This window comes from Apodemus sylvaticus, chromosome 14 (genome assembly GCF_947179515.1).
Source record: "Apodemus sylvaticus chromosome 14, mApoSyl1.1, whole genome shotgun sequence".
In the NCBI taxonomy this organism is placed as follows: domain Eukaryota; kingdom Metazoa; phylum Chordata; class Mammalia; order Rodentia; family Muridae; genus Apodemus; species Apodemus sylvaticus.
The window spans coordinates 64,172,920-64,461,277 of NC_067485.1; positions in this window are offsets into that span (position 1 = coordinate 64,172,920).

The window sequence follows — 288,358 nt, forward strand, 5'->3', positions numbered from 1 at the left end:
TTTCCATACAATATATTTTTGATTATGATTTCCCAGTCCCTCAACTCCTCTCAGATCCTCCCTACCCACGATAGTATTGCACTGAAGTTCACCCAAATCAGGGAGGAAAATTATTGCTCATCTACAGAGTCCCTTCTTGTCCCTTGAAGTGCTCTGCAGTGGTACATTTGTCATCCCCAAAGAGAGATAGCCTAGGAAGCCAGCCTTTAATCAGGTGAATCTTAGCGAAGACCATCAGAGCAGGAGTTTTGACAGTGTCCAGACACTCAGAGCATATTCAGAAGGCAGGGTCTCGTTTTCTTGAAGATTCTGTCACTCACTGCAAGTTGAGATAACACAAAATCTTCAGGATACTGACAGGTAGTTAGGACATGTTTTCCTTTGTCACATTTAGCTTAGAGGGGATGTCATGGTGTGGAAGTAGGACCCAGTCAAGTATCATGGGCACACAGGCAAACCCAAATTGTCAGCGAGAGTCAATAGGATTCAGTACTGATGGATGGAGTTCCCCCTTTTAAGTTTTAGCTGATGTGCACTGAAATTTGGTAATTTTCCATTGGCCTTGAACATGGAAGATATTTTCTTCTTGTGTGATATTATTTTTGCCTTTGTAAGTTAGTGGACAGTCAGCTTAGCCTAAGAATGGCTGGGTTCCTGGTTCTGTTGATGACATCATCTTAAAACACCCTATCCTTCTGGTCCGTTTGAGACCTATGATAAAGCTGAGGATGTTAGGTACTTGAGCTGCTGAAAGGGATGAGAGAGAGGGAAGAGAAATACCAGTTCAAATGGACAGCAGGTGAGTTTCTCCTTATATCAGCATAATTACATATAGAGTTCAGTAGAATCTGACCCAAAGGTGGAGGAAGCAGTAGGGACAGATGCAATATGACAACAGAGATACCAAAGCACTTCATCAATTGTAGTCACTAGCCTGAGACTTCAACATGCTCAAAATGTTGATTCAGTGATTTTTTATCAAAAAAGATCATCATGTTTTTGTGAAGTAATCTAGGCAGTTGTTATCATAACTCTCACATGGAGACTGTGATCTATTACAAAGCTATTGTTAAGCTAATGATGCATCACCCAGGCCTGTGACCCCCAAATGACTGTATTTTAAGTCCAGTCAGAGCAAAAGAAGCTCAGAAATTTATTTAGATTTTTTTCCTTTTTTTTTTTTTTTTTTTTTTTGTTGTTGTTGTTGTTGTTGTTGAAGATCAACTATGAAGGCATTGTGGCTCCGCTTTGACAGGAATGCCTACCTGACATCTGAGGTGATTTCAGGGCATTTCACCAAGTGAAGTTTTTCCTCTTTTTTTTTTTTTTTTTTTTTTTGCCTTCTCCCAAGAAGGTTCCAATAGAGCAGACAAAGCTCTCATCTACTAGAAGATCAAAGCTGTGTGGTTTTTTCAGTTTTTTTTTTTGAGACAGGGTCTCTCTGTGTAGCACCCTAGAGAAATGACAATTTCTGGTGGGAGAAAGAGAAAGCACTAGTCACAGAGGGAATCTGTCTCCCAGAAAGAGATACACAACTTCTCAGACAACATTACAGAGTCAGGCTAATGCTCGTATAAAGATGAGTCAATGGTGTGGGAAACTACCCTTTGTTTAGGACTGTTTAGATGTTCATATTCTGGGCTCTCTAAATTTTAATTGCAGTTCAGTTCCCCAAAGCTAGGATGCTTCTGGATATCTTTCCTTTTATCCACATTTCCTTGACCACACTGAAGAAACCTCTCTTTCTTTGGCTCACTAATGATTTGTCTTTTTTACTTGGCTTATTAAAGATGGGCCAAGTTCAGTAACAATGCACAGGTACACAGGGTCATATCAATTAGAGAACTAAGACCTGAGTTCAGGTCCTAATGATTTCTACTCATAAGGGCTTCTTTTTGTCTTACTCTACTCAGAGAGCCCTGCTTTACTCTTGTGTCTCTTCTCTCCTAACACCAACCCATAGGGGGGAATTAAATCAAATGTTCTCCTATTAGCTGCTCTAAGTTGTTATAGCTAAGGTAGGCTTTACACAGAACTGGCTGTCCACCCATGCCTACCGTAGACATTGCTCTTCTCTGTACTGCCTACTCAACTCTGTATAAGTTGAATATCATTTATCCATTTAGGCCCCAGTGTTTCAAAATTTTTTTTTACAGTATTTTTTTTATTCGATATAATTTATTTACATTTCAAATGATTTCCCTTTTCTAGCCCCCCACTCCCCGAAAGTCACGTAAGCCCCCTTCTCTTCCCCTGTCCTCCCACCCACCCCTTCCCACTTCCCCGTTCTGGTTTTGCCGAATACTGTTTCACTGAGTCTTTCCAGAACCAGGGCCACTCCTCCTTTCTTCTTGTACCTCATTTGATGTGTGGATTATGTTTTGGGTATTCCAGTTTTCTAGGTTAATATCCACTTATTAGTGAGTGCATACCATGATTCACCTTTTGAGTCTGGGTTACCTCACTTAGTATGATATTCTCTAGCTCCATCCATTTGCCTAAGAATTTCATGAATTCATTGTTTCTAATGGCTGAATAGTACTCCATTGTGTAGATATACCACATTTTTTTGCATCCACTCTTATGTTGAGGGATAAAGATGTTGGAGTATATGCATATATGTAATAAAATATTAGACCTGGATGCAAGTCTAAAAAGTTTTTCACATTTACCTTATACATATAATATGAAATAGCTCAATAATAATGTTTTCAATAAGCTTGTGTTTTAAATGTGACCTGTCACAAGGTCAAATACCTGTGAAATCTCTCTGTGGCATCTTGTTGATACTTAAAAAGTTTTGAGTTTGGGAACATTTTGGATTAAGGATCCTCCACTTATCCATGCTAGATCAATGCAATAAAGAAATAAAACCTTCCTTTGCATCAGTGTTGGTGAGAGACTATCCTCATTGTCTAAGCTTTAATGAGATAGCGTTGATAGGGTATTATCTTCCATGCTCAATGACTGCTTTTCTGTGAATTGATGGATGATGACTTTTTATGGAGGAGGGATGTTGTATCAGTTTGCTTCTCATTGCTGTGATAAACACTACTAACAAAAGCAACGTAGGGAGGAAAATGTCCATTTGGCTTTCACTGTCATGTTAACGCCCATCCATAGGGGACCCCCAAGGCCAGACCTCAGGCAGGAATCTGGAGGCGCGAACTGATGCAGAGAACGCAGAGGAACACTGATTACTGGCTAACTGTCCATGGTTTGCTCAATTACTTTTAAATCCTAAAGATGGCACCACCCACAGTGGGTATCAGACACTATAATGTTTATCTTGATCACCAACTGGGCTGGATGTTGAGACAGTTAGGAGATAGTGAAGCTTACTTCTTACTTACTTGTGAGGCTGTTTGGAGGATGATTGGTGTGTGGTGCAGCAATGATGGGAAAAAACCTGCCCTGAATGTGGGCAGCACTGTCCATCTGATTGAGATATGGTATGGAAGATGGAAGAATTGGGTGGGCACAGGCAAGCTTCATTTTTTCATGATCAAGTGTGTCTATTGTTGTGGTCATTGTCTATGACCTCCACACTGGAGCTTCTTCAGAATTTCAGAGTGGACACATACTTGCAACTGTTCAGGGTTCTAGGCATTTAGCCTTGGCCTGGGATTACATCTCTTCCTCTCTCTTGTTTTGAGGCTTTCCAGTTACATGAGCTAATTATCTATGGAATTTTCTGGCTGTTCATCATATGTATGGCTATTGTGGGCCTATCTAGCCTCCAACTGTGTATCCCATATAATAAATTCTTGTTTGTAATTACACATATCCTGTTGGTTCTATTTCAAGACTCCAGAATAATATACCACAAGTGGTCCTCCGTGAAGGTTACTCATGTTATGAAAGAAAACTTGCTTCCATTTCATCCTTTATGGAATCATTAAATGGCCAGTAGGGAAGGGTTATTAAAGAGACACACATTCATTAAGAACAGATTAAGTATTAATTTTTGGCTAAGTATAATGAGATGGTACAAAAGTATGTTAAGGCTGCTGAACATTTGGGTAAGAGGAGGATCTGAACAGAGTAGATTACATCGTAGAGTATAATTTATGTTAACATGTTTAGTTTACACTGATAGGGAGATCTGGTAGATTTTTATATATTGTACTTTGTAAATTACCATTTATGCACCATTAACTTCTAAAGGGGTAGATTAATGGTACATGTCGACCTTTAAAAATGCATAGCTAATCGGATCACTGATAGTTAAACATGAATAGATTTAATTATCTGAACACAAGAGGGCAGCTGTGTTCTATCCTGAGCATTGTTTGGTACAGCATATTAGGAGCAAATTGAATGTGTGCATAATTAGAATGATGAATTCTGATTACAAAGAAATTTCTTATTATATGCATGCAATAAAATTATTTAATTAGAACCCAGTTAATTCTGCTTTATATCCCTGAAATCCTCACTGACAATGGTTGACAGGCAATAAAGAAATGAATATCCTACTGATTAGCCTTACAATAGTGCCTGTGTTTACACAGAACCTTGTATTAATGGCTTGGAAGTCATCTGACTTACCTGGAAGTGGACTTGGGGCTTGAAAGGAGGTATTACTAAAGTACAGAATAGCCTAGTACCCTTGGGACAGCATAAATGTTATAATGAAATGAATATTCTGTGCAGAACTCAGCAATCTTGTTGGATTAGATAAAATTTGTTTAGCTGTTGTGCCATATCATGTACTGTAGAAGGTTTTTGAGTTTTTGATACTATAGATGACAATCATTTGATACCAACAACTGGCACAAATCTTGCATTGTATCTGAGGTCTCTTGTGTGGTTCCTATGAACTACTCCTATCCAATGATCATGCAGGTTCAAGGTGCTAAGGTAAGGAAACCTGAACAACATGCTCCTAACATGCCCAGAGCTGAATATGCCTAGTGTAAGTGGGTGCACAGTATGGTAGGGATCTGGGGAAGAAGAGTTTTTCTTCAACACAGGCCAGGAATGGAGCTGCGATAGATCACCATGCTTTAGCAAGAATGTTACTAGCTTGGGCAAGATATATAAGTTTTGCAGCAATGGGGAGCTATTAACCGTTCAGAGCCTCTCCCAAAGTATATGTAGTTAGCTATTTACTTAATTTCCATGAGTATTTATTACTTCAGTGTGCTACATTTCAGTTTATGATGGGTGCAAACATACATACAAAGTTTCCTGTAAAGTCCTAATTCACAAGGAGGAGTGATGTAGAATAAGTTGTGGTCTAAGTATGTACTAGATCATAGGACCCATTATGTTCCTAGGAAGAAGCTCTTTTGGCCATGGGAGCAGTAGTTTGGCATGCTGATTTGATAAATTCATACTGACACCAGGAGACCTGGGAGTAGGCTCTGTAGGCCAGTCAGATTTGTGGCAGACAGTGCAGGAGACTTCACAGTATGCCAGGACAGTGGAACCAATGCTGGAAGCAAGAGAGTGGCCTCAGAACTCAAGAGCTGATTGTGGGACCATTCACCCAGAAACAATGGGACAAAAGAGTGTCCTTAGGCCTGGGGTCAGTTGCAATGCAAGTGCCAGGGGAAAATCAGAAGTTCATGTTTAAATAGCACATGTTTAGGATTTTCTAGCTGGGAATACAGAATGGTGGGTCATTCCAAGCAGCACGGCATATGGGCTCATGTGATGAGGGAGAACAGACAGGTGCCCAAGTGCTGACACAGGGGAACCAGGAAAAGCATCCAGACAATAGAAAATGCCACCATGTATCTGGATGTCATTGTGACCACATTCTAAGAGGTAGTTTGTTTTTTTTTTGTGCCAGATTATAGCAATCTTGTGAGTAATGGCAAGGACTTTAACAGCTTCTGGGTCCCTCAGTCTGAGAATTCTGACAAAATAATATGAACTATCTGACAGAGAATAGTTGCCGAAGATTAATGGAAAAGGAGCGCCAGCTTTAACTCACGTCATGAGGTCACGTCTTCAGGTACAGCCAAGTTTCATCCCTGGGTGTTGATGGAATGTAGATATGTAATCAGGGAGTTACCACTGGGGATCTTTGAAAAATCATGTTCTACAAGAGGACGTGAGGCTGCTGACAGGGAAAAGTCACGAGCTCCTAGGAGAACACTCCAGCAACTGTGGACAAACACATTTGGTCAGTTTTGTCCAGTCTGAAGGAATCCTGAGCAGATGTCTCATGAGCACATCGAAAGGAATGTGTTGACTGCTGGAAGTTGTGGAGTCACTTGGGGCAAAAGTGTTCCAAAGCAACCTCATCTTTTGTGAAAGGATGTTACCAATCCCGTGGAGCACATGTGGAATACACAGCTCATATGTTATGAAAATATGAGGCAGAGCATGGCATGTCGCAATGTCACCATGGAAAAGGGAATTAAATATGCACAGCAATGAAGGAATTCTTGCATGGCTGGGAACCATTTGAAAACTGTACTTAGACTAGAAGAAAGATAGTCAGTTGACAGTGACATTTGGGAAGGGCCCAAATGCCTCTTATAGATACTATAGTGTCTAGGAAGACAAGGAGATACATAAAAATGAAATTAGGGCTGATCAGCAGAGAGGCAATGAGTGATTTCCACAAAGTTCGAAGATGAAGAAATCAGGGTCATTTTTATTTATGTGCGTGTGTGTGTGTGTGTGTGTGTGTGTGTGTGTGTCTGTGTGTGTATGTGTCTATGTGTGTATGTACGTGTCTGCATGTCTGTGTGTGTATGTGGAGGGGCCAGAGAATAACTTTCCTGAATGGATTCTTTTCACTATTTGGAATCCAGGGGTTGAACTTGGGCCATTGGGGTTGATGACTACCTTTACCTACTAGTACCTTTACCTACTAGCTTGAGCTCTCACCTCCCACCAACACAAAGTCCAGAAAAGGATTGTTGATTTGAATATTAACTTTATTTTAAAATATTTTAATTAATCTTTAGTGTTAGAGTACTTATAGGTTTGTATTAATTTAATTTGGTTTCCCACACTCTTGTAGAACTATAATAAAATATACCAACCAGGGTCCTGAGTGTGTCAACCAGATATGATTGTCACACAGGTATGTCACAACCACAAAGATGCTTCACATTACCCCTTTCTTTCTGCCTGTCCTCCCCACTTCTTCCTTAAACCTTCATAATATCTCCTTGTTCCCTAATTAATTTTTAAATCACAGAATGGTATATAAATAAAAATATTCACTCAAAAGCCCCTCTAACTGATTATTTCCATTCAGTGTGATTTCCTGGAGATTCATCAAGTCATCATGTGTGTCAACACATCTCTCCTTTTCATGATTGAGTACTATTCCACAATATGGATTTATCAAATTGTAAAGCACCCATTGAAAGGTATTTCAGAAGTTTCTGGGTTTTAGCTATTATAAATAAAGTCTCTTGAGAAGCTAAATGCCTAAAAATATAATTGCTAAAGTATGTGGTAGATATAAATTTAATTCTTCCTCTCTTCCCACTCCCTCCCTCTCATTTCCCCTCTCCCCCAAGGGGAGGTTGTCCACGGATATGGGCCTGCCTTGGCATATCAATTTGCAGTAGGACTAGGCACATCTCCTGTTGAGGCTAGACAAGGCAGCCCAGTTAGGTGAAAGGGATCCAAAGGCAGGCAGTGTAGTCAGAGAAGACCAAGATGCACAGCTGTTACATATGTGAAGAGGGACTAAGTCAGTCCCATGCGTGCTTTCTGGTTGGTGGCTCAGCATCTGTGGGCCTCTATGGAACTAGGTTAGTTGATTTGTAGGTTTTCTTGTGTTGTCCTTGACCTCTTTGGGTCCTTCATTCCTACTCCGTATTTCACAGGAATTCCCAAGCTTCTCCTAATGTTTGCTGTGGGTCTCTGCATCTGTTTCCATCAGTTGCTGGGTAAAGCATCTCTGATGTCAGCTATGTTAAGCTCATGTTTGCAAGGATAGCAAAATATCATTAATTGTGTCAGCAGTAGGGTCTATCTCATGGCACGGGTCTCAAGTTGGCCATTGGTTCAAACTGGTTGGCCATTCCTTCAAATTCTGCTCCATCTTTACCCCTAAATATCTTGTAGGCAGAAAAAAATTGTGGGTTGAAGATTTTGTGGCAGGGGTGAGGAGGAATGGGATGGGTGTTTGCCAAGGGGAAACTGGAGAGGAGGATAACATTTGAAATGTAAATAAATACAATTACTCAAAAAAAAAGAAAAAGAAAACAAATGTAGATCAGTGTACAAGAATTAGCCTGAATGAAAAAGGCGTGGGCTTGATAAATAATAGGGGAAAAAAGGCAAAACTAGGCAGTATTTGAGAAGATTCTATACCACGATCAAGGAGGATTTGTTTAGAGAGGGTTTAAGTCTGGGTCAACGGGTAGGAACCAATGTAATCCACAGTGTTTACAAGATAAAAGAGGAAAATCATATAAATAGAGGCAAAAGAAAGATCTGATATAATTTAATACTTGCTTAGAATTTAAAACATTAAAAACATTAAATTAAATGTATATATGTGTGTGTAATTTGAAAAAGGCCATCTATGAAATATAAAAAGTCAATATTACATTGACTAAGGAAAAAACTTAATGTCTTCATTATTAGATAAAGACATTTCATTCTTATTTACCATATAGATAGCTCTTTTAGCCAATGAAAGAACACAAGAAAATGAGATAAAATATCAATGGAATGAAACTAATGTTTGTAAACTGAATTCTACTTGCAAAAAGTCATGTACATAGAAAACATGGAGAACCTACATAGAACTTATTGAAAATCTCATCAAGTTCTCAGTTTATAAAACAAATTTTACAAAAATTAAATTTCTATGTTTAAGCATTGAGCACACCACACCTAGGGACTGGCAAGCTCAGTGAAGATGTTATTCTTCCCAAAACTAATAAATGTTTTACATAGTTCCTAGAAAGAGACCAGCAAGATGTTTTTATAAACATAGTTGAGACTATTATAAATATATGCAGAGAGAAAAAGGAGAGGAACTAGAATAGCTAAAAAAATAATAATAAACTAGAAAAAAATCAAGTGGTGAACTGCACACCATATCCTCCATTTCCCATCCCATAACTGCTTTACCTTGTTTCCCAGAGGCCAAGCAGGCACCAGGAACCCCAAAGACAACTTTAGCACCCAAAAGCCCAAAGGCAATACAGGCCAAAAATAGCCTAGTGGAGACATTATTTTGGACCTGACTTCTCTCTAGTCATCAGAACTCCATCCAGGAACACAGGCTTCTCCTTGCATCTCAGGATTTTTATTCTTACTCTTAATTTGATGTCTTCATTTAGTTGCCTCTTAGCATCCCTCAGCTCTGTTCGAACTGTTCCTTCTTAGAGATCCCCTTTTGCCTCTTCTCCCTAAACACCTGCTCCATCACTACTATGCCCTCTTATTGTGTAATCTGTTTTTCTGCACTCCACAAAATCTCTTTTCTCATCTCCATTATCTTTCTTCTATCCCCATTTAACCAGTCTACCACCCATCTGTCACTCCTTTCTTTTCTTCTTCCTTGGTTTCATGATTCCTATAAAGTCAGATATATTAGCTAGGTTATTGCTTTACTTCTAGTGTTTAGAACATGATCAGTATTTTGAATGAATTACTACCTTCATGCATTTTGGTTACAATTAACAGTTATAAATTGTATTTTTTCTTATTACTTGAGAAATACTAGAGTTAATCTCTATACTTTTACTCCATATTTACTCCTGTGAGTATTTTGTTCCCCTTCTTAGAAAAACTAAAGCACCCACACTTTGGTCTTCCTTCTTCTTGAGCTTCATGTGGTCTCCAAATTGTTTCTTCAGTATTCCAAGCTTCTTGACTAATATTCACTTGTCAGTGAGTGCATACCATGTGTGCTCTTTTGTGATTGGGTTACCTCACTCAGGATATTTTCTAGTTCTATTAATTTGCCCAAGAATTTCATGAATTCATTGTTTTTAATAGCTGAGTAGTACTCCATTGTGTAAATGTACCACATTTTCTGTATCCATTACTCTGAAGGACATCAGAGTTTTTTCCAGGTTCTGGCCATTATGAATATGGCTGCTATGATCATAGTGGAGCATGTGTCTTTATTACATGTTGGAGTATCTTTGGGTATTGTTGTTGTTGTTGGAGTTTAAGACAAACCTTAGTCCATGGTGATCTGACAGGTTACATGGGATTATTTCAATCTTCTTGTATCTGTTGAGGCCTGATTTGTGACCAATCATATGGTCAGTTTTGGAGAAGGTACCACGAGGTGCTGAGAAGGTATATTCTTTTGCTTTAGGATGAAATGATCTATAAATAACTGTTAGATCTATTTGTTTCATACCTTCTGTTAGTTTCACTATGTCTTTGTTTAGTTTCTGTTTCCATGATTTGTCCATTACTGAGAGTCGGCTGTTGAATTCTCCCACTATTATTGTATGGGGTGTGATGTATGCTTTGAGCTTTAGTAAAGTTTATTTTATGAATGTGGGTGTCCTTGCATTTGGAGCATAGATGTTCAGAATTCAGAGATCATCTTGCTAGATTTTTTCTTTGACCAGTATGAAGTGACCTTCCTTATCTTTTTGATAACTTTAGGTTGAAAGTTGATTTTATTCAATATTAGAATGGCTACTGCAGCTTGTTTCTTGGGACCATTTGCTTGGAAAATTGTTTTCCAACCTTTTACTCTGAGGTACATTTTGTCTTTGTCACTCAGGTGCATTTCCTGTGTGCATCAAAATGCTGGGGCCTGTTTATGTATCCAGTCTTTTAGTCTATGTCTTTTTATTGGGGAATTGAGTCCATTGATGTTAAGAGATATTAAGGAAAAGTGATTGTTACTTTCTGTTATTTTTGTTGTTAGAGGTCGAATTATGTTTGTGTGGCTATCTTCTTTTGGGTTTGTTGAAAGATTAACTTCTTGCTTTTTCTAGGGTGTAGTTTCTCTCCTTGTATTGGTGTTTTCGATCTAATATCTTTGTAGGGCTGGATTTATAGAAAGATATTGTGTAAATTTGATTTTGTCATAGAATAACTTGTTTTCTCCTTCTATGGTAATTGAGAATTTTGCTGGGAATAACAGCCTGGACTGGCATCTGTGTTCTCTTAGAGTCTGTATGACATCTTCCCAGGAGTGTCTAGCTTTCATCATCTCTGGTGAGAAGTCTAGTATAATTCTAATAGGTCTACCTTTATATGTTACTTGACCTTTTTCTCTACTGCTTTTAATATTTTTTGTTTTGTGCATTTGGTGTTTTGACTAATATGGGACAGGAGGAATTTCTTTTCTGGCCCAATCTATTTGGAGTTCTGTAGGCTTCCTGTATGTTTATGGACATCTCTTTCTTTAGGTTAGGAAAGTTTTGTTCTATGATTTTGTTGAAGATAGTCACTTGCTCTTTAAGCTGTGAATCTACACTCTCTTCTATACTATTATCCCATTATCTTCTCATTGTGTCCTGGATTTTCTGGATGTTTTGGGTTAGGAGCCTTTTGCCTTTTGCATTTTCTTTGACTTATGTATCAATGTTTTCTATGGTATCTTCTTACACCTGAGATTCTGGCTTCTATCTCTTGTATTCTGTTGGTGATTTCTTGCATCTATGACTCTTGATCTCTTTCCTAGGTTTCCTATCCCCAGGGTTGTCTCCCTTTGTGATTTCTTTATTGTTTCTATTTCCATTTTTTTTTAAATCTTGGATGGTTTTGTTCATTTCTTTTGCCTGTTTGATTCTGTTTCCTTGTAATTCTTTAAGAGATTTTTGTGTTTCCTCTTTAAGGTGCTTCTACCTGTTTACCTGTGTTTTCTTGTATTTCTTTAAGGGAATTATATATGTCCTTCTTAAAATCCTATATCATCATCATGACAAGTGATTTTTAGATCCGAAACTTTCTTTTCTGGTGTGATGGTGTGTTCAGGACTCACTATGGTGGGAGAATTGGGTTCTGATGATGCCAAGTAACCTTGGTTTCTGTTGCTTATGTTTTTATGCTTGACTCCCACCATCTGGTTATCTCTACTGCTACCTGTTCTTGCTGCATCTGACTGGAGCCTGTTCTTCCTGTGATCCTGGTTGTGTCAGAACTCCTCAGAGTCCAGCTGTCTCTGTGGTCCTGTGATTCCAGGATCTTGTGATCCTGAGATTCTGGGTATGTCAGAGCTCCAGGGCATCAAGCTGCCTCTGGGGCCCTGAGATCCTGGTGTGACCAAGCTCCTCTGGTCCTGTGATCCTGTGATCCTGGGATCCTAGGCATGTTAGAGTGTCTAGGAGTGGAGCTTCCTCTGGGTCTTATGGGGCTGGCTGCAGAGTTTGCACCCAAGATAAACCAGCACCAACTAGAAGGTACCTGTGCCACTAGTTGGGTGGGGTTCCTGTGTCCCTGAATACCACTGGTTCCAGTTACACCTGGTGATGTCAAGACAGATGTTATGTCCTCCTCATTTCCGATCCTATGATCCTGGGTGTGTTAGAACACCTGGAAGTGTCGCTAACTCTAGGTGTTACTAGACTGGCTGCAGAGTTTACTCCCAAGGTAAACCAGCCCAGACTGGAAGGTTCAATTGTCTTTTTTATGGGTTAATTTGATCAATTACCAATTGTAATAAATTGCTAATTCTTTGTGAAGGATGACATGAATCTTAAGAATTTTGTAACCAAGAAGATTTAATTGTCTAATTTTAGCTGAAGATACGGATAGAGACATTTTTATGTCTAAGCCAGTTACGGGGCTCTTCCCATGTCGTAGAATCAGCAAATCATATTACCTGTCCTGTTTGATCTCGAAATTTTCTTTTCTGTCTTTATCCAAGATTGTTAGGGGATCTTCCCCTTTCATATCTGATCCATATCACTTTGGAAGGTATCAAAAGCCTTTTCTTCTTTCCTATTAATAGGAATATAGAGCTTCTCTCCTAAAATAGTATGTTCTTGGTCCAGTAACCCAAAATCATCAAAGATATAGATTGATGCAAATTATCAGCATCTTTTCTCTTTAGGCCTATTCTATTTTGACTTCTCTCACAGAGGATTTTTAATACCATAATCATCAAACTTAAAACCACACATATTTTAAGAATTAAAACAATTCAAAGCAATTAAAGCAATTTAAACAATTATTATTATCCATTGATATAGTGCTCCTTTACTATCCTCTGCTTTATTCTTACATAATTAATTTTTAATATTGATATCAAGGCCAAAATTTCTACTATAAGTCTGAGACAAGGTTACTCTCCCTAACCCTTGCCCTTATATACATGAAATTAAAAGCCTCAATTTATTTATTCTTCTATATTAATATCCTTTCTTATTTAACTTCAATTAAATTTCCTTCTACTTACTGTATAAGCTTATTTCCTGGCTATTAATTTTTCATACCAGGCTAAGCAACCCCAGAATTCCTGTGGAAACCAAACCATGTTCATGAACTCAATTGCCTGCCCTGGCATAAACTTTTTCAAATTTCCTTTAAAGCATTTTTCTCCTTTCTATTCTTAAAAACAATTAAATTAATTTTCATTCATTCTCCCTTCTGTCCTTAAAAGCATGCAATTTCCTTTATTCCTATTGGTGTCTCTACTTCCTAGCAGCTTGTCTCTTTACACGGCAGAGGCTCCTAGCACGTCTGAGCTCAACCTCTCCAAGGCAGCTTAGAAGACTTTCTTTTTGTCCTAGTTCCAAACTCATATCTTTTGGGTGAAACCTGAAGCTCTTCTAAGAAAAACAATTCTCCCTCCCTCCTATCTTTAGTCACAGTGGGTGTTTTCCATTTGAGAATCTCCAATTAATTTTGAATAGTGAGATCAAGCCTACATGTTGGACACCATCTGTACCTGTTGGCGATTAATTCTGCTCAAATTGCCCTGGCAGTGGTGGTTTAAGTTCCTTGCTTCCCACCCCAATGTTCTGGAGTCCTGAATGAAAGGCTCATTGTACAGGCTTATATTTAATATGCCTTAAACAGCTCAATGGATGGGCCACTCCCAAACTTCCAAGTGGCTAACACCTCCCCTCAGATGCTCCTATGTTATTACTTACTAAAATCTACATTCCATCTTTGCTACCTTATACCCAATGTCGGTGTGTGTGGGGAGATGGCTGGGCCTCTCTTGCCTGGCACTTTCATGATTGGTATGCCTCTCTTCTGCAGCTCTCAAGCCTGGACCTTCTTCCTTGCCTTCCAAGGCAATTCTAAATCCTCCTTCCTCTCTCTGTTCCTTTGCCCAGCAAATCCTAAAGTCCTGCCGGTCTCTCTGCCCAACCATTGGCCACCAGCTGCTTTATTTACCAAAGAGAAGCAACTGGGGGCAGGGACCCTCAGCTTCTTACATATGGGTTCTTGTGCAATTTTGGGAATCCAATTGACATAATACAAGTATTAAATCAAATAAGCATACTTAAACTACAAGCATACTTAAAATAAAGAGTACAAAATAATTTATGTAAAATGTGAGGATATGAAGCTAGAGGGATGGATCAGCAGTTTAGAGTTCTTGCTGCTCTTCCAGAGGACCTGAGTTTTGTTTTGAGTACTCAAGTTGGTAACACAGAACAACCTGTAACTTCATTTCCAGGGGATCATATGCTCTTTTCTGGACTCTGCGGGCCACTGTACTTATGTCCATGCAAAAATGAGATCTATGCATATACATATTCTATAATATATTTGAAAATATGCAGATATATACTTTCTCCTTATTATGAGGTCACAAAGAGAAAATAAATTGCTTTTAACACAAACTAGATTTCAACATAAGTAGTAAATATAGCATACCTGAATGGCCTCAAGTAAGTTATGTAAAAGTTTTAAGAATGAGTTTCCTTATTCCTTCAATGAGTTCAATATTACCAGCTCCATGGAGCTATTGTATGGTAGATACCATCAATGCCCTCAAAATGTTTTCTCTCTTTTAGGACAAAATAATTTCTGCTTGCATCAATGACCATCAACAGAAGAGGGCATCTCTTACACAGTTACAGTTAGTTTAGCTGTGGGACATTAGTGATCCATAGGACTTAAAACCAATGTGACAATTTCTGAGAAGCTCCTGTGGGAGATAGCTGTCTTGCTTATCATTGCCCCCTATCTTTTCCCTTGTCATCTTCAATGTTACCACTTAGAAGGAAATGCTTTAAAGCTTTCCATAGATTATTAGTGCAATGCCACCTGCCAAGCATGGCAGAATAAGGAGCTCTAAAAAAATCCTTTTTCAAGAGAATGTTTGCCTGCTGTGAGCATTCTAGTCTCCTTTCAACTACTACATGAAGATTAGAAGCTGTTACACATGTGAATTGCCCAGTACATCACTAAATGTTTTTCTTCCATGCCTCTTCCATTAAAAATATAAAAGCCTCTTCTAATTCTGCCCTCCAGTAATGGAGAAACGAATTGGATTCTTACATTTTTGTTTTTCTTAGAACAGGATGTGGCAAAATGGAATTTATCCAGGCAGATATGAGCAAGCCTAGAAGCCATTTTATTCAATACAAGTTGTGTTGTATTTCCTGCTTGTAAAATAAGCATGTCCTTGACTCAGGGAATGCCAGGCAGATAAGGTCTTGTGATTCTACCTCGTCTTGTGGGTTTGGATCTGGATTGTTAACTGCAGTGATGGGGCCTGATGAGTTGCCCAAATGAACTTGAGGAGTTGCAGGGGCAGGGGGAGTCATGGTGGCTGGGCATTGGTCTTGTACACCCACAGCCTTGGCAGCTGAAAGGTGCCAGAAAGACCATTAGCGAGGCACTCTCTAGTTCCTGGAACAGCAACAATGATCCAACCAGTGTGGGTGTCAGTGGCTATTACTGTGTTTTCCCAGGATAGTGGTAAATCATCACATTGTCTTTGAATCTCCAGAGAAAGATCAGAAAGTGATGGATGCAGAAAAACAGACACCAGCTGCTCCTCTAAGCTCTGAAAACACAACTAAGGCTTAGATGTTTTAGAAAGACAGGAAGTATAGGGCCATTTTGGGAACTCTAAACCTAGAAGAGAGAACAAGAATGCAGCAATACTGACTCCAAGTCAACTTGTCTTCTTTCCTGCATTCAGATGAGCCAAAGCTGTTGGATTTCCCTTTAGACTCTGGCTGGCCTCCAGAAGTGAGCCAGTGTCCTTCTTTTCTTTTCTTTTCTTTTCTTTTCTTTTCTTTTCTTTTCTTTTCTTTTCTTTTCTTTTCTTTTCTTTTCTATTCTTTTTCTTTTTATCTTTATCTTTATCTTTATCTTTATCTTTTTCTTTTTCTTTTCCTTTTCCTTTTCCTTTTCCTTTTTCTTTTTCTTTTCTCTTTTCTTTTCTTTTCTCTTCTCTTCTCTTCTTTTCTATTTTTTTAGATTTTTTAAATCTACATTTCAAATGTTATCCCCTTTCTGGTCTCTCCTCCAAAAACACCCTATCCCATCCCTCACCCCCTCCCCCTGCTCGCCAACTCACCCACTCCCACTTCCCTCTCCTGGCATTCCCCTATACTGGGGCATCAAGCTTCCTTAGGGCTAAGGGCCTCACCTCCTTTGGATGTCCAATAAGGCCATCTTCTTCTACATATGCAGCTGGAGCCATGGGTCCCTCCATGTGTACTCCTTGGTTGGCAGTTTAGTCCATGGGAGTTCTGGGAGTACTGGTTGGGTCATAATGTTGCTCCTCCTATGGGACTGACAGCTTCTTCAACTCCTTGGGTTCTTTCTCTAGTTCCTCCATTGGTGACCCTGTGCTCAGTCCAATGGTTGGCTGGGAGCACCCACCTCTGTATTTGTTGGGTACTGGCAGAGGCTCTCAGGAGACAGCTATATCAGGCTCCTGTCAGCAAGTGCTTGTTGGCATCCACATTAGTGTCTGGGCTTGGTGACAGAATATGGGATGGATCCCCAGGTGGGGCAGTCTCTGGATGTGAGCCAGTGTCCTTAACAAAGGTCAAGATACTTAAAACTCAACAGAAGAGTTCATGAGGGAAGGAAACAAGTAAGCCTCACTCCTTGGTATATATGTATATTCACAAAAAAAAATAGAGCCAATTCGATAGGACACTGTAATGGATAACACTGTCAATTTGGTAGTATTTAGAATCACTCATGAGATATGCTAACAAGGGATTTAATTGGTTATGCTTATTAAAGTTGAAATAATAATAATAAACCATCATAACTATGGGTGTCTAGGTGGCACATTCTAGCAGAGCCCTAGATATCTGGAGGTTGAAGGGAAAGCTTCTGCTTTCTGTTTGATTACTTGCTTTTGCCACTTGATAATGAGTGACTGTTGCTACTGGTCCCGTCCTGTACTCACATCAGGACCCAGCATCATCTAGCCTTCTAACATGGACTGAAGACCAATAGGTCTCCACAAACCATCTAGGCCTTCAGTACTAGATTAGAACTTCTTAGATATTCAGCACTTTGGATTGAGCAGTTACCTGACTCTCAGCCTCTGAGTGAAGACAACCATTGCTAGATTACCCAGATAACATCATGAAAGTCAATCTATAAAGTCCCATATATATCTATCTCCACCTATATCTCCATCATCAACATCATCATCTCTCTCTCTGTCTCTCTCTCTCTCTCTCCATCTCTCTATATAGAGATATATATGTACATCTCTATATATATTTTCTCCCTGTTCTTTTAGGGAATCCTCGGTGATATAAGCACCAATCTAAACAAGCCTATTGGTGGTGGTAGTAATGCCTCAGTACTTCTTCTGTTGGAATAGTTTACTTGTCATCAAAAGAAAATAATTTTCAAGTATATGGCTTCTATATTTAATCTCACTCAAGTGGCAGATGCTCCTAGGGACACCTATAGTGACATCATCACACTGAGAAGCATTTAATGCCTGCCTAATGTAGATACAGCATCAGTCTGCACTGTGAGCCTACGGAAGATCATTCCCTTCTATGCCACCCACCACTACCACTATGTCTGTCACTATCTCTGTGAAACAGCCATGCTAAATGACCTATAAGTATCAGAAAGAAATGTTTGTTATTTTTTAACCTTTGGACTCTTTCTTCTTAGAAAGCCACCCCCTCCCTGTTGTAGCATCCTATTCACATCTGCTATATAGGCTCCTCCATGTTCTTGGATGCTTGTTAATGAGGCCATGGCAGCTTTCAGTTATTAGCTTTTTCATGTTATCTTGATAATAGTCTGGCATCCAAAATAAACTTAAGCATGATTCTTGATTTGTTGAGTTCAACTTCCGGCCTGTTAGCAGGTTTGTAAATCTAAATTAATCCTTCTTTACAAAGACTTTTGTCATACGAGGGGCATTGTATTAATTTAGCAAAGGTCCTTGAAGGTAGTTAGCATCCTGAGTAGTCTCTGAGTATCGCTTGCAGACAGGCATGCCTGTCTAGAGAAAGTATCCAGGAATGTGGCTATAGACCCTTGAAGCCTAATTTTAACTGTCCTAAACTTGACTTAGGCAACTTTGGCTGACTTTAAGCAAGCCACATAACCATAGTAAGTCAGTGACACTGGACTCTTTGGATATAATATCATGAGAAGAAATAAGGACATAGGTAAGTATATTGTAGGCATTGAAGGGCTTATCATCCGGGCTGGAGAGATGGCTCAGCTGTTAAAGGCTAAGCTCACAACCAAAAATATAAGAAGGACTTATCGTCTGATCCTGTATTCATTAGCTAAATACTTCTGGTACTTCTTGCCTCTGTGTGTACCTTATGGGGTGAGGAGAGGTTTCTATGATGAAGGGAAGGGACAGAGCAAGGAAGCTCAGCCTAGCCTCTTCCTTTTGGGTCACTCTTCCTGGGCAGACATGGGTTCTGGCATGCTTTTCTGCATCATTCTCTCTTTTCAATTCCAAAGCCTGCCTTTCCAAGTCAGTGAAAGCCACTGGAGCCAGTAGTTTAGAGTGACTGATTAAAGGACAAAAATAAAACAAAACAAAAGAAATAAACAACCCCCCCCAAAAAAACGTTTTATTCAGCTATTGTTTTATAACAACACTGTCTAGTCACCATTACCAACGACCCAACAACAAGTCAGTATTTGATCTCATTCTGTTTACATCCCACTTATTTCTCAAAAGAATGAAAAGAGAGGAATATTACATATGGGTGTCTTAAAACTCCGACAAAAGGAGGTGAAGTGGAAACTTCTAGTTTCTTTGGAAAGTTAGTTATGTCAAATGTTGTTTTGCTGAGGCACACAGGTGAAAGGGTGTCTTGCTAAAGCAAACACATGAAAGAAGCAGACACAGGTGAAAGGATGTTTGGATATAGCAAGCATTTGAAAGATCCTCTGATAAAAGAGAATAAATATGGCCTCACAGACAGTGGAAGACAAGCACTGAGCTTTGGTTTGGTTTGCTCTGCCTTTGTCTTCGCTAAAGACATGCATGTATTGGTTCGCTTTAGATGGTGCTGTAGAGCTCAACTTCTGGTAATGCTGCCATTGAGAGAAACTCTTTTGCCAAAGAACTGCACATGAGGTTCCTGCGGTAGCTTGCTGCTTCTTGGGCCTCATCTCAGGCCAGTTGGCAAGCTTGGTGGTTTCTTCAGGACTGAACTACAGCTGCCTGGTGTCTGCCTGCTGAGAAGACTGGTCTGTAGCTCCTAAGCCATGTTTGGTGTTTGCTATGGGACTGAACTGCTGCCAAAGAAGATTGAGCTTGCCTCCAAAGAACTATTGCTAAATGGGCCACTTCCCCACATCCTAATAACTTTTCTCTTCCACTCTCTCTGCTGGGTGGTGGACCAGAGGAGAGGTTGAACCCTTATTAAAAGTAGGTTGCAAAAATGCATGCCTACAAGGAGGCATCATGGTCGTGAAGTGTGTTGTGTTGTAAGTTACATCAGGTTGGAAATACTGAGGCTCTATGTCCAGTCTAAACTCTATTACTAAATAATCTTTCCATCTTGACTAATTCCTGGACTGTCATATTCTTCACTTTTCAAGTACAGGTGTTAGGAGTCTGGAGAGATGACTCGATTGTTAAGAGCACTGACTGTTCTTCCAGAGGAACCAGGTTCAATTTCCAGTACCTTCATGGTATATCACAACTACCTCTAACTCCTGTTCCAGGGGATCTGACAAGCTCAAACATGCATGCACTGAAAAGACCAAAATGTACATAAAATAAAAATAAAAAATATAAAAATGAAGATATTGGGCAGGTCAAGCTTTCTTTTTTTCCTGATATAAAAGGTTATGAAGCCATCCTTGAAACTCACCCAAAGAGGTTCCAGACAAACAGGGAGCCTTTTGAGTCTTAGAAACTGACCGAAGGTCTTGGTCAACTACTCATTCTAATGTGAGAGATTCAAGTTTTACTATTTAGGAACCAAAATATATATTCTTTGCTCCTCTTGAGTTTAGAGAAACTTCTTTTTGCTTTCTACATGAGATATGGAAATGATGATTGAAAGTCCAGTAACCACAATGAATTATGAACTATATAAGCAATAGAAGATATATGGGAAGGTTAGTTGGCAGAGAGATAGACATGATAGATCTGTCATCAAGTCCTAATTAGTCCACCTCCAAATTTCCTATATGTGAAAAAGAAATCAAAAGAAGTCACTGTTATTTATCCTCTTGGTTGCCAGCAGCTAAGTACATTTCTAAAAAAAAACAACTAATTTAGATTTCATTGTAAATAGTAAAAATAATCTAAACCTGTAAAAAAGACATTGTACATAGAGAAGAGAAAGGATTAGTCTATGTCATGTGAAGTGAATGATAATGAAATTCTCATGTACTTTGGGCACTATAGTAATTGTGGAAATTGGAGAGTCTCAGCGTGTATTGATCCCAGACATAAGTCACAAATTTCAACCAATTCAGTTTCCCTCCCCAAATATGCTTAATGGTTAACAACTGTGGATCTGGCCAAAATCTGTTAGCCAAAAGTTCTTTTAACCCAACAAAATGCACTAGTACTTGCCAAATATGAAATAACACTTAGTCACTTTCAATGAGAACTCTAAAACAGAGCCTGCCATCCTTCCTGTGTTTTATTCTATTGAAAAGTGGTGGCAGTAACCTGCATTCAGCCAAATCAAACAAGTGACATTCACCTTTAAACAAACAAACAAACAAACAAACAAACAAACAAACAAGGCATGTTACAAAGTTCTGAGATATAATGAATATATTATTTTCCCTCTGGAGTCTGTAAACCTTTCTTCCACATTACTTTTTTTTTATTCGATATATTTTTTTATTTACATTTCAAATGATTTCCCCTTTTCTAGCCCCCCACTCCCCAAAAGTCCCGTAAGCCCCCTTCTCTCCCCCTGTCCTCCCACCCACCCCTTCCCACTTCCCCATTCTGGTTTTGCCGAATACTGCTTCACTGAGTCTTTCCAGAACAAGGGGCCACTCCTCCTTTCTTCTTGTACCTCATTTGATGTATGGATTATGTTTTGGGTATTCCAGGTTTCTAGGTTAATATCCACTTATTAGTGAGTGCATACCATGATTCACCTTTTGAGTCTGGGTTACCTCACTTAGTATAATGTTCTCTAGCTCCATCCATTTGCCTAAGAATTTCATGAATTCATTGCTTCTAATGGCTGAATAGTACTCCATTGTGTAGATATACCACATTTTTTGCATCCACTCTTCTGTTGAGTGATACCTGGGTTCTTTCCAGCATCTGGCAATTATACATAGGGCTGCTATGAACATAGTAGAGCATGTATCCTTATTACATGGTGGGGAATCCCTGGGTATATGCCCAGGAGTGGTATAGCAGGATCTTCTGGAAGTGAGGTGCCCAGTTTTCGGAGGAACCGCCAGACTGATTTCCAGAGTGGTTGTACCAATTTGCAACCCCACCAGCAGTGGAGGAGTGTTCTTCTTTCTCCACACCCTCTCCAACACTTGCTGTCTCCTGAATTTTTAATCTTAGCCATTCTGCCTGGTATAAGGTGAAATCTCAGGGTTGTTTTGATTTGCATTTCCCTAATGACTAATGAAGTTGAGCATTTTTTAAGATGCTTCTCCGCCATCCGAAGTTCTTCAGGTGAGAATTCTTTGTTTAACTTTGTACCCCATTTTTTAATGGGTTGTTTGGTTTTCTGGAGTCTAACTTCTTGAGTTCTTTATATATATTGGATATTAGCCCTCTATCTGATGTAGATTGGTGAAGATCTTTTCCCAATTTGTTGGTTGCCAATTTGTCCTCTTGATGGTGTTCTTTGCCTTACAGAAACTTTGTAATTTTATGAGGTCCCATTTGTCAGTTCTTGATCTTAGAGCATACGCTATTGGTGTTCTGTTCAGAAACTTTCTCCCTGTACCGATGTCCTCAAGGGTCTTCCTCATTTTATTTTCTATTAGCTTCAGAGTGTCTGGCTTTATGTGGAGGTCCTTGATCCATTTGGATTTGAGCTTAGTACAAGGAGACAAGGATGGATCAATTCACATTCTTCTGCATGCTGACCTCCAGTTGAACCAGCACCATTTGTTGAAAAGGCTATCTTTTTTCCATTGGATGTTTCCACATTACTTTTGATGGTAACTGTAGCACTGTGGAGCAATTTTTGTACCACAAAGTGGGACTTTTAGAATTGAACTTTGGTTTTTCTAAGTATTTCCACAATTCTGAGTAAGACAGTCTCTCTGACCCTTCTAAACTGTAGAAATGAGATATTAGCAATGATTTCCCAAGGTCATTGTAAATATGAGGCCATCTAAAATAGTATGATATTGGGCACAACTTATACTTAGTGGTGAATAGCTGTTATTTAGTAAACATTCTAGTGACTCTAAGTTTTAGGCCACCAGACAGGCTATCCGGAATCTTAGTCACTGTTCTATTGCTGTGAAGAGAAGAGACACCATAAGAATGACAACTCTTATAAAATAAAGCATTTAATTGGGGGATTGCATACGGTTCCAGAGATTTAGTCCATGTATGGTGCTGAGCATTAGCTGAGATCTATATTATGGTCCATAGGCCAAGAAAGACACTGGGCTTGACATGGGCTTTTGAAACTTCAAACTCCACCCCAGTGATGTACTTCCTCCAAAAAGGCCATAGCTCCTAATCCTTCTAATCCTTTAAAATAGTGCCACTTGCTGGTGATCAAGCATTTAAACATGTGAGCCAATGTGAGCCATTTTTATCAAGCCATGACATTCTACTCCCTGTTCCCCATAGGCTTGTAACCATATCAAAATGGAAAAAAAAAACATTCAGCTCAATTTCAAAAGTCCCCATAGTCTATCACAGTCTCAACACTGTCTAAAAGCTTAACGTTCAAAGTCTCTTCTGAGACTCATGGCAATCTGTTAACTGTAATCCTTTGTAAAATCAAAATAAAAAAGCACACCACACACTCCAACATACAATGGTACAGAATATACATTACCATTCCAACATGTATAAAAAGGAGCATAGTGAGGAAATACTGGACCAACCCAAGACCCAAACCCAGCAGGACAAACTCCAAATTCTACATCTCTAAGTCTGATGTCAAACCACTCTTTAGATCTCCTCCTCCTTTCAGCTTTGTTGACTGCAACCCGCTTCTCTCTCTTGGGATGGCTCCCTCTCCAGTCAACAGCTTTCTTTGGCAGATATCCCACAACTCTGGCATCTCCAACAATTTAGAGTTTCCAACACAATCCCGGCTTCACCTTCACAGTTTCATGCAATGGCCTTTTCGGGCTTCCAGGCAAGGACACCCCTGACACAAGCCTGGCCTCAGCAGCATTCCTTAGCTATGGTAGAAGATACCACAATCCCACTCTAATGCCAGAACCAGGTAGCCTAAGTTGCCAAGTTCTGCTGTTTGATGGAGCTGTAACGTAGTCATCTTCTTCATTAAATTTACATCAGCTTTCTGATGTTGAGAGCATTTTTCACTATTTAAAAGTTCTTTAATTCCTTTTTACAAGTTGGAAGCTTAGCTGAGTGGGATCTTGACCTGAAGTCATCACTCCTTTTATTCCAATTAGCCTCAGGATTTTCTTTAAACATTTTGTCTCCTTGAGCAGAAGTCTAGGCTGGCTCTAACAGCATCTTTCCTGGTGCTTCTTTTCTCTTCAAACTGTACATTTTGTATTTTTCTTTGTTTAGCTTTCTCCTTTTCATTATTGATCTGCATAAGAATCATTACTAATAACCATATAGCACTGTCAATACAAGCTTGTTTTGAAATCTCTGTCCATGTTGTTATTCCAAAACTCTTCAATTTTGCCTTAGGCAGATTTTTAGGCAGCCACCCTCTGCCAAAATATCATAAGAATGGTTTCTAGGCTACTTACAAATATGTTTCCCCCTTGGAACCTCTTAAGCTGGGCCATTATAATTTACTTTGTTCCCAGTACTACTGCCTTCCATGCTCCTTTTGGTCCATCCAACCCAGCTTAAAGTGTTCTACTACTTTTCTTGTCCAAAGTCTTCCATACTCCTCCAAACAAAAACATGGTAATGCTTCTCATAGCAGTATCTTGCTTCCTGGTACTAAATTCTATCCTAGTCACTGTATTACTGCTGTGAAAAGACACCATGAATAAGAAAACTCTTATAAAAGATACCATTTAATTAGGGGCTCGCTTACAGTTCCAGAGGTTCAGTCCATTATTCTTATTGTGGGTAGCATGGTGAGAACTGATAGTGTTGAAGTAGTAGCTAAGAGCTACACCCTGATCCACAGGCCAAGAGACAGACATTAGGTTTGGCATGGGCTTTTGAAACCTCAAAGCCTACTGCTAGCAGCATACTCCTTCAATAAGGCCATACCTCCTCATCCTTATAATCCTTTCAAAGAGTGCCACTCCCTGGTGACTAAAGCTTAACATATATGAGCCTATGGAGACCATTCTCATTTAAATCACTACATCTGGCATCTTGAATTTTATTCTGGATCATTGGAAGCATTGGTTAAGTATGTGAAGATGCAGTTAGACTTCACAGAGAAGCCAATATTCGAACAAACTAAGCTCTCATGTTGCTGATGAGTGAAGAGGTACCTGAGGGCATGGGAATGATATGACTACTCAAGCTGTGGCAAGATCTTTCCAAAAGATTATGCATGCATGTGGCCAACACTGTGGAGAATGGGACTGGAATTAAATAGAAACTTTGACAAGTTTAAAACTGAGCAAGAATGTAATTCATTTGGGCAGTAGAAATTGCAGCCTACACAGCCTGAGTGGGGGTTATAAATATCAGACAAGAAAATGACTTGATAGCCCTGCATCAGTAGAGTCTTCATTTCTTCAGTGGCCCAAGCTACAATGGGAAGTTGTCAGAACAGACACTTTGCTTTTCCGCATAAGTCACAGCCCTGCTTCTAGTTCCTGTAGGGGTAAATAATTAATAAAGAGTTCTGCCCCTCCAGGCCTCTGCACCACTCCTTCCAAGTATCCAGTAAAGCATGACTCTAAAACTTGAATAGTTAACCAAATATATTTATATATATAAAAGTCTCAGTGACATAATGTCAATTTACAATGATAAAATCTTAATATTTTTAACCTCTCTAAAACACCAGAAATACAGCTGAAGCCATCTGGATACCCACATTTCTCTCTCTCTCTCTCTCTCTCTCTCTCTCTCTCTCTCCTCATGCGGTCCACTTAGCCTCTCTCTCTCTCTCTCTCTCTCTCTCTCTCTCTCTCTCTCTCTCTCTCTCTCTCTCTCCTCCCCTCACTTCTCTAAGATCCTCTTCCTCTCTCTCCTCCAATCCCTGGCCTCTCACTGCCTCACTGTGAATGGATAGGAAATATCTTGCAACAGTTCCTGCACACACATTTCTGTGAAGTGAATGCAGACAGTGAGCTGATGATAAAAGTACTACCTTTATAGGTTCGGCCATTGGATTCTTATATATCAGCAAAAGTCTTACAGGTAGTTTTGCCATCTTTTTATGGGTGGATAAATTAAGGTACAGACAGTTTGATGGCAAGACACTTGGAATGGAGATTAAAATCTAGTGGGAAATTGGGTCTGTTATAGCATTATGATGCAGTATTGGAAGTATTGTGCTTTGTACGAGCTCACACTCAATAAAGGGCTATTTATTGGTATCACTGGCAAGAAACATTGGCCTTGGAGTTGTACAGCTAAAAATAAGTGTATTCATCTGACCCAGTCATGCCCTTTGAGTCAAAGTGGGAGAAGCCAGCCCACTGCTTTTCATCTTTTCTGAGGACAAAACTAGAGGAAATAGGTTGCAGGCAGGCACATGTGGAAACGGTACATTCATTTTGAAATGATATTCTATTCATAAAAATATACCCTTGGGAAGCAAAGTTTGCAAAATCAATCAATAGAATAATTAGATTAATGACAGCGATAGCACATTTAAATCAAAGCTAACATGATATGTACTAGGAAAACAGCATGTTTTCATCATGTTCAACTTGGGAGAGGAAATGTCTTCAAGGCAGGCATTCGCATGTGTCCTCAACTCACCCCAGCCCTCCTACCCAGATTCTAATAACATGTTCCTTGTCCTTCACATGAATTGCTTGTCTACTTGCAGAAAGGGCTGTTTCTCTTGGGAACTTATCGATATGGATCCAGCTATCCGTCTTAAGGTGATAGAATACTGGCAAGGCCTTTGAACATTTTGCTATGACTAGTGAGGCTTATGATCCAGGCTGATACTTAGCTGGAAGCACCAGGTGCTGAGCTCAGGGCTCTGTGCTCACAGTGCAATCATGGTGTTTGTTTGCACAGCCTTTGTTGCTTCTCACAGGCATTCTGTTGCTCTCTGCAGAGCTGCAGATTGCTTTCTCTTCTACTCACCTTGCTAGTTTGCCAAAACTTCCTCCCCTTTAAGCCCGGGTGTCCTTGATACCTGTGTTTCACAGATTGCCATATCCCTCAGTGCTGGGTCAGATTCTGATGTAGCGGATGAGCTTGGGTTGGGCCTAAGTCTCTGCATTCTAACATGCTCAGATGATGCTGATGCCATGGGTCTATGACATGAGCCTCATAGTTACTATTACTGAGGATCTACTTGGAAAGAATCCCACTCCTCATCCTTCGCCCTTCGCCATTTGCCCTTCGCCCTGCTGGCTAGTTTAGAAGACATGAAGCCCTCCACCTCCTTTAAAACAACTATAGATCAGCAGTAAGTTAGAACAATAAAAACCCTTTCTTCTGAGGCTTTTGTTTTTCAAGGAAGGAAATGGATATAGCTGCCTCCTTTGGACACTTTCAAATTCTTCCTGCCTCCTCTCATTTAGGGATGAGTGCAGGGGAAAGAGTTATACTCCAAATTTCTTTGATTGTTCTCATGTGAAAATCAGCTTTCTCCTCAGGAAAAAAGGGTTGATGAGACTTGAAAATGCCTAGCAAAAAACTTGTTTGGTCCACCTCACTTCTTCAATGAAATCCCCAGAATTCAAACTGATAGTACATGTCTGAACGGTTTTCAAAGCACAGAAAGCACAGGCAGCTCCCATTTCTACACGGGCTTCATCACAACAATTTTCTTGTTCTACATGTCAAGAGCTGAGTGAGAAGCTTCTAAGAACCTTTTCCAAAAATGCATTTTCCCCTTGAAATATTCATTTAAGCTGCTCAGTTCCCCACTGCGGGGTTCATGATAAATTATTCAGATAATTGCTTTAATTCTCTGCTTCATTTTGCTAATGTAGATCTGCCCTTGGCCTGTAGATTTATTGTGGACTCCATATTTTTGGGAATGAGGATTACTAAAGAGCTGATTGTTTTATCGAGGCTTGCTGCTGAGGGATGGGAAATAGCTGTTTGTCCTCATGTCCCATGGTTTGAGTCTTTTTTGTGCGTCTGATTACTGGATGAAATAGAGATAGCACAGCTGGGCAAAAGAGGTAAAGGGAAGAAGCTGCTATATACTCACTGATAAGAGTTATTGGATGGAGTTTGAAATACATAATTAAATATTACCTCTAATTAGGTTGTAACCTAATTTAATTCAAACAGCAATGATGTTTGAACTCACCTCTCTCCCAACTCAATAAAGCCAAAACATAATGCCTTTTTTTTTCCAGTATGACTTAGTGCTTTAGAAATGTCAAGAAGGTTTGGGGAGGTGGCTGTGTTAGTAAAGTGTTTGCTGTGACAGCATGAGGATCTGAGTTGAATCCCTAGCACCCATATAAAAAGCTGCATATGATAGTATGTCTCCAGAATCCCAGCAAGCGGATGGGATGGGGGCGGGTGGTATATTGCTAGCCGGTTATCCTAATCTAATTGGCAAGCCCCAGGTACCAATGATAGACCCTGTATCAAAAAACTAGGTGGAAGGCTCCTGAGGAATGACTTCAAGGCTCTGTACACACATGTATAAGTGTGCACATGAGCCTATCTATACATAGGCATTATCTACATACATATGAGCACATGTACCTGTAAGCACAATAAATACTCACTAATGTATTTGAACATCATTGCCCAAGATGTGCTGACAAAAAGACTGACTTGCCTTTATTGTTTATTTCCTTGTGTAATCTGATGTGACTGTAGCTGGGGGGCAACGTGAGTGGCGGCTAGAAAGAGAAGTTCCTGGAACCAGTGAAAGAAGTAAGCCTGCATGTGGTTCACGATAAGGCACTGTGATAAAAGGTGCCCACACCTAAGAATCCCAGTGGCACCACACATTCCTGAGCGTGAGCATTGAGAAACACAACTGAACTTCAAGAGCATCAGAATGCAAAACATACAGTAGAGCTGTAGGCTGCATTCTAGGGAGAAAGCCATGCACTTCAGAAATTGTTCAGGGACTGTGCCTGGGGCTGGACTTCAAGGTTTCTAGTCTGCCTTGAATTCATTGCAAAACAGTCCTTCAAAACAGGAAATGGTAGGAAGTCAGCTCATCTTGCCTTCTTCCTAACTTTTCAAAAATACTTGTTTCTCAAACATGTCTCCAGGGGAGCAGTGTGCATGTTGCAGGTGGGGGCTTCAAAACTCTCAGCTATAAAACTCTTAAAAATGTCATGGTGACTTTATCTGAGACTCCTAGCAGTGGGGATATGGATCCTGAAGTGGTCACTTCCTATAGCCAGGTAGGACCCCTAATGGAGGAATAAAGACAACAACCCACCCACAAAACCATCAACCAAAATGTGTCCTGCCTACAAGATATGCAGGGACAAAGACAGAGCAGAGACTGAGGAAATGACCAACCAACAACTGACCCAATTTGAAACAAATTTCATGGACAAGAACTAATCCATAACACTATTAATGACACTGTTGTGGTTGTGGACAGGAGCCTAGCATAACTGTCCTTTAAGAGTCTCCCCCCAATATAGCCCAGTGAAAAAAGATGCAGAGACTTACACCCAAACATTAGATGGAGTTTGAGAAGTATTATGGAAGAGTTAGAAGAAGTATTGAGGGACCCAAGGAAGACAGGGACACTATAGGACGACCAACATAGGCAACTAATCTAGACTCTTGGGGGATCCCAGAGATTAAACTATAAACCAAGGAGCAACCACAAGATGTACCTAGGCCCCCTGCACATATGTCTTGGTCTTTATAAGATACCCCAACAACTGGAGCAGGGGTTGTCCTCAAGCCTGTTGCCTGACTGATTATGGATCCCATAGCCCTAATGGACAGCCTTGTCTGGTCTCAGCAGGAGAGGATACACCCAGTCTAGCAGTTACTTGAGTGGCTGTAGGGAAGGTGGCACTCTGAGGGGTCTTCTCCTTCTTAAAATGGAAGGGAAAGGTGGAATGGAGGGGGAGAACTTGTGTGAGGGGGTTCTCGGAAGAGAGGAGGAGCTGATATTGGGGTGTAAAGTGAAGAAAAAAATCTACAGGATTTTAAGAAATTCTATTTATTTAAAACTAATAACCTGAATAGAGAGATGGCTCAGTGGTTAAGAACGATGACTGCTCTTCCAAAGGTCCTGAGTTCAAATCCCACAACCACTGGTGGCTCACAACCATCTGTAACGAGATCCAACTCTGGAGTGTCTGAAGACAGCTACAGTGTACTCACATATAATAATAAATAAATCTTTAAAAAAAAAAACTAATAACCTTTCTAGATTGTCACACTGCTGTTTGGAAGGCTTCTGAGTTGTTGCTCTATTGCTGAGCCTAACACGGCCTGAAGTTTTTCTTTTACCTCCAATGACTTCCACCCTTTGGTATTGCAACACTCTATGGTGAAACTAAAGTTTTCCAGCCTCTTTCTGTTGAATTAAAAGGGCAGAGTAGACATTTGGCTTAGAAAATGGTTCTTAATACTGTAAATATCCTCTAGATGCCTGGACTGGAGTCTTTTAAACTACAGCTTAATTTTAGTGACACTCCATACAGTGTGGGTTGCCAGCATTTTTCCTCATTAAGGTTGTTGATGAGCTGCTGAGGAGAATTTGCTTCTCTGAGATTCTCTCTGCCTGCTTTGCCACTGCAGCTAGTACTCGGGAGTCTGGGAGTGATGTTGGATTCTGTGTATGAGTCTGCCTGTTGGGATCCTTGTCTACATTTGAGCATTTGCTTTCCTTCCTTTGATGGCCTCATCTAGAAGAATGGACCTCATTTAATGGACCCCTGCCTCTCTCTGCTCTCCTAACAGTCCTCACAGCAAAATTTATCATTTCTTTGATCACATCTTAGTGGTTCCATGTCCTTTTCCTGGGAAGCTCTTGCCCTTTGCATTGACCAAGAGAAATCCAAGATGAAGAAAAATTTCATAAAGTTCTTTGAACCAAGCAAATAGTTCCAGAAAGCCACAGCCAAATCCACTCTGAGTTCTGTACCCGTCTCCCCAGGTGCAGGTCATATGTAAGTGGAAAACAACACAGACACTCTGATTAGCCATGGCCAACCTTTGCTTACAAAAATGGTGTTTAAGGATATTTTTCCTTCTATTGAGAACTTCCTGTCTTTCTTTTGAGGCTAAAGTCTACAAATACTTAAGGTCTTCATTTACATGCTGCCTTTGCCTAGAGGGGTTCTATCTCATGTTCCCATGAGATAAACATGCAAAGAAACTAGTCTCCTTTACAACCACAGCAAATAGCAGAGCTTAGCTTAGCCTAGGTGCTTATCAACTTCATGTCTGCTTCATCTACCATGGTTTCTTCCTTCCCAAGGGAGTGTATAGTCTTGGGTTTTTATCGTACATAGAACTTGGCATGAGAAGATGATCTATTTTTTGCTCCTTTAAATCTTTTCCTTCTATTGTCTTATATGTCAGTGGCTGTGCTAGCTTTCATTTGCATCATATTTAGCAGTCATATGCTTTCCTCTGCTTATTCTTGTAGGTAGTAACTTCAGCTTTTAAAAATATCTAGAATGTTAGTATTCATAAAATTCTCTCTTTGACTTGCAAATTATGAAGACAATAACCAATTTGCTTGAAAGTGTGGCTACCTGAGCCCTTTGTGATCCGACATTGTTTTATGAATATTCATTTTCCTTATGAATATTAATCTTATAATGTGTTGCATAACTGATAACTCAGGCATATTGTTTGACTGGCACCCCCCAATAGTCTGGTGTTTCCCAAACCAGTCTTTTAAGCAATAGTTATATCAAACAAAAGTAGATGGAAGCCGGGTAGTGGTGGCACATGCCTTTAATCCCAGCACTTGGGAGACAGAGGCAGGCAGATTTCTGAGTTCTCGGCCATCCTGATCTACAGAGTGAGTTCCAGGACAGAGATACACAGAGAAACTCTGTCTTGAAAACTCCCCCCCCCCCAAAAAAAAGGATGAAAATTCATGTCTGATCTAATATTTCTGGCTAGTATCTGACTATAACTACATATCTGACTATAATGAGATGAGAGTATAACTTCCTCTATAGATCTCAAAGATCTATTTAGCCATGAGAAATATTTAACAAAGATTTTAATTATTTGTCTCATGATGAAATAGCTGGTGAATGACAAAGTGGGCAGAACACATTCTGTGACTTGTCACCGCAGCTCTTTATACAGCTCTGGCCATCCAAGCCCTAGGTTCTGGCTGCCAATTTTAAGTTTGGCATGGTAAAACTGTATTATGAAAATATTTCATGCTAAGAGATTTAAAATTTTTCTGGATCTCACAGCCAGAGTTAGTAGTACACCATGAAGTTACTTAAGACTGCTATCCTCTTACATACTCAGCCTGGTTGATTAACCTACCCTTTGAAGACCAGTGTAACAACCAACCTGACTTTTCTTGATTTTTTCATGTAATCATCATTCACAAAGTAACCTAAGACATAGCTGTAATCTTAAGTTATGTGCTCTTTCAACCCCCTGACCCATAGTAATGGATTTGGGAATGTGTGATATGCTAACAAATGATGGAAGCAGTAAATAAGTTGAAAGTACCCTTATAAAACAAATATCCACCATGAGGTTGTATATTGCATGGATATAGTCTGTTAAGTCTATTTGTAATGATGTTTACAAGACCATTTGCTATCTGGGTCAACTGGAGTCAGTGACTTAATTCTTTGCAAACTCTGTTAAAGAAAAATATGAAATATCCCTCATTCCTTCTCCATATGATGCTTTCTGTGCTGTTTAATAACTCCAGAGAAAATTTCACTTGTTAGACCCACATATATGCACACACAGATGGACATAGACACAGACACAGGGACTGGGACAGATTCACAAGACAGCATTCAGCAGGCACAGATTCAGAATCATAAAGCCCACAGAGCATAACAAAAGATGGGGTGACAGAAGGAAAAGTAGAGAACTCAAATCCAGGCTCACTCTTGGTCAAAGTACGCCAGCAAGGAAACACCCTGCAATTCCTTTATCTTAAAGCAACATCAATGCATTACTGGTGACTGAATTTATTACTTGTATATTCAAATCAATGCATTGTTTGGAGGCTGAAGTTGCCTTTCCAGACTGTGGCCATCTTGAGTAGAGAGGATAGAAACTGAGCACGTCTATGGAGAAAGACCCTGAATAGTAAATTAGGTTTCTTGGCTAAGACTCCATTTCTTAAGAGAATTATTTTGAGTTATCTTCAGCTATGTTTTCAAATAATCTCAACATCTTCCCATCTTGGATGGTGTTACAGTGAGATCTGATAATCCATTTCTACTCCCTGTAACCCATTCTGGACACTTCATGCTTAGCAGACAGAGGCTATGCTTTAAGCAGAATTTCTTGCAGCATGGTCTATTTTATAATCATCTTGTTCAATTCCTGGGTTCAGGCCTTCACAGGACTTTAGAACACCATTAATTCCAATAAAATTGATTATTTAGGACGTTAAAATTAAAAAAATAAAAGATCAGTTGCTTCTCATCATAATAAAATATGGATCTAGGGATATATAGGCACCACAAATAAACATAGGGTTACATTAAATTTATGGAAAAATGTAGCTCAGCAAGTGTGTTGTTGCCATATAATAAGAAGTTTAGTTACATGACTTTGGTGTAGGTTCAGTCAAATGGAAATTCAGCATCTTCATTGAAGAGAAGAGATGTACAGAGCACAGTAAGAGCAGTTGTATCTTTGAGATTAGGATGTTCTGTGTTGAAAATAAAGGCTTGTAGTGAAATGAAATAGGTTGACTTGATAGAACCTGGGGTAGAAAATAATGATCAGATATAGGACAGATATTTTCATTGTACATAAGGAGATGAAAAGTTTGCTTTAACTTATTATTTATTACATACCTGCTATATCCTGGATTCTGAGATAATGCGGCAAATTGAGCAGTGATTTTTCATCTAATAATTTATTTCTTGAAGAGGTTAGGCCACGTGCACTTAAAGATAGGTAGTGGGCAATGTTATGGGGAAGCATGTGGCTATGGAAGTTTGCTGGGATCAGTTGCATCCTATTATCTCTTCTTGGAGGATGGGTGGCCTTTGTGAAGAAGTTATAGTCTAGAGACTTGGTGAAGTTTGTTTTATGGGAGTGTGAAGGAGATTCCCCAAGTGGGGAAATTTGTGATCCAGAAAAGTGTAAACATGAGAAAAATTAACAAAACCTTGAAAGTCATTTTCAGTGGCACAAAAGCTTAAAAATCTTAGAAATAAATTTAACAGAAGGCAGCCAAAGTCTTGTTCTTGCAAAGAATAAATTACTTTTGCTCAAGGATTGGTGCTTCTTAATTCTGTTAAGCCAACAATTCTGTGGAAATTAATCTTAGATGTAATACAAGTACAATCAGCATATAACATTGCGGGGGGGCAGAAACCAAGAAGTTGATCAAAAAATTTGAATGAAAACACAAAAAAATCAAAGCCAGTCAAAATAGCCTCGTCAAACGGTAAATTTTCAGTTGATGGTAATGGCATTGCAATGACTTAACATTAATGGCAGAATAGGAAAAAGTCTAATATAGAGTCCTATATTTTAGAGAGTTGATTGATATTGACAGAAGTGTCAGTATACTCCAATGAGGAAAGGTACTGGGCAGCTGGGCATACCATGAGATGTTTGAATGGTATGATGAGAGAATGTCTGAGGAAGTGGTTAACAATGGAAATGATGCTACACAGGTCACACAATTGTCTGAAATTGATAATCTAATAATGTGGACAGCTTTCCACTGCTCATGTGCTTCCTTTACCGTACTTTGCTGAATTCATCTTTTTCTTATATATAGTGTTCTTTGAAGTGATGTGCCTGGGTGATATTTTTTTCTTATGTTAGTACCTAGTTCATGACAGAAAAATATTGAAATTTAATAACAGGCATTCTTCACAAAAAACTAGTTTGATTGAATAAAAATAAAACAAAACAAGCAAAACCAAACTACCCACAGTTGGAATTTTGTCTCTTTAGTGTTTTCTGTACCTGAGATTTTAATTTCTGTATGAACTTCAATTTGCAACCAAATGAAATTCTTCAACAGCATGATTTTATTTTGATAAATAATGAATTATATTTGGATACATGTAGAGTTAGGCATGGAATCAAGAACTGACTGACATTTTGGGGTCAAAGAACATTGGAATTTGAATATTGCCAAGTTTTATGTTTTCTGGGAAGCAAACTGCATATGAAAATTTCAGGTTCTGAATCACTTTGAACATGGTTTAAAAATGTTATTTTGGAAGAGGTACTAGACAGAAATCCATGTAAATATGACAGAATATGGGAAAAAAGAAATATCACAGCAACAAAACTGTTTGTGATGGGATAGAAAGAGGAGTTTTAAAACTCAACGATCTGTTTTCATGTCTTGCATCTTCTAGGTTTTGATGTGCTGAGGAATACTGAAAGGGATTGTCCTGTGACACAGAACAATAGATGTTCCCAATGCTTTGGAACTAAGAACTCTGTCAGTACCAGTATCATAGGAAAGATAGTAACTGTGGACACGTTATGAAGATTTCCTTGGCTAAGCAAATACTTAACAGTGAAGTGAGCACTGCCTTGATAGGTCAACCCACCTGGCCAGGAAATGGAGCCACAGCTACTCCAGGGGGGTTGTCCCTGTGCTTAGGATTGCGCTGCTGATATTGAATGTAGCTGTCCAACTTTGAGTTCTTTTTCTACTTGGTGTTACCACGGTTTTTAAGGTAAAAGTCCAGATAGCCTAAGCTTGGCCATCTGTCCTGTGCCAACTAGAGATGAATGATGTTTAAAAGCAGGTTAAGATTTATTCGGTGACCCACAAGTCTACCTTTGGGTCCTACCATGACTTTTCGGCTGAAATAAGTGAAGCAGAGAAGGTTTTGTATCTGTCTTCACTTGAGGTGACAAACCTGGTTCCTCCTTCATGATCACTTCCCCTGGTTTTGCTTCCACCATTTAGGATAATGATGATCATCTGGGGTGGGATAGGTCAGTCTTGCCAGGCTCTGCTATTCATGAAATCGAAGGGGTTTCAAGAAGAAAGGTTAAGGATAATGACTTTTGGCTATACCTTCAGCTAAAGTAAAGGAGGTAGGCAGACAGACAAGATGGACAAAGAATGAAGGCAGAAGTATCAGGCTTCTACCCTACATTTGTTATCCTATAGGCCCGAGTGAAGACTCAATTCATTTTTACAAAAGCAGTTTCTAAATGCCCATTTTGCTATTAATCAAGTAGTTTTAATGATGGTGGTCACTACTCCATCATTAAATGTTAAAGGGGTCTCTCTCTTAACTTTTAGGGGAGAATAATTTGTAATCTATCTATCTATCTATCTATCTATCTATCCATCCATCTATCTATATAATGTATGTAAATATTTTACATGAGAATACTGCATTGCTCAGAGAAGTCCTGGTTTCTTTATTGGCAAGCCTTAAGTATAGGTGTCTAAGAGGTTAGTACAAGGAAGAAGAGGAAGAAAGATGGTCCAGGGGAGCAAGCAAAAAGAGGGAAGGAGGGAAGTGCTGGTGACAATTGATTCTAGTTAAATTCTATGAGACAATAAACCCTTTAAAATTTGACATTGTTTAAAGGTTGATTGAAAATGGTACAATCTCAGAAGTCTGATTGTTTGCTTTAAGTCCCCCCCCCATTGTTATTTTTAGTTTCTGGGGAAAGCGTATATTTATCTTTAAAAATGCATGATTGCACAAATTCCTTTCAGCTCTGGTAATTTGGTTGGAAGCCTTTCTTCATGTATGAATGTAGATGGTGGGAACATTGGCTTTCTGATGAATTGCTCTCTTTTCTAGTCTGCAAAGGGCTTAAAATACATCATTGTTCTTTCTCCAAGCACAAATGGGTTATCATTTCCTCTACATTGTTTCTCAGAAAAGGGAAAACTTTCTATAAGCTCTGCAGATAAGGATAACTACTTCAACAAACAAAAGCTCCATGGTCTTGCTCTTGGTCTTTGTTGTATATAAGACGCTGTCCTACTCTTACTTTGTCTGTGGGGAATTTATAAAAGAATTGTGTCTGATTACTTTCTACCTGTCCATTCAGATTCCTTCTGTCTTTTTCCTGTGCTAGGATGCTGGATTGTTCAAAGGAATCAATTGGTTCTTCTGACCTCTGGCTTCTGGTTGGGAGTAGACAATGGAATGTAGCCGAAGGCTTTCGGAAGGAGATAATACAGCATACTGCTGAATTTATGCATGTTGTTAAGTACAGTCATCAATAGTGACTGCATCTAAGACCTGCTAACACATTTTTCTACCTGTATTATCCATGGACACTTTATCTCCATCCCTTCAGGTCTAGGAATGGTAATATACTCCTGGGTACCAATGTACCAATGTGCCCTTTATGGCTCCCTACATCTGCCTATTTGTCATATATATAATGTTATATATAAAACTAGGACCTTGAAGTTTCAGTATTTTTCTCTTCATGAGACACCTTACCACATTCATCACTATTCTCCTGTGACCACTGTGAACAGTTAGTGGGAACCTCCTTTAACTGTCTTCTATGTCTCTTTTCTTCAGTTATGGTGATTTCATTGTGATCAATTGCACAGAGATGGTTTGTTTCAGTCAGTACATCCCGGACAATTTGCTCTTATGTCTCAAGGACATCCCAACTGCCTTATTATTTAGTAAATAAATATGTTTATGAGAACATTCCCACCATTTTTACATGTACATTTATTGAAAAGCACACCTGAAAAATAAGGAATGCTCAAAGTTGAAGTGCAAATAGTCATAATTATATGCCTTCTGTGTTTCCCTTTGACAATTAGGATTTCATTGATTTTTTTTTCTTGGTATTCCTAGGGACTGAACCTAGGGCTTCTCACAGGTACTCATCTACTGAACTATATCTATTCCCAGTGATGATCATTTTAATGGGAATCTGTATATCATCTCAACAAAATTATATAATCAATCAACCATGTCAGTAGTATAGAACATAAGACCACACAATTGAGCTTGTTGAACTATTGTTAAGTGTGATACCATATTGAGATAAATGTTTCTTTCAATATCTTGTTAGTGTCATTTTGTATCCTGTGTCTTAGAGTATAAAAAATGAACTCTGTGGCCTTGGCAGAGGCCCAGGTTCACTTCTTGTTTATAACTCGCATTCCCTAAGAACATTTTCTTTGTCCCAAATTTAAACATTTGAAACAAGTACTTTTTACTTTCAGAATGAGTTTAGCGTTTTCACTGATATCATTAGCCTGGTAAATATTTATCTCTCAAACTGAATCATAAAAACTGAAAACACAGCCCTAAATAATGAAGAACCATAGAAACTAGAAGTGATAGTGGCCATTTGTTACAGTAGTAAATAGAGCAAAATTGAGGCCTGAAAGCTTCCGAAATCCCAGAAGGTACTTTGCAGTCAGTCCTCTATGGGAGAAAGGGAATCAATGATATTACTTTTCAAGGTCTGACTCTGAACTCTAGGAACTGTAATACAAACCTGTTAGGCATAGGTACCCACTAGTGTAATAGTAGAACTACTGGTGTGGGGCTATCCAATCACTCTCTGGTTGAATTTGAGGTCCATCTACTCCACAGAAGGAAATCCATGCCTTATACTTAAAATCTCTTCAAAAACTCATATGGAGTGTTCATTGGCTTTATAGAGCACTGGAATACTCTTGTTTAGCGAAACTGACAGCCTTAATTGGAGAAATTGCTTTTCCACTGATTGTTAATAGAGAAACTCATGGCTGCATTGGTGCTGAGAAAAAATGATAGATGAACCCTCAATTAGACACTTTAATCATCCTCTATATCCTTGTTTTATTTCTGTTTCTGTAGTAAAGCACAAAACCAGTTTGATCACAGTCCATCATTGAGGGAAGTCAGGATAGGGACACAGACAGGGATCATGGAGAGACACTACTTACTGGTCTCTTCCTAGGCTCACACTCAACTCTCTTTCTTGTACATCCAGGCCCACCTGCTCAGGGGTGGCACTGTCCGTAGTTCCCATAGCCCCTATGCAGCAATGAGCAATCAAGAAAATGTTCCACAGACACAGGTCAGTCTGATAAAAAAAATAAACTTTTTAATTGTGGTTCCTTCTTCTCGGGTGTGTCAGATTAACAATAAAACTAACCAGGAAACTGTCTAAGGCTTAGGGAACATCATGGAATAGGGAATAGAAAGCCTGTGAGAACTTGAAAATAAGGAGAAAGCTTGCAGAATACCATCTATTGGGCAAGAGACATCCCTTTTAGTCTTGAACACACAGCAGCAAATGAATGCTTCCACTGGTTTACATAAACTTCAGGCTGACAACAAGAGTAGATGGAGGAGGAACTCAGGGATTGTCATTGATTGCTATTGCCTCACTGCTTAACCATTTCTCCTGATGGATTCAGGGAGAAGAGAGCTCTCACTTTCAATTATGTACCTACTAGTGACCCCTCTAGGATCCAGTGGATACTTTCAAAGCACAACCTGGCCCTAATTAAACTAAATTGGTCTCAGATCTAATTCTAAGGCTATGAATCTGGGAAAGAGACTAGTGGAGAAACATTACTGTTAATAGAAATTTGGGGATGAGATAAAGGAGGGTGTGCTGAGAGAGTAATCAGAATTTTATAGATGCATAAATTTGTCAAAGACTAAATTTAATAAAAATGAGAAGAAACCCTATTCCTCTATTTTCATTACTTCTGCAGTGCAGCTTTCTACTTGCAAGATATATTAAATATAATTTAATAGATATGAAAAATGTCCTTGTATTCTGAAAAGTCTAATGTCTGTTTAGGTTTTGATCAGGAGTTAAAGTTTTATCATTTGCGGCCTGGGGGATAGCTCAGTCTGCACAATGCTTGCGTTGAAGACTTGATGACCTGAATTTGAGTCCCAACACTGTAGATAGAATCTCTTGTACTGTATGGAAACATCATCATCACATGTCAATAAATGCTGTTGACCTATTAGTTTAGGCAGGAAATAGGGAAATGGAATTTCCCATACAGAGAGGATTTCTGGGAATAGAGGAAGGTGTGGAGGAGATGCATGACACTGAGAAGGTAATCAGTTACCTGGCACACTTAGAATAGAATAAACTGGATTATGAGATATAAGGTATTTGGGGAATAGAGCCAACACTATTGGCATAAGAATTTTTTTGTTTGTTTTTTTTTGAGACAGGGTTTCTCTGTATAGCCCTGGCTGTCCTGGAACTCACTCTGTAGACCAGGCTGGCCTCGAACTCAGAAATCCCCTTGCCTCTGCCTCCTAGAGTGCTGGGATTACAGGTGTGTGCCACCACCATCCGGCTTTGGCGTAATAATTTATTTATACATAGATTTCTTGGCGTCATTATTTCTGGGAACAAAGTGGACAGGTGAAAAACATGAGATTATGGATGCATTAACTGCAGATGGCACCCAATTGGGGGAGGGGGCAGGAATAGAAGTTATGCTTAGAATATTAGATTCGGCCATTAGCCAAAGTTCTGGACAAAGGATCCCCACCAGGAAGCTAGGCATGATCCCTTTAAGAACTGCCAGATCAGTGGTGGGTAGAGCACTTGAGTCTGTGGGCATCTGCAGGTAGCAAGCAGAAACACAGGGCAGCCTGCAACTACAACAACCAGGACAGACTTGCACCCCAATGGCTGCTGACAGAGACAGGCCCAATATTATTAGGACAGCAGAGACTGCCCACCAAGTAACGGGGCATATGCTATTTCCCTGGCTAAGGACTTGCAGCTGAGAAGCTGTGGCTGGCATTAAACAGTTTCCTAACAAGCTGGCAAGAACAACTAACTCAGGTCATAGGTTCCAGAGCTGCACAGAAGTTTCTCTCAAATCACTGGTGGTTCTTGCCACTCAACAAGGTTGGGCATCTAGTGAGGTGCGGGCCAGAAATGCTGGCTACTTCTGTCTCTTCCCTGTGAGTAGAAGAGTTTGGGTGGAGCTACTCACAACATGGTAAGAGTAGCCAAACAGACTTGGAGAAGACAAAAAGAAATCAAAACCCCCAAACTTCTGAACTGGTTTGGTATTAAAAATGAAAATAATAAAAGAAGAAAGAGACCAAATATAAAACACCGTGCATAGATATAAATATTTAAAATTGGCAAGTTCGTTCTTAAGGAGAGAGGTAGAGATTTAAAAGGAAAAACATGTTCTATGCTAAAAATGGAAAGAAACACAATGACACAACACATCTGGATCCCACATGGTTTTGTTGCACTTGTCAGCATACAAATGGTTGCTTTTATCAGTAATAATTGCAATCAAGAAGGAAAACAAAACAGGTAACTTGTATTGCTGACCCTTTTACATTGGAACAGTTCTGGAACTGGCTAAGTCATGAAAATATCTCGGGACAGAACTTTAGCTAAGCATAGCCAATAAATCTTGTTGGCTATAGAATCCTCAAAATGTATCAATCCATTCTTTCATATGGCATTATATAAAAATTATATTACAGTTTGGTTATATAATCTGAACTAACTTATAAAGAAAGACAGATGTCTTACCTACTTTAACAGAGCCAGAGAATCATCTTTCACTGACTTGTGCACATTGCACATTCCATACATATGTTAGTGCAGAAATGTATACTACCTGTGAGACTTTTTGTTTGCACACACCAGCAAAGTCAATGCAGCCTTCACAGGATTCACTTTGAGGATGCTGAGATGCTGAGATGCTGAGATGCTGAGATATATTTGTTCTAGGATCCTGCTTGTGCTAACTTCAAGCTGCCTTGATATTGGTCTCATCAAAACCTGCTTTCAGAACAGTTTCAAAGAAAGCTGCTAATTAGTCTACCACCACAGGCTATTCTAGCCAGGACGTCAGTTAAGCACTGAACTTTCTCAACATGCAGTGACTAGACAGCAAATGCTATAGCTAGCTTTCTGAAGACTGACCAATATCTCAGCTTTTTTGAGACTCCTTTCCAAAGCAAAATGATGCTCAAGACAGGAGGAAGCAGTTTTAGAGAACTAAGCTTCATTTCCAAGAGGTGGAGTGGATGGGTTTTGGTCATTCAAAGGATGATGGATGTTTGTAGTCATTTCAGGGGGGCTGATTTCAAGATGTTATGGTCTTGGACAGGGAGGAAACAAAACAAGGGAGGTTAGATTCAGGGATATATTTTTCTCTTTCCTTTTCTTTTCTTTATTCTTTTTTTTCTCTTCTAAATACTGTTATGGGGAAAAGGAGGAGAAGAGATGAAAGGAAAAGGAAGGTATGGGAATAATAAAGGAATAATAGTAATAAAGGGTAGATTATTGAATCTACTCTTAAACTAGACAAATATCTTACATTGGTATAGATCTTTATATACTGATATAAAATTAAGGTTATATTTGATTACATTGGTATAGATTTGTGTACACTGACACAAAATCAAGGTTATATTTGGTTACAACATACCACGTATCAACTCCTTTTAAAGTATTGTACCCATGTAATTCTTAAAAATACAATGTTAAGAGTCAGTTACGAGAGTCTCTTCGCCATCTTGGATCTCGGGTGCCAGAGAAATCAGACAGACTGAGGTACACAACCATAACCCAAGGCCAACATCGCAGGGGTCTAAGCCTGATGGGCGTTGGCCTGCACCCAGGCCCAGGGCTGTTAGGGGGGCCATCAGTGTGCAAACCCGGCCAGGAGGTTGTTTGCCCGGCCAGGCGCATGCTCTGCCATTTTGACTACAGGACACCAGAGAGTTCTAGCAGGCAAAGTCAGCTAAGAGTTATAGCCTGAGGTTAACATAGTGGGGGTCTAAGACAGACAGGCCTGGGACTGACCCCAGGCCCTGGGCTGCTCCGTGGGCCATCTGTGTGCCAACCCGGCCAGGAAGTTGTTAGCCCAGCAGACTCTCCCGGCACTTTCAGGGAGCATGCGTGCAGGCCACCATCCTGGCCACCTGACAGAACCAATTGACAGTCATAGCCCGAGGGGAACTTTGCTCAGGCCTTAGCCTGCCAGGCTTTGCCTAGACTTAGGACCTCAGCAGCTAGGCTAGCCTTGTGTGCACAAACCTGGTTGGGAGATCGGCTGCCCAGCAGAGTGACCAGCACTCGGAAAAGGTCCCGCAGCAGCATAGATCATCAGCACTCACTGAAGGGGAAAACGGGCACCCCCTGGTTCACACAGACAACCTGGAGCAAGGCACGCTAGGGCTGCAAGGGCACCCAAGAGGAGGGCAGCACATCAGCCATCTGTAACAGGGGAAACCCAGCCATCCAGTGTTGCAGAAATAGCCATATAGCCAGCCTCACAGGAGGCACAAATACCAGCCAGAGACAAGACCAACTAACATCAGAAATAACAAGATGGCAAAGGGCAAACGCAGGAACACTACTAACAGAAACCTAGGCAATATAGCATCGTCTGAATCAAACTCTCCAACATCAGTAAGTCCTGATTATGAGAACACACCAGAAAAACAAGATTTGGATTTAAAATCACTGTTCATGATGCTGCTAGAAGAACACAAAAAGGACATAAATGAATCTCTTAAAGAAATACAGGGTAACATGAATAAGCTAGAAACCCGAATAATGGAAACACAAAAATCAATTAAAGAAATGCAGGAGAATAAGGCTCAAGAGATAGAAGCCAATAAAGAAGAAACACACACACACACACACACACAAAAAAAACTTAAAGAAATGCAGGAGAAAGTGAGTCAAACAGCAGAAGTCATGAAAGAGGAAACACAAAAATATCTTAAAGAATTACAGGAAAACACAAACAAGCAAGTGAAGGAGCTAAACAAAACCATCCAGGATCTAAAATCAGAAGTAGAAACAACTAAGAAAAAACAAAGGGAGACAAATTTGGAGATAGAAAACCTTGAGAAGAAATCAGGGGCCATAGATGCAAATATCAACATCAGAATACAAGAGATGGAAAAAAGAATTTCAGATGCTGAAGATACCATAGAAACCATTGACTCAACAGTCAAAGAAAATGCAAAATGCAAAAAGCTTGTATCCCAGAACATCCAGGAAATCCAGGACACAATGAGAAGACCAAACCTCAGGATTATAAGTATAGATGAGAGTGAAGATTTACAGCTGAAAGGGCCAGGAAATATCTTCAACAAAATTATGGAAGAAAACTTTCCCAACATAAAGAGAGAAATGCCCATGAATATACAAGAAGCCTACAGAACTCCAAACAGACTGGACCTGAACAGAAATAGCTCTCGTCACATAATAATCAAAACCCCAAATGTACTAAACAAATAAACAATATTAAAGATAGCAAGAGAAAAAGGCCACTTCCTTCCATATAAAGGAAGACCTATCAAAATCACACCAGACTTCTCACCAGAGACCATGAAACCTAGAAGATCCTGGGCAGATCTCATGCAGACTCTAAGAGAACACAAATGTCAGCCAAGACTACTATACCCAGCAAAACTCTTAATCACAATAGATGGAGTAACCAAGATATTCCATGACAAAACCAAATTTACACAATATCTTTCCACAAACCCAGCTCTACAAAGAATAATAGGAGGAAAACTCCAATACAAGGAGAGAAACGACACCCTGGAAAAAGCAAGATAATTACCTTCTTTCATCAAACCCAAAAGAAGATAACCACTCAAATATAAAAATAACACTGAAAATGACAGGAAGTAATAATTACTATTCATTAATATCTCTTAATGTCAAAGGACTCAATTCCCCAATAAAAAGACATAGACTAACAGACTGGATAAGGAAACAGGACCCTAAATTTTGCTGCATACAGGAAACACACCTCAATATCAAAGACAAAAACTTCCTTAGAGTAGTAAAAGGCTGGAAGACAATTTTACAAGCCAATGGTCTCAGGAAACGAGCCGGAGTAGCCATTCTAATATCAGATAAAATTGACTTTCAACCTAAAGTCATCAAAAGAGATACAGAAGGACCCTTCTTGCTGGTGATAGGAAAAATGCACCAAGAAGAACTTTCAATTCTGAACATCTATGTGCCAAATGCAAGGGCACCCTCATTCGTAAAAGAAACTTTACTAAAGCTCAAAGCACACATTTCACCTAACACAATAATTGTGGGTGACTTCAACACTCCACTCTTCTCAATGGACCGATCAGGAAAACAGAAACTAAACAGGGACACAATAAAACTAATTGAAACTTCGGACCATTTGGACTTGACTGATATTTATAGAACATTTCACCCTAAAACAAAAGAACATACCTTTTTCTCAGCACCTCATGGTACCTTCTCCAAAACTGACCATATAATTGGTCCAAGACAGACCTCAACAAATATAAAAAGATCAAACTAATCCCATGTCTCCTATCTGATCACTATGGAGTAAGAGTGGTCTTCAATGGCAACAAAAACAACAGAAAGCCCACACACACATGGAGGCTGAACAATAATCTACTCAATGACACCTTGGCTAAAGAAGAAATAAGAAAGAAATCAGAGACTTTATAGAATTTAATGAAAATGAAAGCATATCATACCCAAATCTTTGGGACACACTGAAAGCAGTGCTAAGAGGAAAACTCATAGCCCTGAATGTCTCCAAGAAGAAAATTGAGAGTGCATACACTAGCAGCTTAATGACACACCTGAAAGCCCTGGAACAAAAAGAAGCCAATTCACCCAGGAGGAGTAGAAGACAGGAAATCATCAAACTCAGGGTTGAAATCAGTCAAGTGGAAACAAAGAGAACCATAGAAAGAATCAACGAATCCAGAAGCTGTTTTTTTTTTTTTTTGTTTTTTGTTTTTTGTTTTTTTTTTTCTTTTGAGAAAATCAACAAGATAGATAGATCCTTAGCCAGACTGACCAAAGGGCAGGGAGAAAGTATCCAAATTAATAAAATTAGAAATGAGAAGGGGGAAATAACAACAGAAATTGAGGAAATCCAAAAAATCATCAGATCCTACTACAAAAGCCTATACTCAACACAACTGGAGAATCTGGAGGAAATGGACAATTTCCTAGACAGATACCAAATACCAAAATTAAATCAGGACCAAATAGATCATCTAAACAGTCCCATAACCCCTAAAGAAATAGAAGGGGTCATAGAAAGCCTTCCAACCAAAAAAAGCACAGGACCAGATGGCTTCAGTGCAGAATTCTATCAGACCTTCAATGACCACCTAATACCAATACTCTTCAAACTATTCCACAAAAGAGAAACAGAAGGAACACTACCCAATTCCTTCTATGAAGCCACAATTATCCTGATACCAAAACCACACAGAGATCCAACAAAGAAAGAGAACTTCAGACCAATTTCCCTTATGAACATCGATGCAAAAATACTCAATAAAATTCTTGCCAACCGAATCCAAGAACACATCAAAACGATCATCCACCATGATCAAGTAGGCTTTATCCCGGGAATACAGGGTTGGTCCAATATACGGAAATCCAACCATGCAATCCACTACATAAACAAACTCAAAGAAAAAAACCACATGGTCATTTCATTGGATGCTGAAAAAGCATTTGACAAAATTCAGCATCCTTTCACGCTTAAAGTCTTGGAAAGAACAGGAATTAAAGGCCCATACCTAAACATAGTAAAAGCAATATACAGCAAACTGGTAGCCAGCATCAAACTAAATGGAGAGAAACTTGAAGCAATCCCACTAAAATCAGGGACTAGACAGGGCTGCCATTTTCTCCTTATCTTTTTCAATATTGTACTTGAGGTACTAGCTCGGGCAATTAGATAACATAAGGAGGTCAAAGGGATATATAAATTGGAAAGGAAGAAGTCAAACTATCATTATTTTCAGATGATATGATAGTCTACCTAAGTGACCCAAAAACTCCACTAGAGAGCTCCTACAGCTGATAAACAACTTCAGCAAAGTGGCAGGTTATAAAATCAACTCAAGCAAATCATTTGCCTTCCTATACTCAAAGGATAAGCAGGCTGAGAAAGAAGTTAGGGAAATGACACCCTTCACAATAGCCACAAACAATATAAAGTATCTTGGTGTGACTCTAACCAAACAAGTGAAAGATCTATATGACAAGAACTTCAGGTCTCTGAAGAAGGAAATCGTAGAAGACCTCAGAAAATGTTAAGTTATAATCCTTTTTAAAGCTGCTATTACAAACTAAGATAATTAGTAGATGAAAGTTAATAGTTAATCAAGTTCATCATCATGTTAGATACTAGTCCAATTTATTACAGAAATATGTTTCCAAGTTTGAACAGATAGTAAATAGTTAGAAACAAGCATCATTTGCTTATTCAGATATACTATAGATAAATGCCTTCAAAAAGCTTCAGAGATCCACAGAATTTGGCATTTAAAGATGTTTTATCATTAAAAGGCTTTTATGACAGTGGCATTGTCCTACTCTTGGTAGCATCCCCAATTTACTTCAAGGAAGATGATGACCATAAAAGAACCTCCATATAGCGTTTGCTTTGCTAAGCTAGCCACTTGACAAAATACTGCCCTTGCTTCAACTACAGTCTGTATATTCTTCAAACAGTTCTAACACTGAATGCAGGGATGGTAACTACTGAACTTTGCCAAGACAGGATAAGAAGTCCTTTATATTTTCTGTTTCACAAAAATGTTTATCATATTCTGTGCAAGAAGGCTGAAGATGGATACTCTAACTATATAGAGGAACTTGGGGGTACTGTCCAGAAAGCCAGATATCTATGTAATTTCTTTAGTTTTGGAAACTGTTTGCTCTGCACTTCCTACACACTCAGGTAATATTTATCCCTTCTCAAGCCTTTTTTGGAGTTGAAGAGCACATAGATAGAGTCTCACAATTAAGTTTAAGTTGTTTAGGATTTACAAAAATGTTTTTAAGTCTAAGAAGGTGTTTTAGGTTTGTAATGCAAAGTATGATAGAAATTTATTTAGGTACAAAACTCTGAACTCACCAAGACAGGATAGATAATAGAATACTTTCTCCAAGTTTACCAAATACATATAGATTGGACATTGTGAATGTAAATCTTACCTGATAGTTCTCATTATTGTCATTATTGTATAGAATTTATTATTATAAGATAAAGGGTCCTTAAATGAGGGGGAATATAGAGAGATTCTCTTGTACTGTATGGAAGCATTACCTGTGAATAAATTGTTGTTGGCCTATTAGCTTAGGGAGAACATGGAGAGGTGGAAGTTCTGGTACAGAGAAAATTTCTGGGAATATAGTCAGTGTGAAGGAGATTTGTTCCAATTACTGAGAAGGAGACAGATTCATAAAACCGAGAAAGAGGTGACCAGTGGTGCTGGCTGGTTTTGTATCAACTTGGCACAAGCTGGAGTTATCACAGAGAAAGGAGAATTAGGTGAGGAAATGCCTCCATGAGATCCAGCTGTGTGGCATTTTCTCAACTAGTGATCAAGCGGGGAGAGTCTTTTGTGGGTGGTACCATCTCTGGACTGGGAGTCTTGTGTTCTATAAGAAAGTAAGCTGAGCATGCCAGGAGAAGCAAGCAAGTAAGTAACATCCCTCGATGGCCTCTGCATCAGCTCCTGATTCCTGATTTTGAGTTCCAGTCCTGACTCCTTTGGTGATGAACAGCAATGTGGAAGATATAAGCTGAAAAAACCCTTTCCTCCCCAACTGGTTTCTTGATGATAGTGTTTGTGCAGGAATAGAAACCCTGAGTAAGACACCAGCCATGTGGCATGTTCAGAATAAAACAAATTGTCTCTCTGCCATGTTTGCTCCCTGACGCCAGACAGATCTAACAGTCAGCACCAGGTATGCAGACATAGTCCGAGTCTAACATCACTTGGGTCACAGCCTGTCAGGCTTTTGCCTGCACCCAGGACCTGGGCAGCTCTGCAGGCCATCTGTGTGCCAACCCTGCTGGGGTTGTTTGCCCTGCAGACTGACCGGCACTTGGAGGGGCCCTCTGCCATTTGGCTCCCTAACTCCAGACAGACATAACATTCAGTGCCAGGTATGCAGACATAGCCCAAGTCTAACATCACTTGGGTCTCAGCCTATCAATCTTTTGCCTGCACCCAGGGCCCAGGCAGCTCTGCAGCCATCTATGTGCCAACCCTGTCAGGGGTTATTTGCCCTGCAGAGTGATCAGCACTTGGAAAAGGTCCCCACAGCATCTGCCATCTTCAATCCCTGATGGAGCAGACAGGCAGCACCAGGTTTACAGAGACAACCCGAGCATATCATTGCTTGGGGCACCAAAGCTCCAACAGCACCCAAGAGGAGGGTAACACATCAACAATCTGTGCCAGGGGAAACCCAGTCATCCAGCTGTGCAGAAATAGCCTTACAGGTTCACAAGAGGTTCAAGCACTAGCCAGTGACAACAAGACCAACTAACGCCAGAGATAACCAGATCGCAAAAGGCAAATGTAGGAACATTACTAACAGAAATCAAGGCAATATGGCAGCATCTGAACCCAATTCTCCAACAACAGCAAGTCCTGGATACCCCAAAACACCAGAAAAACAAGATTTGGATTTAAAATCATTGGTCATGATGCTGTTAGAGAAACACAGAAGGACATAAATAAATCTCTCAAAGAAGTACAGGAGAAAATGGATCAAAAGGTAGAAACCCTTACAAGGGAAACACAAAAATCATTTCAAGAAATTGAGGAGAATATGGGTCAAAAGGTAGAAGCCAATAAAGAGGAAATGCAAAAATCACTTAAAGAACTATAGGAGAACTTGGGTCAACAGGCAGAAGTCATGAAAGAGGAAACACAAAAAAATTGAAAGAATTACAGGAAGACACACACAAACAAGTGAAGGAACTGAGCAAAACCATCCAGGATCTAAAAACAGAAGTAGAAACAACGAAGAAATCACAAAGGGTGACAACTTTGGAGATAGAAAACCTTGGGAGGAAATCACGGCCAATAGATGCAAATATCAACAACAGAATACAAGAGATAGAAGAAAGAATCTCAGATGCCAAATATACCATAGAAATCATTGACTCAACAGTCAAAGAAAATGCAAAATGCAAAAAGCTTGTAACCCAAAACATCCAGGATACAATGAGAAGACACAACCTAAGGATTATAGGTATAGATGAGAGTGAAGAATAACAACTTAAAGGACACTTCTTGCTGGTCAAAGGGAAAATCCACCAAGAACAACTCTCAATTCTGAACATCTATGCTCCAAATGCAAGGGCACCCTCATTCATAAAAGAAACTTTACTAAAGCTCAAAGCACACATTGCAATTAACACAATAATTGTGGTTGACTTCAACACTCCACTCTCTTCAATGGACCAACCAGAAAAACAGAAACTAGACAGGGACACAGTGAAACTAATTGAAGATTTGGACCAATTGTATTTTATATATATATATATATATATATATATATATATATATATATATATATATATATATATATATATATATATATATATATATATAAATATATAACATTTAATCCTAAAGCAAAAGAATATACCTTTTTTCTCAGCAACTCATGGTACCTTCTCCAAAACTGACCATATAATTGGTCACAAGACAGACCTCAACAGATATAAGAAGATTGAATTAGTCCCATGCCTTCTATCAGATAACTATGGAGTATGAGTGGTCTTCAATAGCAACAAAAACAACAGAAAGCCCACATACACATGGAGGCTGAACAATACTCTACTCAATGATACCTTGACCAAAGAAAAAATAAAGAAATCAAAGACATTTTTTAATTTAATGAAAATGAAGGCACAACATACCCAAATCTTTGGGACACAATGAAAGCAGTGTTAAGTGGAAAACTCATAGCCCTAAGTGCCTCCAAAAAGAAACTGGAGAGAACATACACTAGTAGCTTAATGGCACACCTGAAAGCCCTGGAACAAAAAGAAGCCAATTCACCCAGGAGGAGTAGAAGACAGGAAAACATCAAACTGAAATCAGTCAAGTGGAAACAAAGAGAACCATACAAAGAATCAACAAAACCAGGAGCTGGTTCTTTGAAAAAATCAACAAGATAGATAAACCCTTAGCTACACTAACCAAAGGGTACAGAGACAGTATCCAATTTAACAAAACTAGAAAGAAAAGGGAGATATAACAACAGAAACTGAGTAAATTTAAAAAAAATCATCAGATGCTAATACAAAAGCCTATACTCAACACTACTGGAGAATCTGGAAGAAATGGACAATTTCTTAGACAGATACCAAATACCAAAATTAAAATAGGATCAAACAGATCATCTAAAGAGTCCCATAACCCCTAAAGAAATAGAAGGGGTCATAGAAAGGCTTCCAACCAAAAAAAAGCACAGGACCAGATGGTTTTAGTGCAGAATTCTATCAGACCTTCAAAGAAGACCTAACACCAATACTCTTTAAATTATTCCACAAAATAGAAACAGAAGAAACACTACCCAGCTCATTCTATGAAGCCACCATTACACTGATACCCAAACCACACAAGACCCAACAAAGAGAATTTCAGACCAATTTCCCTTATTGCAACATCGATGCAAAAATACTCAATAAAATTCTTGCCAACCAAATCCAAGAACACATCAAAACCATCATTCACCATGATCAAGTAGGCTTCATCACAGGGATGCAGGGATGGTTCAATATAAGGAAATTCATCAATGCAATCCACTACATAAACAAACTCAAAGAAAAAAAACCACATGATCATTTCATTAGATGCTGAAAAAGCTTTTGACAAAATTCAGCATCCTTTCATGCTAAAAGTCTTGGAAAGAACAGGAATTCAAGGCCCATACCTAAATATAGTAAAAGCAATTTACAGCAAGTTAGTAGCCAACATCAAACTAAATGGAGAGAAACTTGAAACAATCCCACTAAAATCAGGGACTAACAAGGCTGCCCCCTCTCTCCATATCTTTTCAACAGAGTACTTGAGGAACTAGCTAGCGCAATTAGACAACATAAGGAGGTCAAAGGGATACAAATTGGAAAGGAAGAAGTCAAACTGTCATTAGTTGCAGATGATATGATAGTACACTTAAGTGACCCGAAAAACTCCACCAGAGAACTTCTATAGCAGATAAACAACTTCAGCAACGTGGTTGGTTTTATAATCAACTCAAGCAAATCAGTCGCCTTCATATACACAAAAGATAAGCAGGCTGAGAAAGAAATTAGGGAAATGACACCCTTCACAATAGCCACAAACAATATAAAGTTTCTTGGTGTGACTCTAACCAAACAAGTGAAATATCTGTATGACAATAACTTCAGGTCACTGAAGAAAGAAATTTAAGAAGACCTCAGAAAACGGAAAAATCTTCCATGCTATTGGATTGGCAGGATTAATATAGTTAAAATGGCTATCTTGCCAAAAGCAATATACAGATTCAACACAATCCCCATCAAAATCCCAAGTCAGTTCTTCATAGCTTTAGAAAGTGCAATTCTCAAATTCATCTGTATTAACAAAAACCCAGGATAGCTAAAATTATTCTCAACAGTAAAAGAACTCCTGGGGGAATCAGTATCCCGGACCTCAATCAGTACTACAGAGCACTAGTGTTTAAAACTGCATGGTATTGGTACAGTAACAGGCAGGTGGATCAATGGAATAGGATTGAAGACCCAGAAATGAACCCACACACCTATGGTCACTTGATCTTCAACAAAGGTGCTGAAAATATCCAGTGGAAAAATGATAGCCTTTTCAACAAATGGTGCTGGTTCTATTTGAGGTCATTATGCAGAAGAATGGATCCATTCTTATCTCCTTGTACTAATCTCAATTCCAAGTGGATCAAGGACATCCACATAAAACCAGACACACTGAAATTAATAGAGAAGAAACTGGGGAAGACCCTTGAGGACATAGGCATAAGAGGAGAGTTCCTGAACAGAACACCAACCAATAGCTTATATGCTAAGATCAAGAATTGACAAATGGGACCTCATAAAGTTACAAAGTTTCTGTAATCAAAGGACACTGTCAAAAGGACAAAACGGCAACCAAGAAATTGGGAAAAGATCTTCACCAACCCTATATTTGACACAGGTCTAATAGCCAATATAAATATATTGGAACTCAAGAAGTTAGACCCCAGAAAACCAAATAACCCTACTAAAAATGGGGTATAGAGCTAAACAAAGAATTTTCTCCTGAAGAACTTCAGATAGCTGAGAAGCACCTTAAGAAATATTCAACATCATTAGTCATTAGGGAAATTCAAATAGAAACAACCCTGAGATTTCACCTCATACCAGTCAGAATGGATAAGATTAAAAAAGCAATTCTCAAAATCATCTGGAATGACAAGAATCCCAGGATAGCTAAAACTATTCTCAAGAACAAAAGAAATTCTGGGGGAATCAGTATCCCTGACTTCAAGCAATACTACAGAGCAATAGTGTTAAAAACTGCATGGTATTGGCACAGTGACAGACAAGTGGACCAATGGAATAGAATTGAAGATCCAGAAATGAATCCACACACCTATGGTCACTTGATCTTCGACAAAGGAGCCAAAAATATACAGTGGAAAAAAGATAGCCTTTTCAACAAATGGTGCTGGATCAATTGGAGGTCAGCATGCAGAAGAATGCGAATTGATCCATTCTTATCTCCCTGTACTAAACTTCACTCCAAGTGGATCAAGGACCTCCATGTAAAACCAGACACACTGAAACTAATAGAAAAGAAACTAGGGAAGACCCTAGAGGACATGGGCATGGGGGAAAAGTTCCTGAACAGATCACCAATAGCTTATGCTTTAAGATCAAGAATTGACAAATGGGACCTCATAAAATTACAAATTTTCTGTAAGGCAAAGGACACTGTTAAAAGGACATAACGGCAACCATCAAATTGGGAAAGGATATTCACCAACCCCACATCTGATAGAAGGCTAATATCCAATATATACAAAGAACTCAAGAAGTTAGACCCCAGGGAACCAAATATCCCTATTAAGAAATGGGGTACAGATCTTAACAAAGAATTTTCACCTGAAGAAATTCAGATGGCCGAGAGGCACCTTAAGAAGTGCTCAACATCATTAGTCATTAGGGAAATGCAAATCAAAACAACCCTGAGATTTCACCTTACACCAGTCAGAATGGCTAAGGTCAAAAACTCAGGAGACAGCAGGTGTTGCCGAGGATGTGGAGAAAGAGGAACACTCCTCCACTGCTGGCGGGGCTGTAAGATGGTACAACCACTTTGGAAATCAGTCTGGAGGTTCCTCAGAAAACTGGACATGACACTTTCAGAGGACCCTGCTGTACCTCTCCTGGGCATATACCCAAAGGATTCCCCGGCATGCAATAAAGACACATGCTCCATTATGCTCATAGCAGCCTTATTTATAATAACCAGAAGCTGGAAAGAACCCAGATGCCCCTCAAAGGATGAATGGAAACAGAAAATGTGGTATATTTACACAATGGAATACTACTCAGCAATTAGAAACAATGAATTCACAAAATTTTTAGGCAAATGGTTTGATCTGGAAAATATCATCCTAAGTGAGGTAACCCAATCACAAAAGAATACACATGGAATGCAATCTCTGATAAGTGGATATTAATTAGCCCAGAAGCCCTGAATACCCAAGGCACAAATTGCATAACAAATGACTCCCATGAAGATGTATGGAGAGGGTCCTTATCCTAGAATGGATTGATATAGCATGGGAAGGGAATATAAGGACAGAGAAAATGGAGGGAGGTGATTGGAGAAGGGATGGAGAGAAGAAGGTTTTTGGGACATCTGGGGAGGGGGGATCCGGGAAAGGGGAAATCATTTGGAATGTAAACAAAGAATATAGAAAATAAAATTATTAAAAAAAAAACTCAGGAGACTGCAGGTGTTGGAGGAACACTCCTCCACTGATGGTGGGATTGCAAGCTAGTACAACCACTCTGGAAATCAGTCTGGTGGTTCCTCAGAAAACTGGGCACGACACTTCCAGAGGACCCTGCTATACCACTCCTGGGCATATAACCAGAGGATTTGCTGGTATGCAATAAGGACATATGCTTCACTATGTTCATAGTAGCCTTACTTATAATAACCAGAAGCTAGAAATAACCCAGATGTCCCTCAGTGGAGAAATGGATACAGAAAATGTGGTATAGTTACACAATAGAACACTACTCAGCAATTAAAAACAATGAAATTCTTAGGCAAATGTTTGGAACTGGAAAATATCATTCTAAGTGAGGTAACTCATTCACAAAAGAACACACATGGAATGCAATCACTGATAAGTAGATATTAGCCCAGAAGCTCAGAATACCCAAAACACAACCCACATATCAAATCATTCCCAAGAAGAAGGAAGGAGAGGGCCCAGGTCCTGGAAAGGCTTGATGCAGTACTGTAGGGGATTGCCAGGACAGAGGAATGGGAGGGAGTTGATTGGGGAACTGGCAGAGGGAAGAGGATTTATGGGACTTATGAGGAGGGGGGAACCAGGAAGGGAAAATCATGTGGAATGTAAACAAAGAACATAGAAAATTAAAAAAAAATGCAAGTATGGTTGTAAAAATGTAAAAAACAAATAAAAAAGAATAAAATAAATTGGACTATTGAGATATGATCTAGGTGAGGAATCGAACGAAAGCTAATGGTCTAAGAATTTATTCATATATAAGAAGTATCAGAGATGATATTTCTGGGAACAAAGTGAACGTGTGGAAAAACATGAGGTTACAGATGACATTAACTGCAAAATAACCATATAAAAAATAGCATAGTGGTATGTTGGGGATAGTCTTGTGCACTGGGTGTTAAGATACTGGTTTCTATGCTCATACGTTTGGTTGCAGTCCTGGTGTTGGTGCAGTCAAGCACCTCAATGTTATGCAAAAATTGTTTTCGAACACCTTCAGTTAATAAAGACTTGATCCAGCCAATAGCTAGACAGGAAAAGAAAATAGGGCAGGATTTCTGATCCCTGTCTGGGAGTCTCAAGGAGATAAAAGAGAGAAGAAGAGAAGAAGGTTTTGAGAGATCATGAGGAGGAACCAGGAGTCGACATCATGAGGACACATATTCCGGGCAAGACCCAGACTGAAGGTAAAGGACCACAGGGCTGGGAAATAGGCAGCCACAGAGGGTTAGACTAGATCAGAGCTTGCCCAGCTTGGCGCTTGCAGCGTAAGAAAAATACCAGGTCTTTGTGTCATTAGTTCTTTGTGTCATTTCTTTGGGAGCTGAGTGTGAATAGAAATACCTTGTTCTTACATGGGAGCAAAAGGAATGTAGAGAGCTCCTCCCCCCTCAAGAAATATTATCACATATGCTCATAATCCTAGTACTGGGGAGGCCAAGACAGGAAGATATCTAGGGATGCTGGCCAAGTAGTGTGTGTAGCTTAGTTAGTGAGCTCCAGGGCAATGGGAGACCCTATCTCAAAAGAAGATGGACAGTGTTCCAGAGGATGACACATGACTTTTCTCTGACCATCATAGAAACACATACACACTCACATGTACATGTATATTTATGTATATGTGAACAGTATGCTTGAACATATATGTATATACATATTAGAATCTTATAATGGTTTTTAAAAATAAAAGTAAATTTAAAATTTTGTTATTTTAAGCAATCAGTCCCATAAGGTAAAGCACAGTTATTTAAAAAAAATTGGGCACAATTACAGGTCTCAGAATTACTCATTTATAACCAAAATAAGGAAGCAGAGATTCTCTCATAGATGAAAGAACTAATTTCTGACAACGAAGGAATAGAATCATTCTTAACACTTTTATCTGTTATTTTTCCAACATATTACTAGGTTTTCTGGTTAGGAGAGAAATAACATTGGAAATCCATTCAGATTTTGTTGGGAACCAGAGAGCTTGGCTCAACTCCCCCAGATGAGCTGTTTGCACAGGTTTCTTGAGAGCAAAACATCCTGTGGCTTAGTTTGATTCCTGCTTTCCTGCCCGGTGTGGTATGGACTTCCCAGGTGCCTGACCTATGACTATAATTGTTTTTTCCTGTTCCCTTCCCTGGCCTCTAGTGTATATATATTGCTGGTCTCTCAGTAAAGCTTTGGCATTCTCCTTGCAGAATGACCCATGTCTGAGTTTTTTGTTAATCCCCCAGGCCTACACCCGATACTTGGTACCGTGGCAGCGCGGGCGCTGTCAAGATTTTTTGTGTGTGTTAGACTTTGTCTTGTTGATGAGGCCCTTCAGAGAAACCTTTACATGAGAAATATTTCGTTGTAGCTAGTGGCTTCAGAGGTGTAGTCCATGAGGTGGCATTGCATCGCTCTTGAGAAAAAAGCAAAGCACCCTAGAAGAGAATGAAAAGCAGAGCAGAGCTGCTCACTGTGTGGCATCCAGGAAGCAGTGACCGAAAGCCACAGCTAAGGTATACTCTCTAAAGGTGTGTCCTCCACCATTCACTTTCTCCCGTTAAGCAAGACAATCAAGCCTATTGAGCTGTAGAATTCATCCATGGGATAAGTAAATCATTTATCAGGTCATAGTCCTCAGGATCAAATGTCCCCTGGAAACACCCTCATGAACACAGCCAAAGTATGCTTTACTAATCTGGGCATTTTCAGTGCATGTAACTTGATAATTAAGTTAACCATTTGTTGTTCAGAGCAGAGATAATTTCAAGAACTGTGATGCTCTTTTTCGTTAATTTCGTTCATTTTCTGGGAAAATTAACACAGAACCACTACATCTTAGGACATGCCCAGGATGGGGTGAATGGGTTTGTCCAATACCCAAGAAGCAATCAGTTCCATTAGTTTAAGGAAACAGTGCGGAGATCTTGAAAAGCCATGAACCCAAAGGTTGGTTTGGATGAATGTGCCTCTGTCTGCTAAAGGGCTATATTGTTTGGGTTTTATGGTTTGCTTCCAGGTAGATGATTGCGCCTTGGGGATGGCCCAGTGCCTGTACCACTTCATTTGTTTTGTGAGACTTTCTTTTTAATTTCCCATTTCTGTAAAAATATTGACAAGTATGGAGAAATAAAGAGCCAAGGAAAAGGAGCCAGCTTGCAGCTCTCTCCCTAGTAGGTGTTCCATAAAGTCATCTCAAGTAGAGCTGAAGAATCATGACTTCATGTTCAGAAAAGTCAGCAGGAAAACTCAAGCAACAGCTATGAACTTCCCACTAAGCTGAGCCTGTATGGGAGAAAGTGTTATTATTTTGAAATTGGCGTAAGATATTAAAAATGAAGTATGTCAAAGAAATACAATTATATTTTTATAAAATGTTATTCCTCACAGAAATCAAGGATGTTGATTCTTTTTATTACTTGCTTCCTCCATTTTCAATTTCATGGTTGTCACTAAAATATCAGTAATAATAAAAATGTTCTTATGATCTAATGGGCACGCTATTCACTAATGCATTTATTTCGGAGATTGTTAAAATAATGTGGTTTTCAATTCTTATTACATTTTACTTATTTTTAGCGTGTTTATGGGTGGGTGCGCACACGTGAGCATTTTCAAGTGTGCACATGTAGATAGATGTGTGCCGTGGCCTGTGTGTGGAGGTCTGTGGGCAGATTTCCAGAGTAGATTCCCTCCTTTTACCAAGTAAGCCCTTGGGATTGATCTCAGGGTATCAGACAAGTGCTTTTGTCAACTGAACAATCCTGCAAACCCTAAAGTTATAATTTACATACAGTTTAGTTTCTGTGATTATTTTTCCATGTTATCAAGATATTGGACTTGGCATATTATCACTGATGGAATCTGTGGACACTGCCTCTTCATAATTATGCTATAAAGCATACTGTTTGGAGTTATCTTCCCACTAAAAATACCTTAACAAGAACTTGGCAAATTATGACAGAATGGTAAGAATGGAAATCAACAACAATAATAAAAAAGAATGTCTGGCCTCAAGTTCCCATTAATACTTGCATATAAAAATTCCTCAAAAACTTATATATATATATATATATATATATATATATATATTGTACATTCTGTAGGTTTGGAATTTGGAAGGGGCCCATGGGGACATCCCCATATTCTTCATTGTCTATAATGTCACTTGGAGGAATCTGAGACTGAGGAATTTGAATTACACAAAAATTCATTTGAAGACTGGTATTTGGCACAGCCAGGGACTGGTAGCCAGAAGATGTAGATCTGGTTCTGTATGTTGCTATTTGCGTACTCTCCCAACGTGGCTCAGGTTCCATGTCAGGGCACTATGAGCTATGCAGACAAAAAAGTGGAGTAGCCTACAGTTAAAAGATAAACATAGATTCACTTACAAATATATCTTGTTAATGTAATTCAGCTGATGGTCAATATGTTAGAAATATGGACAAAAGGACAATAGGAACACACAAGAGGGATATTGATCTTAACATGAAATTCATAATGGATGGGCCAGGGCATTTGGCTGAAAGGAAAAACAGCTTTTCTTGAGGATACTGGTTATTTTTCCTGGGGATTCCAAGGGCTGGAACAGCAGGTGAAGGCACTTTCTAAAGAATGAGACAAGCACTTCAAGACTCTGAAGAAGGAAATGGAAGAAGACTTCAAAAAATGGGAAAACCTCCCATGCTCATGGATCGGTAGAATCAATATAGTTAAAATGGCCATTTTGCCTAAAGCACTATACAGATTCAATGCAATACCCATCAAAATCCCAACTCAATTCTTCACAGAGTTAGAAAGAGCAATTATCAAATTCATCTGGAACAACAAAAAACCCAGGATAGCTAAAACTATTCTCAGCAACAAAAGAAAATCTGGGGGAATCAGTATCCCTGACTTCAAGCAATACTACAGAGCAATAGTGTTAAAAACTGCATGGTATTGGTACAGTGACAGACAGGAGGATCAATGGAACAGGATTGAAGATCCAGAAATGAACCCACACACCTATGGCCACTTGATCCTCGACAAAGAGGCTGAAAACATCCAATGGAAAAAAGATAGCCTTTTCAACAAATGGTGCTGGTTCAACTGGAGGTCAGCATGCAGAAGAATGCGAATTGATCCATCCTTGTCTCCTTGTACTAAGCTCAAATCCAAATGGATCAAGGACCTCCACATAAAGCCAGACACTCTGAAGCTAATAGAAAAGAAACTGGGGAAGACCCTTGAGGACATCGGTACAGGGAGAAAGTTTCTGAACAGAACACCAATAGCGTATGCTCTAAGAGCAAGAATTGACAAATGGGACCTCATAAGGTTACAGAGTTTCTGTAAGGCAAAGGACACCATCAAGAGGACAGATCGGCAACCAACAAATTGGGAAAAGATCTTCACCAATCCTACATCAGATAGAGGGCTAATATCCAATATATATAAAGAACTCAAGAAGTTAGACTCCAGAAAACCGAACAACCCTATTAAAAAATGGGGTACAGAGTTAAACAAAGAATTCTCACCTGAAGAACTTCGGATGGCGGAGAAGCATCTTAAAAAATGCTCAACTTCATTAGTCATTAGGGAAATGCAAATCAAAACAACCCTAAGATTTCATCTTACACCAGTCAGAATGGCTAAGATTAAAAATTCAGGAGACAGCAGGTGTTGGAGAGGGTGCGGAGAAAGAGGAACACTCCTCCACTGCTGGTGGGGTTGCAAATTGGTACAACCACTCTGGAAATCAGTCTGGTGGTTCCTCCGAAAACTGGGCACCTTACTTCCAGAAGATCCGGCTATACCACTCCTGGGCATATACCCAGAGGATTCCCCACCATGTAATAAGGATACATGCTCTACTATGTTCATAGCAGCCCTATTTATAATTGCCAGATGCTGGAAAGAACCCAGGTGTCCCTCAACAGAAGAGTGGATGCAAAAAATGTGGTATATCTACACAATGGAGTACTATTCAGCCATTAGAAACAATTAATTCATGAAATTCTTAGGCAAATGGATGGAGCTAGAGAACATCATACTAAGTGAGGTAACCCAGACTCAAAAGGTGAATCATGGTATGCACTCACTAATAAGTGGTTATTAACCTAGAAAGCTGGAATACCCAAAACATAATCCACACATCAAATGAGATACAAGAAGAAAGCAGGAGTGGTCCCTGTTTCTGGAAAGACTCAGTGAAACAGTATTTGGCAAAACCAGAACGGGGAAGTGGGAAGGGGTGGGAGGGAGGACAGGGGAAGAGAAGGGGGCTTACGGGACTTTCGGGGAGTGGGGGGGGGGCTAGAAAAGGGGAAATCATTTGAAATGTAAATAAATTATATCGAATAAAAAAAAACAATAAAAAAAAAAAGAATGAGACTCAAGAATAAGTCTTCCAAGTCAGCTACCACTGAGGTCAGCTACCAGGTCTTTCCCTCTGCTGTAACCAGCCTAGCTGCTGGGGACCTTGTCTATTGTGACCTTTGCTTGGCTGTTCCTCCAACTTCAGAAGTGGTTACCTTCATGTCATCTACAAGTTATAGAAAAGCAAAGGGGCTATGCAGAGTTCGTGGATTCTCCCAATGCACTCAGATACAAATGATCTACTGTTCAGAGACTGTAGTCACTCCACCTGGGTTTATTTCAGGGGCATGCTTCTTAACCATGGACTTTATGTTGTAATTGTTCATGTGTACTTCAAAAAAATTTGACAAAAAACCTTCAAGCAATTTTAATTTACAGTCTAGACTCTGAATCAAAGTGTATTTAATTATGTGTCAACTTATTTAGTTAAAGATCACCCAGATATTGAATCAAATATTTTTTTTCTCTATGTGGTGGGCATTTAACATTAGATTAACAGAAATCCATGGGCAAAGCTGATTGCCCTTCCTAAATATATGGGTCTCATACAATCGGAATATGGCCTGAATTAAAGTCTAATCTTTTTAAAAATGGGTTTTAAATTGAAATAGAATTACATCTAAAAGCTTACATCCCCCTGTCTTCCTTCCTTCCAGTCTCTCCTAACTGCTGGCTACCCTTCCTCATACTCTCCCAAGGTCTCACCACTCAAGTTTATAGATATTTTTCTTTATTATTGTTACACACACACAGACACACACAGAGACACACACACACACAGACACATAGACACACACAGACACACGCAGACACACACAGACACACACACACAGACACATACACACAGACAGACACACAGACACACACACAGAGAGACATACACAGACATACAGACACACCCAGACACACACACATTTGTTTAAAATACAACCTGCTGAGCCCTCTTTCATTTTCTGTGTGTATATACTTTCGAGGATGACAACTCTGGATTAGACAACCAATAAGAGTGCTCCTTCTTAGCAGAGGCTAATTCTCCTCCCTGCAGTCATTAGTTGTTTGTAAGTTTTTTTTCTCTTCTTTTTTGTCCAGGTAGGACCCTAAGTAACTCTCCTGAGTCCATGTTAACATGTGGTCATAATATAATTGTTCCAGTCTTATTTATGCAGCCATTTCTAGGAGAGATTGTTTCACAGCAGAAATCCTGATATTCTGACTTTTATAATCTTTTTGTCTCTTTTTCAGTGTTCTCTGAACCATAGATGCAGGAGGTGTGCTATTCCCACAATCTGTTAATCGCTGTGCTGGTTTGGTATTTTTGTGATAGGTTTTGTTGACTGTAAAGAGAGGCTTCTTTGATGAGCGTAGTGGTTACAATCTTCTCTGGGTAGAAGAATGAGATTTAGAATGTAGTAGGGAGTTACCTTGGTCTAGCAAAGTAGCATTCTTTTCTGATGTTCATGACCTCACTAACCCAGGGAAACTGGCTGTTTTTCCAGTTCCAAGGCATGGGTTCCCTTCTATTGAGTGGGTCTTCAGTCCAATTAGACAGCTGCTGGTTGCTACCAACATGTGAGTACCATTTATTGCTCCCTCAAAAGGATAACCTTGAAGGTAAGATAAAACCTTTCTGCCTGGTTGTACAATCTAGCTTCCATTGGAACTGAACCCTGGTTTTAGACTTCCATTACACCATCAACTACCACTTGTTTGCTAACTATAGATCTTGGAAATTCTTGGCTTCACTTGTTTGCTGACTATAGATCTTAGAAATTCTTGGCTTCACTTGTTTGCTGACTATAGATTTTGGAAATTCTTGGCTTCGGTAACCTTTACTTTAAAATACTTTAAAAGAAATACCCCTTTCTCTCTCTCTCTCTCTCTCTCTCTCTCTCTCTCTCTCTCTCTCTCTCTCTCTCTCTTTCTGTCTTGCTTGCTTGCTTGCTTGCTGTAGCTATTTTCTTTTAGAGTTCCTTCACTAATACAAAAGCATTTGAAATATAGCTTCTTTTACTATGAGGCAATAGTCAATTCAGATTTTCTGCTGTTTTAATAATAGGTTTCCAGGTCATTGCCTTTGTCCTGAATATGGAGGATGCTATAAAAGGATGTAAAGTAGTGAGGATGGCGAACACTAAAGAGTATCATCCCCATCAGTTCCGTGATGGATGCCAGCAGATGCCCTGATATCAAACAACTGGAACTGAACAGTCGTGTTAGTAAACAGACACCTCCCATTTTCCTGCCCGTGGCATTAGGGTGTAAGATGAGTGCATTGGAAAATGTTGAAAGGTTGATAATTAGTCCTTCAAAAGCAGCCCGTTCTATAGAAGGCCTGTGCTATCTGCAGAGATGGATGGACATTTGCTGAAAGATCTTCGAAGATCTTCAGGATTTGAAAAATGAAGGTATCTGAGGCAGGAATGAACAGAAAACCAAGCTGAGCATAAATGATATGAAATCAAATCTCTTTCTGGGAATTTAATGCTTCACAATCTACAAAGGCATCTAGACAGCAAAAATACAGAACCAGCCCATGATGGTTATTAATTGACAAGAGCCATGCTGTGGTTGCGGCAATTAGATCTTCTCATTCTTTTCTGATGGCAGAAGGCTATTGACCACTGTACAGCATGTAGTTTTGATATTCAAGCAGGGAGTAATTGTGTAGTGTTTATCAGAGACAATGTTCATAAACCATTTGTCATTTTAAGATGAGAGGGCTTGCATTATTTACAGTGAGATGTAAATGACTTCTTTTTTGTTATCTTCCCCCAGGTGGCTGAGCAGGTGCAACATTAGGAAGGCTTGGCTCCCTTTGCCTCTGTACTAAACACACCCCCTCACACCTGAACTTGGGAGCTTTCTCTATGATAATTCCTGCTTATTTGTGCAGACGTGAGAGGTGTGTGGAGAGGGCATCGCTGGAGACTGTTCATTTCATGTTTTGGTTGCCATGCTTCCTAAAAACAAACAAACAAAAATATCGACCAATTTAGCTCTTAGCATAGTCTGAAGAAGAATCCCCAACAATCGATGAAACTATTTTACAAAATGAAAAAAAAATGTCCTGGGTTATTTATCATAGTCAAGTTCGTGCCTATAGCCAGGCAGGATCTTTTATAATGCAAGATTCCTTTTTCCTTTTACATTTTTTGTCCTTAACGTCTTTCTAATAAGTATATTGTATTATTTTAGATTAGGTGCTCAGTGTAAGTGAATTTGTTTTATAACACATTTTTTTAATATTTTTGTTTTCTATATTCTTTGTTTACATTCCAAATGAATTCCCCTTTCCCGGATCCCCCCTTCCCATATGTCCCATAAATCTTCTTCTCTCCATCCATTCTCCAATGACCTCCCTCCTTTTTTTCTCTGTCTTTATATTCCCCTCCAATGCTAGATCAATCCTTTCCAGGATCAGGACCTTCTCCATACTTCTTCATGGAAGTCCTTTGTTATGCGATTTGTGCCTTTGGTATTCAGGGCTTCTGGGCTAATTAATATCCATTTATCAGAGATTGCATTCCATGTGTATTCTTTTGTGACTGGGTTACCTCACTTAGGATGATATTTTCCAGATCAAACCATTTGCCTAAAAGTTTTGTGAATTCATTGTTTCTAATTGCTGAGTAGTATTCCATTGTGTAAATATACCACATTTTCTGTATTCATTCCTCCTTTGAGGGGCACCTGGGTTCTTTCCAACTTCTGGCTATTATAAATAAGGTTGCTATGAACATAATGGAGCATGTGTCTTTATTGCATGCCGGGGAATCCTTTGGGTATATGCCCAGGAGAAGTATAGCAGGGTCCTCTGGAAATGTCATGTCCAGTTTTCTGAGGAACCACCAGACTGATTTCCAAAGTGGTTGTACCATCTAACAACCCCACCAGCAGTGGAGGAGTGTTCCTCTTTCTCCACATCCTCGGCAACACCTGCTGTCTCCTGAGGTTTTGACCTTAGCCATTCTGACTGGTGTAAGGTAAAATCTCAGGGTTGATTTGATTTGCATTTCCCCAATGACTAATGATGTTGAGCACTTCTTAAGGTGTCTCTTGGCCATCCGAATTTCTTCAGGTGAAAATTCTTGTTTAGATCTGTACCCCATTTTTAATAGGGTTATTTGGTTCCCTGGGGTCTAATTTCTTGAGTTCTTTGTATATATTGGATATTAGCCCTCTATCAGATGTAGGGTTGGTGAATATCCTTTCCCAATTTGATGATTGCTGTTTTGTCCTTTTAACAGTGTCCTTTGCCTTACAGAAACTTCGTAATTTTATGAGGTCCGATTTGTCAATTCTTGATCTTAGAGCATAAGCTATTGGTGATCTGTTCAGGAACTTTTCCCCCGTGCCCATGTCCTCTAGGGTCTTCCCCAGTTTCTTCTCTATTAGTTTCAGTGTGTCTGGTTTTACATGGAGGTCCTTGATCCACTTGGAGTGAAGTTTAGTACATGGAGATAAGAATGGATAAATTTGCATTCTTCTGCATGCTGACCTCCAATTGAACCAGCACCATTTGTTGAAAAGGCTATCTTTTTTCCACTGGATGTTTCTGGCTCCTTTGTCGAAGATCAAGTGACCATAGGAGTGTGGGTTCATTTCTGGATCTTCAATTCTATTCCATTGGTCCACTTGTCTGTCACTGTACCAATACCATGCAGTTTTAAACACTATTGCTCTGTAGTATTGCTTGAAGTCAGGGATACTGATTCCCCCAGAATTTCTTTTGTTGTTGAGAATAGTTTTAGCGATCCTGGGTTTCTGGTTATTCCAGATGAATTTGAGAATTGCTTTTTCTAACTCTGTGAAGAACTAAGTTGGGATTTTGATGGGGATTGCATTGAATCTGTAGATTGCTTTTGGCAAGATGGCCATTTTAACTATATTAATCCTGCCGATCCACGAGCATGGCAGATTTTTCCATTTTCTGAGGTCTTCTACGATTTCCTTCTTCAGAGACCTGAAGTTCTTGTCATATAGATCTTTCACTTGTTTGGTTAGAGTCACACCAAAATACTTTATATTGTTTGTGGCTATTGTGAAGGGTGTCATTTTCCTAACTTCTTTCTCAGCCTGCTTATCCTTTGAGTATAGGAAGGCAACTGATTTGCTTGAGTTGATTTTATAACCAGCCACTTTGCTGAAGTTGTTTATCAGCTGTAGGAGTTCTCTGGTGGAAGTTTTCGGGTCCCTTAAGTAGACTATCATGTCATCTGCAAAGAGTGATAATTTGACTTTTTCCTTTCCAATTTGTATCCCCTTGACCTCCTTACGTTTTCTAATTGCTCTAGCTAGAACTTCAAGTACTATATTGAAAAGATATGGAGAGAGAGGACAGCCTTGTCTAGTCCCTGATTTTAGTGGGATTGCTTCAATTTTCTCTCCATTTAGTTTGATGTTGGCTACCGGTTTGCTGTATATTGCTTTAACGATGTTTAGGTATGGGCCTTGAATTCCTGTTCTTTCCAAGACTTTAAGCATGAAAGGATGCTGAATTTTATCAAATGCTTTTTCTGCATCTAATGAGATGATCATATGGTTTTTTTCTTTGAGTTTGTTTATGTAGTGGATAGCATTGATGGATTTTCTTATATTGAACCATCCCTGCATCCCTGGGATGAAGCCTACTTGATCATGGTGGATGATTGTTTTGATGTGTTCTTGGATTCGGTTGGCAAGAAATTTTTTTTTATTCAATATAATCTTTATTTACATTTCAAATACTAAAACCTTTCCCGGTTTCTCCCCTCCCAGAAAACCCTAAACCCCTCTTCCCACCCCCCTACCTCCAAGTATATGCTCCTCCACCAACTCACTCCCACCCATCCCCCAATTTACCTTTGTTTGGGCCTCTATTGAGCCTTCACAGGACCAAGGACCTCTTCTCCCACTGATTCCCAAGAAGGCATTCCTCTGCCACATTTTTGGCTGGAACCATGTATACCCACCCCTTGGTTAATGGTTTAGTCCCTGAGAGTCCTGGATCATCTGTGTGACTGACCTCATTGTTCTTCCCATGGGGCTGTAAACCCCTTCAGCTCCTCCAGTCTGCCCTCCAACTCCCCCACTGTGGACCCCACGCCCAGTCCAATGGTTGGCTGCTTGCATCTGCCTCTGTATGTGTAAGGCTCTGGCAGTGCCCCTCCGGAGACAACCATAGCAGGCTCTTTTCAGTATGCACTTCTTGTGGTCTATAATAGTGTTGGGGTTTGGTAACTGTTTATAGGATGAATCCCCAGGTAGGGCAGTCTCTGGGTGGCCTTTCCTTCAGTCTCTGCTCCACACTTTGTCTCCATTATTGCTCCTGTGAGTATTTTGTTCCCTTTCTCAGAGGAACCAAAGAACCCCCACTTCAGTCCTTCTTCTTGAGCTTCCTGTGGTCTGTGAATTGTAGCTTGTTTGTTTTGAGCTTTTGGGCTAACATCAGTGAGTTCATGCCATGGAATGGGGTACAGAGCTAAACAGATTCTCAACTGAGGACACTCAATGACTCTGAAGCACCTAAAGAAATGTTCAGCTTCCTTATTTATCAGGGAAATGCACTTCAAAATAACACTGAGATTCCATCTCACACCCGAATGACTAAGATGAAAAACTCAGAAGACAGCAGATGCTGGAAAGAATCTGGGGAAAGAGGAATGCTTCTCCATTATTGGTGGGATTGCAAGCTGGTAAAAACCACTCTGGAAATCATTTTGGTGGCTCCTCAGAAAATTAGACATAGTACTACCTGAGGACCCAGCTATACCATTCCTGGTCATATACGCAGAAGATGCTCCTACATGTAAAAAGGACACATGCTCCACTATGTTCATAGTAGCCTTATTTATAATAGGTTGGCAAGAATTTTATTAAGTATTTTTGCATCAATATTCATAAGAGAAATTGGCCTGAAGTTCTCTTTCTTTGTTTGATCTTTGTGTGGTTTTGGTATCAGCGTAATTGTGGCTTCATAGAACGAGTTGGGTAGAGTTCCTTCTGTTTCTATTTTGTAGAATAGTTTGAAGAGTATTGGTGATAGGACTTCTATGAAGGTCTGATAGAATTCTGCACTGAATCCATCTGGTCCCATGCTTTTTTTGGTTGGGAGACTTTCTTTGACCCTTTTTATTTCTTCCAGTGTTATGGGACTGTTTAGATGATCTATTTGATCCTGATTTAGTTTTGGTGTCTGATATCTGTCTAGGAAACTGTCCATTTCCTCCAGATTCTCCAGTTGTGTTGAGTATAGGCTTTTGTAGTAGGATCTAATGATTTTTGAATGTTCTCAGTTTCTGTTGTTATATCTCCCTTTTCATTTCTAAGTTTGTTAATCTGGATACTGTCTCTGTACTCTTTGTTTAGTCTGGCTAAGGGTTTATCTATCTTGTTGATTTTCTCAAAGAACCAGCTCCTGATTTTGCTGATTCTTTGTATGGTTCTCTTTGTTTCTACTTGATTGATTTCGGCCCTGAGTTTGATGATTTCTTGCCATCTACTCCTCCTGGGTGAAATAGCTTCTTTTTGTTCCAGGGCTTTCAGGTGTGTCATTAAGCTGGTAGTGTATGCTCTCTCCATTTTCTCTTTGGAGGCACTCAGGGCTATGAGTTTTCCTTTTAGCCCTGCTTTCATTGTCTCCAATAGATTTGGGTATGTTGTATCTTCATTTTCATTAAGTTCTAAAAAGTCTTTAATTTCTTTCTTTATTTTGTCCTTGACCAAGGTATCATTGAATAGAATATTGTTTTGTTTCCACATGTATGTGGGTTTTCTGTTGTTGCTATTGAAGACCACTTTTACTCCATAGTGATCTGATAAGAGGCATGGGATTAGTTCGATCTTCTTATATTTGTTGAGGTCTCTCTTGTGACCAATTATATGGTTGATTTTGGAGAAGGTACCATGAGGTGCTGAGAAAAAGGTATATTCTTTTGCTTTAGGATAGAATGTTCTATATATATCTGTTAAATCTAATTCGTCCAAATCTTCAATTAGTTTCATTGAGTCCCTGTTCAGTTTCTGTTTTCCTAATTGATCCATTGAGGAAAGTGCAGTGTTGAAGTCAACCACAATTATTGTGTTAGGTGCAATGTGTGCTTTGAGCTTTAATAAAGTTTCTTTTATGAATGAGGGTGCCCTTGCATTTGGAGCATAGATGTTCAGGATTGAGAATTCTTCTTGTTGTATTTTTCCTTTGACCAGCAAGAAGTGTCCCTCAGAGTCTCTTTTGATGACTTTGGGTTGAAAGTCAATTTTATCTGATATTAGAATGGCTACTGCAACTTGTTTCCTGAGTCCATTTGCTTGTAAAATTGTCTTTCAGCCTTTTACTCTAAGGTAGTGTTTGTCTTTGACCCTGAGGTGTGTTTCCTGTATGCAGCAAAATGTAGGGTCCTGTTTACGTATACAGTTGGTTAGTCTATGTCTTTTTATTGGGGCATTGAGTCCATTGATGTTAAAAGATATTAAGGAATAGTGATTGTTACTTCCTGTCATTTTTGACCTTATTTTTTAAATTTGATTGGTTAACTTCTTTTGGGTTTGATGAAAGGTTACTATATTGCTTTTTCCAGGGTGAAGTTTCCCTCCTTGTATTGGTGTTTTCCTCCTATTATCCTTTGTAGGGCTGGGTTTGTGGATAGATATTGGGTAAACTTGGTTTTGTCATGGAATATCTTAGTTTCTCCATCTATGGTGATTGAGAGTTTTGCTGGGTATAGTAGTTTTGGCTGGCATTTGTGTTCTCTTAGAATCTGCATGAGATCTGCCCAGAATCTTCTAGCTTTTATAGTCTCAGGTGAAAAATCTGCTGTGATTCTGATAGGTCTTCCTTTATATGTTGCTTGGCTATTTTCTCTTACTGCCTTTAATAATCTTTCTTTGTTTAGTACATTTGGTGTTTCGATTATTATGTGAAGGGAGGTAGTTCTCTTCTGGTCCAGTCTGTTTGGAATTCTGTAGGCTTCTTGTATATTCATGGGCATCTCTCTCTTTAGGTTAGGGAAGTTTTCTTCCATAATTTTATTGAAGATATTTGCTGGCCCTTTAAGTTGTAAATCTTTGCTCACATCTATGCCTATAATCCTTAGGTTTGGTCTTCTCATTGTGTCCTGGATTTCCTGGATATTTTCGGTTACAAGCTTTTTGCATTTTGCATTTTCTTTAACTGTTGAGTCCATGGTTTCTATGGTATCTTCAGCATCTGAGATTCTTTCTTCTATCTCTTGTATTCTGTTGTTGATATTTGCATCTATGTCCCCTGATTTCTTCCCAAGGTTTTCTATCTCCAAAGTTGTCTCCCTCTGAGTTTTCTTAGTAGTTTCTACTTCTGATTTTAGATCCTGGATGGTTTTGCTTAGCTCCTTTACTTGCTTGTTTGTGCTTTCCTGTAGTTCTTTAAGAACATTTTGTGTTTCCTCTTTCATGACCTCAGCCTGTTGACCAAAGTTCTCTTGTATTTCTTTAAGTGATTTTTTTTGGGTTTCCTCCTTATTGGCTTTTGTATTTTCCTGGATTTCTTTCAATGATATTTGTGTTTCCCTTGTAATGGCTTCTAACCTTTGATCCATTTTCTCCTGAATTTCTTTAAGTATGTCCTTCATATGTTCCTCTACCAGCATCATGATCAGTGATTTTAAATCCAAATCTTGTTTTACTGGTGTGATGGGGTATTCAGGACATGCTGTTAAAGGAGAATTGGGTTCAGATGCTGCCATATTGCCTTGATTTCTGTTAGTGACGTTCCTGCGTTTGCCTTTTGCCATCTAGTTCTAGCTGGTGTTAGTTGGTCTTGTCAATGCTGGACTCACCAGTGCAAGCTGCCTCTTCCCAGGTGGCCTCTGGTGCACACCTGACCTCCTGCACTGCCTGGAGACAGGGTGCTTTGGCCCAGGCTGTTCAGATCCCGAAGCAGACACCTGAAGGCTCTTGCTGGGGCCTGATGGACTCACCAGAGCACAGTGACTCCTCCCAGCCGGCCTCTGGATGCCCCTCTTGCCTCTTGCAGGACCTGAAGATCTGGCTTTGCAGCCCAGGCTGTTCTGGATCCTGAAGCAGTGATCTGAGGGCTCCCACCAGAGGCCTCAGGACTGGAACCTAAGCTCCATGCAGCTGGAGCAAGCTGTGCACTCCCAGGCTGCTTCTGGGTGCACACTAGGTCTCCTGCATTTCCTGGAGACCGAGTGCTATGGCCCAGGCTGTTCAGATCTAGAAGAAGACAGATGAAGGCTCCTGCCAGAGGCCTCAGGACTAGAACCTAAGCTCTGTGCCGCCGGAGCAAGCTGTGTGCTCCCAGTCTGCTTCCGGGTGCACACCAGGTCTCTTGCACTTCCTGGAGTGCTCTTGCCCAGGCTGTTCAGACCCCGAAGCAGACACCTAAAGGCTCCCACAGGGGCCTGCTGGACTCACCAGAGCACACTGACTCTCCTCCCAGCCGGCTTCCAGATGCCCCTCTTGCCTCTTGCAGGACCTAGAGTTGTGGCGTTGCCGCCCAGGCTGTTCTGGATCCTGAAGAGGTGATCTGAGGGCTCCCGCCAGTGGCCTCAGGACTAGAATCTAAGCTCCGTGCCACTGGAGCAAGCTGTGCGCTCCCATTCTGCTCTTATAACATATTTTTAATTATTTTTTACACATGTAATAGGCTTTAATCATATTCACCTCTCTATTCCTGTCTCTTCTCTTCTCTCCTTCCCACTGGCCTTCTTCCTCTTCCTCCAAAATTGCTTTTACTTTCATTATTTTTAAAGTTGAGGTTAATAGAGAAAACATACACTCTGTGTTTCTGACTCAGGCTTATTCTGATGAATGCAGTTTTTGTTGTTTTTTGTTATTTTGTTTGTCTCTGCCTCCTGACTTCTGGGATTGCAGGTGTGCATCATCACATGTAGGTGACATTTGAGTCACATTTCTATAGTGAATTTTTTTTTTATCATCAAACACTCTTAGTTTGGCTTTATTTTATGCTGCTAAAATATTCTGTTGGAATGACAAAAGTTAATTACAAACTACTCACCAATCTTTGGTGTTCATTTTGGGTATGGCATAATTCATGCAGTGTGAGAGATATTTACTTGACTAGAATGTTAATGAACTGAGGCTCTTTAACAGCACTTCTTTGTTTCTCAGCAGAAGAAATATCTTCGGACCCCAAGATCCAAAATATCAATGTCAATGGATTCAGGGTAGGGGCTATCCCAGGGAAAATCTTTGTACACGTTATTAGAGGAAAAATTTCATTTGTGTTTCTGTGTATGGCCATCGGACCATATCCTGTAGGATCTCTTCTCATGCTACCACATAAAAGCATGCCCTACTTATGTGTGGGACATAAAAGAAAGATTTTACTATTTCTGTTTAAGTTTGCTTGAGTGGCTGTCATCCCCCAAAATTGAGTCTTGAACAGCAAGTATTTATTTCTACAGTTTAAGAATATCAGATATAAGCATATATATCATTTTATTTCTCAAAAACTCCACAGAAATTCTAGTGCAGTGTTAGGGAGAGTCTGAACCCACAGGGACAGATAGAAGTAGGGAATATTGGAGTGATTTCAAACACTGTGTAGGATATGGAAAGCTGAGAGAGGGGCGTGGTAATTGGTCGGCCACAGTCAACGTTGCTGAATCTTGAAGTGGGTGCAATGAAAAGAGACACTAGAAGCTTCTGTTTGACCCACTGGCATCCCCTAACCTAAGGCACTAGACTTGGAGAAAGCAGTTATGAGATGAGGGTGTGGCAGCTCTGTTCTGTTCCTCACCATTTGTGGCTTCTTCATTATAGGTGGAGTTCTTGGCCAGAGTAAAACTAGAAGTTCATTATCTGGAAATCCCCTCAGTGGCAAAGACTCAGATCCGAGCTCTCTAGACACCCTTTGATGGCATCCAGCTTCCAGGAATGAATGAAAAAAAACAGCCATCAGGACAACCTAAAATCGACTTTCTCAAATAGTTGGCTATATGTCCCTAAGAGGAAACAACTCACCAGAGGAACACAGCTGAAGCCCAAACTTACCTTCTTTTCTTTTTTTCCATACTTTGCAAGCCATTTCAGTCATCCCCCTACCCCAATTTAGTGTTCAGTTGTAACTTGAATCTTTACAAAAGATTTTATACCTCTCTCTCTCTTTCACAAACACACACACACACACACACACACACACACACACACACACACACACACGGGGGAGAGAAGGGAGAGGGGGAGAGGGAGAGAGAATATGTGCACATGAGCATGTCTGTGTGTTTGTGTTTGTGTGTATGTGTGATGTATTGTCATGTGTGTGTCATGTGTGTATGGTGTGAGTGCATATGTGTGTGTGTGTGTTTGTGTGTGTAAATGTGATGCGGTGAACCACAGTGTCAGAGGACAGAGCTAAGGCATTGCTTTTCTTCTTCTACCTTGCCATAAACAAGGTCTCTTTTGTTTGCCTGTTGCATAAGGTTAGCCCTTGGACTTCTGGGGATTCCTGGCTCTATCCTCTCCCACTCTTATTTTGATGTAGAAGTGCTGGGATTGCAGACACTCAGGCTATGGAGCTGCCTTTTACAGGCTTTTAGGATTTGAACTGAGATCTTCATTCCTGGATGTATATCACCTTTAGCCATTGAGCCATCTCTTAGGCCCACATTTCATCTTCTAATGCTGTTAATAGATGTGAACACTTTGACAACAAAACAAATCTTTTCATATTTTTTATAAACTGCCCCAAATCTGCTATTTATTTTTCTTTATTCAGTATATTTATATAATTTATTGGTACACAGCAAATATAATTGGATACTTTGGGATAAATCAAAATATCTATTTTCCAATGCTTTCTTCTTTTTGAGTATTTTTACCAGTGGTGCAATGAATATTCTTATTCAAATACCTTTGAGAAAATATGAAGTCATTTGTTTAGAATTCCATGAAGAAGGGATATTACTGATTCCAAGTGTGTACATTAATAACTCTGATGAATTTGCTCCAGCTGACCAGGCTGTTTCTTCTATTTGAAGATTAGATGGATACAAGACAATGCTTCACTATTAATTTATTTTGCATTTCCCTTATTAGTAAGTCTGAACACACAATTTAAATATCTTCTGTTGGGTGGGATTAATGACTCAATAGTTAAGAGTGCTTGCTGCTCTTTAAGAGTGCTTGAATTTGCTTCCATGAGGCCATATCAGAAGATTTACAGCTGCCCATAACTTCAGTTCAGGTGTTTATGCCTTCTTCTGGTCTCCAAGTGTATTTTCATTCCTGTGCACATATTCTCACATAGATACACAGACATACACATAAATAAAAGATAAAAAAATAAATCAAGGTCTTGGGTTCTTGAACAGTATGAACTATTATATGATTCTATCAACTACTATAGTATTTTTTTCCTTTCATTTTAGGCATACAGATTTGAAAAGTATTTTAATAAATATGAAATAAAAATCTAGATAGCATAAAACATATTGTAAAACAGTATCACTGTAAAGAGCAACATATGTAGAAATTATGACAATATTTTCATTCATGAGAGGACCATATATCATCTCATACTGTCACTCTGAGGAGGCTGAGGCATTACCCTGGCTTTAAGAAACCTCAATTCAGGCCAAATTAGCATTTGTGGCCTTGACACTTAAAAGAATTTCTATACTAGCTGCTATGGTGATGTAGACTTGGAAAGTTTATTGAAGATATTTTAATGCAGGCTAATAGTATGATGGTTAAGAGAAAGAAAGGTGCTCAGAAGCAAGTTTGATTTAGCTAAGTGTGTGCTTCGCAAGGGATCATGGGAGGAGGTAAGTAAGTACAGGCTTCTCAAGAGAGAGTTAAAAGTTTATCCTCTTAGCATTTGCCAGGCAATCTCTTTTGGTAAGTACAGACTTATATCTCTAAAGGTTGCTAAGGTACATTTGCTACCACACATTGTCCATCTCTTTTGAAAAGAGAGATGTTAACATAGCTCCAGGGAATGGGTGGATGGAATTATAACCGAGAAAATACAACCGGACGCCACTAGGGTTTGACAGGGAGTTTAGCATACATCTTTTCTCTGTAAATGGACTTTCCAGTGTGATTCTTTACATCTAGGAGAGGAGACAGGCTTGGAATAGGTGGTTATCAGGAAACAACAGAGAACTGTTGCTCTGCGGTTGCTGGAGTCAACAAGATTCCTGACTAGGTTGCTTTTTTCCAACTTCTCATGTCTCCAAGATATTCTCTGCCTTTCTGCCCTGCCTTGGTATCTTTCTTTGGCTATATGCTTAGCATGTGTTGAATTTTATTGGGTTCTCTTTCTAAATCTATTTATATAATTTATTTTCCCTTTAATTTGTAAATGTGATTTTTTTTAAACACTGAATTATCTTGCATTCTTACTACAAATTAAACCTTGTATTTGCAATTTATGAAAAGATTACTGCATCCATGTGTTGACACTTTATTTGGAGTTTTTATGCCTAAAAGAGTTTGATATCGATGCCCCTTCTCCCTTTCCCTACTGCCTGTTCAGATATATCAGCCTCATCAAATGTGTGGTGGCTAGGACACTGCCATTCTCCTCCCAGGCTAAAAGAGATGACCCCCACCCTTATAAGTCTTGGTAAATGCGATAATTCTTATATATACTAGTAAAAGGTACTTGTTACGTGAGAAGCCTTTAATTTCAAAGTGCTCTTAACAATGTCTCTTGCTTAATAATGTTTTTGAGTAAGATGTGGTGATATATACAATTAAATTTGGCACTCTGGGAGGCAGACACAGTCAGATCTCTGTGAGTTGGAGTATAGCCACAGCTTTACACAGAGGAACCCTGACTCAAACCTCCTCCCCACAAACAAGCAACCAAAAATTACAAAAAAATATGACTAACTTAAAAATAAAAATTTGGATCTGTAAGGTACTGAGCATATATCTCATCTATAGAAGTATCTAGGATATAAACAGTGATATTTCATAATCCAAATGTTCACTTTTGTATTAGATAATATGTGTGCCTCAAGAGGTTTTACAAATTTTATTGTGAGAATTTTGAGGTCACATCCATTCTTCCCTCCATTCTGACTCTTCCTGTGTCACTCTTCACATCCCACCTCAAATTCATGTTATCTTACAAAGTCCAATTATGGTTTTCCATACGAACATGAATGTAAGGCTCACTACCAATTGTAAGAGTCAGAAGACCCAGAGGGCTGTGTGACATTCCATTGCAGCTGAGTCTGTTTTAGTTTTATCCATTTAAGCACTATATGAAACTAGGCATATAGTTCACTATCTATGTAGTCATTTGATTGATATTTTAAAATTATTTTGTACCATTTTTATTTCTAACCGTGTTTGCCTTAAAGTCTAACTTGTCCATTATTAATACTACTAATCTTTACAAACATAGAGCACATTGTCAATCTTAAAAGTGATATCTAAACTTAAAAATATCTTAAGTAATAACTATCAATGTTTGCATCATGACCAGATGGGATCTATGGGATCTGATACTAAACTCAGAGTTAACAATTGGAGTATACTCACCACCTGTGGCAGGATATTTATCTAAAACGTGAAGTTTCCTCAGGTTTCCAGTGAATGAGTACTTACTGGCCACCTGGAGCAGTCGCTCTTTCTGAGAAAGCTGTAACATTCATTTACTAGTCTTCTTGTCGCCTTTTCTTGAGAAATGCTGTGCTTTCTTCAGCTATGAGTTATTGGACGGAGGAGTAATGACATCTCATACCATTCTTCCTCAGCATGAAAGTGATGGTAATTCATTGGGTCCACCAGGCCTTTAATGTATATATGAGGTATACAAACAATATTCATTAACAATATAGTGTATATATTCTCACCCACTTAATCTTCACAATTAACTCCTTGACTCACAGTTAAGAATGAGAACACTGTATCTAAGCAAAAATTTTAAAAGTTGCTCAAGGATCAGAATTAAGAAGGCCCCAGGTAAGCAGGACTAAAACCAATATCCCCTAACTTTTTTCCGGCTTTTCCTATTTGGAAGATGCTGACACTTCTTGGTAAACTCTAAAATAGAGAAAAGTTGAAAAAATAAAAGTCTTGGCCCTCAAGGATAATTGCTAAACATTTTTAGCTTTATGTCTTTCTTGTCTTCTTGATGCGTCTTTTGCAACACGAAAAACCAATTTCTTGTTTAACCTTTCTATTCACATCCTAAGTCCCAGTGTGAAGCAACAGTGAACTTTTGATGTAAAGTCACTTCCCAGGTGAGATATCCTGGCACTGGAAGTGTGTTAGCTAAGAACTGACAGACAGACAGTGTAATGTGCCTGACAGTGGTGTGAAAAGGCAGAGCTGCTGCAAAGCATTGTGGTCTGAGCAGCATCTGGGGCCTCACATTACATTCTTAGAGTGACCTGCCTGTGGTAAGATCTGTGTGGTAGTGATGAGGGAGTCCAACAGTGAGATGCTAAGAACCTAAGCAAGACACAAGGAACTGAGTGCTGCTGTTCATCCAGATTGGAATTGCACTCTTCGCCCCCACCCCCTGCACAGTTGAATGGGATTACAACTCCAACCAATACACCAATCACAGTCTCCTCATGGCTGACACAAGGAAGCCATATCTAGATTCCTGGCTCATAAAACTGGGAGAAAAATAAGCCTGTGTTATTTTGCAAACTTGATGGCACTTATTTTGCATAATAGCAGACAGCTAATAAGTACTACAGATTTCTTTATACTCTTCCACTGGGATTTCTAAGTTGAAATTCCCTGATATATTTATATATTTCTATGAAGGTGTGTGTGTGTGTGTGAAGTGTGGACCTCACAGTTCTTCCTATTGGAATAACCTAAATCTTTGGCAAACACTGAGACAGTGTCCCTTTCAAGATATATTTAGCCCAGATATGTATACAAACAGAAAGGCTACCTACCTGCCCCTCTCTTTCTGTCAGGATATCACTATAAAGTTACTAATCTGTTGACTTCTTGCAGTAAGTGTCAGTCACCAGCCAAGGCATTGAATTCATGGGGAACCATCCACACTGGAGTCTTGACTGGCTTCTCTTGTACAGGAAGCAGGTAACAGCCACAGCAGCAGTGCTGGGTGGTGCATGCAAATCCAAAACCTCACATTTCATGGAGCCCCTCCCCATCTGCTAGGCTTATGATGTTTCTGCCCTCTCTTTGTTGTTGCTTTTAAAATCTTTAATTTATTTTATATATATATATGGGTGCTCTATATGTGTACCACATGTGTACCAGGTGCTTCTGGAAGCCAGACCACATGAAATACCCTGGGACTGGAGTTACAGATGGCCCTGAGCGGCCATGCAGGTGCCGGGAATGAATGCCAGTGCCCTTGACTGATGAACCATCCCTCTAGCGCCTTTGTTGTTGATATTTTTTTTTAGAAAAGATTGCAAATAAATTTCATATTGATCCTAAGGAGAGAATCTACTTTTAACATTTTCAAAAATGCTATTAAGTTCACTTTCCTGTGGAGTCTTTAGAAATCACCATATTACAGGATTTGAAAATTACAATAGACTCATGCACCCCAAGGTCAGAAGAGACTAGACTAATCCCTAAGAGTTCACAAGTAAAAGCAGTAATGGAAAACAAGTCCTTTCTGACTCTAAGTCCCGGAAGGCTGAATCAACTGTTTGCCACATACTATGCATGTCAGCATTCTTCTAACATCTTATCTGTTCTGCTCAAATTGGCTCTCACTCCATGTTTGACATTTGTTAGGGAGGAAAGTAGACATTACTTGATGGTTAAAATAGCATCCCACCTTACTCCGATAGGCACATAAGGGGACACTTAGAAACTTTAAGAGTTATCTCTAGGCAAAACACAGAACACAGCCTGGAGACAGGAAGAAGTGCTGCTCAGATACTAGCTAGCCATCCTTGAATTCTGGAGAGTCAGCTGCCCTTGATTTAATGATTTCATTCTTGGGGCTGGAGAGATAATGGTTAAGTGCAAGTACTGCTTTTATAGAGGACTCGAGTTTGGTTTATGCACCCATGTTGTGAAGTTTACAAGTGCCTGTGGTTTCAGTGCTAATGGGGACTGATGCTTCTGGCCTTACAGGCACCTGCATCTATAGGTACATACCTGCAAACATACACATGCAAATAATTATAACAATAAAAACCTAAATAATTCATTTCTTACCCATAATTGGAATTTGGGGACTATGTCAGGGCTATTATAAATTCATAAAACTGGCCAGTAAAATTGCTCAACCTTTTCACACATCTATATCCTGGGGTTTGCTAAAGTATGCTCTGGTAGCTGGTAGACGCCATTGTAGAGGTCATCCTGGGTGACTTGCTTAGGCACTTTTCACAGACAGAAGAAAGACATTTTCTTGTGTCTTATTTTGGAGAAGTGCCCACAGCAATTCCCAAGCAATTAGCCCATGTTTGGTCCATCTTCTAACCTAAGACAGTGTGACATGATACCTATCATTGTTCAGGGTTTAGTAATGATGGCTTCTGCCTTCTGCAACATGGAAAATACATGCCAAAGTTTTTGAGACAGTTCTGCCTTACAACTTGAATCATGTCACAAGGACTTCTCGCTAAAGGTATATAAAAGTCTCCATTCTATTGAAATTATTATTATTATTATTATTATTAAGAACAAAAGTTGTCCAAAAAAAAGCAATTTTCCCCCTTGCTATAACTGCTCTGCTGATACAGCCCTGGGTTTCTCCTTGTGTTTGTGATTCCTTCTGAGGTTTTGGTTCTATGCAGTTGATTAATGCAGTTGGCGGCTAATCAATATCAGCATCCAGGGTAGTAGGCATATTACTGAATTATAAATGATCGTTAAAGATGGGTTCCAAGAAGCAATTGCTTTTAGGCCTATATTTGTTATCACAATGTTGACAACCTTGATATCAGGATTTTAATATCCGTAGGATAATGAAATTTCAACTCAATGCAGATTTTCTCAGTCATTGTACTATAATAGCTGAATATATTGCTCTAGGTGGGTGAATGGTGCCAGTTTTTCATTCCCTTTCATATGAAGATTTCAAGGAGGGTTTCCTTTTCAAGCCATAGACTTTCTTAGACCCAAAGAGAAGGCAACAAAGGAGAGGTGCTTATCTGAGAAGAAGGCATTGTATTTTCTTCACCTTCCAGTTGGTCTTCTGTTCCAAGCAGATATACTGAGATCTGAACTAACAGTCTCTTGCCATCAATTAATAGGAGAGGTGACAAGAATCTAAAGGGACACAGTGTATTTATAAAGATGAATGATGGAGAAGGGCTTGGAGGGAATCTGTCAGATAAGATTGCTTTCTGGTAAGTAATGTCAGAGTATCACAAGATCTTGATTGTGTGTTACTCCCATCATTGGGGTGTGGAGGGGAAAGGCTTCTTCATTCCATCCATCTTGCTCTGGCTCTTTCCTGAAGCAACTTGCTGATGGGTGAAAAGGATAACCAACTTTTATGCTGAGCATTATTGTCTTGTGCTGCCAGTCATGTAGTTTCTGGTATTAATGGTACGTCATGAGTGATTTTAGTTAATGAATACTGGCAGTATTCAGGGCCTAAAACTAGAGCTCTGTTAATTTCCAGTCTGAAGTCTGCAGGTTCTTAGTTACATTCCAACCCATACACTGATCTGGCTTGTGTGTGTGTGTGTGTGTGTGTGTGTGTGTGTGTGTGTGTGATGAGCCTTACAGAATCAGAGGGAAGTATCTCTTTTTTGGATCTCCCATGGTACTGACCACAATAATTATTGATTTTTGAATTTGTGGAAAGAAAACTTAGTCTGAGTAACAAGGATTCTGTTCCTTCGGTTGGCCTTGAATTATATTTCTATTTTTAAGGTGGCCTACTTCAAAGAAAGTATCAGAAATATGAAGGTCTCTATTTGAAAACTCAGGGAAGTTATTCTTACCCAAAATGTGCCTAAAACATTAAAAACCTCCCATATATGTGCAAGATGCAATGAAAAAATTTACTGATATCCTGCTGATGGAAATAATGGCAGATAATACTGCATGATAAGACAGAGAGTTTTGTCCATGGCATCTTTTCATTCTAATAGGTAGTGAGAACCATAAAAGCTAATTATTTGCTTCTGTTCCTCCATATAGGTGGGATATAGCTAGGATATAACCTACAAGCATCTGACTCAAAACTGTCCTATAATTGTGTGTCACTGTCAGGACACAATACCTGAAATATCCTGGAATCAGGATTAGTCCCTAAGAGTTCTCCATATGTCTGTCCTTTCCAGCAGCAGGCCACAGGTATGCCTGGACTTGGCTCTAACCATGATTCCTGCTCCATTCTTTCTGGCACAGCTACTTTTGGTAGGAAGCAAGTAGATGTGGTTAATTATGTCAATCACTCAATGGTGGCAATTAGTCAGACTAAGAATAGATGGTAGGTTTGAGATAGAAAAATCAGAAAATTCCGACTATGACTAAGAAGAATAGAATAGAATAAAACATGCATAAAGCCTACAAGCTGCTCTATAAACATGCTTTGGTGGGCAGCAAGAGAATAAAGCTGTTATACTCAGTAGAAGCTCTCTTGGAAATGAATTTTGAGAGTGGAATCAGCTTAATGCATTGGAATGAAGAGTTAAAATTCATGAGTAAAATAGGGACTAGAGAGTAATAATTAAGCGTGGCAGACTATTTTCCTCTGACCAAGGAGAAAAGACAAGTGGTGGCCCTGAATTGCTTCAGTCTGAACCTTGGAAAATTCTACTGAAGCCTAAGAGATTAGAGAGTCAAGGGCCTGGAAAGATTAATTAGCCAGGGGAGCAACCAGAGTAAAATGTGCTCCTGACCCAAAGAGCTGACTGTAGGATTTAAGGAAATTAAAATGACTTTTTCTGAAAAGATACCGGTAAGTTTAAGAGCCATAAAAGAAGAAAAGACAAAAAGGAAGGAAGGAAGGAAGGAAAGAAGGGAAAAAAGAAAGAAAGAAAGAAAGAAAGAAAGAAAGAAAGAAAGAAAGAAAGAAAGAAAGAAAGAAAGAAAGAAAGAAAGAAAGATGGTAAGCACTAAGAAAGGAATCTTGACTAAAGGAAGACACCAAGGCTCTTTCAATTAGCAGAGGTTGTCATGAGTTAGAGGCATGTGAAACACATGAACTAAAGTTTCACTAAACGAACAATGTTTTTCTTACCAGGAGAATTAGCCAAGTGAGTAAATGAGAAAATATAAAAATCCAGGACATACTTGACTGATACACAACATAACAGTGGCTGCATCACAAAAGAAAATGCCACCCCTTTCACCAGCAACCTTTAACAGCCAATATCTTCTCAGAGAGAGATGGTGCTAGTGAGTATCTTCTCCTTTCCATTCCAGTCTGTGCAGAAAATCACAGCTGTTAAGTAGTTCATAAGGTCAGTGACCATGTCCTTATGTCCACAAAGTTCAATAAGTTAAAAAGAAACACATGAAAGTAGTAGGAAGACTAGTTTGGAGGAGGAAAGGGATCAGTGGGAGGAGGAATAATATAAGCTAATGTGAGATAGGAGTTGAATATGTTCAAAACACATTATACATACACACATATACATATGTGCACACATACATATACGAACTATATGTTCAAAACAGAATAGAATAGAATCACAGAAATAAGATGTCATGACATGAAGGGACAGTTATCTGCAAAGCTTGAAAGACACTGAACCTGTTTACAAAGACAAGTGGTTGGTGACACATACCCAGAGAGAAAATAATCTATAGTTAGTTACTAGGATTCCTACACCCAAGCTATTTGGAATTTTGGCTTTTATATCATTATTCTTGTTCTTGATGTGACAGTAACACGGGCCTCTGTATATGTCCAAATAAGTTAAAAGAACCTAAGAATACTTTATACTTCAAATATAGGGCTCAGTATGTCATTTATTTCTCTTTAAAATACAAAGAAAACTTGAATGTAGAGGTTAAACTGGAGTGAATGAGCTGTTTGGGCACTTCCTTCAGGGGCATGTGTAGGCTTCATGTCTGAATAAATTAGTGGATACCTCTTTCTAACCCTGAAGACTAAACTTACAGAAGACTATCTGTTTTGTCTGACTATAGAATTAATTGACATAGTTTATTTTTTGCACTTTGTGCACATTGCTTTAATGTAAAATGAATGGTAACCTTTAAAAGCTTGTAATCACAGGAACATCTTCCATGGCTTATCATAGAATGGTAACACTTCTCTCTATCTGTTTTGTAAAAAAGACTGGTATCCTATATCATTTTTTGTAGATCATGAGTGATATAAATTTTCTTGTCAGCTAGAGACCATAACCTTAGAGTCGAAGTGAAGAGAGAATTGAAAAGGAGGTAGACCAGATGACCAGCATTTCCTCCCTGTGTGCTTTGTAGCCAACTATTCTTCCAGAGCCTCCTTCACATTGAAACAAATGGTGTTGTTCCAGTTGTACTGAACATTATACTTTGTATGTTTCTTTACCAAAATGATATTGTCAGCCTCAGGATAGAATTTTGTACTATTCAATTTTTTTTAAAAAAAAAAAATCCAGATGTTCAACATTTGTTAATGAGATACTTGGTCCAGGTCTGGATCTGAAATATTTCTCATTTTAAAACATGCCAAGCTGAAATCACTCATGGAAATGTGAGGGGTATTTTCTCAACTATTTCTCACTGTGACTGGTATTATTAGATTTAGTTTAGTTTTGTTCAGTTTTGTGTCTTCCCCTCCTAGCCCTTGAGTGGGAATTCCAGACCTGTGTTAACCATAACCCCCCCTCCCCCACCTAGGGTAGAGCACTTGGACCAACGTAAAGTTCATTGTTCCTCTAGATCTTCAAATTTCTGAATTAAGCATGTGATCTGCCCAGCTGCCTGAGCAGTGGAGCACTCAGAACAGTTCTCCTGAACAGACCTTGGAATTTTGGGGAAGGGTCTTGCCTGTAACTTGAAATTCTGAATCTCCTATTAAACTTTGGGACCTTGATCAGCAACTGTTGTTTTGATCTTGTTCTTCTCTCACCACCTTCCCATACATCCCCAGCTTCCCTTCCAGGTAACCCATCCAATGAACTGCGGGAAGTTACACATTTTATAAAACATGATTTTGTTGTTGTTGTTGTTTTCAATAAAGTCTGGGAAATAGACTGGACTATGCTTCATCTAAAGTCTTTACTTTCTGCCTTTTCAGAATTGCTCAGTCCCAAACCCTGAAAGTACTATTCTAAAATAAGAGGCATTATATGTAAGTGCAGGAAAAGGTCCCTGTTATAGAAATTGTTTTTTTAAAAACAAATGTATAATAGATTAAAAATTGAAAGCTCAATAGTAGAAATCAGTAGCTTGGATATTTGAGGGTTCCCATAGGAAAATAATTGCTAAGATGCCATCCAAAAGGGGCATCATCCCAGGCTGCTTTCAGTGGAGGAATGCCTATTTCCAGGACCCACACAGGGCCAACTGCCTTGCTACCTCTTTAGTGAAGACCCATTTCTTCATTTTGTTATTGGGAAAGAATTGTTCTTTCATTGAGCTAAAATGTGTTCTTTGCCACTTAAATATTGCTTTTTTTTTTGTTTTACTTTTTTTACTCCCTAGAGCATAAGTATTTCTTTTTCCCACTCAGACCATCAAACATGAATACTCCCCCAATAAATAATCTAAAGGAATTTAATACATTGGCTTATCAATTTTGTTAATCATGTGAACTATGCTTGATATTACAGCCTATTACATAAACATACACACGGATCAAATAAAGTTTCAAGAAACAATAGTCATACTATTGTTTCATACAGGCATATTTTCTGATGTTTTAAATTGTTTGACAAAAATACCCCCAAATCCTACCATGATCCACTGGCTAATTCATACCCTGCTAATACCCACAGAGCTTGGTTAGAGCAACACTGCCTTGGGTATGCTCATTTTAAAACCAGCACTGGGGCACAGCGGTGGCTGGAATCCAGAAATGGAGCCATTTGTTTTCAGACCTTGAGGTGAAATCCATAACCTGTTCTTACCATGCATCTGATGCTGCAGAGGGAAGATAAATGAATGTGTTTTTCTCATATTAAAGGCTTTGTGAACATCTAGCTGTTTGGGGCACGGTGAGACAGAGCAAATGCCATCTGGAACCAGAGGGAGAGCTCAAAGAGACAGCACTTCCTCCTGCTTCTGTGCTCTGTGGTGGTGCTTTCAGTCTTAGAAGGCTATGTTTAAGAACTGATGCAACTCCCTTCTTTATAGCTGGCATTCTCACACCCCTGTCTTGAGGTTATAGGACCACCCTTTGCTAGGAACTAAGTCAGGGATGCTGTCTACGATGTCCAACATTGGTGGCCAGGCCTGGCACGAAGCCACGAAGTGATTATTGTCAGCTTAGAAACCTACAGCTTAGAAAGCAGCTAATACCACTGCTAGCTTCATTATACTAAAAGTAACTGTAATTACTGGATGAGTCACTCAGAATGTAACTGCTGCCTCCAGTCAGTGCACATTTAATGAAGCCCACACAAATTAATTCATCAAGTCCTCAGTGCTGAATAAATTCAAAACAAAGCAGAGAAGGCCTTTGGGTTCCCTGAGAACTCTAACAGGTGCTCTGTTTAGAACAACCTTTGGTAATAGCAAGAATTGTGCAAAGACAAATGAATCTTTTTTTCTTCCACACATAGAGCAATTATCTATAGAATTTGTAGTTGAAAGTAAAACCCATGCTATTTAGAAAGATTTCTTCACAGCACATGAATTATGCACAATTTCATATTGCTTGTGGTGACTTAGTACCATAAGATGAATGACAAGGATAATAAGAAGTTATCTTTGAAACTATTGATTATATATATACATTATACATATATAACTTTACGTGTGTGTGTATGTATGTGTATGTGTGTGTGTGTAGACTGTTCAAAACCAGGCATTTATATTATAATAATTCTAACAGTAATTGAACATATGTAGCTAAAAATCCCAATGGGTAACCTCAATGAGTTATTAAAGATAATCTACTATAAGAGAGCAAGAATAAAGGAAAATAGTATGGAAACACATTAGTAGTAGACAGGTATAAAATTGAGTCTAACAGTATCAGTAGTTAAATAACATGAACAAACTAAAATCATAATTATTGGGTGAAGTGATTAGACTAGGTCAAAAGCAAGATCTAAGTGCACACTATGTGCATAGTGTCTATTTTAAATACAAACATAAATATCAGTTGAAAATAAAAGGACAGAAACATGTAGATTTATAAACAGTAATGTAAAGAAACTAATGTGAAACAGTAATATCAAAAAAAGTAGCTATGAAGGTAATATGTATTTTGTTAGAGATTTAGGAAGAAGTTTTATAATAATCACAAATTTGGTTCTGCAGAAGAAAGACACTTGTTATTCTTACTGTGCATGTACTTAAAATTCCTCAGTGAAAGAAGTTCTTGAGAAAACAGTGAAAAAAACTGAGTTCTGAGTATCTTAGTTTTTTTTTTTTTTAATTATTGAAAGATGGTTTGCAAAGAGACATTAGCACTATCCTTGGGAAAACAAGGAATAGTCATTACTTAAAACTTAGGGCTTGTGTTATCAGTTTTAAAATTCATTATTGTTTTTCAAATAGTTTAACTTGTGTCAAGACAGTTTGTAAATAGCTTTTGTTTTTAATTGGGTAAATTTACATTCTTTATAAGAATAAAGTAAACTTAGAAGCATTACACAGTATCTAAATTTGGCAAATATTTAAAAGAATCAATGAATCTAGGCAATTTATTAGGTAAGTCTCAGTTACAAATTTGAAAAGGAGGTAAATGTCAGCACTTAGGAGATTATGAATGTTTAAATATTTGCATGTTTCTATCTGAGAAGATAATATCATGACTGTCTCCCTTTCAATCGACTTTCCTCTGTGCTCACAGCATACTGTGATCTGCCAGGGTCAAGTGAAGTAGGAATGGTTTTAAATTTATAAACCTTAGAGTAAAAAATTGAGCAATTTTTAGAGGGCCCTATAAATAACAAAAGTATTTTTTAATTAATCTGTATTAATAATTTTAATCTGTATTAAAAGTGCCAGCACATAACATTTTATACAAGTGTAGTTATTAAGCTTATGTGCCTGGAGTTAAGGCTCAGATGTTTAGGGCACATTCTGCTCTTCTAGAGAACTTGTTTGGTTCCCAGAACTCAAGCAGTTCACAACCTTTTGTTAACTAGATCTTGAGGATCTGTTGCCCTCTCCTGATCTTGTTAGGAACCTGCACACACATAGTGCTTATAAACACACACACACACACACACACACACACACACACACACACATCTATTTTTTTAAAAAGGTAAATTTTAAAATGAAACTGATAATGTATACAAAGAAAGATTGTTTTGAAACACAGATAATCATGTAGAAAGCATTAACTTAAAAACATAACATTTCTGTCTCTGTCTCTTTGTTTCTCTCTCTCTCTCTGTGTGTTTCTCTCTCTCTGTGTTTCTCTCTCTCTCTCTCTCTCTCTCTCTCTCTCTCTCTCTCTCTCTCTCTGTGTGTGTGTGTGTGTGTGTGTGTGTGTGTGTGTGTGCAGGTACTACAGTGCATGTTAGGAAGTAGGAGGAAAACTTTGCCTTCTACAAAGTGTGTCCTAGGAACTTAACTTAGGTATTAGACTTGCCTTTACTCACTGAGTCATCTCACAGCCCCCTTACATTTTTTATTGTTTATGTTTTTGAGATGGGCCTCACATTATTTCCCTGAGTAATTTTGAACTCACAGAGATCTATCTGCCTCTGCCTCCCGAGAACTAGTCTTAAAGGGATATACTACCACATCTGGGCCATCAAAATTGGAAAAGTAGTATGTTTTTAGAAGTAATTTTTTCTATAATACATCTTTGGCCTTGGAATAAACACCATTTCCCAGCTTTCAATCACCTAAGTGTTCTGACAATCAAGAGCATCAATAGTAAATGAGATTTCTCTGTTTATCTTCATGTATTTTTAATGTTTAGGGAGTATGTGCCCATTTATTCAAACATATTTGTGTATAAGTATTGATTTTATATAATGGCATAAATATTAAAAATCACTTAATACATTTCAAATTGTTCTTAAACTATTAAGTGTAAGCATTTAAATTGCTTCTGGACATATTTATTCTTAAAACATTTTTACAAATAAAATATAGCTTTATTTGTCACTGACACTTGGGTCTGAATTATAAGTCAGAAAGGGAAGATTCTGAGCAGGTACAGGTTGAAGTTTAATGGGAGAAAGAAAGCAGAATATAACTCTGTCTAAATTATTACTCCAGTCTCTGCCTGATTTCATGCTGCCTGTGAGCTGAACCTCCCAAAATGAGCACATTTTCCTTCTTTCTATTTCTTTTAGCTGTGATAAATAGCTTTTAAATTAGTATAACAGGGACTACCAAAATGGCTCAGCAGGGGAAGGCACTTATACTAAGCTTAGCAAACTGGGTTAATCCCTAGAACCTAAGATGGTGGAAGGGCAGAACTAATCTCTTAGGTTGTTGTCAAGCTTTCAAATGTGCACACACGCGCGCGCGCACACACACACACACACACATCAAATAAGTAAATAAATAAATAAATGTAAAATTATAATTTTTAAATTAGTATAAGGGCTTAGAAACTTAAATAGAGATCAGCACTTGGAGGGACTCCCTGCTGCCATCATCACTCCTAGATGGACAGGACAGGTAGCTCCAGGTCCAGTGATATCCTGAGTTTAACATCACTTGGGACACAGACCACCAGACTTCTGCCTGTGCCCAAGACCTGGGCAGCTCTGCAGTTCGTCTGTTTGCCAGCCTGTCATGGGTCATTTGCCCTGCAGAGTAATCAGCACTTGAAGGCTCTCCCCACCGCCATCTTCACTCCCAGTTGGTCGGGACAGACAGTTCCAGGTACACAGAGACAACCCTGAGCATAACATTGCTCAGGGCAAGGCACACTAGGGCTCCAACTGCACACAAGAGTAGGGCAGCCCATCAGCAATCTGTGCCAGGGGAAACCCAGTCATCCAGAGGAGCAGAAATAGCCTTACAGGTTTACAGGAGGACCAACTAACACCAGAGTTAACCAGATGGCAAAAGGCAAATGTAGGAACGTTACTAACAGAAATCAAGGCAATATGGCAGCATCTGAACCCAATTCTCCAACAACAGCAAGTCCTGGATGCAAATATCAACAATAGAATACAAGAGATAGAAGAAAGAATCTCAGATGCCAATATACCATAGTAAGCATTGACTCAACAGTCAAGGGAAATGCAAAATGCAAAAAGGTTGTAACCCAAAATGTCCAGGAAATCTAAAAAAAGTGAAGGATCTGTATGACAACAACTTCAGGTCTCTGAAGAAGGAAATTGAGGAAAACCTCAGAAAATGGAAAAATCTTCCATGCTCGTGGATTGGCAAGAATAATATAGTAAAAACGGACAAAAACAATCTATAGATTCAAGGCAATCCCCATCAAAATCCCAACTCAGTTTTTCATAGAGTTAGAAAGAGCAATTCTCAAATTCATCTTGAATAAACAAAAAACCCAGGATAGCTAAAACTATTCTCAACAGTAAAAGAACTTGGGGAATCAGTATCCCGGACTTCAAGCAGTACTACAGAGTAATAGTGTTAAAAACTGCATGGTATTGGTACAGTGACAGGCAGGTAGATCAATGGAATAGAACTGAAGACCCAGAAATGAACCTACACACCTATGACCACTTGAACTTTGACAAAGGAGTTAAAACCATCCAGTGGAAAAAAGATAGACTTTTCAACAAATGGTGCTGGTTCAGCTGGAGGTCAGCATGCAGAAGACTACAAATTAATCCATTCTTATCTCCTTGTACTAAGCTCAACTCCAAGTGGATCAAGGACCTCCACATAAAACCAGACACACTGAAACTAATAGAAAAGAAACTGGGGAAGACCCTTGAGCACATGGGCACAGGGGAAAAGTTCCTGAACAGAACACCAATAGCTTATGCTCTAATATCAAGAATTAACAAATGGGACCTCATAAAATTACAAAGTTTCTGTAAGGCAAAGGAAACTGTCAAAAAGACAAAATGGCAACCAACAAATTGGGAAAAGATCGTCACCAACCCTACTTTTGACAGAGGGCTAATATCCAATATATACAAAGAACTCAAGAAGGTAGACTCCAGAGAGGCAAATAACCCTATAAAACGGGGTACAGAGCTAAACAAAGAATTTTCACTGGAGGAATATCAAATGTCTAAGAAGCACCTTAAGAAATGTTCAGCATCATTAATCATTAGGGAAATGCAAATCAAAACAACCCTGAGATTTCCCCTCACACCAGTCAGAATGGCTAAGATTAAAAACTCAGGAGACAGCTTAGGTTCCAGTCCTGAGGCCTCTGGCAGGAGCCTTTAGATCGCTGCTTCAGGATCCAGAACAGCCTGGGCTGCAATGCCACATCTCCAGGTCCTGCAAGACACAAGAGGGGCATCCGGGAGGCTGGCTGGGAGGAGTCAGTGTGCTCTGGTGAGTCCAGCAGGCTCCAGCAGGAACCTGCTTCAGGATCTGAACAGCCTGGGCCACAGCACTCAGTCTCCAGGAAGTGCAAGAGACCTGGTGTGCACACGGAAGCAGACTGGGAGCACACAGCTTGCTCCAGCAGCACGGAGCTGAGGTTCCAGTCCTGAGGCCTTTGGCAGGAGCCTTCAGATCTCCACTTTGGGATCCAGAACAGCCTGGGCTGCAACGCCACATCTCCAGGTCCTGCAAGACACAAGAGGGGCATCTGGGAAGCTGGCTGGGAGGAGTCAGTGTGCTCTGCTGAGTTGAGCAGGCCCCAGCAGGAGCCTTCAGTTGTCTGCTTCCGGATCTGAACAGCCTGGGCCACAGCACCCTGTCCCCAGGCAGTGCAGGAGGTCAGCTGTGCACCAGAGGCCACCTGGGAAGAGGCAGCTTGCACTGGTGAGTCCAGCATTGACAAGACCAACTAACACCAGTGAGAACTAGATGGCAAAAGGCAAATGCAGGAACGTCACTAACAGAAATCAAGGCAATATGGCAGCATCTGAAACCAATTCTCCTTTAACAGCATGTCCTGAGTACCCCATCACACCAGTAAAACAAGATTTGGATTTAAAATCACTGGTCATGATGCTGGTACAAGAACACATGAAGGACATACTTAAAGAAATTCAGGAGAAAATGGATCAAAAGTTAGAAGCCATTACAAGGGAAACCCAAAAATCATTGAAAGAAATTCAGGAGAATACAAAAGCCAATAAGGAGGAAATGCAAAAATCACTTAAAGAAATACAGGAGAACTTTGGTCAACAGTCTGAGGTCATGAAAGAGGAAACACAAAAAGCTTTAAAGAATTACAGGAAAGCACAAACAAGCAAGTGAAGGAGCTAAGCAAAACCATCCAGGATCTAAAATCAGATGTAGAAACTACTAAAAAAACTCAAAGGGAGACAACTTTGGAGATAGAAAACCTTGGGAAAAAATCAAGAAACATAGATGCAAATATCAACAACAGAATACAAGAGATAGAAGAAAGAATCTCAGATGCTGAAGATACCATAGAAACCATGGACTCAACAGTTAAAGAAAATGCAATATGCAAAAAGCTTGTAACCCAAAATATCCAGGAAATCCAGGACACAATGAGAAGACCAAACCTAAGGATTATAGGCATAGATGTGAGCAAAGATTTACAACTTAAAGGGCCAGCAAATATCTTCAATAAAATTGTGGAACAAAACTTCCCTAACCTAAAGAGAGAGATGCCCATGAATATACAAGAAGCCTACAGAACTCCAAACAGACTGAACCAGAACAGAAATACCTCCAGTCACATAATAATCAAAACACCAAATATACTAAACAAAGAAAGAATATTAAAGGCAATAAGGGAAAATGGCCAAGTAACACATAAAGGAAGACCTATCAGAATCACAGCAGACTTTTCACCTGAGACTATGAAGGCTAGAAGGTCCTGGGCAGATCTCATGCAGACTCTAAGAGAACACAAATGCCAGCCAAAACTACTATATCCAGCAAAACTCTCAATTACTGTAGATAGAGAAACTAAGATATTCCATGACAAAACCAAGTTTACCCAGTATCTATCCACAAACCCAGCCCTACAAAGGATAATAGGAGGAAAACACCAATACAAGGAGGGAAACTTCACCCTGGAAAAAGGAAGAGAGTAACCTTCTTTCATCAAATCCAAAAGAAGTTAACCAATCAAATTTTAAAAATAACATCAAAAATGACAGGAAGTAACAATCATTATTCCATAATATCTCTTAACATCAATGGACTCAATGCCCCAATAAAAAGACATAGACTAACCAACTGGATACCTAAACAGGACCCTACATTTTGCTGCATAGAGGAAACACACCTCAGGGTCAAAGACAAACACTACCTTAGAGTAAAAAGCTGGAAGACAATTCTACAAGCAAATGGTCTCAGGAAACAAGCTGCAGGATCCATTCTAATATCAGATAAAACTGACTTTCAACCCAAAGTCATCAAAAGAGACTCTGAGGGACACTTCTTGCTGGTCAAAGGAAAAATACAACAAGAAGAACTCTCAATCCTGAACATCTATGCTCCAAATGCAAGGGCACCCTCATTCATAAAAGAAACTTTATTAAAGCTCAAAGCACACATTACACCTAACACAATAATTGTGGGTGACTTCAACACTGCACTTTCCTCAATGGACTGATCAGGAAAACAGAAACTGAACAGGGACACAATGAAACTAATTGAAGTTTTGGACCAATTAGATTTAACATATATATATAGAATATTCTATCCTAAAGCAAAAGAATATACCTTTTTCTCAGCACCTCATGGTACCTTCTCCAAAATCGACCATATAATTGGTCACAGGACAGACCTCAACAAATATAAGAAGATCAAAGTAATCCCATGCCTCCTATCAGATCAATATGGAGTAAAAGTGGTCTTCAATAGCAACAAAAACAACAGAAAACTCACATACACGTGGAAACTAAACAATATTCTACTCAATGATACCTTGGTCAAGGAAGAAATAAAGAAAGAAATAAAGGACTTTTTAGAACTTAATGAATATGAAGACACAACATACCCAAATCTATGGGACACATGAAAGCAGTGCTAAGAGTAAAACTCATAGCCCTGAGTGCCTCCAAAAAGAAAATGGAAAGAGCATACACTAACAGCTTAATGACACACCTGAAAGCCCTGGAACAAAAAGAAGCTATTTCACCTAGGAGGAGTAGACAGCAGGAAATCATCAAACTCAGGGCCGAAATCAATCAAATAGAAACAAAGAGAACCATACAAAGAATCAACAAAACCAGGAGCTGGTTCTTTGAGAAAATCAACAAGATAGATAAACCCTTACCCAGACTAACCAAAGGGCACAGAGATAGTATCCAGATTACCAAACTTAGAAATGAAAAGGGAGATATAACAACAGAAACTGAGGAAATTCAAAAAATCATTAGATCCTACTACAAAAGCCTATACTCAACACAACTGGAGAATCTGGATGAAATGGGCAGTTTCCTAGACAGACATCAGACACCAAAACTAAGTCAGGATCAAATAGATCTTCAAAACAGTCCTATAACACCTGAAGAAATAAAAAGGGTCATAGAAAGTCTCCCAACCAAAAAAAGCACAGAACCAGATGGCTTCAGTGCAGAATTCTATCAGACCTTCATTGAAGACCTAACACCAATACTCTTTAAACTATTCCACAAAATAGAAACAGAAGGAACTCTACCCAACTCGTTCTATGAAGCCACAATTACGCTGATACCAAAACCACACAAAGATCCAACAAAGAAAGAGAACTTCAGGCCAGTTTCTCTTATGAATATTGATGCAAAAATACTTAATAAAATTCTTGCCAACCGAATCCAAGAACACATCAAAACGATCATCCACCATGATCAAGTAGGCTTCATCCCAGGGATGCAGAGATGGTTCAATATAAGAAAATCCATCAATGCTATCCACTACATAAACAAACTCAAAGAAAAAAACCATATGATCATCTCAGTAGATGCAGAAAAAGCATTTGACAAAATTCAGCATCCTTTCATGCTAAAAGTCTTGGAAAGAACAGGAATTTAAGGCCCATACCTAAACATCGTTAAAGCAATATACAGCAAACCGGAAGCCAGCATCAAACTAAATGGAGAGAAACTTGAAGCAATCCCACTAAAATCAGGGACTAGACAAGGCTGTCCTCTCTCTCCATATCTTTTCAATATAGTACTTGAAGTTCTAGCTAGAGCAATTAGACAACATAAGGAAGTCAAGGGGATACAAATTGGAAAGGAAGAAGTGAAATTATCTCTACTTGCAGATGACATGATAGTCTACTTAAGTGACCTGAAAACCTTCACCAGAGAATTCCTACAGCTGATAAACAACTTCAGCAAAGTGGCTGGTTATAAAATTAACTCAAGCAAATCAGTTGCCTTCCTATACTCAAAGGAAAAACAGGCTGAGAAAGAAGTTAGGGAAATGGCACCCTTCACAATAGCCACAAACAATATAAAGTATCTTGGTGTGACTCTAACCAAACAAGTGAAAGATCTATATGACAAGAACTTCAGGTCTCTGAAGAAGGAAATCGAAGAAGACCTCAGAAAATGGAAAAATCTGCCATGCTCGTGGATTGGCAGGATTAATATAGTTAAAATGGCCATCTTGCCAAAAGTGATCTACAGATTCAATGCAATCCCCATCAAAATCCCAACTCAGTTCTTCACAGAGTTAGAAAAAGCAATTCTCAAATTCATCTGGAATAACAAGAAACCCAGGATAGCTAAAACTATTCTCAACAACAAAAGAAATTCTGGGGTAATCCGTATCCCTGACTTCAACCAATACTACAGAGCAATAGTGTTAAAAACTCGATGGTATTGGTACAGTGACAGACAAGTGAACCAATGGAATAGAATTGAAGATCCAGAAATGAACCCACACACCTATGGTCACTTGATCTTCGACAAAGGAGTCAAAAACATCCAGTGGAAAAAAGATAACCTTTTCAACAAATGGTGCTGGTTCAATTGGAGGTCAGCATGCAGAAGAATGCAAATTTATCCATTCTTATCTCCATGTACTAAACTTCACTCCAAGTGGATCAAGGACCTCCATGTAAAACCAGACACACTGAAACTAATAGAGAAGGAACGGGGGAAGACCCTAGAGGACATGGGCACGGAGGAAATGTTCCTGAACAGATCACCAATAGCTTATGCTCTAAGATCAAGAATTGACAAATGGGACCTCATAAAATTATGAAGTTTCTGTAAGGCAAAGGACACTGTTAAAAGGACAAAACAGCAGTCATCAAATTGGGAAAGGATAATCACCAACCCTACATCTGATAGAGGGCTAATATCCAATATATACAAAGAACTCAAGAAATTAGACCCCAGGGAACCAAATAACCCTATTAAAAATGGGATACAGATCTAAACAAGAATTTTCACCTGAAGAAATTCGGATGGCCGAGAGGCACCTTAAGAAGTGCTCAACATCATTAGTCATTAGGGAAATGCAAATCAAATCAACCCTGAGATTTCACCTTACACCAGTCAGAATAGCTAAGGTCAAACACTCAGGAGACAGCAGGTGTTGGCGAGGATGTGGAGAAAGAGAAACACTCCTCCACTGCTGGTGGGGCTATAAGATGGTACAACCACTTTGGAAATCAGTCTGGTGGTTCCTCAGAAAATGACATGACATTTCCAGAGGACCCTGCTACACTTCTCCTGGGCATATACCCAAAGGATTCCCCAGCATGTAATAAAGACACATGCTCCATTATGTTCAGAGCAGCCTTATTTATAAAAGCCAGAAGCTGGAAAGAACCCAGATGCCCCTCAAAGGAGGAATGGATACAGAAAATGTGGTATATTTACACAATGGAATACTACTTAGCAATTAGAAACAATGAATTCACAAAATTTTTAGGCAAATGGTTTGATCTGGAAAATATCATCCTAAGTGAGGTAACCCAGTCACAAAAGAATGCACATGGAATGCAATCTCTGATAAGTGGATATTAATTAGCCCAGAAGCCCTGAATACCCAAGGCACAAATCACATAACAAATGACTCCCATGAAGAAGTAAGGAGAAAGTCCTGATCTTGGAAAGGATTGATCTAGCATTGGAGGGGAATATAAAGACAGAGAAAAAAAGGAGGGAGGTCATTGGAGAATGGATGGAGAGAAGAAGGTTTATGGGACGTATGGGGAGGGGGGATCCGGGAAAGGGGAAATCATTTGGAATGTAAACAAAGAATATAGAAAATAAAAATATTTATAAAAAAAAAACTCAGGAGACAGCAGGTGTTGTCAAGAATGTCAAGAAAGAGGAGCACTCCTCCACTGCTGGAGGAATTACAAGTTGGTACAACCACTCTGGAAATCAGTCTGGCAGTTCCTCAGAAAACTTGGCATGACACTTCCGCAGAACCCTGGTATACCACTCCTGGGCATATATCCAGAGGATTCTCCCGGCATGCAATAAGGACACATGATCTACTATGTTCATAGTAGGCTTATTTATAATAGCCAGAAGCTGGAAAGTACCCAGATGTCCCTCAATGGAGGAATGGATACAGAAAACGTGATATATTAACACATTGGAATACTATTCAGCAATTAAAAACAATGGATTCATGAAATTTTTAGCAAATGGTTGGGTCTGGAAAATATCATCCTAAGTGAGGTAACCCAATCACAAAAGAATACACATGGAATGCATTCACTGATAGCCCAAAAGCTCTGAATACTCAAGACACAATTAACATATCAAATGATTCCCAAGAAGAAGGATGGAGAGGGCCCTGGTCCTGGAAAGGCTTGATGCAGCAATGCAGGGGACTGCCAGGACAGAGAAATGGGAGGGGGGTGATTGGGGAATGGGCAGAGGGAAGAGGGCTTATGGGACTTATGCAGAAGGGAGAACTGGGAAGGGGAAAGCATTTGCAATGTAAGCAAAGAATATAGAAAATTAAAAAAAAACAGAAAAAAAGAAACTTAAATAGATTATAAAAAAATGAAATATTTACTGATTTCAAGCTGAATTATTTGATGAAAAGATTAGAAGGACTAGGCCAAAATGAATGTTTTCATAATCCAATTAACTCTCATTTGTGCATTTTCTTTTCCATATGTACACCAATGGGGTATATTATTCTCATTGTTGTTTTATTTTATGGAAGAACGTGCTATAGAGAAAAGGATGCATGGAATGAATACATGTTAAGCCAGCATTTGCCTCTAGGCATTGTGACTTGAAAAACTGAGTGGTATTTACTAGTGTACATGGATTTTATCCTGAAATGTGTCTCTGTATCAAGCCACTATGTCTTAACATTTTAAACCAGAAAATATTTGCATGTGGTAACTATTTTTGAGAAATGCTCTATAAGGACATCTTTCTTGCATGTTAAATGTTAGGACCAATCTTGGGAAACCATCTCAACTTATATTTCTCCAGTGTTTTCCATACAAACCATGGCTTTTAAATCTTTCTCTTGGAACTATTCTGGTAGATAATGCCTGAGGAACTGGCACGTTTGTGCTGGCTAACTTCATGTCAACTTGGCACAAGTCATCTGAGAGGAAGAAGACCTAATTGAGAAAACATCTCCATAAGATATGGCTGTAGGCAGGCCAATATGAACATTTTCTTAATTAGTGATTGATGAGGAATGGCCCAGGACATTTTGAGGGGTTGCCACTACTAGATGGTGATCTTGGTTTCTATAGGAGGGCAGCTGGAAAGCAGGACTTCTCTGTGTCCTATGGATAAGTTCCTACCTACAGATTCCTGCCCTGCTGGAGTTCCTGCCCTGACTTCTTTCAATGATAGGCTATAATGTGGATGTGTAAGCCTAAACCAACCAACCAACCAACCAACAAAACCCCCCTTTACTCCCCAACTTGCTTTTGGTCATGGTGTTTTATAGTGTTACTAAGCCTAATGAAGACATCATTGTAGGTTTTATAGATAAAAGCCATCATCTTTTTAATTTTTTATTTCATTTTTGTGTGTGAGTGTTTGCCTGCATATATGCACATGTACTGTTTGTATCCAGACCTGAGTAGGCCAGAAGAAACTCCTGCATCCTTTAGGACTGAGGCTGCAGATAGTTGTGATCAGACATGTGGGTGCTGGGAACCTGATACCAGCCTTTTATAAGGGCTATAAGTGCTCTTAGCTGCTAAGCTAACCCTCAAGCCATTGCCCCAAATCTACTATCATAATGATTTTAATTCATTTGTAACCCTGTCCTCACTTTTCAAAGTTTAGTTTTTTAAGGTTCTTCTAGAATTAAAATTTCAACGTCAAATATGCATCACTATTATGTTGAGGACACTTCTAATCTCTTTTGGGCTTCAAGGTTACTATGCATTTATACTCACACAAACAGAATTCTACTAAATGTACATAATCACGCAGTTGACAGCAGCAACTCTGGAATAGTTTGTCTTAGTCTCTCTGTGATGATCATTGCAATGTGGTGTCTCCTGGTCTTGTTATCTATCTAAGCTGTGTGTCCATGACTTACACAGTAGGAAACAGATAACATATAGTCTGCTCACCCAAGGTGTTGCTATAAATTGACTATCTGCCTCCAAAATATCCATGTTGAAATGTAATCACCAATGTGATTGATAAGAGACTTTGATATTCCCGGCAATAAGCGAAGAGATACCTTGTGGGAGGTATTGTTTGTATATCAGTTTGGGGCAGAGCAGATGACAGTCCTTTGTTCACCCTAGCTTGCTGCCTGGCTTGGTGGCCAAAGCTGTTTTATGCCTAGCACACATAAAAATGAAATCGATTCAAATCCACAGAGAAGAGCAAGGGAGGAGGAAGATAGAGATTTATGGGCTGCCATGCCACCCACAGAGCTGCCCTCTAGCACATGGCACAGGCAGGCCATAGATACCTGCTTGCTGCCATGCCATTCTGACCCTCGGTACAGATGGAGAATGTCACTCAGGAACCCACCAGCCTGGTGACCAACCTGTAGCAAAAGCCATCAAAATGCGTGAGTATGTGGTAGACAGACAGGAAAGAAAGAGAAGGGTTGCAGCTTGAGCATCTTGAAGAGAGATGGAACTGGAGATTCAAGGGCAGAGAGATCCTGTTGTGAGTGGCCTGTCCTGTCATCTGGGGCCATGGTAAGGTTCAAGTTGGAGCTACCACTGAGGTCCATGTCTGGATCTGTGGCTTTATAGTGGCAGAGTTTGGTGTTGATGTACATTGCTAATATTGCCACTAGAGAACACAGAGACATCCCTGGTCAGGGCAGCTGCCAGGGAATGTGTAGATGTTCAGGAGCTGTGCAGACCTGGCTCTGTCCCTCACTGGTATGGTGTTCTAGAGAGCTGGCCCCATCTCTCACTTGTGTTAATACTCAGGAGAGCAGGTCCTGCACCTGCCCAAGCAGTAGAGTAGAGCTGGCCATTGTGACAGGGATGTGTGTGAGCCAGCCCAAAGTATGTGTGTGTGGTGAGGTGACCCCACCACTCATCTGCTCTAGGGTGCATGGGTACAGAGGTGATACCTGCCCCCACTTCTTCTAGCTGATGGGAAAGCTACCCAGAGGGTCATGAGCCATGGCGTGAGATATAGCGGGCCCTTCAACAGCTATAGCTGAGTTCTGTACTTTGCCTGGGCAGCACAGTAGAGCTGGCCTTGATGGCGGAGACACAGGTGAGCCTACCTTAAGGGTTTGAGAGTCAGAGAGCTGGATCCCCACTTGTTGGACATGAGGTAGTATGGGTACAGGGGTGATGCCCTTCCCTCTTCCCTCCTTGTTAACTGCAGCAGTCTAAGAGCTTGCCCTGGGGTCATGAGAGAGCTGGTGAGGTGACCATGCCCTTTCCCAGCTGTAGCACTCAGGAGAGCAGTCCTGGCACCTTGCCTGGGCAGCACAGTATTGCTGGCCCTGGTAGAGGGGTCATGCATGAGACAGCCCTAAGAAAGAGTGCCAGGAACAGCTGGCCCTGCTGCTCATCTACCAAGAGACGGAGAGTGTGTAGGGTGAAGCCCTCCCCTTTTCTCCCTACTGATCTACTGGCCCTGAGGGCTAGGGAGCAGAAGACTTAGCCCTGCTTCCTCACTGACTGTAGCACTTAAGAGAATGGACTTGCACCAGGCCTGGTTGAAGTGAAAATTAAGAGTTATATTGGAAAGTCAGTTATATTGGATGGTGTTTTGTTGGGTCAAACACATGAGTGTTTTCCTGAGGTGGATACAAAGATAAGGATGTTTTACTAAAGCATACATGTGAAGGAATGTTTCGCTGAAGCAGACACAGGTGAAAAGCTACTGCAGAGAGATAGTTTAAACACTAAAGCCTCGTCTCACAACTAAATCCTCAAGCCCTGTCATATAATAAGGTATGAAGTGAGGTGGAGTATGAATAGAAAAATGCATTTATTTTAAGCAACTTTATTGAGGGCATTGTTAACATAAAATACACAATATCTAAGTGCACAGTTTGATAGGTTTGGGCAAAGTCCACACCCATTAACCCCATCACTCATGATCTTTGAATCTTTCTCTTCCCACAACTGCACCCTTTTTCCAGCACAATCTGTCACTGTGGCCGGTGTTGTGATTTAGAATCTCCTTGGCATACTTATTTTAAGACTCACTGGTGCTACATAGGCAGCTGTTCTGTTCCTGCTCACTGTTGAGGGCTGTGACATTACTGAACATGGATATGTCACCACTGGTGCATTTATTCAGTCGATGATGGACATTTGACTTGATTCCAGCTTTGGGTTCTTATAAAAATGTTTCTAGAAGTTAATTTGTTTAAAAATAAAACAATCAAAGAGTATAATTTAATGGGTTTTGACAAATGTGCATATCCAGGAAACCATTGCCTTGATCAAAATATAGGGCATTTCTATCTCTCTCATCACTTCCTCCTGAGCCTGCGCTGTCTACTCCTCCATACATTCCTGTCTATAGTCATCTGCCAATCTGTTTTTTGTCACTATGTGTTACTCCATGTTTTCTAGAAATTTATGTGATGATAATCATGAACTATGTTTTTTGTGCTCACTTTCATATTTGTCTTTTTAATCATCATAATAGCCTTAAGGTTGTCAATTTTGAACACTTGTCTTTTCTTTAACTTTATTGCTGGACAATGATCCATTGAATGCATAGACCATGTTTTCTTTGCCAGTTTAATAGACATGAGATGGTTCCCATTAGAAGTGGTTGTGAAGAACTGTTGCGGAAATTTACATCTCTTCATGGACTTAAGAATTTAATTCTTACTTTTAAATAAGTAAGCACCAAACAAAGCTGAATCAGAAACTTCCAAACATGGTTCCCTTTGAACAAGTGTTCTTAATGAACCCAGTCATTATCTGTGGCTAGTGACAGTTTCCCTTTGCTTTAGGCTTAGGACGTGCAGTGGCCATTTTAGAGGTTCTAAGTTATCGGGGCTGTGCATGTTGTCACTGAGTGTAACTCCTAGTGCTGACACCTCTTTTAATTCACTTAACTGTTTTTATTATCTGTACACTCACCTCCAGGTTTTAATCATCTATTTTTGTAACACTCTATGTTTTATCACATATACCTAACAGTCATTTTTTAAAGGAAAAAGGGTTACATCAAAGCAACATTAAATGATTAATAAACATTAAAAACATCAATAATTTGAAAAGCTCAAGGGACCTTTCTTTTGCTCCAAAATCATTTTCCTTCATACTTGTCAGCAATGGCTAAAATCCTTCCATTAGAGATCCATTACGTTTGATTAATGGGTACTTGCAGTATTTCTCACTAGGAGGGAGTCTTCCAAAATGACACTTTACTCTGATGTGACTCAAGGGTGAGGGCATTTGTCTGAACCCTTCCAAGTGGACAGCCAGAGGTCAGGGTGTGCTGAGGTCTGGGTGGTATGACTAGACCAGAACTGACTCCACGGTGAAATATAGAGAGCCAAAGGAAATAATGAAAAGGAAAGATCAGGACAAGCAGCAGTGTTCTCTAGTTTACTCTTCTCCTTGCTGAGAAGTAAGAACACTAGTTGTGTTTTCTGCCCTTTCTGAGAGGTAGAGAAGCATTTTCACCTTGTCAGAATTGCATTAGCTAACCCTGACAACTAATCTTTTCTGCAGAACTACCTGGAAACCTATGACTAATGAAGCATATAAGTGGAACCTAAAAATAAATGCAGAGGGTTCTAATTTAAAATCACCTGCTTACAGATTTGGAATGGACTTCTATTGCCTTCCTCAGAGCAGTGAGCAAATGTGTTACAGTTGAAAGGAGCCAGGCAAGATACAGGGTGCAGTGGGAATCAAACATTATGTATGACCTGCAAAGAAACAGGCACCAGGCATGATTAGTGACCATGAATACACACCCCAATGAATAAACATGGCACAGAGACCAGGTAGTATCCCCAAAGCAACTCTGAAAAGGGAGCAAGGGGAGCAGAAAACTTTCTCGTCTGCACAGCAAACTAACTGAAGAAAACCAGGTGAAGGATACATGCAAAAATGGATGCCAGGAAATGTTCTGAGCATGGGCAAGACTGAGTCAAATAACAGGAAATTCAGGTGAGCAATCAGGGAAGTGTAGGCTCAGAATACTCCTTGGTTTGCACATCCCTTGTTGGTGATATTCTTGTTGGAAGAAAGAAATTTTTTATGACATCAAATTCTTGCATAAATTTTACCCTTTATAAATGCAAGTCAAATGGCACTCCTTGGCTTGGCAAAGTGATGTAAAATGACTACATAGACATGTATTTGACAAAAATTCCTTTCGGTGGCTTCCAGGTAGAAAAGTAGATTAGGTAGCTCTTCGATACAGATCAGAAGTGACAAGGCATGGATGAAGTGTTGTAGATCTTTGGAGGTGGTAGTTTATTTATATATTTTCTGCATGAAGTTCAAGTATCCTTTACCACTCAATATTAGCTCCCTTAAAGAAATTCAGAAGAACACTGGTAAACAGGTAGAATCCCTGAAAGAGGAAACACAAAAATCCCTTGAGAATTACAGGAAAACACAATCATACATGTGAAGGAGTTGAACAAAACAAAACCATTCAGGATCTAAAAATGGAAATTGAAACAATATATAAATAACAAAGGGAGACAACTCTGAAGATAGAAAACCTAGCAAAGCGATCAGGAGTCATAGATGCAAGTATCATCAACAGAATATAAGAGATAGATGAGAGAATCTCGGGTGCAGAAGATACCATAGAAAACATTGACACAACAGTCAAAGAAAATGCAAAATGCAAAAAGCTCCTAATCCAAAACACCCAGGAAATCCAAAACACAAACCTCAGGATAAAAGGTATAGAAGAGAGTAAAGATTAACAACTTAAAGAGTCAGTAGGTATTTTCAAAAAAATTATAGAAGAAAACTTCCTTAACCTAAAGAAAGAGATGATCTGCAACATACAAGAAGCCTACAGAACTCCAAATAGATTGGGCCAGAAAAGAAATTCCTCCCATCCCATAATAGTCAAAACACCAAATGCACAAAACAAAGAAAGAATATTAAAAGCAATAAGGGGAAAAGGTCAAGTAACATATGAAGGCAGGCCTATCAGAATTGCATCAGACTTATGTCCAGAGACTATAGAAGCCAGAAGATACTGGGTAGATGTCATACAGACACTAAGAGAACATAAATGACAGCCCAGGCTACTATACCCAGCAAAATTCTCAATTACCATAGATGGAGAAAGCAAGGTATTCCATGAAAAAAAAATTACACAACATATTTCTACAAATCCAGCCCTACAAAGGATAATAGATGGAAAACATCAACATGAGGATGAACTACACCCTAGAAAAAGCAAGAAAGTAATCTTCTTTCAACAAACCCAAAAGAAGATAGCTACACAAACATAAAAATTACATCAAAACAACAGGAAACAGCAATCACTTTTCCTTAATTTCTCTTAACATCAATGGACTCAATTCCTCAATAAAAAGACATAGATTAACAGACTGGATACTTAAATAGCACCCAGCATTTTGCTGCATACAGAAAACACACCTCAGTGTCAATGACAAACACTACCTCAGTGTAAATATCTGGAAAACAATGTTCAAATCAAAGGGTTCCAAGAAACAAGCTGGAGTAGTTATTCTAATATTGGATAACATCGACTTTCAACCAAAAGTTATCAAAAAAAAAAAAAAGATAAGGGAGGACACTCCATATTCCATCAAAGGAAAAATCTATCAAGATGAACTCTCAGTTATAAGCATCTATGCTCCAATACAAGGGCACCCACATTCATAAAAGAAACTTTACTAAAGCTCAAAGCACACATTACACCTCGCACAATAATAGTGGGAGACTTCAATATCCCACTCTCATCAATGGACAGATCACGGAAACACAAACTAAACAGGGACACGGTGAAGCTAACAGAATTTATTGACCAAATGGATTTAACAGATATCTATAGAACATTTGATCCTAAATCAAAAGATATACCTTCTTCTCAACATCTCATGGTACTTTTTCCGAAATTGACCATATAAGCAGTCAAGAATCAGACCTCAACAGATATAAGAAGTTCGAAATAATCCCATGCTTCCTAACACATCACTATGGATTAAGGCTGGTCTTCAACAGAAACGAAAACAAAAGAAAGACCACATACACATGGAATCTGAACAAGGCTCTATTTAATGATAACATGGTCAAGGCAATTAAAAACAATGAATTCATGAAATTTTTAGGCAAATGGTTGAATCTGGAAAATATCATCCTAAGTGAGGTAACCCAATCACAAAAGAATACACATGGAATGCAATCTCTGATAAGTGGATATTAATTAGCCCAGAAACTCTGAATACCCAAGGCACAATTAGCATAACAAATGACTCCCATGAAGAAGTAAGGGGAGGGTCCTGATCCTGGAAAGGCTTGATCTAGGGTTGGGGGGGAGTATCAGGACAGAGAAAAAGGAGAGAGGTGATTGGAGAATGGGTGGAGAGACGAAGGTTTATGGGACATATGGGGAGGGGAAAACTGGGAAAGGGGAAATCATTTGGAATGTAAACAAAGAATATAGAAAATAAAAATATATAATTAAAAAAAGAAAAAAATAAAGAAAGAAATTAGAGACTTTAGAATTTAATGAAAATGAAGGTATAACATACCCAAACTTAGAGGACATAATGAAAGCAGTGCTAAGAAGAAAACTCATAGCTCTGAGTGTCTCCAAAAAGAAACGGGAGAGAGCATACACTAGCAGCTTGAAAGCACACCTGAAAGGTCTAGAATGAAAAGAAGCAAGCAAAGACACCAAAGAGGAGTAGACAGCAGGAAATAATCAAACTCAGGGCTGAAATCAACCAAATAGAAACAAAAAGAACAAAGATACAAAGAATCAGCCAAACCAGGAGCTGGTTCTTTGAGAAAATCAACAAGATAGATAAACCCTTAGCCAGACTAGCCAGAAGTCACAGAGACGGTATCCAAATTAACAAAATCAGAATGAAAAGGAAAATATAATGACAGAAACTGAGGAAATTATAAAAACCATCAGATCCTACTACGAAAGCCTATGCTCAACACAACTTTAAAATCTGGATGAAAGGGCCAATTTTCTAGACAGATACCAAATACCAAAGTTAAATCAGGATCAGATAGACCATTTAAACAGTCACATAACCCTGAAAGAAACAGAAGCAGCCATTAAATGTCTCCCAACCGGAAAAACAAAAGCCCAGGACCAGATGGGTTTAGTGCAGGATTCTATCAGACATTCAAAGAAGACCTAATACTCTTCAGGATATTCCACAAAATAGAAACAGAAGGAACACTACCAAATTCGTTCTATGAAACCACAGTTACACTGATACCAAAACCTTACAAAGACCCAATAAAGAAGAACTTCAGACCAATTTCCCTTATCAATATCAATGCAAAAATACTCAATAAAATTCTCACAAACTGAATCCAAGGACACATCAAAACTATTATTCACCACGATCAAGTAGGCTTCATCCCAGGGATGCAGGGATGGTTCAATATATGGAAATCCATCAATGTAATCCACTATATAAAGAAACTCAAAGAAAAAAACTACATGATCATTTCATTAGATGCTGAAAATGCATTTGACAAAATTCAACATCCCTTCATGTCAAAAGTCTTAGAAATTTCTATCAGGAATTCAAGGCCCCTACTGATACATAGTAAAAGCAATATACAGCAAGACAGTAGCCAACATCAAACTAAATGGAGAGAAACTTGAAGCAATCCCACTAAAATTAGGGACTAGACAGAGCTGCCCACTTTCTCCCTATCTATTCAACATAGTACTTGATGTTCTAGCTAGAGCAATTAGACAACAAAAGGAGGCCAATGGGATACAAATTCGAAAGGAAGAAGTCAAAATATCACCATTTTCTGATATGATAGTATATTTAAGTGACCCCCAAAAAACTCCACTAGAGAACTTCTACAGCTGATTACTCAACAAAGTGGCTGGGTATAAAGTTAATCCAATCAAATCAGTAGCCATTCTATACTCAAAGGTTTAACAGCCTGAGATATAAATTAGGGAAACAACACCTTCAAAATAGCCACAAACCATATAAAGTATCATGATTCTGGTGAGGATGTGGAGAAAGAGGAACACTCCTCCATTTCTGGTGGTATTTCAAGCTAGTAAAACCACTCTGGAAATCAGTTTTGCGGTTCCTCAGAAAATTGGGCACAGTACTACCTGAGGTCCCAACTATACCACTCTTGGGCATATACCCAAAAGATTCTCCAAGATGAAATAATGACACATTCTCCACTATGTTCATAGCACCCCTATTTGTAATAGCTAGAAGCTGGAAAGAACCCAAATGTCCATCAACAGAGGAATGGATACAGAAAATGTGATAAATTTGCACAATATAGTACTACTCAGCTATTAAAAACAATTCTTAGGCAAATGGATGGAACTAGAAAATATCCTGAGTGAGGTAACCCCAATCACAAAGAACACACATGATATGCACTCACTGATAAATGGATATTAGCTCAGAAGCTTGGAATACCCAAGATATAATCCCAGACCACATGAAGCTCAAGAAGATGGAAGTCCAAAGTGTGGACTTCAGTTCTTCTTAGAAGGGGGAACAAAACACCCATGGGAGGAGATACAGAGACAAAATATGGAGCAAAGACTGAAGGAAAGGCCATTCTGAGAATTCATCCCATATACAATTACCAAACCCAAACACTGTTGTGGATGTCAACAAGTGCTTGCTGACCAGACCCTGATACAGTTGTTTCCTGAGAGGCTTTGACAGTGCCTGACAAATAGAGGCAGATGCTCTCAGTCAATCATTGGATTGAGCATGGGGTCCTCAAAGGAGGAGCTAGAGAAAAGATCCAAGGAGCTGAAGGCATTTGCAGCACCATAGGAGGAACAGCAATATGAACCAAGCAGTACATTTCCCAGGGACTTAACCACCAATCAGAGTACACATGGAGGGACCCATGGCTCCAACTGCATGGGTAGCAGAGAATGGCCTGGTTGGACATCAAAGAGAAGAGAGGCTCTTGGGCCTCTGAAGGCTCATTGCCCCAGTGTAGGGAATGCCAAGACAGGGAAGCAGGAGTGTGTGGGTTAGTGAGCAGGGGTGGGGGGGATGGAATAGGGGGTTTCTGAGAGGAATCATGGAAAGAAGATAACATTTGAAATGTAAGTAAAGAAAATATCTATTAAAAAAACAAAAAATAAAAACTTCACATCTCTGAATAAAAAAATCTAAGAAGACCTCAGAAGATGGAACAATCTCCTATGCTCCTGGACTGGAAAGATTAATATAGTAAAAATCACCATCTTGCTGAAAGCAATCTATAGATTCAATGCAATCTCCATTAACATTTAAAATCAATTCTTCATAGAGTTAGAAATAGCAATTCTCAAATTCATTTACATTAAAAAAAACCCAGGATAGTGAAAACTATTCTCAATGATAAAAGAACTTCTGGGACCTCAAGCTTTACTACAGAGCAATTGTGTTAAAAACTGCATTTTGTTGGTACAGTGACAGGCAAGTAGAACAATGGAATACAATTCAAGACCCAGAAATGAACCCACACATATACTATTATTTGATCTTTGACAAAGGAGCTAAAATCATCTAGAGGAGAAAAGAGCATTTTCAACAAATGGAGCTGGTTCAACTGGCAGTCAACATGTAGAACAACGCAAATTAATCCATTCTAATCTTCCTGTACAAAGCTCAAGTCCAAGTAGACCAATGACCTACACGTAAAACCAGATACATTGCATCTAATAGAAAAGAAAGTTGGGAAAAGTCTCAAACTTATGGGCACAGGGGAAATTTTCATGAACAGAACACCAATGGTTTATGCTCTAAGATCAAGAATTGACAATGGGACTTTATAAAATTGCAAAGCTTCTATAAGGCACAGGACACTGTCAATAGGACAAAAATAGCAGCCAACAGATTAGGAAAAGATAATTACCAACCCTACATCCAATAGAGGGCTAATATCCAATATATACAAAGAACTCAAGAAGTTGGACTCCAGCGAACCAAATGACCCTATTAAACAATGGGGAACAGAGCTAAACAGAATTCTCAACTGAGTAAACTCGAAGGGCTGAGAATCACCTAAAGAAATGTTCAATATCTGTAACCTGAGATTCCATCTCACATCAGCCAGAATGCCTAAGATCAAAAACTCAGGCGATAGCAGATGCCGGTAAGGAAGTGGAAAAAGAGGAATTCTCTTCCATTGTTGGTGGGATTGCAAGTTGATAAAACCACCCTGGAAATCATTCTGGTGGTTCCTCAGAAAATTGGACATAGTATCTCATGTGGATGCATTTGTATCACTCCTAGGCATATACCCAAAATACCCTTCAACATATAACAAGGGCACATGCTCCACTATGTTCATAGCAGCCTTATTTATAATAGCCAGAGGCTGAAAAGAACCCAGATGTCCCTCAGCAGAGGAATGGATATAGAAAATGTGGTAAATTTACACAATGGAGTACTACTCAACTATTAAAACCAATGAATTCATGAAATTCTTAGGCAAATGGATGGAACTAGAAAATATGATCCTAAGTGAGGCAACCCAATCACAAAAGAATACACATGATATGCACTCACTGATAAGCGGATATTAGCTGAGAAGCTTGGAATACCCAAGACACAATTCACAGACCACATGAAGCTTAAGAAGAAGGAAGACCAAAGTATGGGTTTTTCAGTCTTTTTATAAAGGGGAACAAAATACTCACAGGAGCAAATAAGGAGGCAAAGTGGAGATCAGAGACTGAAGGAAAGGCCATCCAGAGACTTTTCCACCTGGGGATTCATCCCAGATATATTCACCAAACTTTGATATTGTGTGGATGTTAAGAAAGGCTTGCCTAAAGGAGTTTTTATATAGTTGTCTCTTGAGAGGTCCTGCCCGAGCCTTACAAATACATAGTTGGATGCTTGCAGTCAACCATTGCTCTGAGTGTGTGGTCCCCAATGGAGGAGTTAGAGAAAGAACTGAAGGAGCTGAAGGGGTTTGCAACCCCATAGGCAGAACAACAGTATCAACCAACCAGATACACCAGAGCTCCTAGGGACTAAGCCACCAACCAAGGAGTACACATGGCTCTGGCTGCATATGTAGCCAGAGTAGGCTACATATGGGCATTAATGGGAGGAGAGGTCCTTGGTCCTACGAAGGTTCAATAGATGCCCCAGTGTAGGGAAATCTAGGGTTGGGAGGAGGGAGTGGGTAGGTGGGTAGAGGGAGACCCTCATAGCAGCAGGGGGAGGGAGTATGGGATAGGGAGTTTTTGGAAGCAAGGGAAACCAGGTAAGGGGGTAACACTTGAACTGTAAACAACTTAAAATAAATTAATAATAATAATAATAGTACAAATCTAGCTACAAAGCATACAGGGTATAAACAATATATATTATAAAATGTTTTAGGGAATAAATCAAGAAGGAGAGTTTAATTGTATTACCCCACAGTGTAAAAGCTTGGAAGGCTTATAATGAAACACTTTATGAATATTGATTAATGTAGTATGGTAAGGATGGTGCCTCGAGTTAGATTTAGGGATGGAGCCAAAAGTGAGAGAAAAGAAAGTGCCTGTGACTTGGAGAATCAATTACACTAGTATTTATCCATAAGCAATAATGAACAAATATAAAGCAAAAATGGATTGCATTCATCATTCATTCACACACACACACACACACACACACACACACACACACACACACACACACTCACCTCTGGTCTGGTAAGTGTTGTAGTCTAGTTCTGATGGAAGCGCAGAGCAGGTCCATGACATTTCCTCACTGTGCTTTGAGTCCTTGCTGTGGCCTTGGTCCAGAGGTGGGGTGTCTGGAATCTGTGGGCTGCCTCCAGGGATGAGCCGGTCTCAACATTAAGAATCTCTGTTGGGGCTCCAGGCAATGAGCCAACCTTAGCTGCCAGACCAGGGTTTTTAAGCCTCTTTCAGCTCAGGCATTCAGCACCACTTTATCTGACACACTAGGCTTTATCATCTACACACACACACACACACACACACACACACACACACACACACACTCCAGACTTGGTCTCCATGGTATCTTTTTAGTCAATCAAAATTAAGGCGTTCACTTAGTCAGGCATTTACCTTATTTCACACTCTCTGAACTGCGTTACATTTGTAATTTCTTTTATATTGCTTACATTTATTCCTTACAGATGGCGAGATGGATCTCTATATCTCAATTCAACCTCATCCTGAGAGAAGGGTAATGATGCCAGTCCTTATGGCTACATGTGTCAGGGCTGCATGCCACACAAGTGACCTAGACTGACCTGTAGCTATTCTCTCTCAAGTCACAATCGTGGTTTACTACCCACTCAATTCTCTTTTGGCTACTGCTACTTACTTCGCTTGCCTGCCGAGACTCTCAGTTTTCTTTACTTAGATTCGCAGGTAGGGAGGTACCGTTACCTAAGAGTTGAGCTATAAAGACCGTGCCCCAGGACTCTAAGTGGCTTGGAGTCCATTTGTAGAGGGTTACTTACCTTATGTCATTTCATTCTGATGTCACATGTCTTCCTTGTATATCAGTCTCTTCCTGGACCTTTTATTTCTCCTTTTCCTTTTCTCCATGGCCTTGATGTACCATTGGTGCATCATGAATTCTGCTTTCCTTCCACTGGGTGCTGAAATATCATCAGATCTGGTTTACCAGTGGTTACCTTAGATGAAAGCCATATTTGTGGGGTGTGTGTGTGTGTGTGTGTGTGTGTGTGTGTGTCTGTCTGTCTGTCTCTCTGACTGTCTGACTGGTGTATTGCACACATGTGTATATGTTCATTGTTAGGGTACTGTTGTGCACTGTGTACTTTGTACTATTCAAATGCTGATTTCTGTGCCTGAAGAGAGTTGAGTGCAGACCAGACATTGGTATTGTTATTCACACAGCTACAACATATTTTGTAAACATTACCTCTTCACCTTCTGATTGGTTTCTTAAAATCCCATGGCAAAGGCGGGACTTCGGCGATAGATGGGAACTCTGGGAGAGTCAGGCATGGGAGATTTTGGCAGCTAGTCATGGAGTGTAAAAGTAATTCTAAGTGCTTTTCTATGCGTGTTCTATCCTGTTTTAGCTTCTGAATAGACAAAGAGACCTTATATTTATCAAAAGACTTCAAGCACTAAGCTGGGCAGATACTAAGCTATTGGAACTCATCTATGTTGGCCTGAGCTACTTCCCAGCCATGCACCTCTTTACTTGCCATCTTAGTCTTGCCCTGGCTTGCCCTGGAAAACTCTGATCCATGTGTGTCTTCATGGTGACTCCCTTTGTGACTTGCTCATGCAGAAGTTTCATAGTCCATTTCCTTCTCTCTGTTTCTCTGTGTCTCTCCATGTCTCTGTGCCTCTGCCTCTCTTTCCCTGTCTCTCTCCTCCCTTCTCCTGTCCAGCTATTGGCTGATCAGCTTTTTATTAACTAATTAGACTTGGTGGAAAATAATTTTTACATGTCATTGAGACACGAGATGCTTCAATAATCACGTCAATGCCAATGTCCTGCCCATAAATTCAAGCCATTTATAGACTAAGCCATTTCCCTAATCATAGAGATATTATGCACAGAGATGATAGTTACATTTCCAGTTTTGAATGAGTGAGTTTATTAAATATACAACAAGCAAAAATAAAAGAATGGTGAGCAGGCAAAAGAAACAAAACAAAACAGATAGGAAGTCAAACATCAAGTCAGGCACTTACAGCAAGCAAAAGCCAATTGGAGTAGCCCCATACAGGCAGCCACCTGGGGTTTACAATTGAGAGAGTCCTGCATGGAGCAGTGTCTCCTTAAAGAGAAGAGAAAAAGAGAGAGAGAGAGAGAGAGAGAGAGAGAGAGAGAGAGAGAGAGAGAGAGAGAGAGAGAGAGAGAGAGAACAAGTAGTTGATAACAGAACATTATCAAACCAGGTGCTTATATCATCTAACCGGAACAACTTGGAAAGTCCAGTTAAAAGCATCCATCTAAGCTTATAGCTTTCTCTCTATAGGTAAACTCCTGTCTTCTGATTCTTACCATAGTTGTTTTTACATGATGAGAGAAACAGCAGTAACCGCTGCTGGAAATGAATTACCTTCTAGCTGTTCTCAAGAGTGCAGTGTTTTTAAATATCCTCTGCTCTCTATTCTATTCCCCTTTTTGCAATGGTATAGAGCCACCAGGGAAGGGAGAGGCAGCCTGTTCCAGGATACAGAGTTTTAGAGGACACTTGAAATAGCCATGCTCAAACCTGGGATAACAGAGCCCTCTCCAATCCCAGAATCTTCTTTCTATTTGTTTGTTTACATCCAAAATGCTGCTCCCCAACCCAGACCCCATCACAGATTCCCTCTTCCCATGTCCCTCTCCTTCTCTTCTGAGTGGGTGGCCCCCAGGTATCACCCATCAATGGCACATCAAGTCTTTATCAGATTAGGTACATCCTCTCCTCCTGAGGCCAGACATGGCAGCCATAAAGACTGAGCTAACTGTCTGCTGCATATGTGCCGGGGCCTCATTCTATCCCATGTATGCTCCTTGGTTGGTGTCTCAGTAACTGAGAACTCCTAGAAGTCCAGGTTAGTTGACTCTGTTAGTCTTCCTTCCTGTGGGGTTCCCTTCTCCTTCTGAACCTCCAATTCTTCCCCCAACTTTTCCATAAGGTCCCTGATGACATCCAATATTTGGCTGTGGGTATTTGTATCTGTTTCAGTCAGCTGCTGGGTAGAGCAGGACAGTTATGCTAGGCTCCTGTTTACAAACATAACAGAGTATCATTAATAATGTTGGGGGTTGGTGCTTACCCATGGGCTGGGTTTCAAGTTGGGCCAGTTATTGTTTGGCCTTTTCTTTAGTCTCTGCTCCATCCCTGTAATTCTTTTAGACAGAACAAATTTTGGGATCAAAAGTTCTGTGGGTGGGTTGGTGTCCTTATCCCTTCACTGGGGGTGCTTCCTGGCTGCAGGAGGTAGCCTCTTCAGGTTCCATGTGCCCACTATTGACTAAGGTCACCCAATTGACTCCTTGCTATCCCAGATCTCTGGAGGAACTTCCTTGAGATTCCACTTCTCTCCACTGTCCCCACCTCCCACCCAGGCAGCTACAGATGTCCATTCATTTTCTGGCCCTCTGTGCCTCTCTCCTGTCTTTCCCCATACCTAATCCTGTCTTCCCATACCCCTCCCCTTTTCCCAACGCAGTTCTCCCTCTGCCTTCTATGTCTATTTTGTTTCCTCTTGTAAGGTGATTCAAGCATGCTCATGTGGGCCTTCCTTCTTGTTTAACTTTTTGAAGTGTGGAAGGTATCATGAGTATTTTGTACTTTATGATTAATATCTACTTATCAAGTGAGTACATGCCATGCTTGTTCTTATGGGTCTGAGTTACCTCACTCAGGATGGTATTTTCTAGTTCCATCCATTTGCCTGCAAAATTCATGATTTTTTAGTAGCTGAATAGTATTTCATTGTGTAAGTGAACCACATATTCTATATCCATTCTTTGGTTGAGGAACATCTGGATTGTTTCTAGTTTTTGGATATTATAAATAAAAGTGCTGATGGGGGCTGGAGAGACGGCTCAGCGATTAAGAGCACTGACTGTTCTTCCAAATGTCCTGAGTTCAACTCCCAGCAACCACATGGTAGCTAACAACCATCTTTAACCGGCATTCAATGCTACTTTCTGGTGTGTCTGAAGACAGCAATAGTGTACCCACATACATGAAATAAATAAATTAATCTTTAAAAAATATAAAGGTGCTATGAACACATGTCCTTGGTATGGTGGAGCATCTTTTGGGTTTATGCCCAGAACTGGTATAGCTGGTTATTCAGGTAGAACTATTTTCAATTTTTTTGACAAACTGCCAGATTGGTCTTCAGAGTGCATGTGCCAGTTTGCAATCCCACCAGCAATGAAGGAGTATTCCCCTTTCTCCACATCCTTGCCATCATGTGATATCCTTTGAATTTTTTATCTTAGTTATTCTGATTCTTATAAAGTGGAATCTCAGGGTTGTTTTGATTTACAACCTCTGGAGGAATCACCATTTCTGATCTCAAGCTGTACTATAGAGCAATAGCAATGAGAACTCTATAGTATTGGTACAGAGACAGACAGTCAATGAAATAGAATTGAAGACCCAGAAATAAACACTTGATCTTTGACAAAGAAACCAAAAATGTACAATGGAAAAAATAAAGTACCTTCAACAAATGTTGGTGGTCTAACTGGACGTCTGTGTGTAGAAGAATGCTAATATATTCATATCTATCACTCTGCATAAAACTCAAGACCAGGAGGATCAAGGATCTCAACCTAGAACCAGATGCACTAAACCTAGTAGAAGAGAAACTGGGAAATAGCCCTGAACACAACTTTTGGCACAGGAGACAACTTCCTGAACAGAACACCAACAGACTCTGTCAACAAGAAAAAATGGCAGTCTACAGATCTGGAAAAAATCTTCACAAACTCTACATCCATTGATATCCATGGATATTTTAATATCCAAAATATATAAAGAACTCTAAAAGTTAATCTTCAACCAACCAAATAACCCAATTGAAGGTAGGGTACAGCCGCTGCCACCAGTCCTTTCTGCTGTGGCAGAATCTTGCCAGGTCTGTGACAGCGAAGACACCATCTCCTGATACTTCCAAGAGAACCAGCCACTTAGGGCATTTGGTAAGAACCCACCTCCCACCTCTTGGGGCTCAGAGGTACTGTCAGGGTCCTGCAGGACTTGCTACCCAGCAACCACCCAAAGCCCCACCCTTCTGAATAGGAATCCCCTTCAACGCTGCCAGTCCTTTCTGCTCTGGGAGAATCTTGCCAGGTCTGCCACAGTGAAGACACCATCTCCTGATACATCCTAGAGAACCAGTCACTTAGGGTATTTCAGAACCAGTTACACTCAGGGGATTTGGAATGCAGAGAGGCCTGGGAGCATAGGAGAGCTGGTCTCACAGGAGAGCCTATATACCTGTGTGCACAGAAAAAATGGGAATCTCAGGAGTACAGATACACAGGCTTGCAGGATAGATGAGCTTCGATCACAGACAGCAAGACCAGATAACACCAGAGAAAACTAGATGACAAAAGACAAATGCAAGATCATTACCAACAGAAACTAAGGCAACATGGCACCATCAGAATCCAGTTCTCCCACAACAGCAAATCCTGGATACCCCAACACACCAGAAAAGCAAGATCTGGATTTAAAATCACATTTCATGATGCTGATAGAGGACTTCAAGGAGGACATAAATAACTCCCTTAATGAAACAAAGGAGAATATGGGTCAACAGGTAGAAGCCCTTAAGGAATAAATACAAAAAACCCTTAAAGAAATACAGGAAATCTTGGGTCAACAGGTAGAAGCCCTTAAAGAGTAAACACAAAAATCCCTTAAAGAAACACAGGAGACCATGGGTCAATAGGTAGAAGCTCTTAAAGAGGAAACTCAAAAAATCCCTTAAAGAATTTCAGGAAAACACAAACAAATGAATGAAGGAACTGAACAAAACTACCCAGGATCTAAAAATGGAAGTAGAAACAATAAAGAAATCACAAAGTGAGAGATCTCTGTAAATAGAAAACCTTGGAAAGAGTTCAGGAGTCATAGATGGAAGCATCAACAACAGAATACAAGAGATAGAAGAAAGAACCTCAGATGCTGAAGATACCATAGAAAACATTGACTCAACAGTCAAAGAAAACTGCAAAATGCATAAAGCTTCTAACCCAAAACATTCAGGAAATCCAGGACACAATGAGAAGACCAAACCTAAGGATTATAGGTATAGAGGAGAGTGAAGATTTACATCTTAAAGGCCCAGTAAATATCTTCAACAAAATTATAGAAGAAAACTTCCCTAATCTAAAGAAAGAGATGCCCATGAACATACAAGAAGCCTACAGAACTCCAAAGAGACTAAACCAGAACAGAAATTCCTCCTGACACATAATAAACAAAACACCAAATGCACTAAACAAAGAAAGAATATTAAAAACAGTAAGGGAAAAAGTTCAATTAACATATGAAGGCAGACCTATCAGAATTACACCAGACTTTTCACTGGAATCTATGAAAGCTAGAAGATTCTGGGCAGATGTCATACAGTCCCTAAGAGAACATAAATGCCAGCCCAGGCTACTATACCCAGCAAAAGTCTCAATTACTATAAATGGTGAAAACAAGACATTCCATGACAAAAGCAAATTTACACAGTATCTTTCCACAAACCCAATTCTAAAAAGGATAATGGGTGGAAAATACTAGCACAAGGCAGGAAACTACACCCTAGAAAAAGCAATAAAGTAGTCTTCTTTCAACAAACCCAAAAGAAGATAGCCAAAAAACCAGAATTCCACCTTTAACAACGAAAATAACAGGAAGGCACAATCACTATTCCTTAATATCTCTTAACATCAGTGGTCTCAATTCCCCAGTAAAAAGACATAGACTAACAGTCTGTATACGTAAACAGGACCCAACATTTTGCTGCATACAAGAAACCCACCTTAGTGACAAAGACACTACTTCAGAGTCAAAGGTTGGAAAACAATTTTCCAAGCAAATGATCCCAAGAAACAAGCTGGAGTGTCCATTCTTATATCGGATAAAATCGACTTTCAACCAAAAGCTGTCGAAAAAGATAAGGAGGGACACTTCATACCGGTCAAAGGAAAAATCTACCAATATGAGCTCTCAGTTATGAACATCTAAGTTCCAAATGCAAGGGCACCTACTTTCATAAAAGTAACTTTACTAACACTCTAAGCACACATTGCACCCCACAAAATAATAGTGGGAAACTTTAACATCTCCACTCTCAACAATGGACAAAACATGGAAACACAATCGAAACAGAGACACAGTGAAACTAACTGAAGTTATGGACCAAATGGATCTAACAGATATTTATAGAACAGTCTAACCTCAAGTAAAAATATACCTTGTTCTCAGCACCTCATGGTAACTTCTCCAAAACTGACCATATAATTGGTCACAAAACAGACCTCAACAGATACAGGAATATTGAAATAATTCCATGCACCCTATCAGATCATCATGGCCCAAGGCAGGTCTTAATTTCAAACAAAGGCAACAAAAAACACACATACGCATGGACGTTGAACAATGCTCTATTCAATGATAGCTTGGTCAAGGAAAAAATAAAGAAATTAAAGACTTTTTAGAATTTAATGAAAATGAGGACCCATCATACCAAAACTTATGGGACACATGAAAGCAGTGCTAAGAGGAAAACTCATAGCTCTAAGTGCTTCCAAAATGAAAATGGAGAGAGCTTACACTAGCAGCTTGACAAAATATCTGAAAGCTCTAGAACAAAAAAAAGCCAACACACCCAAGAGGAATAGACATTAGGAAATTATCAACCTCAGGACTGAAATCAACCAAATAGAAACAAAAAGAACTATACAAAGAATTAACAAAACCAGGAGCTGATTCTTTGAGAAAATCAGCAAAATAGATAAACCCTTAGCCAGACTAACCAGAGGGCTCAGAGGCACTACCAAAATTAATAAAAGCAGAAATGAAAAGGGAGACAAAACAACAGAAACTGTGGAAATTCAAAAAAATCATCAGATCCTAGTACAAGAGCTTATACTCAACAAAACTGGAAAATCTGGATAAAATGGACAATTTTCTAGACACATACCAGGTGACAACATTAAAACAGGAACAGATAAAACATCTAAATAGTCCCATAAGTCCCGAAGAAATAGACACAGATTTAATAGTCTCCCAACAAAACAAACCCCAGAACCAGATGAGTTTAGTGGGGAATTCTATCAGGTCTTCAAAGAAGAGCTAATACTAATACTCTTAAAACTATTCCACAAAATAGAAACTCAAGGAACACTACCCAATTCATTCTATGAAGCCACAATAACATAACTAAACCAAAAAAAAGACCAAACAAGGAAAGATAACTTCAGACCAATTCCCCTTATGAACATTGATGCAAAAATTGTCAACAAAATTCTGGCCAACAGAACCCAAGAATGCATCAAAACAGTAATTCACCATGATCAGGTAGGCTTCATCCCAGGGATGCAGAGATGGTTCAATATAAGGAAATCCATCGATGTAATCCACTACATAAGCAAACTAAAGGAAAAAATCCACATGGTCATTTCTTTAGATGCTGAAAAAGCTTTTGACAAAATCCAGCATCTCATGATGATGAAAGTCTTGAAGAGAATGGGAATCCAAAGCCCATAACTAAACATAGTGAAAGCAATATACTGCAAACTGGTAGGCAACATCAAATTAAATGGAGAGAAACTTGAAGCAATCCCACTAAAACAGGGGACCAGACAAGGATGCCCACTCTCTCCCTATCTATTCAATATAGTACTCAGAAGTTGTAACCAGAGCAATTAGACAACAAAATGGGGTCAAAGGTATATAAAGTGGGAAGAAAGAAGTCAAAATATCACTATTTGCACATGATATGATCGTATACTTAAGCAACCCCAAAAATTCCACCAGAGAACTCCTACAAGTGCAAACATCACGTGAAAATTGATCAAGACAGTTTATAGTACAAAGGTTCTCACAATGGGCCATGACACTCAAAGGTTTCTCTGTGCTTTATAAATACCGTTAGGGGGAGTTGTATATACCCTGTTAGATGGAGTGGAGCTGATTTTATTAGGTCCTACTAGGTTGTAGGACTTTATTATAGTTCTATATGTCATCATTTATAATTTACAGGACTTTGTTATTTATTTTTGGGTGCTATAGTTTTATTTTTAAATGTTTAAAGTCAAAGTATAAAATTGTTTTATCTCAGAATTTTCTAAGTTGCATTTTCTGCTACCAGGCTTTTGAAGACCCATCAAGATACCCTGCTGATAAATCCTGAGGATTAACGTAGAGGATAGATTTGTCCTTATTTTTCAGACAAAGCTAAGATTAGAAAATTTCCTAATTTAACTCCCAGGTCGGGTCCCTTTCTGACGGGGTTCTTTTAAAATCCACTTTTAAATGATATCTCAAATATTCCACTGTCAGGATTTCTCCTTCAAACTAAAGGGCAGAAGGTAGGATCCCTCATGCTGTGCCAATAGCTCAGAAAAGAATCTGTAATTGATAACAGTAATTCACCCAAAGCTTACCAAAATTCCCAAATTTCATTCAACTGGGGTATTTATTTAAACAATGGGAACTTTATTTTGACCTCTACTCTGATTTGATGGATTTTTTATAACGTATTATTTTTCCAGTTACATCCAAGCTTAATAAGGTGCCAATCAACATTGTGGGGTGGTAATGCCATCCCTGCATGTGTTGAGCATGCTGGTCCCATTCGTTCCTGTCACTTGCTTTCCAGGCTTATTTCTCATCTCTGGCTGTTTCCAGAAATGTGGCCTTTCTAGCATATTCTTCACAAAACCCCCACAACCCAGTTTTGTACATCACATAACTTCATTGTAAGATTTCTGGGTCTTAGTCCAGCTTTCCACAGACCCAGAGGTATAGCTTGGTCCTACACATTCTGAAGGGCTATGGCTGGTAAATACCGTCTAGGTTGCTTTGTGGATCTCATCCAGTTTAATTGGCTTGGATACATATCATCCTACTACAGAAACATAGACAATTCTTGTGCTTTTGCACCTGCTATAGCTTCCAGGCTCAAAAGGCAGAACTTGTGGCGATATGGTGTCCTTTTTTTTTTGTTTTTTGTTTTTGTTTTTGATATGGTATCCTTGTCTAAGTACTCTTGCTTCATGGACTTGGCATCTTAGTATTTCTATCCATCTTCAGGGTTTTCAAGAAAAAAATTAAAAAACAGTGCTTGCTTCTTTTCACGTATGCTGTTTTATGATTCCCTACAAACCAACTAGCACATAATAAGAGAGGAAAACACATGGAGTCTCTGGTAGGTGATATAATTTTTACTGCTGCTCTATTTAGAAGCACAAAGCTCCTTGGTGCATCACCAGAGACCAAAGCTAACACTTCATTTCTGCAAGATATTGAAATTTCAAGGTACCCATAGGATATCTTTTATTCTTTTGCTTTCCAATTCACACAGGCAATTGTGGTACTCTATCCTGATGGATGCCCAGACTACTCACAATCTACTTATCTACTTGCACCAGACTTTAGGTGGAGAAAATTCCCCATTTACAACTTAAGAATTTAATTCAGCTATAAATTCTGGAAAGGCTGATGAACAGGCATGGCCAGCTTAGGTTTCTGCTTCCTCTTAGGTTGAGAAGGAGTCTATATTTATTTATTGCAGAGATAATTGGAAGAGAGTCAGATCTGAGGCTAGAATCAATGGGCAAATCTTGCAATATTTTCTGTAGCCACATGACAATTTTTAGTGATATGAATTCCACAGACATGTTCAAACATAACTAACCAAATTTACCTCCAAGCTAAATATAAATTTGGAAACACTGTGACATTGCTGTCATTAGTAGCAGCATGACTATTCATTTGTAATGCAGTGAGATTAGAGAATCTAATGGCTATCTCTGCTCATCCATTTTCATCACGAGAAGGGTCACCAGACTTAGTAAACAAAGACACTAGCTATCTGTTCAATTTGAATTGTAGATGTACAATGAATAATTTTTTGAGTTTAAGTAGGTGCCGTACAGCACTTAGACAAATACTGCATAGGGAATATTTGATGCTAAAACGCTGTGTATTTGAAATTCAAATGTAACTACATTTTTCTCTCTTATTTTAAGGTAATTAAGTAATTGGATCTAAATCAGTGTCCACGCCCCCTTCTCTACAGTTGTCTCTGGTTCTGAACCTCTGAACAAAGAAAGAAGTGCTCAGTGTGCTACACTCAGAATCCCAGAAATGTAACCGTTAGATTTGTGTTTTCAAATAGCCCAGAAACCTGTAATTGAAAGAGCCCTAAACAGGAAATGTGGCTCATCAGATAATCCTACCTCCCTCCAAAGCAAGTCATTAATGCATGATATTTTGCTGTTGGCTAAGCCAGCTGCTCTTACTGGGATCCAGGTGGGGATAAAAGGACATTTACATGTTTTCAAACTCAGGTAAATAAGTATGCACCAGCAGGTGATGTAAAGAAGGAACAGGGTTGAAAACAGAATTCCATCATTTAGGCAAATGTAAATGCAAACTTGACTCTGTGGTTTAAGGTCCAGAATAGAGTGCCTGCCATTTGCTGGTCCCCAGGTGGGACATTAGGTATCTGCGGTATGCAGATGTGTGAGGTTTATATTACTCTCCGCATTCCCCAAAATGGGCCATTAGGGCCATTCAGAGGTATAAATTTGTCTACCAAAATGGCCAAATTACTAAATTATCCTCTTGCTTCTCATGTTCAGACCCATTTTCTGAGTCATAAGTTAGAGGAACGAAGCGATTACTTTGCAAGTTTCCACTGTTAAGTGCAGAGACCCAAGACAGTGCTTCATTTCCATCCAAAGCTCAGCTCACAGTTCCTGCAGAAGCATCTTGAGAGCCCTGCTCTTCGTCAGGCAGAAGCTTGAAATATTGTTAGCATGTTCACTTGAAGATGTAGGATTGCATTTCCTGGCATGGCATTTAGGCCTGATGGGAAAGGCATAGATCCTCATATCCTGTGTGATACTCCCGAGATAGTGTTAGGTATCTAACACTCAAGTTATGATGCACTCTCTGTGAACTGTGGCTCTTTTGATATCTTTTCCAAAAAACGGTGAAAAGTTTTCCAATTTTATTCTCAACTCAGAATCAAGCAATTATTTACTCTTTTTTCCCCTTTCAGTGGCAAATTCCATCTTTCAGAAAAGCTTAAAGAGGGTGAAGGAGGACTTCTGTGGGGCTTCCAATGTGTTTACACAGCAGCTTTGGAGCCGAGGGAATACCATGCATGCTACAAATTTCCAAAGACAATCTTGGCTAGTATTGTCTGATTTCTGCTTATATTGCAGAAGTGAGAATCCTGTTTCTGTAGCTGCTCCTGATGGGGTTTCCCAGGGCATGACCACAGCTGTGTGCAAAGAAGCGAGAAGCTAGTATCATGTTTTCCGTATATCTCTAGGTACTTCCCATGTTCAGCAGAAGAACACTCCAAATCTTTCTTTTGAATGTCACCTTAGCATGGCACTGTTGAATCCACCATCTCATGGATGCTATTTGCTCTTGTGAGTATTCTTGTGTTATTTGCACAAGTCATCTTGTGTAACCTATAGCATCTAGCAAAAGTTTGCAAGTGTGCAAGAATGCAAGTGCAAGGTCTGCTCACTTTTGCCTCTACCTTGCTCATAGGCTCTTTCCTTCATTCCATCCATCAGAAGAAAGCATACCTTTCTGACATCTATGTGAACAAACTCTACTATATTTTAGACACTTCTTTGGATAGAGTCTTTATATATTGAACTAAGTATCCTAATGCCTTATTCTTAGGAGTAGATCAAATTCTAGGTAGAGTCCCTGGCCCATAACTGCCTTAAACAGTTCCTTCCTCATTTTTCTCTCTTCTCTCTCTTCCTACTGTCCTTTCCTCTTACCATCCCAATCTCCCTTCCCTCTTCCCTTCATTTTTCCTTCCTTTCTTCCTTCCTTGTGCTAGGGATTGAACCTAGAGCCAGACACATGTTCCACCACTGAATAGCATCCCAACCCCACGCTACATTTTAGGTACAACTTTAATGACGTATGAAATTTCACTTCACTTCCTCATTTTCTAAATTCACCCACTGTTCAACAGTACATTTTAGGTACTCAGGAATTAGCTAGAAAGACAAATGAAATAGTACCATATATCATAATGGTAGTTTGAATGATAATGCTTTCTTAGGCTCATGGAATTGAATGTTTGGTCACTATTTGGAAGGATTATGAAATGTGGCTGTGTTGAGGAAGTGTATCACTAGGGGTGGGCTTTGTGGTTTCAAAAGCCTGTGCCAAGCCCAGAGTCTTTCTCTTGGCTGGTGGATCAAGATGTAGCTCTCAGCTACTTCTCCAGCACCATTTCTGCCTGTGTGAGGTGCCCAGTTTTCAGAGGAACCGCCAGACTGATTTCCAGAGTGGTTGTACCAATTTGCAACCCCACCAGCAGTGGAGGAGTGTTCCTCTTTCTCCACATCCTCGCCAACACCTGCTGTCTCCTGAATTTTAAATCTTAGCCATTCTGACTGGTGTAAGGTGAAATCTCAGGATTGTTTTGATTTGCATTTCCCTAATGACTAATGAAGTTGAGCATTTTTTAAGATGTTTCTCCACCATCCGAAATTCTTCAGGTGAGAATTCTTTGTTTAACTCTAGACCCCATTTTTTAATAGGGTTGTTTGGTTTTCTGGAGTCTAACTTCTTGAGTTCTTTATATATATTGGATATTAGCCCTCTATCTGTTGTAGGATTGGTGAAGATTTTTTCCCAATTTGTTGGTTGCCGATCTGTCCTTTTGATGGTGTCCTTTGCCTTACAGAAACTTTGTAATTTTAAGATTCCCCAGCATGTAATAAGGATACATGTTCTACTATGTTCATAGCAGCCCTATTTATAATTGCCAGAAGTTGGAAAGAACCCAGGTATCCCTCAACAGAAGAGTGGATGCAAAAATGTGGTATATATACACAATGGAGTACTATTAAGCCATTAGAAACAATTAATTCATGAAATTCTTAGGCAAATGGATGGAGCTGGAGAACATCCTACTAAGTGAGGTAACCCAGACTCAAAAGATGAATCATGGTATGCACTCACTAAATAGTGGATATTAACCTAGAAAACTGGAATACCCAAAACATAATCCACACATCAAATGAGGTACAAGAAGAACAGAGGAGTGGCCCCTTGTTCTGGAAAGACTCAGTGAAGCAGTATAGAACAAAATCAGAACAGGGAAGTGGGAAGGGTTGGGTGGGAAAACAGGGGGAGGGAAGGGGACTGATGGGACTTTCGGGAAGTGGGGGTCCAGAAAAGGGGAAATCATTTGAAATGTAAATAAATATATCAATAAATTAAAAAATGTAAACACAGTTTAAAAAAAAAGAAATATGCTAAAAATAACTCATGCTCATGTGGGCAATGGTACAACAAAAGGAAAAAAGAAAGAGAAAGAAAACCAGAGTGCTTCAAACTTAGAGTCTAACACACTTATAATGTGTCTTACTTCCTCAGAAAATGTTGACACCTTATGTTTTTGTTACTCAATTCCTAATGCTACAAAGCTCTGGTCACGTGGTTCTAGAGAGGAAGGGTGGTTCAGGAATGCAGCTCACTCATAAAGAAGGGTTTGACTTCAGTCTTCCAACTGTCAACATTCACCCCACAGCTTATGTCAGCTGATAAAGAACTGTTTTCAGATCCTTTTGGGCACTGAACTGGAAGTCAGAAAAGTTGCTTCTTCCAAAAGAACAGGAATTGTGTGTGTGGGGGGGGGCGAGGGGGATGAATTCTCTTCACAGAACACAAATCTGTGCTTGTTTCTGTCATCTAATCTTTATGGTCTAAATGTTTGCTCTCTTCCTCACTGAGAAGGAAGTAATAACCAGAAAGCCAGAGACCATAGGAAGAAGGCTGTGAAACAGCTAAGCTAGCCTGTGACTGCCCCAGGGCTTATGGGTATTCCTGCTGGGATGAAGTTTTATAGGTCAGATGGTCTAGGTTAATTAGGCTGATTTCATGTTCACGTAAAACTCATATTATGAGGTGACATTTTAATGAATGTGGCAAACTTTGACAAGCCATAAATTCATTTGACCAACTTCTTTATTTTCTAATTTATACAACCAGAGGGGAAAATCCCAGGATTGTCCTTGTGTGTTCACTCTGCTGACTGGGCTGTCCAGGTTGAAGGATCTTGCTCTGACCTGCAATGGAGGAGCTGATCTCACAATTCTTCTGCATGGCAGCCCTGGTGGTTTGTGATCTGTGGTATGAGTGGAGAGAACATGGAAGAAATAGCACACAGATACAATGGCATAAGATGAAATGCAAATGGCTGGATTTCACAGGGTGGGCTATTAAGAATGAATGTCCTGACATGTTAAGAAGTTAAGGAAGGGTGGGTTAGAGTCTCAGGAAGTCCTGACTCAATTTCATCTCATTACAACAAACCATTACATAGGATTAACTCATGAAGTATTCTGAAACACATTCTCTGTTTTACAGCTATTATGTGACAACACTAAGACAGCTTTCCCAACTTTGCCATTATGAATATCCTGGGTTGAGTAATTCATGTTAGATAGCTGTGCTGTGCATTGTAGTGTCAGTAATAGCATCTCTAGCTTCTATCATTATAAGGAACAGCCAATTCTCTGATCTTTGTCAATTAAAAATGTTTTTGCACATTTTCTAATGTCCAGGCATGGAAGGTGGGCAAAAGTCCACAATTCGAATGCTTAATAAACACATACTAAATAAAATTATAGCCTTAAGAAGTCTGTACACACAACTTCCTTTTTTAAAAAAAAAATTATTTATTTATTTTATGTAGGTGAGTACACTGTTGCTGTCTTCAGAAACACCAGAAAGTGGCATCGGATCTCCATTACAGATGGTTGTGAGGCACCATGTGGTTGCTGTGAATTGAACTCAGGACCTCCTGAAGAACAGTCAGTGCTCTTAACCACTGAGTCATCTCTCTAGCCCCTACACACAGTTTCTAACTCTGTATAATTAATCAGTTACCTATCATCTTTACTTTAGAACCAACATTCCACTGGCTCTAGAGGATCATTTTAAACACCAAGGATATGCAACAGCTAGTCATCGGAGGCAATAACAGCTCTGAGTACGAAGGGGTTACTAATAACTGAATGAATATATCATTACATCAAAATAGGGTGTATACAAGGTTACAATTTATCAACCACAAGTGGACATTTGCACTGAGCTGGAAAGCTTATTCCCAAAAGCACCATGGCAAAGCTTGTAAGCAGAGTGAGGACTGGATGCTACAAGCCTGCTTCTGTGTACTGCTGTCTCTTGTGTTGGTCACTATTATCATAGTATCTTATGAAATGCTTCAAATATATTGGGAGAGTTAAAGTTTTCCAAAGATAATGGAAGGGTGGTATTTACTTGTTTCCATATTGGGTTCTTTTAAGGTCATTTTGGGTTTTTTTTTTTTTTCCTTCAGGAAAATCATACCCATCCACAGAAAAAGAAAGCTATTCAGCTTACAGAATAATAAAATTTGAACAGATATATTTTATAATCTTAAATTTCCATCATGTTTTTACTACCGTGAATAGACACCGTAACCAAGGCAACTCTTATAAAAACATCATTTAGTTGGGGCGGGCTTACAGGTTCAGAAATACAGTCCAGTATCATCAAGGCATGACAGCGTCCAGGAAGGCATGGTACAGGCTGAGATAAGAGTTCTACATCTTCATCTGATCTCTGCTAACAGAATCTTGACTTCTGGGCAGCTAGAACGAGGGTCTCAAAGCCCATGCTCACAGTGACACACTACTCCAACAAGATCACATCTCTAAAGAATGCCACTTGCTGGGCCAAGTATATTCAAACCATGATATTTTCTTCCTGCCATTTCATTTTGGATGGTGATTAAATTTAGAAAACTGGGGGTGGGGAGTAGGATTTATGTTTAAGTGTCTATAAAGGTAATTGTAAATTTAATTTCATTCATTTACTTGGAGAGGTGGAGGTAAGGAAAAATTTTATTTCAATATAATTTGCTTTTAAAAACAACTTTATTATGTTTAATTGAAGTAGGCTTGTCACTAGATTTCCTATATTCACCTTCAGTAGAATGAAGTCCTCCTAATGAAGATTTAACACTGATGTTCCAAAGGAATAGATGGAGCCTAATATCAGCTAGGAAACAATTTATTAGTTTGGCTTTGTTTTCAGCAGAGTGTGTTTATATAAGGCAGTGTCCAATTTAAACATTTAGAAAATGTCTTCAATTTTGGGTGCAGCTGACAGTGAGAGAACATTATGGCTGGTATCTAGAATGTTCCTCACAGGCTCACCATGTCAGTGCTTGATCCTCAGATTGGAGGACCACTTTGGAGACTGTGGGATTTTTAGTATATAGGGCACAAAATGTAGAAGTAGGCCACTAGGGATGAGACTTTGAGAGTTACACCATGTCTGAGGTCTCTGCTTAGTGCTCCAGATGAGAACAACACCCTCCTCTTACACTGTCCTTCTGTCCCCATGGAAGGGCCTGAGATCCCTCTGAATTTATGAACACAGAGCAATCTTTCTTCCATTGCTCTGTTACTCATTTTTGTTCTAGTAATGTGAAAATATATGGATATGGAGAACATCTGTGACTTTGAAATGTTCTCTTGAGATATTGACAAAGTTGTTACAGATGCAGAAGCTAGAGCAGGTTTGAATGATGGTTCTGAAATTTTATAGATCCAAGAGCAGTGTAGAACTTAGAATTTGATGGTTTTCTCAAAATTTTAACCTAAGAACTGACTTCATAGTGAATTCTCATTTTTGTAAATAGACATTGAAGAGTCAGCATGAGCCTGTGCTGAGTGGGTACTTTGTGTATATATATCTTGTTTAATCCTCATATAATCTGAAGGTGAGTTCTATGGAGGCAAGATTAAAAGACAGGAGAATTAAGAGGATATGCAAGGGGAAGAAAGCCTTTGATCCATAATCTGACTTTTTCATGTGTTTGAACACATGAACGGATAAAACAACTCTGCAGGAGACTGCCTACAGAAATATTACTCCACTCCCTAAGAGATAACTCAAACAAATGTGTTAAAATGACAAATGTATCATACTCAAGGCCAAACTGTAACTGAACTTTGAGATTAAATTTACCAGAATGCCTGTCTACCCCCAAACCGGAGCAATGAACACCACGAACCATCTTACTATTTCATTTGCAAAGGAAAATTATTTTTTTAAAATATTTACTATTATTGTGTGTATATGCATCATCACCATCATCATCGTGTGTGTGTGTGTGTGTGTGTGTGTGTGTGTGTGTGTGTGCCTCTGTACTCTGTGAAACTGAGTCAGAATTAATTATCCACCTGGGTCCTAATTCAAATAATTGTTGTCCTTACAAGTAGGGAGAAGCTGGAGCACAGAGGCAGCCATGATCAGAGGGCTCCATAATCAGACAATGAGAAAGATCCTTGGGGTCAAGCGCCCCCAGCAAGCATCCTGCTGCAGGAAAAAGTATTCTCTCCTGGTGATGTCAGAGGGAGCATGGTCTTATGGGTACCTGACTCCAGACTTTTCACTTAACTTTGGTATTTGGTATCTGTCTAGGAAGTTGTCCATTTCATCCAGATTTTAAAGTTGTGTTTAGTATAGGGTTTTGTAGTAGGATCTGATGATTTTTTTAATTTCCTCAGTTTCTGTCATTATATCTCCCTTTTCATTTCTTATTTTGTTAATTGGGATACTGTCTCTGTACCCTCTGATTAGTCTGGCTAAGGGTTTATCTATCTTGGTGATTTTCTCAAAGAACCAGCTCCTGGTTTGGTTGATTCTTTGAATAGTTCTTTTTGTTTCTACTTAGTTCATTTCAGCCTTGAGTTTGATTATTTCCTGCCCTCAACTCCTCTTGGGTGTATTAGCTTCTTTTTGTTCTAGAGTTTTCAGGTGTGCATTCAAGCTGCTAGTGTATGCTCTCTTCAGTTTCTCTTTGGAGCTATGAGTTTTCCTCTTAGCATTGCTTTTATTGTGTCCTGTAAGTTTGGGTATGCTATGCCTTCATTTTCATTAATTTCTAAAATGTGTTTGATTTCATTTCTTATTTTGACCTTGACCAAGGTATCATTGAGTAGAGCTTTGTTCAGCTTCCATGTGTATGTGGGCTTTCTGTTGTTTTTCTTGCTATTGAAGATCAGTCTTAATCCACAGTGATCTGATAGGAGGCATGAGATTATTTCAAACTTCTTATATCTGTTGAGGTCTCTTTTGTGACTGATTATATGGTCAGTTTTGGAGAAGGTACCATGAGATGCTGAGTAGAAGGTATATTCTTTTTTTTAATTTTTAAAATTTTTTAATTTTTTTATTCGCTATATTTTTATTTACATTTCACATGATTTCCCCTTTTCTGTCCCCCCACTCCCTGAAAGTCCCATAAACCCCCTTCCCTCCCCCTGTTCTCCCACCCACCCCTTCCCACTTCCCTGTTCTGATTTTGCCCTGTACTGCTGCACTGAGTCTTTCCAGAACCAGGGGCCACTCCTCCGTTTTTCTTGTACCTCATTTGATGTGTGGATTGTGTTTTGGGTATTCCAGTTTTCTAGGTTAATATACACTTATTAGTGAGTGCATACCATGATTGATCTTTTGAGACTGGGTTACCTCATTTAGTATGATGTTCTCCAGCTCCATCCATTTGCCTAAGAATTTCATGAATTGATTGTTTCTAATGGCTGAATAGTACTCCATTGTGTATATATACCACATTTTTTGCATCCGTACATCTGTTGAGGGATACCTGGGTTCTTTCCAGCTTCTGGCTATTATAAATAGGGCTGCTATGGACATAGTGAAGCAAGTATCCTTATTACATGCTGGGGAATCCTCTGGGTATATGCCCAGGAGTGGTATAGCAGGATCTTCTGGAAGTGAGGCGCCCAGTTTTCTGAGGAACTGCCACACTGATTTCCAGAGTGGTTGTACCAATTTGCAACCCCACCAGCAGTGGAGGCGTATTCCTCTTTCTTCACATCCTTGCCAACATATTCTGTCTCCTGAATTTTTAATCTTAGCCATTCTGACTGGTGTAAGGTGAAATCTCAGGGTTGTTTTGATTTGCATTTCCCTAATGACTAATGAAGTTGAGCATTTTTTAAGATGCTTCTTCACCATCCGAAGTTCTTCAGGTGAAAATTCTTTGTTTAACTCTGTACCCCATTTTTTAATAGGGTTATTTGGTTTTCTGGGGTCTAACTTCTTGAGTTCTTTGTATATTTTGGATATCAGCCCTCTATATGATGTAGGGTTGTTGAAGATCTTTTCCCAATTTGTTGGTTGCCGATTTGTCCTTTTGATGGTGTCCTTTGGCTTACAGAAGCTTCGTAATTTTATGAGGTCCCATTTGTCAATTCTTGATCTTAGAGCATACGCTATTGGTTATCTGTTCAGAAACTTTCCCCTGTACCAATGTCCACAAGGGTCTTCCCCAGTTTGTTTTTCTATTAGCTTCAGAGCGTCTGGCTTTATGTGTAGGTCCTTGATCCATTTGGAGTTGAGCTTACTACAAGGAGAGAAGGATGGATCGATTAGAATTCTTCTGCATGCTGACCTCCAATTGAACCAGCACCATTTGTTGAAAAGGCTATCTTTTTTCCATTGGATGTTTTCAGCGCCTTTGTTGAGGATCAAGTGGCCATAGGTGTGTGGGTTCATTTCTGGATCTTCAATCCTGTTCCATTGATCCCCCTGCCTGTCACTGTACCAATATCATGCAGTTTTTAACACTATTGCTCTGTAGTATTGCTTGAGGTCAGGGATACTGATTCCCCCAGAATTTCTTTTGTTGTTGAGAATAGTTTTAGCTATCCTGGGTTTTTTGTTTATTCCAGATGAATTTGAGAATTGCTCTTTCTAACTCTATGAAGAATTGAGTTCGGATTTTGATGAGTATTGTGTTGAATCTATATATTGCTTTTGGCAAAATGGTCGTTTTAACTATATTAATCCTGCCGATCCATGAGCATGGGAGGTTTTTCCATTTTTTGAGGTCTTCCTCCATTTTCTTCTTCAGAGTCTTGAAGTTCTTGTCATACAGATCTTTCACAAGTTTGGTAAGAGTCACCTCAAGGTACTTTATACTGTTTGTGGCTATTGTGAAGGGTGTCATTTTCCTAATTTCTTTCTCAGCCTGTTTGTTCTTTGAGTACTGGAAGGCTACTGATTTGCTTGAGTTGATTTTATAACCTGCCACTTTGCTGAAGTTGTTTATCAGCTGTAGGAGTTCTCTAGTGGAGTTTTTTGGGTCACTTAGGTAGACTATCATATCATCTGCAAATAATGATAGTTTGACTTCTTCCTTTCCAATTTGTATCCCTTTGACCTCCTGATGTTGTCTAATTGCCCGAGCTAGTACCTCAAGTATAATATTGAAAAGATAAGGAGAAAGGGGGACATCCCTGTCTAGTCCCTGATTTAATGGGATTGCTCCAAGTCTCTCTCCATTTAGTTTGATGCTGGCTACCGGTTTGCTTTATTTTGCTTTTACTATGTTTAGGTATGGGCCTTGAATTCCTGTTCTTCCCAAGACTTTAAGCATGAAAGGATGCTGAATTTTGTCAAATGTTTTTTCAGCATCCAATGAAATGACCATCTGGTTTTTTCCTTTGAGTTTGTTTTTGTAGTGGGTTGCATTGATGGATTTCTGTATATTGAACCAACCCTGCATCCCTCGGATAAAGCCTACTTGATCATAGTGGATGACCATTTTTATGTGTTCTTGGATTTGGTTGGCAGGAATTTTATTGAATATTTTTGCATCGATGTTCATAAGGGAAATTGGTCTGAAGTTCTCTTTCTTTGTTGGGTCTTTGTGTGGTTTTGGTATCAGCGTAATTGTGGCTTCATAGGAAGAATTGGGTAGTGTTTCTTCTGTTTCTTTTTTGTGGAATAGTTTGAAGAGTATTGGTTTTAGGTCTTCTTTGAAGGTCTGATAGAATTCTGCACTGAAACCATCTGGTCCAGTGCTTTTTTTTGGTTGGAAGATTTTCTATGACCCCTTCTATTTCTTTAGGGGTTATGGGACTGTTTAGATGATCTATTTGGTCCTGATTTAATTTTGGTATTTGATATCTGTCTAGGAAATTGTCCATTTCCTCCAGATTCTCCAGTTTTGTTGAGTATAGGCTTTTGTAGTAGGATCTGATGATTTTTTGGATTTCCTCAGTTTGTGTTGTTATATCCCCCTTTTCATTTCTAATTTTGTTAATTTGGATACTTTTTCTGTGCCCTTTGGTCAGTCTGGCTAAGGGTTTATCTATCTTGTTGATTTTCTCAAAGAACCAGCTCCTGGATTTGTTGATTCTTTGTATGGTTCTCTTTGTTTCAACTTGATTGATTTCAGTCCTGAGTTTGATGATTTCCTGTCTTCTACTCCTCCTGGGTGAATTAGCTTCTTTTTGTTCCAGGGCTTTCAGGTGTGTCGTTGAGCTGCTAGTGTATGCTCTCTCCATTTTCTTTTTGGAGGCACTCAGGGCTATGAGTTTTCCTCTTAGCACTGCTTTCATTGTGTCCCAAAGATTTGGGTATGTTGTGCCTTCATTTTCATTAAATTCTAAAAACTCTCTGATTTCTATCTTCATTTCTTCTTTGGCCAAGATGTCATTGAGTAGAGTATTGTTCAGCCTCCATGTGTATGTGGGCTTTCTCTTGTTTTTGTTGCTATTGAAAACCACTCTTACTCCATAGTGATCTGATAGGAGGCAGGGGATTAGTTCGATCTTCTTATATTTGTTGAGGTCTGTTTTGTGACCAATTATATGGTCGATTTTGGAGAAGGTACCATGGGGTGCTGAGAAAAAGGTATATTCTTTTGCTTTAGGGTGAAATGTTCTATAAATATCAGTCAAATCCAATTGGTCCAAAACTTCAGTTAGTTGTACTGTGTCCCTATTTAGTTTCTGTTTTCCTGATCAGTCCGTTGAGGAGAGTGGAGTGTTGAAGTCACCCACAATTATTGTTTTAGGTGCAGTGTGTGCTTTGAGCTTTAGTAAAGTTTCTTTTACGAATGAGGGTGCCCTTGCATTTGGCGCATAGACATTCAGAATTGAAAGTTCTTCTTGGTGGATTTTTCCTTTGACCAGCAAGAAGTGTCCTTCTGTGTCTCTTTTGATGACTTTAGGTTGAATGTTAATTTTATCTGATATTAGAATGGCTACTCTGGCTGGTTTCCTGAGACCATTGGCTTGTAAAATTGCCTTCTAGCCTTTTACTCTAAGGTAGTTTTTGTCTTTGATACTGAGGTGTGTCTCCTGTATGCAGCAAAATGTAGGGTCCTCTTTCCTTATCCAGTCTGTTAGTCTATGTCTTTTTATTGGGGAATTGAGTCCATTGATATTAAGAGATATTGAGGAATAGTGATTATTACTTCATGTCATTTTTGATGTTCTTTTTATATTTGAGTGGTTATCTTCTTTTGGGTTTGATGAAAGAAGGTAACTATCTTGCTTTTTCCAGGGTGTCGTTTCCCTCCTTGTATTGGAGTTTTCCTATTATTCTTTGCAGAGCTGGATCTGTGGAAAGATATTGTGTAAATTTGGTTTTGTCATGGAATATCTTGGTTTCCCCATCTATGGTGATTGAGAGTTTTGCTGGGTATAGTAGTCTTGGCTAACATTTGTGTTCTCTTAGAGTCTGCATGAGATCTGCCCAGGATCTTCTAGCTTTTATGGTCTCTGGTGAGAATTCTGGTGTGATTCTGATAGGTCTTCCTTTATATGTTACTTGGCTTTTTTCTCTTACTGCCTTTAATATTCTTTCTTTGTTTAGTGCATTTGGGGTTTTGATTATTATGTGACAGTAGGTATTTCTGCTCAGGTCCAGTCTGTTTGGAGTTCTGTAGGCTTCTTGTATATTCATGGGCATCTCTCTCTTTAAGTTGGGGAAATTTTCTTCCATAATTTTGTTGAAGATATTTTCTGGCCCTTTCAGCTGTAAATCTTCACTCTCCTCTATAGCTATAATCCTTAGGTTTGGTCTTCTCATTGTGTCCCTGATTTCCTGGATGTTCTGGGATATACGCTTTTTGCATTTTGCCTTTTCTTTGACTGTTGAGTCAATGGTTTCTATGGTATCTTCGGAATTTGAGATTCTTTCTTCCATCTCTTGTATTCTGTTGTTGATATTTGCATCTATGGCCCCTGATTTCTTCTCAAGGTTTTCTATCTCCAAAATTGTCACCCTTTGTGATTTCTTAGTTCTTTCTACTTATATTTTTAGATCCAGGATGGTTTTGCTCCTGGTTTTGCTCCATCATTTGATTGTTTGTGTTTTCCTTTAATTCTTTAAGAGATTTTTGTGTTTCTTCTTTCATGACTTCTGCCTGTTGACTCAAGTTCTCCTGCATTTCTTTAAGTTTTTTTTTATTTTTTATTTTATTTATTTTATTTTTTTGCATTTCTTCTTTATTGGCTTCTATCTCTTGAGCCTTAGTCTCTTGAATTTCTTTAAGTGATTTTTGTGTTTCCATTATATGGGTTTCTAGCTTGTTCCCCTGTATTTCTTTAAGAGATTCATTTATGTCCTTTTTGTGTTTTTCTAGCAGCATCATGACCAGTGATTTTAAATCCAAATCTTATTTTTCTGGTGTGTTGGCATAACCAGGACTTGGTGATGTTTGAGAGTTTGGTTCAGATGCTGCCATATTGCCTAGATTTCTGTTAGTAGTGGTCCTGCATTCTATACTGCTTTTAATATTTTTCTTTGTTTAGTACATTTGTTGTTTTGATTATTTTGTGACAGGAGGAATTTCTGTTATGGCCCAATCTATTTGGAACTCTGTAGACTTCTTGTATGTTCATGGGAATCTCTTTCTTTGGGTTAGGGAAGTTTTCTTCTATAATTTCGTTGAAGATATTTACTGGCCCTGTGAATTGTAAATCTTGGTTCTCTTCCATACCTATAATCCTTATGTTTTTTTCTTCTTATTTTGTCCTGGACTTCCTGGATGTTTTGCAGTAGACATTTTTTGCCTTTTTCATCTTCTTTGACTGTTGAGTCAGTGTTCTCTATGGTATCTTCAGCACCTGAGATTCTGTCTTCTATCTCTTGTATTTTGTTGTTGATGCTTGCATCCATGACTCCTGATCTCTTTCCTAGGTTTTTATCTCCAATGTTGTCTCCCTTTGTGATTTCTTTTATTATTTCTACTTCCATTTTTAGATCCTGGATGATTTTGATCAGTTCCTTCACTCGTTTGTATTTTCCTGTAATTCTTTAAGGGATATTTGTGTTTCCTTTGTAAGGCTTCTACCCGGTTAGCCATGTTCTCCTCTATTTCTTTAAGGGATTTATTTATGTCTGTCTTGAAGTCCTCTATAAGTATCATGAGATGTGATTTTAAATCCTAATTTTGCCTTTTCTGTGTGTTGGAGTATCCAGGAATTGCTGGTGTGGGAGAACTGGGTTCGGATGATGCCAAGTAGCCTTGGTTTCTGTTGCTTATGTTCTTGTCCTTGCCTTTTACCATCTGGTTATCTCTGGTGTTATCAGGTCTTGCTGTCTCTGACTGTGGATTATTTGTCCTGTGAGCTTGTGTATCAGTACTCCTTGGAGACCAGTTCTCTCTGGAAGGAATTTAGGTATGGAGAGTTGTGGTATAGGGTTCGCTCAGGTATGCAGACAGAAACCAGAAGGATCCTGTCCTGAAATGATCCTTGGTTCCTGTGTCCTGATGGCTCTGGGCAGGTCCCTCTTGGGCCAGGAATTCGATGAGAAGTCGTGGTCTCACATGGGCAGGCAGGTGTATAAAAGCATTCCTGGGAGACCAGGTCTCTTGTGGCAGCATTTGTGTGTATAGCTCTGTGGCTCAGGATGAGCTCTGGGTGCAGATGGAAATTGGAAGACTCCTGTTCCATGCTGTCACTGGGTTCTTGTGTCCTCAGGGCTTTGGGCAGGTTCCTCTGAACAGCATGGATTGTCCTAACGATGCTCCTGTCTGAGGGTTGTGGGTGGGTTCCTCTGAGCATCAAGGGTGGTCCTACCACAGCTCTCAGACCTGTTTGCACTTTTTGGGAGGTTAACTATCTCCCTGTGCCACTTGGGTATCACTCCACACCATTCTGATGATGCCACTGGACCGTGTCATGAACCAATACTAAGTCTCTCTCTTGCCCACCGCCACTGTCACTTCATTGAAACTTCACCAGTTTAATCTCCTTGCTGTGGTGTCTGCCAATGTGTGTGTATGTGTTTGTGTGTTAGTTAGTTAGGTTGCACTTTATTGTTGTGAAGAGAGACTATGACCAAGGCAACTCTTATGAAATAAAACACTTAATTTCAGGCTGGCTTATAGTTTCGGAGATTTACTCCATCATCATCCTGGCGTGCTAGGAAGCATGGCCATGTCCAGGCAGACATGGTGCTGAGGAACTGAGAGTTCTACATCTTGATCTGAAGGCAGGCAGGAGGAGACTGCATTCTACACTGGGCAGAGCTTGAGCATATACAAGCCTTGCCCCTACAGTGACAAACTTCCACTTACAAAGCCACACCTACTCCATTAAGTCCACACCTCCTAGTAGTGCCACCCTCTATGGCCAAGCATTCAAACATGAATCTATGGGGGCCAAACCTTTTCAAACATAAATTAAAAGTTATTGAGTTTTTGTGAATTTCAACTCATGTTACCCAATCCCAGTCATCTTCCTATCTCACCATATCTGCCCTCCACCTTTGCAACCACCCCTACAAAAAAGAAAAGAATAAAATATAAAAAAGAAAAAGAAGAAAAAACATCTCATGGTGGAAGCAGCAGTGTGGCGCAATGTGTAACAAGGTCTTTTGCCCAAACAGCTTGCAAAATGTTCATCACAACATGTCATTGGTCTGGTTTGAGGCCTCTAGCTTCTGCTACACTATCCATACTGGACCCCCACTTGGACTCCTCTGGTATATCCTGGTGTTGCTCTGTGTCATGGAGAGCCTGTGGAAAAATAAAATCTTTGGATCTGCTGGACCTGTCTCTTCTCATGCTCCATCATTTCATAGATGAGATAGATGTTGGGGTGGGACAACTGAAAGCCTTGGGTCTGGGCCTGGGTTGTAGCCCTGCCAATTCCCCTGTGCCACCAGAGCTGGCTCTTCTACTGTTCCCAGGAAAGCAGCAGGGCCAGCTTCTCTGCCTGCAGCTGCTGGCAAGATGAAGGACCAATTCTTCGGTCCTCACACAATCAGGGCCAGCTCTCTGGGTTTGAAATATTCTTCTTTTGGTCAAGAATGTCTAGGTTTGAATTTATTTAAAATAAACTATGTTAAATACCTTTATTTATTTATTTTATTTAATACATACAATTATTTGTTTACTTGTCTATTTATTTATTTAGGGTTACTTACAGGAGAGTCGGTGAGAAGTTACTTTATAGGAGCATGGCCAACTTATAGGTAGGTACAACACCATGGAAAAATAAAATCTTTATTTCCCACCCCACCCCCCAGAAAATATTAAAGTTTACTGCCTGTGAATCTTGGGGAGGTTCCAGGCCTTGTGAGCCTTCTCCTCGCCATGGCCAATAACTAACATTCCCAGTATTGCACAGGTCTCCTCTGGGGTGTGCACAGGACAAAAGCCATGCATGTCACGCCTGGGAGATAGCATCCCAGAACACCCCTTCTAAGGTATTTTGTCAGTAACTGTGGGTGGAGCAAAAGGATCACAACTTCCCACTTCCACTGCCTTGGGAGAGGCCTCAGAGGATGGCTCATTTGTAATTGAGATTTACCTGCCTTTATACAGGACCTGTATGTAACTGTTAGATCACATGGCTGAGAAAGATGCTAAAGAAAGTAGATACTACATTTACTTCATTTTTTAATTCCTGTACATTTGTGTTTTGCCTACATGAATGTTTGTGTGAAGATGTTGGATCATCTGAAACTGGAGGTACAGGCAGTTATGAGCTGCCACGTGGGTGCTGGGAATTGAACTGGGATCTTGTGGAGGAACAGCCGGTTCTTTTAACTGCTGAGCCATCTCTTCAACTCTTCATGCTGAATGACTCTTTAATTTTTCCTAAATACTCTTGATTTCTTTAGTAGTGTTCTTGAATCTGGAGATCTGGATCCATTAAGCTCACATTCCTAATGTATCATATTTCTTTTAGGTACTCTGACCATTATTAGTTATTTCTCGTTTGAAGATTTTAGTCATTAATTGATTTTATTTTTAATATATACTTCATGTATAGAAATGCCACCATTGAACAAATGCATGAATCTTATATAATTAACACAAACATGGAGCAGTTCCAGTATTTATAAATTTTATTATGTTCCTATGTGATTGGCATGGCAAACATTGATGACTTTTTGTTTGTTTGTTTGTTCCTGTAGTCTTTCACGTTCCAGAATGTCTGTCACACAGATTGAATCCTATGGTTTGTTACCTTCTGAATCCTGCTCTTTTCTCTTAAGTAATGGACTTACAGATTAAGTCCCCAGAAGGTTCATTAGGGACAAGGCTGCTGCTGAGGTGCACCAGCTCCTCTATTGCATTAAGATAGTTTGCCCACTCACTGGGAGAGCATTTGGAATAATCTTACTTTGGGGAAACTGTGGATGAAATTACTGACCATGAATTCACAGGAAGATTTTTATGTAAACACACCTTTTATTTATTTAGGCAATTTTTTCTAACATACATTTTAATGTGTGTGGATGTTTTATCTTCATACATGTCTATGTACCAAATGCATGCCTGGTGCCTACCGAAGCCAGAAGAAGAAGGTACCAGATGTGGTTGTGAGCTGCCTTGCGGGTGCTGGGAACAAAACCCTGGTCCTCTGCCAAAGCAACGAGTACTCTTAATTTCTGAGCCTTCTCTGTAGCCCTTTTTACTTATTGTTAATGCAACAGGAACTTGGGTCAATTAAAAGTAGCTGAAACTCTCTGCTTATTAATAAATTTGTTACAGCTTAATTAGGAAAGTGAGAAACAGGTATCAGAGTTGATAAATACCTTGAGGGAACAAGGAGACCAGATAATGCAATTAAATCATGCCTTTATTTTTCAATTGAGCCTAAAAAGATTTCTTTTGGTAAAACATAATTTGTGAGTGACTTTTACCTAAGGAAAAGCGTGGAGCCAAGTGAAAGGAAATCAAGGGGCAAGACTTCCCAGGAGACCAAGTAACTCAGTGAGCTCCATCTTCAAGGGATGCTCTTTGCTGCCTGATCAAGGTGTAAGGTCAGTTTAAGTGGCACATCTCACTCTCAGCCATAGTAGTTAGATGCTGACTGTGTCTGAAACTCTAAATGTAGACTCCACAGAGGCCTCTGTCAGATAGTCTTACCAATTAGCATGGGGTGATATATTTAATGAGATTTATAAGTTTCCTGGCTACTGTGTTTCTACTTGAGGGAACCCACTGTGTGTTCTGTTGGTATATTCATTGATTCCAGAGGCCAGTGTACGAAGACTCAGTGAGGAGGGTTCTAAAGAAAATCATGCATAAAAAAATTAAAAGATTCTCTGAGACTTTTCTTTATTCTTGCCATTTTTTCTTGCTTTCATGAAACTGTCCAGCAAGCCTTTACACATGTAAATCTCTACATAGGCATTTGTGAGTCACTGGAAATAGAAAAGCACTGCGTACATGTCCTCAGAGAATGCATCATTTCTTATTCATAGAGTCATAAAAACTGAGGGTTTTTGTTTTATATCAGTGACTAATGAATATATTTGAGAAATTGTCTTGAGTTACAGCTTTGTCTTAATGCAAAGCACAATGGTAATTTCAAATTCACTAAGTGTGAATGCCTTCGTTTCTCTTCCTTTCCACTGAGTGTTTATATATATATATTCTTTGTTTACAATCCAAAAGCTTTCCCCTTTCCCAGTTCCCCCCTCCCCATATGTCCTATAAGTCCTCTGCTCTCCATCCATTCTCCTATCTTTCCTCCTCCCTTTTCTCTTTCCTGATACTCCCCTACAATGCTGGATCAAGCCTTTCTAGGATTAGAGTCCTCTTCTTCCTTCTTCATGGAAATCATTTGATATGCTAATTGTATCTTCAGTATTCAGAGCTTCAGAGCTAATTAATATCCACTTATCAATGATTGCATTCCATGTGTATTCTTTTGTGATTGTGTTACCTCACTTAGGATGATATTTTCCAGTTCCATCCATTTGCCTAAAAAATTCATGAACTCATTGTTTTTAATTGCTGAATAGTACTCCATTGTGTACATATACCACATTTTCTGTAACCATTCCTCCATTGAGGGATATCTGGGTTCTTTCCAGCTTCTGGCTATTATAAATAAGGCTGCTACAAACATAGTGGAGCATATGTCCTTATTGCATGCTGGGGAATCATCTGGCTATATGCCCAGGAGAGGTCCTCTGGAAGTGTCAAGCCCAGTTTTCTTAGGAACCTCCAGACTGATTTCCATAGTGGTTGTACCATCTTACAATCCCACCAGCAATGGAGGAGTGTTCCTCTTTCTCCACATCCTCTCCAACACCTGCTGTCTCCTGAGTTTTTAACCTTATCCATTCTGACTGGTGTAAGGTGAAATCTTAGGGTTGATTGGATTTGCATTTCTCTAATGGCTAATGAGGTTGAGCCATTCCTAAGGTGCTTCTTGGCCATCCGAATTTCTTCAGGTGAAAATTCTTTGTTAAGGTCTGTACCCCATTAAAAAGCAATTCTCAAATTCATCTGGAATAACAAAAAACCCAGGATAGCTAAAACTATTCTCAACAGTAAAAGAACTTCTGGGAGAATTAGTATCCCAGACCTCAAGCAAAACTACAGAGCAATAGTGTTAAAAACTGCATGGTATTGGTACAGTGACAGGCAAGTGGACCAGTGGAATAGAATTGAAGACCCGGAAATGAATCCACACACCTATGGTCACTTGATCTTTGACAAAGGAGCTGAAAACATCCAGTGGAAAAAAGATAGCTATTTCAACAAATGGTGCTGGAGCAATTGGAGGTCAGCATGCAGGAGAATGCGAATTAATCCATTCTTATCTCCATGTACTAAGCTCAGCTCCAAGTGGATCAAGGACCTCTACATAAAACCAGACACACTGAAACTAATAGAAAAGAAACTGGGGAAGTCCCTTGAGGACATGGGCACAGGGGAAAAGTTCCTGAACAGAACACCAATAGCTTATGCTCTAAGATCAAGAATTGACAAATGGGATCTCATAAAATTACAAAGTTTCTGTAAGGCAAAGGACACCGTCAAAAGGACAAATGGGCAACCAAGAAATTGGGAAAAGATCTTCACCAATCCTACATCCAATAGAGAGCTAATATCCAATATATACAAAGAACTCAAGAAGTTAGACCCCAGGGAACCAAATAACACTGAGTGTTTTTTTATCCTGAGAAAAATGTATTGTTTATTAACCACCTTTGAGCTGCTTGTTTACAGGCCCACACTTGGCTCACAGTTCTCTAGGCCCAGTCTTCTTTCTGCTTGCCTCTAAGGAAGCTGACAGAAGTGCAGGTTGCCTTGCCATCCTGGGATCTCTTTGAACATCTGTCCAGTCATTTGATCATCCATTTCCTCTTCCCACCCACAGAATCTCTCAGAGGTAGATCTTGCCCAGTTTTTGTACAAAAAGTTGATGTTCACAGCTTGCATGTGTCCAATCTATTTAAATTTGATTTTCATTTCAATGAAAGCTCAGAGTTTTGCCCAGAGATGAAAGCAAGGTGTTAGACATTTTCAGACTTTCTGGTTGTTAGATCACTTAAACATCAGTCCAACCATGGCTGCTCCATTTTTAGTAGCAGAATGTGTATTAATGAGCACAATTCAAAAATAGCCACTTTAAATTTTAGAGGATTTCAAATGTCCTTTTGGTGTCTGGTTTCAAAAGTTCCTTTGAACATCTAAATTTCATTTTAGAAGATTATATGGTTAAAAAATAGTTTTTTTTAAAAAAAAGAACAACCAAAGATGTAGTTCATGGGAACTTGACAAAAAATTTTTTTAATACCTATGGCGCTGACTTAAGAATTCTGAAGTTTGGAAGCTGTCCTATCTCGAGAACATTCCCTTCAGCTACTGGAGTTGTGACCAAGCCAAGAACATGACCAAGCCAATTCTTCCTGGATTATTATGGCAACATCTAGAAATTTGGAAATTGTGAAAAGGCAAAAGGATATATTGACAACAATTTCATTCTTTTTCATATCTCTCTGACATATCTAGCTAGCACACATGACAATCTGTGGAAAGTGCTCTGTATTTATTTGAAATAGAATTGTTTGTGAAATGAGAATAACAGTTTATCACATGCCTAACTGTTGTAGAATTGTGTGGTAAGCCAGGCATGTTTTAATAGTGCGCTGATGGGAATTGTTGTTAGAAACTGGTGGCGTTCCAGCAGGGTTGGGGAGTTCCTCATTTTCCTAATTTATCTACATTTTTCTAGTTCTTTTGGAAAATCCTGTTTCAGAATTTAATCTTACATTATTCTGGGCTGAAACTGACTCATGCATATATATAAAGATTTTAAAAGCTTTAGAAATTTTGAGAAACCTTTTACTTGGCACAAGAAACCAAACCAAACCAAACCAAACCAAACCAAACCAAACCAAACCAAACCAAACCAAACCAAACCAAACCAAACCAAATCAAACCAAACCAAACCACCACCACCACCACCATCACCACTACCACCACCACTACCAACTACTACTACTACTATTACTACTACTACTACTACTACTCAGGTTTGCTATCATTTCACAAAAAAAAAAAATTGATAATTCTATATCATATACATTTATTCCAAAATAAGTAAAAGTAAATAAATAATGACTATTTAATTCTTCATGGGTTCTGAAGTGATATTAGCTTATTTTATACATTGCCATATAGTCAGGTGGTATCTAAGGATTTAACCCTATTTATTCAGAATTTTTTTTATTCGATATAATTTATTTACATTTCAAATGATTTCCCCTTTTCTAGCCCCCCCACTCCCCGAAAGTCCCATAAGCCCCCTTCTCTTCCCCTGTCCTCCCACCCACCCCTTCCCACTTCCCCGTTCTGGTTTTGCTGAATACTGTTTCACTGAGTCTTTCCAGAACCAGGGGCCACTCCTCCTTTCTTCTTGTACCTCATTTGATGTGTGGATTATGTTATGGGTATTCCAGTTTTCTAGGTTAATATCCACTTATTAGTGAGTGCATACCATGATTCACCTTTTGAGTCTGGGTTACCTCACTTAGTATGATGTACTCTAGCTCCATCCATTTGCCTAAGAATTTCATGCATTCATTGTTTCTAATGGCTGAATAGTACTCCATTGTGTAGATATACCACATTTTTTTGAATCCACTCTTCTGTTGAGGGATACCTGGGTTCTTTCCAGCATCTGGCAATTATAAATAGGGCTGCTATGAACATAGTAGAGCATGTATCCTTATTACATGGTGGGGAGTCTTCTGGGTATATGCCCAGGAGTGGTATAGCAGGATCTTCTGGAAGTGAGGTGCCCAGTTTTCGGAGGAACCGCCAGACTGCTTTCCAGAGTGGTTGTACCAATTTGCAACCCCACCAGCAGTGGAGGAGTGTTCCTCTTTCTCCACACCCTCTCCAACACCTGCTGTCTCCTGAATTTTTAATCTTAGCCATTCTGACTGGTGTAAGATGAAATCTTAGGGTTGTTTTGATTTGCATTTCCCTAATGACTAATGAAGTTGAGCATTTTTTAAGATGCTTCTCCGCCATCCGAAGTTCTTCAGGTGAGAATTCTTTATTTAACTCTGTACCCCATTTTTTAATAGGGTTGTTTGGTTTTCTGGAGTCTAACTTCTTGAGTTCTTTATATATATTGGATATTAGCCCTCTATCTGATGTAGGATTGGTGAAGATCTTTTCCCAATTTGTTGGTTGCCGATCTGTCCTCTTGATGGTGTCCTTTGCCTTACAGAAACTTTGTAATTTTATGAGGTCCCATTTGTCAATTCTTGCTCTTAGAGCATACGCTATTGGTGTTCTGTTCAGAAACTTTCTCCCTGTACCGATGTCCTCAAGGGTCTTCCCCAGTTTCTTTTCTATTAGCTTCAGAGTGTCTGGCTTTATGTGGAGGTCCTTGATCCATTTGGATTTGAGCTTAGTACAAGGAGACAAGGATGGATCAATTCGCATTCTTCTGCATGCTGACCTCCAGTTGAACCAGCACCATTTGTTGAAAACTCTATCTTTTTTCCATTGGATGTTTTCAGCCTCTTTGTGGAGGATCAAATGGCCATAGGTGTGTGGGTTCATTTCTGGATCTTCAATCCTGTTCCATTGATCCTCCTGCCTGTCACTGTACCAATACCATGCAGTTTTTAACACTATTGCTCTGTAGTATTGTTTGAGGTCAGGGATACTGATTCCCCCAGATTTTCTTTTGTTGCTGAGAATAGTTTTAGCTATCCTGGGTTTTTTGTTGTTCCAGATGAATTTGATAATTGCTCTTTCTAACTCTGTGAAGAATTGAGTTGGGATTTTGATGGGTATTGCATTGAATCTGTATAGTGCTTTAGGCAAAATGGCCATTTTAACTATATTGATTCTACCGATCCATGAGCATGGGAGGTTTTCCCATTTTTTGAGGTCTTCTTCCATTTCCTTCTTCAGAGTCTTGAAGTTCTTGTCATACAGATCTTTCACATGTTTGGTAAGAGTCACCCCAAGATACTTTATACTGTTTGTGGCTATTGTGAAGGGGGTCATTTCCCTAATTTCTTTCTCAGCCTGCTTATCCTTTGAGTATATGAAGGCCTCTGATTTGCTGGAGTTGATTTTATAACCTGCCACTTTGCTGAAGTTGTTTATCAGCTGTAGGAGCTCTCTAGTGGAGTTCTTTGGGTCACTTAGGTAGACGATCATGTCGTCTGCAAATAATGATAGTTTGACTTCTTCCTTTCCAATTTGTATCCCTTTGACCTCCTTATGTTGTCGAATTGCCCGAGCTAGTACCTCAAGTACAATATTGAAAAGATAAGGAGAAAGGGGGCAGCCTTGTCTGGTCCCTGATTTCAGTGGGATTGCTTCAAGTTTCTCTCCGTTTAGTTTGATGCTGGCTACCGGTTTGCTGTATATTGCTTTTACTATGTTTAGGTATGGGCCTTGGATTCCTGTTCTCTCCAAGACTTTAAGCATGAAAGGATGCTGAATTTTGTCAAATGCTTTTTCAGCATCCAATGAAATGACCATGTGGTTTTGTTCTTTGAGTTTGTTTATGTAGTGGATTGTATTGATGGATTTCCGTATATTGAACCAACCCTGCATTCCCGGGATAAAGCCTACTTGATCATGGTGGATGATCGTTTTGATGTGTTCTTGGATTCGGTTGGCAAGAATTTTATTGAGTATTTTTGCATCGATGTTCATAAGGGAAATTGGTCTGAAGTTCTCTTTCTTTGTTGGATCTTTGTGTGGCTTTGGTATCAGCGTAATTGTGGCTTCGTAGAAGGAATTGGGTAGTGTTCCTTCTGTTTCTATTTTGTGGAATAGTTTGAAGAGTATTGGTGTTAACTCTTCTTTGAAGGTCTGGTAGAATTCTGCACTGAAGCCATCTGGTCCTGTGCTTTTTTTGGTTGGAAGACTTTCTATGACTCCTTCTATTTCTTTAGGCATTATGGGACTGTTTAGATGGTCTAGTTGGTCCTGATTTAATTTTGGTATTTGGTATCTGTGAAGGAAATTGTCCATTTCCTCCAGATTCTCCAGTTGTGTTGAGTGTAGGCTCTTGTAGTAGGATCTGATGATTTTTTGGATTTCCTCAGTTTCTGTTGTTATATCTCCCTTTTCATTTCTAAGTTTGTTAATTTGGATACTTTCTCTGTGCCCTTTGGTCAGTCTGGCTAAGGGTTTATCTATCTTGTTGATTTTCTCAAAGAACCAGCTCCTGGTTTTTTTGATTTTTTGTATGGTTCTCTTTGTTTCTACTTGATTGATTTCGGTCCTGAGTTTGATGATTTCCTGCCTTCTACTCCTCCTGGGCGAAATAGCTTCTTTTTGTTCTAGGGCTTTCAGGTGTGTCATTAAGCTGGTAATGTATGCTCTCTCCATTTTCTTTTTGGAGGCACTCAGGGCTATGAGTTTTTCTCTTAGCACTGCTTTCATTGTGTCCCATAGATTTGGGTATGTTGTGTTTTCATTTTCATTGTGTTCTAAAAAGTCTTTAATTTCTTTCTTTATTTCTTCCTTGACCAAGGTATCATTGAGTAGAGTATTGTTCAGTTTCCACATGTATGTGGGTTTTCTGTTGTTTTTGTTGCTATTGAAGACCACTTTTACTCCATAGTGATCAGATAGGAGGCATGGGATTAGTTCTATCTTCTTATATTTGTTGAGGTCTGTCTTGTGACGAATTATATGGTCGATTTTGGAGAAGGTACCATGAGGTGCTGAGAAAAAGGTATATTCTTTTGTTTTAGGATAGAATGTTCTATATATATCTGTTAAATCTAATTGGTCCAAAGCTTCAATTAGTTTCATTGTGTCCCTGTTTAGTTTCTGTTTTCCTGATCGGTCCATTGAGGAAAGTGCAGTGTTGAAGTCACCCACAATTATTGTGTTAGGTGCAATGTGTGCTTTTAGTTTTAATAAAGTTTCTTTTACGAAAGAGGGTGCCCTTGCATTTGGGGCATAGATGTTCAGGATTGACAGTTCTTCTTTTTGTATTTTTCCTTTGACCAGCAAGAAGTGTCCCTCAGGGTCTCTTTTGATGACTTTGGGTTGAAAGTCAATTTTATCTGATATTAAAATGGCTACTCCAGCTTTTTTCCTGAGACCATTTGCTTGTAAAATTGTCTTCCAGCCTTTTACTCTAAGGTAGTATTTGTCTTTGACCCTGAGGTGTGTTTCCTGTAAGCAGCAAAATGTAGGGTCCTGTTTACATATCCATTCAGTTAGTCTGTGTCTTTTTATTGGGGCATTAAGTCCATTGATGTTAAGAGATATTAAGGAATAGTGATTGTTACTTCCTATCATTTTTGACGTTATTTTTTAAATTTGAATGCTTAACTTCTTTTGGGTTTGATGAAAGGTTACTTTCTTGCTTTTTCCAGGGTGAAGTTTCCCTCCTTGTATTGGTATTGTCCTCCTATTATCCTTTTTAGGGCTGGGTTTGTGGATAGATATTGGGTAAACTTGGTTTTGTCATGAAATATCTTAGTTTCTCCATCTATGGTGATTGAGAGTTTTGCTGGATATAGTAGTTTTGGTTGGCATTTGTGTTCTCTTAGAGTCTGCATGAGATCTGCCCAGGACCTTCTAGCCTTCATAGTCTCAGGTGAAAAGTCTGCTGTGATTCTGATAGGTCTTCCTTTATATGTTACTTGGCCTTTTTCTCTTACTGCCTTTAGTATTCTTTCTTTGTTTAGAACATTTGGTGTTTTGATTATTATGTGACGGGAAGTATTTCTGTTCTGGTCCAGTCTGTTTGGAGTTCTGTAGGCTTCTTGTATATTCATGGGCATCTCTCTCTTTAGGTTAGGGAAGTTTTCTTCCATAATTTTATTGAAGATATTTGCTGGCCCTTTAAGTTGTAAATCTTCACTCTCATCTATGCCTATAATCCTTAGGTTTGGTCTTCTCATTGTGTCCTGGATTTCCTGGATATTTTGGGTTACAAGCTTTTTGCATTTTGCATTTTCTTTAACTGTTGAGTCCATGGTTTCTATGGAATCTTCAGCATCTGAGATTCTTTCTTCTATCTCTTGTATTCTGTTGTTGATATTTGCATCTCTGTCCTCTGATTTCTTCCCAAGGCTTTCTATCTCCAAAGTTGTCTCCCTTTGAGTTTTCTTAGTTGTTTCTACTTCTGATTTTAGATCCTGGATGGTTTTGCTTAGCTCCTTCACTTGCTTGTTTGTGCTTTCCTGTAATTCTTTAAGAGATTTTTGTGTTTCCTCTTTCATGACCTCAGCCTTTTGACCAAAGTTCTCCTGTATTTCTCTAAGAGATTTTTGTGTTTCGTCTTTCATGACCTCAGCCTGTTGACCAAAGTTCTCCTGTATTTCTTTAAGGGTTTTTTGCATTTCCTCCTTGTTGGCTTTTGTATTCTCCTGGATTTCTTTCAATGATTTTTGTGTTTCCCTTGCAAGGGCTTCTAACTTTTGATCCATTTTCTCCTGAATTTCTTTAAGTATGTCCTTCATGTGTTCCTGTACCAGCATCATGACCAGTGATTTTAAATCCAAATCTTGTTTTACTGGTGTGATGGGGTATCCAGGACATGTTGGTAGAGGAGAATTGGGTTCAGATGTTGCCATATTGCCTTGATTTCTGTTAGTGACGTTCCTGCATTTGCCTTTTGCCATCTAGTTCTCACTGGTGTTAGTTTGTCTTGTCAGTGCTGGACTCACCAGTGCAAGCTGCCCCTTCCCAGTTGGCCTCTGGTGCACAGCTTACCTCCTGCACTGCTTGTAGACAGGGTGTTGCTGCCCAGGCTGTTCAGATCCCAAAGCAGGCACCCGAAGGCTTCCGCTGGGGCCCTCTGGATTCACTGGAGCACACTGACTTCTCCCAGCTGGCCGCCCGGAAGCCCAGCTAGCCTCTTGCAGGACTTGGAGATGTGGTGCTGCCACCCAGGCTGATCTGGATCCGGAAGCGGAGAGAGTAGAGCTGAGGGCTTCTGCCTGAGGCCTTGCCCCAGATTGTGTCTGTGGACCAGATGGAGCCCGTGTGCACCCCCTGCGAGTGCCGACGGTGTATGCTGCTGTGACCTCCCCTGTGTTCTGCTCACTCCGCTGGGCAGCTGATCCGCCAACCGGGCTGGCGCACACAAGGTTAGCCTGGCTTCCCAGTCCCTGAGTCCAGGCAAAAGCCTGGGAGGCCAAGGTCCGAGCAAAGTTCCCCTAGGGCTATGACTGTTAATTGGGTCCGCCAGGTGACTAGGATCGTGGGCGTGCGCGCCTGCGCTCCCTGAAAGCGCCCAGAGAGTCTGCTGTGCTAACAACCTCCTGGGCGGGTTGACTCACAGATGGCCCACCAAGCCGCCCAGTTCTTGGGGTCAGTCCTGTGCCTTTTGGGGCCTAGACCCCCGCTTTGTTAGCCTCAGGCTATGCCTGTTACAGGTCTGCCCGCCAGAGCTCTCTGTCGTCCTGCAGGCAAAATGGCGGCGTGCGCGCAGGCCTGGCCAAAAAACCTCCTGGCTGGGTTGGCGCCCCGATGGCCCCCCGACCAGCCCAGGGCCTGGGTGCAGGCCAACGCCCATCAGGCTCAGACCACCGCTGTGTTGGCCTCGGATTATGTTTGTGTACCTCAGTCTGTCTGATCCCTGGAGTCCGGAACCAAGATGGATGCACCTCTCCTGACTGGTGGGAGGCCGAGTTCTGAAGTGGCTTCTGTGCAGGAAAGGCGCCGCACAACTGCAGCTGTTTGCCGCCCGGCTGGTCAACGAAGGTCAGTGGTCATGGGTGCAGGGCCTAACTGGACCCTGTGTCGCCTTGGTTCCACTGCTGATGGCCCTTCAGCTGGACCAGCCACTGCTGCACTGCAGTGGCCGCCGCCGCCGCATAATACAGTATGTTTATGTAAGTGACACATGCTTTCTTTATAAAACAGGAGAAAAATTAGCAATCATAAATAGTTTCTACCTCTTAGAAGTGTAGTGCTAATATAGAGAGTTTTAAAATCAAGTCATTTATTTAATTCATATCCTAACTGCAGTTTTCTCTCTCTCCTCATCTCCTGAATTATTACTATGAATTATCATTTATTTTTGTTTTTTCTTTTCCATTTTTTAAAAACTGTTATCGATTCTTTGTTGTGGTCTGAAGTCTGCCCACTTCCCTCTAGGGTGTCAGATGTCTCTGTACACCAGACCTAGGAGGTGAAGCAGAGCCAGGGGACTCCAGCCCAGGTGGGATTACAGGGAGAAATAGAGATTTGGGCAGGCTGTGTGGGGAAGGTAGCTGGGGGTCCTGGGTCTCTTGGCAGCAGCTGTGGTGGCAATGGTGTGAACTGCCACTGAATCTGATGTGAGCCTCTGCAGGCAGCCCGCAAAGCAGGCCCAAGATCCAGTGGTGAAAGCTTTAGGAAAGGGTTCTTCCCCAGTGTTGCAGCTTAGTAAAGACAGCCACTTTCAGATGATCCGCAATGAGATACCTTATGTGCCTTATGCCACGTGGACGTGGGATGGTATTTGGGGGAGGAGGGGTAAATGTTTCCTATTGGCTGACTTTGAGATGTTAGTGATGCTCTATTGCTCTATTTGCATGGGGAAGGACTCCAGGTGCTCCAGTACTTTACTGACTGACTGACTGTGGCCCTCTCAGTTGGGTGTCCTGGTTATGTGTTCCAGAGCAGGTACAGAGACAGAGCTGCTCTACTCATACCTTTACTTCTTAAATCTCTGAGAGTCTCTGGATTTGAGCTCACTCAACATTAGCAGTTCTTATGCCTGGTACATCCTGGCAGCACATCCAGGTGGCACATTCAGGTGGCACATCCAGGTGGCACAGCCGGGTGGCACAGTTCAATTGCCCCACACTTTGTGACTTTCATATCATGCAACCCAGTCCATTCACCTTCCTGTCCCTTTGTATCTTCCCTCTGCTCTTGTGACTTCCTCCCCTGCAAAGAAAATTAAAAACAAAAATTAAAAATAAAACAAAACAAAGCACAGAAAAACATCCTGTAGTGGAACTTGTAGTATGTCAAAGTGTGTCTCATAATATGTCCTTTGTCCACACATCTTTACTCTGCAAATATTCATTGGAATGAGTCATTGGTCTGCTTATAGGCTGCTGCCTTCTGCTACACCATCAATACTGGATTCTCACTGAACTCCCTGGTGATTTTTTATCAATTGCTTTCTCTTTAATTTATTGCCCACAGGACATTCTGCAAACAAATTAACAAACCAACAGAAAACAGCATTCTCAGCTACCACTGGAATGGCATAGTACTTGAAGAGATGCTATGGATTTCTTTGGTTACCTGAGTCTCAGGTCACTCAAAGCCCTGATTTTCAACTGTGGTGGGCAGGCATTTGTAGCCACCCTTTATTGGAAAGATGTGTGCAAGCAGGCAGTCATTCTAGAACAACCCTGTGTAACACAATATGACGTTTGCAACCCGACATCTCTAGGAATGGCAACTGCTCTTATTTCTGTATTTATAAAAGAAAGCTCCCGAGGAAAGACTGTGGTGGCATTAGATGTGGCATTTGTGCTTATCGATGTTTTCAGTTGCCCATGCTTTCATAGTGCCACCTACAGAGATTAAGATATGACATACTGCTTTGAATCTGCAGAGAAAAGCAACAGAAAGAACTTTAACTTTTCTTTTGTTCTTTTTTTTTTTTTTTTTTAGTAGCAGGCGCACTGATGCAGAGTTCATGAGCACATTTTCTGCATTTCTTCTTAAAGGTGGATCCTCTTGATGGTTGATGCACTCCAGAGGTTTTGATCTCATGGTTCTGCCTGCTCTCAGTAGAGTAATGTTCTGACAGCATCCATCCTCCAGCTCAATGTTTCCTGCCTTTCCACCCACACCACACGTGCATCTGGGAATATCCAGCAGGCTTTGAGTGATATTCTTTTCTCCATCTTCTTAGTCCCACAACCCTTCCTGCCCCACGCCCTTTTGCAGCTGTCAGGCTGTAAATTGTGTTTCCTCACAGGGGAGCTGTGTTCAACCCCAGTGTATCCAAAGTTAAAAAACAATCAACAACCCATTTTTAGTCAAAAGATACTAACTTGACTCTGTTTGCCCCTTAAGTTTGGCTTCCGTGAGATATGATGACAGAATTTATAGTGGTGAAAAATTATCACTAGAGTTGGGGAAAGGGAATTTTTGCATGGAGAAGAGAGGTGTATTCTATGCTGTGTTATGGTTTTAGACTTATTTGTGGTTTGGAAGTTTGCAAGGTACTCACACAACAGCTTAGGATTTGGATGAGAACAAGGAGACAGACAGAATTCAAGAGTTTGAGTGTCATTTAATCCTTTTAATAACCTATTTGATCTTCAGCAACTTCCTCTGAGATTCAGCTTTCCCAGAATCAGAGCTGAGATAGTTCTTATTATAAAGGCAAATTGCTTTGTTAGAGAAGTTGGAAGGGTGCCATGTGGCTTTTAAGCATTTTTAAATTGCTGTTTTGGTTTTTACTGGTTCAGCTCTAGTTTGGTCTATTCATCTTTATGGCACCCGGCCATTTTCTTTCTTTCAGAACACTTCCTCTTCCCCCAGATCCCCCACCCTTGACACTTCAATTTTTCCTCTCTTCTAGATCTGCTTATCCTACAGTCATGTGACAGTCTTAAGAATTCTCCAGGCATATCATATATTCATATCTTTGCTTTCTGAGATAAGGTGAGGGTGTTAGCAAATAGGCACTCACTCATGAAATTGATTTTTAAACAACAATGGTATGAACTCACCAGTTAAAATGTCCCAGATAATCAGAGTTCGCACATGTATTCCCAATTTGATTTGAATTTATTGTGATTGACACCAGGATTATATTTAAGCCTCTTCATTAATGCCAGTTACAGTGAAAAAGAAGCCCCTCCCCCTTCCTCAGGTCACGCTTACCTTGGAATAAAATAAGAAAAGGGAGAAAACTCATAACCTCATGACAAAAACTCATAACCTCATGAGGAAAACTCATAACATTTACTATAATCCCGGTGACCTTAGTTGGACCCCAAGAACCCACATAAGAGAGAATAGATTCAACTCTATAAAGTTGTTATTGTCCTTTGTCCTGTAACCTCCACACACCTATTGTTGTCCCCATCGATCAACAGTCAATCAACCAATACTTCAAAAGAAGTTATAAAAATATTACTAATGTTTTTCTTTTTCTTTTCTGTACCATCTGCCCTACCCATACATAGTGTCTCTTCAAATTGCTGAAGCCAAGTTAGTTTCCAGGTTGTATTTAATGTAGAGCTCTGAACACAACTTCTCTCTCAAGCCTTGTACCATGAGGATTTGTCTCTCCTTGTGCATTTGCTGGCCGTTCCTGTTCATGGCAGATATTGCAGAAGCCACTCCTTGATGTGTCCTTCAGTGATTGCCATAGCCATCGTTAGAAGTGTACTCTGGTTCAGCCTCTTATTTCTGAATTTTTAAAGCTACACTTTAAATCTTCACTTTTGCCCACTCTTTGGCTGAGCATCTGTTACCTATTTCACACAGCAAGAGCTTGCACTATGGTCCAAATACTTCCTTTCTAGTGCTAGATTCCTCAGCTGTTATCATACATGCTTGCTAACTCCTACCCCATATTCTTGTCTCTTTTACTACATATGGAGTCACCATCCTCTGCTACTATCCATCTTGTTCCTTTCAAGATAACCAATAAGAGGACTTAACACTAGGACAAGTAAATTATGACTCTTGTAGAAGTTAATAGTTGCCTTTAGGGTTTTTTGGTCTAAGGGTGGGGGACAATTATGATCTTGTTCATGCAGCCATTGCTAGGAGAGAATATTTGATAGGACAAAATGGACTGCTATTTCCTCATATTACTTATATTCTCACAGAAGGATGTTCCTTGAGCCACACATAAAAGCTGTCCAGTTTCTCATGTTCATATGGTTCCATCCTTATTCAGCTCATCTTTAAGTGTTCATGTTATGAGACTTTATGGGAATAGATTCTGACATTACTAGGAGACATAATCTCACAGCAAACACCCTGATCTTCTGGCTCTTACAGCCTTTCTTCGTCTTCTTCTGAAATGTTTTCTGTGCCTTAGGTGTGTGAGTGTTTTTTCAAATGTAGCCATTGGAACTTGGCTCCACAACTTTGTCTTACCAACATGACTGCTCAAAAATGGGAGTGTCTCACAGTGGACTTTCTGGTATCTTGTTCTAATCTTTCCTTCCTCTCTTCTGTGATGTTTCTTGAACCATAGATGCAAAAGTTGTGGTGTAGATGTATTCATTGGGTCTAGACTACTCACAATCCATTGATCTCTGCATTGTAGCTAGTTTTCTTTTTCTATGACCATATACATTTACTGCAAAGAGAAACCTCTTTAATAAGGGGTGAAAGCTACTATAAAGATAAGATTTAGAGTGCAGTAAGAGAAAGTAACATTGGCTTTCAAAGTTGCACTAGTAGATTCTTTGAGAAATTGTTTGGGTTCTAGTTCCAGGCATTATCTCCCTCTTTTTGGTCTTAAGTTCAATTGACAACTACTGGTTACACCAAAATGTGAATGCCACTTATTGGGTCTTTACTATCCTGCCAGTCATTGTGATGGTTCATAGGTATGGTACCTGGATAAAACTATTGACTTCTTTCCGCCTTTGGCAGCTTGCATAGTATTTTGTGGTACAATGAATTAATCAGTTGACTAAACTAGAGCTCTTATGATCCAGTCATTTCTCCAAAGCTGTACCTCTGAACAGTACAGCAGGGACTAAGCAGTTTTCTTGCTGTGAAGAGACATCGTGATCAAGGCAGCTCATATTAAGGAAAACATTTAATTGGTCCTTGCTTATAGTTTCAGTGGTTTAAGTCTGTTTTCATCATGGATGGCAGCATGGTGGCATGCAAGCACGCATGGTGCTGGAGAAGGATCTCAGAGTTCTACATCTGGATTGTTAGGTGGCAAGAAGAGAGAACCACTAAGACTGGATTGAGATTTTGATAATCCAAAGCCCACCCCAGTGGCTTTGCCAAGCCATGCCTCCTCTAACAAGGCCACACCTCCTCTAAAAAGGCCACACCTCCTCAAACAAGGCCTTGCCTCCTCAAACAAGACCACACCTCCTAATCCTTCTTAAGTAGTACCACTCCCTGACGACTAAGCATTCAAACATATGAGCCTTTGAGAGCCATTCTTTTTTTTTTTATTCGATATATTTTTTATTTACATTTCAAATGATTTCCCCACTCCCAAAGAGTCCCGTAAGCCCCCTTCTCTCCCCCTGTCCTCCCATCCACCCCTTCCCACTTCCCCGTTCTGGTTTTGCTGAATACTGCTTCATTGAGTCTTTCCAGAACAAGGGGCCACTCCTCCGTTCTTCTTGTACCTCATTTGATGTGTGGATTATGTTTTGGGTATTCCAGTTTTCTAGGTTAATATCCACTTATTAGTGAGTGCATACCATGATTCACCTTTTGAGTCTGGGTTACCTCACTTAGTATGATGTTCTCCAGCTCCATCCATTTGCCTAAGAATTTCATGAATTCATTGTTTCTAATGGCTGAATAGTACTCCATTGTGTAGATATACCACATTTTTTGCATCCACTCTTCTGTTGAGGGATACCTGGGTTCTTTCCAGCATCTGGCAATTATAAATAGGGCTGCTATGAACATAGTAGAGCATGTATCCTTAATACATGGTGGGGAATCCTCTGGGTATATGCCCAGGAGTGGTATAGCAGGATCTTCTGGAAGTGAGGTGCCCAGTTTTCGGAGGAACCACCAGACTGATTTCCAGAGTGGTTGTACCAATTTGCAACCCCACCAGCAGTGGAGGAGTGTTCCTCTTTCTCCACACCCTCTCCAACACCTGCTGTCTCCTGAATTTTTAATCTTAGCCATTCTGACTGGTGTAAGGTGAAATCTCAGGGTTGTTTTGATTTGCATTTCCTTAATGACTAATGATGTTGAGCATTTTTTAAGATGCTTCTCCGCCATCCGAAGTTCTTCAGGTGAGAATTCTTTGTTTAACTCTGTACCCCATTTTTTAATAGGGCTGTTTGGTTTTCTGGAATCTAACTTCTTGGGTTCTTTATATATATTGGATATTATCCCTCTATCTGATGTAGGATTGGTGAAGATCTTTTCCCAATTTGTTGGTTGCCGATCTGTCCTCTTGATGGTGTCCTTTGCCTTACAGAAACTTTGTAATTTTATGGGGTCCCATTTGTCAATTCTTGCTCTTAGAGCATACGCTATTGGTGTTCTGTTCAGAAACTTTCTCCCTGTACCGATGTCCTCAAGGGTCTTCCCCAGTTTCTTTTCTATTAGCTTCAGAGTGTCTGGCTTTATGTGGAGGTCCTTGATCCATTTGGATTTGAGCTTAGTACAAGGAGACAAGGATGGATCAATTCGCATTTTTCTGCATGCTGACCTCCAGTTGAACCAGCACCATTTGTTGAAAAGGCTATCTTTTTTTCCATTGGATGTTTTCAGCCTCTTTGTCGAGGATCAAGTGGCCATAGATGTGTGGGTTCATTTCTGGATCTTCAATCCTGTTCCATTGATTCTCCTGCCTGTCACTGTACCAATACCATGCAGTTTTTAACACTATTGCTCTGTAGTATTGCTTGAGGTCAGGGATACTGATTCCCCCAGAATTTCTTTTGTTGCTGAGAATAGTTTTAGCTATCCTGGGTTTTTTGTTATTCCAGATGAATTTGATAATTGCTCTTTCTAACTCTGTGAAGAATTGAGTTGGGATTTTGATGGGTATTGCATTGAATCTGTAGATTACTTTTGGCAAAATGGCCATTTTAACTATATTGATTCTACCGATCCATGAGCATGGGAGGTTTTCCCATTTTTTGAGGTCTTCTTCCATTTCCTTCTTCAGAGTCTTGAAGTTCTTGTCATACAGATCTTTCACATGTTTGGTAAGAGTCACCCCAAGATACTTTATACTATTTGCGGCTATTGTGAAGGGGGTCATTTCCCTAATTTCTTTCTCAGCCTGCTTATCCTTTGAGTATAGGAAGGCCACTGATTTGCTTGAGTTGATTTTATAACCTGCCACTTTGCTGAAGTTGTTTATCAGCTGTAGGAGCTCTCTAGTGGAGTTTTTTGGGTCACTTAGGTAGACTATCATGTCGTCTGCAAATAATGATAGTTTGACTTCTTCCTTTCCAATTTGTATCCCTTTGACCTCCTTATGTTGTCGAATTGCCCGAGCTAGTACCTCAAGTACAATATTGAAACGATAAGGAGAAAGGGGGCAGCCCTGTCTAGTCCCCTGATTTTAGTGGGATTGCTTCAAGTTTCTCTCCATTTAGTTTGATGCTGGCTACCGGTTTGCTGTATATTGCTTTTACTATGTTTAGGTATGGGTCTTGAATTCCTGTTCTCTCTAAGACTTTAAGCATGAAAGGATGCTGAATTTTGTCAAATGCTTTTTCAGCATCCAATGAAATGACCATGTGGTTTTGTTCTTTGAGTTTGTTTATGTAGTGGATTGCATTGATGGATTTCCGTATATTGAACCAACCCTGCATTCCCGGGATAAAGCCTACTTGATCATGGTGGATGATCGTTTTAATGTGTTCTTGGATTCGGTTGGCAAGAATTTTTTTTTTAATTTATTTTATTTATTTATTTATTTTTTTTACATTTTTTATTCGATATAATTTATTTACATTTCAAATGATTTCCCCTTTTCTAGCCCCCCCCCGCACTCCCCGAAAGTCCCGTAAGCCCCCTTCTCTTCCCCTGTCCTCCCTCCCACCCCTTCCCAGTTCCCCGTTCTGGTTTTGCCAAATACTGTTTCACTGAGTCTTTCCAGAACCAGGGACCACTCCTGCTTTCTTCTTGTATCTCATTTGATGTGGGGATTATGTTTTGGGTATTCCAGTTTTCTAGGTTAATAACCACTTATTAGTGAGTGCATACCATGATTCACCTTTTGAGTCTGGGTTACCTCACTTAGTATGATGTTCTCTAGCTCCATCCATTTGCCTAAGAATTTCATGAATTCATTGTTTCTAATGGCTGAATAGTACTCCATTGTGTAGATATACCACATTTTTTGCATCCACTCTTCTGTTGAGGGATACCTGGGTTCTTTCCAGCATCTGGCAATTATAAATAGGGCTGCTATGAACATAGTAGAGCATGTATCCTTATTACATGGTGGGGAATCCTCTGGGTATATGCCCAGGAGTGGTATAGCAGGATCTTCTGGAAGTGAGGTGGGTTGGCAAGAATTTTATTGAGTATTTTTGCATCGATGTTCATAAGGGAAATTGGTCTGAAGTTCTCTTTCTTTGTTGGATCTTTGTGTGGTTTTGGTATCAGAGTAATTGTGGCTTTGTAGAAGGAATTGGTTAGTGTTCCTTCTGTTTATATTTTGTGGAATAATTTGAAGAGTATTGGTGTTAACTCTTCTTTGAAGGTCTGATAGAATTCTGCACTGAAACCATCTGGTCCTGTGCTTTTTTTGGTTGGAAGACTTTCTATGACTCCTTCAATTTCTTTAGGCATTATGGGACTGTTTAGATGATCTATTTGGTCCTGATTTAATTTTGGTATTTGGTATCTGTCAAGGAAATTGTCCATTTCTTTCAGGTTCTCCAGTTGTGTTGAGTACAGGCTCTTGTAGTAGGATCTGATGATTTTTTGGATTTCCTCAGTTTCTGTTGTTATATCTCCCTTTTCATTTCTAAGTTTGTTAATTTGGATACTTTCTCTGTGCCCTTTGGTCAGTCTGGCTAAGGTTTATCTATCTTGTTGATTTTCTCAAAGAACCAGCTCCTGGTTTTGTTGATTCTTTGTATGGTTCTCTTTGTTTCTACTTGATTGAGTTCAGCCCTGAGTTTGATGATTTCCTGCCTTCTACTCCTCCTGGGTGAAATAGCTTCTTTTGTTCCAGGGCTTTCAGGTGTGTCATTAAGCTGGTAATGTAAGCTCTCTCCATTTTCTTTTTGGAGGCACTCAGGGCTATGAGTTTTCCTCTTAGCACTGCTTTCATTGTGTCCCATAGATTTGGGTATGTTGTGTCTTCATTTTCATTGTGTTCTAAAAAGTCTTTAATTTCTTTCTTTATTTCTTCCTTGACCAATGTATCATTGAGTAGAATATTATTCAGTTTCCACGTGTATGTGGGTTTTCTGTTGTTTTTGTTGTTATTGAAGACCACTTTTACTCCATAGTGATCTGATAGGAGACATGGGATTAGTTTGATCTTCTTATATTTGTTGAGGTCTGTCTTGTGACCAATTATATGGTCGATTTTGGAGAAGGTACCATGAGGTGCTGAGAAAAAGGTATATTCTTTTGCTTTAGGATAGAATGTTCTATATATATCTGTTAAATCTAATTGGTCCAAAGCTTCAATTAATTTCATTATGTCCCTGTTTAGTTTCTGTTTTCCTGATCGGTCCATTGAGGAAAGTGCAGTGTTGAAGTCACCCACAATTATTGTGTTAGGTGCAATGTGTGCTTTGAGCTTTAATAAAGTTTCTTTTACGAATGAGGGTGCCCTTGCATTTGGAGCATAGATGTTCAGGATTGAGAGTTCTTCTTGTTGTATTTTTCCTTTGACCAGCAAGAAGTGTCCCTCTGGGTCTCTTTTGATGACTTTGGGTTGAAAGTCAATTTTATCTGTTATTAAAATGGCTACTCTAGCTTGTTTCCTGAGACCATTTGCTTGTAAAATTGTCTTCCATCCTTTTACTCTAAGGTAGTGTTTGTCTTTGACCCTTAGGTGTGTTTCCTGTAAGCAGCAAAATGTAGGTTCCTGTTTACGTATCCAGTCAGTTAGTCTATGTCTTTTTATTGGGGCATTGAGTCCATTGATGTTAAGAGATATTAAGGAATAGTGATTGTTACTTCCTGTCATTTTTGACGTTATTTTTTAAATTTTATTGCTTAACTTCTTTTGGGTTTGATGAAAGGTTACTTTCTTGCTTTTTCCAGGGTGAAGTTTCCCTCCTTGAATTGGTGTTTTCCTCCTATTATCCTTTGTAGGGCTGGGTTTGTGGATAGATATTGGGTAAACTTGGTTTTGTCATGAAATATCTTAGTTTCTCCATCTATGGTGATTGAGAGTTTTGCTGGATATAGTAGTTTTGGTTGGCATTTGTGTTCTCTTAGAGTCTGCATGAGATCTGCCCAGGACCTTCTTGCCTTCATAGTCTCAGGTGAAAAGTCTGCTGTGATTCTGATAGGTCTTCCTTTATATGTTACTTGGCCTTTTTCTCTTATTGCCTTTAATATTCTTTCTTTGTTTAGTACATTTGGTGTTTTGATTATTATGTGACGGGAAGTATTTCTGTTCTGGTCCAGTCTGTTTGGAGTTCTGTAGGCTTCTTGTATATTCATGGGCATCTCTCTCTTTAGGTTAGGGAAGTTTTCTTCCATAATTTTATTGAAGATATTTGCTGGCCCTTTAAGCTGTAAATCTTCACTCTCATCTATGCCTATAATCCTTAGGTTTGGTCTTCTCATTGTGTCCTGGATTTCCTGGATATTTTGGGTTACAAGCTTTTTGCTTTTTGCATTTTCTTTAACTGTTGAGTCCATGGTTTCTATGGTATCTTCAGCGTCTGAGATTCTTTCTTCTATCTCTTGTATTCTGTTGTTGATATTTGCATCTATGTCCACTGATTTCTTCCCAAGGCTTTCTATCTCCAAAGTTGTCTCCCTTTGAGTTTTCTTAGTTGTTTCTACTTCTGATTTTAGATCCTGGATTGTTTTGCTTAGCTCTTTCACTTGCTTGTTTGTGCTTTCCTGTAATTCTTTAAGAGATTTTTGTGTTTCCTCTTTCATGACCTCAGCCTGTTGACCAAAGTTCTCCTGTATTTCTTTAAGTGTTTTTTGTGTTTCCTCCTTATTGGCTTTTGTATTCTCCTGGATTTCTTTCAATGATTTTTGTGTTTCCCTTGCAAGGGCTTCTAACTTTTGATCCATTTTCTCCTGAATTTCTTTAAGTATGTCCTTCATGTGTTCCTTTACCAGCATCATGACCAGTGATTTTAAATCCAAATCTTGTTTTACTGGTGTGATGGGGTATCCAGGACATGCTGGTAAAGGAGAATTGGGTTCAGATATTGCCATATTGCCTTGATTTCTGTTAGTGACGTTCCTGCGTCTGCCTTTTGCCATCTAGTTCTTACTGGTGTTAGTTGGTGTTGTCAATGCTAGACTCACCAGTGCAAGCTGCCCCTTCCCAGGTGGCCTCTGGTGCACAGCTTACCTCCTGCACTGCCTGGAGACAGCGTGTTGTTGTCCAGGCTGTTTAGACCCCGAAGCAGACACCTGAAGGCTCCTGCTGGGGCCCGCTGGATTCACTGGAGCACACCAACTTCTCCCTGCTGGCCACCTGGAAGCCCCACCTGCCTCTTTCAGGACTTAGGAGATGTGGTGTTGCTGCTCAGGCTGATCTGGATCTGGAAGCGTAGAGGCTACTGCCAGAGGCCTCAGGACCGAAACCTAGGCTCTCTCCTGCTGGCAGCCCGGAAGCACCACCTGCCTCCTTCAGGACCTGGAGATGTGGCACTGCTGCTCAGGCCGATCTGGATCCGGAAGAGGAGAAGTCGGAGGGCTACCACCAGAGGCCTCAGGACAGAAGCCCAAGCTGGAATGAGCTGTGCTGTGAGCTCCCAGACTGCCTCTGGGCGCACACCGGGTCCCCCACACCTCCTGGAGACCGAGCGCTGTGGCCCAGGCTGTTCAGATCCCAAAGCAGGTGCCTGAAGGCTCCCGCTGGGGCCTGTTGGATTCACCGGAGCACACTGACCTCTCCCGCTGGCTGCCCGGAAGCACCTTGAGAGCCATTCTTATTCAAACCTACACCGCCTCCAACATTAGTTTAAGGGTGACTTTTCTGAAGATTGTTAATATCATTGCTAGTGTTAGTATCTGGGTGCTATTGTACATAAGCCCTAGCCCTAAAGAGCTATCATATGGATTTGGGAATTGGACACAATAGGAGGGGTTCTTTACTGTGGTTGCTAATGGACAAAACCTGAGATATTATCCAGAAATGCAGATGCCAAATGGGTTGATCACCAATAACAGTAAATACAAAAGAAAGTTCACCCTGCCCAAAAGTCAATGTTGAGCCATACAACACTGTCCAGAGAGTTTGGCCCAACAGACTGACAGTATAGATCAACTACCAGAGCTTTTCCTGAGTTGGTGAGCGAGGCCAACGTAGCACTGGGAAATTCATTTTAAGATCTATACTCTTTGTGAAACTCTCTAATAACCTGGCTTCCCATATGCCTGTTTCTCATTATACAGTAATAAACAGGCTTTCAATCTCTGTGAAGTTGATTAAGGCAAGTTTGCCTCCGAGGGATGACGAAGCTACTTCAATGTACTCAATAAAATCAAGTCTCCTTAACCCAGCAGTCTGAGACCACACTTAGGGCTACAGTGACTTCATCAAGGTGGATGGAACCTTGCAGGAATTTGAAAAGCAGCCAGCCGTGACACTCAAAATTATGAAAAAAATCTCTCTGTAGAGAAATTTTAACCTGTGTCATGCTATATTTTATTTGACTAGAGGAAGGGTCACCCATTTTCTTGTACACATGCTTTTCCTGTCTTTTCTGGGAGAGATGAAGAAATCTTATGGCAGACGCCCTAGTAGGGAGGAAAAGCATGTGAGACCGTGGCTCTTACCTAGGCTTTTATCTCTAGATCTCTGTCCATTTTATGTCACATTCTGATGAGCTGCAAAATTTACTGAAAGAAACAAAAGTGCAGAGGAAAAATACAAATCTTTAATCCATGATGTCTTTAATTCTGTGTTGAATCCCCCAATGACACTTGCACTGATATAAAATTCTGTCACCTGTTCTTAAAATTCAGAAATAGTTCCCAAACCACCGAGACTAATTTTCCTATGACAAATTTAATAGCACATGCTTCAGGAAAGTGACTTTGACAGATGAACAGCAGTCAGCATTAGCAGAAAAGATGCCTGTTGATTGTTGAATGATGCTTTGCGTTTCTATTGCTGCTGCTCAAATGAGTCTGGTGCACAGACTCATCATGCTGAAGCAGCAGGGGCTCCCACAGAAGTGTATTTGAGAACTATGATGCTGTTTTTGGAAGATAACTGAAGTGAGATTGACAGTAATGTGCTCTTTAATTTCGGAAGGAAGTTTTGGGGAAAATCATGTTTTACTATGATGAATTCCATTTAAATTTCTGCTGTGATTAAAGAACAAAATTTAAAACACCAGTGATTTCCCCTTTCCTTATCAAATTAAGAGTTGGACTATAACTCAATCAGTAAAGTGCCTTCCATGAAAGCTTAAGGATCTGAGTTTATTTCCCTAAACCCCAAGTAAAAAGAACAGCATGGTAGCATATGTATGTAGTCCCAGTCTTGAGAAGGATTCCTGAGGGTCATTCACCAGCCACTCTAGTCTGCTTGCTGAGATTTATGCCGATGAGAGATTTTGCCTCAAACAAGGCAATGATGATTAATGCGTAGCTCTTAAAGTTGTCTTCTGGGTTCCACATGTCTGCACACATACATTCACATCCATGCCTATAGGTACTTCACACACACACACACACACACACACACACACACAGAGAGAGAGAGAGAGAGAGAGAGAGAGAGAGAGAGAGACAGAGAGACAGAGACAGACAGAGACAGAGAGAAATATAGAGACAGAGAGAAACAGAAACAGAGAGAAACACATCAATAAATACAAAGGAAAAATAAAATTATAATTTGTCCCCTTTAAGTACTGGTGAACAGGCTTGTGCAGAAACCTATCTTTGCCAATTACTGTCAGAACTGAAATATAGACAGATAACTGGCTACACAGCATCTACCCTGTATGGACAACTCAGACCCAAGGCTATGAGTTGAACACATGCTTGTGAAGTACTTATCAACTCCCATTGCTTAGTCTATTCCAAGGCACCTTCATTAGTCTTTGAGTACATTAAAAATGTGAAACATCCTGAACTAAGATTAATTATCATGTACTTGCATTTAAAAAATGCAAGGCATGGAATGAAACAGTGTTAGAGATACTTAGAAATGAGTATAAGTCATATTATGGAGAGGCTGCTATGTGCTTTAATCCCATGTTGGCCAAACCCAGCGTTTTTCTTTCAAAGCATTATTTCATAATAGCATATTGCTGCTATCAATTAGAAACAGAGTGCTGCTTTTTTACAGCATGAAATATACATTGAGGAGGTGTGACAAAAAGCATCTCTGTGGAGCACCTGCAGTGAGGTAAAGCAAGCTTATGCAATGGCAACCAGAGAGTGATAATTTCTGGTGAGCATTTCCCTGGGAGAAGAGTTGATGTGTGCGTGCAGAGATCTGGATTCTCCAATAGATGTCACTGCGGCTTGGCTCTTCCATGTAATCCAAAGGCTAAGGATTGTTTCCTGGCTTTGAACTGTGGGAAGGTGGCTTAGTCTTTTAGGTAGGGGCCCTATAGGATGTATGTAGGTCATTGGAGAATGCCCTAGAATAGGACTGTTGGACTCTGGCCTCATTTTCTCTTGCATACCCTGGCCATGAAGTCAGTAGTTCCTTTTTTTCCCCCTCTGCCCATGTTCCCACTGTGATATGCCACCTCTCATCCCTGGACGAAGTTTGAAGCATCAGTAATGGACTGGAACATTCAGAGTGAGCCACTTCTGTTTAAAAGCTTAAAAGCTGAATGTCTCAGTATTTTTTTTTATTGTAATTGAAATCAGATAGACAAGGCAGTCTTAACATCATAGAAGGTTTGGATAAATGAGCTTTATTTGGAAAGGAAACTATGAACACGGAGCCTATGTTAACTGGTATCCAAGGAGCAGAGGGCAAGCTGGAGACCTGGAACAATTCCAGTTTCCCTGGATAGTGAAGTCATTAACAATCGGAATCCTTTCAGATGGCACCAGCTGTTGGAGCAAAGTGTAGGGATCCCTAGTTCACTTTGGTCTTGAGCAATTAAGGAAGCAGATACTGTGTGGCTTAAAGGGGCACTGGGGGCCCAAGGAGACAAAAATAAATGTTGACTCCAAGATGTACTTTCTGCTCTGATCTAGAAACCAAGTATGAAAGCCAAACTTCTACCTAAGAAAAGGCCACATGTTAACACAAGTGAAGACAAAGTTGATTTATTTCTTTGAATTCAAAGACCGTTACACAGAGTTTGTCTTATTAAGGCCAACATGGTGATCAGATTCTGAAGTTTTCAAGGACTAGGCAAAGCAGAAGTCTTCAGTGTGGGGTGCTCTTACTGTAATAGCAAGGTCAACAGAGAGCATACTTCCAAGAAGCTGTCTCTCTTCCAGACCTCCAGCTTAATACCTTATTCCAGTCCCTTGGCTGGTCTCTGAAAGACATTGTAAGTTGTCACCTAAATTGTTGGATTCAATAGACAGCCAACCCTAGCTTTTGAGATTAATAATAAAGACTCACCTCTCCTTTACAAGCCTTAAAATCTTCTTGAGATTCCTCTGAGAAGTTCTCCCTACAGAGGTACTACTCTGAGAAGGGTGTCATTATGTGGTCTCTGGTGGCTCTGGTTTTCATGCCCACATGGCATGTTTTGCATGCCCTCTTTGTTCTGTCATAGGAACAGCTCCTCATTCCAAACCCCAGAAATATAATACATTCCATTATATCTGTCTGAAATGTGGCAGGTAAGAAATTGCAGGCACAGCACAGTTGTCATGAAGTTTCATAGTGGTGGAGGTAATTACTTATATCCCTGTCCCTGGAGACTCTAAGCAGAGTATGAGCCTTTTCATTAGATGTCTTCTAGTATTTTGTCACTAGACAGTTCTACATATCTGTATCTCCCCTATTCTAACCTACTAAGAGTTCTCCTCAGTCCCTCCATTTCCTTTGTTCCTTTCCCTCCCTAATACTCTTTACTTCTTTATTCTGAGAAGATCAATTTTGTCTTTGTTTTATTGATCCATTATAGACTGGCACTTTCCAAACTGCACTTTATAGCATTTCATGGAACATTAGTCTTTTCAGGTTGGCATGAATCAAACAAAACATCCCCAACAACCTAGACTGTGGGCTTGTGACTATAAATATTTATTTCTCACAGTTCTGAAGGGTAGAAAAATCAAAGATCAAGGTTTCAGTAGATTCAGTGCAGGGAAAGGACCTGCCTGCCTCCATTATAGATTGACATCTTATTGTGTTTTTTCATGTCATATTGAGGCTGGGAGATTCATTCTTTGTTCTCAAGACACTATCTTATGGATTGATTCTCTTCCACAGGCCTTACCAACAAATAAAATCACACTAGGGTATTATGTATTAACATATACATTTTAAGGATATAAAACACTTAGTATATTATGTTTGACTTGAAAAAGGATTCTCAAAACCTGAAACAGAATAAAATGAAAAATAGCTGTTTGATTGTAGGAGATAGAATTTTGAGGTAGATTCCATTCTGAGGTAAAATATATTAATTTCAGTGGTTATAAGTTAAACTATATTTATACTGCCACAGACCACATGGTGCAGGTTGTCTACACATGTTCTATTGAGGCATTTCCTAAACAGAAAAGAATATTTTCTGATCTGTAAAGTTCCAATAGTCAAATCTTCCACCATTGCTGTTGGTGGATGGGGGCATCAAAGGTTCCAGACTCTTTCCTCAAGGAGAAGTCTCAATATCCCATTGAGGGCATCTCTCTGGGCAACAACCTTCATTTAGATGCATGTTGAGCTTTGGTTAGGAAAGAAATCCAAGCAGAGTAGTTAGTATTCACAGTGCCACTTACTACCAAACACTAAAAAGAAGGTGAAGTATGGCCAAAGAGGCTAAGGGAGAAAGACCAGGCTTTCCAAATGAGGTTTCTCATCTACATTGTAGGTGTCAATTTTGTGCCTCCCTCCCACCTCCTATTCTGACTACTGAGAAGAAGCTGTATTGGGAAGGAACATTGATGGTCAGTAGTTGAACCAAAAGAAGGAATATTGATGGTGAGTAGTTGAACCAAAACATTAAGAGAATGTTTTTCTTCTTACATTTCTCTTATCCTACACCAAGAATTTCCATTTAAAATGACAAGATTCTGAGAATGGAAATTCTGTCTGTTTCAATTCCTAGATCAAAATTCTTACATATATAAATTTTAATTCTCAATAAAATTACAAACTTAAAAGTCATAAAAAGTGACTACAGGAATAATTAATGTAGTACACATAGGTGCTATGGAAAAAAATCATCCTTGACATTCATAAAAATCTGTATTTTTCTTTCTGAGAGAGTGTGATTGATTTGTCCTTGATGCTCCAGGGAAAGAATCCAGGTTCTCAGATTCATGATGCTTTAGAATGTCTCATGCCCCAGTGTTTTGATGCACAGAGAAAATCTTTGTAGCTACATTTCGTTGTACAACTATCCAGGACAGAGAAACTTGGTTCTAACAGTGGCAAATTACTCAGAGGACAGTCTCTTGGAAGAGTAGCTCTAAACAGTAAAGTGGCTAGATCCATTTGCAAAAGATACTGAGAGGCTGACAACAGCGTGGTGTTTATATGAAAATCCATGATGCTAACACAGGCTAAGGAAAGAGAGTGCTGACCAAGATGGATCACAAGATTTTAGAGCCTGTTCCATTCATCGTGTGTCTGTGTTTATTCTCAATTCACTGTCCCAAAGTCTTTATGAAAGTTTGATTATAAACAGTTACTGTCTGTAAGCAACTCCATTTATAGTAAATTCTATTCTAATACATAACAATAGAGGTGTCTGCCTTAGACAGATGATAAGGAACTTCTGGTGTCAACAGTAACAACAAAGCTATTTTTCAATTACTGGAGTGCAAGGCAGCATTTATTCCTCTTTATGTCTCTGGAAAGAGCACCATATGTCATTTTTCTCCCTTTGGGGGAATAGGATGCTGTGACTGAAGCACTCTTGGTCATTTTATGAGGCTACAGGGAGCAAATTGTATGTCGTTTTTCCTATGCTGAATTTAAGGCACTCTCCTCACTTTGGGTTAAAATGTAGCTGTGTGTGCAAAAATTGTACTTGTGATATAACACTTTAGCAGACAACAATGCTGAATGTGATAGTTTTCTTTAAATCCACAAATTGCCTATGGATGGAAATAAAAAGAACTACATTCCTTAATGATGAGACTTTGTAGGTAATGAAAGGAAAGATGAAATATTTGTATGTATCTGCAGGGAGTTTATTTTGTTTCTGGGCAGATCCTCAAATCTGTACATGTACAATTTTTTTTAATAAAATAGCACAATATTTGCACATCACCTAACCTTCACATTTATATATTTTAAATAGGCTCCGTGTGACTTGTAAAGCCCAAAATAAAATGTAAATGTTACGTGCATAGTTGTCATATTTTATTGTTTAAGGGATAATGGTGAGGGAAAACGTTCACGCAGGGTCAGTGCCATTTTCCTTCTATCTCCAATTTTCAACTAGTTGAATCCACAGATGTGGAAGTCACACATGTGGAGAGCCAGCTGTGCTGTCTTCTATGGAATGCGCTTCTGAAACTGGAATAGACTTAGCATCAAGAGCCTGCTCAGGGAGAGCTATCTGTACTTCATGTGGAGAAGAGCCACTGGACTTTTGACAGATCTATGTGATGAATTTTGATAAGACAGTTGCAGAGTCTCTGGGATGATGCTCACCATGCACTTGATCTGTTTTGTGGGTTGCTTTTTAATGCATAGTAGCAGAAGCACTATGGTGGAAGAAATGGCAAATTAAGAACTCTGGGGACAATAAGATCAGTGGTTGCTAGGGCTTGGGGAGAGAAAGGAATGAAGAGACCAAGCACAGAGGGCTTTTGAATAAGGAAAGTTGTGCATATGATAGCCTAGAAAAGAAGCACATCACTGTACATCTATTAAAACCCATGGAATATTTAGGTGGGTCCTGTAAATTATGTACTTCGGGCAATAATGATGAGCAAACATAGTAGTAATATTTGATCTTCCAGCCTGGGACACATAGTCTTTATATTTTTTAATATGCCTTAGGTAGCACAATAGCTGGGCTGTTGCCTACCCTCCATGCTGTTAGATTCTACCTTCTTATCAATAACCTCAAGTTATCACTTATATTTAGTGTATTCCATCTGGGCTGCATTGAACTCCCACTGGGCAGCCCTCTGGGTCACATTCTCTTAGTCCTTAGCCTATGGTGGTTCTCCTCCCTCCTGCTTGTTCTTCCTTTATTCCAAGGTGGCTTCCTTCTGCTCCTTCCTTCCTTCTTGTCCTCTTTCTCTAAGCCCATTAAACCTCAACCCCACCTATGTCCTTCTGCCCAGCTATTGGCTATGGACATCTTTATTCACCAATTAGAATTTACCTGAGGACAGGGTCTCAGGGGCTATGTTGTAGACTCCAGGTCTTGGGGCTTCTGAATTTAGCATTACAATAGACAGTAAGAGACAAATCCTCAACAGAATATAAGTTCACCAACTATCAGAAATACATACCTCGGCGGGTGAGGGTGATAATAAGGGAAGTGGTGTGGTGAGGGAAACGCATGGGGATAAATGCAAACAGAACTTTCTGCTCAATTGTTCAGTTACGTTCTAAAATTGACTAATTGAAAAAAAATATGGTGGGGGATGAAAAAAAAGACTAATCTATGGTGTGTGTGTGTGTGTGTGTGTGTGTGTGTGTGTGTGAGTAAGAATGCTTGCTACAAAAGTATGGGGACTTGATCTCAAACCCCCTCCCATATAAAAGTCAAGTGTGGTTACACACACTGTAACCTAGAACTTGGAATTGGGAGAGGAACTAGAGGATTCCTAGGGCTTGCTGTTTGCCAACCTAGCTTCAGGTTCAGTGAGAGAGCCTATCCTAAGGGAATAATAAGCAGAGTGTGGTAGAACAGAATATTGTATCTCCTGCTGGAGTTTCTGCGTGTGTATGCAAATATGTACATGCACTATATACATACATCTCCTGTGATAATTTGAATCTGCTTAGCCCATGGGAAATGGTACTATTAGGTGATGTGGCCTCATTGGAGGTGGTGTGACCACGTTAGAGAAAGTGTGTCACTGTGGAGGTAGGACTTTGAGGTCTCATGTATATGTTCAAGTCTGGCCAAATGAATCAGAGCCTCCTCCTGGCTGCCTGTGGGAGACAGTCCCCTTTTGCTGCCTGAGAATCCAGATGTAGAACTTTTAGCAATCTCCAGCACCAAATGTTCACATATGCTGCCGTGCTTCCTCTCATGATGATAATGGTCTAAGCCACTGAACCTGTAAGCCAGTACCAATTAAATGCTGTCCTTTATAAGAGTTGTGTTGATCTTGGTGTATCTCCACAGCCATACTAAGACACCTTGCCTCACAAAACAGACAAGCAAGAAGGCCTTCAGTTCCATGATTTAAATTTATACATTCTTAAAATAACCTACATTTGAATTTTTACAAATTTGTTTGCCTTCTAGGATGACATTCTAATAGCCTTGAATGGTTAAGAATCTTAAAATAGTAGTTTTGTCTCCCAATTTCATAGCTTCATGTCTAAGTCCTTACCTGCTTGAAGTGTTAAAGTCTGAAGTGTAAAATCTCTGGCCACTAAACACCACTAGAAGGAGAGGCTTGAAATCATCTTCAAGGGGCACAAAGGTAAATGTGGTCAGAGTCTAAAAGAGCTGCAAAACAATATCATGTAGCCCATAACACAATATAGCACACAATACAACTTCTGGGACAGTGTAGAGGTTCAGGATACTCAGAAAACAGAGTTCACTTTAGATTCCTATTGTTCATATTCAGATGAATATAGCCCTATGTAAGAGGAGAGCCATATCTTAGCCTCAAATTTCATCCTTGACAGACCTTTCAAACATAAAATCTAACATATAAATATAAAATATCATATAAAAGACATGGAATTTCAAAAACCAAGAGAAAAGTTAAAAAACAGACTAGGCAAAAGAGCAGTTGAGTTTGAAGTACCTGTGGTGCTTCAAGAATATTTGAAAAGAATGAAAACAATGAGAAAGTATTCAGAAAACTTTACTTCTGAAATGAACTTGGACAACTGTGCTAAAGCAATCAGAAATCTCAGAACTGAAATCCATTGAAAGAAGTTTATGGATTTTATAGTGGTGATGTGGCAAATGGATACAGGAGAAAGCATGAATGAGTCTGCAAAGATATTAATAGAAGATATCCACTAATGACTATAGGTTTAGATATTTCAAAACCTACTTTAATTAGGGTTCTTAAATGATTCAAATTTCCTTCTAGCCACAACCAAAAGTAGCAGAAGAATATGGTTAATGGGGCAAGAAGGATGTGGTCCTGTTTAGAAGTATTTCTTTTGGAGCAATTTTAGTCTTCATTCTCAGGGTGTCAACAGTCCAGTCCAAAACATCAAACACAAATCAGTAGCAGCAGTGCCGTCCAATCAGCAAAGCTGAAACTTGAATCAGTAGCAGTATCTTAACTGCAAGGCTTTGACTAAGATCCATGAGTTCAAGGAAGCAAGAAGAAGCAGCTGGAATACCACAGAAAGTTCTCTGGTACATTTCTCTCTACAAAGTCAGACAATCGAAGATCAGTGAAGACCAGCAAAGTATTGCAAGTTGAGGTAATGCAAGAAGATCCTCTCACTCACAGTCTGTGGGGTTATATTTATATTCTTTCTAAACATCATGTGCCCTCTCAGGCATTCACTCCAGCAAAACATTACATGCCTCTCCACATGACAGCTTCCAGAAAAGCACCTTGTGTCTGTTCTCAGCAAAAGATCCTTTCGCATGTCTGCTTCAGAAAGGCATCCTCTCATAAGACAGGTTCCAGCAAAACATCACATGACACAACTGAGTCTCTAAAGAAACCAGAAATTTCCATTTCAGATGACCCAGTGGAAACCTGAATACAAATAGGGAAAGAATTTCTTGGCATGAGGCAATATGAAGCACTAAAGCAGGTGTGTAATTAAAGTTCTAGAAAGAGTGGAGAGAGGATGGACAGAAGGCTGGAAGAAGCATTTGCCAAAAGTGCCCAGATTTGATAAAAACTGACAATCAAAGATAACCAAGCTAAATGAATTACAGTGTGGTGAATACCATGGACAATAGATGCAGACACATCAGAACAACATATTCTTGGGAGACCAACTTCAAAAAACCAAATGCCATTTTAAAAGGATTAAAAACAGACTTCTTTTCACAAAGAGACAAGAAAAATGGTAGCAGACCTTATCTTATGAACAATGAGGGCAGCATACCCTAGTACCACACATTTGGTTAAAAAAATATCAACCTTAGAATACTTTGCCTGATAAAAACCCCAAATATCTTTTAAAATGAGGGATATCCTGGTTTTGCTTCAAATTTGTGATTCTTCTACCTCAGACCCCCAGGTACCCCAAGCTTCTGGGATTGTGTGTTAAACCATAGGCAGATTAAGAAAGACATTTAAAAAAAAGACAGATATTTTTATTAGTTCTCTGAGAGTTTAAGCAATGTGTTTTGATCATACTTGCACTCATCTTCTCCCCTTAACTCCTTCTGGATCCACTTCCACTTTCCTATTCTTTCAAGAATTAAAGCTATTGGCTACAATTTTTGTTGCCCATTTAACAATGAAAATCAAACCATTCTATGCAGTAGTCACAAATTTCATGGAATGCTTGTGTGTGTGTGTGTGTGTGTATGTGTATGACACCGGTTGTAACCAGAATATGTAGAAAGAAACTAGAACACAGAGAGTAAACATGTTTTAGCTAACAAAGATACATGCTTTTAGTTTGTTTATATTTACAGCGTTAGAATTCAGAAAATCAGACCCAGGATCCTGTACACCTAGCTACAAGAGATATTTAAATGTACTTTTAACATGTGGTTTATAAAGTATTACTTAAAGACTATTTATTATTTAAATAAAAATAACTACAGTTTTTTTTCATATAGGTCAGAAGATCACGAAATGTGATTTTAATGTTGAAATGTTTTTACATACTGATGAATTAACATAGTTAGAAGACAGACCATGAAAATCCAAGTTTTTACTGTTAGAACAGAAAATACAATATGAAAAAGAGAAGTTTAGAACAATCCCTGTGATGCCTGGTTAGAGCAAGAGAGACAAGTGTGAACTCATGATAAGTTACTTACGTTTAAATATTTAGTTGCAGAATGTATATGTATATATGTGGTGGGCTTTCTGTCTTTTCTTTGGCAGCCTGGGCGCTGCTGGTATGCCAGCTCAGAAAAGGCAGGGCAGAGTCTGGAACAGGTAAGTCACAGTCTGCATTTCCTGTGGGCAGTGAGAGCATTGTTGCATGCTAGACCAGCAGGAGAAGGCAGGGTCTGGGATAAATGGTTTCAAGGTCTCCTCTTAAGATGGCTGGATGCAGCAGGTACACAAACCAAAGAGGAAATGGTGTCTTGTGGGCCATGTTTTTCCTGGGGTGTCAGACTACATGCTAGGCCAGAAGGGGAAAACAGAGCCCAAAATGGGCAGGATTCTAGTCAGGTTGGGAATGAGTGCAGAGTGCAGGAAGTGCAGAAGAGAGAGGGATTTCTTTGCGAGTACGACACTTGACTAGTCTAGGCAAAGGGTGACCCCCAGGTGATCTTTAATCAAGCTGCTCTGTGAGACATCCATGCTTGTTCCTATTGCTTTATTGGGGGTGAATCAGGGATTGCATAATCTTGAGGAAGGGCATGAGAATACCCAAGAAGGGGAGGTCACTGGCTGAAAACTAAGGCTATGTAAATAGCTCATTGCCATGGAAAACTCCAGTTGCTGTGCTATGTGAACGAGTGCCTGTGGTTGTCACAGTTGGCGGTCATGGTTATGTGTTCCAGTGCAGGGATTAGAAACTGGGAGGGGGCAGCTTCACTCTGCCTTCTCAGATCCCTGAGATTCCCAGCATTTGAGCATGCCCCACTTCACCAGTTTATGGCCCTGTGGTGGCACAATCCATGTGCTCTACACACACACACACACACACACACACACACACACACACACGCACACGCACACGCACACGCACACGCACACGCACATGCACACGCACATGCACACAGGCACATGTGTACATAACTGGGTCCTTTCAGTAGCAGTGAACAATTCCCAACATTCACAATTCCATTCTGGAACTCTTTAAACTTCATTTTCACTAACAGAAACCAGATTTCTTTGGCTAGCTAGACAAATTCTTGCCTCTCAATAATATAAAGACCAACAATCTAACCACGGGCAGCAGGAACTCAGCCAATAGGATATACAGATTGCAAATAAACATGAAAGAATGATCGACACTATTAGCCATTAGGAAAATACAAATTAAATCCAAAATTAGAGGCTGTTTCATGCCCCTCAGAGGTGCAGAACATAAAGAAACTGTCAGTATTAAACCCTAGTGTGAATGTCAATCAAATGTAATCTTCACAGACTGATGCAAGGTTATAAAACTGGAAATAATTAGATTTTTTATACAAGTGCATTTACCCTGAGCTCCCTCATATATGACTCCAGGAGAGATAAGAACACACCCCCACAAGACTCTTATAGGAATAGTTATCGCTGCTTCATTTTTAAGAGCTCTAAGCTGGAAACAACTTATATATGTACCAACAAATAAATACTACTCAATAACAGAGAGAAATAATCTATAGATGCATATGGCAATATTCACAGATTTAATACACAAAGGCAACTTAAAAAAGTTAAGTACTACAGAGTCTGTGTGTGTGATCTGGCATAGGATGCTCTAGAGCAGGTGCACACATCAATAATTGAGAAATGAAATTGGGTTGGTTGTCACCTGACTTGGAAGGAGTGACCAGAAAGAGTCATGGGAGTCTGAGGAGTGAGAAATGTCCAATTTTGATATGTGCTGATATGTGTACTTATTATATATACATATATATATATGTATCTTTCAAAATTTGCCAAAGCCTACACTTTAAAATCTGTGTATTTAGTTACATAGAACTAATTACTTAGATAGAAATGTGTAATAGTAGGCATAGACTTTTAGAGACCTTGACAACTTGTCTATTACTTACTATGTGTCCTGTAATTTTCCAGGTGTCGAGATTATACCCATAGAGAAAGCTGGAAAGGTATGTGCCCTAATGAAGCTTATATTCCAATGGCTGAAGACAAGCAGTGAGAGCATCAGGGGGTGTGTACACGTTGTTGAGGCACACTGCCTGACCTTGGGGAGCAACTGTGACAGTTCATACATGCTTTTGAATCAGTATGCTCCATGGTGGGTTGTTTAAAATTTCTATTTCACTTCCCCATCCCTTTATGATCTTTCCCAGGTTACCCCCTAAACCAAGATAAGTGTATATCAGTTTTTACTCAATACATGTTCTTAAATAAAAAAGAAATCAGGCCAACACCTTTATAAAAACATACACAGTTCTAGGATGATGGAGTGAGGGAAAAGACTGTTTGATATAAAGTAGTAGCCTCCATGATCATTGACATTAGGAGAAGAGGAAGTTCCAGAGTGGATTCACATTTGAAAATTATCACCGATTAGATGGCATTTGAATCCATAGGACTTGATGCTGTTGACAGAGTAGATATAGAGAAAAGAAGAGAGTATGAATAGAACCCGAGGATCCTGTTTTCAGTGCAGAGGCCGGGGCAAGGCGGAGCACAAAGAATAAAGGATGAATAGAAGTACATAGAATAGTAGAAAGAACATTGAGAGAGAATGGTGGTCCAGCAAGCAGTGCTAGGAATGTCTTAATAGCAAATATCAGTAATAAACCTTGCCAAATGTTGCTTATGGGGCAAAAAAGACAAAGACTGAAATGGGCCAATGGTCTTTGAAATAACTGAGGTTATCACTCATGATTCTGAACAGAGTTGATTCAACACAGTAGAAAATAAAATACTCACTGGCAGTAACATTAAAAGGCAAAGAGAGAATTAAAAGTAGAAAAAAAATAAGGGGGAATGAACATTTAATTGTAAATGCATCTAAATGAATATTCACTGAAAGCTGCTGATAACTTTATGAAGGAAAATAGAATATGTTATGTGGATCTTCTCTGTAATGTAGTTCTCAGAAATGAGACAATACCTGGAAGGAAATTATGAATTCAAGGAATGATTTGTTTTCAGTAAAGGCAGGTATTATAGTACAGGCATCAACGGATGGGAATGGGAGGAGTGACCAGATAGGAGTGAAACCTGCAGGAGAGATGGAGGCCAGCAGCCAACAGATCATCTGGCATATGCAAGAGGGATTAGTATTCAGTCTTCAAGATAGGAGAATGGATGGAGAGGTTCCTATCTTTCCCCCTCCCTTTTCTCTATCCTGGTACTCCCCTACAATGCTGGATCAAGCCTTTCCAGGATTAGGGCCCTCTTCTTCCTTGAAATGATTCATGGGAATCATTTGATATCCTAATTGTATCTTCAGTATTCAGAACTTCAGGGCTAATTAGTATCCTCTTATCAATGATTGCATTCCATGTGTATTCTTTTGTGATTGCATTACCTCGGGAAACTGGGAAAGGGGAAAGCTTTTGGATTGTAAACAAAGAATATAGAAATTATATATATATATATATATATATATATAAAAGGAAGAAGTACATGAAACTGGGAAGCAGGGAAAAGTGGGGGTGGGGGATCAGGAATGAATTGATCCAAACAAATTATCAATATGTTTGATTATTAAATAACATATTTTTAATATTTAAAAAAAGATAGGAACCTCTATTTACTAGTACCATTAATAAAAAGAAGGAAGGTGTATGGTCTAATGTATTGGTAGTACAGATTAATGTATACAGTTAAGGAAGACTAGACAATTCTCTTCTAGCTAATTATATCTCTCAGAAGAAAGGGTATCAAGGTTAGCAACTAAAATTAAGGAGAAGACATTTGGATATCTGTTTTCTGGAGTTAAAATTGCCTAGACACAATACTTATTGGGGTAACTGTGTCATGAGGTTGGAAACTCATAGCTTCCATTAGGTAGGAAATATAAAGATTGTATTGGGTAGGTCTGGGCTTTCTTTAAGGAAGGGGAACAGATACAGAAATTATTGACGTCATTGTAAGTATCTACATTTGAATATTTTAGGTCCCTAGCTAGAAAATGTTCAAAATTGAGGTACTGATTCTTAAATCGTGGGGAAGAATAATAATACAGATGAATGGTTTTCCTAGCCTACCCACCTGCTCATTCAAAGACAAAAAAAGAAATTGAAACTCAGATGCTACAAGCATATAGAATATAACTTTTAAGACCAAGAACTCTGAATTGTTGAACATCAGAGGGCATTTGAGTTAATACAGACGTCAAAAATGATATATACATTTAACACCTTCATTCTTTCCATTCTTTTTATTTTTTACAATGTTGAGGCTAGAACTCAGGACATTAAGGGGCCAGGAAGTATTCTACCACTAAAATTTGTTGCCGGCAAACTTTCTTCTTAGTGAAATTACTTCTGAACTTATTCTAAAAGCTAACCTCCCCGGCCACTCCTAGCATGTAAGCTGCCTCCTACTTCCTGATTCATTTCTCTCCCTGGGCATCATCATAATCTATGCACAATACTGCATTTTGTACTTGCTAATTTTCTATGTTTTCTCATCACCAAACCATCAAAACCATTTTAATACCAGCTCACATGAATTAGATCTTTGGTAGCATGAGCTTTAATACTGTGGGATTCTTGAAGAAAGACACAGGTTAGGCAGCACAATAATAAGCAATAATAAGCAGAAACACAGCTTGAATATGGTCTGAGAGAGTCAGCAAGAATAAAAAAGAAGGAGTACCCACCTTCAGGATACTTGAGAGCCACCCTCCATGCTGCTCATTGGAAAGGAATGTTCAAATGTGGGGTTTCTGCTGGGGGAGTGTATGCACAGTGTGTTCTAGAGGCCCAGGGAAGGTTCAGTCACTGGATATTTCAGGTGACTTGAATGGACAGAATTGATGGAAGGCAGTGGTATCTAGATGAGCAATGCAAATCCAGAAGGGCTATTTCTACGTCTTCTAGAAAACTGGAGTAGCAGAGGACTCGGCTAGAGGGTGTATGTACCTTCCACAGCAGAATCCCATTGCTTTGTTCTAGAGATCCTGGCCTTTGTGACTGAGCTTGTAACAGAACACAAAGGCCAGTGTCTCCAATGTATCATGGAGGCCATCCATTTTCTGAATAAATAAGTGAAAAAGCAGGGCTAAAGTTAATTGGAGAAAGGATGAAAAAACAGAGATGAACCTTTAATTTTCTATCCATCTATCTATCTATTTATCTATCTATCTATCTATCTATCTATCTATCTATCTGTCTGTCTATCTATCTGATGCCTATCTATCTGTCTATCTATCTATCTATCTATCTATCTATCTATCTATCTATCTATCTATCTATCTATCTATCTATCTAATGTCTGCCTGTCTGTCTATATCTATCTATCTATCTATCTATCTATCTATCTATCTATCCTCCATCTACTTGTAGAGATTAATACCAAGGATGGAACCAAGTGCTCATGCATATTGGGGAAGAACTATATTACAGAATTCTACATTCTAGACTTCTTTTAACTGTTAAAGAGTAACTTATGTGAGAGCACTGGGTGACCTAGAAAACATCTTAACCATGTAGGTATAGGTCTGGTTCCTGTTTAACTCACAGGTTTGATACAAACACAAATCTCATTCCTTTTTTCTCAATCTAACTTTGCACCATTTTAGTGAAGTATCATCTCCCCCCAAATATATTACAGAAATAAATGTCCTAGTTTTTACATAAAATACAAGAGCTTTTGACATTCTGAATCAGGGGTGGGGACTACTTTGCATACTCATGCTCAGTAGATAATTGAGTTTCAGACTATACGAGATCTTGGGGGATTTGCTTCTTCCAAAGGCTCAGATTATTTTTTCTTAAAGACAGAGCCTAGAGGTTTGAAAAATGAAAAGTGCTCAAAGATGAACAAATATGGTCTTGTTTGGCCTCTTATCACAAATAAGTTTGCTCAATGGAGAGATAGCATAAACAAAAGAAGGGTAGGCTGGCACACCTGGGGGTGAGTGGAATGCTAGAGAGATCCTTAGGAAGTCAGGCTGTACCCAGATGTCTGCAGAACTGTGGAAGGCAGCCTTTAGTGAAAGGTGAATTAAGTTGGGTCTTATCAATTATTTGACCATGTCATGGGGTTGGAGGAATGATGACATAGTTGGTTTGCTTTGCTTTTTACTTTTGAGATTGTAATATTGTGGTATTTTCCCCTTCCTTTTCCTCTGTCTGACTCCTCCCCTGTGGTCTCCATCCATACCTTTACTCTCGCTTTCAAATTCATGGCCTTCTTCTGGAGAAAGTTCACCCTAGACAAAGAACAGCAGGCAGTCAAGGAATGCTGAGAACAGGAGAAATGGCCTTTCCCATGGGAGAGCACTCCACCAATCCCAATTGTTTATCCAAATACCAAATAGCTCTGATATCATGTATAGAATAACATTACACAGTCTAGCATTTGTTCTTTGAGATAAGGTCTCATTGTCTAGATCAGGCTAACCTGGGACTTAGAATCCTCCTGCCCCTGTCTCCTGAAGAAATTTTTTTATACCTGTCTTTCCAAATAACTAAATGGTTAAAAGTAAATTTTTAACCTCATAGGTAGAAAATAATAAAAATACCTTGAAAGCATTTAGTCATGGATAATAATTGTTTGCTACTTTAAAATTATCTGTCTTAGCCATGTTTGGTAACTTATGTAAAATAAAAGGTCACTGAACACCCTTTAAAGCCAGTACAGTTTTTGTGCTTGCCTTTATCATGATGGGCATTGTTAATATCATAATCTTGGCCTTTTGAACTGTTGCAGTCCTCTCTCAAGTAGGAGTAAGGGAGTCAAGACCATCTTAGAGAGACTACAATGTCAAAAATGATTTTATAAAATATTTGTTTTGCTACTCTTTTATGATTGAATGCCATTCCTCCCTTAAGACTATACATTATATTGAAGATATTATTTATGTTAATATGCCGAGTTTATTAATATGTAAAAATAAATGTTACTATGTAAAGATAAAAATATGTAAAAAGCAAATAAGTATCTATAAAAGTCTCTAATTTCTAAAGTAAATATTTAAAGATAACTCTTAATAACAAAACCAGTTTGGAGGTTCACAGTAATTTTTAAGTGTGCAAATAAATTTTATGGTCAAGAACACTGAGAACTATCGACATATGTGGGATTAGGTCTTTTCTCTATCTATATTCAATATGCAAAATCTCTTAATATTCTTAATTGCATAAAATATAAAACAGAGCCATCTGAAAGACTAAAGACCACCTCATTTAGAATCCCACTAGAGCTTCGTGTCTCAAAGGCATAAATAAACTTGAAGTAGATATTGCCCCTTGTACCCTGAAGATACATTTATCAATTTGAGGTTTTTCAAGCCTTGTTCTGTTTTGGGTTTGTTTTGTTTTTTAAATTTCTCTTGCTCGCTAAACTCAGTGGTCCCTACCAGATGTTTTCAGTTGCTGGCCTTTATCATTCCTGGGTAAAGAGATAAGAGATTGAGGCTTGGGATGTAAGTGCCTGGTGCCTTAGATATCATGAGATGTCTTTGGAGCCTGAAGGCACAGGCTTTGCATCTAGGTTAAAATATGTATATTTTAAATTGATGACATTGAGTTTTCATTCACATATGTTCTGTTTGACAACCTTGAACATCTGCCGAACCCTTTTGAGTTTGAAACCAGTTTCTAATAGGGTTTTGTAGTTTTCCACCACAGACTCTTTTGCTCTTTGATTTGACTGTAGATGGTAAGATAAGTCTTTTGTTTGACTGTTATTTAGTGGTCATTCTCATCTGCCCTTCTATCTGTCTGTCTGTCTGCCTGCCTGTCTGTATGTCTGTCTATCTATCTATCACCTATTTTGTGTGTATGTGTGCTAAAGTGTGGAGATCAGAGGTCAACCTCAGCTGTTGATCCTAACCTTCTACTTTGAGAGAAAATTTCTGGATATGCCAAATCACAAGTCTATGAATATCTAGGGATTCTCCTGTTTCCACCTCCCATCTTGCCATAGAAGTATAGAGGCTACAGAGTCCTTACTACTGCACCTGGCTTCACATAGTGTGTTCTGGAGATCCAAATTTATATCTTCACATTGGTATAATGATATTTTATCCACTGATCCATTTGCCTAGCCTATTGTTCTCTCTCTTTTTTTTAAATTTTCTATATCTTTGTTTACATTCCAAATGATTGTCCCTTTCCCAGTCCCCCCTCCCTCTAAGTCCCATAAGTCCTCTTAATCTGCCAGTTCCCCAATCAACCCCCTCCCACTCCTCTGTTCTGGCAGTCCCCTAGAATGATGCATCAAGCCTTTCCAGGACCTGGTCCCTCTCTTTCCTTCTTCTTGGGAGTGATTTGATATGTGGGTTGTGTTTTGGGTATTCTGAGCTTCTGGGCTAATATCCACTTATCAGTGACTGCATTCCATGTGTGTTCTTTTGTGAATGAGTTACCTCACTTAGAATGATATTTTCAAGTTAAAAACATTTGCCTATGAATTTCATGAATTCATTGTTTTTAATTGCTGAATAGTATTCCATTGTGTAAATATACTACATTTTCTGTATCCTTTCCTCCATTGAGGGACATCTGGGTTCTTTCTAGCTTCTGGCTATTATAAATAAGGCTGCTATAAACACAGTGGAGCATGTGTCCTTATTGAATGCAGGGGAATCCTCTGGGTATATGCCCAGGAGTAGTATAGCCATGTCATCATGAAGTGTCATGCCCAGTTTTCTGAGGAACTGCCAAATTGATTTCTAGAGTGGTTATACCAGGTTGCAATCCCACCAGCAGTGGAGGAGTGTTCCTCCTTCTCCACATCCTAGCCAACACCTGCTGTCTCCTGAGTTTTTAATCTTAGCCATTCTGACTGGTGTGAGGTGAAATCTCATGGTTGTTTTGATTTGCATTTCCCTAATGACTAATGATGTTGAACATTTCTTAAGGTGCTTCTCAGTCATCCGAAGTTTTTCAGGAGAAAATTCTTTGTTTAGCTCTTTACCCCATTTTTAATAGGGTTATTTGGTTTGCTGGGGTCAAACTTCTGGAGTTCTTTGTATATATTGAATATTAGCCCTCTGTCAGATGTAGGGTTGGTGAAGATATTTTCCCAATTTGTTGGTTGCTGTTTTGTCCTTTTAACGGTGTCCCTTGCCTTACAGAAACTTTGTAATTTTTATGAGGTCCCATTTGTCAGTTCTTCATCTTAAAGCATATACTATTGGCGTTCTGTTCAGGAACTTTCTCCCCTGTGCCCATGTCCTCAAGGGTCTTCCCCCATTCCTTTTCTATTAGTTTTAGTGTGTCTGGTTTTATGTGGAGGTCCATAATCCACTTGGAGTTGAGCTTAGTACAAGCAGATAAGAATGGATCAATTCACAGTCTTCTGCAGGCTGACGTCCAGTTGAACCAGCACCATTTGTTGAAAAGGTTATCTTTTTTCCACTGGATGTTTTCAACTCCTTTGATGAAGTGACCATAGGTGTGTGGGTTTATTTCTGGGACTTCAATCCTATTCCATTGATCTACCTGCCTGTCACTGTACCAATACCATGCAGTTTTTAACATTATTGCTCTTTAGTATTGCTAGAGGTTCAGGTTCTGATTCCCCCAGAAGTTGTTTTACTGTTGAGAATAGTTATAGCTATCCTGGGTTTTTTGTTATTCCAGATGAATTTGGGAATTGCTCTTTCTAACTCTATGAAGAACTGAGTTGGGATTTTGATGGGGATTGCATTGAATCTGTATATTGCTTTTGGCAAGATGGTCATTTTAACTATATTAATCCTGCCAATCCACAAGCATGGAAGATTTTTCCATTTTCTGAGGTCTTCTTCAATTTCCTTCTTCAGAGACCTGAAATTCTTGTCATACAGATCTTTCACTTGATTAGTTAGAGTCACACCAAGATACATTATATTGTTTGTGGCTATTGTAAAGGGTGTCATTTCCTTAATTTCTTTCTCAGTCTGCTTATTCTTTGAGTATAGGAAGGCTACTGATTTGTTTGAGATGATTTTATAACCAGCCACACTTGCTGAAGTTGTTTATCAGGTATAGGAGTTCTCTGGTGGATTTTTTTTTGGGGGGGGGTCAATTAAGTATATTATCATATCACCTGTGAATAGTGATAGTTTGACTTCTTCCTTTCCAATTTGTATCCCTTTGACCTCCTTATGTTGTCTAATTGTTCTAGCTAATACCTCAAGTACTATATTGAAAAGATATGGAGAGATGGGCAGCCTTGTCTAGTCCCCTGATTTTAGTGGGATTGCTTCAAGTTTCTCTCCATTTAGCTTGATGTTGGCTACCGTTTGCTTTATATTGCTTTTACTATGTTTAGGTATGGGCCTTGAATTCCTGTTCTTTCCAAGACTTTTAGCATGAAAGGATGCTGAATTTTGTGGGTTTTTTTCTTTGAGTTTGTTTACATAGTAGATTGCATTGATGGATTTCCGTATATTGAACCATTCCTGCATTTCTGGGATGAAGCCTACTTGATAATAGTGAATGATGTTTTTGATGCATTCTTGGATTCAGTTGGCAAAAATTTTATTGTGTATTTTTTCATCGATATTCATAAGGGAAATTGGTCCGAAGTTCTCTTTCTTTGTTGGATCTTTGTTTTTGGTATCAGTGTAATTGTGGCTTCGTAGAACAGTTGGGCAATGTTCCTTCTGTTTCTATTTTGTGGAATAGTTTGAAGAGTATTGGTGTTAGGTGTTCTTTGAAGGTCTGATAGAATTCTGAACTAAAACCATCTGGTCCTGTGCTTTTTTTGGTTGGAAGTGTTTCTATGACCCCTTCTATTTCTTTAGCGGTTATGGGACTCTTAAGATGATCTATTTGATTCTGATTTAATTTTAGTATTTGGTATCTATCTAGGAAATTGTCCATTTCCTCCAGATTTTCCAGCTGTGTTGAGTATAGGCTTTTGTAGTAGGATCTGATGATTTTTTGGGTTTCCTCAGTTTCTGTTGTTATATCTCCCTTTTCATTTCTAATTTTGTTACTTTGGATACTGTCTCTGTGCCCTTTGGTTAGTCTGGCTAAGGGTTTATCTATCATGTTGATTTTCTCAAAGAACCAGCTCCTGGTTTTGTTGATTCTTTGTGTGGTTCTCTTTGTTTCCACTTGATTGATTTCAGCCCTGATTTTGATGATTTCCTGTCTTCTACTCCTACTGGTTGAATTAGCTTCTTTTTGTTCCAGAGCTTTCAAGTGTGCCTTTAAGCTTCTAGTGTATGCTCTTTTCAGTTTCTTTGGCAGGCACTAAGAGCTATAAGTTTTCCTCTTAGCACTGCTTTCATTGTGTCCCATAGATTTGGATATGTTGTTCCGTCATTTTCATTAAATTCTAAAACGTCTTTGATTTCTTTCTTTTTTTCTTCTTTGGCCAAGGTATCATTGAGAAGAGTATTTTTCAGTCTCCATGTGTATGTGGGCTTTCTGTTGTTTTTGTTGCTATTGAAGACCACTCTTACTCCATAGTGATCTGATAGAGGCAAGGGATTATTTCAGTTTTCTTATATTTGTTGAGGTCTGTCTTTGACCAAATACATGATCGATTTTGGAGAAGGTACCATGAGGTGTTGACAACAAGGTATATTCTTTTGCTTTAGGATGAAATGTTTTATATATATGTGTGTGTGTGTGTGTGTGTGTGTGTGTGTGTGTGTGTGTGTTAAATCCAATTGGTCCAAGGCTTCAATTTGTTTCACTGTGTCCCTGTCTAGTTTCTGTTTTCCTGATTGGTCCACTGAGGAGAGTGGAGTGTTGAAGTCACCCACAATTATTGTGTTAGGTGCAATGTGTGCTTTCAACTTTAGTAAAGTTTCTTTTACAAATGAGGGTGCCCTTGAATTTGGAGCATAGATGTTCCGAATTGAGAGTTCTTCTTGGTGTATTTTTCCTTTGACCAGCAAGAAGTGTCCTTCTGTGTCCCTTTTGATGATTTTAGACTGAAAGTCAGTTTTATCTGATATTAGAATAGCTATTCCGGCTTGTTTCCTGAGACCATTGGCTTGTAAAATTGTCTTCCAGCCTTTCACTCTGAGGTAGTGTTTGTCTTTGACACTGAGGTGTCTTTCCTACATGGAGCAAAATGAAGGGTCCTGTTTATGTATCTAGTTTTTTTTTTTTTTTTATTGGGGAATTGAGTCCATTGATGTTAAGAGATATTAAGGAACAGTGATTATTACTTCCTGTCATTTTTGATGTTATTTTTATATTTGAGTGGTTATCTTCTTTTGGGTTTGATGAAAGAAGGTTACTCTCTTGCTTTTTCCAGGGTGTAGTTTCCCTCCTTGTATTGCAGTTTTCCACTTATTATCCTTTGTAGGGCTGGGTTTGTGGAAAGATATTGTGTAAATTTGGTTTTGTCATGGAATATCTTGGTTTCTCCATCTATGGTGATTGAGAGTTTTGCTGGGTATAGTAGTCTTGGCTGACATTTCTGTTCTCTTAGAGTCTGCATGAGATCATGGTCTCTGGTGAGAAGTCTGGTGTAATTCTTATAGTTCTTCCTTTATATGTTACTTGGCCTTTTTCTCTTACCGCCTTTAATATTCTTCCTTTGTTTAGTACATCTGGGGTTTGATTATTATGTGATGGGAGGTATTTCTGTTCTGGTCCAGTCTGTTTGGAGTTCTGTAGGCTTCTTGTGTATTCATAGGCATCTCTCTGTAGTTTAGGGAAGTTTTCTTTCACAATTTTGTTGAAGATATTTGCTGGTCCTTTAAGTTGTAAATCTTCACTCTCATCCATACCTATAGTCCTTAGGTTTGGTCTTCTTATTGTGTCCTGGATTTCCTGGATGTTTTGGGTTACAAGCTTTTTGCATTTTGCATTTTTTGACTGTTGAGTCAATCGTTTCTATGGTATCTTAGGCATCTGAGATTCTTTCTTCTATCTCTTGTATTCTTTTGTTTATATTTGCACCTACGACCCCTGATTTCTTCCCAAGGTTTTCTATCTCCAAAGTTGTCACCCTTTGTGATTTCTTAGTTGTTTCTACTTCTGTTTTTAGATCATGGATGGTTTTGCTCAGTTCCTTCACTCATTTGTTTGTGTTTTCCTGTAATTCTTTAAGAGATTTTTGTGTTTCCTCTTTCATGATTTCTGCCTGTTGATCCAAGTTCTTCTGTATTTTTTTAAGTGATTTTTACATTTGTTCTTTATTGGCTTCTATTTTTGACCCATACTCTCCTGAATTTCTTTAATTGTTTCTTGTGTTTCCCTTGTTAGGGTTTCTACCTTTTGATCCGTATTCTCCTGTATTTCTTTAAGAGCTTTATTTATGTCCTTCTTGTGTTCCTCTTATAGAATCATGACCAGTGATTTTAAATGCAAATCTTGTTTTTCTGGTGTGTTGGGGTATCCAGGACTTGCTGTTGTTGGAGAATTGGGTTCAGATGCTGCCATATTGCCTTGATTTCTGTTAGTAATGTTCCTACATTTGCTTTTTGCCATGTGATTATCTTTGATGTTAGTTGGTCTTGTTTTCACTGGCTGGTGATTGAACCACCTGTGAGCCTGTAAGGCTATTTCTGCACCGCTGGATGACTGAATTTCCCCTGGCACAGATTGTTGATGTGCTATCCTCCTCTTGGGTGCCGTTCTAGCCATGGTGTGTCTTGCCCCAACTAATGTTATACTCGGTTTGTCTCTGCGAACCTCTTGCTGCCCGTCTGCTCTGTCAGGGAGTGAAGATGTTGGATGCTGTGGGGACCTTTTCCAAATTCTGATCACTCTGCAGGGCAAATGACCCCTGACAGGGTTGGCACACAGACGGCCCACAGAAGTGCCTCGGCTCTGGGTGCAGACAAAATCCTAACAGGCTGTGTCCCAAGTGATGTTAGACTCAGGCTATGTCTGAGTACCTGCTTCTGTCTGTTAGATCTGTCTCGTGTCCGGGAGACAAGATGGCAGAGAGCCTATTGTTCTCTTTTTTTCTCCAGCACTTAATATTGAAAAATTTCTAATATACCTTAACATTTTACAAAAGTTTAACATAAATGCTCATTTCCTCAGTCTGAAAACTTATCTTCAGTTTTTATTTCAGTATTTACTATTATATAAAGATGATATAGCTATAGATGTAGATAGAGATAGAGATAGGGATTAGGATAGGGAGAGAGAGAGAGAGAGAGAGAGAGAGAGAGGAGAGAGAGAGAGAGAGAGATAGTGTCTTCTTCTTTATCTGGCTATTAAATTTAATTTTATCTAAAAACTCATTTAAGCCAAGCAGTGTGAAAACAGAAAAGGAAGAGAAGGCTTTCCTTTGTTTATTTGTCTCCATATAGGAAATAATCCAGCTTAGTAAAATTTTCTCCAAAACACTTAAATCTGCAGGAGCAAGATACTTTTGTCAAAACTCAGTGCTCAGGAATTTAATGAGGTTGGTGAAAGTTCATGGGCTAACCATCTCTTCCTGTCTTTGGTTAATGGCAGTGATCTGCCCACTTAGTGAATGTTTCTGGAAATATTTAGATATCTTTATTTAAAAAAAACTTTATCCATGTATTTTATTTCTGAGACAATAAAGAAAATGATGTTGTAGCATTGGAAAGACAGTCAATGAGAAAACCCACTTCCAACTGAAGAAACCAATATTGATAAGTTCCTAGGATTACCTGAAGTAAGCAACAAGGTCATTGGACTTTTCTTAAGAAAATAATTATTTAACCCTTTCAAATGCTTAAAAATATATATAGCTCTGACCTTTGGTTCTATCTCAGAGATTAAGTTTAGAAGGAAAAAAAATAAGGAATCACAGCTTAAATCATTCTAGTCCCCCACCACAATCCTCCTACCCCATACTTTAAGATTTCAGTAAAATAAAAACATAAATAATTAGAGACTATTTAGTCCATTAAATTTATTTTCTCTTGAATTCTGCTTCCTTCAAGACTCTGGTTGTAACAATTACTTTTAAAACCTTGCCCAGTGTTACTATTGCTCATGGTAATCTATTGTGCTGACAAATTTATGATTTCTCTATGATCAGAATGAAAATAAGAGTGATGGCAACTTCTATGACATTGGTTTTAAACTCATTTTATTTTATTTAGCAGTTATAATTGAAGATTTTTCAATTGAACATTTTTTTGTTCATCTTCGTTGTATAAAGTATCTGAGTTCATAAACACTAATTCCTCAAATATACCAAAGATTTTGACCATATCATCCCTCTCTCTCCAATACTCTTGCTTTTTGAAGAACTACTAGCATCACATAGGCTAGTTAAGACTTTATATATTTTCATGAACTATAGTTTTTAGGCTGTAAATTTCTAATTTATGCTGGTTTTGTTTAGTTTCATTTCATTTCATTTCGTTTTGTTTTGTTTTGTTTCTCTAAGGTTTTGTATCCTGTGGTATCAGTAGCCCTGACTTTTATTATTATTAGTTTTTAGATGCCTTTTGGCAATAATGTAGAGAGCATACCCCAGGATTGATCATCACGTCCTAACACTCCTACAAACTCATTCCTGATCCTTTGGTCTCCTGCCTGGTGTTTCTCTACACCAGTGCACCACTGCAATTCTCTGTCTTGGTTTCAGACACAGACACCGATTTGCTCCTTCATGCATTAAATTTTTATATTTGTCATTTGTAGGAGACAAGATGAAACTTATATCTTATAACTCCATTTCCTACAGAGTAATTTAAATGGAAATAAGAAGTACTGGCCTTTTAATAATTGTAACTTATAGCACACACCAGCAAGAAACTATGTCACCATCCAAAGCCTGGATTTCACAACTGCATTCATGCGAAGTGAGCTTAGCAGATGAACTGCCAATCTCTGATCTCCAGCTCTTTTCCAGATCATCTAGGCTGGTGACTACTTCAACAGGAAACTCATGAGACACTCACTTATGTGGGTTAATGAGCTGTTCATGCTAAGGAATACAGCAAAAGAAATCAAATTGACAAAAGATGTGAAAATGATGGTGGGTATTTATATAGTAAACATTCTCTCTCTCTCTCTCTCTCTCTCTCTCTCTCTCTCTCTCTCTCTCTCTCTCTCTCTCTCCTCCCCCTCTCCCTCTCCCTCTCCTCTTCCTCTCCCTCTCCCCCTTCCTCTCCCTCTCTGTCTCTGCCTCTCTGTCTCTGTCTCTGTGTCTCTGTGTGTCTGTCTGTCTCTCTTTCTGTGTGTGTTTATATAGTCTATTTATGCATTTTGAAAATAAGAAAGCATCTTACCATTTTCTCCACTTAGAAAACGAATTGTAATATTCTTAATTAGCAACTTAATGAGATTTAGAATCACTTGGGAGATCAACCTCTGGGCATGCCCGTGGGGAATTATCTTTATTAAGTTAATTGAGTTAGCAATATTTGCCCACCATGGGTGGCACCATTTTCTGAGCCAGAATCCTGGACCTGTGCAAAATATCAAAATTGAGCTTAGACCGTGCAATCATCTTGTCCTGTTTGTTGATTATGGGTGTCACATGAAAAGCTTCTTTGGCCTGATGCCATGACTACCCCCACAGTGATGTACATAAATGTACTACTTATAACTTAATTTACAACTTTAGACTGTGGTTCAAAATAAACTCTTTTTTTCCCTAAGTTGCTTTTTGTCACAGTATTTTATCACAACAACAATGAAAATAGCTAAAACAGAAAATAACCCAACACAGATACAGCTCTCTGATCTTTCTTTCCAAAGTGATCTTCAATCTCTATTATTAGAGAAGTGATTATGGTCAGGGCAAAGGATATGAGAGTTTTCTGACTAACTCACACCTTCAAGTAACAAAGTTCTTATTGGTAATTTAGTCATCTCTATTTCACATGAAGTTTCTCATTTAAAAACTATTATTTGGTGAAAAAACTATTGTTTATCCTTAAGGAATTATCACAGTATAGAACCTTTCAGGAGTTTGAGACATTCAAGAATGACCTCCCTTGGTGTGGCACGCAGGTACTGTGTCCCTCATGGATGAGTCTGGTCATTATGGTTTAATAAGGACAAAGGAATAAGGAGATTAAAGACACCTTTCATGTTTAAAAGTATTTCATTGTTATTTTTCTAATATGCATTGATTCATAAGCCCCAATGGAACCTAAACTTTTGTATAATGCATTTTACAATGAAATGGTCTCATCTCTTCATATTAAGTATGGTTAAAACCTATCAACCATGTGTCTTTGGACAGACACACATACATACACACACACACACAGATCCTGTCTTGGTATTTTTTTTTAAATTATACACAGACAGTAACTGTCAGAATGGATTTATCTCTGTCAGTAGTCTATCTGATGTATCCTTAAACTATGATTTAAACAAGAACTGTTTTCTATCTGGAATTTATACAGTAACTTTAATTGTATAGTTAATGAAAAGTGAGTCTCTTCTATTTTAGCCACACACATTGGATTAGATGGCTCTGCCTTCAAAGGCTATGTGTTACAGACCTTGGCAGAGACAGACATCACTAGAAGATCTGGGGACCGAGAAAAGGAAGAACAAATCATTAAGATGATTCCAATTCTCATTTTATATTTTGCTTAATCAAATTAAAAAGTTCACAAGGTAGACATAAAAAATTACTAAATTAATTGAAAGAGGAATTACATTTTCTGATAAAATTTAAGATTAACATAAAAAATATTTCTGTTAGTCTATGTCTTTTTATTTGGGAATTGAGTCCATTGATGTTAAGAGATAGTAAGGAATAATGATTGATACTTCCTATTATTTTTTATGTTATTTTCATGTTTGTGTGGTTATCTTCTTTTGGGTATGTTGGAAGAAGATTACTTTCTTGCTTTTCCTAGGGTGTAGTTTCCCTCTTTGTGTTGGCATTTTCCATCTAATATCTTTTGTAGGGCTGGATTTGTGGGAAGATATTGTATAAATTTGGTTTTATCATGGAATATCTTGGTTTCTTCATCTATGGTGATTGAGAGTTTTGGTGGGTATAGTAGTCTGGGCTGGTATTAGTGTTGTCTTAGGGTCTGTATGAGATCTGCCCAAGATCTTCTAGCTTTCATAGTCTTTGGTGAGAAGTCTTGTGTAATTCTGATAGGTTTACCTTTATAAGTTACTTGCTCTTTTTCCCTTACTGCTTTTAATATTTCTTTGTTTAGTGCATTTGGTATTTTGATTATTATGTGCCAGGAGGAATTTCTGTTCTGGTTCAGTTTGTTTGGAATTCTGTAGACTTCTTGTATGTTCCTGGGCATCTCTTTATTTAGGTTAGGGAGTTTTCTTCTATAATTTTGTTGAAGATATTTACTAGCTCTTTAAGTTGTAAACTTTGGCTCTCTTCTATATCTACAATCCTTAGGTTTGGTTTTCTCATTGTGTCCTGAATTTCCTGGATGTTTTGGGTTATAAGCTTTATGCATTTTTCATTTTATTTGACTGTTGAGTCAATATTTTCTATGGTATATTCTGCACCTGAGATTCTTTCTTCTATCTCTTGTATTCTGTTGTTGATGCTTGCATCTATGAGCCCTGAATTCTTTCCAAGGTTTTCTATCCCCAGAGATATCTCACTTTGTGATTTCTTTATTGTTTCTACTTCCACTTTTAGATCTTGGATGGTTTGGTTCAGTTCCTTCACTTGATTGTTTGTGTTTTCCTGTAATTCTTTAAGGGATTTTTGTGTTTCCTCTTTAAGGGCTTCTGCCTGTTGACCCATGTTCTGTATTTCTTTAAGGGAGTTATTTAAGTCCTTCTTGAAGCTCTCTATCAACATCATGAGATATGATTTTAAATCCAACTCTTTGTTTTCTGGTGTGTTGGGGGATCTGGGACTTGCTGTGGTAGGAGAACTGGGTTCTGATGTTTCCAAGTAGCTTTAGTTTCTGTTGGTAAGGTTCTTGACTTGCCTTTCACCATCTGGTTGTCTCTGGTGCTGGTTGGTCTTGCTGTCTCTGGATGGAGCTTGTTCATCCTGTGGGCCTGTAAGCCTGTGCCCATATTCCTGGGAGACCAACTGGCAGGGTCTATGTACAGAAGACTGTGGAGATGCCTGGCTCCCTGGTGCAAATGGCAGCCTGAAGATCTTTGTCCTAGCTGCTCCACTGATTGTATGCCGCATGCACATTATTTTTCACGATAATCTTCAATTTAACATGTTTTTCTTTATATTTCTTTTATTTTATTAGAAATGTTTTCCATGTAAATCTCTGATTTTATCACAAAATATTTTAATCTCACCTTCAATTAATTTAGAAATGTTTTTATGTCTACCATTTTATCTGTATAATTTTCCATGAAATAGCCCATTTTAATGTGTTTCTCTATAAATTTCTTGAATTTTATCAGAAATATTTTCCATGTAAATGTTTAATTTTACCTGAAAATGTTTATAATTTCACTTTCAATCAACTTAGAATTATTTTTATGCCTACCATTTTATCTGTATAATTTTCCATGATAATCTTAAATTTTAACATATTTGCTATATATTTCTTGAATTTTATCAGAAATATTTTCCATGTAAATCTTCAAGTTTATCAGAAAATGTTTATAAAATTCTCCTTTCAATCAACTTCATAATACTTTTATGCCTACCATTATTATATCTGTATAAAAATTTCCATGATAACTTCAATTTTAACATGTTTTTCTACATTTTCCTACAATTTTATCAGAAATATTTTTCACATAAAGCTTCAATTCTATCACAAAATATTTCTACTTCCTTTTTCAATTAATTTAGCAAATTTTTTATGTCTACCACTTTACTCTTCAATTTTCCATGAAAATTGTCAATTTTAACATGCTTTTCTATATATCATTTCAATTTTATCAGAAATACACCTTTTCTGAAATTTACCCATGTGAGTGTGCTGGTGACAAATTTATCCCTGTGGATTTTAGGAGCTGAAGTTTTAGGTTATATTTGACCTTTTATTTGAACTACAAATAATTTATCAATGAGCTAAATAAAAATAGCCCTTTTTGAATTGAGATGGAGTCAGTTTCCAGTCTTAGACAGTGTGCCTCCTTTTGGAGATATAAAGACACAGAAATATTGGGTGTTTGAGGCTAGGTTTGACTACAAAATGAAGTTCTGTCTCTAAGGAACCAAAGTAGAAGCCCTGTGGGAAAGGATTGAAAGGCGATTAGAATGTTGAAAAGATGTTTCATTCCAAGCCAGCCTACAGTTGTTGCTCTGGTCCTTAACCGAATGATGCTTGTTAAAGGGCTTCATTAAGGAATAGGGAAATGGCAGTGTCAATTCTGTTGGTTATCCTAAAGGAAGGAAAATTCCCTCTTGAGTAATGAGTTGATGAGGTGAGGTGAACTTCCATAGAAGACTGAAGACAGTGACAGTTATGAACCATGTTTCTTTGAGAGACAGGTCGTTGTGGTATGAAGATTAAAAAAAAAAACAACTTTCTTATCTGAATGATCTATACTGTTAGGTAGTATTTTGCAAATAACCAAAAAAATGATAAACAAGCCTTAGAAACATACACAGTCACTTTATATATTTAAAAAAGTCATGATTTTGTGGAAAACAGTATATCTCACAGACAAGATTGCAGCCCTCTGTAGTTTTTGGCTAAATATGCCAGCATCTTAGGAGGTGAGACAGTTTTATGAGTCATGTGATGTCTTTTAACTTTGGCATCCCATGAAGGAGATAATTATCTCTTTAGAAACGACATTATGGAACTGTGGAATAGAGTATGGTCCTGTAGCCTGTGTCAATAAAGATCTCCATTTTCTTGTGCTTTCCTGAAGCTTCTTTTTTGAATTATGGTAGCTGAAATTTTCCTGGACCACTAGTTTAAGCTAAATGAGCATGCTAACTAAGCAGACATGAAGCCATATATGTTGTTGAGCCAAAATAATAAGCAAAGACTACTCTGTTTCTGGGGTGAGGAAGTGTACATTGTGCTGAGACCTGCTTTTAATGATTTGAGTATATGTGATGGTTACCTGGGTGACTAAGGAGCTGAGGACTGTCACAGAGAGGAAGAATCAGAGAAGTGTTGTGAATAGAAATTTGACTTCATTTTCTGGAAGGAGCTTTTGAAGTATGGGTGGGATGTTTAGACTAATCTTAGGTTCCAGGAGCATTTCTTTTTCTTTTTCTTTTTTATATCATAATAATGACTCCAGTGTATTATTCTCTGTTCAAACAAAGATACTAAAGAAGCTCAGTGGAAGAGCCCAAAGAGGTAATGTCTAAGGAAAATAAACAGGAAAGAAGGCCATTTAATGAGCTCCTTAATATAAGGCATGGATAGTAAGTGGTTAAGTGTAAGGGCAGAGTTTAGCTGGTTATATACCTGATTTGAAAAACTTTCCAGTTTTGAAAAAGCTTCCATTGGAAGGTGAACTAAAGGGCATCCGAGTGCTGTTCAATTTAGCACCAAGGTTTGTAGGAAAACCGAAGAACTTATGATTTTAATCTGCATGGTGTTCTCTGTCCTTTCACTATAATTATATTGTTCTTCAAAGAGAGAGGCAAGTGCACTGTGGCTAGAAAACCTGAGCTTTCTCTACAGGGAGGAATTGTTTTAAAATGAAAGAACCCTTGATCATGATTCTTAGTTCATCTCATTCCTGTTAGAGAATAGGCTCTTACGAGATGATGCCTGTGCAGATGTAGTTTTCTGAAGCATGGGGCTTTCTTCCAGGACGAAAGTCTTGGTGGAGAGTTTCTCAAGGCTCAGATGGGAAGTGAGAAATTGTAGAACTGGTCTCTTGTCCGTTGAGGGAAAGACCCTTGCAAGGCGCTTCTGTAGAGATTCGTGAGGGTGAAGGGAAGCCGCACCTGAGGTCTCCTGCTTTCTCAGATGGATTCCAGCTCTTGGAAGCTGCTATGGAGAAGAAAGGGAGAGAGGAAAGGAGGATGACTAGTCCACTTATAAGCAGGACAACTCATTTGCCTGTACCTTGCCTTGAACTCTCTGGATTTTCCCAGACTGAATGAGGGCTGAGAAGTGGAGAGGATGCTGAGGACAGATTGCTGCTCAGGCCTGACTCCTCCCTAGATGAAGGTATTGCACTCATTTCCACAGTTCTCATAAGTGTTGCCGAATGGTTTCAAAGTTCAACTTCAGAACTTCGGAGGGCCTGCCTGAGGCCTCTCTGCTCTGATGAGTTGCTGATATCCTTATTTCTCTACTGCTGCTGTTCTGGTCTATTCCTGCAAACAACTTATATAACTGCCTTCAGCTGTCTGTTTGCCAAGGGTGGGGGAGGATGCTAAAGATGCTTGAAAATGACCAGGCCCAATAATGCTGCAGCATATCTGTTTATTACAGAAATACATACCAAGAACTCATTATATGCTGAGAATTTCAGGACTGAATAGCTAAATGGAGGCATCAGAACACTTTGGGTGTGTTTATCAAACTTGAATTACTCCCTATATTGTTTGGAATTGTCAACTAGAAATAATCCTAGAATGCTGCTTGTACATTAGTACCTTAAAGTTGAGTTTTATAAAAGATCAGTGGGATAGCTTTAATATTTCTATTTAGTTCGAAATTTTTTTAGAAAAAGAATGAGATTACACATGAAACCATGTTTCTGGCTGCTTTTAAAACAGAAATTTCAAAACATAAGATCTAAACTCCTAGAAGGCAATGATCAGGTACAACTAAGAGCAATTTCCAGTCTACTCTGCTGCATTTCCTACTGTGGCCTGTTGTATTACAGGTGGCCTACCTCACGTACTGCCTTGGAGACTCCTGTAGACATTTAAACTTGAAGCACCTTTCCCAATGACAAGGCCCCATAGAGCTTGCTACACTCTTGAAACCATTACTAATGACCATGGTTTGAAAGAAATTTGGGGAGCTTGCCCATACTTACTTGAGATCATCTCAAAAGTGTCTTTGTATCATTGTGACAAAACATCCAAGGAAAACAAAGTAAAAGGGAGAATACTCACTTTGGCTTATTGGCTCAGAGGTTTTAGTCTATGGTTGGCTGACTTTGGGAATAAGATAAGGGATGAGTCGTTGCAGAGGCTGCAGAGATGCTCACCTTGTGGTGATGTAGAAGAGTTAAAGACCAGGTTTATCTTTCAACATCATTCCCCTCTGTGCCTATTTCACCAACTGGCCATAGGTTCCTAAAACTCCTTTGGCTATGACTGCTTCAATGTGGTTAGCCCATTAATGAAGTCAGAGTCCTCTTGCTTCAACAACAATTCCAAATCTCCATCAACTGGCAATGTAGTTTTGCCATGAGGTTTAACACACGAGCTTTGTATGTGGGGAACATGGGTGCTGTATATTTCAACCATAACAGTGGGTACCACGATTTCCTTGTATTGAGAAAAACATGATCATCAGATAAATTTGGTAAGTACAAAAATTATTCCCTATTTCTTTTATTCCTCTAAGACTTTCTTCTAAGAATAGTAATTCAGAGAAACAGGGACAATTATTGAATTTGCATGGTGATGACTCTCTACCACTGTGAAAACATCCAGAGGGAGACAGGAGGTCTCTAGGCAGCAAAGGCTGAATTGGGGCTTAATTTGCCAGTGGTCAGTGCTGTGGCCTCCAAGCGGGCTTGATGTCAGCGTTTTGCTGCAGAACAAAGGAGGATACAGAGTCAGTTGAGCCTTAGCAATAGTTCTCCTGTGAATGACAAATTTGTTCTGGCAAAAAGCTAAGGATGTTGCCTGGGTCAAGTTGGATAAAGACACCCAGTCCATGAATCAAGGAGGAAAAATTATACTCTCAGGCAAGAATGCTGCTGAGATCTTGTGGGAAGGGATAGTGAATCTAGGACAGGTGCTTGCATTAGCTTGGGTAGTTTCCCCCTAACCAGTATCACTATGGACAATGTGCTGATCTGAAATAGTCTCAGGCATTTCCATCCTTGGTCCCACCAGTGTTTGATGCTGTTTGGGGCCAGCTTAGGAGGTGTGGCCACACTGGAGAGGTTTACACCCTCAGCTGTTCCTTCCGCCATGACTCATGCCCTGTCTTGATGGACTCTATCACCCTGGAACTGTAAATCCAAACAAAACCTTCCTTCTATAGTTGTCTTGATCAGGGTTCTTTATCAGAGCAATAGAAAAGTAATACAGGCAGGAGTGAGAATGCAACCTAGTGGATGTCCTCTCTTATTGAAACTCAACCATACTTAGCCTCCTCCCCCCCCCCCCCCGTCTTTTCTCCACTCCCCAGCCTCCTTCTTTTCCCCACCCTCTTCATCTTCTTTCCTTCATTCCCCTCCTCTCCCCCTCTCATTCCCTCTTCCATTTTCCACCCTATCCCTTCTTCTCTTCTTCCCTCTCCTCTTCCTCTTCCTTTTCCTTTATCCTTTCCCATCAATGATATTTAAATGTATTCAAGGGTATGGTTTTCACAATTTGATCTATGCTCATATTAGCTTTGAAAAAAGTGGCTCTTTCCTTTCAACAAAAAAGACATTACAGGATTTTGGTCCTTTATATATGCCAGTCAATAAATCTAAGTTGAATAAATAGCGTCTGAGACAAAGGATCAGTCTGTGATCAGGTATAGCTCTGAAAGCACAATGCAAGGAAGCAACCAGGAACCCTATATAAAGCCACCAAGGCCTACCACAAATAGAATCACTCAGAACAAGTATGTCTCCTCTGTGAAGAGAGCCTAACTTCAGCCCTCACTCTAGTAGAATGGCCTCAGTGAAGATGAGGTGACCTATTCCCATTAGATCTTTACTAGAGTAAATACAAGATAAATCTTAGACCCAGGAAGTTGGAATAGTGACAAGCAGATGCATTTCAATCATAGATAAGCCTGAAAACTGATGATGTGTAAGAAAGCCAATAATTAGAAAACAGAATAAAGAGACAAGAAGATCTGCTTAGCTTGGGGGAAAATATCAATGTTTTTGTAGAAACAATGATTTAGACTTATTATTTTCCAGGGATGGAATGTTGTGGAGCTTTTTGAAAAGGCTTTATTTCCATTGTGCTTTGAGGCAACTTTGCACTGTGTTTGCACTTCTGGTGTCAGGTGGTACTTATTTATCTTAATTTTTGTTTTTAGCCATCAAGATCCTGTTAAAATACACTGTAATCATTTTGTAGACTTGAAGATGATAAGAAGATGATGGCTGGGTGATATCACTGGGTCCTCGGTGAGTATAAGGAATGCTTACTTTTGAAACAGAGACACACATTTTCTTTGTTAAGGTTCCAAATATATAGGCAAATATTTAATTCTGAAATGTAAAATGATTGAATAAAACCTCAAACAAACCAAGCCTGTTGAGTATCTGAACCCACAGTTTGTATCCTTAGTTCTGTCCATTTTTGTTACTCCTTTTCCTTAAAATAACTTGCAATAATCAATGACAGCCTTCTTGAGCCATTGCCTCTAGATGAACAGTTGCTATTTAGCATCCTTTCCATTGTAGCCTCAGAACTTTGGTCAATATGTCTCAAATCTTCTTTCTTCCTTGCCTTCCATTCTCTGCTGCTTGAAATCAGGCTTCTGCTCCTTCAACTCTACCAACATCATTCTACCAAGACTCCTTCGTTTTTGCCTACAGTGGGTATGTGTTCAAACCTGGGCTCACTGAATCACTCTGATGCTTTGATACTGTTGATTGTTCCTTCCTTCCTCCCAGTGATATAACTCTGGGATGTCACTGTCCTTTGCAGCCACATGGACAAATTGACTCCTGGACCTTCTTCTATAAATATCATTAATATGAGGTAGCCTTTATCACTAGACTAAATTTTGAGTGTTTGCCTTCAAATCTATTTACCTTTAGACAATAGTAACTCAAAAGAATGCTTATTGGGCAATTCATGATGGCTCTAATTAAACTTTCTTTTGTCAGCAAATTAGTGACAGCATCCACCCATGATTCACCTTCTTTTCTCTTTCTGCTATATGACGTGACCATATATGTTTTTGGAATCTTTGCTTGATTTCACCATTCTTAACTTTGTATTTTCTTCCCTGGATTGTTACAACAGTCTGTCCAGTAGCTCACTCACAGCGCCCCAAGTCATCCAAATACTGCTATATAATGGCATCTCACAGGAAGTGGGTAAGATTAATCTCAGTAACTATTCTCAAACTGTTTTCCAGACTAGTTTGTCATTCATAATGAATGTGGAGAGCTGTAAAATCTTCAACACACTCACATTCCCCTTCTCCAGTAGTCATGTTGATTCCTTTGACATTTGTATAAATGAATAGAAGGCAGTTGGTCTAACAATGTCTCAAATGGGAAAACTTTGATTGAATGTCATCACTATGAGCCCTTAATTTCTGTGCTGAGTGACAGTGGCTCAGGCTGTCTTCTTTGTCCACAGAATGCCTGCTGAACTGCAGTTAGACCTGTCTCCTTGCTGGGACCCAACGATAATTTAGGAAGATGAATTCTGTCTTCTTACAGAACACATGATACTTGTGGCTATTTCTAGGACAGATAAGGAATAAAGGGAGACAAATTAAGCTCTCTGACCAGTCTCTGCATTTTATTTTGCCAGCACTTTTATTTTATGAATATCAAGAGATTCCAAGTACTGGCTTGCCAGCAAAGAGATGTGTCAAAAATTTTATCAGACACTCAGACAAAAACTCACCACTGAATTCTCAGCTAAGAGTCCCAATCCCTTCTGCATTAGTAACTTTTCTCATCACTCTTGACCAAACAAGCAGCTGATAGAAACAACTTAAAGAAAGAAAGATCGATGTTTTTCTCAGGGTTTCTGAGGGTTCAGCCTATGATGGCTGGGCTTCATGCATTTGGGGAGAATCACATGATACAGGAGGACCATGGAAACTGTTTTTGCTTCCTTTCTGGACAAGAATTATAGTGTGAGAGGAAAGGGCCAGGGGCAAGATATCCCTAAGGCTCCTCACCCATAACCTACTTCCTTTATTTTACTTGTACCTCTTAAAGATTTCAGAGTATTCCAAGTCAGCGCCACCATCTTGGGACTATATATTCACAAGGTAAGTCTCTAGGAAGCATTTTATATTTAAAGTCTAGCACTTTCACATCAACTAGAAGCAGAATATTCCATAGTTGATAGTTTTTCTTGAGCTTAAGTAACTACTTTTATATCAAACAGATTACGATTTGACAAAAACTCTAAAATGAGACATAGTTGTTACATAATTTTCAATAGCTAAATTCAGCTGGAAAATATGGCAATTATAATTGATTGAAACTAGCGTATACAACTTTATAAAACAAGCATTGGATATGAAGTGTGACATGAATTTAGAGCAATAGCAGTGAGTGACTTAATACACCTTTATAGCAAGTAAATACAACATCCGTACAATATTTTTTACAAATAATCTTCAGAATTAGGCTATTCTATGTAACAGTACATTGTTACATAATTCATATTTTTGTTTGGCTGCACCCAACATAAAATTACCAAACTCTGTATCAGTTATCAATTGTTATGTAATCATCCCAGAGCTTACTGTCATTAAATAGCCACTTATTGCTGCATACAGGTTTAGAGATCAGTAGGGAAAAGTTTGTGATCATAGCTGGCCTCTACTTTGTGAATCAGGATGTCCTAGCTATATATATTATCTATTTATTTTACACACATATGTATAGAGAGACATGCACATACATATGTATAAATCTATATCACATACATCAATGTGATCTACTACATAAACAAACTCAAAGAAAAAACACACATGGTCATTTCATTAGATGCTGAAAAAGCATTTGACAAAATTCAGCATATCTTCATGTTCAAAGTCTTGGAAAAAAATCAGTAATTCAAGGCCCATACCTAAACATAGTAAAAGCAATATGCAGCAAACCAATAGCCAAAATCAAACTAAATGGAGAGAAACTTGAAGCAATCCCATTACAATCAGGGATTAGACAAGCCTGCCCTCTCTCTCCATATCTATTCTATGTAGTACTCGAATTTCTAGGTAGAACAATCAGACAACAAAAGGAGGTAAAGGGGATACAAATTAGAAACTAAGAAGTCAAACTGTCACTATTTGCAGATGATATGATCCTATACTTAAGCAACCCCAACAACTTACCAGAGAACTCCTACAGCTGATGGACAACTTAAGCAAAGAGGCTGGATATAAAATTAACTCAAAAAAATCAGTAGCCTTCCTATACTTAAAGGATAAAAATGCTGAGAATGAAATTAGGGAAATGACACCTCTCACAATAGTCACAAACAATATGAAGTATCTTGGTGTGACTCTAACCAAATAAGTGAAAGATCTGTATGACAAGATCTTCAAATCTCTGAAGAAAGAAATCAAAGAAGACCTCAGAAGATGGAAAGGTCTCCCATGCTTGTGGATTGGCAGGATTAATATAGTAAAAGTGGCCATCTTGAAAAAAGCAATCTACAGATTCAATGCTATCTTCATCAAAATTCCAACTCAATTCTTCATAGAGTTAAAAAGAGCAATTATCAAATTCATCTGGAATAGCAAAAAACTTAGGATAACTAAAATTATTCTCAACAATAAAAGAATTTCTGGGGAAATTAGCATCCCAGACCTCAAGTTGTACTATAGAGCTATAGTGACAAAAATGGCATGGTATTTGTGTAGTGTCAGGCAAGTAGATCAATGGAATAGAATTGAAGACCCAGAAATGAATCCACACACTTATGGTCACTTGTTCTTTGACAAAGGAGCTAAAACCATCCACTAGAAAAAAGATAGCCTTTTCAACAAATGGTGCTGGTTCAACTGGCAGTTAGCATGTTGGAGGATGCAAATTGATCCATTCTTATCTCCTTTTACAAAACTTAAGTCCACATGGACCAAGGACCTCTACATAAAACCAAACACACTGAAACTAATAGAAAAGAAAGTGGGGAAGAGCCTCGAGTACATGGGCACAGGGGAAAAAATCCTGAACAGAATACCAATAGCTTATGTGCTAAGATCAAGAATTGACAAATGGGACCTCATAAAATTACAAAGGTTTTGTAAGGCAAAGGACACTGTCAATAGGACAAAATGGCAACCAACAAATTGGGAAGAGGTCTTTACCAATCCGACATCTGACAGAGGGCTAATAGCCAATATATACAATGAACTCAAGAGGTTATATGCCAGAGAACCAAATAACCTTATTAAAAAGGGGGTATAGAGCTAAACAAAGAATTTTCAACCGAGGAATACAGAATGGCTGAGAAGCATCTAAAGAAATGTTCAATATCATTAGTCATCAGGGAAATTCAAATCAAAACAACCCTGAGATTCCACCTCACACCAATAATAATGACTAAGATCAAAACCTCAGGTGATAGCTGGTGCTGCCAAGGATGTGGAGAAAGAGGAACACTACTCCATTGCTGGTGGGATTGCAAGCTGGCAGAACCACTCTGGAAATCAGTTTGGCGGTTCCTCAGAAAATTGAACATTGTACTACGGGAAGACCCTCTTGGGCATATACCCAGAAGATACTCTAACATGTAATAAAGAAATATGATATACTATGTACATAGCAGGCTTATTTATAGTATCCAGAACCTGGAAAGAACTTAGATGTCCCTCAACAGAGGAATGGATAGAGAAAATGTGGTACATTTACACAGTGTAATACTACTCAGCAATTAAAAACAATGAATTCATGAAACTCTTAGGCAAATGGATGGAACTAGGAAATAACATCCTGAGTGAGGTAACCCAATCACAAAAGAACACACAGGGTATGCACTCACTGATAAGTGGAGATTAGCCCAGAAGCTTGGAATACCCAAGATACAATTCACAGTCCAAAGGAAGCTCAAGCAAAGGATGGCCTTGTTGGTCATCAAAGGATGGGTTGGTGAGTAGGGCGAATGGGAGAGGGTGTTTTTGGAGAGGTAACCAAGAAAGGGGATAACATTTGAAATTTAAATAAAGAAAATATCTAATAAAAAAGAAAAAAAACCCTGTTTATCTCTTTGAGTTAATTTTCACCCAAATTTAAATATTTTTGTTTACCTTTTATAGATAGAACAAACTGCTCCTCTCATTGCACTTATTCACAGACTATTTTTATCCATATATATATATATATATATATATATATATATATATATATATATATATATGCGCTCATGTAACCCACAAAGCAATGTTGAAGCATATTTACTTTTATTGTTTCCACTTGGAGTGTTGTTCCACTGAATCACGTGAAATGTTTATTGCAAGAGTAGATGCTAATTACAAATCTAACACTTTTTTCATATGAATCTATCAAATTTGAACAGTAACAAGGAAGCTCAATTCTAACACGTCTTCTACCATGCAATGAGTCTTCATGCATCATGATATTGTGACAATTTTCTGTTCAGACAAAAATGATATCTCTGCCTAGAGTATTTTTATTTCTTAAAACTTAAAAAAGGACATTTTTAAATGTGATCATATCACTTCTCATTCTTCATTCATTCACAACACCAGATGCCTAAGTGGTAACTCAAATGCTATCATCCATTGTTCCAGAAGCGACATCAGGATGAAGCAGTGTCTGGGAGCTGCTGAGGGTATCCGGAAGTTAGAAGTTAACCAGCATACTTACAGTGGAAACATGAAGTCAGCAGGCTTCATGATAATCAGAGCCCTCAGTTTAAAAAGAAGCCAGTTCGGAAAATATCATCCTAAGTGAGGTAACCCATTCACAAAAGAACACACATGGAATGCAGTCACTGATAAGTGGATATTAGCCCAGAAGCTCTGAATACCCAAGACACAATTCACATATCAAATAATTCCCAAGAAGAAGGAAGGAGAGGGCTTGATCCAGCATTGCAGGGGATTACCAGGACAGAGAAGTGGGAGGGGTTTGATTGGGAAATGGGCACAGGGAAGAGGGTTTATGGGACTTATGGGGAGAGGGGAACCAGGAAAGGGGAAATCATTTGGAATGTAAGCAAAGAATATAGAAAAATAATAAAAAAAGAAGCCAAACACATTTCACTAATTCAATAACATGGCCCAAAGAATGTGAAGAGCCCCTGTGCCCTAGGATGTGGTAGAATAGGTGTCTGATCAGTTGTAATTGATTTGACAAAATGTTTGATAAAGTCTGAGAAAGGACCCAGGGAGAAAACTTGGCAGCAAAGCATGTGTTTGTACAAGCAAGAAGACCTTAGAGGTGGCCCAAGCTTGTTGTCTCATCCATGGAGAGGTGGAGATGGCAGATCCCCAGAGCTTGCTGTCCATCTGCCTTCTCTTAATTGATGAATCCCAGGCCAATAAGAAACTGCCTTACAAAAAAATGGGTGGTACAGACGAATGACACTTATGAGTGGCAAGTGCCCTCACAGACAATGCCCCTGCATACACAGGGGCACACAACTTCTCCACAATTATCAGAGTGCCTTTAAATCAAAGCCATATGCCCCCCCCCATTTTGTAATGTACCAACGAAATTAACTCTTGTCAGACCCCATACAGAACACTCATGCATGGAGACTTGTAATTATTTTGGGGACAGTTTTGGCAAAAACTAAACTTTGGCTGCATCAGTTGAGCTCCTTAAGGCAGTGGAATAACCTCTTCAATTATTTGGCTGGATGGTTTCCTTCCCTGCGTCAATCAATTTGCTTGACTATACATGCAGTAAATTTCCCAAATTCCCCAAAGTTCACGCTACAACCTCCATGCAGTCTCTTGACACAGGATTACCTAGGCACATGAACACATGATTCTTCAGCCATTTAGTGGACATGGCTGGGGATAAGAAATTAGAGATAAAGACACATTTTCATGCATTGTCTATTTGTATATGATATTTTTCTTCTTTTGGAAAACTGAATATTTAAATTATTATTTTTCTGCTGGTGGTTTTTCATACTAATAATTACTTTTTTTCTCAAAATCTCTTCATACTAAATTGTCAAAATTTTCAACTAATAGCACAATGTTTAACAAAACTCTTTACGGTCTAAGATTCTAAATTAGGTAACTCTGATTGTGATAATATATGACTATCATTACAAGACCAGAGGAAAAAGCTTGGCCTTCCTAGATCAGGCTGCAAAGAGACATGTACAACATTTGTTGTACAGTGCATACTAGAAAAGCAAATTAATGCTTCCAAGAAGTGTGCTGTTATATTTGCTTCTGCAAATTTGTAGTAAAAAAATGTCAAATGTACCACAACGTATTTAGCAACATGTCCTCACTAGTTCAGTGAAACCAGCCCCTGATAATTATAAATACAAAAAATAAGACATTTGGATGAGAAAAGATTCATGCTCAATTGGATATGATTGTGAAATGTAAGTCAATATATTAAATGTTATTGCATGAGCCAGGCTTCAGAAATGAAAAATCACTGCTGGGTCCACCATATAATAAATCTAGACTTACGTGAAATCTTATCAGGGGTTGTCTCAGGGTACAGGAGGATAAAAGTAAATGAAAAGAGGGAGATGCATAGTCTGAAATTCTAGGCTCCAATTCTTTCATTCTAAAACAATGCATTATTGGGGCTGGAGAGATGGCTCAGTGACTAAGAGTGTCTATTGGTTTCCCAGAGTTCCCAGCATACCCGTCAGTGGCTCGTAACTTTCTGTAGGCCCAGCTTCAGGGCATCCAATGCCTCTTCTAACCTCAGCAGACACCTGCACTCGCATGTGCACCTAATCATACAAAGAGACACACGTGCACATATAATGAAAATTAACGAAATCTTTAAAAATATTATTTGGGCTGAAGAGATGGATCATTAGTTAAGATCACTCGCTACTCTTCCAGAGGACCTGAATTCACTTCCCAGTACCCACAGGATGGTTCACACCTACCTGTAACTACAGTTCCAGGACATTTGACATCCATTTTTTTCTGGACTCTATGGGCACTGTGTACATGAGGTACACAAACATGTATGTAAGCAAAACACACCTACACATAAAATCAAATAAGAATAAATATTATTATGATATATAATATTCAGACTAATTCTAATATATTTTTAAATGAATTAAAATATTGTCTTTACACTGAGGTTCTGGAATAACTGACTTTTTCTAAAATCTTGGATAGAGAGTAAATTTAGACTCATTTACTTCACTTAGGAAATTAGAAAAAATGGTCCTATGTTTTAGTATTATTATGTTAATTATTTGCAAACCTCTTAATTCACTGCTGCAATAAAGAATCAATGTTAGCTCCATGTATATATATATATACATATGTATATATATATATATATATATATATATATATATATTGAAGGGAAAAATAGAAAAGCTCACTGAATTTGTAAAAGTCAGGGTCAGACCATTAATTATGTTAGCCAGCATGTCTGAGGTGAGCAAATATAGAGGACAAGATTTATTGTGGACCATGGTTTTAGAAATTTTCATCCATTTCCTGCGAGTGACATTGCTTTTAGTTTGGTGGTGAGGCAAAAACATGATAGAGGAAGGGCATGGCTTTAAAGCACTACCCAGCTCCTGGAAGCCCAGGAAAGAGAAGCATTAGATAGCTCAGATCCAAGGGCTAACACATACCCTCAAAGCATGTTTCCAGTGAGCCACATCTAAACACCTCTGGTAATGCATAGCTGTGAACACAGTGGATCAATCCACTGAAGGATAATAGAAGTTAGAGCCCTAGTTATCTCAGACCTTTTAAATACTACCAAAATATGGAGAGGAAGCATTTAACACACAAGCCTTGGGAGGAATAATTCAAGACTATAATTCATATCTGGTACTATGCTGGAATGTTTATTCCTACAGCAGACAGTAGGACAAAAAAAACCCCACAGAAAACCAAAACAGACAAACAAACAAAAAACAAGAGATAAATTCCTGTTAGTTGATGCAAGAAAGAAAGAAAGAAAGAAAGAAAGAAAGAAAGAAAGAAAGAAAGAAAGATAAGAAAAGAAAGGAAAAAGAAATCATTTGAACCTTATGCTGGAGAAGCCTTTGAATTGGGTGGCATATAAAACTGAGATCAGAACTTTCCATGATTATTTAATGCTTCTCTGATTCTGTCCACAGCCAACTTTTCAAATGAGTTTACATTTTGTCATTCTTTCACCTCCCTTTCATTGCTTATCCCTTTAGAGAGAGTATTTACTTTGCTCACCAATTCACAAAATCTTTCTTACCCTCATCAGTTATTAATTTCATACCACCCAACCCTGTTGACCCATGTCCTTCCCATTTTTGAGCTCTTGGCAGCATGGGATGCATTGATCATTTCTTGATTTTAAGAGAATGCCTTGGTGTCCTGTGAGATGGCAATTTTAGGATTTTGCTTTGTCTGCACTTATCCTTCTACCTGGCTTTGAAATGTTGACATTCGTCGTGGCTAGATTCTGAGCCTTCTGTTCTTTATCTGTTTTATATCCATCCCCCTTGACTTTAAGTATTGCATATATACTGAAAAATCTCAGTTACTCCAAATTAACTATATTTTTTTAAGTCTTTAGGTAGATGCCCATTTGACATCCTTGATTTTTGCCCTCTCACCAAATCTGCTTTTATTTGACATTATCCATTATAGTAAAACATATTATTATCAGATTACTCAAATGAGAGTTTGGGAATTATTCTTTAAAAAATATTTCTAACTTGTTTACTTGATATGTTATTATTTTAAAGGTATTTCTATGTATCCAACTATGAATCTTTGTATCTCTGTGTTTATCCATCTATCTATCTATCTATCTATCTATCTATCTATCTATCTATTTATCTATCATCTACCTATCTATCTATCTATCTATCTATCTATCTATCTATCTATCTATCTGATATCTGATGTGTATATGTGTGCTTGTGTAAGTCTGTATGCACCACGTGTGTGCAGGAACCCTCTAGAAGACAGAAAAGCATATCATCTATCCTGAAGCTTTATTCACAGGCTCTGTGAGTCACCATGTTGGTTTTGGAAGTTAAACCTGGGTCCTCTGCAAGAACAATATGTGGTCTTAACCAGTGAACCATCTTTCCAACTCCAATCATTGTTATTTTTGTCTACATATTTACTCATGAATTAGAAATGCCAAAGTTGCCTCATCAAAGAAAAATAAAAACACTGCTACTTCCAAAAGAACAAGAAAAATAACCTATAATTTTTCATCTTGTCACTATTGCCACCTTACTCTCAATCCCCTCTGCATCTTATATTCTGATCTTTCAGAATATAAATGATCTATATTCTGATCTTTCTTCTTCCTATGCAGCTTCTTTTATGTCTATTGGACATCATAGTCTGCCAGAATGATGCTTCTTGATCACACATGAGTATTTAAATAAAAGAATACAAATTAAAATTGCACTTAAAATACCAAAGTTTTATAACATACCCTGTTGCCTGAACTGTGAAGAAACAGGCACTCAAATGTACCTACTGGTGTACGGGACGATGCTAGCATTAGAGAGGATTTGACTGCATCTATTTAAATTACAAATGCATTTACCACTTGACCTAGCAATTCCACTTCTGGGAATTTATCCTACAAATATGATAGTGTACGTGCAAAATGGAGAATATAAAAGATTACTCATCCCAGCAGGGTTTGTAATAACAAGAGACTGGAAATTACCTATGTTCTTTTCAGTGTGTCTGGAAACTGTCCAGTAATAGAGATTGTTTAACATCAACAGTGCATCTGCATAATAGAGCATTGCGTAAGTAGAAAGGGTGGAGAAAACTTGGATGCAACAGATTGAGAAAGATATCCAGGATAGATCATTAAATAAAAACAGCAAGATGTGGTGAGTGGATATGTATGACGCTGTTCACAGAAGTCTGGCATGTTGGTTTGTGTCAATAATTCCAACCAACAAGAGGTGAGGCAGATGTTTCTAGTCAAGTCCAGCCTTTGTTGTGATGTGATACTATCTCCAAAAATAAAAACAAAAACAAAAGCAAATATTGCCTGGAGATGTAGATCAGTTTTGCCTAGAGTGAATAAGGCCCAGGGTTTGATGTTTAGTACCACAATCAAGAAAAGATGGGTTGCTGAGAATAGTTTTAGCTATCCTGGGTTTTTTGTTGTTCCAGATGAATTTGATAATTGCTCTTTCTAACTCTGTGAAGAATTGAGTTGGGATTTTGATGGGTATTGCATTGAATCTGTATAGTGCTTTAGGCAAAATGGCCATTTTAACTATATTGATTCTACCGATCCATGAGCATGGGAGGTTTTCCCATTTTTTGAGGTCTTCTTCCATTTCCTTCTCCAGAGTCTTGACGTTCTTGTCATACAGATCTTTCACATGTTTGGTAAGAGTCACCCCAAGATACTTTATACTGTTTGAGGCTATTGTGAAGGGGATCATTTCCCTAATTTCTTTCTCAGCCTGCTTATCCTTTGAGTATAGGAAGGCCACTGATTTGCTTGAGTTGATTTTATAACCTGCCACTTTGCTGAAGTTGTTTATCAGCTGTAGGAGCTCTCTAGTGGAGTTCTTTGGGTCACTTAGGTAGACGATCATGTCGTCTGCAAATAATGATAGTTTGACTTCTTCCTTTCCAATTTGTATCCCTTTGACCTCCTTATGTTGTCTAATTGCCCGAGCTAGTACCTCAAGTACAATATTGAAAAGATAAGGAGAAAGGGGGCAGCCTTGTCTGGTCCCTGATTTCAGTGGGATTGCTTCAAGTTTCTCTCCATTTAGTTTGATGCTGGCTACCGGTTTGCTGTATATTGCTTTTACTATGTTTAGGTATGGGCCTTGAATTCCTGTTCTCTCCAAGACTTTAAGCATGAAGGGATGCTGAATTTTGTCAAATGCTTTTTCAGCATCCATTGAAATGACCATGTGGTTTTGTTCTTTGAGTTTGTTTATGTAGTGGATTGTATTGATGGATTTCCGTATATTGAACCAACCCTGCATTCCCGGGATAAAGCCTACTTGATCATGGTGGATGATCGTTTTGATGTGTTCTTGGATTCGGTTGGCAAGAATTTTATTGAGTATTTTTGCATCGATGTTCATAAGGGAAGTTCTCTTTCTCCTGGGCATATACCCAGAAGACTCCCCACCATGTAATAAGGATACATGTTCTACTATGTTCATAGCAGCCCTATTTATAATTGCCAGATGCTGGAAAGAACCCAGGTATCCCTCAACAGAAGAGTGGATGCAAAAAATGTGGTATATCTACACAATGGAGTACTATTCAGCCATTAGAAACAATGAATTCATGAAATTCTTAGGCAAATGGATGGAGCTAGAGAATATCATACTAAGTGAGGTAACCCAGACTCAAAAGGTGAATCATGGTATGCACTCACTAATAAGTGGATATTAACCTAGAAAACTGGAATACCCAAAACATAATCCACACATCAAATGAGGTACAAGAAGAAAGGAGGAGTGGCCCCTGGTTCTGGAAAGACTCAGTGAAACAGTATTCAGCAAAACCAGAACGGGGAAGTGGGAAGGGGTGGATGGGAGGACAGGGGAAGAGAAGGGGGCGTACGGGACTTTCGGGGAGTGGGGGGGCTAGAAAAGGGGAAATCATTTGAAATGTAAATAAATTATATCGAATTAAAAAAAAGTAAAAAAAAAAAAAAAAAGAAAAGATGGGTTACAAGTCTATAGACTTGTATTTACTTATACAAACTTAGAATTATACAGAGAGCTTAAAAATGTCCTCTGGTAGGTGGGCAGTTATTGTGGGTAGGATGCACAAGACTAGAGATTAAGGAGTTTCTCAGTAAATGATGATTTGGTGGCTTTCATTTATGAACTATGTAAAACTCTTCTTTAGTTAAAAATAAGATAAAATAAAAATTATGTATGAATGCGGTGAGAGTCTCCTAGTCTATTTCTAAACCTTTCTCTTTCAAGTATGTGTGTGTGTGTGTACATATGTGTGCATGTGTGTTGTGTATGAGGGTATCTATGTGTACAAATATATTGTGTGTTAATATGTATGTATCGACATATATGCATGCCTGTATGCTAAGATTTCCACATGCAAATCTTTTGTGTAAATAGATGTTTTGTGAAAAGATGGCTTGGGGAAAGACAATGTAGGGAGACAATTCTGTGGTTGTTACCCTGGTGGGAAGCCTAGCTAGCACATGTGGGTCAATGAGACAACTAGAAATAACTAATTTGGGTGAACTGTGGTTGTAAACCACAGATATGTATATATCCTGAGAATTTACAGAACTCTCCAACATAAAGTTGAATGGGCTTTAAGCAATTTTTTAAAACAGATTTTTAGGTGTTAGCTTGTCCCCAGTTAACAAGAAGCTTACAAAGTTCTGTTTGCACAGTATAATTCCCTAGCATCTACAAACTTAAACAGCTATTCATGTTTAAAACAGGGGGTTTGCTTTGACAGTTTCAGACATGCATGCCACGTACTTTGCTCATGTTCACCCCAACATTGCCTTCTTGTTTCTCCCTCTCACAACCAACTGTCTTCCTCCACCAACCCAAATATGAGAGAAAATATGTGCTAACCTCTTTCTGAGTCTAGTTTATTTCACTTAATGTGATGATTATCACATTAGGACTGTAAATGCCCCAACTTTTGTCTCCATTTACTTAAATATGCATTCCAACCATATTTTCTTTATCCGTTATTCTCTTGATAGACACCTATGCTGATTTTGTGCCCAAGTTATTGTGAACTGTGGCACAGTGAAAGAGATGTGCAGTTCTGTCTGTAGTATGCCAACTTAGATTCCTCCTTGAGGCACACACCCAGGAATAGTACAGCTGAATCGTGTGAGAGTTCTAAGGTTTGCTTCTTTAGAGAAACTTTAGATTTCATAGAGGTTACACTAAGTTCTACTTCCTCAAGCAGCAAATAATAGCATCCCAGCCAGTCCCATCCCAGGTTCTAGCACCATTTTCCATTTCTTCTCTATATGATGGCCATTCTCTTATGTGGTCAGATGGAATGGCAATGATGGTTTGACTCTTATTGCACTAATGGCTAGTGCCCGGTGAACATTTTTCATCTACATAACAATCCTTTGCATTACTTCTTTTGTGAATTTCTATTCCTTTCATACGATCATTTATTGATTAATTAGGTTTTCTCACCTAATTTTTTATACAAATGTAACATAGAAAGGAATAGTATGGATCCCAACAAACACTAAATTGTTGAATATTAGATATAGGAGAGAAAAAAGATGAAACTTAAGTAAGCTAGCATGAAAAACATAATTCTTAAACCTTGAACATCACTCATTAAACATATGTTAAAATCAAGTTCTAACCAATTAAAGTAATTAACGGAACTATCTATAGTTATAATCAACTAGCATAATTAACTTTTCTTCCTTTATTTAACTCCTAAGACACAAACTAGTTGTTATTCAAATGACAACGTTAAAGCTAAAAGTTGTTTGTTATCTAAAGAAAAAATTCATTTGTGTATTTCTATATTGATAGCTTTAAAGCCTTGACTTATTAAAATTTGAGATGTCTATTGCTCTGTAGTATTGCTTGAGGTCTGGGATATTGATTTCACCAGAAGCTCTTTTACTGTTGAGAATAGTTTTAGCTATCCTGGGATTTTTGTTATTCCAGATGAATTTGAGAATTGCTTTTTGTAACTCTAAGAAGAACTGAGTTGGGATTTTGATGGGGATTGCATTGAGTCTGTAGATTGCTTTTGGCAAGATGGCCATTTTAACTATATTAATCTTGCCAATCCAAGAGCATGGCAGATTTTTTCCACTTTCTGATGTCTTCCTCAATTTCCTTCTTCAGACACCTGAAGTTCTTCTCATAAAGATCTTTTATATGTTTGGTTAGAGTCACACCAAGATACTTTATATTGTTTGTGGCTATTGTGAAGGGTGTCATTTCCCTAACTTCTTTTTCAGCCTCTTTATCCTTTGACTATAGGAAGGCAACTGATTTGCTTGAGTTGATTTTATAACCAGCCACTTTGCTGAAGTTGTTTATCAACTGTAGAAATTCTCTGGTGGAGTTTTTGGGTCACTTAAGTATACTATCATATTATCTGCAAATAGTGATAATTTGATTTCTTCCTTTCCAATTTGTATCCCTTTCACCTCCTTATGTTGTCTAATTGCTCTAGTGAGAACTTCAAGTTCTATATTGAAAAGATATGGAGAGAGAGGGCAGCCTTGTCTAGTCCCTGATTTTAGTGGGATTGCTTCAAGTTTCTCTCCATTTAGTTTGATGTTGGCTACCGGTTTGCTGTATATTGCTTTAACTATGTTTAGGTATAGGCCTTGAATTCCTGTTCTTTCTAAGACTTTCAGCATGAAAGGATGCTGAATTTTGTCAAATGCTTTTTCAGCATCCAATGAAATGACCATGTGGTTTTTTTTCTTTGAGTTTGTTTATGTAGTGGATTGCATTGATGGATTTCCTTATATTGAACCATCCCTGCATCCCTGGGATAAAGTCTACTTGATCGTGGTGGATGATAGTTTTGATGTGTTCTTGGATTCGGTTGGCAAGAATTTTATTTAGTATTTTTTCATCGATATTCATAAGGGAAATTGGCCTGAAGTTCTCTTTCTTTGTTGGATCTTTGTGTGGTTTTGGTATCAGCGTAATTGTGGCTTCGTAGAACGAGTTGGGTAGTGTTCCTTCTGTTTCTGTTTTGTGGAATAGTTTGAAGAGTATTGGTGTTAGGTCTTCTTTGAAGGTCTGATAGAATTCTGCACTAAAACCATCTGGCCCCTTGCTTTTTTTGGTTGGGAGACTTTCTATGGCCCCTTTTATCTCTTTAGGGGTTATGGACTGTTTAGATGGTCTATTTGATCCTTATTTAATTTTGGTGTGTGATATCTGTCCAGAATGCTATCCATTTCCTCACGATTCTCCAGTTGTGTTGAGTATAGGCTTTTGTAGTAGGATCTGTTTTTTTTTTTAATTTCCTCCGTTTCTTTTGTTATATCTCCCTTGGCACAGCAACAGACAAGTGGACCAATGGAATAGAATTGAAGACCCAGAAATGAATCCACGCACCTATGGTCACTTGATCTTCGACAAAGGAGCAGAAAATATCCAGTGGAAAAAAGATAGCCTTTTCATCAATGGTGCTGGTTCAAATGGAGGTCAGCATGCAGAAGAATGTGAATTGATCCATTCTTATCTCCTTGTACTAAGCTCAATTCCAAGTGGACCAAGGACCTCCATGTAAAACCAGACACTCTGAAACTAATAGAAAAGAAACTGGGGAAAACCTTTGAGGACATGGGCACAGGGGAAAAGTTCCTGAACAGAACACCAATGGCTTTTGCTCTAAGATCAAGAATTGACAAATGGGACCTCATAAAATTACAAAGTTTTTGTAAGGCAAAGGACACTGTCAAAAGGACAAAACGGCAACCAACAAACTGAGAAAAGATCCTCACCAACCCTACATCTGATAGAGGACTAATATCCAATATATACAAGGAACTCAAGAAGTTAGGCCCCAGGGAACCAAATAACCCTATTAAAAAAGGGGTGAAGATCTAAACAAAGAATTTTCACCTGAAGAAATTCAGATGGCTGAGAAGCACCTTAAGAAATGCTCAACATCATTAGTCATTAGGGAAATGCAAATCAAAACAACCCTAAGATTTCACCTCACACCAGTCAGAATGGCTAAGGTTAAAAACTCAGGAGACAACAGGTGTTGGTGAGGATGTGGAGAAAGAGGAACACTCCTCCACTGCTGGTGGGATTGCAAGAAGGTACAACCACTCTGGAAATCTGTCTGGAGGTTCCTCAAAAAACTGAATGTGACACTACCAGAGGACCCTGCTATACCACTCCTGGGCATATATAACCAGAGGATTCTCTGGCATGTAATAAGGACACATGCTCCACTATGTTCATAGCAGCCTTATTTATAATAGCCAGAAGCTGGAAAGAACCCAGATGTTCCTCAATGGAGGATGGATACAGAAAATGTAGTATATTTACACAATGGAATACTACTCAGCAATTACAAACAATGAATTTGTGAAGTTTGTAGGCAAATGGTTAGAACTGGAAAATATCAACCTAAGTGAGGTATCACAATCACAAAAGAATATACATGGAATGCAATCACTGATAAGTGGATATTAACTAGCCCAGAATCTCGGAATACCCAAGACACAAGTAGCATATCAAATGACTCCCATGAAGAAGTAAGGAGAGGGCCCTGATCCTGGGAAGGCCTGATCCAGCATTGTAGGGATGTAGCAGGACAGAAAAAGAAGGGAGGTGATTGGAGTATGGGTGTAGAGAAGGCTTATGAGACATATGGGGAGGGGGGAACTGGGAAAGGGGAAAGTGTTTTGGAATGTAAACAAAGAATTTAGAAAATAAAAAAAAGAAAAATAAATAAATAAATAAGAATTGCAAATTAAAAAAATTGAAATGTCTCAAAATAAAGGGACTAGTATATTTTGAGGAATAAATTGGAAAGTTCATTAGCAAAATTTGATCTCCTCAAACCAAGCATCTTATAACCTTCCTGGTATTTTTTGCTCCAAAGATCTCATTTATTTTCATATTCTGATTGAAGCTACCTGAGGAAAACTTACTGCAAAGGAAATGCATGTAAGTAAGGATGTTCCCCACTTAGCAAAAATGTTTTCTCCTCAAACGCTGAACACGTGAATCAGGATCAAAAACATAGCATTCGTAGTGAATATACTTTTTCTCTAATAATTTAATTTTTATTTACTTTACATCTCAATCACAGTCCCCTCCTTCCTCTCCTCCCAGTCCCTCTCTTATAAATCCCTGATTGCCCCCTTGTCTTCTCCTCAGAGAAGGGAGAGCTCCCCTTGGCTACCACCCACCCTGGAACATCTTGTTAGGAGATCCATATGAAGACCAAACTGCTCCTTTGCTACAAATGTATGTGTATGGGGGGTAAGTCCACCCTAGCACGCTCCCCAGTTGGTGGACCAGTTTTTGTAAGCCCCCATGGGCCCAGGTTAGTTGGCTCTGTAGGTCTCATGCCTCTGTCTCTCTCTGTTTTTCTGCCTTTGTCTCTCTCTCTCTCTCTCTCTCTCTCTCTCTCTCTCTCTCTCTCTGTGTGTGTGTGTGTGTGTGTGTGTGTGAGTGTGTATGTGTGTATGTGTGTGGTTTATGATCATGTAAGGGGATTCCATACACAATAAAGCACACTTGTGAAAGTCAGAAGATAACCTTGAGTGTTGACGTTCACATTTTTCTTTGTTGGAAACAGTTCACAGCCACTGTGTATATTAGCCAGCTGATCTGCAAACGTCAGGCAGTTCCAGAATCTCTGTTTTCTATCTTGCCATAGAAACACTGGGCTCTAGCATGCCACCCAGCTTTGCATGAAATTTTGGGATTACTACTCAAGTCCTCCCTCATCCTTTGCTAGCAAGTGCTTTACCACTGAGCCATCCCCCAGCCCATGATGAATTTAAATTGAAATATTAGGAACAATATAAGACAAAATTTCATCAGCATCTTAGTTAAATATGTTGTTCAAGAATTTTTCTTCTCATGAAAAGTTTCTTTTTTATTTTTTTAAGTTTTCTTTAATGGACATGGTTCTCTCAGAGATCCAGGTTATACATCAGTCATGTGGGTTGGATAGTTTGATGTGACCAGTTTTAAATCATCTATCTATCTGTCTATCTATCTATCTATCTATCTATCTATCTATCTATCTATCTATCTATCTATCATCTATCTATCTATCTATCATCTATCTATCTATCATCTATCTATCTATCTATCTATCTATCTATCTATCTATCTATCTATCTATCTATCTATCTATCCATCCATCCATCCATCTATCTATCTATATCGTCTATCAACCTCTCTACCTGCCTATCTACTTATCCATTCATATCCATTTATTTTAAAGGTATCTTTTTTTATTCCATAATTTTCTATTTACATTTCAAATGATTTCCCCCTTTCTAGCCCCCCACTCCCCTGAAGTCCCATAAGACCCCTTCCCCCCCTGTTCCCCCACCCACCCCTTCCCACATCCCTGTTCTGGTTTTGCCCTATACTGCTTCATTGAGTCTTTCCAGAACAAGGGGCCACTCCTCCGTTCTTTGTGTACCTCATTTGATGTGTGGATTATGTTTTGGGTATTCCACTTTTCTAGGTTAATATTCACTTATTAGTGAGTGCATACCATGATTCATATTTTGAAACTGGGTTACCTTACTTAGTATGATGTTCTCCAGCTCCATCCATTTGCCTAAGAATTTCATGAATTCATTCTTTCTAATGGCTGAATAGTATTCCATTGTATGTATGTATATATATATATATATCACATTTTTTTCATCCACTCTTCTGTTGAGGGATACCTGGGCTCTTTCCAGCTTCTGCCTATTATAAATAGGGCTGCTATGAACGTAGTGGAGCATGTATCCTTATTACATGCAGGGGAATCCTCTGGGTATATGCCCAGGAGTGGTATAGCAGTATCTTCCGGAAGTGAGGTGCCCAGTTTTCTGAGGAACTGCCAGACTGATTTCCAGAGTGGTTGTACCAATTTGCAACCCCATCAGCAGTGGAGGAGTGTTCCTCTTTCTCCACATCCTTGCCAACATCTGCTGTCTCCTGAATTTTTAATCTTAGCCATTCTGACTGGTGTAAGGTGAAATCTCAGGGTTGTTTTGATTTGCATTTCCCTAATGACTAATGAAGTTGAGCATTTTTTAAGATGCTTCTCAGCCCTCTGAAGTTCTTCAGGTGAAAATTCTTTGTTTAACTCTGTACCCCATTTTTTAATAGGGTTATTTGGTTTTCTGGAGTCTAACTTCTTGAGTTCTTTATATATATTGGATATTAGCCCTCTATCTGATGTAGGGTTGGTGAAGATCTTTTCCCAATTTGTTGATTGCTGATTTGTCCTTTTGATGATGTCCTTTTCCTTACAGAAACTTTGTAATTTTATGAAGTCCCATTTGTCAATTCTTGATCTTAGAGCATACACTATTGGTGATCTGTTCAGAAACTTTCCCCCTGTACCGATGTACTCAAGGGTCTTCCCCAGTTTCTTTTCTATTAGCTTCAGAGTGTCTGGCTTTATGCGGAGGTCCTTGATCCATTTGGATTTGAGCTTAGTACAAGGAGACAAGGATGGATCAATTCACATTCTTCTGCATGCTGACCTTCAGTTGAACCAGCACCATTTGTTGAAAAGGCTATCTTTTTTTCCATTGGATGTTTTCAGCCCCTTTATCGAGGATCAAGTGGCCATAGGTGTGTCGGTTCATTTCTGGATTTTCAATCCTGTTCCATTGATCTGCCTGCCTGTCACTGTACCAATACCATGCAGTTTTTAACACTATTGCTCAGTAGTATTGCTTGAGGTCAGGGATACTGATTCCCCCAGAATTTCTTTTGTTGTTGAGAATAGTTTTAGCTATCCTGGGTTTTTTGTTATTCCAGATGAATTTGATAATTGCTCTTTCTAACTCTGTGAAGAACTGAGTTGGGATTTTGATGGGTATTGCGTTGAATCTGTATATTGCTTTTGGCAAAATGGTCGTTTTAACTATATTAATCCTGCCGATCCATGAGCATGGGAGGTTTTCCATTTTTTAAGGTCTTCTTCCATTTCCTTCTCCAGAGTCTTGACGTTCTTGTCATACAGATCTTTCTCATGTTTGGTAAGAGTCACCCCAAGGTACTTTATACTGTTTGTGGCTATTGTGAAGGGGGTCATTTCCCTAATTTCTTTCTCAGCCTGCTTATCCTTTGAGTATAGGAAGGCCACTGATTTGCTTGAGTTGATTTTATAACCTGCCACTCTGTTGAAGTTGTTTATCAGCTGTAGGAGTTCTCTAGTGGAGTTTTTTGGGTAACTTAGGTAGACTATCATATCATCTGTAAATAATGATAGTTTGACTTCTTCCTTTCCAATTTGTACCCCTTTGACCTCCTTATGTTGTCTAATTGCCCGAGCTAGTACCTCAAGTACAATATTAAAAAGATAAGGAGAAAGGGGTCAGTCATGTATTGTCCCTGATTTTAGTTTTATTGCTTCAAGTTTCTCTCCATTTAGTTTGATGCTGGCTATCGGTTTGCTGTATATTGCTTTTACTATGTTTAGGTATGACCCTTGAATTCCTGTTCTTTCCAAGACTTTAAGCATGAAAGATGCTGAATTTTGTCAAATGCTTCTTCAGCATCCAATGAAATGACCATGTGGTTTTTTTCTTTGAGTTTGTTTATGTAGTGGATTGCAATTGATGGATTTCAGTATATTGAACCAACCCTGCATCCCTAGGATAAAGCCTAATTGATCATGGTGGATGATCCTTTTTATGTGTTCTTGGATGTGGTTGGCAAGAATTTTATTGAGTCTTTTTGCATCGATGTTCATAAGGGAAATTGGTCTGAAGTTCTCTTTCTTTGTTGGATCTTTGTGTGGTTTTAGTATCAGCGTAATTGTGGCTTCATAGAAGGAATTGGGTAGTGTTCCTTCTGTTTCTATTTTGTGGAATAGTTTGAAGAGTATTGGTGTTAGGTTTTCCTTGAAGGTCTGATAGAATTCTGCACTGAAACCATCTGGTCCTGTGCTTTTTTTAGTTGGAAGACTTTCTATGACCCCTTCTATTTCTTTAGGGGTTATGGGACTGTTTAGATGATCTATTTGGTCCTGATTTAATTTTGGTATTTGGTATCTGTCTAGGAAATTGTACATTTCCTCCAGATTCTCCAGTTGTGTTGATTTTGGAGAAGGTACAATGAGGTGCTGAGAAAAAGGTATATTCTTTTGCTTTAGGGTGAAATGTTATATAAATATCAGTCAAATCCAATTGGACAAAGCTTCAATTTGTTTTACTGTGTCCCTGTTTAGTTTCTGCTTTCCTGATCGGTCCATTGAGGAGAGTGGAGTTTTGAAGTCCCCCACAATTATTGTGTTAGGTGCAAAGTGTGCTTTGAGCTTTAGTAAAGTTTCTTTTACGAATGAGGGTGCCCTTGCATTTGGCACATAGATGTTCAGAATTGAAAGTTCTTCTTGGTGGATTTTTCTTTGACCAGCAAGAAGTGTCCTTCTGTATCTCTTTTGATGACTTTAGGTCGAAAGTCAATTTTATCTGATAGTCGAATGGCTACTCCAGCTCGTTTCCTGAGACCATTGGCTTGTGAAATAGTCTTCCTGCCTTTTACTCTAAGGTAGTTTTTGTCTTTGACACTGAGGTGTGTCTCCTGTATGCAGCAAAATGTAGGGTCCTGTTTCCTTATCCAGTCTGTTAGTCTATATCTTTTTATTGGGGAATTGAGTCCATTGATGTTAAGAGATATTAAGGAATAGTAATTATTACTTCTGGTCATTTTTGATGTTATTTTTATATTTGAGTGGTTATCTTCTTTTGGGTTTGATGAAGGAAGGTATCTTTGCTTTTTCCAGGGTGTTGTTTCCCTCCTTGTATTGGAGTTTTCCTCCTATTATTCTTTGCAGAGCTGGGTTTGTAGAAAGATACTGTGTAAATTTGGTTTTGTCATGGAATATCTTGGTTTCTCCATCTATGGTTAATGAGAGTTTTGCTGGGTATAGTAGTCTTGGCTGACATTTGTGTTCTCTTAGAGTCTGCATGAGATCTGCCCAGGATCTTCTAGCTTTCATGGTCGCTGGTGAGAAGTTTGGTGTGATTCTGATAGGTCTTCCTTTATATGTTACTTGGCCTTTCTCTCTTACTGCCGTTAATATTCTTTATTTGTTTAGTGCATTTGGGGTTTTGATTATTAAGTGATGGGATGTATTTCTGCTCAGGTCCGGTCTGTTTGGAGTTCTGTAGGCTTCTTGTATATTCATGGTCATCTCTCTCTTTAAGTTGGGAAAGTTTTCTTCTGTAATTTTTTTGAAGATATATGCGGCCCTTTCAGTTGTAAATGTTCACTCTTGTCTATACCTATAATCCTTAGGTTTGGTCTTCTCATTGTATCCTGGATTTCCTGGATGTTCTGGGATACAAGCTTTTTGCATTTTGCATTTTCTTTGACTGTTGAGTCAATGGTTTCTATAGTATCTTCACTATCTGAGATTCTTTCTTCCATCTCTTATATTCTGTTGTTGATATTTGCATCTATGGCCCCTGATTTCTTCTCAAGGTTTTCTATCTCCAAAGTTGTCTCCCTTTGTGATTTCTTAGTTGTTTCTACTTCTGTTTTTAGATCCAAGATGGTTTTGATCAGTTCATCATTTGTGTATTTGTGTTTTCCTTTAAGAGATTTTTGTGTTTCCTCTTTCATGACTTCTGCCTGTTGACTCAAGTTCTCCTGCATTTCTCTAAGTTTTTTTTTTTTTTCATTTCTTCTTTATTGGCTTCTATCTCTTGAGCTTTATTCTCCTGAATTTCTTTAAGTGATTTTTCTGTTTCCATTATACGGGTTTCTAGCTTATTCATGTTCCCCTGTATTTCTTTAAGAGATTCATTTATGTCCTTTTTGTGTTCTTCTAGCAGCATCATGTACAGTGATTTTAAATCCAAATCTTGTTTCTCAGGTGTATTTGCATAACCAGGACTTGCTGATGTTGGAGAGTTTGGTTCAGATACTGCCATATTGCCTAGATTTCTGTTAGTAGTGTTCCTGCGTTTTCCCTTTGCCATCTTGTTTCTGGCATTAGTTGGTCTTGTCTCTGGCTGGTGTTTGAGCCTCCTGAGAGGCTCTAGGGCTATTTCTGCAACACTGGATGGCTGGGTTTCCCCTGTTGCAGATTGCTGATGTGCTGTCCTCCTCTTGGGTGCCCTTGCAGCCCTAGTGTGCCTTGCCCCAAATTGTGTATGTAAACCAGATGGTGCCCATTTGCTCCTTCAGGGATTGCTGATGGTGTATGCTGTGGGACCTTTCCTGAGTGCTGATCACTCTGTTGGGCAGCTGAACTCCCAACGGGGTTGGTGCACACAAGGCTAGCCTAGCTGCTCAGGCCCTGAATATAGGCAAAAGCCTGGCAGGCCAAATTCTGAGCAAAGTTCCCCTCAGCTGTGAGTGTTAATTGGGTCTGTCAGGTGGCCAGGATGGGGGCCGTGAGCGTGCTCCCTGAAAGTGCTGGAAGAGTCTGCTGGGCTAACAACCTCCTGGCTGTGTTGGCACACAGATGGCTTACCAATCAGCCCAGGGCCTGGGGTTAGTCCAGGCCATGTCGGGGCCTAGACCCCAGCTATGTTAGCCTCCGGCTATGCCTGTTAGCCCACTTTGCCTGCTAGAACTCTTTGGTGTCCTGTAGGCAAAATGGCGGCATGCGGGCCCAGCAAACAACCTTCTGGCTGGGTTGGCATACCGATGGCCCCCCAAACAGCCCAGGGCCTGCGTGCAGGCCAATGCCCGTCAGGTTTAAACCCCTGCGATGTTTGCCTCGGGTTATGTTTGTGAACCTCAGTCTGTCTGATCTCGCTGGCATCTGAGAACCAAGATGGAGGCCAGTCTCTCGTAACTGACTGGCGGGAGGCAGAGTTCTGAAGTGACTTCTGTGTGGTGAAAGGCGCCATAAATCTGCCTCTGCTTGCAGCCCGGCTGGCCAGCGAAGGTCAGTGGTCGTGGGCGCAGGGCCTCCCTGGACCTTGTCACCTTGGTTCCACTGCTGATGGCCCTTCCTCTGGACCAGCTGCTGCTGGTGTTGCTGCTGCTGCCGCCGCCCCTACAGGAAACCTTTAAAGGTATCTTTTAAAGCAACGAGTTTGGTTTTAGTATTTTAATACATATGTATTACAGTGTCCTCACTAAGAAATGACCCAACGTCAAGAAGGGAGAATGTTCATCTATCCAATACTTTTTGTGATTCTGAAAGCTCTGTTATTATTTAGAATTCTGTTAAGGGGAATGAACAATAAAACAAAACAAGATAAAACATTTTTCCTGACATTTTGAACTGAGGAGCACAAAGGAACACAGACAGCCTGGGACTCTCAGATCCAGCTCTGTGAAAGATCATTTTATACGGGAACACATGATTTTAAAGTCTCTTTAATTCCCAAATCAACAGTGCTCCCAGCAGTTATAAAACGATGTTCTGATTGTTCAGTGCTCACATTAAGGGATGAGGCCAGGAAAGGCAAAGATCATCACAATACACACCAGGGAACTAGTGTGGCCACTGGACACACTCCAAGAATCCTAGGGAAAACTACCTCAAGTATTATTTTAGACCTTCTCTAATGCAGACTTCAATGAGCTTGTTGAGCCTGTCCCTAATGTCAAACAGAAGACCTACAACCTCACCCCATGAATACACACAGGGGGACATAAGAATGAAATAAACCATTCTCTGTTTGCTCAAATATTTAGCAAATAGCTCAGAGATTGCTTCATATGCCACCGTGGAGATTTGAACCAAGTCTCAGAGATATCTCTATGCTCTGCTAATAAAACAATTCATGTATGCACAGTGCACATTGTAATTATTTCCATATGGCTCTCACTTTGGCAGAATTGCCCAAAGGAGGTCAACATTCAGTGAACCTCTACAATGCTCCAGCATTGATGAAAGCACTGTCCAAATTGAAACCCAAAGCAGGATCAAAACAACAGAACACATTTCATGAGATGCCGGTACAAAGCTTTTCTTATACGTCCACATCCAGTTAACATTCTAATTTTTTCTCTATGTCACCTAGGTAAAAGAATAGTACATTTGTAGGAAATAAAACATGCAAAAGCCTTAAAAATGAAATCTTACTGTTTATAGATGGATCTGTCTCCTATAGCCATTGATACTTATGACAACATTACTTGTAAGGAAAAAAAAAGAGAGCACTTGGGAGGAATTCTTTGGGTCAGACATCTGGAGTTGGGACCTTATTCAGGTGACTATGCATTGTGGCTCTAATCTCAAAACAAACACTGCTCTGAAGGTATTGAGAAAGGCTTCAGCAATTAACTTGCAATGTAGAAAGTCTCCATGAGTTAGTGGATAGAGAGAAGTGATTAGAGTTGTATTTAGAAAGAGTTCACATACACTTGATTTTATTTTATTTTTATTGGTTATTTTATTTATTTACATTTCAAATGTTATCCTCCTTCCTGGTTTCCCTTCTAAAAACTCCCTATCCCATCCTCTCTAGTGCCTGCTTCTGTGAGGATGCTCCTCCATTCCCTCACCCACCCCCTGTCTCACTGCACTAGCATTCCCATGCATTTGTGTGTCAAGCGTTCACAGGACCAAATGCCTCCCCTCTCATTGATGCCAGATAAGGCAATCCTCTGCTACCTAAGCAGCTAGATCCATGGGTTGCTCCATGGTTGTTGGTTTAGTCTCTGGGTGTTTGGGGGGGGGTCTGGTTGGTTGATATTGTTTTCCTTCCTATGGGGTTGCAAACTCCTTCAGTTCCTTCAGTTCTTCCCCTAACTCTTCCAATGGGGGTCCCCATGCTCAGCCTGATGGTTGGCTGTGAGCATAGCATCTGTATTGGTCAGGTTCTGGCATAGACTGTCAGGGGACAGCTATACCAGGCTCTTCTCAGGAAGCCCTTCTTGGCATCAGCTGTAGTGTCTGTGTTTGTTTGATGTCTGTAGATGGGATGGATGGATCCCTAAGTGGGTCAGTCTCTGGATGGCCTTTCCTTCAGTTTCTGCTCCACAATTTGTACCTGCATTACTATTACCATTGGTACCATTACCATAGGAACAATTCTGTGTTAATGTTTTTGAGATGGGTGGATGGCTCCATCCCTCATCTGGGTTGTGTGCCTAACTTCTGGGTATGGTCTCTACAGTTTTTCTCTCCCCTTTGTTGGGTATTTCAGCTTATGTCATCCTTGTTAGGTCCTGGGATCATCTTGCTTTCCTGGCATCTGGGGCTTTCTAGTGGCTACCCCCAGTTCCCTATCCTCCACTACTACAACCTCTGTTCAATTTCCTGACACTCTGTACTTCTTACCAGTCTCCTCCTATACCAGATCCTGCTTCCTCTGCCCCTCCCCCTCCTTTTCCCTCCCAGATTCCTCCCTCCCTCTTGCTCCTGTGTTTATTTTGATCTACCTTCTAAGTAGGACTGAAGCATCCACACTGTGGCCTTCCTTCTTGAGCTTCATATGGCCTGTGAGTTGTATTGTAGGCATTCTGAGCTTTTTTCTTAATATCTACTTATCAGTGAGTACATACCATGTGTCTTCTTTTGTGACTGGATTATCTCATTGAAGGTGGTATCTTATAGTTTCATCCATTTGCCTTTGAATTTCATGAAATCATTGTTTTTAATAGCTGAGTAGTATTCCATTGTGTAAATGTGTCACATTTTCTGTATCCAATCCTCTGTTGAGAGACATCTGGGCTCTTTCTAGCTTCTGGCTATTATAAATAAAGCTGCTATGAACATAGTGGAGCATGTGTCCTTGCTATATGTTGAAGCATCTTTTGAATTTCTGCCCAGGAGTAGTAAGTATAGCTGGGTTCTCAGCTAATACTATGTCGAATTTTCTGAAGAACTGCAATCCCATCATCAAGGGAGAATTGTTCCTCTTTTTCTACATCCTTGCCAGCATCTGTTATCTCCTGAGTTTTTGATCTTAGCCATTTTGATTCATGTGAAATGGAATCTCATGGTAGTTTTGAGTTGCATTTCTCTGATGACTAAGGTTGCTGTAGGTGCTTCTCCACCATTCAAGTTTCCTCAGTTGAGAATTCTCTGTTTAGCTCTGTATCCATTTTTAATAGGGTTATTTGGATCTCTGGAGTCTAATTTCTTGAGTTTTTTTTTTTTTTTTGTGTGTGTGTGTATAATGGATATAAGCTCTCTATCAGATATAGGATTGGTAAAGATCTTTTCCCAATTTGTTGGTTGCTGTTTTTTCCTATTGACAGTGTCTTTTGCCTCACAGAAGCTCTGCAAATTTATGAGGTCAAATTTGTCTATATTTGATCTTAGAGCCTGATCCATTGGTGTTCTGTTCATGAAAATTTCCATTGTACTGATGTGTTCAAGACACTTTTCCACTTTCTCTTCCATTAGATTCAGTGTATCTGGTTTTATGTGGAGGTCCTTGATATACTTGGACTTGAGTTTAGTACAAGGAGATAAGAATGCATCAATTTGCATTTTTCTACAAGCAAACCGACACTTGAGTCTGCACCATTTATTGAAAATGCTGTCTTTTTTCCACTGGGTGGTTTTGGCTTCTTTGGCAAAGATCATGTGATCATAGGTATGTGGATTTATTTCTGGGTCTTCAATTCTATTCTCTTGATCTACTTGCCTGTCTCTGAACCAATACAATGCAGTTTTTACCACTATTGCTTGGTAGTACTGCTCGAGGGTGGGGATGGTGATTCCCCCAGAAGTTCTCTTATTCGTGAGAATAGTTTTCACTTTCCTGTTTTTGGGTTTTTGTTGTTGTTGTTGTTTTTGTTGTTATTCCAGATGAACTTGAGAATTGTTCTTTCTATCTCCCTGAAGAATTGAGTTGGAATTTTGATGGGCATTACATTTAATCTGTAGATTGCTTTTTGGTAAGATGGCCATTTTTACTAAGTTAATCCTTCTGATTCATGAGCATGGGAGATCTTTCCATCTTTTGGGGTCTTCTTCAATTTCTTTTTTTCAGAGGCTTGAAATTCTTGTCATACAGAGCTTTCACTTGCTTGGTTAGAGTCACACCAAGATAATATTCAATGAGTTTTTGCCTAAAACATAGATTGTATCTGTTTAGCATGTGTATATTTTGGAATTCAGAATGGATTTTTTTATTTTATTTTATTTATTTATTTATTTATTTTAAATTTTATTCGATATATTTTTTATTTACATTTCAAATGATTTCCCCTTTTCTAGACCCCCCCACTCCCCGAAAGTCCCATCAGCCCCCTTCCCCCACCCTGTTTTCCAACCCATCCCTTCCCACTTCCATGTTCTGGTTTTGTCTTATACTGCTACACTGGGTCTTTCCAGAACTAGGGGTCACTCCTCCGTTCTTCTTGTACCTCATTTGAAGTGTGGATTATGTTTTTCATATTCCAGTTTTCCAAGATAATATCCAATTATTAGTGAGTACATACCATGATTGATCTTTTGAGACTGGGTTACCTCACTTAGTATGATGTTCTCCAGCTCCATTCATTTACCTAAGAATTTCATGAATTCATTGTTTCTAATGGTGGAATAGTACTCCATTGTGTAGATATACCACATTTTTTGCATCCATTCTTCTTTTGAGGGATACCTGTGTTCTTTCCAGCTTCTGGCTATTGTAAATAGGGCTGCTATCAACATAGTGGAACATGTATCCTTATTACATGCTGGGGAATCCTCTGGGTATATGCCCAGGAGTGGTATAGCAGGATCTTTCAGAAGTGATATGCCCAGTTTTCTGAGGGACTGCCAGACTGATTTCCAGAGTGGTTGTACTAATTTGCAACCCCACCAGCAGTGGAGGAGTGTTCCTCTTTCTCCACATCCTCGCCAACATCTGCTGTCTCCTGAGTTTTTAATATTAGCCATTCTGACTGGTGTAAGGTGAAATCTCAGGGTTGTTTTGATTTGCATTTCCCTGATGACTAGTGAAGTTGAGCATTTTTTAAGATGTTTCTCCGCCATCCGAAGTTCTTCAGGTAAGAATTCTTTGTTTAACTCTGTACCCCATTTTTAATAGGGTTATTTGGTTTTCTGGGGTCTACCTTCTTGAGTTCTTTGTAAATATTGGATATTAGACCTCTATCAGATGTAGGGTTGGTGAAGATCTTTTCCCAATTTGTTGGTTGCCGATTTGTCCTTTTGATGGTGTCCTTTGCTTTACAGAAACTTTGTAATTTTATGAGGTCCCATTTATCAATTCTTGATCTTAGAGCATACACTATTGGTGTTCTGTTCAGGAACTTTCCCCCTGTACTGATGTCCTCAAGGGTCTTCCCCAGTTTCTTTTCTATTAGCTTCAGAGTGTCTGGCTTTATATGGAGGTCCTTGATCCAATTGGAGTTGAGATTAGTAGGAGGAGAGAAGGATGGATAAATTCGCATTCTTCTGATGGATCAATTCGCATTCTTCTGCATGCTGACCTCCAGTTGAACCAGCACCATTTGTTGAAACGGCTATCTTTTTTCCATTGGATGTTTTCAGCCCCTTTGTCCAGGATCAAGTGGCCATAGGTCTGTGGGTTCATTTCTGGATCTTCAATCCTGTTCCATTGATCTGCCTGCCTGTCACTGTACCAATACCATGCAGTTTTTAACACTATTGCTCGGTATTATTGCTTGAGGTCAGGGATACTGATTCCCCAGAATTTCTTTTGTTGCTGAGAATAGTTTTAGCTATCCTGGGTTTTTTGTTATTCCAGATGAATTTGAGAATTGCTCTTTCTAACTCTGTGAAGAACTGAGTTGGGATTTTGATGGGTATTGCATTGAATCTGTATATTGCTTTTGGCAAAATGGCCATTTTAACTATATTGATTCTACCGATCCATGAGCATGGGAGCTTTTCCCATTTTTTGAGGTCTTGTTCCATTTCCTTCTTCAGAGTCTTGAAGTTCTTGTTATACAGATCTTTCACATGTTTGGTAAGAGTCACCCCAAGGTACTTTATACTGTTTGCGGCTATTGTGAAAGGGGTCATTTCCCTAATTTCTTTCTCAGCCTGCTTATCGTTTGAGTACAGGAAGGCCATTGATTTGCTTGAATTGATTTTATAACCTGCCACTTTGCTGAAGTTGTTTATCAGCTGTAGGAGTTCTCTAATGGAGTTTTTTGGGTCACTTAGGTAGACTATCATGTCATCTGCAAATAATGATAGTTTGACTTCTTCCTTTCCAATTTGTATCCTTTTGACCTCCTTATGTTGTCGAATTGCCCGAGCTAGTACATCAAGTACAATATTGAAAAGATAAGGAGAAAGGGGGCAGCCCTGTATAGTCCCTGATTTTAGTGGGATTGCTTCAAGTTTCTCTCCATTTAGTTTGATGCTGGCTACCGGTTTGCTGTATATTGCTTTAACGATGTTTAGGTATGGGCCTTGAATTCCTGTTATTTCCAAGACTTTAAGCATGAAAGGATGCTGAATTTTGTCAATGCTTTTTCAGCATCCAATGAAATGACCATGTGTTTTTTTTTCTTTGAGTTTGTTTATGTAGTGGATTACATTGATGGATTTCTGTATATTGAACCAACCCTGCATCCCTGGGATAAAGCCTACTTGATCATGGTGGATGATCGTTTTGATGTGTTCTTGGATTCAGTTGGCAAGAATTTTATTGAGTATTTTTGCATCGATATTCATAAGGGAAATTGGTCTGAAGTTCTATTTCTTTGTTGGATCTTTGTGTAGTTTTGGTATCAGCGTAATTGTGGCTTCATAGAAGTAATTGGGTAGTGTTCCTTCTGTTTCTATTTTGTGGAATAGTTTGAAGAGTATTGGTGTTAAGTCTTCTTTGAAGGTCTGATGGAATTCTGCACTGAATCATCTGGTCCTGGGCTTCTTTGGTTGGAAGACTTTCTATGACCCCTTCTATTTCTTTAGGTGTTATGAAACTGTTTAGATGATCTATTTGGTCCTGATTTAATTTTGGTATTTGGTATCTGTCTAGGAAATTGTCCATTTCCTCCAGATTCTCCAGTTGTGTTGAGTATAGGCTTTTGTAGTAGGATCTGATGATTTTTTTAATTTCCTCAGTTTCTGTTGTTATATCCCCCTTTTCATTTCTGATTTTGTTAATTTGGATACTTTCTCTCTGACCTTTGGTCAGTCTGGCTAAGGGTCTATCTATCTTGTTGATTTTCTCAAAAAACCAGCTTCTAGATTCATTGATTCTTTGTATGGTTCTCTTTGTTTCCATTTGACTGATTTCAGCCCTGAGTTTAATGATTTCCTGTCTTCTACTCCTCCTGGGTGAATTGGCTTCTTTTTGTTCCAGGGCTTTCAGGTGTGTCCTTAAGCTGATAATGTATGCACTCTCCATTTTCTTTTTGGAGGCACTCAGGGCTATGAGTTTTCTTCTTAGCACTGCTTTCATTGTGTCCCAAAGATTTGGGTATGTTGTGCCTTCATTTTCCTTAAATTCTAAAACGTCTCTGATTTCTTTCTTTATTTCTTCTTTAGCCAAGGTGTCATTGAGTAGATTATTGTTCAGCCCCCATGTGTATGTGGGCCTTCTGTCGTTTTTGTTGCCATTGAAGACAACTCTTACTCCATAGTGATCCGATAGGAGGCATGGGATTAGTTCGATCTTTTTATATTTGTTGAGGACTGTCTTGTGACCAATTATATGGTCGATTTTGGAGAAGGTACCATGAGGTGCTGAGAAAAAGGTATATTCTTTTGTTTTAGGGTGGAATGCTCTATAAATAGCAGTCAAGTCCAATTGGTCCAAAGCTTCAATTAGTTTTATTGTGTCCCTGTTTAGTTTCTGTTTTCCTGATCGGTCATTGAGGAGAGTGGAGTGTTGAAGTCACCCACAATAATTGTGTTGGGTGAAATGTGTGCTTTGAGCTTTAGTAAAGTTTCTTTTATGAATGAGGGTGCCCTTGCATTTGGCGCATACATGTTCAGAATTGAAAGTTGTTCTTGGTGGATTTTTCCTTTGACCAGCAAAAAGTGCCCTTCTCTATCTCTTTTGATGAGTTTAGGTTGAAAAACAATTTTATCTGATATTAGAATGGCTACTCTGGCTCATTTCCTGAGACCATTGGCTTGTAAAATTTTCTTCCAGCCTTTTACTCTAAGGTGGTTTCTGTCTTTGACAATGAGGTGTATTTCCTGTATGCAGCAAAATGTAGGTTCTTGTTTCCTTATCCAGTCTGTTAGTCTATGCCTTTTTATTTGGGAGTTGAGTCCATTGACATTAAGAGATATTAAGGAGTAGTGATTATTACTTCCTGTCATTTTCGATGTTATTTTTTTTTTGACTGTTTAAGGGCATAGTTTTTTTTTTATTTTTTTTTTATTCGATATAATTTATTTACATTTCAAATGATTTCCCTTTTCTAGCCCCCCCACTCCCCGAGAGTCCCGTAAGCCCCCTTCTCTTCCCCTGCCCTCCCACCCACCCCTTCCCACTTCCCCGTTCTGGTTTTGCTGAATACTGTTTCACTGAGTCTTTCCAGAACCAGGGGCCACTCCTCCTTTCTTCTTGTATCTCATTTGATGTGTGGATTATGTTTTGGGTATTCCAGTTTTCTAGGTTAATATCCACTTATTAGTGAGTGCATACCATGATTCACCTTTTGAGTCTGGGTTACCTCACTTAGTATGATATTCTCTAGCTCCATCCATTTGCCTAAGAATTTCATGAATTCATTGTTTCTAATGGCTGAATAGTACTCCATTGTGTAGATATACCACATTTTTTGCATCCACTCTTCTGTTGAGGGATACCTGGGTTCTTTCCAGCATCTGGCAATTATAAATAGGGCTGCTATGAACATAGTAGAACATGCGTCCTTATTACATGGTGGGGAGTCTTCTGGGTATATGCCCAGGAGTGGTTATTTTTATATTTGAGTGGTTATCTTCTTTTGGGTTTGATGAAAGAAGGTAACTATCTTGCTTTGTCCAGGGTGTCGTTTCCCTCCTTGGATTGGAGTTTTCCTCCTATTATTCTTTGTAAAGCTGGGTTTGTAGAAAGATATTGTGTAAATTTGGTTTTGTCATGGAATATCTTGGTTTCTCCATCTATTGTGATTGAGAGTTTTGCTGGGTATAGTAGTCTTGGCTGACATTTGTGTTCTCTTAGAGTCTGCATGAGATCTGCCCAGGATCTTCTAGCTTTCATGGTCTCTGGTGAGAAATCTGGTGTGGTTCTGATAAGTCTTCCTTTATATGTTACTTGGCCTTTTTCTCTTACTGCTTTTAATATTCTTTCTTTGTTTAGTACATTTGGGATTTTGATTATTATGTGACGAGAGGTATTTCTGCTCAGGTCCAGTCTGTTTGGAGTTCTGTAGGCTTCTTGTATATTCATGGGCATCTCTCTTTTTAAGTTGGGAAAGTTTTCTTCCATAATTTTGTTGAAGATATTTGCTGGCCCTTTAAGTTGTAAATCTTCACTCTCATCTATACCTTTAATCCTTAGGTTTAGTCTTCTCATTGTGTCCTGGATTTCCTGGATGTTCTGGGATACAAGCTTTTTGCATTTTGCATTTTCTTTGACTGTTGAGTCAATGGTTTCTATGGTATCTTCAGCATCTGAGATTCTTTCTTCCATCTCTTGTATTCTGTTGTTGATATTTGCATCTATGGCCCCTGATTTCTTCTCAAGGTTTTCTATCTCCAAAGTTGTCTCCCTTTGTGATTTCTTAGTTGTTTCTGCTTCTGTTTTTAGATCCTGGATGGTTTTGCTTAGCTCCTTCACTTGCTTGTTTGTGTTTTCCTGTAATTCTTTAAGAGACTTTTGTGTTTCCTCTTTCATGACTTCTGCTGTTTGACTCACTTTCTCCTGCATTTCTTTAAGGTTTTTTTTGTATGTGTGTTTCTTCTTTATTGGCTTCTATCTCTTGAGCCTTATTCTCCTGCATTTTTTAAGTGATTTTTGTGTTTCCATTAATCGGGTTTCTAGCTTATTCATGTTCTCCTGTATTTCTTTAAGAGATTCATTTATGTCCTTTTTGTGTTCTTCTAGCAGCATCATGAACAGTGATTTTAAATCCAAATCTTGTTTTTCTGGTGTTTTGCATAATCAGGGCTTGCTGATGTTGGAGAGCTTGGTTCAGATGCTGCTATATTTCCTAGGTTTCTGTTAGTAGCATTCCTGCGTTTGCCCTTTGCCATCTTGTTATTTCTGGCGTTAGTTGGTCTTGTCTCTGGCTGGTATTTGTGCCTCCTGTGAGGCTATATGGCTATTTTTGCAACACTGGATGGCTGAGTTTCCCTTGTTACAGATTGCTAATGCGCTGCCCTCCTCTTGGGTGTCCCTGCAGCCCTAGCGTGCCTTGCCCCAGGTTGTCTGTGTGAACCAGGGAGTGCCCGTTTGCTCAGAAGGGCTTATTTGAATGGCCTCAAAAGTTATTATGATGACTGACATTGTATTTGCTGAGTAGAGACTTTTATTTATTAATGCAACAAATTGCATTGCATTTTCATTCATTAATTTATTCTGGTAAAGAAATAGGATGAATCACTTTATATTTCACTCACTCATTTATTCAGATAGTATATATTGAGTTCATACTCTGTGCCAAAACTCTTCTAAGGAGTGGGGCTATGGCAGTCAACAAAATACATTTTCAGATTCATAATGATTGTATTAGGAAGAAGAGAATTAATAAGCATGTAACATGATGTTTTTATATAACATCCATAGTATGGAGAAGAGTAAAGAAGGACAGAAAGGAACCAATAGGACAAAAGGAGGCGAGGCCATCAAAGACTGAGGTAGTAATCTGAGGAAAGGAATCAGTGAGGGAAGAGAGTAAGCCACAGATATTTCCAGAAATCTCTAATATGCATAAGAATAAGGAAGAAGTGCAATGACTTTGGCTAGTTTGAGGAACTTCCAGAATGTCAGTGTTGCCAGAGAGAACTTAGCAGGTAACGTAAGAGAAGGCAGAACAGATTTTATGGCATAAACCCTCAAGAATCTCTGTAGCTCAGGTAAGGATTTGGATTCTAAGTGGGACCGGACTTACAAGCTTCCAAGGAGGATAAGATAAAGACCATACATTGCTTTGTCTGTTTTGTAGAAAGTATTTCATAATGGAGAACAGTGGCTTATGGAGCCCTAGAAGTTTGCTGCTCTATATTGATACCTGTTACCAGTGACGATGGTGGTTTCACAGTTTGGCAGTTGAGGAGAGCTTTAGTTCTGTATAAATTTAGGTATATCCTAGAACCAGGAATTGCAACTTTGTTTCTGCTGGACTGAGAATGAAGAAACAAGCATGGTTGAAAGACCATGGTCTGAGCCACTAATCAAGGTTAATTACTTATCTTCTCAAGTACTTATTACATGCAGGCTTGTGCTGCACATTGTATTAGGTGGTTGAGGTACATTGGAGAAAAACAAAGATTCCCTAGAAGAAATGACAATAAAACAAACATGAATCAATTTTACAATATGTTAGAAGGTTATGAGAATTGTGGGTAAATAAATAAAAGAATGATTAAAGAGATCGGATCACAAAAAAAGTTTAATTAAAATCATTAAACTATGTTCTGTAGGAAGATTCTTTGAGGATGTGACATATGGACCCACAAGGAGGCCACATTTCTGTGCACCAGTGAGAGTTAAGAGGAATGGTCAGAAATAGAGCCAGAGAGGATACCTTGGGGCTTGATTCTATCTTGGAGTTTTGGAGCATTTAAGATTCTCAAGGAACTAGGAAGTCATTTGGCAGTTTTGAACATGAGGGTGACATGGCAGGATTGATGACTGAAGTCTCATTCTGTCTGTGTGACTGCATTTCAGGGCAGCAAAGGTAGAGGAGGGAGCTTCTTTGGGGGAAGTAGAGAAATGCAGATGAACACCAATGGCAGCTTGCTTGAGAAGCACATCAAGAGTGCCCAATTACCAGAGTATATATTTAATAGGAAAAACACTTTTAATTGTGAGAGAGGCAAAGGGAAGTCCACCTGGAAATTGGGTCTGGAAATCCAAATGACACTGTTGCAGTTGACTTGACTGCTGTCAGTCATGTTAAAGGAAGCTCTCCAGCTGTGGCATGGTTTAGTTTGGATACATTGGATTTAATACTAGCCACAAACAATACAGGGACAAAAATCAGACTCATAGGAGGATATTCCAATCTAGAGCTAGGGAGAAATTTTTGAGCAGGTAATGTTTATTTTAAGGTAGAGATACATATATGATATTGAGATCTGAAGGAAGGAGATGAGGTATCATAAGGAGTGAGTGGAGATGGGCAGGAGGTCAGACACATGAGGATTAGGGAAAGACAAAGGGGAACCTGAGATCAGAGAAGAACCAAACCAACATGGAGGCCATCTAGCAGGAGAATTCTGAGAAAGCAGACATGTACCATGGTACCTTTGCTGATAGTTGTGGAACACCAAAAGAACTGATATCCTAGTGTAATAATTGAAAGTGTTTGGGTAGTGGTTCCTGAGAGCAGCTTTAGAAAGTAGGTATGTGTTTTGGTATAAACAATGTAGTAAGGAAGAGGGCACTCCTGTGTGAGGAACACCCTGAAAGTAGTCGGCCCGGCTGGAGAGATCAACCTGAATGACCACATCTGCTGTAATCATCTTCCCTTGTAGGCTACATCCAGCCAAGTTCTGAGGCACATCTAAAGGAATGCTGAATTATTTATTTTCTCAGTGATTAGCACTTAATCATTTCATTAAAATATTTATTGTCATATTCAGAATCAATTTTAGACTTGCCTGTTAAGCCTTCCGAAAATTCATCTTGCCAAAAGAAATATGAATCCCTTGTAGGGGTTTTTATAGCTCAGAGATGAAGAATTTCTTTCCTTTTATTGAATTATTTGTGTTGCTGAGTCTGGCTGTGTTCTGAATCTTGTATTGTAATAAGTTAATATTTACATTGTAGTGCAAACCCGATAAGGCAGCACTTGGCATTGAGTTAACTATAAAAATAATTGGATTTTATATACACCTGCCCCAAAGAAAAAGTATGATTATTAAACAATTTGTAAATAGCAATACATGCTCTTGTGATGTCTATTGAATTGTTGTTTTATATTTAGCTATTGTTTTGTTAATATTCTTTGCTTCAAGCTGGGTCATAAATTCTTGGCAGTAGAGGATATGTCATGTATATTTCTTACAGAAAACGGGTAAGTGTATTAGATTTCTTGACTTTTCTGTTGAATAATTGAGTGAATGTTGTCAGTTCTTTAAAATTTAATGCTTTTTTTATAGTTCTAAAGATTAAACTCAGCTCCTTATGCATACTTGGGAAATACTCTCCCACCAGCTTTACCTAGACTTGCTGTGCCATTTAAGAGTTGGGCTAGATTGTGTCTTGTCTAGTTGGATACAAATAGAATGTCTCCTTCACTGTATGAATCATTTTAGAGTGTCCCATATCAACTGTACATTGTATTATTAATTCTTTGATCATTAAAGTAAAAAGAGCTTGCTGGACAATAACAGATTTAGCATCTTACAATATGGAGTTATGCCTGCATTTAATACTTTATTTTATATATAAGTCTTCTTGACTCTTATGGGTCTTGTGAATTGATGATCGGGATGGATTTTAACTTCTAAATTATTGTTGTCACTGTAAGCTTCTCTGAAATTTCATAATAGATGTATTTATCTGGCCCAAATAATCATGAACAATCTTCTTCAAATATGTGCAATTTTATTAATAGACTTATAATTTCATATAAGCATTATAACTTAAAATTGGACATTTATTACATAATAATATTCACATAAAAAGAACTATTTTGAAGCATTTTTCCACACTTGATCTTAGCCAAAAGGCCGAGAAGCATATTTCTAAGCAGAACTGACCAGGTGTTAAGAGCTACTGGGAAGAACACATCTTAGCTAACACTTGGATACATACCTTCTATGTGGTATTTCACTTGACAAGACTCACATTAGACTCCTTGACTGAGCAAATCTGCCTTCACTTCTAGCATAAAACCTGTCATAATACTTCTTAAAGTCCCCTTCCCCAAGGCAGATAAACTTCCCTGTATCTTAAAAATCTGATGAAACTTGGAAAGCAAATTAACATAAGCAAAATCTTAACTTTTGCGAATCTTAGTAGTAGAAACTTAAGGCCATAAATCCCGGCTACATAACTCGAGCAGTAAAAGGGCTCCCTGGGCCTGATATTTTACAGCTTGTCATTTACACGGTAGTTATTCTTGAGCTCTGCCAAATGTCTTTTGATTACATGCCCCACCCCCTCCTTTCCTCTGGTGAAATGGCAGATTAGAGTCTGTGCTTGAAAGTTTAATGATATTTATAGTTAGGTGTCATGGTGATGAGATTTTGCAATCAAGTCTCTTTTGCCACTTTCCCCCCTTTCAACTTATTTTCCAGTTTATTGATTCTGCCACAGAATAAAAGCCTTAGGAAGCCTACCACAACTGCTCTTCTGGTGCATGTACACCCCCACAATCAGGTGTCATTGTGCACCTACTGTAAAACTGATACTTCAGTTTACTGGAGATTTTAAAAAAGGCAAGAAAGTCCTTTCCTCACCAGAAATTTTGGAATTTATTATTATCATCATCATCATCATCATCATCAACATCATCATTATTTGATGGCACTTCTTCTCTTTCAAGTAAACTGTAGAGTTTTGACATCTACTTTTCACACTAAATGTTATAGAGACAGGTCTAACGATACACAGATAGGTCTTGAGTTTCATGTGCTAAACCAGAAGCCCATAGAAACTGTGGTCAGCCCTGAGTGCTGTCATACTTGAGCTGTAAAAAGCTACTGTCCAGATTGTCACTCTTGGCTCATGTCTGGAATGTACCATTTCATCAAAATGTGAACGTAGGAGTTTTGTATTTGTGTAGAACTGCAGGCATGAGAAATACAGTGTGAAAGAAGGAAATGACATTAGCTAATGAGTCCCTTAAATATCACAGAAAATATATCTCCCTCTTCCATCCTCCTCTTCAAACTCCTTTTCATCCTAGTCCTCCTCCTCCTATATATTCTCCTCCTCTTCTTCTTCCTTCTCCAGCTATTTGCCACTGATAAATTTTCTGAGTGATATTTCCATTTGTCCTCTATTCTCTCCACTATCACCCAAATGTGTGGCATTATTCTACTCAATAATTTTTTAGTAGAATTGGCAATTTTTAGAAAGTTTGGCCATGTTATCGCAGAACCACTATATTATTCACTTTCACATATTTTATATTTTATATATTTTTCAGGAGAGATCATGAATGGAAACAAAATGACTGGAGATTGAAACAAAAATTTTAGTTCCATCACTGGAGTCTATGGATTGCTTTTATGCATTTGAAGGACCCAAGTAAGAAATCTGAATTATTTTGAAAGCGTCATTGTGGACAAAAATAGAAAAGTTACACATTTGTATATCAAATCTCAAATTAAAGTTATTATTGGACATGAGTCTTGAATGATCTTTCTGGTGTCATGGACTTGAACTTGAGTCACTTATAGTCAGTGAATTGTTTCACAGTAACTAGCAGCTAAATGCCAATATTTCTCAGGTGTCCTTATTATTCTCTGGGACCCTATTTGATACTGAATTTCTCCACTGGATTGCAGAATGAGCCCTAAAGGCTCTCTTTGAATAGCTCATTTTAAAAAATTGGATCAACAAACTCATTTCCTAGTCATTTTTTAAAAATTTTTTTCTTTTTCTTTTTTTTAAATTCGATATATTTTTTATTTACATTTCAAATGATTTCCCCTTTTCTAGACTCCCACTCCCCAAAAGCCCCATCAGCCCCCTTCCCTCCCCCTGTTTTCCCACCCAACCCTTCCCACTTCCCTGTTCTGGTTTTGCCCTATACTGTTTCACTGAGTCTTTCCACAACAAGGGGCCACTCCTCTGTTCTTGTACCTCATTTGATGTGTGGATTATGTTTTGGGTATTCCAGTTTTCTAGGTTAACACCCACTTATTAGTGAGTGCATACCATGATTCATCTTTTGAGTCTGGGTTACCTCACTTAGTATGATGTTCTCCAGTTCCATCTATTTGCCTAAGAATTTCATGAATTCATTGTTTCTAATGGCTAAATAGTACTCCATTGTGTATATATACCACATTTTTTGCATCCACTCTTCTGTTGAGGGATACCTGGGTTCTTTCCAGCTTCTGGCAATTATAAATAGGGCTGCTATGAACATAGTGGAATATGTATCCTTATTACATGCTGGGGAATCTTCTGGGTATATGCCCAGGAGTGGTATAGCAGGATCTTCTGGAAGTGAGGTGCCCAGTTTTCGGAGGAACCGCCAGACTGATTTCCAGAGTGGTTGTACCAATTTGCAACCCCACCAGCAGTGGAGGAGTGTTCCTCTTTCTCCACATCCTCGCCAACATCTGCTGTCTCCTGAATTTTTAATCTTAGCCATTCTGACTGGTGTAAGGTGAAATCTCAGGGTTGTTTTGATTTGCATTTCCCTAATGACTAATGAAGTTCAGCATTTTTTAAGATGCTTCTCTGCCATCTGAAGTTCTTCACATGAAAATTCTTTGTTTAACTCTGTACTCCATTTTTTAATAGGGTTATTTGGTTTTCTGGAGTGTAACTTCTTGAGTTCTTTATATATCTTGGATATTAGCCCTCTATCTGATGTAGGGTTGGTGAAGATCTTTTCCCAATTTGTTGGTTGCCGATTTGCCCTTTTGATCGTGTCCTTTGCCTTACAGAAACTTTGTAATTTTATGAGGTCCCAAGAAACGCAAAAAAAAAACTTAAAGAAATGCAGGAGAACTTGAGTCTAGAGGCAGAAGTCATGAAAGAGGAAACACAAAAAATCTCTTAAAGAATTACAGGTAAACACAAACAAACAAATGATGGAATTGAGCAAAACCATCCTGGATCTAAAAACAGAAGTAGAAACAACTAAGAAATCACAAAGGGAGACAATTTTGGAGATAGAAAACCTTAAGAAGAAATCAGGGGCCATAGATGCAAATATAAACAACAGAATACAAGAGATGGAAGAAAGAATCTCAGATACCAAAGATACCATAGAAACCATTGACTCAACAGTCAAAGAAAATGCAAAATGCAAAAAACCTAGTCTTAAGAAAAGACCATGCACTTGAATCCGGTGAACTTAAGTGTAGAATATGAGTTGAATAGAAATAGCTTCTGAAGAGAGTTAACTCTAAGTTTGAAATATACTCAGTAATTCCATACTTTTTCTGGTTTTAAAAGGATAACATTATTGGGTAGATTCTTTCATTTTCTAAGTAACATTTCTATAAGAATATTGTCAAAGATACATTTTCTAAAACTTACCTCTTAAAAATTGCTAATAATTAGAAGATGAAAAACTTATTTCTCATTAAAGATTTACTTCCTGTATTTTGGATTCCCTATCTAGCCTGTGAAGTGATTTTCTATTTTAGCCTGGTCATCTTTGGCTTTTCATCAAACCCTCCCCATACTGTTATAAAAATGTTACATTTTGAAGTTGTTTGGCAGTTTCATTTCTTGCCTTTAGCACAGTTCACTTTAGAAATACAACTTTCTATTTCTTATTGCTTAGTACCTAATCTATTGTTTATTTCATTGTTGTGACTGCTATTGCCTGGAACTCTCTTTAGTTACAAGTTTTGTTTTTTTCAATCAGTGGTGAGATATATCCAGGTTTACACTGTTGGCCTATGTTCCTGTATAAGGTTTGTAAGGATGGACAAGAGGTAATTACAATCAAAGCCTTATTAATCACTGTTATAATGGGGATGCTATTAAAGGTCCTAGTGAATGCATGGACAATAGTAAAGCATAGGTGGTATAACAATGAAAGGAAAGAGTGGGGAGTCAAGTAGGTACAAGGTATGAAAGGGTAGAAGGGATGGTTGGCAATTAGTATTATGGACATTATTTTAAAAGCCATATGGGAAACTTCCAGAAGCTTCCAGAAACATAAGTTGATTTACTCTACTGTGAGAGATAGTTCTTCTCTTTGATATGACTAGATTACCAAACGAAAAACCTAGAGTCAAGTTTAGGACATTGTTTTTCGAGTTGCCAATCAAAGTGCTTTCATTTCTTTTTTAATAAAATTAAATGTCTATTGCCATTGTTCTGTTACCCACTAGAACTAGATGGTAAGGTCCTATTGCTGAAGACAATATACACTGGATCACAGAATTTAGACAAATAAGCTAATACTGATATGGAAGCTTCCTCCTTACTGGTTAGCTTTCAAATTGCTGAAAGGAGTTATGTAAGGTGCTAAGGGAGAAAAAAATCATCAAAACTGTCACACAATTATGAAAACTATAACTACAATTAATAACTAACTCAGCAAGCTATGCCCACTAATTTATTGGGGGCATGAATATTATGGGAGTAACCATCTACTTCCTGATTAATTTTAAGGTTCATTCTACAGAACAAAATGTATTCCTTATATTGTAAACCTGATGAAGAACTGTAGACTCTAGGAAAGTAACTACTACTTTAATTTTGCTAAATGAGTATAGGCCCAAAGTGCCTTCTAAATATTTATCTTTCTACCTATAGATTAGTGTGGCTTTCAACCACCACCAGAGAAACTTCTTTCTGAAGCAGACAGTGATTAATACAGAGACTCCCAACTTGTTAAAGGCAAGAATAGAGTCCCTGTGGAGTGCTGATCCCTAAATGGGGCATCTACATGTTATCCCCTTCCCCACATGGCCCAGGGAACATTTTAGAAGAGAACAGAGGTCAGGTGTAATGTTGAGGGTGAATGCTATGAAACATCCCTTATGGGCATAAAAGGGCTGTGCTCTCATTTTAACTCACAAACACTGTGCTCACCCATATAAGACCTACACAACATCAAGCTGGTACGACTGCAGAATGGGTAGGGTAGAGGCTTATGAAGTCTCGCAACTGAGCTTTGTAGTTGAAACTCGCTCTGCTAGAGTAGGGCGTCAGTTCTTTTCAAGAAAAAGCTCCCTTGTAGGTGCCCGTGCCTCTGTGAATGACTGCACACCCATGTGCATATAGACAGCATTTAGGATTTGGTGGATTATCACTGTGAAGAGAAGACATGTAGTTGGGATCGTGTCATGGAAAGAGTGTCTGGGAGGATTGGAAAAGGATTGGAGGTATGTTCTATGACCAAAGTACATTACATACACATATCAAATTCTACAAATGGATATAAATAAATAAGTGTTCAGTGTTTCACATCTATTGAAGACAACTGGATTGCTGGTTTGTCCAATGTTTATATAATATTGGAGATTCTTAGCTAGAGAAAGTTATTATTTTTCTTCTAGTTATAGTCTCCATACTTCCCCTGTGTCATAAGAAGCCCTTGCTGTCTTTAGCTCCAGGTTCATTGAAAGAATCTGCCTTAATATATACAAGGTGGAAAGCAATTTAGGGAGACACATGATATTAAATTCATGCATGGACTCATATCACAGGTGCATGAGCACCTAAACAACGCTCACACAAACCTGTACCCATATACATGCAAACATGTGTACAATCTGTAAGCTTACCACACACACACATATGCAAAATAATCAGACAATGTGTGAAGTGGAAATTTCTGGTTGCATCATGTGATTTTTTTTTTGCTGAAGAAGATTCATATGATGTTTTGCTGAAGCAAAAGCCAGAAGAGAACAGATGATGCTTGGAGAGTACAAGTGGGGCTGAACAGATAATGCAGGGCTCTTGAATGGTGACAGGGCTGTGCAATGCGATGTTGTTCTCAAGTCTTCTCTGATCTTCATTTCATTGAGAGAGACAAGGCAGAGAACTCCTCCTTGCTTTGCAGCTGGTTCTGGTTGCTCCCACTGACTCATGCCAATTTGGTAGAGGCCTGACTGTTTCTGCTAGATCATGCCACCATTGCTGACTCAGGTTTAAGGACACTCTTTGAACAGGACTGCTCATACCCTGACAACCGAGATTGGAATCACCCTAAAGAACTACTTCTAAACAGATCCACATCCCTTGCCTCTTTACCATCTTTTCTCCCCTACCTTTGAATGGTGGCCTAGAAATGGGGATCAAAATCTTTCAGAACCCTTATTAAAGTAGATTTTGGAAAACTTTAAGCCTATAGTTCTCCCCTTGTAAAACATGGTTCTATGGTTCTATTTCAGCTGAGGATCACAGCTTTTCAGAAATTTGCATGTTGGAACTGTCTCTTGCAAGTTTTTATCCAAACTTTTGCTACCTTTATCTCTTGTGCCTATATGTGTTAACAGCCGGAAGTTCTATACTGCTTGTTGTGTTTTCCTTATATGCCACCCACACATTTGTAAAGCAGGACCACTTTAGTTAACTACTTCTCTGCTCCTAATATCAATCATGATCAATTTTCTGTTAGGACCAAGAATAAAGCAGATCATTTTGGTGAAAGACTTTTAGAGAAATTGTGGGTGGAGAAGCCATTAAAATAAACAGTAGACACAGCAGATACCGAGTTTCGTGTGCCTGAACAAGTAGTTAGAGTCACATGGACGGTGCTACAATAAGCTATTAGAAAATATGCAAATTCTATAGGATTACCAGTCACGCTAAGGCAGAATGGAGTCAGGAAAAATCAAGAGGACAGGGCAAAGAAAGAAGCCCCTCCTTCATCAGAACCTGGCACACTTTTCTCACTCTTGGGGACCAAGAGAGAAGCATTTTGATACAAATGACAAAAGCTGCTGTGTGTACTGCCCACGTAGACACAATCTTTCCTTCACTGAGGGACCCTGAAATGAGAATGATAAAATGGGTCATGAACCATGCTTAAGGCCAAATGTATGTGAATTTGACCTAATTTCACCACACTGCCCCCTCACTCCTTTTTTTTTTTTACTTTTTTTAAATTTTCTACATTCTTTGTTTACATTCCAAATGATTTCCCCTTTCCCGCTTCCCCCCTCCCCATAAGTCCAAGTTCACCTCATAAACCATCTCACACATACAAAGGGAAGTACTGCAATACGAAAAGTTAGTAACCCAGCTCTTCTTGGTTTTGCTTAACTCTACAACTTTCCTCTTTATCTTAAAAATGACAAAATTAGACAAAAAGGCACTTACACACAACTCTCCTGAGAGGAACACATCTACCCCTTGGGTGTGCATTAATCTTAATTTAATAAACCATAATTTTGCTTCATGCAAACTCACTGTACAATTCTTTTCTGTTGTGATGTAACAAGATCCTAGCCACACCTGACCTGAAGTCTCTGAAGGAATGGAAGAAGTGATCAAGTTACAGAGATTAGGCCAGGCTGTGTCCTTCTGTGGATGACTTTGCTGAAAAAGGCGTCTCAGAAGGAAGTAGATGAAGCATGTAGAGGAAAAACAATGCCTGCAGAACCAAGCTCAGGCAGGAAGAAAACGACACTTATTTTAACAGAAGGGTAAGATCAGACATCACATGGAATAAGAACAGACTCCATACAATATAGAAATGTGAGAATGAAGAATTGCTCAAGGAAGCTGGGGATGGCTCAGGGGTTATGAGCACTGGCTGCTCTTGCAGGAGACTGTAAGTAGTTAAATTCCCAACTCATACACCAGGTAGTTCAAAAAGGCTATACCTCCAGCTCCAGTGGATCTGATGCTCTCCTCTTACACCCACAGGTACACACAAACATGTGCTTATATACCCAGGTACACACAGATACACAAAATTAAAACAAAATATCTGTTTTAAAAGGGTTAGAAACCCACTGTAATACTGAGCCAAAGACGGAAAAATTAAATATAAGATACTCAAAGAGATAACACAGAAAATAATCATTAACATACAAATTCTACCATCTAAAAGACAGGAAAAGGAAAAGACAGATATAATTATTAGAAGGAAAAAATATATTACCCAGAATTGTGGAGCATAATTTTGTACATTCAGAAATCTATGGTTTTGAGGTTAGAAATATATATTTTGCACTTCCACCAAATATTAGTATATTCCCACATGACTCATAAAACGTGGAGATGTCAGAAGTGAAGTGTCTTATTTGATAATGGGGTGATTGGTGGCTGTGGGCTCTTATTAGATTCAGGGGCTGGTTGCTAGGGGAAGCAGCCTTGTGACTAGAGGTTGGAGCTTATAGCATCATTCTCTGCCTAAAAGTGGAAAAGGGTGACTTCATCACAACTGCCATTTTATCTGTTCATTTGATTTACTACTTGTCTCTTGCATCCTGGAACTCACTATGTAGACTAGGGTGGCCTTGAACTCACAGAGATCCACCTGCCTTTGCCTCCTGAATGCTGGGATTAAAGATGTGCACTACTGTGCCTGTCTCAAACTGCCAATTATGTAATCCATCATTTCTAAGTAATGGCAACTCCACAAAAATCCAACTCAAATCAGAATAGTGTTTAGATGTTTTTGAGGTTACAGAATGGGCTGAAATGCTGGCAGGCTGGTGTACCTGGAGAACTAAGATGTGTCACATCCTTTCCTCATACTCTTCTGGCTATTCCTGAGTTCACATTCTTATAATGATTAGGTGTTAATAAAGCTCTCTCCTGAGTCTGTGAGCTCTAGCAAATCATCAAAGCTCTGCCTGGGAGTATGGGAGCTTTTGATTTGTAGCCAACTCAGAAGTTGCGGGTAACCTGGGACCTACTAATGATTGCCCTCTGAAGTAGAGTCAGTCTTCTGGGACTGAGCCCATAGCCTGTAGTGTCTGCATTGACTCTGGTTAATGTCAGAACTGAATTGATTTGTAGCATGTCCAGTAGTGTCTGTGAAGAGGTAAGTTGTTCAGCACATCTCCCTTACTCCCTCAAATGGTTTTAAAGAATTGAACATAATATGAATGCAGGAAAGGAGATGGGTTTCATGTCGCTCTATACAAAGGCCTATTGAGTGGTCCAGCAGAATCTATAAAAATAAAGCCACAACAAACACTTTACTGTGAATTTCAGCCATAAGGGACAAGACAGTTCTGAAAGCTTCCAGGTGCTGCAGGCAGAGTTACTGGAAGGATCAGATTTCTTCAAAACAGTATTAGATGCAAGAAGTCATTGTGTAGCTTTGAAGAAATACTGGTGACATGAGAAAGAAAGGAGCCCTCCATCAGGAATCTTGTTGAAGGTTTTTTGGGGTTTTTTTTGTTTTTGTTTTTTGTTTTTTTGTTTTTTTGTTTTGGTTTTTGGTTTTTGGTTTTTTTGGGTTTTTTGGTTTTTTGTTTTGTTTTGTTTTGGTTTGGTTTTTTTTGCCTGCAAAGAAGCAAGAAGTCTAGTGCAATTAATGTCTGCTTTAGATCTTTTTCCTTTACAGTCCTGAATCTCCAGTTTTATTATATGCTCACCAGAAACCTCATTTAGAAGGAAGACTCATATTTAGCACCTCTGGAAACCCTAGTGTCTCTTGCTTTTCCTTAACAGATTCTAATCTCACCCCAGACACCCATGGGACCACATTATCAGCTCTTCAGTAAGTGTGTGTATGTGCATGTGTGTTTGTATGTGTGTGTGGGGGGGGATGAAAGGGTTAGAGAGAGATTGAGAGAGGGGGAAACATTTCTTAACCATCTGAAACGTAACTTTGAGAGCCATCAAAATAGTATGTATAGCTAATTCCATAACAGTTACCTGTGATACTTTCTTAAGAAGCCTGTTTATACCCTTACTTGGGTCTTTCTTATATCTATTTTCCCCTGAGAAGCAAATAATGAAACTTGGGTATACCTTACTTCACTTCTGAGCATCGCCCTTTTTTCTAACCCTTAAGTGTAAGCCTCTATTAAAATATATTCAGTCAAACCTCCAACTTTCCTCCAGTGTGTTGCATAGTCTTAAATTTCTTCTCAGCATCGAAGCTATAAATGTCTGCTTGGCCCCAGTCAATGTCCTTAAAAGATTAGGGCAGCTCCACAGGCTGATGGGGATGGCAGAGGAAGATTTGTCTCAGCCTTCTCACCTCTGACAAGTGGCATAAAGCTGTGCCATCACAGGAGAAAATCAGTTACAATAAGAATAAAGACACTTTAAAGCTAAGATTTTGGAAAGTTAGCTTCAAAATTGCTATTAAAATTATGATTTATCAAAATAATATAGTAAATGAACAATGAATTTTGATCTTACAAAGGAGTCCCAGGTCCAAGTTGAGGGTTAGGTGTCAACTAGTGTTTAGAAAAGACCTGTTCAGACTGGGTAGGTCAGAGTAAGGAGCAAGTTTTATCAGAAACATAAATGCACACATTTTTGCCTTTTTATAATGTCAGATTTCTATCAAATAATAATGTTTATGGCCTATGTTAATTTTGTTTAATTCTCTAAAGACTACTTCTTTCACACGGTAGATATGACCATTGGCGGCAACAACAGATGTTTTCTTCTGATTTTTATTGCTAATATTAAATCTCAGATTGCACATTACACTTTTCGAAATCGTGTGTGGTGTGTGTGTGTGTGTGTGTGTGTGTGTGTCACAGAATGGCTATAAAGGGTTATGGGGCCCTTACTGAAGGCAAAAGAAGAAAGCTGATATGGATTCAAAAAGAGTCACTGCAGCTGGTAGGGTATTAATATAACAAAGTCAGTCACAGGTCTGTTCTGAGGCATAGGGCTGCTTTAAGGCTCAAAGCTAAATCCATTTGAATGGTAATTTAAGTGGGCCTTGTCAAATAGGGCTCCTGGAAAGTGGAAGCCATGGGAACATCAGGAAGTTTCTCACCTGCTAATCTAAGATTGTGAGCCATTGTTTGGTTGTTACTACACACCCCCTGTCAGGGGTCCCTTTTGTTCTGACCCAGGTAAAGCTTAGGGGTTTATCATTTGTTTGTCTGCTATGGTTTTGATACATTCACTAAATCCCTGTGTACTGGCTTAATTGCTAGGTTGGGCTTACAGATAGTAGTATTTTATGTGCATAAAGTATTTATCAACCAGTGCCTTCTGGTTTGTGCTGGACAGATGGTAATTATTTATATGCACAAACAAGGAGAGTCACTCTGCTTTAATATTTGTCCTCAAAATGAACAAAGTTATTATTTTGTGAAATGAAGACACTCTGAACTTTTGAAAGCTACTGTTTCATACACTAGAGCATGACTTACAGCAGGGTACAGCCTGATAGCCACCAAAGCTGTTGTGATGAAAGTAATGTGATTCGTGTACTTGAGACATTTGTGAAGAAACTTAAATCCTGGGGAAATGCTTATAGATGAGCCACTGAAACACAGAATTAAGCAGAAATATTGAAATTCTTAAGACCAAGGAAAACCAAAGTATTTTGAACAAGGAAAGAACAGTTATTTTAGGTTAGTTAAGACCTGGCCTTTACATAAACACATACATGTAATATGATAAGTGTTAAGCAACAGCTTGACTAAACTTACACAATGACACTAGGAAGTTAGTTTAGAGAGGGAAAACAAAAAGGAGACAGAATCTTCATTTTTATTGAAAGAACCACTTCAATTGGCTTCAAGACAGCAATATTAATTATGTGAATGGCGGCTCTAAAGGACAGTGGGAAAAATATGTTGGACACATGTAAATTCACACTTAGGTTTCACAACTTTGGCATGTTTCCTGTTTCTTCCATCACGGTTGGTATTAAGTGAGCACATTTTGGTTCCTGATTTATCAGGTGAATTGATATTTAGAAACAGAAAATCTGTCCAGAGACAGAGAGAAGACTCCTGTGTGTGAGGCAAGGGTGGAAAACTGGATGTGTAAAAGAACTATGCACATTTATAATTCAGTAAAATTAAAACATTAAATTGAATAAGGCAGCAGAAAAGGAAATCATTGCCGTCAACAAAACACATATTGTTCTGTCAGAATTCTGTCCAAACGATTTTCTTCTTTAAGAAGCCTGATATTACTGTTTTACCTAATCTTTTAAGATTTTATATTTAGCTTATTTCTGTGGAAAAGAAGCACACTCGGGGGAACGTGGTATCTAGAAAATCATCTGAACTTCGGGTAAATTGTTTTCTAGCAAAAATGATTTGAAAAGTAAGAATGATTTACAGAGCTGCTGTGAGTGTAGGAAGAGTTCTTTTCAGCACCATATCTCGAGGAAGTTTTATCATCCCTGGACATCTTCAGATAGTGCTCAGCCTTGTCCTTCATCCTATTCTGGAGCCCACGACACCTGCACACATATCAAGGGAAAGGATTTTCTGTTTCTAAATATGATGTCACCTGATAAATCAGGAACAGAAACATGCTCACTTAATAGAAACCGTGCTGGAAGAAATGGAAAACATCTCAACCTTGTGAAACTCAAGCGTAAGCTTATATGCTTATTTATTTGGATAGCTTATTCATTTATTTACTTATTTATATGGATAAGAAACAAGTTTCACGTTTATCAGATTGTGTCTATGTAACATGCCTAAGTACATCAAGACACCTGAAAGGAAGATACTGATAACTGGTTGTCTTCTCAGGTATTTGAGATTACACTTGAAAAGTGATAATGAAACTCTGTTTAATTAAATATTACTTAAAGAGAAGGAAGGAAGGGAAGAAGAAAAGGAGTCTTTTGGGCTTACAGTTTGAGGTTACAGTTTATCATGATAAGGAAGTCAGGAGTGCAAGAGTATGAGACAGATGTTCAGTTCTAACTGCATCTGCAGTTAAGAAAGAGATAAACAGAAACCTGTTGTTTACTTTTTCCCTGCATCCCAGTTTGTGCAGTGGTGTTGTTCACATTTTGGGTAGGTCTTTGTCTTCGTCACCATTCTATTGCTGTGAAGAGACACCATGACCATGACAACTCTTATAAATGAAAGTATTTAATTTTATAAGTATTTAATTGATTACAACTTTAGAAAGTTAGTCCATAGTCATAATGGCAATAAGCAGATAGACATGGCACTGGGGCAGTAGCCGAGGGCTTCACATCTTGATAGAATGGTCAGGTAGAGGACAAGTCACTATAACTGGTTTGGGCTTTTGAGACCCCCTACTCCCAGCAGCATACCTCCTATAACAATGCCACTCAGTTAGGAGCCTATGGGGGCCATTCTCATTCAAACAACCACTGTCTTCCAATCTCAATGAACTTAATCTAGAACATCCCTCAGATATGCCCAGGCAATTGTTTCCATGGTAGTTCTAAATCCCATAAATTGGACAAGATTAAACTTCACAGAATTACAGAGTGACTATCTTCCATTACATTTGAAGATTGTACTGAGCTGGATGTAGCAATGTAAGTCAGGGGCATGGGGTAAGAGGTAGAAATGGGAGTTAGGTGATTAGATAGATATAGCATTGTTAAAGAAATATGGGGTAAACCAGCCAAACATGGGGATTAGTAATGTAGATTCAAGATCTTTATATTCTTTGATTTCTTCCTGCCTTGTTTTCTGTACTTTATTTTTTTTTACTTAATGCATTTTATGTTTTTGCAGTTCATAATAACAAATATGTTTGAATTAAGTTATGGCTTTGGCAATTATCTTACAGCTGTCTCTAAATGTGATTCAGGTGATTTCAGGATTTAGAAAGTTAGAGTTAGATTGTACAGGGTATGGATGGCTGCTCCTGAAAATCAATAATGCTATATAGAGGGTACAGGATCGCTTGTGTCTTAGACACTGTTCTATTGTTGTGTTTGTGAAAGAAAGCACTTCAGTAAGTGCGTGCTTATAGTTCTAGAGGCTTAGTCCAGTATCATCATGGTGGGGAGCATGGTAGCATGCAGGCATATACTGACAGTCGCTTAGAGCTCTATATTGTGAATCATAAAAGTAGAAAGAAAGGAAGGAAGGAAGAAAGAAAGAGAGAAAGAAAGGAAAGAAAGAAAGGAAAGAAAGAAAGGAAAGAAGGAATGGAAAGAAAGAAAGAAACACATCTCTATCTCTTTACATCTGTCTGTCTGTCGAGATATCCTGGTCTTGGCATGGGCTTTTGAAACCTCAAACAGTCTTCCTCCAACAAAGCCACACCTACTCTAACAAGACCACACCTTCTAATCCCACTAATCCTTTCAAATGGTACCACTCCCTGATGATTGCAAATTCAAATATATGAGATTATAGGAGCTATTCTTATTCAAACCACAGATTCTGAGGAAGCCATTGTACTGGGGAGCCCTTTGAAGATTCTGGAATTTTACTGTCTTAGAGACACTGCACATACTGGAAATCATATTATTTCAATTCAATTCAGTCCAGTTCTATTCAACTCCATTTATTTTAGCTCATTTCATGCTTCAGCCAGCTGCACAATGAAAGTTGATCCAAAAATAGCTCAAATTATCAAGGGCTCTGGTCTTAGGCAGCTGTAGTTTTCAAAGAAAACAAGAGTCTGTTAATCATCTAATTTTCTCTGTTCCCACCTGATTCTAAGATAAAAAGGAAGCTACCTTGCAATTAAAGGGGCTAGAGGTATAACTTACACATCACGAAAGCAACAATTAACATAAAGCAATAACCATTGTTTTGTAAAGGTAATTAAGATTTCTCAGAAAAAGGTAACATTCTTCAGAAAACCTTTTCCAAGATTAGGTCATATAGAAATCACACGAATTCTTTATTTGTACTCCTTCTAGCATACATGTATATATTCTTCTTTAATAATTTTTTGATTTGTGAATTTATTATAGTTGTAAAATTATCATTTTTGTTTTATCTGAATAACTTCCTGGAAAAAGCGAAATAACTAAAATTTAAATGGACAGTTAAGCATTTTAGTATTTGCTTTCAACTTACCTTACCTTAAACAATTTGTCTTAGAACTAGAGAAATTAATATATAATATATTTTATTCACACCCATATTTATATATTATAAACCTTACAGACACATTTCCCCTCTGTACCAACAGGAACAGTAATCTGACAAAGTCAAGGTTGTCATCCTAGCCCTGAAACAGAAGAGATAAAGGTAACACAGAGAACTGGCCCAGGTGACTCAGACCTAATCCATGGTATTTGGGAAGTCCGAAGCAGGAATATCACAAAATCAAGACTAGCCCAAGCTATAGAGTTAGTTTAGGATTAACCTAGGCTATTAGTTAGCTCAATGCCAGGCAGTATAACTTAGTTATTCAAAGAGTTTGCATACAATAAGAAGTTAAAAAGAGGGCTGGAGATGTAACACAGTGATAGATTGTTTGCTTCTGTCATCAAAAACAAACCACCACATAAATACGTGAAGAGAATAACTAAACATACAAAGGCAGGGATGGGGTAGAGATATGCTGCAGACAGAATATAAAGTTCACACAACTGTGAGATAATAGACACCTTCAGATGTGAAATTCAAGTGGTCTCTAATGTGTCCATGATTGTTGAGTTAGGTAATAATGGCCCCAGCCAACGTTTAGTAAAACCTAGAACTCATAGACTTAATGAGTTAGCCATAAACCACTGGGGATGAAACCCCAGCCTAATGAAATCATGCCACCCCGGAGAAGCACAGTCTCCTGTTAGTCAGAAAGCTGTGTTCAGGATCTGCTCTCCAGGCTCGAGAGAGTGCAACAGGGCTTCTGGCTTCTTTTTCAGTTGAGTTGATTTTTCAGTCTTAGCGGTCTGGATGAGTTCTCTTTTCAATATGGCATATATCTTTGTGTACATATGTAAAACATGTAAATTTTACACAAACACATGTAAATCTTGGGAGAGACTCTCACTCCCTTATCTATTTGTTTAAATATCCACTTTTCGTGCTAACTGATGCTTATAGGTTTCAGGTCAGAAGGAGATGTGGTATGTTGGAAGTGAATCTGGAGCTTCTAACCCATTGTTTTGTTGTTATTGTTTTTTAATATTTAGAGACAAGTCTTTTCTTCATGAGTTAGTGGGAAAGGAATGTTCTAGAATGCACAGAGGCCAACATGAAACCTCTCTCTTCTAGGGAAGGCTGCATGCAATTGTTTCTGTAATCAAAGCATTAGTTACTGACACTAGTTCCACACTTGCTGGGGAGAAACTGGCTACTGCTAGTGGAAAGGAAGCATCTACCCACCCTGCAGGTGTGGCCCACACACAGAGACTGCATTAATGCATTGCGGTCCACACACAGAGACTGCATTAATGCATTGCGGCCCACACACGGAGACTGCATTAATGCATTGCGTCATGTCCTGACAAACCAAAGGATTGCAAACATAGTGGGCACATAGTAATTATTTCCCTGTCACAAGATGGAAATCTCGGTGATGGATGGAAAATCTCCACCTTCAATTTATAAGTTGTGTGACCACGATGTCTCTCTGGCAATAGATAAATGTCTTGTTCTGTCAAAATCCCATTATTCTGATTTATTTGGCTAAGTTTTATTATGTCAAAGAAATTCTTTGATAGATTGGGATGAATTTAAATTTATTTATTATTTATTTATATTCCTGCTTGGAAATTAAGGAGTTGCCTAAAAGCCTCCTGGAGTGTAAATGTTATACTCTTCTTGTCTGTGCTTTTTTCCAATTATTTGGGGTCGATCTGAAAGTAGATGCCAGTTACTTTCAACTTCTGGAAAAGTATCTCTGCAAAGCTGTCTGAGAATTACCAAGTGGATTGTCTCAGCTTTTTACCAAAATTTAATGGCAGAGATATCATCATGATATCACCTTGTAATTACAGGTTCCATTCATACACTACAAATTAAATTAGGGCCTAAAATGTAAAAAAGTAGAGGATCAGCATGAAATGAACACTTGAAGACTATACTTCAGTAAAAGCATAGGAAGATTAAATCCTACTCGCAGAGTATCTAAAATGGTATGAAATTAAACACGAAAATTAAACATTAAAGTTTAATTATTCCATTTAATTAAACATTAAAATGGAAGGCTTACAAACATTAACTTCTAAAAACAGTTCTGGTTTTTAGTATTTGGCGATAACTCTGTTGCCCTTCCCATAAACATGGGTACTCAACTGTGTTTGAATTGCTAACTTTTTAGCTTTCGAGTTTGGTCCTACTGAGGAACAAATACAGAAAATACCTTGTCTTGTTTAGAATAAATAAAAATTATGGCTAATTCATTTAGACCAATGAAACAGACAGCTGACCCAAGTCAGGGTTCTGTGGAAATGAGAAACACAAGCATAATCAAAGGACACATTGACCTGTAAATAGAGATATACTGGACCTTAGTTATAATGTACACTAATTAGATAAGAAGTACGAAAATGTTATAGTACATCTGTACTGTTATTTGCAAGTTATTCTATTATTTAAAGTATTTACACTTCTTGCTCAAAGTAACATTTTCTCAATATAAAATAATGCATATCTATTACAATAAATGTTTGAAAATTATGATTGCATCATTTAGATGAATATTTCTTTTGCCTTTAAAATCAAACTGACTTGAAATATATATATTCCTTTGTAAAATTTGATTATATTAGTGTGTGTGTGTGTGTGTGTGTGTGTGTGTGTGTAAATGTGTGTATGTCTGTGAGGCATGGGTGTTTATGTGTGTCATGCACATGTATTTATAGGTTGAAAATCTCTCTCGTCTGTTTCTCTCTCTATCTCTCTGTCTCTCTCTCTCTTCTTCTTCTCCCCCCCCCTCTCTCTCTCTCTCTCTCACACACACACACACACACACACACACACACACACACACACACACACGAGCATAAATATGGAGGCTAGAGAGCCTTGAATTCTGCTCATTAGACACTGTCGACATGTTTTTAAGGCAGTGCCTCTCACTAGCCTGGAGCTGCTTACATAGGGTAGGCTGGTTGGACAGTGAGCTTCAAGGATCTGCAGTCTCCACCAAGAGTGCATCACTTGAATTTCTTGATTTTTTTATTTTTTTATTTTTTATTTCATTTCTTCTTTATTTACATTTCAAACAATTTCCCCTTTCCTGGATCCCCACTCCCTGAAAGTCCCATAAGCCCTCTTCCCTCCCCCTGTTGCTCCTTCCACCCCTTCCCACTTCCCTGTTCTGGGTTTGCCCTATACTGCTGCACTGAGCCTTTCCATAACCAGGGGTCACTCCTTCCTTCTTCTTGGACATCATTTGATATGTGGATTATGTCTTGGGTATTCCAAGTTTCTAGGCTAATACTCACTTATCAGTGAGTGCATACCATGACTGATCTTTTTGATTGGGTTACCTCACTTAATATGATGTTCTCCACCTCCATCCATTTGTCTAAAAATTTCATGAATTCATTGTTTCTAATGGCTGAATAGTACTCCATTGTGTATATATACCACATTTTTTGTATCCATTCTTCCATCGAGGGACATCTGCCTTCTTTCCAGCTTCTGGCTATTAGAATTAGGGCTGCTATGAACATAGTGGAGCATGCATCCTTATTACATGCTGGGGAATCCTCTGGGTATATGCCCAGGAGTGGCATAGCAGGATCCTCTGGGAGTGTCATGTCCAGTTTTCTGAGATTTGTTTATTTTTAATGTGGTTTCTGGGGATTGAACTAAAGGCCCGATGCTCACGATGCCGGCGAGTACCTTTCCACCTGACCTGTTTCCCATTCTCCCACGTTACATAGCTCTGCACATTGCTTCAGCTTTTTAACATTTTATCAAGGGTGTTTTCTAACAGCACTATTCAATTTTCAAAACCTGTATTTAAAGATTGTCCATTTTTAATATTACACTGTATAGAAGAACTTTATTTGTTTTATATTGTAGAGTTAGTTAATATTTTCTTTTATGGTTTCTGTTTTGATTAAACATCCAATATTACCATAAAAACATGTGTGTATATATGTGGGTACACATTAAATCACTCAAGATAAGGACTAATAGAAAAAAGAAAACCCTTTGGCTTTTAGATAAAGGTTTGATATGGCTTAGGGAATGCTTTGAAACAAATTTCTGTTGTTCATTGTCATTGAGTGTGTGTGTACACACATGCTCACAGATGCTCTTGTGTATGTGTGTATATCCATGTGTGCATATCCATGTGTGTATATGTTTGTATGTGTCTATATGTGTATGTATATATTCATGTGTATGTATGTCTGCATGTGTCTATATGTGTGTATATGTGTATGTATAATTGTGTGTGTCTATGTGTATATGTGTGTGTATGCATGTATGTGTATGTTTGTGTTTCTGTGTGTGTGTGTGTATGTGTGTGTGGTTGAGCTCAGGGCCTCACACTTGCTAGACACATATTTTATCTTAAACTTTATTTGTTCCTTCTTAAATATGCTTTGTAAAACTGAGGTATTTAAGAGGAATTAATGCATTGTAGTTATTAGTATTTGCAATCTAATTGACTTGAACTACTCTTTACATTTGTTGTTCTCCTGAGTCTTCAGAAACCTGTGGTGCTGGTGCTAAGGAAAGAGGAGTGGATGTTGATTCTCTTTAACTAGTCCTGAATAGTCCATAAGAATAACATTCAGCTCTCAGCATTGCCTTTGGCATTATAGTGCACTTAATTCTGTGTTGTTAAAGGAAGCTACAGAATGGAGCATTATGTATGTACTAATTCTTGGAGAAGGACATCACAAAATTAATGACCATGGAATTTCTGAAATTCTGAACTCAGAGTGCAAGTTCAATGAACACAAGCTTGTCGATTGCTTAGGTTATCCGTGGTTGGGTAGATAAATCAAGCAGGAGAAGGACAAAAGAGAAACTGAGTCAAAATGAATATGGTTAATAAAAGACATGGAAGGGGCATTGGTTGGACAAACCTCTAATTACTATATGTCTCTCATGCTATCTCTCCTTCCTCCTCTTTCTAGTCTCTCTCTCTCTCTCTCTCTCTCTCTCTCTCTCTCTCTCTCTCTCTGTCTCTCTCTCTGTTTGTTTCCACATGCCTATTTTTATTAACCATGAAATATTAGGGAACCATGAAATATATATATTTTTAATTTATTGCTATATTTATTTACATTTCAAATGATTTCCCCTTTTCTGGACCCCCACTCCCAGAAAGTCCCATCAGTCCCCTTCCCTACCCCTGTTTATTTAAAAAATAAAACATCCATTCTTCCGTTGAGGGACACCTGGGTTCTTTCCAGCTTCTGGCTATTATAAATAGGGCTGCTATGAACATAGTGGAGCATGTGTCCTTATTACCTGCTGGGAAATCCTCTGGGTATATGCCCAGGAGTGGTATAGCAGGATCCTCCGGAAGTGAGGTGCCCAGTTTTCTGAGGAACCGCCAGACTGATTTCCAGAGTGGTTGTACCAATTTGCAACCCCACCAGCAGTGGAGGAGTGTTCCTCTTTCTCCACATCCTCGCCAACACCTGCTGTCTCCTGAGTTTTTAATCTTAGCCATTCTGACTGGTGTAAGGTGAAATCTCAGGGTTGTTTTTATTTGCATTTCCCTAATGACTAATGAAGTTGAACATTTTTAAGATGCTTCTCAGCCATCCAAAGTTGGATATTAGCCTAGAAAATTGAAATACCCAAAACATAATCCACACATCAAATGATATACAAGAAGAACAGAGGAGTGGCCTGGTTCTGGAAAGACTCAGTGTAGCAGTATAGGGCAAAACCGGAGCAGGGAACTGGGAAGGGGTGGATGAGAGAACAGGGGGAAGGAAGAGGGCTTATGGGATTTTCGGGGAGTGGGGGGCCAGAAAAGGGGAAATCATTTAAAATGTAAATCAAAAACATATTGAATAAAAATATTAAGAAAAGAAAAATAAATAAAATAAAACAAATAAAATATAAGAGAATAAAATATTTTAGAAAAAAGTTAAAGTTTGTTAAGAAAAAGTTTTAATGTGCATTCAAGTCTAGGTATTAAGGAAGACAGAAGACAATATACTTAGGAAAAGAGCAGCACTACCTGGATGTGAATGAGGAATGTTCAACCATCCAATGATAATGGCATACACAAGTTGAGTGGCTTTTGAAGATACCATGTTAAGATAGTTTCTGTGGATCTTCCTTCTCATTTGGAAAAATAAATCATAGGGTAGTTTGTAAGGTGAAAAGTACGTAGGAATTGAACCTGGTAAGATAAAAACACAGAGATAAACATTAAAGAAATTGTTACCCATTATGTCACAAGGGAGTTACATCATATGCTCCTTTTACTGTAAATAGCATCCTTATTCTTATTTGTGGGAGTCTCAAAAATGTTTAGGTTTACTGCCTGGAAAGTAAGGATGAACACATAGGTCAGATACCTTAGGTCTTAAGCATGATTCAACACTGTCATTTGAAAGAGCTTCAATAAAAATGATAGTGTCCCTTTGTAGAAAATATTTGCAGTGAATTTTTGTCAAATCTATTGACTCTCAGGCTATGAAATGTCATCCCAGAGCAACCAGATTCATTCCTCTTCATGGTTCTTTAATTTCTCCCTTGTCTTTGTAACCTGCCTCAATTTTCCTTCTGAATGCTTTGACTTCTTAATTTTAAAACCAAAAATCTGTTTTCTAGAATTTCTTGAGTGCTGATTAGAAACTTAGATTCTGTATAGCCAGGGATCAAAGATCACAACTGCCTGATCTTGGGGGAGATCATGAAATCCAGGAGAGTGGAGGGAATCTGGAAGAGATGATTCCATTGGTTGGGACATGAAACCATGAAAACAGTAAGCATATAGCAACTCATTAGGTTTAATCCTAAAATTAATGCCAAGACCACACATCTAGGGCATTTCTTTCCTTTTTTCTTTTCTTTTTTTTTCTGTTTTTATGAATCATGATGTGCTTGGGAAAAACAATGCTTGCAAAGCATTAAAATTTGAGACAGAATCTGACAGGATTTAATGTGAGTTTGCAAATCTTGTCCAAGTTGTCAGGTATACACTGAGCTTCCTCCTCTAACAATGGGCAATATTTCCTCTTGCATTCTGTCAGAATCAGAGACCTGGGAAAAGAGCATAGAGTGTATCTATTGTTTACAAATGAGAAAACGTGACTCCAAGAGTCAATGTGACTGGGTTGTGACCACACACTCCAAATCAGTTTCCAGAGTGCTGTAGAGGAGGAGATGAATCTTGATTATTAAGGCATGTCAACAATATTTTTCTATGAAGAGTCACCATGGTTTACAATGACATTTCTTTCTAGTGACTCCTGAGGAGTTTATAGGCATTTCTGTTACTTTCATAATATTTTCAAAGAAAAAAAAACAGTTGGAAAATAAGCAAAACCCAATTTATAAGTCTTATCTCTATTTTTGCAGTCAATTGTTTACCCTGAGGACAGTCTTGGGTGACCACAGACCACCTTGTTTTGCTGATATGTTCTTAATATAATAGATAATTCTGAGTTCTAACTTGTGTTGTTAGATACTCACTGAATGTCCAAGAAGATACTTCAGTGTAGTGTAATAAGTTTAAAAGTTAAATCTGGACCTCCAACATCTAAATTTGACTTCTCTTCCCATTCCTGTTTGATTCACCTTCAAATTAACTTCCCACAGCTGACCCTTTAAGCCAGCGGTCACTGTTATCAAGACCTCTCATTTTGTTTACCAACTTCTCCTCTGATTTCCTAATGTTCCATACATTGTAGCAAAAATCACTCTTTATCCTTAAGACCAGAGCAAATTCTTGTCTCTAGACAGTCTTCCAAGGTTCCTACCTCCCTAAGAGTGAAATTAAGACTTTCCTGTGAATCATAATTCCACCCCTTCTCTTTTCCTTGCTCACTTTGGTCTTCCCTTAGTGAATTTCAAGACTATGTGATGGAGGTAGTTTTCCCACTGTTTCTTGGCTAATGTGGTGATGAAAGTCTAGCACTGAGTTAAGGATGAGAAGCATTTAGCTCCATAGCTTGGTTGTCATCATGGCCATCTAGTTGTAGCATGTTATCACTTCTAATATCTCTAAAGTACAAAAAAATAAAAATTAAAAATGCTCATAGAAACCATGCAAATAACTGATTAGCTGCACCTTTGGGTAGATTGGCAATGTGTCAAATTATCTATAGTACTGTTCCTATACAGAGAGTATTTGAACTGGGCATTCATAAATAACAGATTAATGACAAGAGACACCATGACAGCCAAATTAAAAAGACAAAAGGTTCTGAAATAATGTCAAAACATGTTTCGACTGAAGTCAAGGAAACTGTTAAAATTGATTTTTCTGGGTTTGGAGCTCTCTGGATAATAAATATTACAAGTAATATTTTGCTCTTAACTAGCATGCCTTTGCTTGATCTTGTAAACAATTTGCTGCTTTGGGAGCAAAACTTGTATTGTTTTATCTCAAAGTTCTCTTTGATCTCCTAATCAACTTTAAAAGTTGATTGTTGGTGTGAAAAATTATAGCTTAGCCACCATTTCTACAAAGAGGAGTAGACAGGCCAAGAAGTTGATATTTTTGAAAGTGGTCCCAGGAAACAGCAGTGAGACCTCTCTTACCATTTCCTTTATGGAAAGGTCATGTAAAAAACTAACTACCAGAAACAGGGCACTGCCAAAAAGGACATGTGATTATCTTTCTGCTTTTTCTGCATCCAAAGCTTAATTGTATATAGTGTGAACCTTTTGGTCTGGTACCTCCAAAATATCTGTATTGGGTTATTGTCATGCCTTACTGAGGCCATTTTTGCAAAGAAGTATGAGAGATGTCTCAAATTTTTCATGTTAAACTCATTTCTGCTAATGATAGAGAGATTATTTCTCTATTGGTGTCTATTTCTTGCAATAGAATAGCTTAATCAAATTTAAACTGTGAAGACAGTTTTCATCAAGCCAGGATGAGCAATCAGCCCTACACAAAGGGCATAGTGCTATAAGAGATAATAGATTCTTGAAGCCTTTCTATCAAAAAGATTTTAAAATATACACTTAACAGGCTACATAATAATAGGTTACTTTCCCCTTCATCAAAAAGAAGTAGCTCAGAATTTTGCCTAACTTGTGGGAACTATGTTTTCTTTGTGGTTGATTTAATTTAACCACATAAATAATTATTTTCTTCTTATTAGATGAAGCAATATGCAGGTTTTAAGATTTAGTAAGTTTTCCCCAAAAGGTCCAATGGCTACTCAATGTCTGAGACTGGATTTGAATTTAGCTTGATTCTAAATACATCACTTCCCAAATATTTCATAGTAATATGTCCTCTCCATGTTCTTAGTTTTGGGCCAGTCTGAAAAGCTTGTGTCTTATTTCTTTCTTCCAGCCTTTATTTAGTTAACCTTTTACCCTCTTTGTCTTTTGTAAGCATGGCATTTAAAAGGCAAGGCACAGACAAACCCAAACTTGAGCAATTTGGGATACTCTTACATTTTGAAGTACTGATCTGCCTTTTTCATTTAATTTAATCCACATCTTATAAACCCCATACCTTGAATACAATTGAAGAAAATACAGGAATCTCAAAATTCTCACAAAGAATGGAATCTAACTAATTTGATGAAAAGCCTCACCTTCTTTCAAATGACTTAAGTACAAAAAAATTAATTTCTAACCTGTTTTTTTGTTGTTTTTTGTTTTTTTGTTTTTTGTTTGTTTGTTTGTTTGTTTGTTTTTTGATGTGCTGCTGTTGTTCTTGTTTTATATGCCTGGTCTGCCATTTCTGAAAATTAATGCCATTGGTAACTCTTTTCCAGTATTGAACATCATCCCTTTTTGCTCTCCCTTTGCCTTACTTCAAGGATCTCATATATATATATATATATATATATATATATATATATATATATATATATCAGCCTTTCCACTTGTGAATATAATAAGAATCTACAGTCAGCACAAACAAGCTTGAAATAGACAATGTAGCCATCCACAGAGTACAGAGCTATTACTGGTCTAACTGGGCACTTGTTTCACCTCCTCACGCCTGCCCCCAGATAATGCAATGTCACTAAAGATATGAAGACAGTGCTAACTTCTGTAAGAAATACTTTGATAAGTGACATCTAAAGGAAAGCAGACAAGTGTGTGGAGCACAATAGGTTTTCAGGGCTGGGAAATGGTTCTGTATGATGCTAGCTAGCATGGTGCACACAGGACACATACTATTTTTCTAAACTCAGATCTGCACAACACAGAGAGCTAATCCTAACATGAACCATGGGCTTTGGTTATCACTGAACAGGAATAGTTTCTCAGCTGTAACAAATTAACTATAGAAATGCAGGGTGCCAGTTACCGAAGTGGTGTGGTTGGGAGTATATTACTTTGAACTTTATGTTCACTTTTTTCCTTGTAAGTTCGAATCAATCCTATTTTGCTGTCTACTATTTAAAATTCTAATTTTTGCAGGATGGGGATGCTGTTTTATTTTTGAGATAGAGTTATTTTTATACAGCCCAGTCTGTATTCAAACTCACAACCTACCTGCCTTAACCTTGCAAATACTGACATAATAGGTGAGTGCCTCCATCCCAGTTTAAAGTTCATTTAAAAAATGAAATAAGAAGAGTGCGTTCTGGTTACAATACATTCATAACTGAGTAATACAGTCAACCACTGTTCCCAAGGCACCTTCCCAGAAAAAATAGACATAATTATAGGGCTTCTGTTTCTGTAGATCAACGAGTTTATGGCCAAAAATAACTCATCTAGGCAATTAAAAAGATGTTTTTGTCTCTTAACCCAGTCATAAAAGAACACACATTGTATGTACTTATTGATAAGTGGATACTAGCCACAAAGAAGCTCAGGACACCCATGATACAACTCACAGAAGAAAGAAGACCACACCAAGGTGTGGATGCTAGAGTCCTACTCAGAAGGGGGAAGAAAATAATCTCAGGGAGTGGAGGGAGAGGGAGATCTGGGAGGGAGAAAGAAGAAGGAGGGAAAGGGGAAACTGGTTTAGACACAGGAAGTAATAGAGAAGTACAGAGGGTCAGGAATTTGAAAAAACCTGTGTAGCAGTGTGGGGTAGGAACTGGGGGTAGCTACTAGAAAGTCTCAGGTGCCAGAGACCCAAGAAGGTTCCCAGAACAAAACAGAGAAGACATTGGCCAAAATACCCAACAATGGGGAGAGAGAACCTGTAGAGACCATATCCAGTGGATAGGCCTGGCTCCCGGTTAAAGGATGGGGCCACCCACCCACCTCAAAAATATTATTTCAGAATGCCTCCTGTTAAAAGGAAATGTAGGGACAAAGAGTGGAGCAGAAACTGAAGGAGAGGCTATCCAGAGACTGCGTCACTTAGGGATACATACTGTCTTTAGACACAAAACCCAGACATTATTGCTGATGACCAAGAAGTGCTTTCTGACAGAAGCCTGGTAAAGCTGTCCCCTGAGAGGCTCTGCCAGAGCCTAATCAATACAGATGCGGATACACACAGCCAAACATAGGACTGAGCACGGGGACTCCAATGGAGAAGTTAGGGCAAAGATTGAAGGGATTTGCAATCCCATAGGAAGAACAACAATATCAACCCGAGCTCCCAAAGCTCCCAGGGACTAAACCATCAACCAAAGAGTACACATGGAGGGACCCATGGCTCCAGCTGCATATGTAGCACAGGATGGCCTTGTCAGGCATCACTGGGAGAGGAGCCCTTTGGTCCTTTGGAGGCTCCCAGGGTAGAAGAATGCTAGGGTTCTGAGGCAAGAGTGGGTGGGCAGGTGGAGGAGCACTCTCATAGAGGCAGGGGGAGAAGATAGGGGAGTTGTGGAGGGGGAACTGGGAAGGGAGATAACATTTGAAATACAAATTAATAAAATAACGAATAAAAAAGAAAAAAAAGAAAAAACTCTAATAAAATTGAAAACATACATTTAAAATAAAATGCTATAGGACTCTGGTTTCGGGCTGGAAAGATGGCTCAGCAGTTAAGAGTGAGTGTTGCTCTTTTACAGGGCCTGCTATCAACTCTGGCTCCGACTTTAGGCATCTCACAACCATTTGTAACTCCAGTTCAGGATGTCCAACACTTTCTTCTGGCTTATACACACACACACACACACACACACACACACACACACACGGGAAGGGGACTCAAACACATATATAAATAATAGAATAAATCTTTTAAAGAATAGTAGGGGTTTAATGAGCACCAGTATCATACCCAAGTGGCCAAATGTTTTGGAGAGGCTAACACACCCATGCTGAGGCTCATTTGTGATTGAGATCGGGCCTATCATCTTTACTCTTGAATTCCCAAGGAATCCTCTATCAAGGCCTTGTGGGATCATAGCCCTACTCATTTCACAGATAGCAGATACTTTGATGTCAGTCTGGGAGGTGGATGGGGAGAGGTGCGCTTCCTCTTGGAAATATTGCAGGGCCATCTTACCTGAATATGTATTTGGCATGGCTTCTAAAGAACTAAGTTCCTAGAAGGAGTTTTCCATATGAGTGGGGACCATTGAGGCTAGCATCACATGTTTTTTTATTATTATATAATTTTTTGGTACATATTCATCATGCAAATGATAGAAACATGATATGTATCTCCCTGGGTCTTATTTTGCTTAACATATTATCCAGTTTCACCTCATTTTTCCCTGTGGAGATCACAATTTGTTTTCTGTGGCTGAATAAAACCTCTTTGTAAGCTATACCAAGTTTGTTCTACTATCGATATATTGATGACTGCTTAGAATGATTCCTGAGCTTAGGTATTATGAATAACTATGAACAAAGATGTTCAAGCATCCCTGTGACATCGACTTAGAGGTCTGCAAGTACAGACTCAGGCGAGATTGACCAGGATTATGTAGAAGTTCTACTTTTAGATTTTTGGAGGAAACTGATCTCCAAAATGAGTTGCACCAGTTTACATTCTCGGCAGAGGTATACAATTGTCCCCTTGTCATACAGCCCTGCAGCATTGCTTGTTATTGACTTTGTTAATGATAGTCATCTTGACCGGAATGAGACAGAAAGAACATCAGTGCTATTTTCATTTGCATGCCACCACATTTAAGGGTGGTGAACTTTCTTCATGTCTATTGACAATCCAGTCTTTATCTTTTGAAAATTTTGCATGTACCTATTGGTCATCTGCACTTGATCATTTGAGAACATCTACTCATTTAATGTGACTTTATTGATGTGGTTGTCTGAGGTTTTGACATTTACGTTTTTAAGCATTTTCTCTGTATCTAGAACTTAACCTTCAGGTATATAGCTATTCTGCCTATTCTGCAGGCGTTTCACTCAGTTATCTGCTTACTCTGCAGAAGCGTTGAAGCTTCATGCAACCCCATTTCCTGATTTTTTTATTAATTAATTATTTTATTTATTTATAGGAGCATTATAGGAACATCCTAAATGTTCCTCCCCCTCCAAGTCTCCTCTTGCAGAATTCTGCCTCCATCCTCCCCTTCACCTCTGAGAGGGTGCCCCCCACCAATGGGCATCCCTTTTCCCTGGGGCATCAAGTCTCTACAGAATTAGACACATCCTCTCCCACTGGGGCCATTTTATTTTCTGACTTCCTAAGCTTCTAATGTCCTTGTCTGTGCATGTATCTTCAGGCACTAACAACCTCTGAGTTTCAGGTCTTTTTATTTGAATAAATTATTTTATTTGTTTACATTTCAAATGATATCCTCCTTCCTGGTTGCCCCTCCAGAAACCCCCATCCCATTCCTCCTCTCCCCCTTCCCTTTGCCTCTATGAGGGTGCTCCTCCACCCAATCACCCACTCTGTCTCATTGCTCTAGCATCCCCTTATGCTAGGGCATCAAGCCTCCATAGGACCAACGGCATCCCCTCCCATTGATGTCAGATAAAGCCATCCTCTCTTACATTTGTATCTGGAGCTATGGATCCTGTCATGTATAATCTTTGGAGGGTAGATTAGTCCCTGGGAGCTCTGGATGGTCCAGATGTTCTTTCTATTGGGTTACAATCCCTTCAACTCCTTCAGTCCTTCCCCTAGCTCTTCCATTGGGTTCCACAGACTGATGGTTGGCTATGAGTATCTGCATCTGTATTGGTCAGGTGCTGGTAGAACTCAGGAAACAGCCATATCAGGCTCCTGTCAGCAAGCACTTCTTACCATCAGCAATAGTGTGGGGGGTTGATGTCTGCAGATGAGATGGATCCCTAGGTAGAGCAGTCTCTATATTGCCTTTTCTTCAGTGTCTGCTCCATTTTTTATCCCTGTATTTCCTTTGGACAGGAACATTTCTGGGTTAAAAATTTTGAGATGTGTGGGTAGCCCTATCCCTCATCTTGGGGTTGTGCCTATCTACTGGATGTGGTCTCTACAGTTTGTATCTCCCCTTTGTTGGGCATTTTAACTAAAGTAATTTCCATTGGGTCCAGGGAGCATTTCACTTCCTTGGAGTCTGGGACTTTCTACTGGCTACCCCCAGTTTCCCATCCCCCAGTGCTACATGTTTCTATTCAATTTTTTGACTCTCTGTACTTCTCTCTTGTCCCTTCCAATACCTGATCCTGGCCTCCTTTTTCCCTCCCCCTTGTCTCTCCCTCTATGTCCTGTAATTGTTTGCTTCCTTAATCTATGTAAGATCAAAGCATCTATAATTTGGTCTTCCTTCTTCTTAATCCATTGTATAAATGTACCATTTTTTCTGTATCCATTCTTCTGATGAGAGACATCTGGGTTGTTTCCAGCTTCTGGCTATTATACATATGGCTGCTATAAACATAGTAGAACATTTGTGCTTATTATATGATGGAGAATCTTTTGGGTATATGCCCAATAGTGGTATAGCTGGGTCTTCAGGTAAAACTATTTCCAATTTTCTGAGGAACCACCAGATTGATTTCCAAAGTGGTTTTGCTAGCTTTCAGTCCTACCAGCAATGGAGGAGTGTTGCTTTTTTCCATATACTCACCAGTATCTGCTGTTGCCTGGATTTTTTTTTATCTTAGCCATTTTGATTGGTGTGAGGTGACATCTTAGGGTCATTTTGATTTGTATTTCCCTGATGACTAAGGATGCTGAACATGTCTTTAAGTACTTCTCAGCCATTTGAGATTCCTCAGTTGAGAATTCTCTGTTTAGTTCTGTACCTCATTTTTAATAGGGTTATTTGGGTCTCTCGAGACTGCATACAGAAACAGTATTTTGATGCATAAAAGAAACACACCTCAGTGACAAAGACATTACCTCAAAGTAAAAGGCTGGAAAATTTTTTCCAAGAAAATGGTCCCAAGAAACAAGCTGGAGTAGCAATTCTAATATCCAATAAAATAGACTTTCTACCTAAAGTTATGGAAAAGTTGGGGAAGGACACTATATACTCATCAAAGGAAAAATCCACCAAGATGAACTTTCAATTCTGAACATCTCTGCCCCAAATGCAAGGACACCCACATTAGTAAAATAAATGTTACTAACCTTCAAAGCACAAATTTGAACCTCACACAATAATAGTGGGGACTTCAACACCCCACTCTCCTCAATGGACAGATCATGAAAACACAAAACTAAACAGAGACACAGTGAAACTAACATGTTATGAACCAAATAGACTTAACAGATATCTACCAAACATTTCATCCTAAAACAAAAGAATATACCTTCTACTCAATACCTCATGGTACTTTCTCCAAAATTGACCATATAATCAATCACAAAACAAGCCTCAACAGATACAAGAATGTTGAATTAGTCCCATGAGTTCTATCAGGGCACCATGGACTAAGGTTGATCTTCAATAACAAAAACAAATGAGATTCAGGTCTTAACATTACGGAATTTGATCCATTTTGAATTGACATTTTGTACAGGATAAAAGCTGCAGACTGGGGTTCATTCCTTCTCTCCAATGTTCCTGGACCAATTTGTTGAGTGTTTTATTCCACAATGTATTTTTTTGTCAGAGATTAGTTTACTGTATCTGGGTGGATACTTTATACCATACTATTTGAGTTTTTTTACTGTTCCATTGATCCACAAGTTTGTTTTGGGCCCAATACCTTAATGTTGTGGATATCATGACTTGAAAATAGGTATAGTAATTATCCTCCATTGTTCTTTTGCTTAGAATTATTACATTGGTTACCCTGGTTCCTTTGTGACTCCATGTGTGTGATTAGGATGAAGTGTTTGCCCTGTGTGCTTATGGATCCCAGAGGACAATGCTGGGTGTTTTTCTTTTATTAGTTTCTACCTTATTTTTTGAGACTGTGTCTGATATGAGAACTCACTGTTTTAGAGAGAGTATATAGTCAGTCCCAGGAATCTGCCTCCATTTATTAATACAAGGGTCTTAGATACACACAACCCAACTTGCCTTTTAGTGGATGCCGGGGATTAAATGTAGGCTTTTAGGTTTTCACACTTGAGCATTTTGCCCACTGGACCTCTCTTGACTTCCTCTTTGATTATGTATTACTTAATAGTTTATTTCCCTGTCAATGCGTTCATATAATTTGTAATTTTGCTTTCTGTTTTCTTCTTTTGTTGTTCCATTGTAAGCAGAAAGAATGTAAGAAATTATTTCCTTTTTCTTGTATTTATTAAAAATTACTTCATGTCTGAAAGTAAGCAGTACTTTATAGAGAGTTTAATACTGATGAGAAGAATATTTATTCTATGATATTTGAGTGGACTATACTAGATGTCTGCTAAATCCATTTATATACAGTTACACTTAGCTCAGATGTTACTTTGTTACTGTTGCTATTGCTGCAGTTACTATTATTAGGAGGAGGGAGTCTTGCATGACCTGTTTTTTGTGATAGTGGAGTATTAAAGTCATATTTTACTTTTGTGTTAAAGTTAGCACATATAGTAATCTAGTAGTGTTTGTTTTATGAAATTGGATGTAACAACAGATGGTGTGTTTATGTTTAGAGTTGATGGATTGTTCCCTTAATTAATACAAGGCTTTGTTTAGCTTTTCTCCATCTGGTTCTTTTTTTATTCTATTTCTTTTTTTCTTCCTGTTAAACAAAGGGCAAATATCATGGGCAGAAAACAGAGAGAGCTAGACCAAAACTAGAGATATTGTTCTGCCTTTAGTAACTTTTCCCCCCAGAACTGTAGAGACTCCATGACCTTTAAAATAATGCTACAAGCTAGGGACCAGACATTCAAAATACAAGACCATGGGAGACATGCCAGACTCAAGTCACCATATTATATTCTCTCTTCTTTACCTTGCACATCTTCTCATCTGAACACTACAGGACAGCTGTAGCTAGAAAGCCTATTAAGGATTTTCAGAACCCACATTCCACGAAAATGAGCTTTTAATTCTTTTTGTTCCTTAAACTACCTCTCTCTCAGTAAATGGCAACTCTTTCTTTCTAGTTACTTGAACTGAACTCATGATCGTCTTCCTGAAATAAAAACCCCTGGGAGCCTGTAAGAAGCAAAACCATGTTGTCATCTAATGCACAGCTGTATCCTAATTCTCTGTCATTGTTACTAACATTTCAGCTTTTTCTCCTGTCATTTTCTGACTGACTGTTCTCTTCAGAACTAGAGCACGGATCAGAAATCGATGGAATTTGGATAGATGCTAGGTTCCTACATTCTATACTCCCTACTTCATTTGCTGTTTCCAATGAAGATTCATCAAAGAGTAATGTATTCAGTAGGGAAACAAACCTTTATGAAATCTGCTTATGAAAAATAAGGTAGTTTGTAAAAAGGATAAACAGGAGCCTTTTTTAAAATGTCATTCCTTCACAGATATATTTCTAGGTCTATAAAATAGAATGGTAATTAAATAAAGAAACATTTCAGGATCTTGGTGTCAAAACATGAATTCTTGACTATAGAATGAACCTCAACAAAAAACATCTCACTGAATGTAGGCTCAGGGGTATGGAAGATTTCATTTAGATAGAAATTGAACATAAAAGAGAGTTTCTGCATTAATTTCATGATTAAAGATACTGTCATTTTTCTGTTTGAATAAATGAAATAGAACAATTGCATTACATTCAGAATGCTTAGAAGTATACTTTATACACTTTATAAAGAATGAGAGCATTGTGACTGGTATCTGAGCCCATCATTGTGAGGCATTTATTTTTATGGTCCCCCATGTGTTACTGGAAACTTTTCATGTGAAAGCTTGCGAAGTTTAGAGCTGTTCTTAACAACTCTTTACCACTGTGTCCTGTGCAAGAAGTATGCCCATCTAGGCTGTTCACTCCTCAACCATGATAGTATGGGTATTGAGAATCTGTGAGGTATAGTTTAGTATATTTCCTTTAATGTCCTCCAATCTACCATTCACTTAGGTCTTTTCCTGATATTTCATCATGACACAGAGAATGAAAAGGTAAAAGCAATTTTAATAAACTGTCACATAAAATAGTCAACCAAAATCTTATATGTGGAAATTGCAATTGCTTTAAATAACACAGCTAAAAGATATTCCATAAATTGCAATTACATTATATTTCTCTACTGCTGATGCCCATTAACAAGACTGATAGATGTCACTCTGTAATAGGCCAAAATAATATAGTTTCACATGAGATGAATAAAATGTATAAGATAAATTTAACTTGTCTTTATTGACCTTTTTCCTCACAATGCATGTCAAGGGATGGATATATAAGGTATAAACCTAAGTAAATGATTTATAAAGTCATGCTAAACACTGTATTCTACAAGGGAATAAAAGGGAAGAAGACTTTTTGAAATGGATAACTGTTTTTCACACATTTCATAGATAGGCACACTTAAAACTGAAGACAATTAAAGGTGACAGGTAAAGCCTAATGGTTGCATTAGAGCTTTCAGTAGTGTGTGCATAGTGCCTAATAGACTTGGGGAGAGTACATGACTTTTAGATAATCTCTACAGTTGTTTGAAACAAGACATAGAGATTGATATGTGCACATGAGGCAGGATAGGAAGACAAGGAAAATTATGGAGACCTGAAAATAGAGAAGAGCCCATACTCTAGCACCTGGCTGAGGACTGGGTATTCTAGACTCTGCCACATCATGTTTCTGTAACTAGAAACATCCTCTCCCATGGAAGTTAGACAAGGCAGCCGAGCAAGAAGAATGTATTCCATAGAGAGGCAACAGCTTTAGGAGCAACCTCGACTTTAGATGTTTGAGATCCACACAAAGACTGAACTGCACAACTGCTACATATGCGCAGGTGGCCTAGGTCTAGCCCTTGTATGCTCCTTAATTGGTGATTCAGTCTCTGAGGTCCCCGAGGGTAGAGGTCTTCCTGTGGAATATCCCATCTGGGTCTTGCAATACTTTCCCCACTCTTCCAAAAGAGTCCCTAAGCTCCATCCAGTGTTTGGGTGTGGCTCTCTGCATCCCTCTGAGTCAGCTGCTGGGTAGAGCCTCCCAAAAGACAGCTATTACTAGACTCCTGTCTGCAAGCATAACAAAGTATCATTAATAGTGTCAGGGATGGGTGTTTGTCCATGGGATGGGTCTCCAGTTGGGCTGGTTTTTACTTGGCCATTTTCACAGTCTCTGCTCCATCCCCTGCCCCTGCATTTCTTGTAGGCAGTATACATTTTGGGTCAAAAGTTTTGTGGGTGGATTGGTAACTCCATCCACTGGGGTTCCTCCCTGGCTTCAGGAGGCAGCCTCTTTAGGTTACATATACTTGATGCTGTGAGTCTTAGCTAAGGTTACCCTTGTTGATTCTTGGCTGTCTCCCCTATACCCGGTCTCCTGTACATCCTCAAGATGCCACCCACCCCTCTTCCACCAGTTTCTCATTTCCATTCATTTTTTATGGTCATCTGGCCCTCTTTCCTGTCTCTCCCCACACCTGATCCAGAACCTCCCATTCTGCTCTCCGTCCCCTCTCCCACACATTCCCTCCATCCATCTGTCTAGTTTGTTTATTCTATTCACCCTTCTAAGTGAGATTCAAGAATTCTTGCTTGGGCCTTCCTTCTTTTTTTAAATTCGTTGGGTCTGTGGAATGCAGCATGAATATCTTGTATTTTGTGGCTAATATCTGCTTGTAAGTGAGTATACACCATCTATATACCCCTTTAGGTTTGGGTTGTCATACTTAGGATATCAAGTTCCATTCATTTGCTTGCAAAACTCATAATGTCTTTGTTTTTAATAGCTGAGTAGTATTCTACTGTGTAGATGTACTGCATTTTCTTTTTCCATTCCTCAATTGAGGAACATATAGGTTGTTTCCAGTTTCTAGCTATTAGGAATAAAGCTGCTATAAACATAGTTGTGCAAGTATCCTTGTGGAACATCTTCTGGGTATATGTCCAGGAGTGGTATGTAGGCCTATATTTTTCAAAACATAGTTAATTGGGTTATTTGTGTTGTTGGTGTCTACTTCTTGAGTTATTTATAAATTTTGGATATTAGCTTTCTGTCCAATATATGGTTGGTGAAGATCCTTTACCAATCTGTAGCCTACTGTTTTGTTCTATTGATATTGTCCTTTGCTTTAAAGAAATATTTCAGTTTCTTGAGTTCCCATTTATCAATTGAAGATCTTACTGCCTGAGCCATTTGTGTTCTGCTCAGGAAGTTGTCTCCTGTACTGACGAGTTCAGGGCTATTCCCCACTTTCTGTTCTATTAGATTTAGCATATCCAGTTTTACATAAAAGCTTTTGATCCACTTGGACTCGAGCTTTGAGCAGGGTGATAGATATGAATGTATTTGCATATCTCTACCTGGAGATCTTCTCTTAGATCAGCACAAGTTGTTGAAGGTGCTTTGCTTTTTTCTTCTGTATTGTTTTGGGTTCTTTGTCAAAAATCAAGTGTCCATAGGTGCATGGGTTTATTTCAGGGTTTTTTGTTCTATGCCATTGATCACCCTGTCTGTTCCTATACAATTACCAAGCAGTTTTTATTATGATTCCTCTGTAGTACAGCTTGAGGTGAGGGATGGCAATATATCCAGATGTTCTTTTATTGCTCGGGATTGTTTTAGCTATCCCAGGTTTCTGGTTTTTCATATGAGGTTAAGAATTCCTCTGACAAGGTCTTTAAAGAATTGTGTTGGAATTTTGATGAGAATTGCAATGAATCTGTAAATAGCTTTCGGCAATATGGCCATTTTCACTAAGTTAATCCTACTGATCCATGATCATAGGAGATCTTTCCATCTTCTGATATCTTCCTCAATTTCTTTTGTCAGAGACTTGGAAGTTCTTATCATATAGGTCTTTCACTTGCTTGATAGAGTTACGTCAAAATATTTTATCTTATTAATGGCTATTATAAAGAATGTTGTTTTCCTACTTTCTTTCTTGGCCCATTTATTATTTGCATGAAGGATTACTATTGATTTCTTTGAGTTAATTTTCTATTCAGCCGCTCTGCTGAATGTATTTATCAGCTTTAGGAGTTCTCTAGTAGAATTTTTCAAGTATCTGATATATACTATCTTATCGTCAACAAATAGGAATACTCTGACTTCTTCCTTTTCCAATTTGCGTCTCCTTGATCTCCTTTTGTTGTCTTATTACTCTAGCTGGAATGTCAAATACTGTATTGAATAGATAAGGAGAGAGTGGGCGCCTTGTCTTGTCCCTGATTTTAGTGGAATTGCTTAAGATTTCTCTCCATTTAATTTAATGTTGGCTATTGGCTCGCTGTGTACTACCTTTATTGTGCCTATACTGGTCTCTTTAAGACTTTTACATGAAGCAGTGTTGAATTTTGTCAAAGGCTTTTTCAGCATCCAGCCATATGATCATGTGATTTTTTTTCTTTCAGTTTCTTTATATGGTGTATTATTTTGATGGATTTTCATATATTCACCCATCCCTCCAATCCTGAAATGAGGCCAACTTGATCTTGGTGGAAGATGTTTTTGATGTGTTCCTGGATTCAGTTTGCAGGTATTTTATTGAGTATTTTTGCATCAATCTTCATAATAAAAGTTGGTCTGAAATTGTCTTTCTTTGTTGAGTTTTTGTGTAGTTTAGTTATCGGGGTGACAAAATAGAACGAATTTGGCAGTGTTCCTTGTTTCTATTTTGTGGAATAATAGTTCTTCTTTGAAAGTTTGGTAGAACTCTGCACTAAAACCATCTAGCCCTGGGCTTTTCTTGATTGGGAGACTTTTAATGAATCTTTCTATTTTCTTATTGGTTATGGGGCTGTTTAAATAGTTTACTTGATCTTGATTTAACTTTGGTAAATGGTATATGTCTTAGAAACCTACCATTTCATTAAGATTTTCCAGTTTGTTGTAGAACAGGCTTTTGAAGTAAGACCTAATGATTCTTTAACTGTCTTTAGTGTCTCTTGTTATATCTTCTTTTTCATTTCTGATTTTTTTTATTTGAATACTGCCTCGTTAGCTATCTTTTGGTTAGTTTGTTTAAAGGTTTGTCTATTTTGCTGATTTTCTCAAAGAACCAGCAAAGAACCAATTATTTCTAATTGATTAATTTCAGCCCTGATTTTTGATTATTTGCTATCTTCTATTCTGCTATGGTAGGTTTGCTTCATTTTTCTAGAGCTTTCAGGTGTATCTCTAAATATATGTCCACTTCTTCTTTTTCTGAGACTTCATCTGACTTGAGTTTGTGTGTGTTGTCTGTATTGTCACAGTCTGTGAGTCCATATGTGCATCAGCCCTCTTGATCTGAAAAATACTATTTACTTGACATCTTTTTTTTCATACCTACATTATCAAAATGTTTCCAGAATAGTGAATATCACCATTATTATTTAAAAAGAAGTAAACAAAAGAATAAAATTGGCAAAGATTATGGAAAAGTGATTCAGAGATGATCAAGCTCTAGGTGGTCAACAAACATATATCTAAGGTGATGTTGATTGCTGTCAAGACATGATGCTTTTAAGCATTTCTTGAATTTCCAAATACTAGATGTGAAGTATGAGTTTTGTAGAATATGTGAAGTATGTAAATCATCAGAAAAAAAAGAGAACCAACTTTCCTATGATGAAGAAACTGTTTCCAAAAGACAAGACACAGAATGATGTATGGCAAGACACAGAAAGGACCAAGGACTACATTGATGTGGATATAAGTGTGTGGCCGTGGAGCATTGTCAGCAGTTGGTAAACTCAGTTTAACTCCTGTAGCACTCTTAACTTTTTTTCTATTTCTGCAGTAATTTATTTCCTGATCACATATGTTTTTGACCTAGTGCTAGCAGGTTTCTAAAAACTTTTTAAAGGAAATTGAAAGAGATCTTGGAAATCCTAATTTAATCTCTCTCATTTATGTTCTTTAGACATTCTCCAAAGATGATTCCAGCAGTTCCAGTATGTATCCTTTGCATGAGATGGTCAGCAAGGAGAGGCAGGGCTTGTAGTATCAGATGTGCATAGAATGTACTTAGTCAAAAAAATTTAGAAGTCAAATTGCTACTGTGATTTGGAGATCAGGGAGTGTAAAAGAAGAAGAATAAAAGAAGCTATCTGTGAGTTTTTCTTTTCTAAATACATAATTTTCTCTTTTTCTGTTTTCTTTTGTAATTTGTAATGTTGAACTTAATCTTTTCAGCTTATTCCTATAATATTAAGTTTTTATGCCATTAATGTTACATTAAGTGCAAAGAGAGATTAGGAGAGCTTTGTGTGAAGCACAGACCTAGCACTTTTCAAACTTGAATTTACTGGGAGGCAAGACATGCATACACATGACAACTGAAGTCAGAGCCATAAAGTTCACAGCTATTTCTATACCAAGAACTGGATTTGTAGACTTTATAGTCTAATTTTGCAAATCAACCTTCCTATTGGTAATTTATTTTCTGTATTTGGGATATGTAGTTGGAGGTAGGGTGGTTATGTATCTGTGTGTGTACATGTGTGTGAACATGTATGGTTGTGTGTGTGTGTGTGTGTGTGTGTGTGTACTCATGGTAGTCTATAATTAAAAAGAAAAGCAATGCTCCCTAAGTCTGGGGTTATGCCCCCCAGGCCCTCCATTTCATGCCTCTTTTTAGTTCTTTATGGGAGTATATACATACGTATGTGTCAAAATATTGTTTTCATCCAAATACTGTTTGTGCAGTAAGGGACTGTTTTATAAAATCTTACTTTTTCTTTCTGGTATAGAGAAAAGACAGAAAATAAACATTTGCAATTCAGACATTATTCACATTTCCTGGCCATTGTCAACCTCATTCCCCCCCCCCTTTTTTTTCTTCATTTTCCCCTTTTGTAACAATCTTGACAAAAAAGATGTCAGGGTTGCTTCAGTCTTTGAGATAGAAACTTTTTGATAGAAATTTGCTCTTAGCACATGCTCATAGTTCCATGCATCAGGGCTAAAGCCCACAGGGTTCCCTTAAGCACTATGAAGTTTGCTTGATTGTTTCCCAAGCTGCCCAGTGGATACATAGAATATCTGTAGGACTGTTGCATCATCTATAGATGCTTATCCTGTGTGATCAGGTGGGACATCTAGTTCCATTTTCCAGTGGTCTTTTCTCAAATAGTATGAAGACAACTAGACAGGGAAGGGTTTTCTCTCAGTGAGTGATACATAAAGATAGGATGCAGTTGACATACAACTGAGGATGATTCAGTTTTATTTATTTGGAATTTGTGAAGCAATCATATCTTATATATTACACATACATAAGATGTGTAAAGATCTTATATACTGGGAGATTATCTGTCAGTTATTGGCAATTGCATTATATGGCAATAAGCATTGGGTAGCTGTGAAGTAGAGAGCAGTGTATTTAGGGAAGGTTCTCATTGGAAAGGGAAGGGATTTTCTTAGTCACTCATAGTGATAGGTTCAGTAGATGATGGATTGCTTTCCCTTGTAATTTTTAGTAGCGATGTAGCTTTATTGGACTGTCACTTGGAACTTACATCACAGAGAAGACTTTCAAAGTCTTTAAAAAAAATTGCTGCTAGTATCATAATACATCTAGGCATGCCTTGTTAAAAAAAAATAGAACACAGCTGAACATCATAAAGTGACAGTATTTCCACACCCTCAAAACTCTATTTGAGTGTGCTAATATCGCCACAGTAAATGCCAAGAAGAAAATGAATGTTGAAAGACAGAAAGAAAGAAAGAAAGAAAGAAAGAAAGAAAGAAAGAAAGAAAGGAAGGAAGGAAGGAAGGAAGGAAGGAAGGAAGGAAGAAAGAAAGAAAGAAAGAAAAAAGAAACAATTCAGTTTACTCCCAAAGAAAGCCCCATGAACGGCATCCTTGTGGCTGGAGACCTGAGAGGATGTTTTGGAAAGCCAATCTTTAGATCATGACTTTTCCACAGAGAGGGAAATTATAATGAACACTTTTCAACAAATACACATGAACATGGCCCACTCTTTCATAGGTAAGCATAATTTTAAAATTAAAATTTGTTGACTAGCCAAAGTGAAATTGTAAATTGGATTAGGCCTGTTGCTTCTAAGCAACTGAAGGAATAAACATTATAAAGTCCTACAAGGACAGGTCTATGGTCATTTCATATTTACTGGATTACATTTTCTGTGAAACATTTTTTGGTAGTGTGTGCATGTTTTATATCTTGGGTTTAGCAAACACAGACTCTCTTGTACCAGGAAACCAGTGTCATTTATTCTCATTGCTGTCTTTTGAAAGCCTGTGAAGAAATTCTTAACACAGTTGTTGGTTTCTGGCATAGAAACTCAACCTGCTTAGAACAAACTTTGATTTTACCTAAATTTTCCTATAACACCCTTTCTTCCTTCTTAGTCCACAATACACCCACACCCCCTCCTTTTTGGCTGAGGGGCCTGTGAGGTAAGGTTTAGAACATAGGCCGTGCCTTTTAGATGGGCTGGAGCATCATAAACTATTGCTTCTGTTGATTAAGGCAAAGCCATTGAAAATAGACAGGATAACTCTTCAGTTTTAAGAAGCGGAAGAACTCAAAGTTGAAAAGAATGACATACTTTGTAGGGTTAGTGGGATTTCATTGCTTGGTGGAAAGGAAAATGATGCTGCATTTGTGAGACTAGAAAATCTCATGTATATCATTCAGTGTGGACTTGAATAAAAACTAAAGCTTCTAGAAAAGGCAGAAACCCCAAACTAGCCACATCTATGAAGTGAAGTATACTTTTGAAATTTGTCTCTAGGAGGACATTCATTTAAAACTTTAAATTAAATATTGCTTTGCATTGGTCCTTCACTGATTCAGATATCTCAGAGTTGATTATTCAAATGGTTTTCAAGACTCCAAACAATTAGAACAAAAATATTAAACAAATAATGAATTAGTGTTACTCATTTGAAGTCATTAACTTGAGAATCTACCTCTGTATTTTGCTCATGTGAGCGATCAAAGTTTAAGACAGCAAGAAAGATGCTGTGGAGGCAGGCAGAGCAGACTAGTAATCACCATATAACAAGACCTGTTCCATAGATAAGTCTTATATGAGAAGTTCAGAACAACATATTCCCTCCCTTATCTAATCATAAAGTGTACAAAGCACTTTTTGTAAACAGCTAGAAAGAGAACTACACAGATATCACCCTGTATAGGAAAAATCACCCTGGCTCTTGCTGATTCCATATGGGGCCAAAGGTTGAATGTGGATATTCCTTTTAGCCCTGCAGCTATATTTGACATGAGATGTGAAGTGGCTAAAATACTCCAGTGTGTAACTTAACCAAATAAGTCCATGATATATAACCAACATGAACTAGGTACTTCTACTTCCTTGACACAGTACTTGGCATGGAAGGCAATTAGGTGAACCTTACCTGGCAAGCAGGCTCATACTCTTACAGCCTGGTTAACACTAAAAGTGTGTGAATCAACAGGAGAGTGTTCAATGTAGGAATAAAAATAAATTGGAAGATTATATAGAAAAAACTGTGCTTAATCTTAAAAACACCAAAGCAATGTTTCCCCCTTTCTATCTGCAAATCAAATCCCAGCTATAACATAATAGAAGGATAACAAAATCCTGAATTAGAGATCCATTATATATTTTGAAAGAGACAAACATAACTGTAGGATGGTGCCGTGACTTATAATGATAGCAATAAAACATTATGGTCATTTAATTTTTAATAAATTGAGCCCTAAAGCAAGAGCCTTGGGTCTTAGCAAAGGTTTCACTCTGGTGACATTTTTTCAGCAGTGAAATAACCTATGATTTCTATAATAGATTCTGCCAAATCATTTCCAGAATAAATTTCCTATTGCACAAATGAAAATGAGTTTATAAGAACCATGAGCACCTTGAACATGGCACATGTAGATAAACCACAAGGCTTAGGGATGCAGTAATAAGCTATGACTAGCCAGTCACCTGGGAACAGAATGTCCTGCCCTTGTCAGCAAGACTGCTTCTAAATGGAATGGTTGTTTCCATCATGCTCCCAACTCTCCTGTTGTCTATAGACTACACTCGATTATGGAGCTGACATATCTTGTTTGTTTGAGGTTTGTTAAGAACATCAAAAGTAATAAAGTGTGACTTACCTTACCACTTACTCCTCAGAATTCTTTTACATTCCCAATACTCTTCTAGAAGTTATTAGCAAAGCTTAAGAGGTATCTGGAAACTTGTCTAGCACTACAGGGCAGATTCCTTTCAGATTGAAGCAATTGTTTCTTTCTCCAAATTCTTATGACAATAACTCCGGGTGATTGGTTTTGGTTAATAGTTATAATTATATATAATTATATATTTATCAGCATCTTTTCAACCTATCTAAACTTGTACATTATATTGATGATGTTTAGATTTCAGGCACCTTGCACTTGTGCTCTGTCTTTGTGATGGAAAATGGAAAATAGCAATAAATGCAACTCCATGTCAAGGAGGAATACTAGGGAAGAAAAAGTTGAAGATCAGAGAAAGAAAATTTAAAAGATACTCAGTTAAATCAAGAGAAAAGAGGAATGAAAGAGAGGAAGCAAGACAAAAGGAAGGAAGAGGAGAAAGATGACAGGCAGGGGAAGAAAGAAACAAGAACAGAAAAAGGAGACGTGGAAGGAAGGGAGAGAGGAGAAAATGGAGGAAGGAGGAAAAAGAAGAATGGGAGGAGGAAGTAAAGTCTAAGTTTGGGTTTTATTTGTTTTTGGCTGGTGTGCAGATTTCTTGAACAATAACAATATGATAGCCTTATTGTACAAAATCACTCATTTGAAATTCTTTAATTCTTCAACACCATTAGTTCATTAGTTAATTGTGTTTGCTGAAAGGAGATATTCAAACCTAAGCCTTAAACTATGTTTCTCATCTTTGAAGATGTACACGCGTTCCATTAACTTTTGGAGAGTCGCTGGGCTCTATAAAAATATATATATTAAAGCCATGAGTTGAGTCCCCAGTGAGTTGCATGAATATACAGTTCTGTAAGATGCTTTATGAGATTTCTATAGGCCTATTTATCTTCTAAATGCATATATAGGTCGTCTAGGGATCCCTGGACTTCATGTTAAGTCTATTTGCACAACACTTTGTGCTTGCTTTATCTATCTATCAATCTATCTATCTATCTATCTATCTATCTATCTATCTATCTATCTATCTATCTATGTTAAACTCCAGATTTTATTCCCCTCCCAGTCTACCATTTGACTGTTCTACATACCATACCTCCTCCCTACCTCCCTCTCTCCACAAGGAGTCCCCACCTGACAACCCCACCACCACCACCACCAGACCTCTAAACTCCCTGGGTTCTCCAGTCTCTTGAGGGTTAGGTGCATGTTTTCTGACTAAACCCATACTTGGCAGTCCTCTGCTGTATATGCACTAGGGGCCTCATATTAGCTGGTGTATGCTGCCTAGTTGGTGGTCCAGTGTCTGAGAGATCTCAGGGGTCCAGGTTAATTGAGTCTGCTGGTCTTCCTACAGGGTTGCCTTCCTCCTCAGCTTCTTCCAGCTTTCCCCTAATTCAACCTCAGGGTCAGCAGCTTCTGTCCATTTGTTGGGTGTAAATATCTGCATCTGACTCTTTCAGCTGCATGTTGGGTCTTTGGGAGAGCAGTCATGATAGGTCCTTTTCTGTGAGTGCTCCATAGCCTCCATAACAGTCTCAGGTCTTGTGGTCTCCTCTTGAGCTGGATCCCACTTTGGGCTGAACCTTCTTTTCCTCAGGCTCCTTTCCACTTCCATCCTTGAAGTTCTTTCAGGCAGGAACAATTATGGGTCAGAGTTTTGACAGTGGGGTGGCAACCCCATCCCTCACTTGATTGCATGTTTTTCTGCAGGAGGTGCACTCTACAGGTTCCCTCTCCCCAAGGTAGGGCACTTCATCTAAGATCCCTCTCTTTGAGTCCTGAGAGTCTCTCACCTCCTAGGTCTCTGGTACATTATGGAGGGTCCTCCCAACATCTGACCTCCAAGGTTGAATGTTTTCATTCTTTCTGTTGGCCCTCAGGGATTTCAGTCCTTCTTTCCTACCCAATACCCAATCATATTCTCCTCTCAGCCACCCCCAGGCCCCCTCTCCCTCCCAGGTCCCTTCTTCCCCATTTGTGATTGTTTTCTTCTCTTTCCCAAGTGGGATTTAGGTATCCTCACTTGAGCCCTTCAGCTTGTTGACTTTTTTGAGTTCTGTGGACTGTATCTTGGGTATTTGGCACTTTTTTGTTTGTTTATTTGTTTGTTTATTTTTTGCTAATATTCACTTATTAATGAGTACATACCATGCATATTCTTTTGGGACTGAGTTACCTCACTCAGGATGTTATTTTCTAGTTCCATCCATTTTCCTGCAAAACTCAGGATGTCTTCAGTCTTATTAGCGAGTAGTACTCCATTGTGTAAATGAACCACATTTTCTGTATCCATTCTTCTGTCATGGGCCAACTGGGTTGTTTCCTGATTCTGGCTATCACAAACAAGGCCACTATGAACATAGGAACATGTGCCCCTGTGGCATGGTAGGGCATCCTTTGAGTATATTACCAAGAGTGGTATTTCTGGGTCTTAGGTAGCTCTATTTCCAATTTTCTGAGGAACATCCAGATTGATTTTCAGAATGGTTGTGCCAGTTTGCAAACCCACCAGCAATGGAGTAGTGTTATGTCTAGGAATTCTCTTATAAAAGAGAAATTTCCACATAATTCAGGCCATTCTTCCTGCTGATTTACATCAATTAGTATAAACCATGTGCAATGATGTAGATGGGTATCTGCCACACAATGGTCAGCACAATGATGTAGATAGTTACTTATGCTGATTGGTCCCTGTTGCACAATGGTCATCACAATGATGAGTCCCTGAGAAGCTGTATATGTCTGTTGCCAGATACCTTGTAGAGGCAGTAATACCATTTCATCAATATATATATAGTTAAAGGAAGGGACCTTTGTAACATTAAGACAGGAAGAAACATTTTTTTAATTGGAAGGGTGCAACAAGAAGCAAGATATTTTGGTTGAGTTCCCAAATAAATGCATGTTCATGTAATATGTATTTTCTGATGCCCGATAAATTTGTATTCAAATGTTATAAGGGTATCTTTTTATATTTCTAGATTAGATATGTAAGTATCAGCAGAATGTCTAACTTTTCTCTCATTCATTTTAATGGATTGTCTTGTACTTTTCCAAATTGCTTGCATTACTTCTAGGTGACCATGGCATTAGGTTTAAAAAAGGGAAGCCAAGAGACAGCTTAGTGTTTGAAAATACTTGCTGCTAAACCTTAAGTCTTGAATTTAATCCTGGGACCTGGGGCCTCTGACCTCTACAAGACTGACATGGTGTGCACCCTGACCTCCCCAACACATAAATTTTTAAAAGGACTGGGTGTCTTAGTTTTATTGCTGTGAAGAGACATCATGACCAAAGCAACTCTTATAAAAAATATTGTTTACCTGGGCTGGCTTAAAGTTTCAGAGATTCAGTCCATTACCATCATGGTGGGAAGCATGGCAGTGTGCAGGCCAACTTGGAGCTGAAGGAACCAAGAGTTTTACATCTTGATCCAAAAGCAGCCAGGAAGAAACTGAATTTGATTTCATTCTGGATGTAGCTTGAACATTTAAGACCTCAGAACCCTGCCTCTACAATGACCAACTTCCTGTAACAAGGCCATACCTCCTAATAGTGCAATTCTTATGGGCCAAGGATTCAAACATGTGAGTCTATGAAGGCCAAACCTAGTCAAATCAGCACAGGATGCAGGGTAGGGGAATCAAGTAGATGTGAGTACATTAATAAATTAGTTTCCATAGTGTGAAGGCATTCTACATAGGAATACATAAGGAATCTACATAGAAATTAAGAAATTACGTTTCTTTAGGAGAAGTTATTAAAATGGAAGGAAGACTAGTTGGGGATAGAGGGAGGGGTGAGAAACTGGGTAAATATGATCAAATTCATTGTATACTGGTGTCAATCATTAAAATAATAAAAAATTAATTAATGTAGTGAAAAACCATAGGTATTTTTCATTTGAGCTTGCAATTCAAATGAAATCTGTGCTAAAAAATCTTTATTTTGAAGTGTCTAAGCTTTATTTCACCACAAGACCCTTTATCACAAGGCTTGATTTCATCTGATCTCCTTTTTGCTCTAGAAGAAGAATTACTGGCAATTTTTTTTCTCCCTTCCCCACCCTTTTTTGTGGCTGCCCGCAGCTACATCGAACCAGGTTACTAGGTTACCTGGAAGAAAAGCTGGGGATAGAAACTGGGTGACAAGAGGAACATGAAGCCAAGACAAGTTTTCTACTCAAGCCTAGAAGTTCAATGGGGTCTCCAAATATATATAGGCTGGGGTGGGGACCTCTTCCCCCAAAGGCTGGAGACTCTTGCAGAGCCGCTTGCTTGCTCAGCAGGTGACTGGTGTCAGGTGGCTAGTGCCTCTCAGGAGATTGCAGGTCCTCGGAGAACAATGGGCTTCCCCTTTGTCTGAGCGCTCCACCCTAGGTGGAGGGGATTATGGCTAGCACAGGAATTCCCCTGCTCAAAGGAATTCACCTTGGTCAATGTCAAGTTCCTGCCAGGTGGTATGGCACTCCAATAAAGCTCTCTACACATTTTTTCAAAAGGCCTTTCTTTAATATAAAAATATGTCAAAGGCAAGAAAGATAAGAGTAATGAAAGAGCTGAAGAATTCTCATTTTCTATATCTCTCCTATTGCCTTCTTTTACATCTTCTGGATAGAGAAGAGGCTCTGTATTCTTACTCTTCTTTTATATTTCCAAAATGCCTAGCAGCATTCTTTGTTTCATCAAAGTTGGTAGAACTGATAGCTCTAGAAAATTATGTTTCGATACCACCATCAATTTAGCAATGTCTACTGTATTTGTATGTTTTACCATGTGACATCTTGTTTAAACTTGCATTCCTCTAGAACTAAGAATTGCACTTCAGGTGACTGATATGATGGTTCAGCAAGGAAAGGAATAAGTGAGACAGGTTTGCCTACAATCTTGACAACTTGAGACACTCCTCAGAACCCACAGCATGGTAGGATAGAAGCAACTCCAACAAGTTGTCCTTTGATCCCAGTGTATGCTTTGTGTTAGTATTCTGTCTAAGCTTCACCCCACACTTACCTGGCAACAGCCAGGTATGCCCCACCCCATAGACCAGGCCCACTATAAAAGGGGCTGCTTGCCCCTCCTCACTCACTCCTCTCTCTCCTCACACACTCACCTCTCTGCCCCTTGGGCTCTCCTCCCCTCCTCCCTCTCTCCACGGGGTCAAGGCCCACCTCCACTCCTCCACTTCTTTACTCTCTCTCTCTCTCTCTCTCTCTCTCTCTCTCTCTGTCTCTATAACTCCCATCCTCTGCCCTGAATAAACTCTATTCTATTCTATACTATGTCTGTGTGCATGTGGTCCCTCAGGGGGAAGAGGTGCCTGGGCATGGGCCTGCCTAAGCACCCCCTTCCCCCACACCACTGTGCCACATTCACTAAACCTCTCTCTCTCTTTTTATGCCCTCTTCATTGGTGCTGAAACCCGGGAACAAACCCTTCACTATAACCTGTGCATGCACATGTGCACACACTTTGTAATATAAAAATACAACATATAGTATGGATAAAGTATATATATATATATATATACATACACTGTATGTTTGCATATACACATACAATCTTAAAAATAACTTTGTTTTAATTAGTGCTGTAGCCCAAAACATAAGGTAATATCTAGCATAGGAGATACTAAGTTTTTGCCACATAGATGAATGGGTATGTAAATTTAAAACAATGAAAAGTTGTTGTCTGTGAACTTCACCATCTTCCAGGTGTATCCTGTGGAGAAGCAGACACTTACCCTGCAAGGATTTATCAAGATCACAGACAGAAAGGGAGAAAAAAGACTCTTTCCTTCACTATGATGGATGTGAGGAGAAACAGGAAACACAAAGCTTTGCTATAGTAATTTATTTTTGGTGCAGCAATAGAGAGACCAGTTGACAACCCATCAGCTGGCCCTAAGAAATAGCATAAACAGTTATTTTGGCCTTTCTTAAAGAGACATATAGAGATTCTGAGAACCAACAATTGAAAATGTTGAAAATGTTGTATGTAAGTGAAGAATGATGCAGACTACTTTGATGTACTTGCCCAGAAATTAATTTTAAGAAAGACTTTGGACTGTTTATATTTTATTATGTAATAATATTGATTATATTTTTAGTCCTGTAAAGAGCTTTTGGTTTTGATTTGTGTCATGAGCTTTCAACATACAATAAAATCTTTCTGGTCATTTTCAAATGTTATTTGATTTCTTAAATGATTCTTTTAAACACTGAATTATAACGACATGAGTATGATAGGTTTCCTCAGTATTTTACTATTTTTTTTATTTTACTCTCTTGTATTGGAAGAAGGAAATTGGTTTTTTCATGTATTTATATAAACTATTGATGAAAAGTTGCTATAAAACAATCTTCTACATATTCAACTATTGATGACACAGGAATATTCATCATATAGCCTCCTGGAAATCAAATGCATGTAATTATTATTATAAAAATTACTAACAGAATTCTTTCCTAGCCAGGCGGTGGTGGCGCACGCCTGTAATCCCAGCACTCTGGGAGGCAGAGGCAGGCGGATTTCTGAGTTCAAGGCCAGCCTGGTCTACAGAGTGAGTTCCAGGATAGCCAGGGCTATACAGAGAAACCCTGTCTCGAGAAAAAAAAAAAAAGAATTCTTTCCTTCCTCAAGTTTAATGCTTTTCACCTATTTTTACAAAGTATTTAATACTTAAGTGACTGTATTCTGATAGTACAGCTGTTTTATTCCATAAAAATTTAATACCAAGTAATTCATAAGATTTATTATAAGTGTTTGTATGAAAGCAAAAAAAAAAATGATTTGAAGATTTCCATGCTGTAGAAGCTAATGGGCTAATTGTCTCCATTTCTGAACTTATAATAATGGCAGCAGAAAAAATTAATTTCCTAAATTTTTGAAAAAGTATAAGCCCTGAGGCAGAATAGACATGATCTCAAAATGTTTTTTTCCTACAGATTACAGACATAAGGATGGGATCAAAGGAAATCTATTTTATATCATCTTGCTCTGTTAGCTCTGTATTTGTGAAATAAGTTTTGTGATTAAGGATCATGTTTTAAGTAATATTGGTTAACAAGTCACCCCCAATACATTTTCCAACAGCAGGAAAGAAATTCACTGTATTTCTTCTATACAGAGCCATCTTTTCCATTGCTTCATGAATTCCCCAGTATATTTCTTTTTTTTCTTTTTTTATTAATATTTTTATTTTCTATATTCTTTGTTTACATTCCAAATGATTTCCCCTTTCCCGGATCCTCCCTCCCCATATGTCCCATAAACCTTCTTCTCTCCATCCATTCTCCAATCACCTCCCTCCTTTTTCTCTGTCCTTATATTCCCCTCCAATGCTAGATCAATCCTTTCCAGGATCAGGACCTTCTCCATACTTCTTCATGGGAGTCATTTGTTATGCGATTTGTGCCTTGGGTATTCAGGGCTTCTGGGCTAATTAATATCCACTTATCAGAGATTGCATTCCATGTGTATTCTTTTGTGACTGGGTTACTATATTTCTTATGTATAATTATACTTGCCTTCTTATTGTATCAGCTGTTAAACTAAAACATATAATGTTTAATACACATCATTGCTATGGGTTTAATGTTCATGTATCTTTTTCAAACCCACAATGCAACAACGCAACAGTGTGAGGAGGGAGAGAAGAAATTAAGCACTGGGGACTATTTCCTCATGGGTAGGATGAGCTGGAGGAAACCATAAGATCCTATTGGTTTTTGTTGTTGTTGTTGTTGGTTTGTTTTTTTTGTTGTTGTTGTTTTTGTTTTTTGTTTTTTGCCCTTCTATTATGTGATGACTAGGATCAAGTAGTAAAATTATCACTTCCATTTGTTCTACCAGAAAAAATTCTTTCAAATGAAGAAGACTGGCTGGGAGCCAATGGGTCTGTCAAAGAATTAGTGATTGAATAATGGATAAAATTCACAACCATTTGGTGAGCTATTTAGCAAGTTATTTAGTTGGGTGAGAAGCAAATCTTTTGCCTTCCATGTAGAAAATTATTTCTAAGTTCACTGCACAATGAAGAGGAGAAAAGCAGTTTAAAAACATCTGAAGTGCATTATAACAATTATAAAAGACTACATGCTCAGTAATGGAGTTGCGAGTAATTTGATGAGCATAATTTCCAAATCAGTTGGCAAAAAGGAGGCAGAAAGAAAATTGTATTAGCTGATGTTGGAGATAATTCTAAACTCAGTTACAAGGCTTAGTTGTCCTCACAAGAAGGTGTTTATCTTCTAAGTTTTTCATACCAACATCTAGTAGGCTTTGCAGAGACACTTTTCTGGATGTGTGTCACCCTTATATTCTTTTGCTTTTCTGCATTGCATTTAACATTGTTAATTGCTTGTTGGAATTTTTCACTTTTGATCTGTATTATACGTTGTTTGAATGAAGCATAATTTCTATTGCTTTTGTTTTCTACTTTTTCCAAAGCTCTGATGGGAATGGCTACCTCAGAACTTCCTATTAAGACTCCCTTTTGACAAGTTGTTTTCTTATTTAGTTTCAGCTTTCATTTTTCACTATGTGGTCCCATGTGGCCCCGAGCTTGGGACTCTCCTGCTTCAGTTGCCAAGTGCTGGGATTTCAGGTGGGTACCAAATTAGCCAGCTCCTCTTGGCTTTGATTAAAAATTTGTATATAGTTCTTTCCAGCCTATGGCCATCCTGTGTGGTAGTTTACCTGCAGTAATGAACTCCTTTGGCAAGAATCCTATATTGGTCACTGTTAGGATGCTTAAAGGTATAACATCAAACAAGTAAATTTGAATGCTAAATACTTTATTCAAAGAAATGAAGAAATGGAAATTCTCACCTCTAGCTAAACTCACCTGTGATCCCAGTGACCTTCTGTGATGTGGTCTGCCCTTTTCATCAGTAAAGGCCATTTCAGAGCAAAAGACATAGTTAGCTGGTGCTGAGGATGGTATTCAAGAGCTCTGCTTCTCAGAGGAACCAAAGCACCCTCACTTAAGCCCTCCTTCTTCTTGGGCTTCCTGTGCTGGATGAATTGTAACTTGTTTATTTTGAGCTTTTGGGCTTATATCCACTTATTAGTGAGTGCATACCATGTGTGTTCTTCTGTGATTGGGTTACCTCGCTCAGGATGACACTTTCTAGTGCCATCCATTTGCCTATGAATTTCATGAATTCATTGTTTTTAATAGCTGAGTAGTACTCCATTGTGTATATATACCACAGTTTCTGTATCCATTCCTCTGTTGAAGGACATCTGGGTTCTTTCCAGCTTCTGGCTATTATAAATAAGGCAGCTATGAACATAGTGGAACATGTGACCTTATTACATGTAGGAGCAAAATACTCACAGGAGCAAAAAAGGAGAAAAAGTGTGGAGCAGAGACTGAAGTAAAGGCCACCCAGAGACTACCTTACCTGGGAATTCATCCTATAAACAGTCACCAAACCCTGACACTTCTATGGACGACAAGAAGTGCATACCAAAAGGAGCATGCCCTGGCTGTCTCTGGAGGAGCTTTGCCAGAGCCTTACACATACAGAGGCAGATGCTAGCAGACAACCATTGGTCTGGACATGGGGTCCCCAGTGGAGGAGCTGGAGGGTGATCTGGAGGAGCCAAAGGGGTTTACAGCCCCATGGGAAGAACATTGATTTTGGCCACACAGATGTCCCAGAACTCCCACGGACTAAACCGTCAACCAAGGAGTGCACATGGTTCCATCCAAAAATGTGGCAGAGAAAGGCCTTGTTGGGCATCAGTGGGATGAATGGTCCTTGGCCAGGTAAAGGCTCAATAGATGCCTCAACAAAGGAAAATTGGGGGGGGGGGAGGAGTGGGTGAGGTGGGGGGGCATATACGTGGAGGCGGGAGTGGGGGGAGGGATTGGGGGTCTTTGGGGAGGGGAGAAATCGGGAAAGGTTTTACCATTGGCAATGTAGATGAAGACGATATTCAATAAAAAAAGAGCTCTGTTTCTATTCTGCGGCTACACTCACTCACTATGCTGTTCTCACTATTCAGAGGAATTGTGGAACAGAGGGCCAAGTGATTTGTTGTTGTTTGTTTGACTGATTTTTTTTTTCTGTTTTTGGAGGAGAAATCCATTTTGCTATATGGGATAGGCAAATTAAACCTAATTTTAAAAATAAATATTTCACATACTTTGTTTTATGACTCTGTTACCATGCTAAA